The sequence below is a fragment of the Eurosta solidaginis genome, chromosome 4 (genome assembly GCF_040869045.1).
Source record: "Eurosta solidaginis isolate ZX-2024a chromosome 4, ASM4086904v1, whole genome shotgun sequence".
In the NCBI taxonomy this organism is placed as follows: Eukaryota; Metazoa; Arthropoda; class Insecta; order Diptera; family Tephritidae; genus Eurosta; species Eurosta solidaginis.
In genome coordinates this window covers 277,428,147-277,643,635 of record NC_090322.1, presented here as the reverse complement: position 1 = coordinate 277,643,635, position 215,489 = coordinate 277,428,147, and the positions used below count along the sequence as shown (strand labels likewise).

Genomic DNA, 215,489 nt, shown 5'->3' with positions numbered 1-215,489 from the left:
GTAGTTCAAAAAATAGAGTCTTTCTTAATTATTTGTAACTACTAGGGAAACCAAAAGTATGCAAAAATATACTAATTTTAGGTGCTTGTAAATATGATTGATTATAAACAAGTATTAATTGTAAAATATGCGAAAAAATTTTACACAAGTATAGCTCAAACTTGTATATTTTATTGGTTTAATGGTTACGAGTTACGGCGGCCGCCGTGGTGTGATGGTAGCGTGCTCCGCCTACCACACCGTATGCCCTGGGTTCGCACCCCGGACAAAGCAACATCAAAGTTTTAGAAATAAGGTTTTTCAATTAGAAGACATTTTTTCTAAGCGGGGTCGCCCCTCGGCAGTGTTTGGCAAGCGCTCTGGGTATATTTCTGCCATAAAAGCTCTCAGTGAAAACTCATCTGCCTTGCAGATGCCGTTCGGAGTCGGCATAAGACATGTAGGTCCCGTCCGGCAAATTTGTAGGGAAAATCAAGAGGAGCACGACGCAAATTGGAAGAGAAGCTTACATTTTTTTTTTTTTTAATGGTTACGAGTCATAAAAAATATGATGTTGCATACTTTGGGTTGCCCTGGTAACTACATTTACATGCGTATAATTGTTTTTTTTTTAAGTTAAGATAAGTTAAGAATGATTTGTAAGAAAGTTCTTGTTTTCAAAGTCAAGTGGCAAAATAAAAAAAACGCTAGATTGTGATTTGCTAAACAGTAACACGCAGGAAAAACATTGCTCCATGTAGTTGCAGTACAAGATGTCTTTTGTATGAAAAGCAATTGTATTATGATTCGTTGCTTAACCCTTCACGCGTGGTCTGTTGATGACAGCGGGTGATGCGGATCACATAGTCTTAACTCATTGCGCTCATTTAAATATTAAAATTCCATAGATATTCCTGGGTATATGTACATATATGTACGTATAGCCAAAAATTTTAACCTAATGTTGCATTTTATTTTGAAGCGTAACTGTGGACGTACTTCCAACACGTCGTCGATCAAACTTTGGCTGTGGCAATCCATCACGAATACCGATGGCAGTAACCGCTGCAAAACTTGATCCTTCTGGTGTCTCATTTAAAATATGACCAACTTTTTGAAGATAGTCACGTATTGATGTGGACACAGCCCTTTCATAGTCCACTTGCATTGGTGCCAATTGATGATGCAGCCTTCCACCGTCAATAGCCTCACTTAATGTCGTATTCAAGATAAGATACTTAATGACCGCCTGAAAAAAATGAGAAAATAAGTTAACACAAGCATATGACTCGATAAATATCAAACTCGCCAGGCACCCAAACTGTTATGCCTTTTGAAATAAAAGTTCTTCAGAAAAGATAGTTTCCGGATTTTTAATTTTTAGTTTGATATAAATTATTTAGTCCGAACTTTTATTATTTAAGGACAGAGTAAAAGTGCGGCCCTATAACTGCTGGACGCGTTCTTAATCCAGACACTAAGGAGCATCGATTGGTAAAAAATTCGTGTCATTTGGATGGGCCATTCCTTAATTATGGGCCTGCACTGTCCTTAAATAAAGTCCGGACTTAACTTTGATTTGCGGATTTCGACAAAAGGGTATCACCGGGATCCCATAAACGATTTGGAACAATTTTTTCACCCGGACTTTTTCGACTCAAAAAAAAAAAAAAATTGGGTGCGTGTGCTTATGTACGCGCGTGAGAAGTTATACTTCTTTGGCATTATTAAAATATGCCAAGGGCTAGCTATATACCAATTTCAGGACAATCGAACAGTGAATAGAGTTTGTTAGAATAGATTGGTCCCTGAAAACTCCGCAGGAACAGTCTCCGGGTCGGTATAAAGCTACATAAGCTGCCTGCCAACATATGAGCCGTTTATTTTGAAAGTGGCATAAGTCATTTCATGTCGTTTAGGTTCAGTGGTAGTTTGTTCGTATCTCTCCTCGCCTCCAGTTTTTTAGAGTCCAATATCCAAAAGATGCAATTCTTATTATTATTTTATAATTGCAGAACCATCTATATATGCATTCGTTCGAAAATAACAATGCATTTAAGACCATGAGTTGGAAATGACTTATGCCACTTTCAAAATAAACGGCTCATATGTACATCCTTCATTATACATGTACATTTATATATAGGTTAATCTCCTTAGCAGACAAACATTAGCTAATATGTACTAGAGCTCGTGATATTTGAGTAATCGACTATTCGCATTAATCGAAAGCTCTAATATTCGATTTTCAGAACTCGATTAGTTGAAATCGAATAAGCTTACATCGTCGATTATTCCATTAATTGCTCGTTGTCGATTATTCGAAAAATCGCTGATGAACGAATGTTATAATATACAGCGGTAAATTTTAAGCATAAAAACTCGATATTTTCCATTTTAAATCAAAGTTTGTGTTTGCTGCTCTAGCGCAACATTAGCAGCGAAAAAAATGCTTTGCTACTGCTACGGCTCTAAATATGAATAGCGTATAGAGTAGAGCCATTGCATAAAAAGTAAATGGAATTCTCTGCTGGTTCTATGGTCTACGTCGTGTTTTAGAACGCAGAAAATAGCTAAATAATAACTACGATCGATATGGTTTTTCGGGCAGAGCTGTAGGGTAGGTGGGACGTTGTCCTCCGTGGTCATTTACGGAAGGTTTAAGGGACTATTTTTGGGTTATTCTATTTCAACATTCATCCGAGTCATTTAAATCTCTCTTCGGGGTGACGTCGATATGATTTCGTAGATTATTTTCGGCCCTCCCGGGGTCATTACGGGATCAATTTGTGGCCATTTCGTAAAGACTATTTCGGTGTAATTTCGAGATCATTCGAGCGTAACTTTGAGATCACTTCAAGGTCTATTTTTGGTTCTTTTTTGCAATAATTTTGGTTTATTTTGGTATTTTCCTGGGAAAATTTTACGATGCCTGTGGCGACTATTTCGGATCCTCAAAGTACTAAGAAATGGCCCGGAAAGCCCCAAGATAGACCACAATATAGGTCATGGTAGTGCCATAGCTTTTCTATCACATTTTAAGCTACGGATCAGCTTTATTCTCTATTCGTGTTCACTGCTGCGGCAGTTCAAAAAATAAAAATCACAAAATAGCTAAGTTACTAATTTTTTCCTACATGCTGCGCACATGACCTATGAATTGGCGTATCCGGCTTATCTTGCCACTATTCATTATTACTAAATGGAAGGGCACGTCTATTTCTAGAAAGATTTAAGGATTGACGAAATTGAACTTAACATTTTCAAAACTGTTTAAAATCATACCGTAATAAAAATCATAAACATTGCAGAACATGTCTGGTATTTAGTAGTCCTTAATGCTATTCCTTAACGTGTAATACCCAAAAATATTCAGTAATATCCCCCAAATTATCGAGAAAGTAATTACGTTACTGTTACTGGGTCTAAAACTGCCACTCCGTGGGACATAATTAGATTCTTGCTACTCAAGCATTTATTCGTAAAAAACGTCAGAATTTTTGTGATTAATTAGGCGGATTTAAATTTAATCCTTTGGGCTTAAAGTGGTGAAAATTGCATTAAAATACTTTTCTCCCGTGATCGGGAAATCGGTGTTCACTCATCACAACTCGGCCGATTTCGAGTGTACTTTTCATTGTAGAAAGATCAGGAAGACACCTTGGAAAAGTGCGGACGTCTATTTTTGATCCCGTTTTAAAATTTCTACAAATATATTGATTTCTCCCGAAAGTATTGTACGCTTACTTATGTATACTAATCGATTAAATTAATAAAGATCCAACAAAGAAGAAATAGAAGATATATGTGGTACATGCATGGCGTATACGTAATGAATGATGTAATGTGTGAACACTTCACACAAAATCGAACTTCAATTTTGAAAATCGAATCGCACTAAATGTGCGATTATTTGAATAATCGAAAAAAAAAAAATATTGGAATAGTGAAATTCGTTTTCGTATCGTAAAATTTGGTTTTTAAATGGCACCACATCAGGCACCAAATCAGTAACATGTTCTTCTGTTATTCACAGTAGATCCAGTTCCATCATTCGTCTTCTTATCAAACTCCGTTTTAATTGATACCAAAAATTTTTATTTCGCACAAAACTTTGTACCCCTTGAAGTTGGGAGGAGAAAAGCAATCCTTAAGTTCTTAAGGATGTTTTGCCCTTCCCCACTTCAATAGTTCACAAACAGGGAGTGCAACGCCATTCATCCAGCCTGTTTTTTGTATACAGCTTGACCAAACCAAGCCTAAAAATGTTTCAGCTATAACTTTTTGACTCAACCTCATACTTTGAAATTCCTGACTTATATCTATAATTCTTTATTACTGTTATTTTACACGCTAGTAGTATATTTATAAGTTCGTATATTGTCTTGTAATTATTTATGAATGCTGTTGTACTAGAAAAGATTCCAAAATTGAATGTATACTAATTATTAACATGATTTATTTATGCTTGCGTTGCAGATCCCAGGGAACCGAAGGTATATGTAGGTAATACACTTAGTTTGAAAGTATTAGTGTAAGTAGGTATTTTAGCTTATAGAAATGTTGTATAAAAGAAACAACTTTTTAATAAACAGTTCAATCGGCTGCCGCTTCCATGGCACTCAATTCCGTCTGGTGCCGCTTAATTGGCACTATACCAAATTCAATTATTTCAATTATTACATGGCGATCCTGCTAGTTCTGCTTAAGAATAGGCAGACTGCTATTTAAAATGCAGTCTGCTAAACATTTTTAGCAGGGTGCCACAATTATTACATGGCGATCCTGCCTTACAGCTGCAAACACGGGGAAGAAAGCATAAAACTAAATACCGCATTAAGCTCTTTGCGGCCTTATTGGCAGAATTTATTAACAAATTAAACAACACTTATTCCGGTAACTTGGGTTTATGATCACCAGTTGGATGATAACCGCCACATTTGTCCACGCATTGGAAATGTATTGCACTACCGCCACCAAAACGACCACCACCGACGCATAACGAAGTGGAATGAAGAAGGGATCCTGCAAACTAGAAAGAAGACAAGATCATGGAGAACGAGGAACATCCAAGCAGAATTAGTTAAGTTATTTTTTTATTTAAGTATTTTTAGAAGCATTTGGCAACCTAACGGCCGCCAGTTTATGGGCAAAAAGTAGATTTTTGCCAATAGAATTAAGAATTGTTTTTTCCATCTAAATTTTTAAATGAACAATATAAGTAGTCAGGAAGAATTTGACGCAGTATTTTTGCGTTGTAGTAGATTAATAGAAGAAGAAGAAACAACAGTTATGTAACAAAGAAAAAAAATCATTTAAATTTTGTAAACATTTTTTAACTAATGGAACTTAGGCAGATCAATGAATATGAAGAAAAAGAAAAAAAAAATATGAAGCCCAAAGTGGCATAGAAAATGAAATAAAAATAAAAATAGTAGAGAAATAAATTTGCAAATTTCAATATTCTGTAAAGTTTGTTAAGTAAGAAAAAATAAATTATATTTGGAAAAAAAAAAAAAAATATTTTTAAACAGAAAAATTTTTACAAACAAGAAAGTTGTAAAATAAAATTTTACGATCAAAATCAATAATTTTATTAGGCTTAAATTAGTCCTTTTTCATATTCTTAGTCCTATTTAAAAAAAAAAAACCTTATTACCTTACTATTAAAAACCCATTTCCAAACAATAACCCTCAAAATGCTTCAATTAACAGAATACTTTCATGAGACAAACTTTATCAGAACTGTCTAAGTTCGATAGCAAACCAAAAATTTGAGTAAACTTTTCGGATGCTCATAACATCTTTGCAAAAGTTTTGATGGGCAATCTTTTAAAAATGCATGTACTTAATATTCTTCTAATCACATACCTATTATAAAAATAACGAATTTGATATATATATCACAACTAGAAGACCCGGCAGACGTTGTCCTGCCCTAAATTTGGCCAATCTGCATACATTGTGAGGACCCAAATCCACCGGCTTTGGAGCCCACACATTCGAACCTACAAATATTTATCAAAACTCATTAAAACGTGTATAAATCCTACTTGAATTACAATGAATTTATACATATAGCATGTAAAATGTACAAAAACTGAATTATATGAACTAAATTTACACATAAAAAAATAATCATTTTTGAATTACCCTAATATACATGTAAACATTCATGACAACATCTAATTTCTTCGTTTAAATAATTGTCTCTGCCCGCATACGGTAAATATTTTGGTTGAACATTATAATTTCCACAGATAACCCATAACCGGCTGGAATTTCAAATAATGCTGGGATTACAGCAATGCAATAAGCAACGCACATAAGCTCCCATTGCAAGAACACCAAAAACATACAAACATACGTATACCAAGCTATTGCGACCAAGCACAACAGGCATTAAAGCGAACCGTCGGGGCGGACATCGCACAAAGAGAAACGAAAAAATGCAATGTACTAGGAACGGTCACGTTAGCATACCAACAACACAGCGTGGGTACTAGACACAAGTTACCTACGAAGGGCAACCAACTCGTCGACAACAACAAGACCCAATAAGCAAGCAGCAGAGGGAAAACAAAAATGACTATGCTAGCTAACTGGAGATGCGTACCAACGAACTCACATGTTAGGGGGGGCAGTACAAGAGGCATTTTTACATACGCAATTTGGAGATAAATACTTATAATGCGATATATGGGTAGAATAAGACAGTTAAATGTAAGATACCTTAAGTAAATACATATGTATAATAAGTAAAATTTATTGTAGGATAACTGTCCACCTGCGCGTGGATAAGTATAAAAGGGCGACAAATTTCGCGAATTGAGACAGTAGCCAGCTAGGTATAGTAGCCTGCTAACGCCTTGTTTAGCGGTGAATGGGACTCCTGGGATTTTTCCATCTCACGAGTTCTTTATTTTAGCGACTTTGGGGGTTTTTCCAACCCCATCGTTGGAGGGATTGTGGTGGTTTTTCCACCTCCGCAACCTTCAGAAAGAGCAGGGTATCCTTAAGCTATATACTCGGTGGGGGTTTTACCAACTCCACCGACTGGGAGGAAGTGGTGGTTCTCCACCTCCACTTTCTTTACGAAGTAGTCTGAGATTTTTAGTTTAAGCGTAGTCCCGGTGGGGGTTTTCCCAACCCCATCGGCGTAGAACCGACGGTGGTTTCCCACCTCCGTCGCCATAGTTTTAAGGATAGTTTGAATATTTCGGAATAAAGAGTTTATAACGTTTCTTTTTAACAACAAAACGGGATCTTTCTCTTTAAAAGGAGACGATAGGGATTCTTCTCTAATTCCACAGGGATCCTGGACAGACTGAGCATACCCCGGCGCAAGGAAAAGTCCGTCACAAATGGCGCCCGAGCAGGGACACTGAATACATAGAGTCACATGGCAAACAGATAACCACACAGAGGATTTCGAGACACAAACCACAGAGGATTTCGAGATACAAAACATCCACAGGAAAGGCACGGAGAGAAAGCAAAATACCTAGCAGGCATGGTGAAGGTAACTTGGGTGTATTACCTCAATCGTGAGGAACTTCTCAAATACGCATCCGAGTTTGGGCTGGAGGACAGCGGAACGGTGGAAGAGCTACGCAAGCGCCTAGCAGGCTTCATCCAGACGAAAGGTACCGACACAAGATTCCAGGAACGATTCACAGAATTAGCCCTACAGCACGTCCGACCAGTAATCACGGTAAGACCACCAACTCCGATAGAAAACGCCGAGCAAACATCGCCAGGCGGCAACACACAGGAAACTGTCAACGAAACAACCAGGCACGAAGAGGGTTCACAAACACCGCCATACGCGATGTACCAACCAGCATCACAAACAAATATAATGGACCGAGTACGTAAGTGGGGTCTGAAATATGACGGTGGTAAGGACCCGCTATGTTTTATTGAACGGGTGGAGGAGCTGGCCGACAGTTACGAAGTTGGTCGCGATTCCATCCCACGAGCGCTACCTGAGTTGCTGAAGGACAAGGCCTTGGTGTGGTACCGGAACAACAACAGGCAGTGGCAAGAGTGGGAAGCTTTCAAGAAGGACTTTCTAAAATTTTTCCTGAGCTCGAGGTATTTCGAGAAGCTAGAGGACGAGATCCGTCAGCGTATGCAGCGCGCAGGTGAGCAGTTTAAGGATTACGTTTTATCGTTACAGGCACTCATGCGTCACGCTGACTACAACGGCGAGCAGAAGCTGAACCGGATTTACAGAAATTGTCGACGAGAGTACCAACTTTACATCAAACGGAGCGAGTTCACCAACTTAGAGGAACTGGTAAGCATGGCCGAGGATTACGAAAACATCTTACCGGAGAAAGAACCGCTAAGGCCGGCGGCGAAACCTTTTGTGCCGCGACGGCCAACCGAGCATTATCAATATATACACGAAGATGAGAAGCAAGGAGATCGGAGAACGGAGGCGCAACGACAAGCGAGCACGCCAGAGCATGCGACGACACCACGCCAAGGGCCCATCGATCCACGGAACGCATGCAGGCGATGCGGGGAAAGCGGACACTACGCACATGGGTGTCGAAACGAACGAAGAGATTTCTGCTGGCAGTGTGGCCGAGTAGGTATACTAACGCGTGACTGCTGCCGTGGACAGCAGGGAAACGGGCAGAGACCCCATTGGTATCGAGGGGTGGCGTCTCAACAAACCCAACCTCGTACTCATTAAGTACATTTAGGCAGACCCAAGGGCGAATCTTGGCTGCAGTAACCCTGGATGGAGAGGAAGTCATGGCGTCAGTAGATACGGGGGCGACACGAAGTTTCATCAGCGAGAAGACAGCGGCGAAAATAGACGCACGGAAGCTCAAGAAGATACAGACACGAGTGGTGATGGGCGATGGTAGCGTAGCATGGATAGCGGAGGCAGTGGACGCAGAGGTAAAACTGGGGGATCAAGTGCATCAGAGTGAGTTGTTAGTTCTGCCTGGGTTAGTCGACAGCGTGGTGATCGGGACAGATTATCTGGCAAAGGCTAAATTTGAGCTGAGGTGTGGCAACGAAACAATGACGTTACGAGCAGAAGAGAGAGCGCAGGAGATGGTGACGTGTACAACCATGATGGAGGACGAAGGTAGCGCAAGTATCGAGAAAGACGTGAGGAGTGACGTTGCGGTGAGTACGTTTCTAAAGCGCGAATTACAGATTTTCGAAGAGATGACAGGAGTATCCAACATTGCCACGCATAAGATAGTGATGCGAGATGACCGTCCAATCAAACAGCGGTATTTCCCTAAGAACCCAAAGATGCAGGAGATCATAAACAAGGAGGTAGACGAGCTAATAGAGAAGGGATGCATCGAACCATCCCACAGCCCACACAGTGCACCAATAGTTCTAGCCCGGAAGAAGAACGGCAAATGGAGACTCTGCGTTGACTATCGGCAGCTCAACGCTCGCTCAGTACCAGATGCGTACCCACTCCCAAGAATACAGCATATCTTAGATAGGCTACGTAGCGCGCGTTTTATCAGCAGTCTGGACCTCAAAAATGGTTATTGGCAAATCCCGATGGAAGAAGATAGCAAGAAGTATACAGCATTTACCGTACCCGGCCGAGGGTTGTATCAATGGAAAGTGATGCCGTTCGGTCTACATTCCGCCCCGGCTACGTTTCAGCGAGCACTCGACCGTGTTATTGGCCCAGAGTTGGAACCAAATGCGTTTGCCTACCTGGATGATATCATCATCACCAGCAAAACTTTGGAAGAGCATATAAAGCACCTAGGAGAGGTATTTCGGCGGCTACGGAGGGCGAATCTGAAGATCAACCCAGAGAAATGTGAGTTTTTTAAGAAAAGTTTGAAATATCTAGGCCACGTCGTCAGCGAGGAAGGAATACACACGGATCCCGACAAAGTTGCGGCTATCAAGGAGCTGACGCCACCACACAACATACGAGAGTTAAGGCGATTTCTGGGGATAGTTTCTTGGTACCGGAGGTTCGTACCCGACTTTTCACAAGTTGCGCACACACTGACGTCAATGTTGAAGAAGGGAAGTAGGTGGAAATGGTCCGAAGAACAACAGGTGGCATTCGAAGCGTTGAAGAATGCACTAATACAAGCACCAGCACTAGCTTGCCCAGATTTTACGAAAAGATTTCGATTACAGACAGACGCGAGCGATTATGGTCTCGGAGCAGTTCTCACACAGGGGTTGGATGACGAAGAGCGAGTAATAGCGTATGCTAGCCGCCGGCTGAATAAAGCCGAGACGAACTACTCACCAACTGAGAAGGAATGTTTAGCAATCGTGTGGGCAATAAGGAAAATGAGACCGTATTTAGAAGGGTACAATTTCACGGTTATCACCGATCACCTGGCTTTGAAATGGTTGAACGCGATCGAAAGTCCGTCAGGCCGGATCGCTCGATGGGCGCTCGAGTTACAGCAGTATTCGTTCGACGTGCAGTATAGGAAGGGCAAGATGAACGTGGTCGCAGATGCACTGTCGAGGCAGCCACTGGAGGAACAGCTGGGTAGCCTTACGACACATGAAGAAAGTTTGAGTTGCAAGTGGTACACGTCAAAGATGGCTGAAGTAACGAGAACACCAGAGAAGTTTCCCGAATACGTCATAGAGGAAGGAAGACTATACAGACGAATTGGAAGTCAAATGGATGGTGAGGATGCGGTACCGTGGAAGTTATGCGTACCGAAATCGGAGAGGCGAAGAGTGCTTAACGAGATTCACGACACACCAAGTGCGGGGCACATGGGGATACGGAAATCCATCGCGCGTGCAATGATGCGGTATTACTGGCCTGGGATGTTCAGGGACGTACGGAAGTACGTGCAACAATGCCACGCATGCCAAGTCTACAAACCCAGCCAGCAACAAGCTGCAGGTAAGATGCTAACGCAGATTTCAGATGAACCTTTTGCTACCGTTTGTGCAGATTTCGTTGGACCACTCCCTCGTTCGAAGCATGGTAATACGATGGCATTAGTTTTCGTGGATAAATTCTCGAAATGGGTAGAGATCATAGCAATACGGAAGGCGACGACGGAGAATGTGATCAGAGGTATGAGGGAGAGGATTTTGGCCCGATTTGGCGCGCCAAAAATTCTAATCACAGACAATGGAGCACAGTTCACAAGCAGGAATTTCAAGAAGTTTTTACAAGAAGCTGGCATAAAGCACCAGCTAACGGCACCGTACACACCGCAAGAGAACCCGACGGAGAGAGCGAATCGTAACATCAAGAGGATGATAGCACAATTCACTGGGAAGGAGCATAAGACATGGGATGAGTTGTTGCCAGAGATGACACTAGCACTGAATACGAGCGTATGCGAGTCAACAGGCTACAGTCCAGCATTCGTGGTACAGGGTAGGGAACCGAGGATCCCCAACGCCCTCTACGATGAGCAAACACTTGGCACAGGCGAGGAGAAGGTGGCTCTCAGTGAAAAGATGGCGAAAATGCGAGAGGTATATCAGATGGCACGTCGTAGACAACAGCAAGCGTCAGCGGAGCAGGCAAGGCATTATAATTTACGTAGGAGGCAATGGCAACCGGCGGTGGGCGACTTGGTACTAGTAAAAGAGCATCAGCTGTCCAAAGCAGTGGACAATTTCGCAGCAAAGTTAGCACCAAGATACAGTGGGCCTCATCGTGTAACGAACTTCGTATCGCCCGTAATCGTCGAGCTAGACAAGGTGCATAACGGTAAAAGGAGAACGGCACACATAAGCGAGCTAAAAGCATACCATCAAGCGACAGTCGAAGAAGAAGCAAGTCCAGAAACAGAAAGAAGAATACGTTCACCCCGCGAACGTGGTAAGTCAAAAGCGCCCCGCCAAGCCCCGAATGGGGGCTTCACCGAAGTTCCCATCGGGGAACAAACGGGACGACCGACGACGATAGCAACAACACAACGCGCACCATCATCAGCAACGTGTAGTAGAACCCCGAACCAACGTTCCACCGAGATATCCATCGAGGAACACACAGAGCAACTGGCCGTAGTAAGAGCAACGCCACGCGCGTCAACATCGCAAACAGTCCAGGTCACGGAAGAAGATCAGACGGATTACAGCACGGTAGCGACGTGTGGTTCACTAGCACTCACCAATTCAGGTGCAAATGGTTTCGGAATCGAACGCGCAGACATAATCAACAACCAACAGGTGGTAGATGAAGACCGGAGTGGGTGGCACACAGCACGAGCGCAAGCCCCAACCCTAGACAACGGGATCCTGACGACGATGAACTACGTCAACCACATAGCCAGCCAATGCTATAACCTGGTGACGGAATTCTGCATAACATTTCATTTTAGAACAAGACCCAGATCGCGAGAGATTACCCTATAAATAACGCAAGTATTGACCGCTACGAGAAATTGAATTTTACAATGGTGACAGTAAGTCACATTACGGCAGGTGAGGAGAGAGCGTGAGGACCCAAATCCATCGGCCTTGGGGCCACACACGCAAAACCACATTTTTCAAATTTTACAATATTCAAATTTACCGACATAATTTTTTTGAAATACCCTAATGTACATATACGTATAACTTTGAATTTACATTCGTATATTGGTACATCATCATTCCGCAGCAGTAGGACCACATATACAGCGAAAGCCAAAGCACATAAAGAGATCCAAATATCCTGCAACAACAAGACAACGTACCCAGGAAATCATGATGAGCGCTGCCGGGAATAATACCGTTAGACGATCCGCGAGGACTCCTATAAAAAGGGAGCACAACACCGAAAATAAATCAAAAGTTTCTAAACATGGACAAAAGCGACAACGCGAGTTATACCACCGAGAGTGCTAAGGACGGTTCACTCCGTATCAAAATCCGGCGGGACCTAAGCCAGCAAAACCACCATACGACGGGCCCAGTGCCACTAGAAGAGGAGGAAGTTGCCTACGACGGCGAGACCGACAGTCAGGGCACGGAAACGTTCGGGTATCTCAGGGGCGACGAGGGCGGCCCGATACTTAGCCCGAGGTACGAGACGGTGTCGGAGTGCGAGTCGGCAGGGTCGCTCGTCGACATGGGTAACGAGATCCAGAGCCCGACATACAGTACTGAGTACGGATATGAACCCGAGGAGCGTGCCGTGGTCCGGGACTCTACCCCAATTCCCATTTCCTCAGACAGCGAGGAAGAAGGCGACGAACCACCACCGAAGCAACAGGGCGAGCTTTCCATACGCCAAACCGACGAAGAGGTACAAGGCCGGGGGTTTGTCGAATACCAGCGGCACATCACCCTCCGCATGCGGATATACGACGCCAACGCAAGCACGGAACCCCCGACCAAGTGGAGGATCTTGGAGGCGGTAATGGGACCACCAACGAACGCCAACAACGACGACGAAGTATTTAGCCGCTTGACCAACGAGGTCAACGGCAGCCTCAACGACGACGACGAAGTATTTAGCCGTTTGACCAACGAGGTCAACGGCAGCCTCAACGACGACGACGAAGTATTTAGCCGTTTGACCAACGAGGTCAACGGCAGCCTCAACGACGACATCGAAATATTTAGCCGTTTGACCAACGAGGTCAACGGCAGCCTCAACGACAGCGACGTACTAAGTCTCAACGCGAGTGATGACAACATAGGCGAAGGTGAGGATGTGCTCACAGAAATCGAGAGGTGGCTCGAAAAGACAACAGCGGAGGCGACCGAGACATGGGCCAACCGAACCGGAATCGAACCCCTCCCCGAGGAATTAGCGAGAGACATCAGGGAGCACGTACATGTAGTACGGACGAAGCGGCGGAAGAGAACGTTCCATCGGAACATAGACGGCCACACGTATCGAGTGAGAATCACTAGGACCGGCCTGGTAACGGTAACCCTGCTTACGGCAGGTGAGGGGAGAGTGTGAGGACCCAAATCCACCGGCTTTGGAGCCCACACATTCGAACCTACAAATATTTATCAAAACTCATTAAAACGTGTATAAATCCTACTTGAATTACAATGAATTTATACATATAGCATGTAAAATGTACAAAAACTGAATTATATGAACTAAATTTACACATAAAAAAATAATCATTTTTGAATTACCCTAATATACATGTAAACATTCATGACAACATCTAATTTCTTCGTTTAAATAATTGTCTCTGCCCGCATACGGTAAATATTTTGGTTGAACATTATAATTTCCACAGATAACCCATAACCGGCTGGAATTTCAAATAATGCTGGGAGCACGTACATGTAGTACGGACGAAGCGGCGGAAGAGAACGTTCCATCGGAACATAGACGGCCACACGTATCGAGTGAGAATCACTAGGACCGGCCTGGTAACGGTAACCCTGCTTACGGCAGGTGAGGGGAGAGTGTGAGGACCCAAATCCACCGGCTTTGGAGCCCACACATTCGAACCTACAAATATTTATCAAAACTCATTAAAACGTGTATAAATCCTACTTGAATTACAATGAATTTATACATATAGCATGTAAAATGTACAAAAACTGAATTATATGAACTAAATTTACACATAAAAAAATAATCATTTTTGAATTACCCTAATATACATGTAAACATTCATGACAACATCTAATTTCTTCGTTTAAATAATTGTCTCTGCCCGCATACGGTAAATATTTTGGTTGAACATTATAATTTCCACAGATAACCCATAACCGGCTGGAATTTCAAATAATGCTGGGATTACAGCAATGCAATAAGCAACGCACATAAGCTCCCATTGCAAGAACACCAAAAACATACAAACATACGTATACCAAGCTATTGCGACCAAGCACAACAGGCATTAAAGCGAACCGTCGGGGCGGACATCGCACAAAGAGAAACGAAAAAATGCAATGTACTAGGAACGGTCACGTTAGCATACCAACAACACAGCGTGGGTACTAGACACAAGTTACCTACGAAGGGCAACCAACTCGTCGACAACAACAAGACCCAATAAGCAAGCAGCAGAGGGAAAACAAAAATGACTATGCTAGCTAACTGGAGATGCGTACCAACGAACTCACATGTTAGGGGGGGCAGTACAAGAGGCATTTTTACATACGCAATTTGGAGATAAATACTTATAATGCGATATATGGGTAGAATAAGACAGTTAAATGTAAGATACCTTAAGTAAATACATATGTATAATAAGTAAAATTTATTGTAGGATAACTGTCCACCTGCGCGTGGATAAGTATAAAAGGGCGACAAATTTCGCGAATTGAGACAGTAGCCAGCTAGGTATAGTAGCCTGCTAACGCCTTGTTTAGCGGTGAATGGGACTCCTGGGATTTTTCCATCTCACGAGTTTTTTATTTTAGCGACTTTGGGGGTTTTTCCAACCCCATCGTTGGAGGGATTGTGGTGGTTTTTCCACCTCCGCAACCTTCAGAAAGAGCAGGGTATCCTTAAGCTATATACTCGGTGGGGGTTTTACCAACTCCACCGACTGGGAGGAAGTGGTGGTTCTCCACCTCCACTTTCTTTACGAAGTAGTCTGAGATTTTTAGTTTAAGCGTAGTCCCGGTGGGGGTTTTCCCAACCCCATCGGCGTAGAACCGACGGTGGTTTCCCACCTCCGTCGCCATAGTTTTAAGGATAGTTTGAATATTTCGGAATAAAGAGTTTATAACGTTTCTTTTTAACAACAAAACGGGATCTTTCTCTTTAAAAGGAGACGATAGGGATTCTTCTCTAATTCCACAGGGATCCTGGACGGACTGAGCATACCCCGGCGCAAGGAAAAGTCCGTCACAACATTTTAATAAGCTTTTTCCGTCTGACACTGCCCTCCCCCCTCTTCACTTTTTCCTTATCCTTTTATTCACTCCTCCCTCCGTCTTTTTCGCTTCATCTATCTCCATCTTCGTCTCATTCTATCTCTTTCTCAATCTCCTTCTCTCTTTTCTCTTCTCTCAATTTCTTCTCATTCTTCTGCATCCCTTATTGCCTGTCCCAGAAGGTGCTATGTATTTTATTCCAGTCCCAGTCCTAGTCCTAATCCCAGTCCCAGTCCGTCTCTGGATAATATATTACTCTGTATTAAAGCACTCATCAACAGCTTTAATTTTATATCCATATTCTATAAACACATTCTAGGGGTACCCGGGTCCACGTTCTGGCCTATATCTCGAGACCTTAGTCACCCAGGGGTATAAAAATTAACCTCTAATGTTGCACTCATCAACAGCTTTCATTTGATATCCACATTCTATAAACACATTCTCGGGGTACCCGGGTCCACGTTTTGGCCTATATCTCAAGACCCTAGTCACCCAGGGGTATGAAAATTACCCTCTACTAAAGCACTCATCAACAGCTTTCATTTTATATCAATATTTTATAAACACATTCTAGAGGTACCCGGGTCCACTTTTTGGCCTATAGCTCGAAACCCTAGTCACCCAGGGGTATGAAAATTACCCTCTACTAAAGCACTCATCAACAGCTTTCATTTGATATCCATATTCTGTACACACATTCTAGGGGTACCCAGGTCCACGTTTTGGCCTATATCTCGAGACTCGAGTCACCCAGGGGTATGAAAATTACCCCCTATTAAAGCACTCATCAACAGCTTTCATTTCATATCCATATTGTATAGACACACTCTAAGGGTACCCGGGTCCACGTTTTGGCCTATATCTCGAGACCCTAGTCACCCAGGGGTATGAAAACTACCCTGTACTAAAGCACTCATCTTCAGATTTCATTTGATATCCATATTGTATAAACACATTTTAGGGGTGCCCCGGTCCACATTTGGCCTATATCTCGAGACCCTAGTCACCTAGGGATATGAAAACTACCCTGTACTAAATCACTCATCAAAAGTTTTCATTTGATATCCATATTGTATAAACACATTCTAGGGGTACCCGGGTCCACGTTTTGGCCTATATCTCGAGACCATAGTCACCCAGGGGTATGAGAATTACCCTCTACTAAAGCACTCATCAACAGCTTTCATTTGATATCCATATTCTATAAACACACTCTAGGGGTACCCGGGTCCACGTTTTGGCCTATATCTCGAGACTCTAGTCACCCAGTCGCCTATCCTATATTTCAAGTTAGATCAAACTACACACGGGTGCAAAACAAATTCAAAATCGGTTCAGTAGTTTAGGAGTCCATTGGCCTCAATTGTGTGACACGTGTTTTTTATATGTTAAGATTAATGCTTCAAAGAGTACATAGCTGAATGTCAGTGGAAGCATGCAACACACCAAAAGATACCACAAGAGAGAAAAAAATTTTGTTTTGCACCAGTAATAACAGTAGAAATGAAGAAAAAGTCATAAAAGAGAACCATATATTATATAAAGCGCTTAATAAATTTGCAATTAGACATGTCGCGCTCGTTTTCATCCAAAAGGATAGAAAATTTGTAGTATAATAAACACAAGCAACCAGATTGTTGAGGAGAAGATTGACTTAGGACAAAACACAGTTGCCCTTAGGGACAAAGTGATTGTTAATGAATGATAATACCCGAGTAGGCAAATTTGAATAAAATAAAATAGGTACCAAAGTTCTCAAAAGATCTAATAATAGCATTAACCCCAGAAGTTATGCATGTGACAAATGTCGACAGAAATTAAAGAAATTCTTCATATATATCATGACGATCCAATCTGGGAAGGAAAACCGCATGATACATAAGATCAAGTAAAAATAATACTGGAAAATATGAAAACTGGTATAAGAAAAGATACGAAAAATATTTGCATCCACTGTACCTATTGGTTTAACCCATACATGTTAAATTCCAATTAGAATTAGCAATTGATGCAATTGGTTTATATTCTCTAACTCATTAAACAATTAGAAATAGTTCAACTAATTCCCATTAGATATTTGAAATTTTTTTTCTAATGGTAAATCTAATTGCAATTAGTTGCCATTAGCAAAACAAATTGGGATACCTTTTCAATTAGAAATCTAATTGACTTCTGCTAATGCAATTTAATACTCAATTAGCTCGAATTAGAATCAATTATTTATATTTATTTACATCATTATTCGTTCACTTCAATAATTCTTTGAAAACCATTTATCTTTATCAAAATAATTGATTCTAAATCGAGCTAATTGAATATCTAATTGCATTAGCAGAAGTCAATTAGATTTCTAATTATAAAGGTAAACCAATTTTTTTTGCTAACGGCAACTAATTGCAATTAGATTTACCATTGGAATAAAAATTTGAATTATCTAATGGGAATTAGTTGAACTAATTCTAATTATTTAATGAATTAGAGAATTTCGCAAATGAAGGTTAATTAGCAATCATTAGCATTATCTAATCATAACTTAACATCTATGGTTTAACCACTTATCACTATATAACTACTTCTTGCTCTAGCAGCAACTGAATTTACCCAATCTACTGTATATCATACACTCAGAGATCCCGCTTTTTAAAACAATGTCAATTTTCAGCCAATGATGACTGTAAACATAATCTTATTCTATACGTTTTAATGTTAATAACAATGCAAAAGCTTTGTTTAATAGAAATAGTCAAAGTAAGGAAAACTAAATCTCCTATATTTAGTCGATAGGATATATATAGGGTCCTGCGTAAGGAAAACTAAATCATTAATCTTCATTATTTTTTTTATACTCAGTTGAGCAGAGCTCACAGAGTATATTAACTTTGATTGGATAACGGTTGGTTGTACAGGTATAAAGGAATCGAGATAGATATAGACTTCCATATATCAAAATAATCAGTATCGTGCGTCCGTCCGTCCGTTAACACGATAACTTGAGTAAATTTTGAGGTGTCTTGATGAAATTTGGTATGTATGTTCCTGGGCACTCATCTCAGATCGCTATTTAAAATGAACGATATCGGACTATAACCACGCCTACTTTTTCGATATCGACAATTTCGAAAAATCGAAAAAGTGCGATAATTCATTACCAAATACGGATAAAGCGATGAAACTTGGTAAGTGAGTTGAACTTATGACGCAGAATAGAAAACTAATAAAATTTTGGATAATGGGCGTGGCAACGTCCACTTTAAAAAGAAGGTAATTTAGAAGTTTTGCAAGCTGTAATTTGGCAGTCGTTGAAGATATTATGATGAAATTTGGCAGGAACGTTACTCTTATTACTATATGTATGCTTAATAAAAATTAGCAAAATCGGATAACGACCACGCCCACTTTTAAAAAAAATTTTTTTTAAAGTCAAATTTTAAAAGAAAAGTTGATATCTTTACAGTACACATTTAACTCCAGTAATGATACGGTGCAACAAAATACAAAAATAAAATAAATTTTCAAAATGGGCGTGGCTCCGCCCTTTTTCATTTAATTTGTCTAGGATAGTTTTAATGCCTTATGTCGAACAGAAATTTAACAATCCTTGTGAAATTTGGCAGAGGCTTAGATTCTAGGACGATAACTGTTTTCTGTGAAAAAGGGCGAAATCGGTTGAAGCCACGCCCAGTTTTTATACACAGTCGACCGTCTGTCCTTCCGCTCGGCCGTTAACACGATAACTTGAGCAAAAATCGATATATCTTTACTAAACTCAGTTCTCGTACTTATCTGAACTCACTTTATATTGGTGTAAAAAATGGCCGAAACCCGCCTATGACCACGCCCACTTTTTCGATATCGAAAATTACTAAAAATGAAAAAAATGCCATAATTCTATACCGAATACGAAAAAAGGGATGAAACATGGTAATTGGATTGGTTTGTTGACGCAAAATATAGCTTTAGAAAAATACTTTGTAAAATGGGTGTGACACCTACCATATTAAGTAGAAGAAAATTAAAATTTTTTGCAGGGCGAAATCAAAAACCCTTGGAATCTTGGAAGGATAACTGTTCGTGGTATTACATATATAAATAAATTAGCGGTTCCCGACATATGATGTTCTGGGTCACCCTGGTCCACATTTTGGTCGGTATCTCGAAAACGTCTTCACATATACAACTACCGCCACTCCCTTTTAAAACCCTCACTAATACCTTTAGTTTGATACCCATATCGTACAAACACATTATGGAGTCACCCCTGGTCCACCTTTATGGCGATATCTCGAAAAGGCGGCCACCAATAAAACTAAGGCCCACTCCCTTTAAAAATACTCATTATCACCTTTCGTTTGATATCCATATTGTGCAAACGCAATCTAGAGTCACCCCTGGTCCAAGTTTATGGCGATATCCCGAAAATGTGTCCACCTATAGAACTAAGGCCCACTCCCTTTTAAAATACTCATTAACACTTTGCATTTGATATCCATATTGTACAAACGAATTCTAGAGTCACTCCTGGTCCACGTTTATGTTGATATCCCGAAAAGGCGTCCACGAATAGAACTATGACCCATTCCCTTTTAAAATACTTATTAACACCTTTCCTTTGATACCCATATCGTACAAACAAATTCTAGAGTCAGCCTTGGCCCACCTTTATGGCGATATCTCGAAAAGGCGTCCACCCATAGAACTAAGGCCCACTCCCTTTTAAAATACTCATTAACACATTTCATTTGATACCCATATCGTACAAACGCAATCTAGAGTCACCCCTGGTCCACGTTTATGGCGATATCCCGAAAAGGCGTCCACCTATAGAACTAAGGCCCACTCCCGTTTAAAATACTCATTATCACCTTTCGTGTGATACCCATATCGTACAAACAAATTCTAGAGTCACCCCTGGTGCACCTTTATATCCATATCTCGAAAATGCGTCCACCTATAGAACTAAGCCCCACTCCCTTTTAAAATACTCATTAACACTTTTCATTTGATATCCATATTGTACAAACGCAATCTAGAGTCACCCCTGGTCCACCTTTATGGCGATATCTCGAAAAGGCATCCACCTATAGAACTAAGGCTCACGCCCTTTTAAAATACTCATTAACACTTTTCATTTGATATCCATATTGTACAAACGCAATCTAGAGTCACCCCTGGTCCACGTTTATGGAGATATCCCGAAAAGGCGCCCACCCATAGAACTAAGGCCCATTCCCTTTTAAAATACTTATTAACACCTTTCGTTTGATACCCATATTGTACAAAAGCTCTAGAGTCAACCCTGGTCCGCCTTTATAACGATATTCCGAAAAAGCGTCCACCTATAGAACTAAGCCCCACTCCCTTTTAAAATACTCATTAACACTTTTCATTTGATACCCATATCGTACAAACAAATTCTAGAGTCACCCCTGGTCCACCTTTATGGCGATATCTCGAAAAGGCGTCCACCTATAGAACTAAGACCCACTCCCTTTTAAAATACTCATTAACACCTTTCATTTGATACCAATATCGTATAAACAAATTCTAGAGTCACCCCTGGTCCACCTTTATGGCGATATCTCGAAAAGGCGTCCACCTATAGAACTAAGACCCACTCCCTTTTAAAATACTCATTAACACCTTTCATTTGATACCCATATCGTACAAACAAATTCTAGAGTCACCCCTGGTCCACCTTTATGGCGATATCTCGGAAAGGCATCCACCTATAGAACTAAGGCCCACGCCCTTTTAAAATACTCATTAACACCTTTCATTTGATACCCATATCGTACAAACAAATTCTAGAGTCACCCCTGGTCCACCTTTATGGCGATATCTCGGAAAGGCATCCACCTATAGAACTAAGGCCCACGCCCTTTTAAAATACTCATTAACACCTTTCATTTGATACCAATATCGTATAAACAAATTCTAGAGTCACCCCTGGTCCACCTTTATGGCGATATCTCGAAAAGGCGCCCACCTATAGAACTAAGACCCACTCCCTTTTAAAATACTCATTAATACCTTTCATTTGATACCCATATCGTACAAACAAATTCTAGAGTCACCCCTGGTCCGCCTTTATGGCGATATCTCGAAAAGGCGTCCACCTATAGAACTAAGGCCCACGCCCTTTTAAAATACTCATTAACACCTTTCATTTGATACCCTATCGTAAAAACAAATTCTAGAGTCACCCCTGGTCCACCTTTATGGCGATATCTCGAAAAGGCGTCCACCTATAGAACTAAGACCCACTCCCTTTTAAAATACTCATCAACACCTTTCGTTTGATATCCATATTGTACAAACGCATTCTAGAGTCACCCCCGGTCCACGTTTATGGCGATATCTCGAAAAGGCGTCCACTTATAGATTTAAGGCCCACTCCCTTTTAAAATACTCATTAACACCTTTCATTTGATACCAATATCGTATAAACAAATTCTAGAGTCACCCCTGGTCCACCTTTATGGCGATATCTCGAAAAGGCGTCCACCTATAGAACTAAGACCCACTCCCTTTTAAAATACTCATTAACACCTTTCATTTGATACCAATATCGTATAAACAAATTCTAGAGTCACCCCTGGTCCACCTTTATGGCGATATCTCGAAAAGGCGTCCACCTATAGAACTAAGACCCACTCCCTTTTAAAATACTCATCAACACCTTTCGTTTGATATCCATATTGTACAAACGCATTCTAGAGTCACCCCCGGTCCACGTTTATGGCGATATCTCGAAAAGGCGTCCACCTATAGAACTAAGACCCACTCCCTTTTAAAATACTCATTAATACCTTTCATTTGATACCCTATCGTAAAAACAAATTCTAGAGTCACCCCTGGTCCACCTTTATGGCGATATCTCGAAAAGGCGTCCACCTATAGAACTAAGACCCACTCCCTTTTAAAATACTCATTAACACCTTTCATTTGATACCAATATCGTATAAACAAATTCAAGAGTCACCCCTGGTCCACCTTTATGGCGATATCTCGAAAAGGCGTCCACCTATAGAACTAAGACCCACTCCCTTTTAAAATACTCATCAACACCTTTCGTTTGATATCCATATTGTACAAACGCATTCTAGAGTCACCCCCGGTCCACGTTTATGGCGATATCTTGAAAAGGCGTCCACTTATAGATTTAAGGCCCACTCCCTTTTAAAATAATCATTAACACCTTTCATTTGATACCTATATCGTAGAAAAAAATTCTAGAGTCACCCCTGGTCCACCTTTATAGCGATATCTCGAAAAGGCGTCCACCTATAGAACTAAGGCCCACTCCCTTATAAAATACTCATTAGCACTTTTCATTTGATATTCATATTGTACAAACGCAATCTAGAGTCACCCCTGGTCCACGTTTATGGCGATATCCCGAAAAGGCGTCCACCTAAAGAACTAAGGCCCATTCCCTTTTAAAATACTTATTAACACCTTTCGTTTGATACCCATATTGTACAAAAGCATTCTAGAGTCAACCCTGGTCCACCTTTATAACGATATTCCGAAAAGGCGTCCTCCACCTATAGAACTAAGCCCCACTCCCTTTTAAAATACTCATTAACACTTTTCATTTGATACCCATATCGTACAAACAAATTCTAGACTCACCCCTGGTCCACCTTTATGGCGATATCTCGAAAAGGCACCCACCTATAGAACTAAGGCCCACGCCCTTTTAAAATACTCATTAACACCTTTAATTTGATACCCATATAGTACAAACGCATTCTAGAGTCACCCCTGGCCCACGTTTATCGCGATATCTCGAAAAGGCGTCCACTTATAGATTTAAGGCCCACTCCGTTTTAAAATACTCATCAATACCTTTCTTTTGATATCCATATTGTACAAACGCATTCTAGAGTCACCCCTGGTCCACGTTTATGGCGATATCTCGAAAAGGCGTCCACTTATAGATTTAAGGCCCACTCCCTTTTAAAATACTCATTAACACCTTTCATTTGATATCCATATCGTACAAACAAATTCTAAAGTCACCCCTGGTCCATCTTTATGGAGATATCTCGAAAAGTCGTCCACCTATAGAACTTGGGCCCACTCCCTTTTAAAATATTCATTAACACCTTTCATTTGATACCCATATCGTACAAACAAATTCTAAAGTCACCCCTGGTCCACCGTTATGGCGATATCCCTAAATGGGGTCTATCTATAGAACTATGGCCCACTCCCTCTTAAAATACTCTTTAATACCTTCCATTTGATACACATGTCATACAAATACATTCCTCGGTTCATTTTACTACGAGGTGATCTTCCCCTATTGTGTGCCCATAGCTCTCAACTGAGTATGTAATGTTCGGTTACACCCGAATTTAGCCTTCCTTACTTGTTTTAAATATAAATATAAGTTTGCCCTGCTTCATCTAGGAAAACCTCGCCTTTTAGAGAGGTCATAAGGTATATAGTAGACATACATATAGGGCTCTGCAGAATATAAATTACAGATAGGAAAAATAATTTTATTAATAACCTGAAGAATAGGAAAAGGGTAAGGGTAGAAATTGATTTACGCGATCTAGCTCGACTTAGCGGCTGGTTTGAGTATAAAGGGGCATTGAATGGATATATATAACAAAAAATGGTATATCAAACTTTGGAAATTGGACTGAAAACAAAACGATTAAGGAGACAAATCGGTTTTAGCTTTGATTGTGAAAATTTCGGTGATTTATACTGGTCTTATTCCACTAAAAAATACAAAATGTTGTTTGCAGTCGGCTCCTGTAGGTACTACAACAATTATCATTAAATCAATTCTGATAATTGTTATTATCGCCAAACAAAAAACCTCAAGTAGCTAAAAATAATAAGAAAAGTAAATTAAATAATTTGCTTCTTTGATTTTGTCCGCGTCAAACGGAATTTCATTAACCCATAAATGATATCTTATCTTTGACTTTAAATGAGCTAATTTTGTATAATTGTACATACTATATCTCCTACTACCTCGAAAAGAGCTGGACCGACTTGGATGTACACAGTTTGGCAGGTATATAGTGCGCTACGCTGTAAGATTCTTACCCAGATATGTGTTGACAGAACTTCAAAAGTAAGACATACCAATACAAGGTACATATTTTGCGTAGCCTTTCAACTAGAATACTACAAAATAGGGTTGCCCACCCAATCCTATTATATTTCTTCTTTTATGGCACAGTATACAGATCACAAAAAAAAAGTTCAGGACATTTTTTTAATTTCCCATTGTAAACCGAACTTTAATTTGTTTTATATGTATGCGTTTTCCTTATTTCTTTATAAATAATCAAGTTTGGTTTGCAATTTCGCTATTTCGAAAAAGGCTTATTCCTGGATGGAACCCTCCTCTTATTAGGTAGTTCGCTTCTTAAGAAGCTATTTAGATTAGGATGTTTCTACATGCCTTCCTCATTGAATATTTTTGTGTATGGGTGTCATTCAACTTTCGTTCTATATTTGTACATTCGTATGCCATGTAATTTCAGAAAGAAAGTTCTATCATGTCGAGTTAAGATCGTTCACTCACAAAATTTGTATCTGTAAGGTTAATATAACTTGACAGTTTGTGTTATCTCGCGGGATTCAAACTATACAAATGTTTATGAAACATCGATATTGTAACATTAATGCTATGTATTTAAGAAAATCGATATATCTTTACATCTACATCTCCCAAATAATGATAAAAAGTATTTTATACCCAGCGTGTACTTGTGTATTTTATACCCAGTGTGTACTTATAACTGCGTTTCAATACCAGTTGTCTGTCATAATAAAAAGTTATCAGAATTGAAAAACATTTTAACTCAGCCATGTCTGTCCGACCATTCGCTAACGCGATAACTTGAGCAAAAATTGAGATATCTTTGAGAAATTTGATATACTCGCTTATAAGAACCCAAAATAGATTGGTATGGAAAATGGTCGAAATCGAACGATAACCACCTTTACCTTTTCGTGAAGATGATGAAACTATATCAAAACAGCGATCAACTGAAATAATCTCAATCTGGAGTAAAAGAGAAAAACTTACAAAAAAACAACGCCCACTAAAAAAAATTTGTTTAAAATGCCAAATACGGATAAAGTGATGAAACTAGTTATCTATGTGGGTTGACCTCATGACAAAAATGGAAAAAATTGGAAATGGGCGTGGCAACGTTAACATTAAGAAGAAAAAATTTAGAAGTTTTGCAAGCCATAATCAAAAAGCAATTAAAGAAGTTCAGCATGAAGGCGACAAAGCCCACTTCAAATAAACGCATTTTTCCAAAGTCTAATGGTAGCAAAAAATTTACTCTATAATACTACTGCTGCTAAACTGATAAAACGTGGGGAGGGGATTAACTTTATAACGCAAAATAGAAAATGAGTAAAAATGAGAGTAGGACCGCCTACATTCAGTAGAAGAAAACTTAAAAGTTTTGCAAGCCCCAGTCAGAAGCCGTTGGTATCACTTTGCAATTTTTTAAATAAGTTAACGACTACCACGTCGTTTTTTAAAAAAGTTGCTTTAAGTTTTACCCATCATAAAACTGGCTATATATTTACGGCACAAAATACGAAAATTAAACAAGTAAGGAAGGTTAAGTTCGGGTGTAACCGAACACTACATACTCGGCTGAGAGCTTAGCTGCGTTGGTTTCGTAGACGGTTTAGAAGTGGTTTTTATATCCATATCACATACGTTTGGGAAATGTCGACCAAATTTTAGACCGAGGGTGAAGTTTTTTGAAACGATTTTCCTTCATCCTTGTCAAACAAGGGAAAATCACCAAGTAGGAAAATGAACCTAGGGTAACCCTGAATGTGTTTGTACGATATGTGTATCAAATGAAAGGTGTTAATGGGTGTTTTAAAAGGGAGTGGGCCTTAGTTGTATATGTGAAGGCGTTTTCGAGTTATCGACTGAAATGTGGACCAGGGTGACCCAGAACATCGTCTGTAGGGTACCGCTAATTTATTTATAATTGTAATACCACGAACAGTATTCCTGCCATGATTCCAAGGGCTTTTGATTTCGCCCTGCAGAACTTTTTCATTTTCTTCTACTTAATATGGTAGGTGTCACACCTATTTGACAAAGTTTTTCTAAAGTTATATTTTGCGTCCAAAAAAACAATCCAATCACAATGTTTCATCCGTTTTTTCGTATTTGGTAAAAATTATGTCATTTCTTCATTTTTCGAAATTTTCGATATCGAAAAAGTGGGCGTGGTCATTGGCGGATTTCGCCCATTTTTAATACCAAGATAAAGTCAGTTCAGATAAGTACGCGAACTAAGTTTAGTAAAGATATATCGATTTTTGCGGCCGAGCGGAAGGACAGACGGTCGACTGTGTATAAACACTGGGCGTGGCTTCAACCGATTTCACCCTTTTTCACAGAAAACAGTTATCGTCATAAAAGCTATGCCCCTACCAAATTTCACAAGGCTTGGTAAATTTTTATTCGACTTATGGCATTAAAAATATTATAGAAAAATAAATGAAAAAGGGCGTAGCCAAACTTTTAAATTACCTTCTTTTAAAAGTGGGCGGTGCCACGCCCATTGTCCAAAATTTAAAAAATTTTTTATTCTGTATCACAAGGTTAATAAATCTACCAAGTTTCATCGATTTATCCGTTTTGGTAATGAATTATCGCATTTTTTCGGTTTTACGAAATTTTTGATATTGAAAAAGTGGGCGTGGCTATAGTCCGATTTCCTTCATTTTAAATAGCGATCTGAGATGAGGGCCCAGGAACTTACATACCAAATTTCATTAAGATACCTAAAAATTTACTCAATTAACTTGTTAACGGACACACGGACGAACGGACGGACGGACGGACATGGCTAAATGAATTTCTTTTTTCGCCCAGACCATTTTGATATATAGAAGTTTATATCTATCTCGATTAGTTTATGCCGTTGTGGATTACCGTTATGCGAACAAAATTAATATACTCTGTGAGCTCTGCTCAGCTGAGTATAAAAAACCTGCAATGGTCCTGGCCTGCTCTTTTTAGTTAAGCTTTTTATATGCCAAAGCCGTGTTTAAACCCTACATAAGAAACTTGCAGATATGTAGGAGTTCGCATGAATGTACGAATATGAAGATGAATATGATAAATACCGTTGCTACTGCTGAAGTAATCCTGCTACCACCAGCTGCTCCAATCAGCATTCGAGCATTGCCATTACGGTCCAGAACAATTGCCGGACTCATCGATGACATTGGTCTTTTGCCAGGATGTATATAATTAGCCGGAGAGGCGGGTATACCGAAGCTATTTATTATGCCTGGTGTGGAGAAATCGTCCATTTCGTCGTTCAATATAATACCAGTGCGCCGTGATCGCACTTTTCCACCAAAGCTGCAAAAAAGCCAAATTTGTTTATCTATGTATGAGTTTTATTTGCTAATAACTCGTTTAAAATCGGTAGTTAAGACATAAAAAAGAAATTGGGGTTTTTTTTACTACTCAGAGCTTTTCAACGTCTGGACCATATTGGATACGTGCTGTTACGAATTCGAAAATTCTTAGCAGGTGGCAGTGTAGGCGAACAATGGCGACACTATAGGTGATACCAAGGGATTTAGTAAACGATGGTTTTTATAGCGGCTGCCGTGGAGTGGTGGCAGCGTGTTCCGCCTATCACACTGAAGATCCCGGACTTAAGTCCGGGCAATTTAGAAACCAGTTTTTTTGATCAAAAAAAGTTTTTCTAGGCGGGGTCGGCCCTTGGCAGAGGTTTGACAAACATTTCTGCAATGAAAATCTTCTCAGTGAAAATTCATCTGCGTTGCAACTGCCGTGCGGGGTCGGCATAAAACATGTAGGTTCCGTTCCGCCAATTTGTATCAAAAATTAAAAAATTGTTTCGGATATAATGTCTTTACAATATTGGTGTCAAGCTTTATCAGTTGTGGTATTTGTTAGAATATTACTACAACAACTTTAAGGAAGATTGATTGAAAACGACTGGCCCAAATTTTATACTTCTTTCTGCGAACTTGTTGGAATTCGTTATGCTTAAGTTAAGGAAAAGAAAAGAAATTAAAACTTCGAAGTTCAACAGAAAGCGCTGTTTGTTTACTTAATTTAGTACTTACTAATTGTTTATCGTGCTGGTAATTGATACTGCATCACCATTAGCAGCCAATATCCCCACATTAGCTGTTCCATGATCTTCTACAGAGGAAAAGTTAGCTCCATAAAATTCATAATCATTAAAAGTTTGATTATCATAAATTAATTTTCGGACATGGTCGGCGAAATCTTGGCTTATCAATTTATTAAAAGTCCCCGCTATTGATTGTTTTAAATCGGGCTCATTTTCCATATCGCCCAAATTCGTACGTGATCCATATGCATGTTTGTATGTTTCAACTACACGCTGCCAATAGATCTCACTATTGTTGGTATATAAATCAGTTAAAACGTTTAACATAAAAGCCAGTAGAGCTCCACTAGTTGGCAGAGGAGTTGTGTAAAGAGTATAACCACCGGTGACGTTCGCTATGATGTGATTAGTATCCTCCCAACGAACTCTACATATTAAGAAAGGGATAGAATTTAAGATGCATTCTTTTTTTTTTCTTGTTAAACATATTCGAATATATATGTATGTATGTGTATTTTGCAGTAACAACTTAAGTGAACGTAAACAAAACTTGATATTATTTTGAGAACATTGAATGTTTTAATTACACTCTACGAGATAAGCCAATTTAAATGCTTAAGCGCCGTATGCAGTGCTTAAGAAAACCAAAAAATGTATGTATATACTTAAAATGAATCTCCAGAAATGATTAAGAAAAATTTGGTGCGTCAACTTTACACAGCTCTAAAAAAATTTCTACTACAATATTCTAAAGATTTTTAGGAACAAGTTCACCCGGCAACTCTGGTTTTCTAAGAAATAATTCAATGTGCATTGTGACGGTAACCAAACAATCAAAGTTATACATTTATTGTTAAGGTCACAGACCTAACGTAACACCTAACTTCATTAACCAACACACATATAGGTTTGTGTTCATTACATAGTAGACACACGGATCTCGAAGATCTTTTGCAATCCCTGAATTTTTCGGGATCATTCAGATACTGTTACCTTTGAATTTTGGTTCAAAAATAATTATGCAATGTTTAAAATAATTATTAGTATACCAAAAAACATTTATTTCAGTCCTATGATTTTATATTAATTCAAAACAAACTTCATAAACAAATATATGAAAACAAAAATTAGAAATTTGTCTTAAGATTTTTTAAGAATTAATGAGCTTAACACCGGTGTATAATAATTGTTATTAAATATTATTTTGGTTTATTAGGTAAAACTGAAGACAAAGAAACATTTACTGCCATATTGCGATGGTACCATTTGGAAAACCTCCACGTCATCATCGCCAGGCAATTTCGTAATGTTTTTATTAATTTAAACGGCTTTCACCGGGGATCGAACCGAGGTCAAACTGCTGAAATCACAATCGCCTAACCATTGAGTTATTGTGTTGTATTTGCTTTTTTCGCTAATTTCAGTTTTATCCCATTTTCACACACTCGCGCAATTTGAGACATTCTGTCCTTACATTAATTTATACTAGAAATTTGTCTTAAGATTTTTTAAGAATTAATGAGCTTAACATCGGTGTATAATAATTGTTATTAAATATTATTTTGGTTTATTGGGTAAAACTGAAGACAAAGAAACATCTACTGGCATATTGCGATGGTACCATTTCGAAAACCGCCACGTCATCATCGTCAGGCAATTTCGTAATGTTTTTATTTATTTAAACGGGGTTCACCGGTGATCGAACCGAGGTCAAACTGCTGGAATCACAATCGCCTAACCATTGAGTTATTGTGTTGTATTTGTTTTTTTTTGGCTAATTTCAGTTTTATCCCATTTTCACACTCTCGCACAATTTGAGACATTCTGTCCCAACATTAATTTATACTAGGCGTGCTTTTTGTTATTGGTATTGTGACGAATATTAGCGTCACTAAGCTATTATTAGTAAATAAAGGCACTACAACAATAAAGCAAGCTACCACTCTTGTGTACATGAACAAATCAATCATCATTTACACACATACATACAAGGCAACGAAGAGATAACTCACAAACACATGTAATCATCAGCTGAAGTAGTTACTCACGCATATGACTTTGAGAAACGCACAAACTACAAATATGCATGTGTGCATGTGTGTGAAACGTCTAGACCTTTGGAGAAATAAGCTGACGAGGCAACAGCTATTATAAAAGCAGCGCAAGCTGAGGAATGATTGATCAGTTTGATTTTAACACGCTATTAGTTGCGAAGTGAAGTATAATTGTACTACTCCTAAAGTAGTCTAATAAATACCATTTTGCAATACAGAATATTGAAGTGATTTATTCAACAGTTTAGCAGAAGGTTTCAAATAAACGCCATTTCCCGAAATTTGTTACAGTATTGTACCACTCCTTTTTACTGCAGAAGATAGTTTGTGTACTATATTTAAACTCGTGCTCAGTTTATATAGTTACATGTTTGTATTTTTAATGGTGTGTTCAATAATTATTTAATAATAGGTAGGTAGGTAGGTGAAATGGCTGCGACCCTGGTCGCCCAAGTAGCTATTTAAAGCCGTTTTGATGCCATATAACTCGTCTAAAACCTTGTGTTGTATTTGCTTTCTTGGCTAATTTCAGTTTTATCCCATTTTCACACTCTCGCACAATTTGAGACATTGTCTTTACATTAATTTGTACTAGGCGTGCTTTTTGTTATTGGTATTGTGACGAATATTAGCGTCACTAAGATGTTATTAGTAAATAAAGGCACTACAACAATAAAGCAAGCTACCACTCTTGTGTACATGAACAAATCAATCATCATTTACACACATACATACAAGGCAACGAAGAGATAACTCACAAGCACATGTAATCATCAGCCGAAGTAGTTACTCATGCATATGACTATGAGAAACGCTTAAACTACAAATATGCATGTATATAGCTGGTGACCAAGCAGGACATTCTACAAGGTGAAACGTCGAGACCTTTGGAGAAATAAGCTGACGAGGCAACAGCGATTATAAAAGCAGCGCAAGCCGAGGAATGACTGATGAGTTTGATTTAAATACGCTATTAGTTGCGAAGTGAAGTATACTTGTGAAGTACCGGTCGCGCCACCGCCTCGTACATCCAAAGTACCATGCTTGGCTTGAGTCCCCACATCTTTCCAAACATTGATTTGCAGGCACAGAAGGCGATGCACCCGTACCCGCTCTTCGATGCATACTTTCCAATTCAACTTGCAGTCAATTGTTAGTTCCAGATACTTCGTACTCGATGACAGGGTTAGTTGCTGGCCGTTTAAGAATGGTAGTCGGAAGGCAGGTGGCTTGTACTTCCTCGCGAAGAGAAGCAGGTTCGTCTTGTCGGGATTCAACCTAAGGCTACATCCCTGTGCGCACCTGCTGAGTTTAGCCAAGGCCCTTTCCATGATTTCGCTCATTACGGAGGGGAAAGGACCAGAGACCAAAAGATCGCCATGTCGTCGGAATACTCCACGATCTTAATCCCCCCTGCGTTAAGTTTTCCTAGGATTTCATTTATGCTGATCAACCAAAGCAGAGGTGAAAGCACCCCACCCTGTGGTGTGCCTCTGCATATCTGCTTGCCAACACTAGCTCCGCCTAGCTCTGCTGTTATTTCGCGGTTGCGAAGCAGGGTTGAAATCCAAAGCCGTAGTGGTGCTTCAACCCTTGCCTACCGAGGGCAGCCTCAATCGCTTATTATACACCGGATGTTGAGCTCATTAATTCTTAAAAAATCTTAAGTAAAATTGAACACATCATTAAACATACAAACATATAATTAGTATTTTTTGTTGTATACTTTAACACATGTATTACAATGAAACTTCAGGCAATTCAAAAATACTTCTCTATTTTAAAAAATATCCTTAAATTATTAGATTATCTAAAGTAACATCCGAAAGGCTAGATCTTAACTTGTTACAAATATAAGAAAGTGTTGAGGAACACCGTTCAAACTTCATACCAAGTAGTAGGCGAAATTGTTATTATATGTATTTTCTTAATTGGTATACATTAAGTGATCCAACGGATACAAAATATCCGTTTCCTTCGAAATCGGATCCTTGAGATTTGTAACGTCTGAAGAAGGCTGTACTTTGCTAGGAAAAGAGGATATCACGTGGCTTAAAATTGATACTCATAAAAATTAAAACAGGAACAAATTCGACAATAAAAGTTAGTTAAATTTGCAATATGAGATCCCGCAATGCCGGGACTACATTCATTGTAAACATTTGTAAATTGGCTCGGGAGTCCCTGGATTCGGGAGCGGGATTCCCGGTACTCGATACCTTAGCAGTCCCGCATACATTCAAACATTTTTTATTTTACTGCTATGAATCTATGGTATAGCAACATTGTTGCGCTAAAACCCGACGAAAGTGGCTAAATAGTGGGCTCAAAGCCTTTTTCTGCAAGGCGCTCAGGCTCTTTTTATCATGCCGTCAACGCGAACACATCCTGCCGACATACGTCATCGTGAGATAAGCGAATTCTACACTCCATATTAATATATTTAATTCCGCAACAGTTTACACTTGTTGTTTAAAATCCAAATTGTTTTAACAAATACATTGGTGGCCACAGGTTCTGTTGCATGGGATTTTATGCATGACATTTATGTACCTTAATTTCAAATCAAGGCGAATTCAGTACTAGGTGTTGTTATCCCAACAGCTGATTGCTTATTCTTGATTATTTTCCATACAACGCCTTGTACTACAATATGTCAGTTAATCGGAATCAATGAAAATTTTCTTTTGACTTGACATTCTTCTGTACGGCGAATTGGCTGAATTCGCTTTACCACCAACTGGTATGGATTCTCAGAACAAAAGGAAATCGAAAAAACAACAAAGTAAAGCTGTAAGCACAATGCCCTGACGCCACGAAATAAATGCGACTAACTTCGCTATGTCAAAAATAAATAAATAAATAAAGAGATTTTAGGTCAAGCTAACCTTCCAATTTGCAACTTGCTCCTTTCAATTTTTCCTACAAATTGGCGAGACGGGACCTACTTGCTTAATGCCGACTCCGAACGGCATCTGCAAGGCAGATAAATTTTCACTGAGAGATTTTCATGGCACAAATACTCTCGGAGTGCTTGCCAAGTCACTACCGAGTGGCGACCCTGGTTAGAAAAAATTTCTTCTAATTGAAAAAACTTGTTTCTAAAATTTTTATGTTGTTTTGCCCGGGGCGTTAACCCAGAATCTTCGGTGTGGTAGGCGGAGCACGCGAAAATAATCAAAGCGACGAGCGAAATTTACGCGGAGGCATTTTGAGACGATAGATATATTTTTATCGTCTCCGCCGGCCGATGACAACAAACATGGCAAGTTGTCCTTTTTTTCTTTAAAGTCTAAAAAAAAAAAACACTTTAAAGAAATTGTGAGAAATATGGAAAGACGTTTTCATACACAAAGGTAATTATCACAAACATTTGCTAAAATTTTAGTTTTTTGTGCTGTCAAAAATTGAAATTTATGCAAGCTTATGGAAACTTACGTAACGTACGCCGTATATATTTAATCTGTATTTTTTTAAATTAAAGGGCTATAATATTGATGTTCGCCCACCCGATTAAGATTCCTGGGAACCAAATGTGTCTTTCGATACCGCTATTTTTCGGCGTGTTTAAGCAGTCAAGAGCTAAAGCAAAGAATTAAACAATTTTTTATTGTTTTCATCTTTATTTCTGTATATGGCAATTCTGCATAAAAAGCGTCAGAAAATTTCGCCCGATTTTGTGTTTTGAGTAGGCGAAATATCTGGGCGAAGTTGAGAAATGTCAGCGCCCGACCCGGCAAAGATCGTCGTTGTTGTTGTTGTAGCAATGTTTCGCCCCACCTAATAGCTGCGACCGATCACAAATTGTCATCAATATCCTCTAACGGGAGTCCAAGGAAACTTGCTGTTTCGACAGGGGTGGACCATAATGAAAGGGGTGTTAGAGGCGTTGGTTCCACATTACAATTAAAGAGATGGTTGGTGTCATGTGGGGACACATTGCAAGCGGGGCATACATTTTGTATGTCGGGGTTGATTCTGGATATGTAAGAGTTTAACCTGTTACAGTATCCAGAACGAAGTTGAGCCAGAGTGACTCGCGTTTCCCTGGGGAGTATGCGTTCCTCTTCCGCAAGTTTTGGGTACTGTTCCCCGAGTACTGGATTCACCGGGCAATTCCCGGCATAAATGTCCGACGCTTGTTTGTGGAGTTCACCAAGGACCTGCTTGTGTTTTTTTGCTTTATACGGCTGAGTTCTCAGGTGCCGTATTTCCTCAAAATGCTTACGGAGATGACTCCTTAAGTCCCTAGGCGGTGCTGGCTCATCAATCAGATGTCTGTTGGGATGCCCAGGTTTATGGGTATTCAACAGGAACTGTTTGGTTGGCATCTCATTTCTCTCCCTGATGGGGAGTATTCTCATCTAATTATGTAGATGGTGTTCTGGGGACATAAGAAGACAGCTCGTGGCGGTTCTGAGCGCAGTATTTTGGCAGGCCTTTAGCTTCTTACAGTGGGTAGTTTTTAGGCTTGGCGACCATATAGGGGACGCGTAGCACGCAAACGGCTGGCCAATTGCTTTGTATGCGGTAATGAGCGTTTCTTTGTCTTTTCCCCAAGTACTGCCAGCAAGGGATTTGAGGATTTTATTACGGCTCTGGATTTTCGGAACAATTGCGGCTGCGTGCTCACCAAAATTTAGATCCTGATCAAACGTCACACCCAAGATTTTGGGGTGTAGGACAGTCGGTAGCGTAGTGCCATCGACGTGGATGTCCAAAATGGTCGACATTTGGGACGTCCAAGTTGTAAATAGGGTCAAGGAGATTTAGTCGGTGATGATGCCAGGTTTCCCGAGGCGAAAAAACTGGAGAGATCAGGGAGGTAGCCGTTTATTCTGTTGCAAAGCTCATCGATCTTTGGGCCCGGGCCTGTAGCCATTATTGTGCAGTCATCGGCGTAAGAAACGTTAGTAACTCCTTCTGGTGGCGAAGGAAGTTTTGATATATAAAAATTAAACAAAAGTGGGGATAGGACACCACCCTGAGGCACCCCTTGTTTAATTCTTCTCGGCTTTGATATTTCGTTTCTGAATTGCACCGATGCCTGCCGACCACCCATATAATTTGCTGTCCACATTTTAAGACATGGGGGAAGGGTAGACCCTTCCAAGTCTTGCAGTAACGTGGGTTGTGGAAGACCAGAACGCGATTGCTGTTGAGGCCCTGGGACTAGACGTCCTTGGTTAGGCATAGGGGTACCTGGTGTATTTGGGTATGCGGCCTGGCAACATGGCGCAATGAAACCCGTCGGGGGGTTGCCATCGCGGAGACGAGAACATCTAGGAAAGTGTCACCGTCCATGGCAGAAGCTGCATTGGGCGGATGTCGCAAACGTATATATATTCTGTGCTGGCAAACGGTGCAAAGGGGGGTAGGGACTAAGAGTCTGTTTCCCTGACCTACACAATTGCTGCCGGAAAAGAGGGGGTAGAAGACGGGGGCAGGGGCTGATGCTCGGCATTGCTCCCGACTCTACTACGGAGATTGTAGGTATGAGTGGGAGCAGCCGTGTGAGTTGGTGGCGCCGTGGGGCGCGAGCAACAGCGGGTACTTGTTGTAGCTTGCTGAGCAGCTGGGCTGCTGCAAGGTAGCGGGGGCGCTAAGGCGCAGACTAACAGATCGTCCTAGGATGTGAACAGCAAGGAGCCACAAAAGATTTATAGAAGTTACGTGGACGTCTGGTTTTAGGGTATAACCCAGAACGACCTGTCCTATGCAACCATCCCTTACACGCGACACTCTGACAAGAGTATGACCGTCCTAAAAAGATTCGTTTCCGGAAGATGCAGCAAAACCATTTCTAAGGACGGGGGTCAGGAGACGGACCCGGATTGGGTTCGATACCTTCCCGGAGCAAGAGAATATGGAGCAGTCCCGCTTCAAGAGGTGCTGGGAGGATGACAATTTGTGGGAGGGACGCAACAAATTAAATGGGTTACACTGAAATGGCAGTCCTTGGTCGGGAAAAATCCCGAGTCACTCCGGTACATAGAACCGACGGCCTTTGGGAAGCGAAAATAAAGATCGTCGTCGCCCGGCATTGTGTTTACAACTTAAGATATTCAAATTTGTTTTTGTTTGAGAAAAAAATAATAGAGAAACTTGAAATTTTTTTCGTTCCGAAAAAACGTCCATAATGTTAGAATTTGTTAGTATCCTGTAAAAAAATTTTATTTTTTTTTCAGTAAATAAATTTATTATTATCAATTATAGTAAGGTAAATTTTTTTAAAGATATTTTGTTTTATGAGTTGATTCAGAAGAACTACTATAAATGTTTCAACACTTATCAGTCAACATATGTGCGTTCCAGTGTCCTTGATATCGCTCTTCCATAGTGCTCGCCCTGCCCTTTTCAGGAAAACGTTCCAGGTGGCTATGGAGAGAGTGCATCTTGACACTCATGTTTATATCCAGATAATGAAAGTATTGCATCAGTTGGTGTATATACTCGGAGAAGTTAGGTAACCTCCTGCAGATTTTTCAGATGCTTACATGCGGCTAGTAAATTCTTAGTTTTCTATTCTATGGGCCATCGAAAATCCCAGTTTTCATCTTTTCGGAACTCAGTTTTGGTAATGATTTAGAAATGTATTTGAAACATTTACCACTTTTGTCTGAGACATTTACATATTCTTTTATAAGCCCTAATTTGATATAGGGAGGAGTTCAAATTATACGGTGTCTGGGTACTAGTGGGGTCAGTAGGTTGGGATAAATTCATTCAGAGTGATTTATACCTGCTATACAACAGTTACTACACCTACTAAGGTATTAAGTCAGCTTACAATGATTTTTTTTTTTGTATGATACCCGTATTTCAAAACTCGAGCTGATAGAAGAGATTTGAGATCAGCGACCCCAAATAAGTGAGAAACAAAAGAAAAACTCCATGCAACAGACAAAAAGTGATATTTTGGTCACCAGTGATATTAATACGACTTTTTTCGTGTTTCATTTCCTTTGTTTTTTTGTTCCATAAATCTGAACGATTACGTGAGTGCACATTGGCCGACGCGTAATTGTTCACGCATTAAAATCAATTAAAATTCAGTATTTTATGTTTTTTTGCATAAGAAATAAGTCATTTACATTATAAATGTGTAGGTCCCTTTAGATATTTGTATTTGGATATGCTTCTGTTAACTTAACTCGCAAATGAGCTACAGTGCAAATATATTTACTTGAAATTTTTTAAATCATCCTCAGTGATAATTCCACCCAAATCTCGAATGTCTTCCGCAAACATTTTTCCAACCTGTCCTCCGTTGTAAAGTTCAGCAACACCGTTTTCTGCAATTTTTTCTAGCGTTACACCCAATTGGGTACGTTTCATATAGTCGTTTTCCTTATATGGAGTGCCATCTTCTTTGAGAAATACTTCTGCCAACGATGGCTCATTACGAACGTAATCTATTTTAGATGCAATTGCTGCTGCAAGATACTTGGAAACCCAATGGCCCTCTTTGCACAATTTTATAGCTGGCTGAAACAGTACTTTCCAAGGTAAACGTCCATATTTCTGATGCATTTCCCAATAACCAAGCAATTCACCAGGCACAGCGCCAGATAATGCACCTATTTAAGTGAAAAGAAATAGAAAAACTTTGGGAATTAGTTTCAACTTCTTCAACTTTAATTGGCAATATATCTATGTATGTTATTCGAGCCAGGTTAGGTTTGGTTGAACTGGCCGGTCCATGAGGACCTCACATAGACTGTTTGAGTCCGTAGTGTTACCAGAAGTTTGTTCTAACGCCCAAACTGAAAACCCCTATCAAAAACCAGGACCTATGTTAAAAAATCACTCCGTCCTCTTGGTAAATACTAAAAGCTTCCTAGGACTTAAGCCACTTGCTGCTTGTAGATCTGACAGCTGTATCACTCCTAATAGCCGGAGTCTTAGCCTGGCAAGTGCAGGGCACGAACACAGAACGTGCTCGATCGTTTCTTCCTCCAACCCGCACTTCCTACATCTGCTATCACTGACCAAGCCTAATTTAAAGGCATGTGACGCCAGAAGGCAGTGTCCAGTCAGAATACCCATCATGAGTCTACAGTCCTCTCTTTTTAATGATAGAAGCAACTTTGTTAGTCTAAGGTTGTAAGACCTACACATAATCTTCGACACTTTACAGCCCCGCGCTTGAACCCACGCCTTTCCCGCTTGGTCGATCATGTGCACCTCTCGCCCCCGCTTAATCTCGCCCAGTCTAATTGGGACGTCTACGGAGCAAGCTTCAAGGGATGCGCCCTTTTTAGCTAGTTCGTCCGCTTTTTCATTCCCATCTATTCCTGGGACCCAATATAGATGTATGCTTCTCCCTGTCCCGATTCTCTCCAGAAACTGCTTACACTCTAACACGCATATAGATGCTGTGCTATGCGAGATTATTGCCTTAATTGCTGCTTGACTGTCAATATAAAAGTTAACACGGTTGCAGCTTAAGCTATTCTCTTCCAGGGTTTCTACTGCTTTGGTTACGGCTAATATTTCCGCTTGGAAAAGGCTACAGTAATCCGGCAGCCTGTAGGATCTGCTTATTTCCGGATCAGCGCAGTATACCGCAGACCCTGCTCCTTCCACTACTTTGGAACGATCGGTTCGTCCGCCATTTGCGCACCCTTGCGCCAACCGTCCACCTCTATTGTGGCCTTAAGATCTCCCTCGAAGCGCAGATAGGGAATCATGTAGTCTGTTCGTCTTGTGATTGATGACGCTATACTACTATGGCCATATAGTCGGCGCTCAAGCTGCCCCGAAGCACTGAACCTGGGTGCGGTCGTTAACGCTTTGTCCTTTGTAATATTCAAAAGGCACATACATATGGGGAATGAACACAACAAAAAATACATTTTGCACTCAATAAATAAATTAGGAAAACCGCATTTTTTCTCTCTAATATGCAATTTATGTGGTTCATGCAAGTAAACAAAGGATAACAAGTAAGGAATTCTAACTTCGGGTGAAACCGAACATTACATACCCAGCTGTACACTTGAAATGATGTTGTTGTTTGTTTTGTGTGCTTAATAGTGTTACCAAGGCTGCGCAATAATACATATACATATGGTTATATTCTGAACTAATTTTTCTTCGAGTTATAGCTCCCGAAACATAGAAAACTGCTTAGTCATAAAAGGGGGTGCCACGCCCGTTTTTTAAAATTTGAAGTTTTTCCTATTTATTGTTAGAAATCCACTTGGGAAATGACATACCATTGATGTAAAGCTCTTTTTTTGCAAAGATATAGCTTATTTTATTCGTCCACGACCCTTTTAAAAATCTTTAATATAAAAGTGGGCGTGCTCCTTAACCGATTTCGTTAATTTTTCTTCAAACCATTCCTTATAGTAAGGTAGCCTCTCTGCCGAATTTTGTTACGATAGGTTTAACGATTTTTGATTCATTAATCAATATCAGTCCACACGTCAAATTTCAACATTCCAGGTGTAGTATTTACTAAATAATCAGGTTTTTTGTGTTTTCCACAATGTTATATATATAGAAAGTGGTCGTGGTTATCATCCGATTTCGATCATTTTAAATACCAATCTATTCTGGGTCCAGATAAGCTCGTTTACCAAATTTAGTGCAGATATCTTAATTTTACTCAAGTTGTCGTGTTAAAGGACAGATGGACGGACGGACGGACAGACATGGATCAATAACATTTTTGTTCGATACTGATTATTTTGATATATGGAAGTATATATCTATCTCGAGTCCTTTATACCTGTACAACCAACCGTTATCCAATCAAAGTTATAATACCCTGTGTACAAGTACAGCTGGGTATAAAAATATGACCATACGTAGGTATGTCTGTGCGTTACATAATTTCAAGTGAGTATTCACTCTGCAATACAAACGAAGTTATCTTATCTAGAAAAGGTCCATAAAGATCTCTTTGATTCAAAAAATAAAAATTTTGCAATGACTTTTTATGGCCTCTCATAGACACTCATAGCACTCAAGATAATTTACTTTAGCTTACGTCATTGTATGGTGATTTTGTTTCAACAATAAAATGCACATTTTTAATTTTTTCGTGTTCGATTGCAATATAAAGACTAAACGTCGAACTAAATGAGTGATCATTTTATAAAAAGGTGCATTTCAAAAATACAAAAAAGGCACATTTTCTACCCTTTTAAGCTTGGGCAGGGTGGATGATTGCCCCTAGTTTTATTTAACGAATTATTTTGGCAAATATAAAAAAGCTTTTAATGTCCGGCTATTCAGTGCGAGTTTAAACTCCAGTTAAAGTTGACTACAGTTTAACCTTGCCACGTTGCTCTATAACATAACATTTTGCTGCCCATCAGTTTAAGCGGCCGAAGTGGCAGGGTTTAACTCTAATCAATTTTGACTGGAGTTTAAACTCGCACTGGCGGCCACTGTGGTGTGATGGTAGCGTGCTCTGCCTACCACACCGGATGCCCTGGGTTCAAACCCCGGGCAAAGCAACATCAAAAATTTTAGAAATAAGGTTTTTCAATTAGAAGAAAATTTTCTAAGCGGGGTCGCCCCTCGGCAGTGTTTGGCAAGCGCTCCGGGTGTATTTCTGCCATGAAAAGCTCTCAGTGAAAACTCATCTGCCTTGCAGATGCCGTTCGGAGTCGGCATAAAAAAATCATGTAGGTCCTGTCCGGCCAATTTGTAGAGAAAATCAAGAGGAGCACGACGCAAATTGGAAGAGAAGCTCGGCCTTAGATCTCTTCGGAGGTTATCGCGCCTTACATTTATTTTTTTTTATTTTTTTTAAACTCGCACTAAAAACCAAGCCTAAGTCTACCGAAATAATTAAACCCTAAATAAATAAAAATTTTTTTTTAATTTATTACAAATGGAAACTGGTAAAAACCGATCGATATGTTTATTACTTTAAGAAGCATGAACAGTAAAAGTCGTTAATAAATGTGCCGTATACAGGCCATCATGCAAAAGTTAGCATATACGATCCAATGTATCTGGCGTTAATAACCTGCGATCGTTTTATATATTTAATAGTAATGTATGGTAAAGTTATTAAAAGGCGAATAAATAAATACTTGGCGTCATATTCCTCCGAGAATGATTCCTTTCATTTTGCGTCGTGCTATTTTTTTATTTTTCCTACAAATCCGAATGGCATCGGTAAGGCAGAAGATGAGCGTTCGCTGAGAAGTTTTACATGGCAGAAATATATTCGAATTGTTTGGCAAATAGCTGCCCATGGGCGACCCCGTTTAGAAAAACTTTTCTAAAGTATGTTGATTTTGCTTTTTCCGGGACTTGAGCCGAGAACCTTCGGTGCTATGGGCGAGAACGCTACCATCAATCCACGGCGGCCGTCAATGCTAAGTGCATACTTAGTACATTTTATAGGCTTCTTTATGAAACTTTCAAAGTTAGAACATGGTGCCACTGGGAACAGTGAAGCCTATATATGACTTAAACTGAACGGTCCGTGAGGCCTAATTTTTATAAAACCTAGTTACCCAAGATAGTGGCCCAAAAGACAGTCAAATGATAACACAGTGCTATAAAAAAAAAAAAAAATATCTCAAGAACTTTTGTAGCGACCTAGTGTCCGTTGTAGGTCTTGATGAGTAGATCAAGATACCGTGTTTTAAAATTTTCTAACACCCCGAAATTTTCAAGTTATTGTTGAAAAACTGTTTTTCTTGTACCTCGCGCATTCAAAAATTCGTTTCTCCGTAATTTTTCCATCACTTTTTAATTGCTGAACAGTTTTGGAAAGCTGAAAAATAGGGCTTTAAAAATGTATATATTTGTCTACACTTTTTATAGCAAATTTTTGAGATTTTTTAAAAGTTATCTAAAATTTTCTCGTTTTTTTTTATTTTTCAAAGTTTGACGGCTTTTTAATGTATCATTTCTGTAACGAATTATTTTTTTTCTTAAAGAGGTTGAGAGAACATTCTATTTCGAGTAAAAAAAGTACTCGTTGATCAAATTCGGTTGAGAATTGTTGCAGTGATAACACTTTTTGTGAACAAGAAAATTTTGCTCTCATCGTAGAATCGATATCGCGCCATGCCAGGATTGAATGTATGATTTCAGTATATCGCTGCCATCGTACTGAACATTCTTATCGTTTCTTTTATTCCACCCATTATTTTTGTTATAACAAAATTTCAATTATTGACTTTAATTATTTAAACAATTTCGATATTTTTTATTTATCTACATATATCATCTCTCGAGTAATTTTATTTCGCTCCTATGTTGGAGAGAAAAAATAAAGAAATAAATAGTTGCAAATATATTTACATAAAATTTTGTTTTATATTATGTACTTAATACAAAAAAAAAAACTTCGAATTTCGATAGCTGTTAAAAATGTTTGCTAGATCTTCTACGTTTATAAGCCACATCGTCAGTATCGCGTTTTAGAGACCAGCAATAATTTTCCAGCATTCTGATCTGACTTTTTCCGACAAAGCGTTTTTCGATCTCTAATAGTTCCTGATGGAACCGTTCTCCCTGTTCGTCACTGAATTGTCCAAAATTTTCAGGGAAGAAATCCAAATGTGAATGAAGAAAATGGACTTTGTGTCGTTGATTTCTAGGCCGTCAGAGTTTTCTTCATCATCAGCTTCTAATGAATTTTGCAGTTCGGAAATTGCATCACGAATAGTCGATATTTCTCCCTTGATTGGATGAGATACAGTTAACACATTAGCATATTGTATACGGCCACGGGTTTTGTAGTAATGACCAGTATTTGTTTTGCAGAAGTAGCAATCTTCTGGCTTATGGAAAAGTTGACGATGCCATATCATTGGAGTTGAGAATGGTAAAGGTTGTTATTTGCATTTCCCAGTTTTCCATTTTTTGAGTGCACTGCAGCACTTCACACAAGCATACTCTGGTTCATACCAAACATTTTCACTATAAACGCGATTAAAGATAGATGTGAAAGCTTCTGTGAGAGCTGCATTGGTTTTTAAATGTATACGATGTTTCGTATCAAAGAATAACCCGCAGACGTAACAAAACTTATTACGCTTATCACACATTTTTAAAAAAGTACCTTGTAGCAACACGTACAACCACTGACTGATTTGATTCTACCAAAATGACAGTATCCTAACTTTCGTCTTGTCATTTATCTTATAGAGGCAAAGAGGCAAATGTCTCGGAGAGCAATTAAATAACTGTGTATCTCATTTCCACAAACAAGAAAAACCGTTGTCAAAACCGTGGTCATATCAATTTTTCCTAACACATGATTTGATGATAAAAGTAAATAATTTTGTTTATCTTTGTTTCATAATTAAATCATAAAAAAAAGGTTAAACGGAGCATAGAGAATGCTCAAAACAACGGCGACGATATACTGAAATCATACATTCAATCCTGACATGGCGCGATATCGATTCTACGATGAGAGCAGAATTTTCTTGTTCACAAAAAGTGTTGTCATTTCAACAATTCTCAACCGAATTTGATCAACCAGTACTTTTTTTACTCGAAATAGAATGTTCTCTCAACCTCTTTAAGAAAAAAACTAATTCATTAAAGAAATGATACATTAAAAAGCCGTCAAACTTTGAAAAATTAAAAAAAAAACCAGAAAATTTTAGATAACTTTTAAAAAAACTCAAAAATTTGCTATAAAAAGTGTAGACAAATATATATATTTTTAAAGCCCTATCTTTCAGCTTTCCAAAACTCTTAAGCAATCAAAAATTGATGGAAAAATGACGGAGTAACGAATTTTTGAATGCGCGAGGTACAAGAAAAACAGTTTTTCAACAATAACTTGAAAATTTCGGGGTGTTAGAAAATTTTGAAACACGGCATCTTGATCTACTCATCAAGACCTACAACGGACACTAGGTCGCTATTAAAGTTCACAATCAGTGTAGCACAGTGTAATTAGTGGGTTTTAAACAGTTTATAAAAAAAAAACATGATCATTGTCAATACTCATGATTACAGTTATAAACCTCATAAACGACGCAATAATACTTATTAGTAATATATTGCTTTGGGCATTACAATAAACTAGATAGCAAGGGGGTTAGAAGAAGATTTTATTATGAACTATTAATCATCATTATCGTCCAGTATATATGAATTTGAAAAATCTATACTAAAGTGCATATGTGTGTATGGAAAACTCTCTTTCCATAGCCAAGCAAAAATTATCAATTGCAAGTAATGATATGATGTAACACCAGCCTTGAGCGGTGATGATTTCAAAAGCCCAAAACACAGAAATGGATCTTCACGAAAATATCAAGATAATATACTAAAGGAAATAACACTAAGAGAAAAAATTAATCGTCTTACCTGTGATTTCTGTTTGACCGACAAACATGTCCTTTTTAGCTGCGGCAGGTGCCATTTCTCGTGCTATCACAGTCTCGATTTTACGAGATGATTTCGTGTAAATTAAACCTACAAAGCCTCCACCAATCCCCGTACTATGGGGTAATATTACACCCTCACAAAGAAGTGTTGCAATTGCGCCATCAACAGCAGAGCCACCGTCATTGAGCATTTGGCTATAGTGAACGATCGTGGGTTTATAGTTTTAACCAAAAATTCAGTAAATAAATTCATATAAAATATGTAAGTATGTACTACATATGTACGTACCTGCCTACTGCGGCGCATCCCCTTCCATTAGATACAACGGCGCCAGCGATTCGAATTTCTTTTGTACTCTTCGAACCAAATAAGAGACCCAGAGATAAACCAATTACCACCAACGCTCCTATCACAGCCCATATTAATACTTTTTTGTTAAAAACTATTCTGTAATATCGAAATAAAACAATTCTTTTTTTAATGTTTATTAGCTCAATTCAAATACTTGTCGCTATTTTTCTGATTGCCAAAAAGATGAGCCATCATTTCCAAAAAAAAAAAAAAAAACACAATAAATAACTAAATAATACAACATGACTTAATTGCATAAATTAAGGGCGATTTGCTTTCTAAAATTCTAAACATTTGGAATTATGCTTACTTCTGCAACTGTTTTCCAAAAACTTTTTTATCGTGGGATGCCAGGCACATAAAACTCATAAAGCACATTTAGAATGAACGAACGAACATAAAAGAATAAAAATAGATATAGACTTACACATATCAATATTTTACGATCGAAAAACATTTTAATTGAGCCATGTCCGCCCGCCCGGCCGTTAGCACGACAACTTAAGAAAAATTAAGATACCTTTAAGGAGTTTTTTTTTTATTTATTGACAACAAAGTTTAAAATTATTTCAAGATTTGTCAAAAAAAGCGAAGTTTTTTCGAGAGAAAATAGCTTATTTCTATTTTACTCAATTTGTTATCAATTATAATGAGAGGTTACCATGAAAGACAACAGTAAGGAAATAATAATTAAAATTTAATTGAAACTAAAATTTAGCTTAATAATTTAATATTATATGAGTACGATTAAAAACGTACTTCGCATCTAGATATTAAAATTAAAATTTGTAAGAAGTAGCCTTTTGACCTCGAATTTAAAGCATTGCACATTTCTTGCATTTTTAACTTCAACTGGAAGTTTGTTGAAAAGTTTAACACCATAATGTCTTAGTGATTTTACACATCTTTCCCTTCAATAGATACGTGGTTTCATATTTATTCTAACTCTAAGTGTATATTCTGGGGTTGATTCTTCTGGAATGTCTAAATTATGCTTTATTAAGTTATTTTTAATTTTATAAAATAATATTAAAGTTTGAAGGATGGAGTTCTTGTGTACATCAAGTCTGTCTTGGTATAGCAGTTCACTTGCTGTCCTTAGCGGCAAATTTAAAATGTTTTTTATTATTTTATTTTGAATTCTTTGTATTTCATTTGTTAGTTGTTCGGAACAAGTTTTCCAAATTGGATTTAAATAATTAATATGTGACATAACCAAGGTGTTGTACAGAAGCCACATGTATTTTTGTGGAATAAGTTTCCGATTTCTATAAATAGCAAAATTTAGTGATATTAACTTCATTTTCAATTTGTTTATATGTTCTGGCCAGTTTAAATTGGCATCAAAACAAATTCCGAGGTACTTTAAATTGTCGACACTCGAAATAAAGCTGCCCTCCAGAGAAATTCCCTTCAAATCATTCAAACTAGGTATATTTTTATAATTGTTGAATATTATAAAGTTAGTTTTAGTTAGATAAATTTTTAATAATGTTAAATCACGAGTTGATTTATATTTGAAATTCAATGATTGTAATTTATTCACAAAACTTTGGCCTTAGTCTAACAAAAGTAATTTAAAGTTACGTATTCACTTTCAGTGTATCAAATTTTTAATTATTTACAAAATTAAATTGCTATGTAATTCTTTAAAGCAATTCCAAAGGAAACTTTAATTTACGCAAAATAGAGGGATTTAATAGAATTATGTTGAATACTTATGTATGTTGATTGTAGTTGTTGCTGAGTAGGATCCCGTGTCGTTACGGGAGATGTTCCGTCTTGTGGATTGTTGATGAAAAAAGAGAGGGAAGTAGAAAAGCGCCCAGTGCTTATATAACCTTTTGGACATTGGAAGCCCGTTCCAATAAGTGGAGAAACTCACTTAAAAAAATAAATTACGCTGAAACCATTGTTATTTTCATTACCCAAGACCGATAAAGTGACGAAGCTTAACACTTGGTTGATCTTTTGATTCAAAATAAAAATTTATAGATTTTGAAAAATTAGCATGACACCGCCTACATCTGAAGGAAGTATAGTTGGGGGTAGTGCATTAAATTTTAATTGCATTACATTTACATTAGCGTTACACTATATTGCAAATTTGAATGAAGCTGAAAATATTGTCACTACCATCTTTTGAATTTTAGTGGAAGAATTGTTCACCTTCACTACCACTATAGCTGAGTGAGGCCAATATTTTTTGCATTAGCACTCAACTGTAAGTGCAGGCCGATGCATTAATGCACTACACCCAACTCTGATAACATTAATATATGTATCTATGAAAGCATAGAGACTTCATTACTTGTTTTGGTTGAACGTTTTGTTGTTTTGTTGCATGTATGTGCGATATATTAGCGTTTTCAGTTTTAAATAATTTTTTAAGTTTTTCGAGCATATCTTTTATAAGCGTTAAGAGCAAATCATTTCACTTTAAATGTAAAACGGAAATATTTACAAAAAGCCAACTTGAAAAATTTCAAATCCATCTTTACCTCTTCTTCATGTCGCTTAAGAATAAGAATTTGGGTGTTTATATACGTAAACATATTGTATGTATGTATTATTATTGAAATAATAAAAACAAAAGTCATTTGAGAAATCATTAAAAAATATTTTTAAAAAGTTTTCTTCCAAATATTTGTATAAGTTTTTATATATAACATTACTTAAAGGTTCCGTTTGGATTATATTGAGAAGAAAACTTTTATAAGCGGGTTCGCCACTCGGCAGTGTTTGTCAAGCACACCGAGTGCATTTCTGCAAGCGCTCAGTGAAAACTCATCTGCCTTGCAGATGCTGTTCGGATTCGGCATAAAACAAGTAAGTCCTGTCCCGCCAATCTGTAGGAAAAATTAAAAGGAGCACGACACAAATTGGAAGAGAAGCTCGGCTTAAAATCTCTTCGGAGGCTATCGCGCCTTACATTTTTTTATTAATGATATTATCAGTTCTATCAGAAGCTCCTCTTTTATTTGGGCTTCCACTATTTTGTTTCTCTAAGAGGTCGATTATAAAATATTAGTATCATGTTAAGAATTTGGTTTCTTAAAACTGCATCTAATGAGTTTTTTGACCAAATTTTAACGTTGTATAGGCCTTAGCTACGTTGAGAATATTTTATAAAAGGGGTCGGACCCGGCAGTGGTTTGGAAAGCCCTTCGAGTATATACTTGCCTAAAAAACCTTTTCAGTACTTACATATATTTTAATGTTTAGCCACAGAAAAAAGAAAAATACTGGTTTGGATCCCGGGTATGATAGCAGGATTTAGCGATTTAATATTTCTACCATTCAACTTTGGAAGAATTTTTTTTATCAGTCATACATATTTTTGCGTTGATTTCTATGTAGCACTGTTGATTTTTATGTAGCACTGTTTTAACAGTTGACGCTTTTTCTGACTGGCATTCACTTAATAAATGAGAGGACTTAAAATAGTGATATTTATTCGGTCATAGAAGCTATTTGTGTAAATTTGTGCATATGCGACTGATTTGTTTGAGCTGTATAAACATTCAATCGTTTAATGAAAATTTTGCGTTTATAAATTTATACGTCTGCAAAGTGCATCGGTATTTATATGAGAAATTAATTACCAAATAAAAGAGTGTATAGGTAATAAAATTGGTTAAAATGTTTTGGCTAAAAGCGAGTTTCTAGCGTTGAGAAATAAGATGGGAGAGAGTATGACGTCTTAAAACTAACATAAAAGAGGTTAGTAAAATAAAGGCAATTTAATGTACTCAACACCTCGCTGCAGTATTTGAACAGCCCCGCAGCTAATCCATCCGAGCGTGGGTTTCCTCCATAATCTAAGCGCTCTCTGAACATCGGGCTTGAAGTCCTACGTGTTTGCAGGAATTTCTAAGTTTAATTTTCATTTCTCTCTTCAACCAACAATATCGTTCGCATATTGTTTTCTTTCATTCGACCTTACACGGTTAAAAGTTTGAACCTAGATCCGAAACTTTTTTGTAGTAAATATTTATATGACCATTTGTATTAAAAATATGTGCTTCTTCGGCAAGTGTCGAGACAAAGTGCTCCAGATAAGAGTAGTACTCTCTACCTCCTGAACTTTCGCATCTGTATAAAAATACATGTATATATAGTAAAATTTGAGTCGATAGATAAACGGTTAAACGGTTTTATTTAGCTTGAGTTGACAGGCCGGCAGGCCGTTGTGAACGAATCTTGTAATTGAAATTTAAGTAACTTCCCGATAAGCTACAAGCTTGAAACTTGGAATATAGTTCAGAACCCGATGACAATGCAATAATAAGAAAAAAATCGCCGCTAGGTGGCGCAAGGATCGAGATATTCGCAAAATTCGCATTTGTGATCCGATTTGGCTCATATTTGGAACACATAATACATGTAAGAATAGAAATCGACCTGTGAAAAAATCGCCTCTAGGTAGCGCATGGATCGAGATATTCACAAAAATCGTATTTGGTTCATGCTTGGAACACATAATACATACAAGAATAGAAAGCGACCTATCAAAAAAAAAAATCGCCGCTAGGTGGCGCAAGGATCGAGATATTCACAAAAATCGTATTTGTGGTCCGATTTGATTTGGTCCATATTTGGAACACATAATACATACATGAATAGAAAGTGACCTATGATGCCCGATTTGGCACATATTTGGAACAAATATTGCATACAGTCCAGTAGAAGTGACATCAAAATTTTTTGGAGTTGGAGGAGGGACAAGCATACGTGGCGCAGAGTCGAGTAAAGTCTTTGGAAGGATTATGTATTGAGGACTTAGGTTGTAACAAATTGTCAGGAAAGAGTCCTTGTAATAATGAGTCACTAAATGATCTAAATAGAATGAGAAATAATAGGCAATTAAATAAAGACTAAAAACTTGAAAATAAAATAATTAAAAACAAATTTTTAAGTTAAACGGTTTTATTGAAAACAATACTTGCATGAAATAATAATAATACGAAAGGCTACAAAATAATTAGGTAGGTCCTAGGTACTAGTCATCACACTCCTTATCAATCTAGGGCGTTGATCAGACAATTAAATAAAAGCGTTGGACGCGTCATATTTCTATTGATAGTCATTAGTAAAACCAACTGAACCTTAATCAGGTTATGCTACGCCTCACATTTTTAGAAATTTCACGCGCCCATCGCTTTTATTTAATTGTCTGATCAACGCCCTAGATTGATAAGGAGTGTGATGACTAGTACCTAGGACCTACCTAATTATTTTGTAGCCTTTCGTATTATTATTATTTCATGTAAGTATTGTTTTCAATAAAACCGTTTAACTTAAAAATTTTTTTTAATTATTTTATTTCCAAATTAAGTTGTACTGGCTGGTCAATACAGACCTCGCATAGACTGTATGTGTCCCAGAATTTATGTTATAGAATAACTCCGTCCTCTGGAAATACTAGACGTTTTCTAGGACCTAGCCCAACTGCTGCCTCTAGATATGGCAACTCTGCCGCCCTAGTAGCTGGAACCTTCACCTTGCAAGCGCAGGATACGAACCAAGAATGTGTTCAACCGTTTCTTCCGACAGCTCGCACTGCCTACATCTGCTGTTGCCGACGAGACCTAACATATGAGTATGTGACGCCAGAAGGCATTGTCCAGTTAATATGCTCGTCGTGAGCCTTGAGTCGTGCCTTTTTAGAGAGATGAGCTACTTTGTGAGTCTAACGCCATAGTATTTTGCAGCCCCGCGCTTCTGTCCACGCCTTTTCTGCTTGATAGATCATATACTCCTGTCATTGTTTGATTTCTCCCAATCGGATTGGTACGTCTATTCATCGAGTGCTGTACCCTTCTTTGGCAAATCATCGACTTTCTCGTTGATGAAGTACTGTTTGAGGTCATTGCATTGATCGCCGCCGACTATCAAAATAAATAAATAAATAAATGTAAGGCGCGATAACCTCCGAAGAGATTTTAGGCCGAGCTTCTCTGCCAATTTGCTACCAATATACATACATATGTATATATAGACGCGACTGCAGCTTAAGCACGCTTCCTTCAGAATTTCTGCTGCTTTCTTCACGGCTACAATTACCGCCTGAAAGACAAAGCAGTGATCCGGCACCCTGTAAAATCTACTCACTTCTGGGTGGACACCTTTTAATTTTGCTAATAGGACGACACTTCATAAAGTGGCATGTTTTTCTATACATATATCACGTATATAATACAAATCAAAGCCAAGGGAAAATCTTTTTAGTATTTTATATCTCTGCTGCAGAAATGCCCAAATGTTTTTTTGTTTTATGGTTCTAGTTCAGCAAATAAAAATCTATAGTCGGATTGATTCTGCAGAAAAATAAGCATTTAGTTTATTTTAAATAAGTAAAAAACGGTAAAAACGCAAAATGTTTTGTTGTCTGAAAACGTTTATCAATATTTCGTTTCGAAATTTTTATCAATATCCGATTCTTCTTAAATCGGCAAAGAGTTGGCCTATCAACCTTTGTTTTGTTGGATAACTCTAGCCTAAACCATTACAGAGAAATTTTATTTTGAGACAACTTTTTCCATTTTATCCCATAGTGCGTCGTAATGTATGCTACTTCAGAGAGTTTCTTAAGTCGAAGTCGGGAACTCTGCTTTGTAATAAATAAAAAAATGCGTACCATAAGTGGTGACTTATTTTTTGTTTTTATTTTTTTATACTATGAATGAAATACAATAGCGAGATTCACAACTGGCGTGTTATTTTGCCAGCCTGTAGTATGGGTTTCTTATGTACTTATATATAAAAAAAAAAACAAATACGTACGTAAAAAAAAATAAAAAACCACCGAACTAACGAACTAGATGTGAATACCGCGATTATTAGAAATAGTCGAAATGATTCCGAAAGTTGATTGACCAAAAGTAATCAAAACTGATAGGATGAAAATTCAATTTATTACTATTCAATTTGGTCTGGGTTTTGCCAATCCGTATTAATACTACATACAATTTTTGTGATTGTAGCAGCATAAGTGTGACAAGAAAATATTTAAATTTAGGGACATTCGATTATTGAATACAAAAACAAAAGCATTTAAACGACAATATATCGGCACTCTGATGTTTGTGAGTGTATTTAGACTATAATAGCAATATAGGTGTATTAAAATAATTTGTGTTAAGTTGTTGCACGTTTTCCGATAAGTCAAAATCATGATGTCAAATGTCATATGTACATGGGCAGATCCAGAGAGGAAATTTTATAGAAAAAAAGTCCGATTTTTTCTGTAGCCACTATCAACTTAATCGGTGGTGACGCCTGATTTGTTTTATATCCCATTTAAATCAACTGGAAAAATCGGCATTCTTAATCGAAAAAGAACTTTATGTTAGCATTGCTCATCCATTCATCGGTCTATTTGTCAGCGTTTTTGTCCGTTTTTTGTTTTTTTTTTTGCAATAACTTTCATTCAAAGAAATGTATTGTAATGCAATTCAACGTCTACTTCTTCTAATCGGGACTACTCCTGTACAAAATGAATATTATTTCAAGATTAAACATAACTATGTGATAATTAATACTTAACGCGATATTTCCGTCATTTATAAAGCCACAATGCTAACATTTGATATGATCAACTTCGTAAGGTTGACTTAACAATTGTATTTGACTATCTTGAAAAAAAAGCGCGTGGCAATTACTACTAAGGCTGCTCGAATCCTGTGGAAATCTTTGCATCGACTTCAAAAATGGATGAAGATGCTGTAATATTAGCCGTGTTTTTTTTACACGCGTATACGTTTACGTTTGCGCCTAAAAAACGCTTATCCTCGCCTAGATACCGTTTGGGGGACCCATATAGCGGCAGTTGTTAAATAACTTGCTACAGAACATGTTGTACCGAAAAGCGCAGACACAAGCCTCTGTTGTATGTCTGTGTATAACATATAGCTGAATCGGTTGCGATGAATATAGTGGACATACAATTTTTTTAGAGGTGAAACATAGACACATATTTCAGTTGCATCTTAGTATTATGCGTATTGAAATTTAGGAGTACTAATTTTATGCGCAGCAATTTCAGAAGAGTAGATAAAGTTTAACGCTTGGCAGTCCATATAAAGTTTAAGCGTAAACGTAGATAGATGTAAAAAAAACACACCTATTATTTATAACCATGTTTCCTTTTCAGACTAGAATTGTCCTAGACAAGAATCACAAAATCAGCTGATTACCACACCCACTTTCTATATATAATGAAAATTATATAGAGCACACATAAATTAGAGATCTGTAGTATCTACCGCTTTTTCCGAAGTATTTGGCGATGAAAAATGTAAATATTGTGTTCATAAAAGTACATTTACACAGCTTTGAAGCCAGGGATGCACCTTAACGTTAAGCTAATCGTTTATCAAAAAATTTCCACCGTTTCCGTTGAAACACTTCGAAATATTATCGATAAAGAAATTATCAAGATAAATTGTATCTCGTTTTTAACCGAAACGAAAAGCTTTCGTTAACGTTAAAAACGTTAACAGAAACGTGATACTTTATGTTTGAATTGTGCTGGCAATGCTATAGCCATGGTGAAGCCGTAAGGTGGTAACAGCGAGCGGACATACACACACAAACTCCATGTAGTTTGTTTGTGTAATTCGTTGGTGGTAATGTCAAAAATACTCTGAGAAATGTTCGTACTATCAAAATTCATGAGAAAAGTTGCAATCAGCTAGGCTAATGCTTTCACCTTTAATGACTCCGCCATCAATCAGCTTTGCCAGCGTAGTTTGAAATTAATAATCAACATAAACGATTTGATTTCGTTTTGATATGGCAGAAAACGAACGAAATCATTTCGTTAATTTGACGTTCTTAACGTTAATTATCGTAACGAAATGATATCGGTTCGTTTGTTAAGCATGCCTGTTTGAAGCACCCAGCGAATAATTGCTACTGGAGCATTCCACGTTTGGGACGGGACAAATCGAAACAATTTTTTTCATATTTAAACCTTAACGAAAAAGGAAAACTATAACTTCAGACAAAGTATTTAGTGCATTTATATTATCTGGTACATGACTAAATAAAAATAGAAACCTGCACTTGAAATATTTGTACAAGTGCGTGAAAAGTCGCATAAAATCATCCGCTTGTACGGGACACCAGTCAATCAGGTGAAACCTCAGCGAAACTATTAATATAATAAAATAACAAATACTACAGTTCGTAGAATTGTATCGAGGTTTGTTGAAATAACAAACAAAAAATTAAGTACGTTTATTCGCAAATAAACTATTTTTTAAATAAATCTTTTTTTACAGGACACGTGAGAAATTCAGTTTTCACACCAGTTCCGCCTACTACACCGAAAATCCTGGCTCAAATCCCGGGCATAGCAACATCAAAAATTAAGAAACAAGTTTTCTCAACTAGAATGTCGGCAATGATATCGAGTGTATTTTTGCTATGGCAAGTGTCTCAGTGAAAATTAATCTGCCTTGCAAATGTCGGTCGGAGTCGGCGTAAAATATGTAGGACCAGTCCATCCAATTTGTAGGAAAAATTAAAATGGGCTTAACGCAAATTGGAAGAGAAGCTTGTCCTAAATTCTCTTCGGAGGTATAACGCGCCTTATATTTTATAGAGAAAAATTTATGTGGTTATCTAAACCGATGTTTACTCCAACTTACTATGTTCACATACATATGGGGGTACAGGCTTAATCTGTTTTCAGAAATGAACAATCTGCATTTTTCAGTTAGTTAATATAAAGGAATAAAAAAATGGTTGCTAAGGAACTTTTGAGAACTATTTAATTTTTCAGGGATAACTCTCACCCAGTGGATCCGCCACTGCATATATATGTATATGTATGTAGCTGGCAATATGTGTAAGTTAATTGTTCCGCGGAAAATATTTGTTTTCATATTCATTCACATTTGTTGTTATTCCTTTATTATCGTTTAAGGTGCTAATGATGAGTAAAAAGCTTTAATATACACACCGCTTACTCGTACAATACAATTTTAAAGATAATCAAAATCTGACATTTTGTATGATTTTAATTACAACACGAAAACGTTTATGACATTACATTCGGGCTATTCAAAAGTTTGTGCATTTATTATATCCAATTATTAAATTACTCAACAAAAGCCCTTCAGCGAGAAAACTACATTTCTAATCAAAAATATTGGTTTCTAGCCCTCGAACATTTCAAAATGTTTATTGCTTTACGAATGAGGCATGGTTATTACGAACAATCCGTGGAAAATCGTAAGTGTTAACCGATTTTCGAATTGCTCTGCTCATTAATTTTCAGTGCCAACATATTTTTTAAATAACCCGCTCGGAGCGTTCTTCAATCGAATTCTGAGATAGGATATTTTTGAAAAATATTCCCATATGTATATAGAGCGTTTTCGAATTGGAAGCCGAGATGGGGTGATATTCCAACCAATCATAACAACAATTTTTTTTATTTCTGATAATTAAATAGGTAAAAAAATTCAGATTAATTATTTCTGAAAACGGACTAAGATATATGTAAATTTCACTTTATATAAGCAAACGGGGGTAAATTTATATGCATAAAGTATTAAGTAATACACAAGGTCTTCTTTTCGTCATATGTTCTATACTTTGCTCAAACTTTATATTGGAAACCATGGAAACAACTTAAAACTTAAGACTTTACAGCGAATGCGATAATCTTCTGAATTGGCCTTACTTATGTATATTACGTGTGCTTAGCAATTGTCAAACATTTATTTATTTAGGACGTTTATTATTAGGACGCAATTGCTGTTGTGGCCCTGGGACTGGACGTCCCTGGGTAAGCATTGGGGTTCCCGGTGTAGTTGGGTTTGCGGCCTGGCAACATGGCGCAATGAAGCTCGTTGGGGGGTTTCCGCGCGGAGACCAGAACAATTAGGATAGTAGCACCATCCCAGGCAGGAGCTACATTGGGCCGATGACGCAAACATATATATTCTGTGCTGGCAAACGTTGCATAAGGTGATAGGGACTAAGAGTCTGTTTCCCTGAACAACACGATTGCTGCCGGAAAAGAGGAAGACGGCGGCGGGGGCTGGTGCTCGGCATTGCTAACGACTCAACTACGGAGATTGTAGTTATGAGCAGGAGCGGCCGTATGAGCTGCCGTAGAGCGCGAGCAGCAGCGGGTACTTGTTGTGGCTTGCTGAGCAGCAGAGCTGCTGGAAGGTAGGGGGGGAGCTGAGGCGTAGACCACGGGACGCCCTTGGGCGTGAACAGCAAGTAGCAACAAAAGATTTATAAAAGTTACGAGAACGTCGGGTTTTGGGACCTAGCTCAGAGCAACCTGTCCGATGCAACCATACCTTGCACGTGACACACTGACAAGAGTATGACCGTCCTAAAAATATGCTTTTCCGGAAAACGCAGTAAAACCATTTCTCAGGACCGGGATCAGGAGAAGGACCCGGGTTGGGTTCGATACCTTCCCGAAGCAGGAGAGTATGGCGCAGTTCCGCTGCAACGATCTGCTGGGAGGATAAAAATGTGTGGGAGGGACGCAACAAATTAAATGCGGTTACATTGAAATGACAGCCCTTGGTCGGGGAAAATCCCGAGTCGCTCCGGTACATAGAACCGGCTGCCTTGGGAACCGGAAATTACAGAAGGGTTGAAGAAATTGATTGAAATGTGTAGCTTTGGTCGAGAGTGTTTGTCAACAATTCAATCATCGCTGGAGGGCGGTTCCAAACTCCACTCCCGGGATTTACAAGGTATAATCGAAACAACAGTCAAAGTGAACGCCCAAAATATTTCATTGTATGGCGTAGCGTAGTAGTAGGGAGAAGGTTTTTCATAACTGAAGAACAGAGTTCAGTTTTCAATTTCAGAATTTTCTGTTGTTTATCCACAATCAATTTCTTTCTTTCCACGAATTTTTTGTATGGAAACTATTTCTATAAGGGATTCATATATTGATGAGATCCAATTATTATCTTTTAATTGACGTATAAGTTGTAGGCTGCCATCTAAACCGTTTGACTTTAGCTGAAATGATGACATTTCACGCTAACATAATGAAAATATGAGCACATTAACTTCGGTTCGTAAGCTGACAATCGTGTGAGAATACAAACATAATAAATTAATTAATTTAAAAAACGGGGGTCCAAGGAAACTTTCAGTTTCAACACAGTTGAAGCAAACAAAGTGTGTTAGAGGTGTTGGTTTCACATTACAATTGAAAAGATGGTTGGACACCCATAACAGGTGCGATATATGTCGTGGTTCTTTCTATTACAGTATCCATATCAAAGTTGTGCCTAAGTGACGCTCGTCTCCCTGAGAGGCTACTTTCCTCAATGGGGGGTTCCGGGAATTTGACATTGAGAACTGGGTTCGCCGCGTATTTATCGGCATATGACTTTTCCGACTCTGTTGATTACTTTGAGGGCCTTTTTATGCTCTATTGGTTCAAACGACTGCATTCTCGTGGCTTGGATTTCTTCATAGTGCTTACGGGGATAACTCCCCCTGGTCCTGTGAGGCATGCCTTTTCAATTAGATGTCTGTTGGGATATCCACGTTTCTGAGTATTTAACAGAAACTGTTTGTTCAGTAAACTAGTTTCTCTTTTTTATGGGGAGTATTTCCACGGGGAGGCGGCCACCGTGGTGTGATGGTAGCGTGCTCCGCCTACCACCGTATGCCCTGGGTTCGCACCCCGGGCAAAGCAACATCAAATTTTTAGAAATAAGGTTTTTTAATTAGAAGAAAATTTTTCTAAACGGGGTCGCCCCTCGGTAGTGTTTGGCAAGCGCTCCGGGTGTATTTCTGCCATGAAAAGCTCTCAGTGAAAACTCATCTGCCTTGCAGATACCGCTCGGAGTCGGCATAAAACATGTAGGTCCCGTCCGGCCAATTTGTAGGGAAAATCAAGAGGAGCACGACGCAAATTGGAAGAGAAGCTCGGCCTTATATCTCTTCGGAGGTTATCGCGCCTTACATTTATTTATTTTTTTATTTCCACCTCTGTGTAGTAGAGGTTTACGCCGATTACTTTATCGGCGGCGGCGGCGTACGCCGGTGTTCTTACTTTAAACAGCTTGATTTTTCCATTTAAAAAAATAATATTTAGGAAGGATTTTGTTTGTATGTTTTAAGGAAATCAACCTGTTGGCCATTTCGAAAGATCCGTGTATTTTGCCTCAAGATCTCGCAGACCGTTCAAAAATGTTCAGGCGCAGCTCCTTGCGGAGGGATTGTCCCTCGTTCACTTACTCCAGAGAGGCTTCGAACCTAACCTAATTGGTACTGCTGCGTCTGCAGAAAAGAAATAGATATACATAAAATATGCACACTTTTGTCTGTATATCTCGTGCAAAGCGTAGTTTCACCTAGTGTTAACTCTTATTAATCGTCGCGAAAACAATTTCTCTAAATCACTTGTGGCTCCTTCGCGGTGACTCACAAAGGTGACTTACGGTTGCTATTAATGGGCTTTTAATACTCACGACTCTCGTGGCACAGGTAGCCTCCAGTTTTATCGGCTGTTGTTAAGAGCTACAATTCCCGAAGTGCGAACAGTAGCCATCCTGACCATCAGTCGCTACCACACCTCCTGACCCTCACACCATGTGCCAGCACAGAAGCTATAGGACTGCGACTTCGAACTCATACCTTCGTCGACGTCACTTTTTTAGAAGCTCTAGGTGTAGCTCCGAAGACTTTCTGGCGGATGTTTTTGTTGCGCTATGCTGCCGAGCTACACCAGAGAAACACCTTGAAACGTTAGGGAGCGCCTATTCGGCCAAGGATGCCGCCTTCGAAATCATAAGTCATTGCGTAATGAGTGAAAATCGTATAATCCTCGGCGCATCTCCATAATTAAAATTTTACAGGGAGCCTGGATAAAAATTTTTAAATGTAGACCAAAGTTTGCAGACGTTTGTGTTCACAACATTGATTTCAATAGTCTTCCTTAAACCAAAACGATATTTTAGAATGAAAGTCGACCCATTTTAAGTTGAAAGATGTTAACTGCTGTTTTCCGGCCTTATGATATAAGAGCTCATTATGGATGACCGTGTAGCTTCAGTTTTCAGACTAGTTCGACTGTCCACAACGTTAGGGTAGTTCGACTGTCTTAGGAAAGCTTTTGCTTCACCACTTTGAGTGTTTTTGCGAAGGACAAAGCCTCACCTGGTAAATATATGTAAATAGGTATTCACATTTGTAAAAGGAGCCGTAACGTGTAGGTGATATTTAAACTTGGTTGATAAGCTATAATAAATGTGAATCACTCCAAGGGACTAGTTTTGGATAGGGCCGCCAAATTTAGGAAATGCCAAACCGGAAGGCTTTGGTCCTGAAGGATGAAGTGTGAAAATCAAAATTAACATTTCAGACGCTATTTTATAGTTTCGCAAATAAACAACAGATGTTTGAATGTAAGCCGAAGCGATTTTTCAAACCCTTCTCATATGTACATATATCCTCAACTTAAGTATGAGGTAAGAATAATTTCAAAGGAGTGTTTATGCCCCTAGAACCTACTAAAGGATTTTGCATCACGGATTTCGCTTATTCTTGAGGACAGTTTAAAAACATGTTCGCCTTGGGTCATTTTATTTCAATTAATTGTTTATTATTAATTTTTTCAAAAATGTAAAGTGAGCATATGAATTTATTATATAACTTTTCTTTTAGTATTTTGTTTTAATAACTTGCTGAATTGGATGATGGAAAGTCCGTGATAAGCTGACATCGAAAGCGCCTGTTATTTTAAATAACTTTTGAATAGTTATAAAGAGTTAAATTTCGCAATTAGTTTCTTATAACTGGCAGTGATGCGCATCCGTTGATACCACTTTCGACCATATCCGACCAATTTTCGACATGAGCAATAAATGGCCTAAACAGTCTTAAACGAGTAGAAAATATAGTAACGCGCCGGACGCCGCCGCCGCCGCCGCGCCTATAAATTTAACATTCGGCGGCGGCGTGTGAAAAACGACAAAAATCGGCGGCGGCGTATATCTCTACTGTGTAGATAATGTTCCGGCGACATAAGAAGACATCCCGTGGCAGTTCTGAGCGCGGTTTTTTGACAGTTCCCTCCAGTGTGTTTTTTAAGGCTCGGCAATAGTAGCTATGAGCGTTTGTTACTATATTATAGATTTGGTTATGGATATGAACTATAGGTGCATCATCACATCCACGTCGATGGCACTACGCTACCGACTCTCCTACACCCCAAAATCGTTGGTGTGCCGTTTGATCAGGATCTACATTTTGGTGAGCACGCAGCCGCAATTGTTCCGAGAATTCAGAGCCGTAACAAAATCCTCAAATCCCTCGCTGGCAGTTCCTGGGTAAAAGATAAAGAAACGCCCATGACTACATACAAAGCAATTAGCCAGCCGATTACGTGCTACGCGTCACCCATATGGTCGCCAAGCCTAAAAATTACCCACTGGAAGAAGCTACAGGCCTGCCAAAATACTGCTCTCAGAATTGCTACGGGCTGTCTTCTTATGTCCCCAGAACACCATCTGCATAACGAGGCGAGAATACTCCCCATCATGGAGAGAAATGAGATGCTGACCAAACAGTTCCTGTTGAATACCCAGAAACCTGAGCATCCCAACAGACATCTGATTTATGAACCAGCACCGTCTAGGGGCTTAAGGAGTCATCTCCGTAAGCACTTTGAGGAAATACGGCACCTGAGAACCCAGCCGTATGAAGCGAAAAAACAACAGCAAGTCCTTGGTGAACTCCACAAACAGGCGTCGGACCTTTATGCCGGGAATTGCCCGGTGAATCTAGTACTCAAAGAAAAGTATCCAAAACTCGCGGAAGAGGAACGCATACTCCCCAGGGAAACGTGTGGCACTCTTGCTCAACTTTGTTCTGGATACTGTAACAGGTTAAACTCTTACCTATCCAGAATCAACCCCGACATACAAAATGTATGCCCCGCTTGCAACGTGTCCCCACATGACACCAACCATCTCTTTAATTGTAATGTGTAACCAACGCCTCTAACACCCCTTTCCTTATGGTACACCCCTGTTGAAACAGCAAGTTTCCTTGGACTCCCGTTAGAGGATACTGATGACAATTTGTGATCGGTCGCGGCTGTTAGGTGGGGCGCAGCACTGCTACAACAACAACAACAACAACTATAGGTGCAATTGCGGCTGCATGCTCGCCAAAATGCAGGTCATTATCGATCGTCACACCCATTCATTTTGGTTGGCGGACAGTTGGTACCACAGTGCCTTCGATATGAATTCCCAATATTGACACGTCCACTTCACAAATAGGAGTGTTTGTCGGTGATCGCTTCAAGAACGGGAGACCAAAACACTGGAAGTACTGAGGAGATAGTTCTCAACTTTAGAGCATTGCCCATCTATGAAACGGACATAACCTGTTGCCATTACAATGCCGTCATCGGCGCAAGAAACAAAAGTAACTCCTTCTGGTGGGGAAGGAAGCTTCGAGATATAAAGATTAAACAAAAGTGGGGATAGGACACCACCATGTTTTACCCCTTGCTACATTTTTCTTGGCTAGGATGTTGCATTCCTAAACTGGACCTATTGTGATGTCGCCCGGCTAGCTTTTTTGGAGACTAGGTGGAAGGGTAGACCCTTCCAAGTCTTGCAGTTATATTATCGGGATTGACCGTTTCAAACGCTTTTGGCAGGTCTAGCGGCAGGAGTGCTGTTCTATGGTTGGATTCTTGGTTCTATCCGTATTTATTTCAGTATTAATGCCTTTTAGAGATGAGGCGGTGCTTTGTAATTTCCTAAAGTCATACTGATGCTTAGCAACCTGCAGATTTGCAATGATATAAAGGAGCAGGATGAATTTCCTGTTTTTGGAACCTTGAAGAAGTAAAACTCCCACAAAAAAAATAAAAATTCACAGCTTTCAATTTAACCACTATGGCAAAGTTAGTCGTAATGTATTCAAATAACACCACTCAACAAATTTTGATAAACTTTAGTCTTCAAGAATAAACTAGGCCTTTCCTAAAGTGAAATTTTCTCCTGATTCCGAATATGACTTCCATTTTCTTGTGACAGATCTAGTTTCCGAGATTTCGGCGAAAATATGAAAATTCCCATTTTTGCAGAACACTACTTCATATAGGTACAGCAAAAATTTGTATTTTTCATTTTTTCGTTTTAAACTGTTGAACTATGCATTACACTAATTCCCATAAAAATTTCTTGCCTTCGCCTCCCTTAAGTATCTTCAGCAGTTTGGCCACTATGCCAAAAAACGTTCAAAAAATGTTGGGAAAAAAACGGAATTTTTTACAAAATTTCAGACTTTCCACTTTAAAATCCGAAAAATTCTATTGACGAAAAAAAGTTAGCCCTCCTATGTTGTAGGTAATTCAATTACGAAAATTTTTTTTTTGTCTAAGGCTGGGGTAACGCTCAGTCAATCCAGAGTCGAGTAAAGGTCCCACAAACCCCTACTGAATAAATACACGATATTTATGTGTTACGAACACACGCACACACGGCTGGAGATATTAGGCGGAAAGCAGCTTTCCGTCGCAAGATGGCGAGGGGGCGGAGCGGCGGCTAACGGTCGTTGGAGTAGAGGAGGTTCGGTAGGGCGGTTGAACGGTCGGGTAACGGACGGACTCGTACGGCGGTACGGAAGCAGCGGCGGGATAGAAGCAGCAGCTTACCAGCGGTAGGATGGCAAGCGGCCAGTGGCTAGTGTAGCAGCGGCGGGACGGATGCCGCGGCTTAACGGCGGTAGGGTGGCAGACGGCCAACGGTCGTCGTAGCAGCGGCGTGACGGATGCATCAGCTTAACGGCGGTAGGACGGCGAACAACCAACGGTCGTCGTAGCAGCGGCGGGACGGATGCAGCGGCTTAACGGCGGTAGGACGGCGAACGACCAATGGTCGTCGTAGCAGCGGCGGGACGGATGCAGCGGGTTAACGGCGGTAGGATGGGAGACGGCCAACGGTCGTCGTAGCAGCGGCGTGACGGATGCAGCGGCTTAATGGCGCTAGGATGGCGAACGGCCAACGGTTAGTGGGGCAGCGGCGACACCAGCAAGGCGGGATGGGCACGGCAGTAGTATGGCGGACGGCCAACGGTCCGCGTAGCACCGGCGGGATGGAAGCAGCGGCGGCACTAGAGGGGTGACGATGCGACGGCAGCGGCGGTGGGCTACGGAGCGCGTATAAGGGCCGGGGAGAGAGGGGAAGTAGGCTGGCGATGGCGTTTACTCGGACAGCGGCGGCTCGTTCCGGGCGGGTCGGTTGACGGTATCGGCGGGATGGGATTGATCGGTAGCCTTCGGCAGGATCGGTAGTCCGCGGGGTCGGTCACCTGGGGAAGAGACTGTGAGGACTCGTTAGTGCTGGTTTCACCGCTGGACACCCCCGCCACCCTACTTGCACACTAGTAGAAGGTGCGTAAGGGGGGCGGAGTTGTACCAGCCGGGGCACCGTGGGTCGACCCGTGGGCGGAGGGGAAGTGCACCTTAACGGCACAGCCGTAGCCCCTGTGCGCACGCATCGGCTCACGGCTGAAACAAGAGCTATGGAGAGGGGTCGTGCGGTCGTTCGGGCAGCGGTTCATTTCTTACCAGACCAGGGCGACGGAGGGAAAAGTAGCCCGAAGACACCACTCTCGTCGTCCTGGTGCAGCAAGGGGTGACTCGCGCCACGGCCGCACCCTCTTCTCCCTAGCTAACTAGTGGGAGTGGTCCCACCGCTCCGGCCAGCCTATTAAACCAGAGCTGAGGGGGAGGGGTGCTTTGGGTCATTGAGGCGGCGGGCCGCTCAAGCACCAAGGTGGGCGACGGAGGGAAAAGTAGTCCGAAGACACCACTCGCATCGTCCAGCCCTGGTGGAGGGTGACCCGCGCCACGACGGCGCCCCTGCCACGCAGCCGAGCTGAAGGGGGAAGGGGGTATTTGGTCATTGAGGCAGCGGGCCGCTCAAGCACCAAGGTGGGCGACGGAGGGAAAAGTAGTCCGAAGACACCACTTACGTCGTCCAGCCCTGGTGCCGCGCCCCTTCCACTCAGCTAGCTAGCCGAAGTGGTCATTTTGTCTTTAAAAAGACAACCACTCCCGCTGGCTCACCTGTGAGGACTGAATTGCAAAAATGCAAATTTGATGTTTATATGGGTGGTGCCGCAAACTGGTTGAGAAGTCAACACACCATTATTGTGATTTTCATTGGTTTGATATCAGTGGTTGTTGACTATGCTATATAAGAATAAGTACAAGTGGTTGTTGGTTATGCTATGAAAAATAAGTACAGGGAGGTTCAGGTTTAAGTGAAGAAGGAAATACAGGGGGTTACGTTATTGTAACGCCGCTACGTTATAGTCCCCCTCCCACTTCGGTTGACGGAAAGCTGCGGTGGGGACAGATGGATCCCCAGGCATGGCCTAGGTCTTATGCGGGTGTGTATGTGGGCGAAGCACTTTATTAATTTTTTTTTTCTTTTTTTTTCTCAAAAATATACAGAGTCATTCCACTTATATCTAACAGAGTTTATGTTTTTAATTCATTTGTATAACGTAAGAATAATTACATTTCATTGTTCTTAAAACTAACAGAGGATATTTCATACAATTCATTATAATATATAATATTCTTCTTCTTCGTTTCCATCTTCCTCGGGTTGTGATTTCATCATGGCTATCAGGTATTCGGAAAAATGTGGCCCGAAAATAATAGGTCCCCTTCGCGTTTTTGTTCGGTTGGCTGGCCACTGGTACTGCTCCCTCCGTGTGCACCCGCTCTGACGTCGTTTTATTTCGCCGAAGTTTATGCCTGCTGCAGATGCTTTTGTACCCTCTTTTCTGACCATGTTTATTGCAAGTGCCATTTGTGGAATCTCCTAATCACATATGCGGTGGTCGCTCAGGAACGGTGCTAACGCTTTTCCGCCGAACTGGTTCCCATTTCCGGTGAGGAAGGTTTTCGGAAAACCAAGTAAGTATATGACCTTTTCATGTAGCGCTTTGAGCACGCTTGCCGATTTTGCTTGGCGCGCCGGGATTAACTCCACCCACTTGTAGAATTTGTAGATCATGGCGAGGAGGTAATTGCTTCTTTGCTTGGAACATGGTAGTGGTGGCACGGAGTCGGTGGTTACTATTTCCCATGGCCGCGGATATTGCATGGTTGCCAATAATCTCACCGGGCTCTTCTATGTCGCTTTTTATTGTGTAAGATATGTCTGGTTTTTGTGTCGTTGTGTCGGTGTTTTGTAACGGGCGGCGGGATAGCGCATTGAATACCGCGTTCGGCGCTCTTTTTCGGTACTCTTTATTGAGGTTGAATTTTTGTATTGCCGGCTAACGGGGGTAGAAGCGTTGCTTCTGTGGTCCATACATAAGATCATCCGTTCTGTCAGGTTCCGGATGACGGACATCATTGTGTTGGTCGTTCGTCCTTGGTACGTAATCCTTGCTGTGTAGGAATTCGAACTATAGACACACGTCTGGTCTGCCAATTGGACGCTCCGCCTGTTAAGACGTGGTTTGATGTTGCTTCTCTCCAGGTGATTTCGTATTGACTCATCGACGTATGAAAGGGTGGCGCCGGTGTCCACTAGCGCACGCACGCTCATGCCCTCGATGGTTATCGGTATATAGAAACCGTCATCTACTTACATTTCGGCAGCGGGATCGCAGGCTGGTGGTTCAATAGGCTTCTGTGGCCGCACAAATAATGCTTGGCGGCTTCCTCTCACATAACTTGACGGCATCCTGGATGTGTTGTTGTCGGTGTATTGGGTGGTCGAAGGGCATAGGCAGTCCCTGGAGAGGATGTTGTCTTGTCCACACCTGGAGCAGAACATTCTCCAGCGGCCCCTGCATTGGAGGAGGCGGTGTCCGCGTTCCTTGCAGCGCCAGCAGCACTCCTTGCTATCGTACTCCTTTTGAAGATGATACAGGCTGTGGATCGCCTCCTTGTCCTGTTTCGCTTCCTCGCTTTTTAGCAGCTCATATTCCTCCGTTATCTCCAGGAGCTCATCAATCGTCTTAAACTGCTGCGCTTGACGAAGAGGCGGTATTCAACGCGTAGGCCATCGTATATTCGCTCCAGTAGTTGATTTGTTGCTTACGGATGCGGTACCATTGAAGTGCTTTGCCACGCAGCAGTTCCGGCAGCGTTAGGAGGAGCCGGTCGACGGGGATGCGGTAACATTCGGCGAGCTCCTCTATTCTCTCCAGAAATTCGTGCAGCAACTCCTCTCCCGAAAAATGCAGATCCCAGTGGCGGACGGTATTCATTAGCTCATTTTGTCTCGTTTCGGTTGCGCGCGTTCTTTCTCATGCGCATTCGAGAGGGAATTTTGTACCTGGATGGCGGTTATTGACTTGGTCGGTTGTGTTGGGGTGATGTTTAGTGTCGGCGTTGGTAGTTTAACTGGTTTCCCTTCGTCCTCTTCTACTTCCTTCTCCAACTCCTTCAGTAGGTCTTCACTTGATGTCCTCGTGCGTTTTGCTTGCACGTACGTGCTCAGTGCGCGGCGTAGATCGGCTACGGTTCCCACGGGAATGCTATACTTCTTACACTCGTCTATCAGCCCCTCCCTTTTCAGTAAGTAGATCCAATTGAGTGAGTCGGTATTCAGCATCGTCACTTAGGGGGCCGGTGTGTTAGTTGTTTCTGATGGTGTGTTCGTCGAACCCGCCCCGGCATTGTTGGTGGTTGTTGTATTTGTTTTCCCACGGTCATCTGCGGAGGAGGGTCCCTTCTCGGGCGCCATTTATGAGGTGGATTTTGTCTAAGGCTTGGGTAACGCTCAGTCAATCCAGAGTCGAGTAAAGGTCCCACAAACCCCTACTGAATAAATACACCATATTTATGTGTTACGAACACACGCACACACGGCTGGAGATATTAGGCGGACAGCAGCTTTCCGTCGCAAGATGGCGAGGGGGCGGAGCGGCGGCTAACGGTCGTTGGAGTAGAGGAGGTTCGGTAGGGCGGTTGAACCGTTGGGTAACGGACGGACTCGTACGGCGGTACGGAAGCAGCGGCGGGATAGAAACAGCAGCTTACCGGCGGTAGGATGGCAAGCGGCCAGTGGCTAGTGTAGCAGCGGCGGGACGGATGCCGCGGCTTAACAGCGGTAGGGTGGCAGACGGCCAACGGTCGTCGTAGCAGCGGCGTGACGGATGCAGCAGCTTAACGGCGGTAGGACGGCGAACGGCCAACGGTTAGTGGGGCAGCGGCGGCACCAGCAAGGCGGGATGGGCACGGCAGTAGTATGGCGGACGGCCAACGGTCCGCGTAGCACCGGCGGGATGGAAGCAGCGGCGGCACCAGGGCCGGGGAGAGAGGGGAAGTAGGCTGGCGATGGTGTTTACTCGGACAGCGGCGGTTCGTTCCGGGCCGGTCGGTTGACGGTATCGGCGGGATGGGATTGATCGGTAGCCTTCTGCAGGATCGGTAGTCCACGGGGTCGGTCACCTAGGGAAGAGACTGTGAGGACTCGTTAGTGCTGGTTTCACCGCTGGACACCCCCGCCACCCTACTTGCACACTAGTAGAAGGTGCGTAAGGGGGGCGGAGTTGTACCAGCCGGGGCACCGTGGGTCTACCCGTGGGCGGAGGGGAAGTGCACCTTAACGGCACAGCGGTAGCCCCTGTGCGCACGCATCGCCTCACGGCTGAAACCAGAGCTATGGTGGGGGTCGTGCGGTCGTTCGGGCAGCGGGTCATTCCTTACCAGACCAGGGCGACGGAGGGAAAAGTAGCCCGAAGACACCACTCTCGTCGTCCTGGTGCAGCAAGGGGTGACTCGCGCCACGGCCGCACCCTCTTCTCCCTAGCTAACTAGTGGGAGTGCTCCCACCGCTCCGGCAGGCCTATTAAACCACAGCTGAGGGGGAGGGGTGCTTTGGGTCATTGAGGCGGCGGGCCGCTCAAGCACCAATGTGGGCGACGGAGGGAAAAGTAGTCCGAAGACACCACTCGCGTCGTCCATCCCTGGTGGAGGGTGACTCGCGCCATGACGGCGCCCCTGCCACGCAGCCGTGCTGAGGGGGTATTTGGTCATTGAGGCAGCGGGCCGCTCAATCGCCAAGGTGGGCGACGGAGGGAAAAGTAGTCCGAAGACACCACTCGCGTCGTTCAGCCCTGGTGGAGAGTGACCCGCGCCATGACAGCGCCCCTTCCACTCAGCTAGCTAGCCGAAGTGGTTATTTTGTCTTTAAAAAGACAACCACTCCCGCTGGCTCACCTGTGAGGACTGAATTGCAAAAATGCAAATTTGATGTTTATATGGGTGGTGCCGCAAACTGGTTGAGAAGTCAACACACCATTATTGTGATTTTCATTGGTTTGATATCAGTGGTTGTTGACTTTGCTATATAAGAATAAGTACAAGTGGTTGTTGGTTATGCTATAGAAAAATAAGTACAGGGAGGTTCAGGTTTAAGTGAATAAGGAAATACAGGGGGTTACGTTATTGTAACGCTACGTTAGACAGTACAACAATCAGACGTGCCGTTGAGACTATAGCCCCGTTAACTTGCAAGCGCAATTCTTTATAGAGACAATTTTTATTCAAACTACGTTTTTATTTTTTTATAACGTTTTATTATAGACATATGTTTGCACATTAAACTATATTCAATTGAGTAATATATGAGTATAAATCAGCAATTCAGTAAAAAACAACAACGACAACAACATTAAACACATACATATCTACATCTAACAAGTAAGGAAGGCTAAGTTCGTGTGTAACCGAACATTATATACTCAGTTGAGAGCTACGGAGACAACATACGGGAAAATAAACATGTAGGAAAATGAACCGAGGGAAACCCTGGAATGTGTTGTTTGTACGATATGGGTATCAAATGAAAGGTGTTAATGAATATTTTAAAAGGGCGTGTGCCTTAGTTCTATAGGTGGACGCCTTTTCGAGATATCGCCATAAAGGTGGACCAGGGGTACCTCTAGAATTTGTTTGTACGATATGGGTATCAAATGAAAGGTGTTAATGAGTATTTTAAAAGGGAGTGGGCCTTAGTTCTACAGGCGAACGGCTTTTCGAGATATCGCCATAAAGGTGGACCAGGGGTGACCCTAGAATTTGTTTGTACGATATGGGTATCAAATGAAAGGTGTTAATGAGTATTTTAAAAGGGAGTGGGCCTTAGTTCTATGGGTGGACGCCTTTTCGAGATATCGCCATAAAGGTGGACCAGGGGTGACTCTAGAATTTGTACGATATGGGTATCAAATAAAAGGCGTTAATGAGTATTTTAAAAGGGAGTGGGCCTTAGTTCTATGGGTGGACGCCTTTTCGAGATATCGCCATAAAGGTGGACCAGGGGTGACTCTAGAATTTGTACGATATGGGTATCAAATGAAAGGCGTTAATGGGTATTTTAAAAGAGAGTAGGCCTTAGTTTTATTGGTGGACGCATTTTCGAGATATCGCCATAAAGGTGGACCAGGGATGACTCTAGAATGCGTTTATATAATATGGGTATCAAACGAAAGGTGTTAATGAGTATTTTAAAAGGGAGTGGGCCTTAGTTCTATAGGTGGACGCATTTTCGAGATATCGCCATAAAGGTGGCCCAGGGGTGACTCTAGAATTTGTACGATATGGGTATCAAATGAAAGGCGTTAATGAGTATTTTAAAAGGGAGTGGGCCTTAGTTCTATGGGTGGACGCCTTTTCGAGATATCGCCATAAAGGTGGACCAGGGATGACTCTAGAATGCGTTTATACAATATGGGTATCAAACGAAAGGTGTTAATGAGTATTTTAAAAGGGAGTGGGCCTTAGTTCTATAGGTGGACGCATTTTCGAGATATCGCCATAAAGGTGGCCCAGGGGTGACTCTAGAATTTGTTTGTACGACACGGGTATCAAATGAAAGGTGTTAAAGAGTATTTTAAAAGGGAGTGGGCCTTAGCTCTATAGGTGGACGCCTTTTCGGGATATCGTTATAAAGGTGGACCAGGGGTGACTCTAGAATGCGTTTGTACAATATGGGTGTCAAACGAAAGGTGTTAATGAATGTTTTAAAAGGGAGTGGGCCTTAGTTCTATGGGTGGACGCCTTTTCGAAATATCGATATAAGGGTGGACCAGGGCTGACTCTAGAATTTGTTTGTACGATATGGGTATCAAATGAAAGGTGTTAATGAGTATTTTAAAAGGGAGTGGGCCTTAGTTTTATAGATGGGCCAAGGGTGACTCTATAATGTGTTTGTACAATATGGGTGTCCAATTAAAGGTATTAATAAGAATTTTAAAAGGGAGTTGTGGTATTTGTATATGTGAAGGCGTTTTCGAGATTTCGACCAAAATGTGGACCAAGGTGACCCAGAACATCATCTGTCGGGTACCGCTAATTTATTTATATATGTAATACCACGAACAGTATCCCTTCCATGATTCCAAGGGCTTTCGATTTCGTCCTGCAGAACTTTTTCATTTTCTTCTACTTAATATGGTAGGTGTCACACCCATTTTACAAAGTTTTTTTCTAAAGTTATATTTTGCGTCAATAAACCAATGCAATTACCATGTTTCATCCCTTTTTTCGTATTTGGTATAGAATTATGGCATTTTTTTCATTTTTCGTAATTTTCGTAATCGAAAAAGTGGGCGTGGTCATAGTCGGATTTCGGCCATTTTTTATACCAATACAAAGTGTGTTCAGATAATTATGTGAACTGAGTTTAGTAAAGATATATCGATTTTTGCTCAAGTTATCGTGTTAACGCCCGAGCGGAAGGACAGACGATCTACTGTGTATAAAAACTGGGCGCGGCTTCAACCGATTTCGCCCTTTTTCAAAGAAAACAGTTACCGTCCTAGAATCTAAGCGCCTACCAAATTTCACAAGGATTGGTAAATATTTGTTCGACTTATGGCATTAAATGTATCCTAGACAAATCAAATTAAAAAGGGCGGAGCCACGCCCATTTTGAAATTTTCTTTTGTTTTTGTATTTTGTTGCACCATATCATTTCTGGAGTTGAATGTTGACATAATTTACTTATATACTGTAAAGATATTACATTTTTTGTAAAAATTTCACTTTAAAAAAATTTTTTTTTAAAGTGGGCGTGTTCGTTCTCCGATTTTGCTAATTTTTATTAAGCATACATACAGTAATACAAGTAACGTTCCTGCCAAATTTCATCATGATATCTTCAACGACTGCCAAATTACAGCTTGCAAAACTTCTAAATTACCTTCTTTTAAAAGTGGGCGGTGCCACTCCCATTGTCCAAAATTTTACTTATTTTCTATTCTGCGTCATAAGTTCAACCCACCTACCAAGTTTCATCGCTTTATCCGTCTTTGGTAATGAGTTGTCGCACTTTTTCGATTTTTCGAAATTTTCGATATCGAAAAAGTGGGCGTGGTTATGGTCCGATATCGTTCATTTTAAATAGCGATCTGAGATGAGTGCCCGGGAACGTACGTACCAAATTTGGTCAAGATGCCTCTAAATTTACTCAAGTTATCGTGTTAACGGACGGACGGACATGTCTCAATCAAATTTTTTTTCGGTACTGATGATTTTCATATATGGAAGTCTATATCTATCTCGATTCCTTTATACCTGTACAACCAACCGTTATCCAATCAAAGTTAATATACTCTGTGAGCTCTGCTCAACTGAGTATAAAAAAAGTCAAATTGAGCGATTTTACCGTGGTGGTCAATAGTGAGGGACGTGGGTACTTTTAACTACCCGTTTATAATTTTCTCGGTTTGTCTCCAATATTATTGTCCAGCAATAATCTCCCATCATTTCTTCATTCCAAAAACCTTGGTGACGCTTTTCAAAAATCATGAGGTCTTGGTGAAAATGATGTATATTGGAACGATTTTCCGTCATCCCTTGTCAAATTTGGTTTTGAGACAAACTGGTTTCGGCGTTGTGCCATCATCAGTGTCGATTTTCGTTCTGATCTGTTGTTGTCATTTGTCCTGTATTTATAGTTCGTAGGTACATGAGCAGGTATTGTCAAAATTGATGCTTGTGTATATTTAGTTATGTGTATGTGCTGTGTGTTCATTCAGAACCGAGGGTGGTTTACTCTTCGTTTTGTGTGGCTGACTGGGGTAGGTAATAATCCGTGATTTTAGTCGCTTGACCTTCTTTGTGGGCTTTTTGTTTTGGTGTGTTAATTGTTTTGTGTTTATTTGTTTTTGTGTGTTTGTCTGTTGTACCTGTGTGATTACTTTGTTTCTTATAAACAAGTTTTAAAGGCTCGAATATTGTGTCAGAAATTGTGTTTATCTGTTAGTTTATTATTCTACCATCGAATGTTTTCTGTTTGTAGATTTCCATGTTTTCGAGTACGTTGAGACGTCGGCCTTTTGCTTGTATGTGAAGAACCCTAACTGTTTTATTGATGTTTGCTGGTGAACATTCATTCTCGACCATGTGATTCGCGAAGTTAGACTCGCGTTTGGATTCCGGTTTTTTTGTTGTAATCTCTAATAAGTTCTCTGAACCTCGTTCTTATTTGCCGTCCTGTTTGTGCAATGTAACTATGCTGGCATCCGCAGGTAAGCTTGTATACGCCGTGGCTTCTAAACGGATCCTCTGAGTTAGTGTAGCTCTTAGTTTTCGCCCTAGATTGCTCGATGTTTTGAATGCTGTATTAATGTTGTATTTTTTAAGGAAGTTTGCCAATTTATATGTTGTTTTTCCAGTATATGTCATAGTCGTCCAGCTATTATTTTCCTTTTCATTATTTCTTTTTGGTTCTCCTTTTGTCCTTCTGAGCTTATCTACTAGTGCTTTTTTATATCCGTTGTTTGCAGCGATATTATATATGACCCCAAGTTCTCTCTTATATGGCTCTTGTGTAAGAGTTGTTCTTTCAAGTCTATGTACCAAGTGTCTTAATGCTGCATTTTTATGCTGTTGGGGGTGATTTGAGGTATTATGTATTATTGTGTCGGTGGCCGTTGGCTTTCTATATATGCCATAGTTAAATCTTTTGGCTTCTTTATTAATATTTATCGTGAGGTCTAGATAGTTGATTCCTCCGTCTTCTTCAGTTTCCATTGTAAATTTTATATTTCCGTGCTGCTTGTTAAGGTACTCCAATACAAGCTCTTCGTTATTAGTAGTTAAAACGCATATTATGTCATCCACGTATCTAGCATAAAATGGCACGCCTAATTTGGACTTCAGCTCCGGTATGTACTTTTCTTCCAGATGTTTCATGAACACTTCCATAAGAATTGCTGATGTGGGGCTTCCCATTCCAACACCGTTTGTTTGTCTATATATTTTATCGTTGAATTGAAAATAGTTTTGACGTAAAGTGGTTCTTAGCGTATTTGTGATTTGCATACTTTTCACCTTGTTTTTTGTATTATGAACTATTGTTGAGCTAACTATGTCCAAAGTCTGCGATAGTGGTATTGATGGGTATAGATCTTTTATGTCAAAAGATACCAATTTGCTGTTCTTTGTTAGATCTACGGTCTCAAGTCTCTCTATTAGTTCTGTTGTGTTAGCTATTGCATATTCGTTCCTTAGCTCTAGAGTATCTTTCAATATCGTTTTTAAATTTTTGGGCAGTTTGTAACATGGTGCTGATTTAAAATTAATGATGGGCCTCATTGGCGTGTCCGGCGTGTGGATTTTTGGTAGCGCAATCAGTGGAGGGTTCATTTGGACCAATCTATGTGCCATGTTAGAATCTACTATATTTGTTACATTTTTTATTGCAAACTTGCATTGTTTTTGGTATTCATCTGTGGGATCCTCTCTCATTCTACGACATTTCCTCTATGAGATCTTCGGTTTTGGATATATATTTCTCTTTTCCGATTAGCACAGTGGTGTTTCCTTTCTCCGCTTTCGTTGTGACAATATTGTTTTTCCTAAGTTTATGCCGTAGATTCTTTATTATTTTCTCCTCTGTATTAGATTTTTGTCCTTCCTGTGCTTCACTTAATTTTTTATGATTTCCCTGCACATGTGTCTTGCGTGCTCCTGTTCTTACTGTGGTATCAATGATATTGCGATCTCCGCATCTACAATCGCTTGCTCCGTTTTTCTTACTGCATTTTGGTCCATGATATTGGCCACTGTTGTGAGGTTAACGAACTTGTCATGAAACTGGTAAGTTGTTTGGTTTGGTTACCCGTCGTCCTGCAAGCTTGTCCAAATATAGGTCGCTCAACCGAAAATTAATAACAAAATAATTGTCTGGGTTTGACTCCCGTATTATTGTCCAGCAAAAAAAAATAAAGTAGAAAATAAAAAGATGATAAAAAATTTTAAGGACTACCTTTATATAAATGGACCAAAAAATAGTAGGCAACTTTTCCTTTAATATAGACATAGTCTTGTTGAATTTAGACTAAAAAACTTTAACAATAGCTCTTGTAAAAGAATTTTGGGATTTAAAACTGTAAAGGTGGAAGGCAATTTTTCAATTTAAGGCAAACCATGTTCATGGGATTAACTAATTGATTATTTAAAATTTAAACACGCACTCTACCTTTATAATTTTAAATCCCAAAATTCTTTTACAAAAGCTATTGTTAAAGTTATTTAGTCTAAATTCAACAAGACTATGTCTATCTTAAAATTTTTTTATCATCTTTTTATTTTCAATTTTTTAGTACTGCCTACAAAAATGCAATTGCAATTTTGATTAGTAATTTAAGTAATTCCTAGGTGAAAATTCTTATCTTTATTTATTTGTTCAAAATAGCAGGATTTAATAGAATTAGTGGAATTTTCGCTGACAACACTGGCGAAAACAACAGAATTCCACCTCGCATCATAACAAGAGAATTCCACCTCGTTTGTCAGATATTTAATTTGCACAGCTGAAAATCGTGGTGAAATTCGCATACGCATGAAAGTCTAAAAGAATCGTGGTGAAAGTCGCGTACACCTAAAAGTATGCAATGCCGTGCATTGAGTTGGGCCTTCAACGAGGTGGAATTCTACAACGCCTGCAACACCATGAAGGTATGGCCTTATCTTCTAAATAGTTCGACTTGTACGTTACGTAGCTCACATTTTTTGATCAAACATTGCACTGTCTTCGAGTTTTAAACTATATTTCAGGTTTAAAGTCTCTAGATATCCAGGAAGTTAGTTAAAAGTCGATTGCAAGATTCCCAATTTAAAACTAGTTTTCTCAATATCTCGATCCATGCGCCACCTAGCGGAATTTTTTTGATAAAATATTGCATTGTCACCGGGTTCTGACTTACGGCCCAAGTTTCATGTCTCTAGCTCATCGGGAAGTTACTCGAAAATCGATCGCAAAATTCCCCCCGTTTTTAAAGGATTTGCAGTTATATTGACTAGCGTGCCACCTAGCGGAACTTTGTTTTCTATAAATTGTATTGTCACCAGGCCTCTAAATAAGTGCCAAGTTTCAAGCCTCTAGGTAACCGGGAAGTTAGTTAAAAATGGATTGAAAATTCCCAAATTAAAATTTCTTTTCTTACTATCTCGATCCGCGTGCCACCTAGCGAATTTTTTTGTTCAGATGTTGCATTGTCACCGGGTTCTGACCCACACCCCAAGTTTCAAGTTACTCAAAAATTGATCGCAAGATTACCCTCCTTTTTCAGGGATTTGTAGTTATCTCAATTAGCACGCCACCTGGCGGAACTTTGTTCTTTATAAATTGTATTGTCACCGGGTTCCGAACTATGTCCTAAGTTACAAGTCTTTAGGTAACCGGGAAGTTAGTTAAAAATGGATTTAAAGATTCCCAAATTAAAATTAATTTTCCCAATATCTCGATCCATGCGCCACCTAGCGGATTTTTTTTGGATAAAATATTGCATTGTCACCGATTACTTACGGCTCAAGTTTCATATCTCTAGCTCACCGGGAAGTTACTCAAAAATTGATTGCAAGATTCCCCTCATTTTTCAATGATTTTTAGTTATCTCACTTAGTGCGCCACCTAGCGGAATTTTGTTTGCTGAAAATTGTATTGTCACTGGGTATTGAACTATGTGTTAAGTTACAAGTCCCTAGGTAACCGGGAAGTTAGTTAAAAATGGATTGAAAAATTCCAAAATTAAAATTAATTTTCCTAATATCTAGATCCATGCGCCACCTAGCGGAATTTTTTTGATAAAATATTGCACTGTCACCGGGTTCTGCCTTACGGCTCCAGGTTCATACCTCCAGCTCACCGGGTTACTCAAAAATCGATTGCAAGATTCCCCTCCTTTTTCAAGGATTTGTAGTTATCTCACTTAGAGCGCCACCTAGCGGAATTTTGTTTTCTATAAATTGTATTGTCACCGGGTTTCGAACTATGTGCTAAGTTACAAGTCGCTAGGTAACCGAGAAGTTAGTTAAAAATGGATTGAAAAATTCCCAAATTAAAATTAATTTTCCTAATATCTCGATCCATGCGCCACCTAGCGGAATTTCTTTGATAAAATATTGCACTGTCACCGGGTTCTGCCTTACGGCTCCAGCTTCAGACCTCCAGCTCACCGGGTTACTCAAAAATCGATTACAAGATTCCCCTCCTTTTTCAAGGATTTGTAGTTATCTCACTTAGAGCGCCACCTAGCAGAATTTTGTTTTCTATAAACTGTATTGTCACCGGGTTTCGAAATATGTGCTAAGTTACAAGTCGCTAGGTAACCGAGAAGTTAGTTAAAAATGGATTGAAAAATTCCCAAATTAAAATTAATTTTCCTAATATCTCGATCCATGCGCCACCTAGCGGAATTTCTTTGATAAAATATTGCACTGTCACCGGGTTCTGCCTTACGGCTCCAGCTTCATACCTCCAGCTCACCGGGTTACTCAAAAATCGATTACAAGATTCCCCTCCTTTTTCAAGGATTTGTAGTTATCTCACTTAGAGCGTCACCTAGCGGAATTTTGTTTTCTATAAATTGTATTGTCACCGGGTCTCGAACTATGTGCTAAGTTACAAGTCTCTAGGTAACCGAGAAGTTAGTTAAAAATGGATTGAAAAATTCCCAAATTAAAATTAATTTTCCTAATATCTCGATCCATGCGCAACCTAGCGGAATTTTTTAATCAAATGTTGCGTTGTCACCGGGTTCTGACCCACGACCCAAGTTTCAAGTCTCTAGCTCATAGGCAAGTTAATCAAAAATCGGTCGCAAGATTCCCCTCGGTTTTCAGGGATTTGTAGTTATCTCAATTACCACGACACCTAGCGGAACTTCGTTTTCTATAAATTGTATTGTCACCGGGTCTCGAACTATGCGCCAAGTTGCATGTCTCTAGGTAACCGGGAAGTTAGTTAAAAATGGATTGAAAGATTCCCAAATTAAAATTAATTTTCCCAATATATCGGTCCATGCGCCACCTAGCGGAATTTTTTTTGATAAAATATTGCATTGTCACCTGGTTCTGACTTACGGCTCAAGTTTCATATCTTCAGCTTACCGATTGCAAGAATCTCTGCTTTTTTTCTGGGATTTTCAGGGATTTTCGTTTATCTCGATTCGTCTGCCACTTGGCGGCAAAATGTTTTCCACGAATTGTTGTGCCATCGACTCGAAAACTATGTGCTAAGTTTCAAGTCTCTGGATCACCGAGAAGTTAGGTAAAAGTCGATCGCATAATTTCCATTTTAAAATTAATTTTCTGTATATCTCGATCCGTGCGCCACGTAGCGGATTTTTTTTCACTTGCATTGTAATGTCTCTCAGATCTGAACTATGTTCTAAGTATCAAGTGTCTAGCTCAACGGGAAGTTACCGAAAAAGACTTTTCCGTGGGTCAAAAATTCGTATGGAAATGAGGTGACAAACATGAAAGCGACTTAATATAAAGGTATATAAAAAGGAATTGGGGTGGTCTCTACTCGAAGCGTATGCGGGTCAATCGGTCATACCAAATTTATGACTATGGTTGTGTCTTTGATAAAGCGATAAAAATCGATCCCTGTAAATACTGTGAAATAGGCTCCAGACGGAGGTCTATGTCAAAGAGAGATCAGAAATTTCTCCAGAATAGTGCATTCTCTCAGACCAATATAATGATCCTTGTTGAGAGACGGGCTTCCTTAAGGGCATTATGATCCAACTTGTTAAATCCGGATATCGTACGGAGCCTAGGCTCGCTGGCGTCCATAGATGATTGTAATGGCGCTCTTTGTTGGGCCCTCTTACACAGCAACATCGAAGGGAGTGAATTTGCTGATGAAATGATCAGCCAAAGTTTCCAAATGTTTATAAAGTACGCAGAGCGCTTCTTACGACTACCACTGTTTTTATCCTGAAAAAAATCAAAGAATGCACTGTTAGAGCGAACTTTCTGGGGACTAACCGGGATGATTGTGAGTCCTGTACGTAAATACATAAAAAAAAAAAAAATGTAAGGCGCGATAACCACCGAAGATATCTAAGGCTGAGCTTCTCTTCCAATTTGCGTCGTGCTCCTCTTGATTTTCCCTACAAATTGGCCGGACGGGACTTACATGTTTTATGCCGACTCCGAACGGCATCTGCCAGGCAGATGAGTTTTCACTGAGAGCTTTTCATGGCAGAAATATAGCCGGAGCGCTTGCCAAACACTGCCGACGGGCGACCCCGCTTAGAAAAATTTTCTTCTAAATGAAAAACCTTATTTCTAAAATTTTGATGTTGCTTTGCCTGGGGTGTGAACCCAGGGCATACGGTGTGGTAGGCGGAGCACGCTACCACCACACCACGGTGGCCGTCTGTACGTACATATGGCTATAATTATTGGTTAGGAGGGGAACGAGGTTTCTGCAAAAGCATTCAGGATAACGGGTCGGCTCATAACTTTCTTTGTTCATGTCCACGACTGCCGACAAGACTGCTAACGTTTTAGTTTGCGCGGTTTTTGAAAGTCTAAAAGAGGTGAGGTATGTGGTTTAATCGCTCCTACTTATGTAAGTTCACATGAGAAAGTAAGTGGTTTGTGGAAGACTAACTAGAAAGTATCTGGTTGGACCAATGCGCCCCTACCCGGCGTTCACTGAAGGCATTCACAATAGACAACAAATCTCAGAGTGGAGGTGATGAATTTTAGTGTCCAAAAGCTTCGGATAGTGTCTTTAACGCTTTTATATCAACAACAAAAATATTAAAAACTTGCATGCAAACGAATTCGGATAATGTCAGTTACAAGCAGAAGGAGATATCGTCTTATCAACATGCTGGATTTCACTCGTTTAATCAACATTTTTGTGGAAAGAAGAAGAGTTTATATACAAAATTATCACTAGGTTGGTTGCTTGCTATGCCGGCCGGACACCAACGATCCGGGCCCAAGTAGCGCACGGGGCATCATTTTGATGCATATTTCTTCTAGAACTAATTGCTGCTGTGTTAGTATGGCTACTCGGTACTCCGTTCAAACCATTTGGTGTGGAATCTGCTGACATCTTTTACAGAGCATTTGGCTACCTTCTTAAGTTTCGGCAATATATAACTGCCCATAGTTAGAAGCCTAGTGTGTGATAGAGCTGGACATTCACACAGGTGGGGCGCGACTGTTTTTTTGCTGCGCTCCTCATCTCAGCTCCTGCAAATGCTGTTTCCAATTAGTGTGGCAGTGATCTTAAAGATTTTTTTGCTGGACCTCTGTTCTCCTGTTATTGTAATTCAGTCAGGTTTGCTTGGTCATCTCACAGGTGTCCGAGGAGTAAAGTTAGCACTTATTTACACATCTGCATTTTATTTTCTATTGCGAATTTTTCGTTTTTGAGATATGTAGAATCGCGTATAAAGAAGTGTTCACAATTTTACATGCCAACCTAATAAAAACGCACTGTGGGTTTTCAACGCACGCACTTAAACGGCTTTTTTTACCCTAACCGAAATAAGCATGCGTTGCGACAATGTAAAACATGTATGCAAACGTCAAACCAAAATGTCACGCAGAACAAAAATTGGAAATCGAGTTAGCTTTTTACGCAGTAATTTCAATTTCGGTTGCTCTCATAAAATTTATATGTGCATATGACATTTTTGACAGCAAATGACTTGCGTGCGTTTATATTAGGTAAGTCCTTAAAGGAAAATAGATAGACCCACCATTAAGTATACCGAAATAATCAGGATGAAGAGCTGAGTTGATTTAGCCATATCCGCCTGTCCATCTGTCTGTTTGTATGCAAACTAGTCCTTCAATTTTTGAGATATCTTGATAAAATTTGGTGAGCGGGTGTCTTTAGGTGTCCGATTAGACATTTGTCGGAACCGGCCGGATCGGACCACTATAGCATATATCCTCCATACAACCGATTTTTGTCATATCTTCCTCAATTTATCAGATTGAAGCTTCAAACATCACCATATGCTTTCGTATATTGCACATATTGCTGTCTGAAAAAATGGATGAGATCGGTCTATAGATAGTATATATCCCCCACAACCGATTGTTCAGATAAGAAACTTTTCGTAATTACTGCCCCATTTTAAGAGCCAAAGGCTTCAAATTTCAACGAATGCTTACGTATATAGCATATAGTGTTTTCTGAAAAAATCATAGAGATCGGTGGTATATATATTATATACCTCATATAAACTGTCATTTTTGCCCCTTTTTACGGCTAGAAGCTTCAAAATTCATCAAATTTCATCATATACTTACGTTCACGTCATATATTTTTGAAATACGTGATTCGTAGTCATAGTTTTTACATGCAGACCACAAAAAACGTGAAACTTTGCATCCTCACACAAAGTACCTACCTATTTTTTATTTTATATTTATCTTAAAAATCGTTTAGGTATGTACATCTGTTCACTATATATTTCTTATCTTATACATCCGACTATTTGGAGATTACGAACGGGATAAGATTATTGTTCAACCCCATTCATGAAAGGTATGAAGTCTTCGGCACAGCCGAAGACAGTCCCGTCCTTACTTGTTTTTATTATAATTGACTGCAAAATTGTTTCACCATTTGTGTATAAAATTTGAGTCGAATGTATGTATGTGTATTTATGTCGTAGTACTAAAGAGTTTAAGACCGAACCTGATATCCAAGTTGTTGTGCTTATTCATTTTTTTTCGACGAACTTTTAATCTGCCGAGGCCGACGGAAACATTTTTATATTTTTATTGATGCCGTGACCGTCATCAGAAGTATAAGAACTTGACGATGCCAATAATGAGATCACTTGCATGGAGGTGAATAAGTCCGGTTGTTGATGACTTAATACATATTTGAAGCTAATATATTTTATTTAGTGTATACATGGGCAAATTCCAGAAAAGCGATGTCAAATGGGAAGTTGAGATGTTTTCTTTTTTTTGTTTAAACAAATATTTAGCAAGCACGTGCAATTTTTCTGGTAACGTTGTCATCCGCAATCACAATACAAAAAGCTGTTTGTCATATTCGTAACCGGTAAAATGAATGTTGTTACCAGCTTAGAATAATGATGTTAACTGTGGCAAAGAGAGTAGAGTAATAAGAGGGAGCATTGTAGAGTTGTTCATTCTCCACAAAGTGGGATGGCTGCACCAGGAATACACCATACGTTTTGCTCCTGCTTCGTTTTCACCATCTGGATTAAAAAAGTCATGAGCCTGGGCATTCGCGCAATTTTAGTGATGTAAATTGCATGGCGCCAGCGCCAATGGGTGCCAGCTCAATGGAAACTCATTGACGCAATGACTCCAAGCGAATTTTTGACGCTACTTAGTAATGAGTGGATAGTAGATTTCACTTGCACTATAGTGAAACGACTTTTGTGTGTCAGGCACGAGTTTGGTGTTATTGGCGCTACTGGCAATGATGACACTGAGCTGATGACGGTAGCGCCGGTAGTTCAGCTTTTGAATCAGAGAAAGAATTGATGACCCGTGTAAATTATTATGGCTTTGGCTATTATTGGCTGTGACTTTGAACTAAATAAATGTTGCGGACATAACAAGCAGAGTAATTTTTGAGTTTTATATTTTAAATTTAATGCACAATTAATATGGGTGTGTTTGAGCAGCCAAATAATAACAGTAGTATTGCTAAAGTGCTGCTTAGTTGATGGAATGTCGCTAATTTCCTAGAGATGATCAATAGATTGTCAACATTTTGTTCAACGAACGCGCGAAATCGCCACATCTGCTCAAATGTTGCTGAAAAACGTTATCCGCTGTCATAAAGGTAACACTGCTGCAGCTCGAACACACCCTATATCGAGAAAGTAACAAATAGACAACTTAGCTTTTCTTTACAAATCGCTTGGCTGAGATTTTCATTTGTTGATTTAACTTAAGCTGTTATACCAATATTTTTCAGCCAGCTTATTTTCAAATAGGTAATTTTTCCAAAGGCAAAATAAATTACAGAGTTATACAGCCTTAAAAAGTCAGCTATGTCAAAAATTTTGGAATATAAACAGAAACGATATAATACAGAGACATTGCATGGACGAAAAATCGTGTGAGGCAAGCTTCACAAAATTCTAGTAGGTCACATTCACCACTTACCACAGCAGAATTTGTTAAACTACCACTGTCTGTATTTGTTATTTAACAATTATTTGTACACTTTTTATTCATCTAATGTGTTCAGAATTCACATTTTTACTCTCTAAAACTCCAATCAGTGTATTTCTGTGCTTAAATTATGTTAAAAATTGTGTTAAAGTTTTTGGTGTGGTGAAAGTGACCTACTAGAATTTTGTTACGCTCCGCTGCTTTCCACCGAATTTCGCGCATGCAACATCTTTATATTCCAAAATTTTTGGAAGTGCGAAAAAACTAAAACAGGAACTTAAACTAGCATACTGCATATCGAAAGATCAATTTTTAGTGCGAGTTTATGTTAACCAGAACGCTTGAGCCCTCATGGGCAGTGAACTTTTATGCAAGCTGGTTTAACTGAGCTTAAATTGGCTATAGCTTAAACTCGTACTAAAACACCGACCTTAAAAACGATTGAAATATTACAATTTAGCCAACCTTAACTGTAGTTTAAACTTCCACAATTTCGTTTCTCCAATTTTTATATTGATATTGATTCCAAGGTTAATTTCTGAGAATAGATTCATAACAAAATAAACTCGGAAAATGGTGACCACGCGCGGGTAAACATTTTAACTTTGCTTGTTTAGCGAAAGTAGGATATTACGGGATACTTATTAGTAGCTTGATCTGAACTTGATTAGGGTCTTCTGTCACCAACAAAACTAATTTCGTCCAGCTCCATGAAACGTAAGTAACACTGAGTATCACCAATATGTCCTTCTTTGCTTGCCGAAAATATGACATTATTTGAATAAAATGAAAAAATTGGCAGTCTAGATCGCAAATTTGGAGAATTTACATAAAGCTGTTCATGCGGAAATGTAATTGACAAAACTCAAAATAACAATTTTCTGAAGCTGTGTACCTATATAATCTTTTGCAAAAAAAATGTATATAATTAAACTGAACCATAATTTTGCAACACAAACTTGAAAAGTGTCGAGAATAAGTGGCAAACATAGGTGATTCTGGATTTGCCCATATGCATATATGGGGAATAATCGCACTCAAATATGAGGCCTCGTTTATGTTGAGAGTGATAGCGGGAACTGCAGCCAAAAAATTAGTATTCATACGGGCTTTAATTATTGGGCTGAAGTCAATGAACATCAAAGGTCACAGTGGAACATTAATAGGTAAATACCTACCTACATAAATATACAGATATTAAACAACTAAATATGTGGATATTAATGTTCGATTATATTACTCACTTCATTTCAATTAATTTCGACTACAATGTAATAAATCTCTGCGAAAACAATAGTTTATATATTTTCCTTTTTTTCCGTAAAATTTGTTTTATGAAATTGTGTTGATTAGATTTACATAGTCATTTCGTATTTTTGCGTTTCACATAAACAAACATAAGCACCGTTACCGTGGTGAGATCAATAGCACGATCAAAACTATACTGAGCAACTCAAGCGAATGCTGGCAAAATAAAAACTGAAATTATTTGTTTGTAAGCGGGAAATCACACCTGATATCGTTCTCTTTTTGCGTTAACCGCGTAACCACACATTTTGAGAAAATCAGTTGTTTATGTGAACATTCGGTCATGGTTTCTAGCGCCTTTATTTACGGCGTATACCTTTATGAAAATATTTATACCTTTCATGAAAATGAAATGGTATATTAATTTCGTCACGAAACCGAAAATTGTAAGTCCTTAAAGGAAAATAGATAGACCCACCATTAAGTATACCGAAATAATCACGACGAAGAGCTGAGTTGATTTAGCCATGTCCGTCTGTCCGTCTGTCTGTTTTTATGCAAACTAGTCCCTCAATTTTTGAGAAATCTTGATAGAATTTGTTGAACGGGTGTATTTGGGTGTCCGATTAGACATTTGTCGGAACCGGCCGGATCGGACCACTATAGCATATATCCTCCATACAACCGATTTTTCAGAAAATGAGGATTTTTGTCATATCCTGCTCAATTTAACAGATTGAAGCTTCAAACTTCACCATGTAATTTCGTATATTGCACATATTGTTGCCTGAAAAAATTGATGAGATCGGTCGTATATACAGTATATATCCCCCACAACCGATTGTTCAGATAAGACACTTTTCGTAATTACTGCCCTATTTTAAGAGCTAGAGGCTTCAAATTTCACCGAATGCTTACGTATATAGCATATATTGCTGTCCGAAAAAATCATAGAGATCGGTGATATATATAATATATATATGATGGTATATATTGTATATATATATAGTATATGTATATTTTTTTTGCAATTTTAGCCCCATTTTAACAGCTAGAAGCTTCAAATTTCACCAAATGCTTACGTGTATAACATATATTGTTGTCTGAAAAAATCATAGAGATCGGTGGTATATATATTATATACCCCATATATACTGTAATTTTTGCCTCTTTTTTACGGCTAGAAGCTTCAAAATTCATCAAATTTCATCAAATAGTTACGCTTACGTCATATATTGTTGAAATACGTCATAGCTTTTACACGCAAACCACCAAAAACCTGAAACTTTGCACCCTCACACAAAGTACCTACCTGTTTTTTATTTTATATTTATCTTAAAACTCGTTTAAGTACGTAGATCTGTTCACTATATATTTCTTATCTTATACATCCGATTATTCGGAGATTACGAACGGGATAAGATTATTGTTCAGCCCCATTCATGAGAGGTATGAAGTCTTCGGCACAGCCGAAGACAGTCCCGTTCTTACTTGTTTTTGTTTGCAATACACAAGTTATTCACTTACTTTCTTGATTTCCCAGTAGTAGATACGTGGTTAACTTATAATCCGGACGATATTACACACTTAGATCTATAGAGCAATAAACTCACAAATAATGTACAATGTTCGGAAAACGCGAAAAAATGACAACATTCCTCATAAGTGCCAATGAAATGTTAAGTTCAAGCAAAGCATTTCTCCTGTTCTTAATTGAAGTATTATTTAGTCGAATATACTACCTACCTATGTATATATGGAAGATATTAAAATGGTGTTCATATCTTAACGCCCTTTTCCTTTTAGGTGGCTGTGCCACTTAAAACTATTCCCATCAGGGAATCTTGGACCTATGTTATAGTTTCGGAAATTGTTTAACGTACAACTCATGATGGGTCCGCGGTATTTTATATACATATGTGGTAGCTTAATTCAACTAGGCGAGAATAGATACTTAAATCGCTTTCATGAGGGTCTTGAGCCCAAAAAGTTTCCTCTATCCTTTGGTTATAAAATTTATTGTACATAATTTTAAGCGTATTGTTTTTTTTTTTGCCGATATCACGAAGTCTAGTGATAAACAATAACTATACTCTATTAAATAAAACCGTTAAAAATGTTAGCGCGGTACCGTTTGGAATTTCAAACTAATGATGCATTTTATTTGGAATCTTAACAACGGATGTACTTCCTATACGTCGTCGATCATATTTTGGGTCGGGTAATCTATCTCGAACACCGATTGCAGTTACTGCTGCAAAACTTGATCCCTCCGGTGACTGATTTAATATATGGCCCACTTTTTGAAGGTATGCTACTATTGATTTTGGTACAGATGATTCATAGTCGATTTGCATCGGTGCCAGTTGATGATGAATCCTTCCACCATCTATAGCCTCACTTAAGGACTCATTGAAAATAAGATACTTGATGATGCTCTGTAAATGATACAAAGACAACATTCTCATTAAAATTTTCTGGTAGTTATGATTAATTTTTGGGTATGCCGAAAAATTCGGCTCTCAACATACCCTTGAACTAAAAAAAATTTTCGACTCGGTATTTTAGGTATCTATATATGTCTATCTATAGTAGCTAATTTTCAATATATTTACAAAGATTTTCAGGAAAAGCTTCTGTGCACATAATTTAATATGAAACATAGAACAATTCAATGAGAGGGCAACATTTCTTGCTAGAAACAAAAAAATCATTTTGCATAACATGCCATTACGTTTCTCATGCAGTTACAAGGCCTGATTACATTTACGATTACACAAAGACATCTGTCAAATAATTTTTACACAGTTCCATCGGTCAAATATATGGTTGGCTCATCCCATCAGCTGATTTTATTTTTCTCATTGCACTGGGGTACGAATTGTAAAAGGAGATAGCAAACGGAAAATGTAACCAACACATTTATAATTATTAACTGCCGTGGTGGTAAATTTTATATTAAAAAGTAGTTTCACATGGCCAATTGTTTTGAATTCATCTAATTTAGTGCACTATTTTCCCCAAACAGACAAGACTTGGACAGTTTCATGTTTTCTCTCCATTTTATTCGCGTAACAACACGCAGATTTTGACAATCTGTCCACAGGTAAGTTGTTGTTGTAGAGATGAGCCAAACATATACTTGAACCATGAAGTGTTATTTTCGGCCTGACAGGGCAGCACAACAGTCAATCACGCATTCCGTTATAGCCAGATTAATCCTAATTCTATATTTGTGTATATAGCGACAGTGAGTTGCGTCCTTTCACTCTCTACGTTTGCTTAGCTACGGTTGTCGTCAAGCTTTGCTGTATTGTGAATGTGGTTCAGCCCCCAAATTCCAACCTTTGCTAACGCAAAACTCCATCGCCAAAAATATCTTAAACATAAGTGCGCAAAAAAGTATGCAACACTTAATACCGTACGGCTATAAGAAATAACCGCCCCAGTCCTATGTAAAAGTAAAGCAGATATGCTGTTATTCCTTGTGAGCCTAGGGCAGAGCTAGGCGATAAGGATTGCGTTACAAAACGATTACGATTATAGAAATCATAATTTTAGCTTTCTAAACGGTTTTATTTAGCTTGACTTGACAGGCCGGCAGGCCGTTGTGAACGAATTTTGTAATTAAAATTTAAGTAACTTCCTGATAAGCTACGCGCTTGAAACTTGGAATATAGTTCAGAACCCGATGACAATGAAATAATAAGATAAAAAACTCCGATAGGTGGTGCATGGATCGAAATATTTCAAAAAATCGTGTTTGTGGTCCGATTTAGCACCTATTTGGAACAAATAATACATACATGTATAGAAAGCGACCTATGAAAAGTCGCCGCTAGATGGCATAAGGATAGAGATATGCAAAAAAATCGTATTTGTGGTCTGATTAGGATCATATTTGGAACACATATTACATACAGTCCGGTAGAAGTGACATCAAAATACTATGGAGCTCGAGGAGGGACAAGCATACGTTGCGCCGAGTTGAGTAAGGTCCTTGGAGGGATTATGTGTTGAGGACTTAGATTGTAACAAATTGTCAGGAAAGAGTCCTTGTAATAATGAGTCACGAAATGAACTAAATAGAATGAGAAATAATAGGCAATTAATGAAAAAAAAAAAAATAAATAAAATTGAAGTTAAACGGTTTTATTGAAAAGAATACTTACATGAAGTAATAATAATACTAAAAGCTAGAAAATAATTAGGTATGTCCTAGGTGCTAGTCATCACACTCCTCATCAATCTAGGGCGTTGATCAGATAATTAAATAAAAGCGTTGGGAGCGTGAAATTTCTCAAATTGTCAGGCGTAGCATAACCTGATTAAGGTTCAGTTGGTCTTACTTATGACTATCAATAGAAATTTCACGCGTCTAACGTTTTTTTTTAATAGTCTGATCAACGCCCTAGATTGATGAGGAGTGTGATGACTAGTACCTAGGACCTACCTAATTATTTTCTAGCTTTTAGTATTATTATTACTTCATGTAAGTATTCTTTTCAATAAAACCGTTTAACTTCAATTTTTTTATTAATTATTTTATTTAAAATTACGATTACAGTCATCATAATCGAACGAAACGCGATTATGATTGCAGTAAGCGTAATTTTGAAAAAGTTTAAATTACGATTATTGTAATCGTAGTCGCAGTCTCAACGCTTAACGATTACGTTATAGTAATTTTAAGTTTTCTAAAATTAAAATTTTTGCATCAATAAATATGAAAAAGGCGGCCTAATTGAAATTTTTATATTTTATTTTTCCAAAAAAAATCAGATAGAGCGGCCAAAACTTGTCTTCAAATGACTTGGAGCTGTTTAATTAACATTTGCTAAAACCTTTTTTCGTGTTCTCTTCTCCGTATTTATCGAAATATTTGGCTCTAAAATATCTAAAACGGTAACAAGTGCGCAGAAAATTATACAGCATTTAGTAGCATATTGTAAAGAATTTACTGTAATTCTCCTTATTTGCAATCTTCAGCTAACGTTCGTATCGCTAAACTGAATAAATAGCTCCAATATTGAATAATGGAAAAATGGCCTTTATTAAAGTACTTCACAATAACACTTATACTTTGCAACCAATAGCTTGCTTAATAACCAAACTGACTGATAGCTTAAATGAAACTGATTCTTGCCTATAATATTGTCGCCTTTTTATACTGTCCGACCTCCTCGTTGCATATTTCTAGGCTTTTCTAATTCCAGAACTTACTAGTTAGTTATAAATTTCTCACCTACAACAGATGTATAATTTCTATAGCTTCTCTCATACCCCATGCGCTTGTATGTATGAGCGACACTTCCACAATTATAATTGCATACCTTTAGGAGCATCTCAGATAAGATATCTGCATGTGTTTGTGCATCTCTTCTCCGCTGCGTGTACGTAGATAGGTGTAGACAAAATGATTAAATTATTGATGTGCATTCACGTCACTGCTTAGCATCGGCATAGAGATGGCAGTACCCCTTAGTGTTGCTAACATTCGTAACAATATGAATACAAAGAGTAACAACCTAACTCCTATACTTTTACATATGACTTAGGCGCACTTGTTACTGTTTTAGATATTTTTGGCAATGGAGGTTTAGCGTTAGCGATCGTTGGAATTTGGGGGCAGGACTAATTGCATGAAATTTGTGACACAAACACACAAAACGAAAAAAAAGTTTTATAAAAATTTGCTGCAGCAATTACCCTGCAAAAATCGCGAGAACTCCATGCATGCATGTATGGAGTACTCGCTATGGACCAAGCGAGTGCTCCAAAATTAACCACAATTCATACAAAAAATATGGTCCAATTAACATTGCGATGTCCTAGGACCGGACCATATACTCCAGCTCCGCATTACGTCAGAGTAATCCATGGAGTACCCACAGTCCAATAAACATCTTGTAGTGATTACAATCGTTAAAAACGAGCAATGATCGGCTTACAACATGTTCGTGTAGAAACATGAGTTGGTCTATCGCTGCATTACAGTGGAGTAGAATGGTAAGTACTCCAGTGGACCACATGGTCCAACGATTTTTGCAGGGTATCTCTTGAAAATGTCTCATGTACTTGCAACTTGTACGAGCAACCTGAATTGAATTTACTGCGTAAAGATTCGACTCGAAATTCAATTTTTGAGGAAACACTGTGTTATTAACAGCTGCTGTCGGGTTATATCTTTTCCATTACATTTTAGAAGGTATCAGTCGAAAATATTTTTGGGAGAATCTTATAAAAAGCCATATATATAATACTCCTGCTACAAAAGGCTAGATAAATTCCCAAACATCAGAATGCCGATGTATTGCTGTTTAAATGTTTTTGTTTTTTTTATTATATTGTGACGAATATGAGTGACACTAAGTGATACTCACATCCCTAGTGTGATGCTAAGTAAATGAAGTCACAACAACAATAAAGCAGACAGTCACTTGTATCTACATAAACGAATAAAACATTATGTCTACACATATGTACGTACACGCAGCAGAGAAGAGATGCACAAACACATGCAGATATCTTAAATTCTGGAAGCGCCTAGAAGATTCCACGAGGAAATCACAGAGTATAAAAGCACCAGCGGTAGGGGCGCTATAATCAGTTTCGATTAAGACGCTATCTAGCGAGTAATAGCAGTATTATTTCAAAATAGTAGAGTTATTTATTGTGAAGTACTTTAATAAAGGCCATTTTGCATTATTAAGTATTGGAGTTATTTATTCAACAGTTTAGTGATTCGAACTTAGCAGAAGGGCAAATAAGAGGATTTGCAGTAAATTCGTTACAATATTCTATAATCGAATGTACCTAAATTTAAATTTTTTCTTGTCACATTTATGCTGCTCCTATCACAAAAATGTTATATGCCGTCTTGTTTTAATTTCGAATTCCAAACACATTGCGAGCATTTTGTATTAGCAATATGGGAGTGTTACATATATGTAAAAAGCTGTTTTTCAAAAAAAATTTAAATTATGTATAAACTTGTGAGTGAACCTTGGCCTGACCTAAAACTCCACGAAGTTCAGCAGCACTGTTGAATATTAAAATATTTATACGCAATCAAGTAAGTATTCGTACTAGAAAAACTGATAGATTTGTTTTTAAGAAAATAAATAGTAGCCTGGTCTACAACCAGACAAAGCTACCTGGATTTAAAAGCAAAAAGCTAGCAATAGGTTAATGACCATATACCATCTAGCTTCAAAATATGTATGATCTTAAATACCGTTGCTACTGCAGTCGTAATTCTGCTACCACCAGCTGCGCCACTTAACATTCGAACATTGCCATCACGATCAAGTATAATTGCTGGAGCCATGGACGACATTGGCCTTTTTCCGGGATGTATATAATTAGCTGGAGAGGCGGGTATACCAAACGTATTTACAAGACCTGGGGTGGAGAAATCGTCCATTTCGTCATTTAGAATAATACCAGTGCGACGTGATCGAACTTTCGAGCCAAAACTGTAAAATATGCTTTTTTAGTATTATTTTTAAAGTAATTAAATTTGATAAAAATGAAACAAATCATTTTTCCTTTATACAAAGAAAATATTTCTCAATCAACGAATAGCTGTAATCTGCCTTAAAATCTTATTGTATTTTTTAAAACAAACTCAATTTAGCACCAATTGAGTGATTGTTTATTTGTATATTAAACGATCTCAATAAGAGTTGCAATTTACAATATTAGTCTAAATAAAATATATTTAAAAATATGCTTATTGGGTATTTTAATAGTTATCGAGTTATATTTAGTTTTAAATTGGTCTGGGCATATATTTAGAAATGTGAGTATATAGACACCATTTGTTAATTCGTTTTATATTTATAAATAGGACATGGCAAACCAGTTGTTGTTGTTGTATTAACGATAAAGACACTCCCCGGGTTGGGGTTTTGGTGAGTGCTATCGATGTTAATGGTTCTTTGCCGGATACAGATCCGGTACGTTCCGGTAACAAAGCACCATTAAGGTACTAGCTCGACCATCTCGGGAACGATTAATATGACCATATTAAACCTTCTAGGCTATCTTGCACACCCACCGCCGTAGTTACATGAGGAGGTTTGGCTAGAGCCTCGCCTGCTAAATATGTTAATGATACATTCATATTTGTAACAGGATTTCCCTCGCGTAGGTAAGGTTGACAATTTGGTTGCGGAAGCTTTGAAGCTATAAAGCTTTGTATTGCGCTTATCAGCCCCTTGAATCCCAAACCAGCTCTTAAAATGAACCGCCAACAACAAAACGTATCCTTGGTCCAAGATAACATACAAAGTATGACAGCCCAAAGAATAAATATATGCAAGGAAGACAATTGGAAAATTTGCACAACAACAAAGACATAGCTTTGGCTGAATGTGTTCAAATCGCTATGCCGGGAGAAAAGGCTTTGAAGAGACTTACCAGGTATAATAGAAACAGCCGTCACGTTGTTTCGATTTTTCCCAAATTATCCTATATTTAAATAAAAAATGTTTTCATGGTGTGATGGTTGCGTGCTCCGTCTACCACACCGAGGATCCTGGGTTCACCCCCCGGCCAAAGCAACGTCGCGAGGTTATCGTGCCTTTCATTTATTTATTTTTTTATTTTTAACAAAGGGCACTCCATGTTTTATAGTACAAATAGATTTAATTTGTTTTAGAACTTACTACGTATTTATTGTGCTGGTAATTGATACTGCATCTCCATCCGCAGCCAGTACCGATACATGAGCTGTGCCATGATCTTCTACCGAACTAAAATTAGCTCCATAAAATGCATAATCATAGAAAGTTTGATCATCATAAACTGATGTTCGTACATTTGCTGCAAAATCTTTGTTAATTAATTTGTTAAAAGTCTCCTCTATTGTCCGTTTGAAATCGGGTTCATTCTCCATATCACCCAAATTAGTACGCATACCGTACGCATGCTTGAATGTTTCAATTACACGTTGCCAATATATATCAGTATTATTAGTATATAAATCAGCTACAACGTTTAACATAAAAGCCAGTAGAGCTCCACTGGTTGGCAGAGGGGTTGAATAAAGGGTATACGCATCGGCAACATTTGCTGTTATGTGTTTAGAATCCTCCCAATGAACTCTGCAAATGTAATATATATGTACACTAGCGTAGACCTTACTAATCAAGTAAACTATTTTTTCTTTCCAGGCTCAGCCCCTCAAACGGTAATACACAGGTCAAAAATATCAAATATATATTTTGTTCCCGTTTGGTGACGGTTAAGGGATGTCGTCCAGGGGTTCATGTTCAGATTACGCTAGGAGGACAAAATATTTACCGCTGATTTGAATATTATCCTCCCTCGGCTGCTAGTTCGCAAACACCCTATCTCAAAATATATTTCAAAAATGTGCTATTTCAGAGATCTTAGAACTTTTTTCATAAACACCCTATCTCACTTTTGAATGTATTGAATTTATGCTCAGTTGGGGAGTTTTGAATCGAATTCTGAGATAGTGCATTTTAAAACAAATCCTATGTAGGGTTCTTATTATTTTTATTTAAATTTGTGTTTAAGTAACTTTGAACTTTGTAATTTTAGAATGTTTTATCAATATTTTAATTTTCAATATTGATTTTTCAATTATCAAAAATTTTCATTATGAAAGGAAATTTGTGAAACAAAAAGTTAAAAGATCAAAATAAAATATAATCAAAATACGTTCTTAAAAAAAAGAATTTTTAATTATAATCTACAACTGGCGATCCCGCCTATACACCTAAAATTGTGCTAGAACAAATTAATGCAATTAATTAGTGCGCCTAAAATCAGGCAAAAGAACATTTTTTAAAAGCAAATATTGAATAGTGTTGTGCAAAATATAAACAGCATTAAAAAAAAAAAACATATTTTAACAATATCTATAATAACATTATAAATCAATATTATCAACAACTACAAAAACTGCATTCCTACTGTTGTTGTGGAAGCCCTCAAGTCGGTGTTTATTGTCTTGGAATTTGTCAGCAGTATCAATTTTTCGTCTTTGTGGTTGAAGTTAATAATTATTTGAATAGTGTTCTATTGAATTATCAATATGGAATAGCATCGATCAACTTTTGCTGTTGGCTGTTATTTAAAACCTGTGTTTTTACAAGAAGACTTCATTTATTATTAAACTGCAATTAGCGTATTCATTTATTCGTGATGCGTCTGCGCTATTTATTTGATTAAAATAGTTAGTAGATAATACAGTTTAATAGAGACAAGGAGCAGCAGTATCAGTTTTTCATGATTGCATTCAAGCTTATTGATCAAAATTGTTCTGGATATGTATTTTCATTTATGCCACATTCATTAAGCTCAATTGGAATCATCTTATATCCATCTACCAATTGCAATAAAAGTCATCAACAAAAGTAAAAAAGCTGTAGTAAACGCAGTACAATGCAAAGCAAAATAAAGCATTATAAACAAAAAATAACCAACTGTGAATAGCTTTTCATACAATAAGTCGCTAACATCGAACGCGCGTTCAAGTCAACGATTATTAAGTGCTGCGCGCTAAATCAAACTCGCAGATAAAAATTTAAGTACAACGTCAGCAGTAAAAACCAGTGAATATAATAAAGGTGCACAACAACATCATACTCACGAGAAATCTGACGCAGCATATAGATAATCTTATTTATATCCACATTTGTCAAATGCAAATGCTTCAGAGACTCAATCTCAACAAACTTACTTACTTACTTACTTAATTGGCGCTTAACCGTCTAAACGGTTATGGCCGTCCAACAAGTCGCGCCAGTCGCTCCTTCGCTCCGCCAACCGGCGCCAATTTTTCACGCCAAGGGAGTTTAAATCGTTTTCCACCTGGTCCTTCCAACGGAGTGGGGGTCGGCCTCTACCGCTGCTTCCATAGGCGGGTTCCGATAGAACACTTTCTTGGCCGGAGCATCATCTTTCATTCGCATAACATGGCCTAGCCAGCGCAGCCGCTGCGTTTCAATTCGCTGGACTATGTTGATGTCTGCGTATAGCTCGTACAGCTCATCATTAAATCTTCTTCGGTACTCGCCATCGCCAACGCGTAGAGGTCCATAAATCTTTCGAAGAACTTTTCTCTCGAACACTCCCAAAGCCGCTTCATCTGCTGTTGTCATGGTCCATGCTTCTGCTCCATATAGCAGGACGGGTACGATAAGCGACTTGTAGAGTATGATTTTCGTTCGTCGAGAGAGGACTTTACTTTTCAATTGCCTACCTAGTCCAGAGTAGCATTTATTGGCAAGATTGCTTCTTCGCTGGATTTCAGTGCTGATGTTGTTGCTAGTGTTGATGCTGATTCCCAAATAAACGAAGTCTTTTACTATTTCGAAATTATGGCTGCCAACAGTAGCATGGTTGCCAAGGCGCGTATGCGCTGACTCTTTGCTCGATGACAGCAGGTACTTCGTTTTGTCCTCATTCACCATCAAACCCATTTTACCGCTTCTTTTTCCAGTTTTGAGTAAGCAGAACTAACAGCGCGGGTGTTTAGGCCGATGATATCAATGTCATCAGCATATGCCAGTAAGTGCACGCTTTTATAGTATATTGTTCCAGTGCGGTTAAGTTCTGCAGCTAGTATAATTTTCTCCAGCATCAAATTAAAGAAATCGCACGATAGGGGGTTACCCTGTCTGAAACCTCGTTTAGTTTCGAACGGCACGGAGAGGTCCTTCCCAATTCTGACTGAGCTGATGGTGTTGCTCAACGTCATTTTGCACAGCCGTATAAGTTTTGCGGGGAAACCAAATTCGGACATAGCGGCATATAGCAGCTCCTTTTCGTGCTGTCGAAGGCGGCTTTAAAGTAAACGAAGAGGTGATGTGTGTCGATTCTCTTTTCACGGGTTTTTCCAAGATTTGGTGTATTGTGAAAATCTGGTCGATGGTAGATTTATCAGGTCTGAAGCCGCACTGATAAGGTCCAATCAGCCGGTTCACGGTAGGCTTCAATCTTTCGCACAATATACTTGAAAGGACCTTATATGCGATATTAAGAAGGCTGATTCCGCGATAGTTGGTGCATTTTGCAGTATCCCTTTTCTTGTAGACTGGGCAAAGAACACTTAGATTCCAACTGTCGGGCATGCACTCGTCCGCCTATATTTTGCTAAGAAGTTGCTGCATGCGCCTTACCAACTCCTCGCCACCGTACTTGAATAGCTCCGCAGGCAATCCATCAAGGCCCACGGCCTTGTTGTTTTTCAATCTGGTTATTGCTATTCTAACTTCGTCATAATCGGGCGGGGGAACATCATCGATTGCGGGATCGGGTTCTTCATCTCTGCGCGGTGAATTGCTGCCTCCATTTAGGAGAACAGAGAAGTATTCCCTCCATAATCTAAGCACTCTCTGGACATCAGTTACAAAATCGCCGTTTTCGTTCCTACAGGAGTTTGCCCCGGTCTTAAAACCTTCCGTCTGTCGCCGCATTTTTTGGAAAAATTTTCGAGTTTTATTCCTGGTGGTTAGCAGCTCAAGCTCCTCACACTCACGCCTTTCTGCTTCTGCTTTTTTCTTCCTGAAAAAGCGTCTCGCTTCCCTTTTCAACTCACGATAGCGTTCACACACTCCTCTTGTCGCGCTCGCTTTTAACGTAGCCCTGTAGGAAGCGTCTTTTCTTTCGGTTGCAACGCGGCATTCTTCATCGTACCAGTTGTTTTTTCGTGGCCGCCGGTAACCAATTTTTTCCTCGGCGGCAGTACGAAGTGCTTTGGAGATATGCTCCCACTGCTCCTGTATTCCTTCAGGATGAGTTGTGCTCTTAGAGAGCAGGTGTGACAGTCGAGTTGCGAAATCATTGGCAGTCTCTTGTGATTGAAGCTTTCCGACGTCTAGCTTTCCTTGTGTGTTTTGTTCCTTGGTTTTAGCCGCGTTGAGGCGGGTGCGTATTTTGGCTGCAACGAGATAATGGTCCGAGTCGATGTTAGGTCCTCGGATCGTGCGCACATCTAAAACACTGTATCTCAACAAAGCCATTGCATAAACACAGCTGTTATCTTTGAGTTCACTGATTGAGCAGCTAAAACATCAAAGCCATTGCATTAACAGCAACAAACTGAATACTCACATCAAGTATTTTGGTGAATAGTTATATTATTTAATATGTGTTTATGTATGTATACTAATATATAGATATATTATTATTATTATTGTAAACTCTCTATTTATAGAATTACTAGTTTATTTTACTTTTTATTTGTTAGTGAACTCTCTTTTCATTTAAATCAATATGTTTCGTTCACCACAACATAATACACAAACATCTACATTTACTAACAATTTAAATGACTCTTCGATAGATTTACCAAATGACACTTCTCAACAACAAATTACAAATCCATATGCAAATGTTACTCAAAATGAAATTTTGTCAGTTTCAGTAAAACGTCCACAATTTTGGACTAATTTTCCGGAAGCAAGGTTTATTCATGCCGAAACACAATTTAGTACTAAAAACATTACACAAGAAAACACTAAATATGAACACATCATTACAGCACTTCCGCAGGAAGTGATAATAACTATTTTGGATTTTATCCCAAATCCTCCTATTAATAACAAATTTACTGAACTTAAAAAAGTGTTGACAGGTAGACACTCACTTAGCGAAATTTCGAAACTTGATAAAATTTTAAAAGATTCTGAGATGGGTGATCGCAAGCCCTCATAATTTTATCGTTCATTAATTATATTAGCCGGGTCAAATTTTAGTGAAAATATTTTAAAGAAAATTTGGATGCGTAAACTTCCTAAAAATTTGAGTATGATTTTGGCTAGTTCGAGCTCTAATAATATTACCGAATTAACAAAATTAGCAGATAATATTTGGGAAGTGATAAACAAAAATGAAGTATTTTCGTTTAATAATTTTTCGGATACAAAAGCACAAAATTCTGTTGCTGAAAACTTGGTTAAAACGATCTCTTTGATTTGTGAAAATTTCCAGAAACTATATTTAGAGTTACCTGAAGTCACAAAACAAATTTTTAGAAATCAACCAAGATTCCAGTCCAGTTCAAGAAACAAATTTAGGAATACATTTAGGCATAGATCGAATTCACGAAATAATCAAAATTGGTTGTGCAGATTCCACTACAAATTTGGAAGTAATGCCAGGAAGTGTGAACAACCTTGTTCGTATAACAAAAACAAATATTCAACAAACTAAATTCTTCCGTTGTTGCAGCGACGAACAACGGAAATTTAGAATTTTCGACGAGTCGCTTATTTATTTTTGATAAAGAAAAAAAACAAAACTTTTTAATTGATAGTGGAGCAGAAATTTCGGTATTACTCGCGTCTAAATTTCCTCATACGAAACGTTCAGACACAATTCTCACTGCAGCTAATGGCTCAACAATTGCCACTTACGGGAAAAGGTTTTTAAACGTAAATTTGGGTTTAAGACGTGAACTTCCCTTTACATTTTTGATTGCGGATATAGCCAAGCCAATAACTGGCCCTGATTTTCTTTGTAAATATGGTCTTCTTATAGACATTAAACTAAACGTTTAGTAGATCCATTAACCAATCTCTCAGTTAATACAGTATCCTTCTTTTGTGATATTCCATTACCTAAATTATTTGTGGTTGACAATAAATTTACAAAATTATTAAAAGAGTTTCCGTCACTTATTTCAGAGCAAGATTATACTAAACCTGTTAAACATACAACAGTACATCGACTTGTAACAGAAGGCAGTCTTCCATTTTCTAAGCCCAGGCACTTAGATCCGGTAAAATACAAAGTCGCGAAAACGGAGTTTGATTTCTTAGTTAAAACAGGCATTTGTCGGCCTTCAAATTCTTCAGTAGCATCGCCACTTCAACTTGTACCTAAAAAAGAGTTGAATGATTGGCGTCCATGTGGTGATTTTAGAAGATTGAATATTGTAACTGTTCCCGATCGTTACGCCTTACCTCACATTCAGGATTTTAATATGAACCTTCATAATAAAAATATATTTTCAAAATTAGATCTAGTTAGGGCATATCACCAAATTCCTATGGCTGAAGAAGATATTTATAAAACTGCTATTACAACTCCTTTCGGTATGTTTGAATTCATGAGAATACCTTTCGGACTTAGAAATTCTGCACAAACCTTTCAAAGATTCATAAATGAGGTAGTAGGTGACTTAGATTTTGTATATACTTACATCGACGACTTACTTATTGCAAGTAAAGACGAAGATTTAAGATTTACGTATCCTTTTTCAACGCCTTACAGAGTACGGTTTAAACATTAAACAAAGTAAATGTACTTTTGGGGTAACAAATATAGATTTTTTAGGACATAACATTTCTGGAACAGGTATTCGACCTTCCGATGAAAAGATATCAGCTATTCGCAATTTCGAACGTGCAAAATAAGTTAAGCAGGCACTCAAATTTATTGGTATGGTAAATTATTATCACAGATACATTCCAAAACTAGCAGAATTTACAAACAAAATGTATGATCTAATTAACAATGTAAGTAAGAAACGTGACAAAACTTTGGTATGGGACGAGAATTCGAATGATGCGTTTGAATGCATTAAAGATAAATTTGCATCTACGATATTGTTAAATCATTTTAGCAAAAATGCTAAATTATCTTTAACAGTAGATGCATCTAACACAGCGATTGGGGGCGTTATACAACAAAATTACAATAATAAAATTGAGCCCATTGCATTCTTTTCTAAAAAACTTTCTACAACTGAAATTAAATATAGTGCTTTTGATAGGGAGTTATTGGCGATTTACTTAAACATAAAACATTTTAGATATCTTTTGGAAGGACGAAAATTTACAGTTTATACGGACCATAAACCTTTGACTACTGCTTTAAATTCAAAAACAGAACGAAGCCCTAGACAAACGAGACACTTGGAATTTATTGCACAATTTACTGATGACATACAATACATTAAAGAAGAATCCAATGTTGTAGCAGATACGCTATCTAGAGCTTTTGAGGTTAATGCAATATATAATACAGAACTGAATTTTAAAATTTTACAAACTGAACAACAACAAGTAAGGAAGGTTAAGTTCGGGTGTAACCGAACATTACATACTCAGTTGAGAGCTATGGTGACAACATACGGGAAAATAAACATGTAGGAAAATGAACCGAGGGAAACCCTGGAATGTGTTTGTATGACATGTGTATCAAATGAAAGGCATTAAAGAGTATTTTATGAAGGAATGGGCCATAGTTCTATAGGTGAACGCCATTTAGGGATATCGCCATAAAGGTGGATCAGGGTTGACTCTAGAATTTGTTTGCACGATATGGGTATCAAATGAAAGTTGTTAATGAGTATTTTAAAAGGGCGTGGGGCTTATTTCAATAGGTGGACGCCGTTTCGAGATATCGCCATAAAGGTGGACCAGGGGTGACCCTAGAATTTGTTTGTACAATATGGGTATCAAATGAAAGGTGTTAATGAGTATTTTAAAAGGGAATAATCCTTAGTTCCATAGGTGGACGCCGTTTCGAGATATCTCCATAAAGGTGGACCAGGGGTGACCCTAGAATTTGTTTGTACAATATGGGTATCAAAAGAAAGGTGTTAATGAGTATTTTAAAAGGGAGTGATCCTTAGTTCTATTGGTGGACGCCGTTTCGAAATATCGCCATACAGGTGGACCAGGGGTGACTCTAGAATGTGTTTGTACGATATGGGTATCAAATTAAAGGTATTAATGAGGGTTTTAAAAGGGCGTGGGGCTTATTTCTATAGGTGGACGCCTTTTCGAGATATCGTCATAAAGGTGGACCAGGGGTGACTCTAGAATGTGTTTGTACGATATGGGTATCAAATGAAAGGTGTTAATGAGTATTTTAAAAGGGCGTGGGTCTTATTTCTATAGGTGGTCGCCTTTTCGAGATATCGCCATAAAGGTAGACCAGGGGTGACTCTAGAATGCGTTTGTACAATATGGGTATCAAATGAAAGGTGTTGATGAGTATTTTAAAAGGGAGTGGGCCTTAGTTCTATTGGTGGACGCCGTTTCGAAATATCGCAATAAAGGTGGACCAGGGGTGACTCTAGAATGTGTTTGTACGATATGGGTATCAAATTAAAGGTATTAATGAGGTTTTTAAAAGGGAGTGGTGGTAGTTGTATAGGTGGTCGCCTTTTCGAGATATCGCCATACAGGTGGACCAGGGGTGACTCTACAATACGTTTGTACAATATGGGTATCAAACGAAAGGTGTTAATGGGTATTTTAAAAGGGAGTGGGCCTTAGTTCTATAAGTGGACGCCGTTTCGAAATATCGCCATAAAGGTGGACTAGGGGTGACTCCAGAATGTGTTTGTACGATATGGGTATCAAATTAAAGGTATTAATGAGGGTTTTAAAAGGGCGTGGGGCTTATTTCTATAGGTGGTCGCCTTTTCGAGATATCGCCATAAAGGTAGACCAGGGGTGACTCTAGAATGCGTTTGTACAATATGGGTATCAAATGAAAGGTGTTGATGAGTATTTTAAAAGGGAGTGGGCCTTAGTTCTATTGGTGGACGCCGTTTCGAAATATCGCCATAAAGGTGGACCAGGGGTGACTCTAGAATGTGTTTGTACGATATGGGTATCAAATTAAAGGTATTAATGAGGGTTTTAAAAGGGAGTGGTGGTAGTTGTATAGGTGGTCGCCTTTTCGAGATATCGCCATACAGGTGGACCAGGGGTGACTCTAGAATACGTTTGTACAATATGGGTATCAAACGAAAGGTGTTAATGAGTATTTTAAAAGGGAGTGAGCCTTAGTTCTATAAGTGGACGCCGTTTCGAAATAGCGCCATAAAGGTGGACCAGGTGTGACTCTAGAATGTGTTTGTACGATATGGGTATCAAATTAAAGGTATTAATGAAGGTTTTAAAAGGGAGTGGTGGTAGTTGTATAGGTGGTCGCCTTTTCGAGATGTCGGTAGTTGTATATGTGAAGTCGTTTTCCAGATATCGACCAAAATATGGACCAGGGTGACCCAGAACATCATCTGTTGGATACCGCTAATTTATTTATATATGTAATACCTGCCAAGATATCAAGGGTGTTTTATTTCGCCCTGCAGAACTTTTTCATTTTCTTCTACTTAATATGGTAGGTGTCACAACCATTTTACAAAGTTTTTTCTAAAGTTATATTTCGCGTCAATAAACCAATCCAATTACCATGTTTCATCCCTTTTTTCGTATTTGGTATAGAATTATGGCATTTTTTTCATTTTTCGTAATTTTCGATATCGAAAAAGTGGGCGTGGTCATAGTCGGATTTCGTTCATTTTTTATACCAAGATAAAGTGAGTTCAGATAAGTACGTGAACTAAGTTCAGTAAAGATATGTCGATTTTTGCTCAAGTTATCGTGTTAACGGCCATGCGGAAGGACAGACGGAAGACTGTGTATAAAAACTGGGCGTGGCTTCAACTGATTTCGCCCATTTTCACAGAAAACAGTTAGCGTCATAAAATCTATGCCCCTACCAAATTTCAAAAGGATTGGGAAATTTTTGTTCGACTTATGGCATTAAAAGTATCCTAGACAAACTAAATGAAAAAGGGCGGAGACACGCCCATTTTGAAATTTTCTTTATTTTTTGTATTTTGTTGCACCATATCATTACTAGAGTTGAATGTTGACATAATTTACTTATATACTGTAAAGAAATTAAATTTTTTGTTAAAATTTTACTTTAAAAAAAAAAAATTTTTTAAAGTGGGCGTGGTCCTTCTCCGATTTTGCTAATTTTTATTAGGCGTAAATATAGTAATAGGAGTAACGTTCCTGCCAAATTTCATCATGATATCTTCAACGACTGTTAAATTACAGCTTGGAAATCTTTTAAATTACCTTCTTTTAAAAGTGGGCGGTGCCACGCCCATTGTCCAAAATTTTACTTATTTTCTATTCTCCGTCATAAGTTCAACTCACCTACCAAGTTTCATCGCTTTATCTGTCTTTGGTAATGAATTATTGCACTTTTTCGGTTTTTCGAAATTTTCGATATCGAAAAAGTCGGCGTGGTAATAGTCCGATATCGTTCTTTTTAAATAGCGATCTGAGATGAGTGCTCAGGAACCTACATACCAAATTTCATCAAGATACCTCAAAATTTACTCAAGTTATCGTGTTAACGGGCGGACGGACATGGCTCAATCAAATTTTTTTTCGATCCTGATGATTTTGATATGTGGAAGTCTATATCTATCTCGATACCAACCGTTATCCAATCAAACTTAATATACTCTGTGAGCTCTGCTCAACTGAGTATAAAAAGATGATGACTTAAATCAACTTGTATCCGATTCTCAATATCTAAATTTAAAACTAATTAGTATTCCCATTTTAAATTTTAATATTTGGTGTGAAATTTCAGGAGAAACTCCTAGACCATTTGTACCGAGTAATTTGCGAAAACAGTATTTGACTTTTACGTAGAATAGCACATCCGGGTACAAGAGCTACACGACGGCTCATAGTTAAAAAATATTATTGGCCTAATATGAATAAGGATATTAATATTTGGTCAAAAGAGTGTTTTAATTGTCAAAAGTCTAAAGTTTATCGTCATACAAAATCCCCTGTTGTCAAAATTCAAATTCCCAAGAATAGATTTGAACACATATATTTAGATATAGTTGGACCATTACCTATTTCAAAAGGGCATCGCTATATTTTAATGATTATTGAAAGATTTACCCGTTGGCCCGAGGCATATGCATTAAAAGATATTTCAGCAACTACAATTGCACATAAGTTTTTTAGAGAATATGTTTCTCGGTTTGTAGTTCCGTTAAAGATAACAACTGATCAAGGTAGCCAATTTACATCGAAATTGTTTTCAGAGTTAACTAAATTACTTGGTAGTCACCAAATTACAACATCCGCATATCACCCTCACAAAAATTGGTATGGTTGAAAGGTTTCATGGACAATTAAAGACTACTATAGTAGCTAGAGAGAACACAAATAATTGGTATGATGAGTTACCTGTCATATTACTTGGTTTGCGATCTAGATATTTCGGCTACACCGGCGGAAATGGTTTTCGGTCAGAATTTACGTTTTACAGGGGAACTTGTTGTGCCATCAGCTAAAAATTTCTCATCAATTTAAATTTTAAGTAATTTATGTGAACATTTTCGAAATGTTAGATCAAATTTAAGTCATCATAAAGTTTCTGATACTGGAATTTACGTTCCAAAAGATCTTCAAACTTGTAAATTTGCATTTGTTCGAGTCATTAATAAACATTCATTACAAAAACCATATGAAGGACCTTACAAAATTGTGAGAAAAGACCAAAAATGTTTTAAACTTGAAATAGATAATAATATTAAAACTATTCCTATTGATAGATTAAAACCTGCAATAATTGAAACAACAGACGAGAGAGTTACGTTCAATTTGTTTAATGATACATTTTCTTGAAGGGGGAGTAATGTAGGGTTCTTATTATTTTTATTTAAATTTGTGTTTCAGTTACTTTGAACTTTGTAATTTTAAAATTTTTTATCAATATTTTAACTTTCAATATTGATTTTTCAATTATCAAAAATTTTCATTATGAAAAGAAATTTGTAAAACAGAAAGTTAAAAGATCAAAATAAAATATAATCAAATTACGTTGTTAAAAAGAATTTTTAATTATAACCTACATCCTACGATAGTGTTTTAAAAAAAAAAATTCTGAAATAGCTTTATCATTTTCTAAAAGTTGTTTGAGATAAGGCGTTTTCGAAACGACAGCCGATATAGGGTGATACATATTCCACTCAGCAGTCGATATATTAAAATATGAAGTTTACCTCTGTTAGACACCACTTAATCTGATCCGATCAGGACCGAAAATTATATGTATGCATATGATATCACTTACTGTAGTATTACCGATTTTGGAATTGACATTAGAAGGTAAATAATCAAATTTTAATTTTTCGAGTTTTCATAAAGAAATCTCTACCAAATTGAGACAAAAATGTATATGTGATATCTTTGTACTTGGTATTATCATATGAAGGAGTGAGACTGGAAAATATAATTAATTTAATTTATTAAGACCACCCTAATGCATTCGGTAAAATATTTTATTCTAAACTTTAACCAAAGCAATCACTAATTAGATTTATGGGAACCGCCCTAATGCAAACGGTTAAAAATCGTAATCTAAATTTTAAACCATTAATTAAATTAAGCTCATATTCTATTATTGCATTTTTAAATTTTATTTGTTTTATATTTTAAACTTTACTGAAGAAAAAAACCAAAACATTTAAAATTCAAAAATATAAACTTTTACATAAGTACATTAGACCGTGTTCAAAGTCATTTGCTCCAGACAAGCATAAGGAGGCCCTAAGCAAAATCCACACAGCTTTTGTCAGGACGCGCACGGTGAATTTCGCAGAAGAAGAAAGCACACTACCAAGGGAGACACGAGTCACCCTGGCCCAACTTTTTTCTGGATACTGTAACAGGTTAAACTCTTACTTGCTCAGAATCAACCCCGACATACGCAATGTATGTCCTACATGTGATGTGTCCCCACAAGACACCAACCATCTGTTCAATAGTAATGTGTAACCTACGCCTCTAACACCAATCTCCCTATGGTCCGCCCCTGTTGAAACTGCCAGTTTCCTTGGACTCTCGTTAGAGGACTTTGATGACAATTTGTTAATGGGGCGAAGCACTGTTAACGCAACAACAACCCGGCTCGTCCCCATATAAAAAAAAGATCTAAAAGTCCGCCCCTAAGTTTGAAGCTTATGTTAAAAGGATTTCGGTAGCTGTTAATTTTGTTTGATCCTTCAAAATACAACGAAAATGGTTTTTTGTTGAAAGTTGGTTGTTTGACATCCGATTTTAAAATTGATAAGTCATTATTTTGGTCTCCATATTTGCTCTTAATGTCCTTTTGAGCTGTGAAGTCGTTTTCACGTGATTAGGTCAGCTAACAGAATTTCAAAGAATAAAATTGTTGGGATAGATCCTGACGCGACTCAAGTCCTTTGCACTGTTCGCGGCTCCCTAGTTTTGCCAAAGTATGACCTATGCGTTTCTCTTCAGTGAGAGCTCTTGAAAACTCGCTCACAACACAAAAACATCATTCAATGTTCTGAGAATGACTCAGGAAATCTGGAAAATTTTATCAGAGTATTATTAGAAGTATGATTTTTTTGGCGCATCCAGCAAATATGTATATTTGAAAACATGACTACTTCTATGAATGCTGCTGGCTTACTCTTAAGAAGAAACCAGAATGGAAATGAAATTAAAAGTGCTGTTACTTCTTTGTTTATTAACTTAGTGAATTGGTTCAAAAGCAACAATGTAATGAATTTTGAAGTACTTTCGATGAAAAAATTTAAAGGATATTTTAGTGGCGGTAAAATTTCATGTGAAAACGACTTCACAGCTCAAACGACATCAAGAGCAAAAATGCAGCTTTCCAAGACCAAAATAATGACGTATATAATAATCACATGTCAAAGAAACAATTTACAACCAAAAAACCATTTCGACTGTATTTCGAAGGATCACCAAGAATCAACGACTTTTACAATTTTTTTTTGCTACCCGGTCTAATGTACATACTTCGGGGGTAAAAAAAGATCAAAATTACTGCTAAAAATTTAGAAGCAAACGACTTGACTTTACTACTACAAATATTGTTAGCCAGATTCTTTTTCACAAGTTTTTTTTTTGTATTTACGAAAGGCGTTATATTTTGTTTTACAGATGTAATAGCTGAGTATGTAGACTGATCCAAAGACCTTCTGTTCGAAACCTAAACAATATGACCGTAAACAATTGGACCGTAAAAAGATAAAAGTGAAGATTTTTCTGGTGTAAAATTGAAGCCAAGTTCTGCGGACCCTCTTAAAAGATATATATAATAATAATCTGAATAAAATTGATTGGCCATATATGTGGCCAAATTTTATTTAAGATTCAAATTATTAAAGTTTCAGATTTGGGCTCAAGCTTTCAACCATGTATCTATGCAGCGCAAATACTAACTTGAAATTTTTTAAATCTTCGACAGTAATAATTCCACCCATTTCTCGAATGTCTTCAACAAACATTTTTGCGGTCTCTCCACCGCCGTAAAGTTCTGCAGGACCATTTTCTGCAATTTTTTCTAAGGTTCTACCCAATTGCGGGCGTTTGATGTAATCGTTTTCTTCATAAGGATTGCCATCTTCTTTGAGAAATATTTCGCCCAATGATGGTTCATTGCGAAAGACATTTACGTTACCCATAATGGCAGCAGCGAGGTATTTCGAAATCCAATGGCCTTCTTTGCACAATTTTATGGTTGGCTGAAAAAGTACTTTCCAAGGTAAGCGTCCGTATTTCTGATGCATTTCCCAATATCCTAATATTTCGCCAGGTACACCACCATATAGAGGACCTTTTTACGAAAACAAAAGGAAACAAAAATTATTGATTAAACCTTTCATTAAATTTAAAAATATTTAGAAAAAAACGCCGGGAAGCAATCGAGGAACTTTCAATGAAAAAATATTGTATAATTGTTTTACGAACGACTTAAGCTTCCTCCACGGTTCAAAGCTTGAACGTAAATTTGAAACTATTTTGTACTACAAATATGATCAAACCTTATTTGTTTTAAAATTCAGATCATACCTGTCCTCCTGAAAATAAGCGCACAGAGCTGGGTTTCGGTTTAAACTAGAGAGGTACACTTGTGCCCCGGAATGCAGTAGCTTGCTCTACCTGCTGAGCTATCACATCTGTGTAAGAAAACGTGGCATAACATCTTATATGTATAACATAATGTTTCTAAAAAGAGTCTTTAACTTTAAATTTTCAGCAATTAATTTCAACTGTAAGGTTTTCTTAGTAAATCGGAACTGTTTATAAGTTTATATTTTTAAAATATTTAATCTGTTTGTTATGTTCAATTAAGTTTAAAATTTAAATCCAATAAAATTAGGAAACAGAGACGTGGAGTGAAAGTTGTTGAATTTAGGTAATAAAGTTTGCAAAGTTGCCAAAACCCATATATGATTCAAAATTTAGGCTCGATTTTCTTACATGGGAACACCTTCATTCAAAGTGAGAGAATGGAATCTTCAGTATACCCAGCCAACTATTTTCAACTTAAATCTGCTTCCTAATACCTCTAATTTTTTCGCTATAGATTATAATTTGCATCCATATACATATATTGATTCACAGTGACTGAAACTTACTGAATGCGAATGGAAGATGACTACAGTTTGTCCAGTGGTTGACATTCAAACACTGCAGTGGCCACTAAATACACTAAATACATAGAACAATAATACACCATTATTTTTCCATTCTTTCTTTTTTTCGTAACACAATCTTATGCAAAATGAGTAGATTGCATGTATCTTTATGGAGAACGGCAGATCGAGCGACACTAGCGCCATCTGACTTGAAAAAGTAATCATCTTCCAAATTTTGTTGCAAAGCTAAGTATAAGAAGAAGAAAATTTTTCACCGTTAAAAACTTCAACTTATAAAATGAATAGGACACAAAATATGTTAGCAAGTATATTTCTTGTATAGTAAGAATGCTTAAATATGAAGGAACTTCAGACTTGGCAATTGAAGTTTATTTCACATTACCCATTCACATAAAAAACTTCGCGAAGCACTGTTAAAAACATAATCCCTATACATCAAAAATACTTGCTAATATATTTTGTGTTGTATTAATTTGTTATATTGCCGTTTTTAATTGCCAAATAGTTAGAAAAGTTATCAACGAGTGGGAAAAATAATGCATAAGATTGGGTTAAACGCATCTATATGAAAAACTTCATTCCATCTCTGCCGTAAGACGTGTCACGTATAAAGTTAGTGTTAACAGCATAGAGTTAGTGCATACAACAAGGGCGCTAGGAAAGTATTTTTTATCTGAACCTGTCTACGGAAGCAGAGGAGAACGGCTGCCACAAGTATATTAAGGCTCACTTGTAGGGTTTTAGAGTTAATTATAAATTGTCAAGAATGTGTGAGTGAAATCCTTTATGGGAAGGTAACAGTGAGTTAAAAAATGTCTTGCCGTTCTGCAAGTGGCCCTAAGTAAATGAGTTGTATGCATATATGTACATATTTTGTTCCTCTTTCGAAACATACCTCGCTAAGAACCACATAACTAAAAAGATTGAAAACCCAGAGCATTCGCAACTTTATTTTTAAAAATTGGAATTAACTTACCTTGAATTCTTGCTTTTTTGACAAACATGTCCTTTCTAGCTGCAGATGGTGCCGTTTCACGTGCTATAATCGACTCAATTTTACCAGAACTTTTGGTGTAGATTACACCAACAAAACCACCACCAATACCCATATTGTGTGGCAATATTACACCTTCACAAAGAAGTGTGGCAATTGCGGCATCAACAGCAGAGCCTCCCTCATACAACATTTGGCTGTAATGAAAAATTTTAAGGGATTATATACAATCCTTATCAAAGTTATAAGTCCCTCTAAAATGTTTCTTTCGATCGATGACAAATCTTTGTTATTATCTGTGAGATATATACAGAATTAAAGACTGCAATGGGCGGTTCGGATTTTAAGTCAAATTACTGAGCAGAAATTTTTTTCGATATACTTTGTCAACTTGTTTAGGGTAAACGCACTAGTATCCGGACACTTAGCACCTTCCCATGAGATCACCTCCTTTTCTTTCTCCTTTTACTTTAGCCCTCACTATAGCAAGCACTTTGCCATTGGTGTGAAGGCTAAGTCGAACTCCATAGCGCCCTACTATGGGGCTGAGCGGTTTAGGGTCTGCATCTACGCCGTTTCGCTTCATTGGAAAGCGGCGGGATGTCGGTTACGGCCAACCTCTTAATCCAGGGCGTTATGTGGACCGTGCCTACTGGATGAATTGCAGCCTGGGGGTATTTTCGGCTGTATTTGAACGGAAACTTGCCGATATCAGGCCGCCTCGGGAAGTAATGACGGCCTTACCACAGCCAGGGGCGCTGTTGTGACGCACGATTTTTATCCCAATGTTTGCCATTAGACCGCTGATACTGCGTTGTCGGGCAGGTGGTCGTACGACCAAGATGAACTAAAAAATTTCTATAGAGAGTAGGGGTAAAAAGGAAAAGGCGATAGCTTCGCAAGCTGGGGAAGAAGAAATCGCTATCAGCGATGATTCGGACGCGGATAGCGGTGATATTATGAATTCTATGCGCTCGGTAAAGGAGCCGTCTACCAGCCCGGACAAAGCACTAACCTTAGAACGAGAATAACGTGATAAGGAGCTTAAGAAAACATACTCACAGTACAGGGAAGCATTAAGAATTATGCAGCGCTCGGGTCCAGCGGTTAACCCAACCAACGAAGAGTTATGGGAGAGAGAGACAATGGAAGAATGTGGAAAATAGTTCACTGACAAAACCTTTGCTAATACGAATCCCCAATTTTGCAACTAAGACGAAAAGGGAGAATCCCCGATAGGCAAGAGGCAGCGATCAGCTGAACCTGACAAGCCTGCTTTAAAGAGGCAGAAAGATGAGGGCAAACGCCAAAGTCTCAGAGAGAGGAAGCGAACTAGCCGGAATGATAGGAGCCAGACCTCAACATCTGCAAAACGGATAGAAGAGTGAGATACTGAAAAGCCATGTCTCTCAAAAGCTGTTGTACAAGAAGAAGAAATAAGAAATAAAAATGTAAATGCTAACAAGGTAAGGGGAAGTAACGATCGGACTCCGGCTTACTTGGTGATACTAAAGGGAGCTAGCGCTGAGACTCCGGTTTTCACCGAGAATAAGATGAACAAAGTTGCGAAGCAGTGCCTGTTTGCCGTACTACTGGATTGCAGCGACTCCAATAGGCAGATGTCAACTGAAAGGTGGAGAGGGGGACATCGAGAATCTGAACGTAGCCTAAATGACGGGGTCATAAGCGCAATGCTGAAAGAAGTAGAGGTAAAAAGGACCTCAAGGACCTGTAGTAGCAGGAAAAGACAAACGTATAAGCAGAGGTGTTTGAAGTGGGCTCAATGCTGCTACGAGTCCAACAAGGACGCTTCGAGCAAGAAATGGAGAAACAGAGATCCAGAGCCTCGAAACAGCCAAAAATCTGCATTGCATGAGCACATTTGCGGAGAATTCGGAGAGATACAAACAGTTCAATGACGCTGCGAGTCTTACAGGGTATATCTCCAATACATTAAAGTGGCGTGAGCTACTCCTGACTTTTAAGGAGGGTCCGTTTGAAGTGGCGCTGATACAAGATCCATGACTCTAAGCTGGAGAAAAGGTTTCTGGACTCAGCGCTCGCAGATTCAACGTTTATTACGCTAAGCCGGAAAGCAGGGTTAGAGCTGCAGTCATGATTAAAAAAACACCTATACTCGTGTATGCTATCTTACTACAGCACCGAAGACCTAGCGGTGGTCGCAGTAGCGAGAAAAACATAACCGTCCTTTATCCTGGCATCTTGCTCCGTGGCCCATAACGTGGAAGCCCCACCAGAAGAGTTCAAAATAAATTTTTACAATAAAATTTTTTGGAATACATATACTAAAAAAAAATATCCACAATACTATACGTTGTATATCCACAATAATATACGTTGTTCATAAAGTCTAAGTAACATTTAAGCTTAACACACGTGTTCTTCTTTACGGCTCTAATTTTGTTCCTCGAAAAATCTCTAACAGTTTTACGCCAATTTTCATACAAAATTGGAGACTTTGAAATCCATTTTCTAGTAAATTTACAGAGAGCTAGAGTCTTGAAATATGAACACACATCGGAACCCGGTGAAAATTTTAAGTGGGGTAAAAAAGACCTTAAAAACTCTAAAAAAAACGTCCGAACTTGGAAATTTTGCTTTCGAGTTTTCTATATGGGAAAGAGATCCAAATATTAAGAGATATTTAGAAAGTCCACTTACAAAACGTGGAATTTTGCGACCGCTACTTGAGTAACTTACCGTAGAGCTAGATTCTTGTAACTAAGAACATATTTCAGAACCTCATGACAGTACAACATGAGGAAACAAATTTTCGCTAGGTGGTCCAGGGATTGTGAAAGTTCAAATCATTTCAAATTTTATTTCGAATTTTAATGAACTTCCCAAAAACCCAGAGAAATGAAACTTTGAACGAAACTTCGAGCTTTATAAGGTTGTAATATTTATGATAAAACGTTTTCTAGATGGGACAGGGATCGAGATATTTAGAGGTATCAAAAAGTCCATTTAGAATTCTGGAATCTTGCGATCGATTTTTAAGTCCTACTCACTGAGCTATAAATATGAAACCTTACACATAAATCAGGTCACCTTAACAATGCAACAAAAGGAGAAAATAAAAAGAGGATAAAAAATTGTTAAGTACTTTCTTTATATTAAAGAACCAAAATAAACGAAAAATGGATCTTTAAACAAAGACATAATCTTGTTAAACTTTAATATTCAAATTTTAACATAACCACTGTAATTTTTGTGAGGAACAAAGATATAAATGTGTCCCTTGAGGCACTACTTAGCACACACTTCCCATCAGGAGATGATGCGGAAGAGCTATGTAACAACGTCTATACTCCTAATACGAAGCTAGAGGTACCAGGATTGGCGACAACTACCAAAAGTCAATGGACAGTAAAAACTTTCACCAAGTTCAAATCGCCGGGTACTGATGAGATATTCCCTGCTATGCTGTAGATGGCAGGTGGAACGATTGTAGAAAGGCTTAGAATAATCTGTGAGGGTAGCATAAAACTGAGCCACGCCCCGCAATCTTGGAGAACGGCTCGAGTAGTCTTCATACCGAAAGCGGGACAAATCAGTCATCTGCATCCGAAAGACTACAAGCCTATTAATTTGACATCTTTTCTGCTCAAAACCCCAGAGAGATTAATAGATCTGTATATAAAATCAAATATGCTTACACCAAATGCAATTCAGTGAATATAGGAGAAAGCAATGGGGTCTATGCGAGGCAACAAAATCTGTAAAAAGAGCGCCGCAGGGTGGGGTTTTATCACCAATGCTGTGGACGCTGGCTACCAACCAATTGTTAAGGCGGTTCGACGGATGGCCTATCAATAGCGGCAGATGCCCAACACCAATCCTCTCTCTGATGAAGCAGGCACTTCGGTATGTATACATGCCTGGGCATCTAGAGTTGGGTTAACCGCCAATGCGGAATAAACCAATATATAACCCTATTGGGACTAAGCCTTAGCTACAACAAAAATGTAGCACAAAATATCTAGAAGTCATCCTAGATAGTAAGTTGTCGTGAAAGCTCCATGTGGAAAAGAGAGCGAAGAAAGCCTCCTCAATCATTGGCAGTGATGGATTTACGCCTAGGCCAAGGGCGGCAAAATTTTTGAAATGCCAAAATTTTAGAGGCAAATGAAGTAAAAACTAGCATTTTTATAAACTGATTCAGATTAGTTTTTATAAATCGGATTAAGACTGCTGGGGACCAAGCTTGTATTTCGATACAGCTCTTAACATTTTGGGCATGTTTTAGGAGTCAAGTGCTTGAGAATTAAAAAGTTTTAATTGTATTCATCTTTATTTCCGTATATAGTCACTCTGAATAAAAAGCGCCAGAAAATTTCGCCCGGTATTGTGTTTTGAGTAGCGAAACATCTGGGCGTAAATTGAGAAATGTCAGCGCCCGGCGCGGTGAAGATCGTCGTTGTTCGGCATTGTGTTTACAACTTTACTCGGGATAATCATTAAATAAATGCTGGCTGTTTAAATTTTATTTTTTTCCAACAACTGATATTTTAAAATTTAATACTGATCCCTCTTTATGTAATTTGAATGAAAAAACACGGGAGTTATAAGTATAGACGGTATACCACGCAGTGATAATACGGACTTCAAAAATTCCTGAAATGTTTATAGCGTTAATTAAAACGCAGCGGCTGCTCTGGCTAGGCCATGTTATGCGAATGAAAGATGATGCTCCGGCCAAGAAAGTGTTTCTATCGGAACACGGCTATGGAAGCAGAGGTAGAGGCCGGCCCCCACTCCGTTGGAAGGACCAGGTGGAAAACGATTTAAACTCCCTTGATGTGACCAATTGGCGCCGGTTGGCAAAGCGAAGGAGCGACTGACGCGCCCTGCTGGACGGCCATAACCGTTAAGACGGTTAAGCGCCAATTAAGTAAGTAAGTAAGTAAGTTTATAGCGATAAAATGAAGTATTGTTCCAAGAGTTTATTTCAACGCACGCTAAACAACGGAGAGATTTAACGCCGTGAGTGGCTAATTTATTTAGAAACTAAAGAGTTTGTTATTTTGTGTACCATGCTAATTATTTGGTAGAAGTTGTGAAATGATTGCTTCAACTGGTGAAGATTTTGTGACTGGAAAAACTCAAAGCACGCATTGAAGGTCATAACCCAGCCAGCATTTTTTTAAGATATTGATCAAAAAATATTTAAATATCATACCCCAAGATGATTAAAAACGTTCAAATTTAAAAGCATTTTCTGTTCGAAAATTAACGTATCGTCGGGAAAAAAATGTACCATAAATGTGATTATTCTTGAATAATCATTTATGATTCCTATTTCGAAACGCTGTTATTCATATTTGATATCATTGTAAAATTGAACTTTAGTTGTTTTAGAGTAATATTTGACGGCTTTTCACAGTCATTTTCTGATCATATTCGTGAACATATTTCAATCTTTTTGGTTGAGATTTTTGAATCATTTTTGAATGCGATTATGATGCATTTATTCTTCATATCTCATTCTAAATAAAGAAATCATGCGAAAGTGATCTATTCGAACCACAGCTAACTCGCAAACAAACTTGACCGATATACACCTGCGACTACAACATCTAACATCAGCATTATCATCTGCATCTTAAAATACGGATACGATACGGGATGTTGAAGCCGTATCCAGGTATGTCAAGATAGTTTCACTTACCTGGGTTCAAATAGCTCACAACCTATGTATTGTCCAATCATTACATTATATATATTATATATCATATTTTCTGGGAAACAACGGGAGAAATGGTTGGGGAAATCTTCGTTCGCGAGCAGCATTACATTATTTTTGTCTTGCATAAATAATAAAATTTTTATATATGTATTTTTTCTTAGCTTCATGATTGAAAAATTATGTGTATGTGAAAAAAATAAAATTTTTAATGAAAAGTAAAATTTCAACAAGTATAAAATTCATTATTCAGTCAACAAATATATTCATAAAAGATTCAGAAAGCTGAATGAAAAATGATTATAAATTTTTGATCACCTAAAGTAAACACATTTGATCCAATATGATTCCAAAATGTGATTGAAAAACTATATTCAGTTTTTATCATCAAAGGTAAGCATATTTGATTATTCTTTTTGTTCGTTTTTATTAAATATTAAAATTTAGTCATTAAAGGACTTCAAAAATGATTCCAAAAAGTGATCGAAAAATGCTTTTTAGTTTTTTATCATCAAAAGTATTCATATTTGATAATTTCTTTTGTTCAATTGTATGATAACTCATTATTTAGTCAGAAAGAGTAATCAAATTGTATTGATATGTAGGGAAATTGAAAATTGAATCACCTAAATGCTGAGTGGGAAAATTTCTGATTTTCATAAAACTGACGTTAGACATTTTAAAGCTCGAGCAGTAATTTAAGGGCGTGTTGATCAAAGTCTAATAAGACAGCAGCTCAATGAGGAAGTTAAGTACTACAACAAATTTTCATTGAAGTGCAATCTGCCAAGCATTTTGGTATAATTGTATATTGAAATATCGGCCATAAGGCTAGATAGATATATTGAGAATGCTTTGTTAAAATCTGTAGAAAACAATTTTTTGGAGATAATGAATCAATGGATGGTCAATCTTATGATAATGCTAGCAATATGTCAGATATATATTCAGGCCTTCAGACACGAATCAAAACAATTTATCCTTTTGCAGACTACGTTCCTTGTGCCGCCCATTCATTAAATTTGGCAGGATCCTGTGCAGTTTAACTGGCATTTATTGCCGAAAGCTGAGACGAGAGACTGACATCGCGATCTGAAGCATTTAAAACAGCAATCCTAGTCGTTGTTTGGAATGTTGCTTTAGATCGCTTCAAGCTGCTAGTAAGACGTTTCAAGCATCTCAAGCTGATTTATCATCCGTTGTTCATTGTTCAAATTTATAGTCATCTTCTATTTCTTCAAGACGTGAGAGATAGACAATTTTCTGCATGTGACGAGAAAGCCAAAGCACGATCCGGAGTTCACGAATATTATCGTCCCAAAATAAAAGGAAGCATTTAGCCAGACGAGTCACGAGTAAATGGAAGAACACCTATTTCTGTACAAGAAAATTTTCTTTACTAATGTTTAACACCCTATTCTAGACACTCTGGGTGTGCAACATTTAACTTTTTTTGATACTTTATCTAAAATAGATAGAAATTCAATGAAAAATCTTGTCAATAAACTATTCAGAAAGTATCATGATGATTTGGAAGAGACGTTAGGTAATGAGTGTATTCATCTACATTACCAACTGAAAGATTCCTTAACAAGTATGGAAGATGTACGCTCTGAATAAAAAAATATCCAATGTACTGCATTCAGGGAGTCTGCGAGACGTTTAACCAAAAGTGGACATTGCTCTACGTATTTTTTTTTTTTAATATTTCTGAAACAAATTGTTCAGAGAAAGATCTTTTTCCACTCTATTAAGGGAAAAAAAAACAATTTACCCGCAAGCATGGGCCAAGATAGACTTAATGCTTTTGCATTGTTGTCTATTGAAGCTCAGCTAGTCCAAGAAATTAATTTTTTTTAGATCGAGCTTCTCTTCCAATTTGCTTCGTGCTCCTTTTAATTGTTCCTACAAATTGACGGAATGGGAATTTTCACTGAGAAGCTTTACCTGGCAGTAATGCACCCGGAGTGCCAAATCACTGCCGAGGGGCGACCCCGCTTACTTGTTTCTAATTGAAAAAACGTTTTTCGATGTTGCTTTGCCAAGGGATTAAATATAGGATCTTCGGTGTGGTAGGCGGAGCACGCTATAACCACACCACGGCGGCCGTTACTAAGCTATTGATAGCGCTCTCATAAGTATTCCACTCAATCAGGATTATAAGAATATAGAATTAGTATGTATCTAATGGTTTATAAAGGAATACCAACCCAAAGGTAATACTTAGAGACCAATTGCAAAACGAGCAGCGGGGCATTTTTATGGCTGAGTGGATAAAGGGATCTGTGTAGTGGTTGAAACTAGCATTATTAAATCCAATGTATTGGGGGAAACCAGAATTATCTATAATATAAAAATAAGTCGGGTTTTCCTTCCTGACGCTATAACTCCAGAACGCACTAACCGATTTCCACGGTTTTGCATTCGTTGGAAAGGTCGACGCATAAGGTCTCGAGATATAGGCCAAAACGTGGACCCGGGTACCCCTGAAATGTGTTTATAGAATATGGATAACAAATGAAAGCTGTTGAAGAGTGCTTTAGTAGAGGGTAATTTTCATACTCCTAGGTGACTAGGGTCTCGAGATATAGGCTAAAACATAGACCCGGATACCCATAGAATGTGTGTGTATTATGGATATCAATGAAAGCTGTTGCTGAGAGCTCTGCAGTTCATTGTGATATTCGATTTAGTCGCATCAACCTGGCAAAACTGATAAATATGCATGCGAAGCCCGAATAAAGACATGAATTAATATTACCCACATACCTATTTCCATACGTCGTATTCGATTTGCCTGAAATTTGGTATATAAATTTGCCTATATTAGTATTTGCGATGCTTTTTCCCGGGAAGTAGACCAGAGACGGACTGGGACTGGATTGGGACTATGACTGGGACTGAAATTGAGGCTGAGACTCGGAGGGGAAATCGGACTGGAACAAAATACATACCACCCTCTGGGACTGGCAATAAGATATGAAGAAAAATGAGAAAAACTTGAGAGAAGAGAAAATAGAGAAGGAGAAGGAGACTGAGAAAGAGATAGAATGAGACGAAGATGGAGATAGATGAAGCAAAAAATACGGAGGGAGGAGTGAATAAAAAGATTAGGAAAAAGTGTAGAGGGGCAAGGGCAGAGTTAGACGGAAAAGGCTTATTAAAATGGATGCAGATAGACCAAATTTGGGGCAGAACAACGTCTGCCGGGTTTGCTAGTATTTTATAAAAACTTTTTATTTAGAAACGCCTAAATGTAGATTTTATATTTGATAAATATTTTTAACAAAATGAAAATTTTTGATATTTGAAAAATCAAAACAATCAAAATAAAATTATTGAAGATAAACTATTTAATTCACAAAGTATATAAAGTTAACAGGAAAAATGTGTAATAAAATAGGAACCCTACATTATTCCCCTTCCAGAGAATTAACATTAAATAAATTAAATGGGAATTTCTTTCTTGTTCCATTTTTATTGTGATAAGTGTTATAGTTCCTAGGTAACGTTTTAATAATTGCTGGTTTTAACCTGTCAATTGGAATAGTTTTGATTTCATTATCAATTTCAATTTTAAAATACTTCTTGTTTTTTTCAAGTACCTTGTATGGACCTTAATACGGTTGTTGTAAAGAACGATTATTAATTAAACGAACAAAAACAAATTTACATGTTTGCAAATCTCTCGGAACGTAAATATCAACATTAGACTTGTGATGACTCAAAATCGAATGAACATTTTTACATTTTTCACGTAATTTACCCAAAATTTCATTTGACGATGAATTTTCAGATGTTGGAACAATAAGTTCACCGGGCAATCGTAAATTTTGTCCAAAAACCATTTCAGCCGGTGTAGCTGAAATATCTTCTTTAAATGTTGATCGCAAGCCTAACAGTATTAGAGGTAGCTCACCCTACCAATCTCTGGTTCCATTTGTAGCCATTAAAGAAGATTTCAATTGTCTATGAAATCGCTCTACAATGCCTTCGCTGGAGGATGATAAGCTGACGTTGTAATTTGATGACTGCCCAATAACTTTGTTAATTATGTAAACAATTTTGAAGTAAGTTGAGCCCCCTGGTCAGTAGTTATTTCTAGAGGTACACCAAACTGAGGTATATATTCACATAATTGTTGAGAAAAAAGATTGTTTAGTTCATCATCTTGTTGCTGTTCCTTTTCTAAAATTTTAAAATTAATTTCTGAATTTTTAATTGCCTCTATTTCAAATGCCCTAGATAAAGTATCAGCTACCACATTTGCTTGTCCAGTAATATGCTGAATATCACTTGTAAATTGTGCAATAAATTCAAGATGTTTGGTTTGTCGTTGACTTCGTTCAGTTTTTGAATGAGAGCGAAAATTAAGGGCTTATGATCAGTAAACACAGTGAATTCTCATCCTTCTAATAGGTATCTAAAATGTCTAATATTAAGAAAAACAGCTCTCTATCAAAAGGACTATACTTCATTTCAGCTGGAGAAAGTTTCTTCGAATAGAATGCGAGAGGCTCAGACTTATTGTTAAAATTTTGTTGTAGAACACCACCGACTGCCGTATTGGATGCATCTACAGTTAAAGTCAATTTTGCGTCTTTGCTGAAATGATTTAACAAGACCTTAGATGCAAATTTATCTTTAATGCATTCAAACGCTTTAATAGATTTATCATCCCAAACCAAAATTTTATCTCGGTTTTTACTTGATTTATTAATTAAATCATATATAAATCCAGTAAATTCTGCTAATTGTGAAATATTTATATGGTAATAATTAACCATACCAATAAACTTTTGTGCTTGTTTAATGGATTTCGGTAGTTCAAAACCTTGAATAGCTTTTATTCTATTTTCGTATGGATGTATTCCTAATTCAGAAATACTATGCACTAGAAAATCAATTCTAGTAACACCAAAACTCATGAAGAAGTAAAATTCAGGAACATGTCCTAGTAACCATCGCCGTTTGTAAACTTTGTAATTTTTCTCTAATCCCAATAAAAATATTTATCATTTATCAGTCTAGAGTTTATAGCTTATTTATTTGTTATATTTATTAGTTATATTTAAAAATGCTGTGTCAATAAATAAAGTTATTCCTGGATAAATATATTGCATCAAAATTAATGAAATTCATATTTTAAAAAGGGCGGCACATCGGGGCCTAGGACTACTGCAGCAAGCGTAAATCCGGCTTTTCTCTTTAGGTATTTACGGCAATTATCACACCCATATGGGGTCCTTGTTTGGTGGACAGTCATACAAAAAAGTACGTACGTATACCAAAAAACTAGAGGGGGTATGCAGATCTTCAATGATTAACATAAGGGGTGCCCTAAAAACTACTCCAACAGTAGCATTGCATGCCATTCTACACATCCCAGCTGCATTCTACATGATCCACATTATTTCTGCGCAGAAAATATTTCTGCGTTAGCGGTCTTCGGCCGAGCCTCAAAAAAATAGTACTTAGCCGATTCGGTACCGGCTTCGCGATCCACATTATTTCTAAGCAGAACATCTTTCATTTTAATTCGAGAAGCCTTAGTGTGGAAAGGAAGTAATTAAATATAATTATTATTGTGTTCAGCTCAGCAGCAAAAAAGCATGAGCTTTGAAAAATACAAATTTTCGTTCAATAAGACTGAAATTCCTTTTACACTTTTAAAAAAATTTGTATAAAAAATCTCACAAAAAGGCGAAAATCCCTCGATTTGTCATCATAGACCTAATGCTGGAGAAAATAATTCTAAGAACAGAACTAAACTGTGATAGGACAATATATTGTAAGAGAGTTCAATTGCTGGCGTATGCTGATGATATTGTTATTGGCCTAAACAAACGCGCCGTAAATTCTATCTTGTGTGGATTGCATAAAGAGGCAAAAAAAGTGGGTCTTGTGAATGAGGATACGACGAAGTCCTTGCTATCATCCAAGAAAGGTGCTCTCAATTAGGATCAATTATTGAGAAACAGATATAGATGGCGTAACTTGATACGAAACGGCCAAAATCGCTGAGGCGGCTAAGCGTCAATTATTGATATTGATGATGAATTTGTGTTCATGTAAGTATGTAATTACCTGCCTATTTGCGCACAACCCTTTCCGTTGGATACCACGGCACCACCTATTTGAGCTTCATTAGCACCCTGCAGCCCAAATACTAGTAAAAAGACTATACCAATTACCACCAATGCTCCAATAACAGCCCATATTAATACTTTTTTGTTTAAAGCCATTCTGTAATGTTTAAAGAAAATATGTAATACTATTTATCATACCTGTTAAATAATGATTACTAACGGTAATGATTACCCATCCAAATGATTATTTTCTTTAATAGCCATTTAATGATTACTTGCCATTATTTTATATTTTTATACTCAGTTGAGCAGAGCTGGTTGTACAGGTATAAAGGAATCGAGATAGATATAGACTTTCATATATCAAAATCATCAGGATCGAAAAAAAATTTGATTGCACCATGTCCGTCCGTCCGTTAACACGACAACTTGAGTAAATTGTAAGGTATCTTGATGAAATTTGGGACGTAGGTTCCTGAGCACTCATCTCAGATCGCTATTTAAAATGAACGATATCGAACTATAACCACGCCCACTTTTTCGATATCGAAAATTTCGAAAAACCGAAAAAGTGGGATTATTCATTACCAAAGGCGGATAAAGCGATGAAACTTGGTAGGTGAGTTGAACTTATGACGCAGAATAGAAAATTAGTAGAATTTTGGACAATGGGCGTGGCACCTCCCACTTTTAAAAGAAGGTAATTTAAAAGTTTTGCAAGCTGTAATTTGGCAGTCGTTGAAGATATCATGATGAAATTTGGCAGGAACGTTACACCTATTACTATATGTATGCTTAATAAAAATTAGCAAAATCGGAGAACGACCACGTCCACTTTTAAAAAAATAAATTTTTTTTAAGTAAAATTTTAACCAAAAATTTAGTATATGTACAGTATATAAGTAAAATATGTCAACATTCAACTCCAGTAATGATATGGTGCAACAAAATACAAAATTAAAAGAAAATTTCAAAATGGGCGTGGCTCCGCCTTTTTTCATTTAATTTGTCTATAATACTTTTAATGCCATAAGTCTAACAAAAATTTACCAATCCTTGTGAAATTTGGTAGTGGCTTAGATTCTAGAACTATAACTTATTTCTGTGAAAAAGGGCGAAATCGGTTAGAGCCACGCCCAGTTTTTATACAAAGTCGACCGTCTGTACTTCCGCTCAGCCGTTAACACGATAACTGGAGCAAAAATCGATATATCTTTACTAAACTCAGTTCACGTACTTATCCGAACTCACTTTGAATTGGTATAATAAATGGCCGAAATCCGACTATGACCACGTATGCTTTTTCGATATCGAAAATTATGAAAATTGAAAAAATGCCATAATTCTATACCAAATACGAAAAAAAGGGATGAAACATGGTAATTGGATTAGTTTATTGACGCAAAATATAAACTTAGAAAAAAACTGTAAAATGGGTCTGATCCTACCATATTAAGTAGAAGAAAATGAAAAAGTTCTGCAGGGCGAAATAAAAAACCCTTGAAATCTTGGCAGGAATACTGTTCGTGGTATTACATATATAAATAAATTAGCGGTATCCAACAGATGATGTTCTGGGTCACCCTTTTTGATTATTTTTGATAATTTTTTTTAAATAATTTTTCCGCTTTGTTAAAAGAAAATTTCTCGTTTGTTGCATGCACGGTATAATTTCTATATACAAGTACATTTTAGGGTGCTATGGTAAATCGTAAGCGCTTATCTAGCTGTATAAGTACATCGGTACATACATACTTTACGACAAAACAATATTTTGACGAATATTAGCAACACTAAGGGATACTATCATCTCTAAGCCGATGCTAAGCAGTGACTTGTATGCATATCAATTATGTCTACATATATGTACGTACACGCAGCGGAGAAAAGAAGCACAAGCACATGCATATATCTTATCTGAGATGCTCCCAAAACTAGGCAATTATAATTGTGCAAGTATCAGTCACATCTACACGCGCATATGAGAAGCTATAAGCGTAGTAATTTTAATTGCTGATAACTAACTAGTAAATTCTAGAAATGGAAGCGCCTAGAAGTATGCGAACGAGAAATCACAGAGTATAAAAGGTAGCAACAGTAGAGGCACGACAACCAGTTTGATTTAAGACGCTATCTGGCGAGCAATAGAAGTGTTATTTTGAAAGTAGTCTAATAAAGGCCATTTTGCATTATTGAATAGTGGAGTTATTTATTCAAGAGTTTGGTGATTCGAACGTTAATAGAAGGTTGCAAATAAGAGGAATTTCAGTAAATTCGTTACAATTGGTGTCATAAGAGGAATTGTTGAATAAATTCCAGAGTTGCAGAGCACAACAGGGACATGGCAAAGTTAAGTGAATTAAGGATCCAGCAACTGAAAAAAGAGTCGGAAGCCCGTGGATTGAATACAACCGGCAATAAGATCGAACTTCAAGTACGGCTACGAGACGCTATGGAGTCGGAAGGAATTAATGTGGACGATGATGCCTTTCATCCTGATGAGGACGAGACAACAACAAAAATGGAAGAGAAAAACGAAACATCGCAGGCAGTTACCAGCACAGACTTGAACGTGATATTAGCTGCACTATCTGCAAAAACGTCGACAGTAGCATCCAAGATGGAAACTCAATTGGAAGAACAGAAGACATATATGACATCCAAGATGGAAACTCAACTGGAAGAACAGAAAACATATATGGCATCCCAACTGGAAGAGCAAAAGACATATATGACATCTGAGTTGGCTGAGCAGTTGAAAGCACAGGAGGCTCGCATATCCTCGCAGCTGGAGGCACAGGAGATAAGGGTAACATCAAAGCTGTAAGCACATGATACAAAAATTGTGCTCGAGGACAAAATTGATGCCGAGATAGAAGCTTTGTGAGGTCGTATACAGGATTTGCAAATGAATCGCCCAGCAGTTTCAGCGAGCAATACGAAGGTAAAAACTCCATCATTTGACGGTTCTGTTCCTTTCCAGGCCTTTAAGCTACAGTTCGAGAAGACCGCAGCAGTGAACAATTGGAATGCTGAAGGTAAAGTTGCTGCACTGTTCGTGGCATTGGGCAAATGAATCGCCCAGCAGTTTCAGCGAGTAATGCGAAGGTAAAAACTCCATCGTTTGACGATTCTGTTCCTTTCCAGGTCTTTAAGCTACAGTTCAAGAAGACCGCAGTAGTGAACAATTGGAATGCTGAAGGTAAAGTTGCTGCACTGTTCGTGGCATTGAAAGGGGCTGCAGCTGAAATCTTGCAGACACCCGTGGAATACACTGAAAGGGTAAAGATTCGGAGCTTTACAAATGGCATACGGGACGTTGAAACAAAGCGAGCTACATACGCAAACCCAAAGCCAACTTTCGCAGAAACGGTATCACATGCATTGACTCAGGAAACTGCCCCACTATTGAGTAAACCAGCATACAAAGCTCATCGTGTGGAAGCAGAAAGACCAGAGTGGGTAGACGCAATTTTGGAAGCTTTAAAGGGAACGCCACAGAAGAACAATGATGCAGTCAATTGCTGTAAGTGTGGTAAGCTGGGGCACATTGCACGTTAATGCAGTACCAACCCTAATAGTTCCAACAATGTGGGTGGCCGTAAACGCAGAGCTGAAGCAGATGAGCAAATCTCCAAGTCCACACAATCGTTAAACTAAAGCGAGTCAGCCGCAAACGGCGACAGCTGGCTCCCGCAATTGGATGCCCCATAATCTCTATCTCGCAAATTGGAAGACAGTCAAACAATCTTACTGTCGGAGGACATGTGGATGGAAAGGAATGGTTACTGACTGTAGATACGAGTGCATCTCGTTCCATCATTCGACCGGATTTAGTCAACAAGAAAATAAGACCATTGCGTGGGGCAAGATTGCGCACAGCCACTGGAGATGACACCACGGTTCTAGGAGAAGTTTCATGTGAAGTCGCAATTGGGAACGTCACGGTAGTACACAATTTTATAGTGGCAGAGATTGTTAACGAAATCATAATTGGAGTGGACTTCTTAATCGACCAACGCATCAAGATCGACATGCAAAGCAAGAGGATGCGATATGGGAACATGGATATGCCACTTAATTTCGGCTACGATAGAGGCTACAGCAGTAAACGAGTGCTGGTGGAAGAGAGTCAGCAAATACCACCAAAATCAGAAGCAGTCATCTGGGCAAAGGTTGATGGAGATTGTGGGACAAACAAATTGTGGGTTTTCGAAGCAGCAAACAAATCAACACCGAACGTACTTGTGGGAAACCCTGGCTATAACCAAACAAGATGGACGTATCCTGGTAAGAGTACTCAATGAGTTCAAGTCACCACTCAAACTGACCAGAGGAGCTATTTTGGGAAGATGCCAAGAGGCTGAAGTAATAATCAATTGTGAACAGCTCCAGGAAGAGGTTTAAACTAGCAATATTGATCTTTCAGATGACATCATGGAGCTCCCCGGTAGTACTTGTAAAGAAGAAGGATGGAAAAATGAGGTTTTGCGTGGACTACCGGAAGTTGAATGACGTTACGAAAAAGGATAGCTACCCATTGCCAAGAATTGACGACACCCTGGACTCGCTTTCTGGTACGAAATGGTTTTCCACACTGGACTTGAAAAGCGGCTATTGGCAAGTGGAAGTGAAGGAGGAAGACAAAGAGAAAACAGCCTTCAGTGTCGGTGATGGTCTTTGCCAATTTACAGTGATGCCCTTTGGACTATCTAATGCACCAGCTACTTTCGAGAGACTCATGGATCAGGTATGGAAAGGACTACATTGGAAAACATGCTTGGTGTACCTGGACGACATCATCGTATTGGGCAAGAACTTTGATGAACATCTTAAAAAATTGGAGGAAGTTTTCCAGAGAATAGCTGGCGCTGGTCTGAAACTAAGTCCCAAAAAGTGTGCGCTATTACCGGCGATTTGTATCAAACTTTTCCAGCGTAGCCCATACCCTCCATGAGCTTATAAGAAAAAATAAAGCTTTCGAATGGAAGAAGGAGCAAGAAGTGGCTTTCCAAACATTGTAGGAGCGTTTGTACACTGCCCCAATGTTGGCATATCCGATTCCAGGAGCAACCTTTATTCTAGATAGAGATGCGAGTGGATATGCTATAGGAGGCGTTTTATTACAACTGGTCGATGGACAGGAGAAGGTAGTTGCATATTACAGCCGTTCAATTGGAAAACCAGAGAGGAACTACTGCGTTACACGGAGAGAGCTGTTAGCATTGGTAGAGTGCATTAAACATTTTCACAAATACCTCTACGGCCAGCGATTCCGCGTCAGGACAGATCACGCAGCGTTGAAATGCTTCTGCAGTTCCGTAATCCGGAAGGACAATTGGCACGGTCGATCGAGCGGCTACAAAGCTATGACTTTTCCGCTGAGCATCGAAAAGGTAGTACCCATGGAAATGCTGATGCAATGTCACGAAGACCATATAGTTTGGAATGCAAGCACTGTTCAAAGGCCGTGGCTAAAGAAGACATTATAGATGTCCGGCTAATGACTATAATCTGTACGGATGAATGGGACAAGAAACAACTAAGGAAGTGTCAGCTAGAAAATGCAGATTTGTCACATTTATGCAAGGGCTCGAACGAAACGAAACACCAAACAGAGAGGAGATGTCAGCAGAGAGTCCCATTGCGAAGTCATATTGGGCACAGTGGAACAGTTTAGAATTGATATCCGGTTGCTTGCATCGAGTATGAGAGAGCTAGGATGGTCAATGCAAGAAGAAGCTGATAGTTGTTCCCAGAAAGAGGATTCCTAACGTGCTCAGCGAGCTGCATAATGGTCCAAGCGGAGGTCATCTTGGAATCACGAAGACGCTCGAGAAGATTAAACAGAGATTCTATTGGGTTGGTTGCCGTCAGTCGGTCACTGAGTGGATTACGAACTGCGAGGTTTGCAGCAGAGCGAAAGGGCTCTAAACGCGAAGTCATCAGATGAAGCAATATAACTCAGGTGAGCCATTTGAAAGGATCGCTATGGATGTTGCAGGTCCATTTCCTACTAGCAAATGCGGAAACAAATATGTACTGGTGGTTATGGATTATTTCAGCAAATGGCCAGAGGTATACCCAATCCCAAATCAAGAAGCGGAAACAGTAGCAGAAGTGTTTATAAACAATTGGGTTGCAAGGTATGGTGTACCAATAGAGTTACATTCTGACCACGCCAGGAATTTCGAATCAGCTGTGTTCCAGGAAATGTGTAAATCATTGGGCATTCGAAAAACACGGACAACTGCATTGCATCCTCAGTCCGATGGTATGGTGGAACGTTTCAATAGAACCTTGGAGGAGCATTTAAGGAAAGTTGTAGACAAGTACCATAAGGAGTGGGATACCCGCTTACCATTATTCTTGATGGCTTAGCGATCAGCAGTGCATGCGACAACGAGCCAAACCCCTGCAAAAGTAATTTTTGGCAATGACCTTCGACTGCCAGCTGATTTGAAGTTTGGGATAGATGCCGATGCGGAGAGAAATGTCAAGAAATCCACTGGTGTCTTGGAAAAAGAGCTGAGAGAGATACACGATCTTGTAAGGCAACGAACAAAGATTATGAGTGACAAGATGAAAGCCAGATACGATAAGGAAATTAATTCGGAAGGTTTTCAGGGAGGAGATTTGGGGCAGTTATACAACCCACAACGAAAAAAAGGTTTGTCCCCGAAATAGCAGTGTAATTGGGAAGGCCCATACAAAGTTATAAAACGGATCAACTATGTAGTTTTCCGCATACAAACCATTGGCAAACCACGAACCAAAATGAAAGTGGTTCATTTGGAAAGGCTGGCAGCGTTTAGATCGAGAGATTTGTCTGATCGGGACGATCAGACTTAGGTCGAGGGCAGTGTGACGAATATTAGCAACACTAAGGGATATTATCATCTCTAAGCCGATGCTAAGCAGTGACTTGTATGCACATCAATAAATCAATCATTATGTCTTTACGTACACGCAGCGGAGAAGGGAAGCACAAACACATGCATATATCTTATCTGAGATGCTCCCAAAACTAGGCAATTATAATTGTGCAAGTATCAGTCACATCTACACGCGCATATGAGAAGCTATAAACGTAGTAATTTTATAGCTGATAACTAACTAGTAAATTCTAGAAAAGGAAGCGCCTAGAAGTATGCGAACGAGAAATCACTGAGTATAAAAGGCAGCAACAGTAGAGGCACGACAATCAGTTTGATTTAAGACGCTATCTGGCGAGCAATAGAAGTGTTATTTTGAAAGTAGTCTAATAAAGTCCATTTTGCATTATTGAATAGTGGAGTTATTTATTCAACAGTTTAGTGATTCCAACGTTAGTAGAAAGTTGCAAATAAGAAGAATTTCAGTAAATTCGTTACAATATGCTAAAAAAAGAGGATCGTTACTAAATGAAAGCTTTCTGACGCCAATATTTTTTTACATGTTGTCTGGGCAATTAGAGGTTTGCGTCTGCGCTTTTCGGTACAACGTGTTCTGTAACTAGTTGCCGCTAGATGGGTCTCCTAAGCATTATCTAAGCGAGGATAAGCGTTTTTTTACGCGCAAACGTAAACGTATACGCGTGTAAAAAAAAACACAGCTACCATTGCATCCTAAAATGTACTTGTATGTAGAAATAATCCCGTGCATGCAACAAACGAGAATAATAAAAAAGGCTTTTTTGATAACTTATGATTTTTTCAAAAATCGGAAAAATCATGTTTGGTTATTTTCTAATGGTAATCAATTAGTAATTGCTTTTTTCGGAAAATAATTGAAATAATCATTGGCAATTAAGATAGGCATCTAATTAATTGATTATCAATGCTAATAAAAATTTAACGGTCTGCTATTTATCAACGAGTGAACCGGAAACATCCTTTTTTCTCTTGAAAACTCGAACCACTTTACGTAGCGTTTTAACGGTTCATTCAATAATTTTCGGAGGATAAATAAAAAAATGTTTGTTTGTTGTTTTACCATTTGGCATTGTCAATCTTGTCAAAATTCAGTGCTGCTAAGGAATGTTAGGAATTTATTAATGCATGGGGGGAGAATGGGACCTACTCTAGAAATAGATAAAATCAAATCATTTGATAGTGAAAAGGTTTAAGTAGAAAGAGCGTTTTTCACCTCAAATTTATTCTTTCGGAAGTATGGGAAGATACTGATGAAGGTTTACTAGAAGATACTTTTATCATTTATCTGAACTGATAATGGCAAATCAAAGAAAAGCAAAGTGTATCTACAATGTCTTGTGTGTGAATATATGTATGTACGTATGTACATGTTTTAAGCCATACACATAGTTTTTGGATTGTAAGTGAATAAAAGTGAAGCTTATAGTAAGCGTAAGCACACCTTTGAACCGATTCAAAAGTACCAAAAACGTTTCAAACCGCTGAACTGAATGAATCACATTTTTTATACAGTTCACGTCCTTGCTTTTTATATATGAATATTATTACGACAATGTCTACACCGTCAAGTTTAATGACAGTGGCGCATAATCATAGTCAAAATAAAATAGATTTTAAATTTAGTTGCAACTTTTTGACATAATTTTCTATGAGCTATCTGTCAAAAAAGCTGAAACTAAATTTAAAACCTATTTTATTTTGACATGATTATGCGCCAGTGTATTTAACCCTATCCAATAGTACCAGCCACACCTAGCCACCGTACTCAGGTATCGCTGGAAAGAAATTTGTCAGCTCGTTAGCATATTTTTCTTACCTTTTGACTTTGACGTTATGACAATGTCAACTTTGGTAGTCCCTATAGGCGTTCCGACATAGAAAGGATTCTTATCAATTTACAAATTCGGCAACAGAGAAAGGAGGATGTGTATATGTAAGCAGCCTTTATCTCCCCTGATGCTCCACTTGGCGTCAGTTATCACTAAGATGGAGCGCGACGTACTTTGCGATGCAATGGCAAAAAAGGCCTTGGGTAAAATTGTTAACCACCAATTAAATGATAAGGTTTCTGATATCAAAAACGTTTAAATAAGTTAATACTTTTCCATTTCTCTTGAATATCAACTGTCGTCTGGTGCATCAGATATTGATGTAAATATGAGAGAGCTCTATACTTTTTTTATTATTTTGACAAATTATGCATTAGTTATTCGTTTCGTATGTATTTTTGCATTTCTCGTAAACAAAAATATTCACTGTTACCGTTGTGAGGTCGATACCACGGTCAAAAATCTACTAAGCAACTTAAGCAAATGCTTTAAAGCAAGAAATCGTTTTTAGCACGAAAAAAATATATATATAGTATAGTATAGTATTCTTGCATTAGGGTGCTTGACTAAAATGCTGATCTTATGTCAAACCTGGCAAACTTACCATATCCATATCCATATAAAACTGCTGATCCAACCAACCTTATGAATATAATGTAATTGATCAATGGTTCTGTAACATAACACAGTAACCATTACCTTACCAAATGGTTTTTGGTTTTCCCCAAGTCCATAACCTATAAATATTTGAGTTGGTGAATTTATTAACTTTTTGGATATATAATTTTTTGATTCGGATACGTTTTGAAAGTTATTAATTGTCTAATTTGCTTTTGATTTCTTACATATCTTTTTTTTTATGAAATTATCACTTTTTTTGGTTAATGCAACAATAGCCGATGCCAATCGATATGAATAAGTAAAAAATATGGGTAAGACTAAGGCAATATGGCTATGTCGACTTTGCTAGGGTCTTAAAAGTTCTTTTGTTATTTTGAAAGTCCATTTTGAGGTCCCGCTATATGCGAAGGGTACTCAATTAAATAAAAAAAATTTAAAAAAATTTAAGGCGCGATAACCTCCTAGAGATCTAAGGCCGAGCTTCTCTTCCAATTTGCGTCGTGCTCCTCTTGATTTTCCCTACAAGTTGGCCGGGCGGGACCTACATGTTTTATGGCGACTCCGAACGGCATCTGCAAGGCAGATGAGTTTTCTCTGAGAGATTTTCATGACATAAATATACTCGAAGCGCTTGCCAAACACTGCCGAGGGGCGACCCCGCTTAGAAAAATTGTCTTCTAATTGAAAAACCTTATTTCTATAATTTTGATGTTGCTTTGCCCGGGTGCGGCAGGCGGAGCACGCTACCATCACACCACGGTGACCGCCGGATTCAATATTTTACTCTGTTTTTGAAATACCGGGATTCAATAATTGGTTAAAAGACAATAAGATCTGCTGTCTCACAACCTGCTATAAAAGCGTGGGTACATATGTATATAGTAAATCAAGCAGAAGTATCAGACACAAATTCGATAGAAAAGTTCCATACCGGGTATAAAAAAGCAATCAAATTTGATTTCATCCAAATCTGCCCAGTTTGTACCAAGTATAGAATGGCCAGCAGCGATGACAGATCTTGGTCCTCTATAGAAGAATTCCTGTCTAAACCTCTTACATGTATTTTTAACGCATCCCTAAAACAAGGTGTATTTCCTAGGAAGTGGAAAGAAAAAAATGTAAGGCGCGATAACCTACAAATTGGCCGGTTGGTTGGTTGGTTGGTTGCTGTGCTGCCCGACTATGGAGCCGGGCCCAAGTAGCGCTCTAGGCGCCATTTTGATGCACTTTCTCCTGGAACCAATTACGTCTTCGATTTATGTACCCTGCATATAGTCTTACTCAAACCACTTGGTTAGATCAATAAACCTACTGATGTCCTTGATACGGCAGTTTGACACCGCCCCTAAGCCCGGAAACACATTACTGCCTAGATTTCGGGACCGAAAATTCGCGAGGGCTGGGCACTCGCAGAGAAAGTGAGTAACCGATTCCTCGACACCCTCCTGTCTACAGCTCCTACACCTCTCATTGTAGGGGATACCCATTCTATTCGCGTGTGCGCCAAACGGCCAGTGCCCTGTAATAGTAGCCGTGATTCTGTATATTTCTATAGTGTTAACTACTTTGTATTCTTTACTTTAATTTTTAAAATAATTTTTAATTGATTTTTCGTGTTAACTTAAAATTTTTGAATAACTTCAAAAAAAAATTCTAATTAATATTAAAATATTCAAAACAAAAATACATTTTTAAAAATAAAATAAATATTTGGCTTATTACCAAATATATTGGCGATTCTACCAACGGACCCCAACGGACCTACAATTACGAACTTTAAAACCTAGTTAACTTAATCAAAGAAAAGTCGAAAATTATTAAATATATGACACTATTGAAATTCTTGTGCATGTAATATATCTGTGCTTGTGTTCCTAATACATTTTTGGACCGGAAGCAGTACAATTAATAAGAATGCTTAGAAGTGCGCTACACATTTATATGTTTACAAATTCAAGGAAAATTTGTATATATTCAACATTAAGCAATCATTATTCTAACTATACAAAGACAAAACAAATTGTTCATTAGAAAATAATGAAATTGAGACTTTTAGTAGGTTGGAGAAGATACCTGCACCGACGCCGCAGTCCATTTTGGACCCGTCAGTGTAGAGTGAGGTGGCCTCCTCCCTGCCGACTCTATCGTCCGACCAATCCGTTCTAGAGGGCACCTGCACCTTGTAATTTCTGCCGATAATCAGTGTTTTTGAGAAGTAATCTGTTGTCGAATCCACATCGGTGAGCCTTGTTAGGATGTCACTGTGGCCATAACCTTTTTCTTTCCAGCATTTAGACTCCCTAAGTCTGATGGCTGTGCTGATCGCTGTATATCGGATGTGGAGGGTCAGTGGCAGCAGGTTAAGTAAAACGTTTTGTGTATCCGTCGGGCACGATCTAAGTGCACCTGTTACCCTTGCGCATGCTGCCCTTTGTATTTTTTCTAGTTTTTTAGTGTTGTATTGCTTGTTCAGGGCAGGCCACCATGCTATGGCTCCGTATGCCAGAAAGGGCCTTATGGCTGCCGTGTAGAGCCACATCATAAGTTTTGGCTTTAGCCCCCAATTTCTGCTGACTATTCTCTTGCACGAGTAGTATGCGATATACGCCTTCTCTACTCTTTTTTCGATATTGGTTTTCCAATTTAACTTGTTGTCTATTTCGGCGCCTAGGTACTTAACTCTAGTAGAGAGCGAGAGTTCCGTTCTCATTCAGTGCAATTACCCAGAGTAGTGGCGAGAGGACCCCGCTCTGGGGTGTACCTCTACTCACGGGTCATAGTCACTGAGCCCATATCCATTTGTATGGTTCTGTTTTCCAGCATTGATTGAGTCCATCCACAGATGTAGTTGCCAACTCCGGACCTTTGCAGGGCTTCTACAATTGTGCCGGTTTCGATGTTGTTGAAGGCGCCTTCTATATCTAAGAAAGCTGCTAGTGTTAATTGTTTGTAGTGTAGTGATCTTTCCACAAAACCCGTTAGCTCATGGAGGGCGGTCTCCGTAGATCTTCCCTTCATGTAGGCGTGCTGTGCATTTGACAGATTTGGTCCTGTTATTATTGATCTAATATAGATATCCAGAAGCCTCCCAAGGAGCTTGAGCATGAAGGATGTGAGGCTTATTGTCTTGTAGTCTTTGGCGTTTTCGTGTGTGCGTCTGCCCGCTTTTAGCAGAAAGATTACTTTTGTTTTTCTCCAGCTTTGTGGAATATAGGTCAGGGCGATACTCGCTCTGTATACCGTTTCCAGCCAGAGTATCATTGGATTACCTAGTTTTGTAGCATTACCGGGATAACGCCTTCCAGACCGGGCGATTTGAATGGAGAGAAGCCATTGATAGCAAACCTGATCTTTTCGCTGTCTATTACCCTGTCTACTAAGCCCTCTGAGGGCTGAGAGACCATGCAGAGAGATTTGTTTACTGGTGCGAGATCGCATCCAGGGAAGTGAGTATTGATGAGTGTGCCCAGGGAGTCCTCTGCTGAGTTTGCCCATAGGCCTACCTCGCTTCTTACGAAGTGATTGTTGTGGTGTTCTTTGGACAGAATTTTACTCAGTCTGCCACTCCTTGGTTGTAAGGCACTCATTAAATGCCTTCCGTACTGTCGTTCTAAGTTTCCTAAGGTCCCCGCTCCACCAGGGTGGGGACTTCTTTTTACGAATACTAAATGGGGTGCACTTCTTGTAAGTGGTAGTTATCGCGAGCTCTACCTTGCCGACTAGCTCATCGAGCTTTTGAGGGCAGTTTATGTTTGGTTCGCTTATTTCTAAAGCTGGCGTAGTTAGCCTTACAAATGTATCCCACTTTGTTCTTCTTGGATTTCTATAGCGGTGAGTCTGGCCAGATCCAAATTTGATGTCGAAGAAGATCCAGCGGTGGTCCGAGAGAGAGGGCTTTGTCTGACACTCTCCAGTTTTCCACTAACGCCGGGTCATCGTCGGTTGTCAAAATTAGATCTAGGACTTCCTCCCAGCCCTGAAACCTGTCTGAAATAGGGAATATAAAAGTGGGTTTGTTGCCGCTGTTGCAAATACTGAGGCTGTAATTAAGAATAAAATGTAGAAGTGACTCACCTCTCTCGGTGATTAAGGAGCTGCTCCATATCGTGTTTCTTGCATTGGCGTCGCAGCCGATAATTATACTGCACCCGCCGCTATTATTAATGAAGTTTTCCAGCTCTGGAGGTGGAGCCATCCCGTCATGGGCCATGTACGCCGAGACCACGTAGATGGCCTGGTTGGACACGCCCTCTAGCTTTACCACTGGTAAGTCTGCTTTGCTGTAATTTGAACATAAGAAAGCATTTATACCTTTTTTGATTAAAATGCGTCTTGTAGAACAGATTGTGGCCGGACGGGACCTACATGTTTTATGCCGACTCCGAACGGCATCTGCAAGGCAGATGAGTTTTCACTGAGAGCTTTTCATGACAGAAATAAACCCAGAGCGCTTGCCAAACACTTCCCAGGGGCGACCCAGCTTAGACAAATTTTCTTCTAATTGAAAACCCTTATTTCTAAAATTTTGATGTTGCTTTGCCCGGGGTGTGAACCCAGGGCATACGGTGTGGTAGGCGGAGCACGCTACCATCACACCACGGTGGCCACCACAAATTATTTGGGCGGGTGGCTTGGAATCGCGTCCTTTCCAATCTCCAAACAATGCAGCCCTAATTATTGTGTGATAAATATACATCAACTACCTGCTCGAAATCACGTCTATTCTGACAGCATTAATAATAAGCAATAATCAGTTCTAGCTGCTTGGCATCACAGTCCATCTCGTCAACTTATTATTATATTCTATAGTATAAATCTCGATCACTTTGTACATTCTATTTTTAATCATATTTAGTCTGATTAATTGATAAATTTGTAGACTAATAAATAAATAAGGTTTAAACGCTCGAAGACAAACTTAAAAGATGTTAACTGACATGTTGTTTTTGCTTACACTCTAATGTATCGTGGTAGCTGATATAAATTATATCGTAAAAAATGTGACACCTTACAAGAAAGTTATAGGTTAGATAGCATTAATATTTGAGTGCTGGGTCAATGCTAATCATCATTCTGTGAGCTTTTGCCTGAATCTCGAGTATTTGTGTGATATATTTTCTATGTGTTACTGTTGCTCAGCCACCGTTCGTTTGAAGTATGCGTGCTTCTTCGATGTATGGGTGCTTCCGGTATGCGCCCTGGAAAAAATTGTGGCACTAATCCCTAAAGCCTGCGATTGGCTCTTTTGTACAGGTCTCTTCCTAGGACATGCTCTCAAACATAAGGGATTTCTCCAATCCAAATAAAAAAAGATCAAAACTTAATATAGTCGCATATCGCACTCATACCGGATTCATCCTAGACAAGTCGCATTTTTTGCAGGGCAAGTTTTGCAGGATACTGCATACACAAACGCACATACAAATAATTGCTTTGAGGGTTATTTTTGGATGTTCAGCTTTTTTTATTGTTATAACACTCCGGAGGACAACATAGACAGGCATTGCAAAGATATTATCTATTAAGGCCCACTTTCAGTATAGCAAGTTAAATTTTTAACTAAGAATTGACCTCATAGGAGGGGCTAAATTAATACATTTTTAAATTAATTAATTTTTTACGACACTGCAATTTTTAATGACTTTCAAAGAGTAAATTGTGGTTACCATTCTCATTAACAACCCTAGACAGGTGTTTATACTTATTATTAAATTATTCATTCAGATGTGAATAAAAAAAATACTTGGGCGATATACCTCCGAAGGTGTTTCGACCGAACTCTCCCTCCAATTTGCGTCGTCAAACCACAGCCGAAGGGCTTCGACAGGGGCCAACGTGTGAGGATACCCCGATTATAAATAATTATATGTTAATACTTCGATATTCGTCCAGAATAAAGATAGCAATTTTTCGTCATAACACTTCACGCGACAAGTTCCTTTCCTGTGTCAGATCCAGATTTAGAAGTATTTAAAATTGCTGTATCGGGATTCTTCATTTTGGCATTTATAAAAACTAATAACACAATACAAAATAAAATTTTTTTCTCGAAACAGAGTAACCTTTAACTTTTCCAGAAAACGGACTTCGTACAAATCATTTTCAGTCATAGTCCAAGTTGCGACAAATCTGAAATATTGCTCCCAGTAAAAAGCTTAAGATTTCATACCAACACTGCACTCCCTACTATAAGTACTTCAAGTACTGAGCATATGCCGAAAATTCTTTAGCAATATTATGGAAAAACTGTAAACAGTTGGTGGAAGAATAAATGGTGATATTTTCAAGTGTTTGTACGAAATGTTATTCATTTTATAAAATTCAATACCTTCATAGGCACCAAAAGCGACAATTCTATGGTTGTCGATATCAAATATATATTTTGGGTGGCCGATCTGGCAGGGTTAAACTCTAGCTAAAGTATTCCCGCGTTCCAATGGACAGTGATTAAGGTACCGATACAAATGTAACATGCCAATGCAACAACAAATGTATCCATATGAATCACATTGTAGTTGCAGTTGCATGTTATCGCTGTCACTATCGGATCTGGTTCACTGTCATTTAAATTTTAATATTTTTAGCATCCATAGAAAAATATTAAGTGTGACCCATGTGCGACAATCGAATACAAATTTATAAATGAAATTTTTTTTTCAGGATCTATCGATTGAAGCGATGAGACTTTAAAACATCGTTTATTTGATTTATGAGAACGACCCTAATGTATAAAAAATCTAAAATATTATTTCAACATAGCATTGGAAAGATTAATTTGATTAAAATCAATTTGCTGGGCATTTGGCGACCCATTTTGATGATCATAAAAAGCCAAATTATCATTGAACTGATTAAAAGAAGACGTCAAAAAGAAAATTTTGATTTAAAAGAAAATACAATAACAAAGGATGTACACAAATTAATCAGACTTAAGATTTATTGACCATTTGTTTTTTATACTCAGCTGAGCAGAGTTCACAGAGTATATTAATTTTGTTCGCATAACGGTACCCCGTAACGACATAAACTAATCGAGATAGATATAGACTTCTATATATCAAAATGATCTGGGCGAAAAAGAAATTCATTTAGCCATGTCTGTCCGTCTATCCGTAAACGCGATAACTTGAGTAAATTTTAAGGTATCTTAATGAAATTTGGCATGTAAGTTCCTGGACACTCATTTCGGATCGCTATTTAAAATGATCGAAAATTTCGAAAAACCGAAAAAGTGCAATAATTCATTACCAAAGACGGATAAAGCGACGAAACTTGGTAGGTGCGTTGACCGGTGCGGTGAAATAACTCCCAAATGAAATAACTCCCATGAAATAACTCCCAATGAAATAAATCCCAATAAAATTTAAATAACTCCCAACTTCAATAAATGAAATAACTCCCAAAGAAGGAAATGAAATAACTACCAATATTTGCCAGTTATTTCATAATGAAACCACAAGTCCCAAAAAAAAATGAAATAACTCTCAAATGAAATAAGTCCCAAAAAAATTTAATAAATCCCAAATCAAAATTTGAAATGGTATCTTTATACTATATAATCAGTTACAATGAGATTTGAAAAACACAGCAAACTATTATGTACATATGTAAAAGTTACAATTACAAGAAAACTTGAATAGTGTCGTCGAAGTAAACGTAATTTATTTTAAAAAATCGCATTTTTTTTTATGAAATTAACATAATTTATTAAAAGTAAAAAATAAAAGGAACAAGTCTGCGTAGAACACCTTTCTGCATAGGCGGCCTTCGGCCGCGCTTATAAAAATAACCCTGGGCTACACCATGCCAAGTGCGGGTGTGTGGTATTACCGCCACGGTGATATCCTTCTACGCAGAAGGGTGTACTACGCAGAAGGACATCACCGTGGCGGTAGCATCTGGTACCACCAAGCAAGCAGTGAATTAGATAAAATGGCTGTACGCTTGTGTTCGCGGAAACTAAACAAATAAATCATTATATTTTACAATAATACGCAAATTTAAACAAATGAAAATAGTTGCTTGTGGTTTTATAAACATTATAAAGTGTACTTATGTATAAAATTCCTGTGAAAGTGTTCGTATGTAGATAAAAAGTGATAGTTATACCATGGTAACTTTAACTACTAATTACTAGTAAATTGTTAATAACAATTAAAAATTACTTACTGATTCTCGTTTGGAAACTCCCTGAGAACCTATATGCAAAATTTCGAAGTTCAAACCCCTTTGGTTTACGAATAAAACCAGTTGGTCCCTTAATGTATAGCCGACCCATAGATACTGTTAAAAGAACGTCAAAGTTTGATAAAATTGTATTTTTAAGAAAATGAAATAACTCCCAATGCCTGAATTGCAAACAATGAAGTAAGTCCCAATAAAAATGAAATAACTCTCAATCTCAAAAAATTATGAAATAACTCCCAAAGAAATTTTATTGGGGATTATTTCATTTTTATTTTTCATTACCAGCAAAAATTATGAAATAAGTCCCAATGAATTGGGAGCTATTTCATAAAGAAATAAGTCCCAATTTGTATGGAAAATATTTGGGAGTTATTTCATTTTTTTGTTGGGAGTTATTGCATTTGGGAGTTATTTCACTGCACCGCGTTAACCTTATGACGCAGAATAGAAAATTAGTAAAATTTTGGACAATGGGCTTGGCACCACCCACTTTAAAAAGAAGGTAATTTAAAAGTTTTGCAAGCTGTAATTTGGAAGCTGAGTATGTAATGTTCGGTTACACCTGAACTTGGCCTTCCTTACTTGTTTTGATAAGATTTTTTTCAAATTTCAAGTTTACATTGATTGCTAAAGCAACATTCATAACTTTACACGCAGTTAATAGTTATCTGAAAGTAATTTACTTTCCAGAAGCCCATAAAGTAGTCAAACATTAGTTTGCTTGTTTTACAATTTGGTGAAAATTTCTCAAGTGGGCCACCTGAAAACACTAAGGTCTCAATTTTTTAGCAAATGCGCTATTGCGACAGACTCAATGTCCGCCTTGCATGTGTTAACTGATTTCGATGAAAACAATTTTTTGTTGTTACTCTTTTTTTTCTTTTTGTAGTATGTTTTTTTTTTTTTTTTGTTTTTGAAAAACTATAACTTTTGCCATGTTTTGCCGATTTGAAAAACTCAAAAGGACATCGCAGCAGAATTGACCGTTCTTAAAGCTTGTAAGTTTTTTCGAATTTATTATATTTACTATTCTCCACATTAAATTGTTTATATCAAGTAATGAAAAAACAATGTTCTGCATCGAGTTCATATAAGACGATTATGTTAATAAACGCGTTGTGAAAAAAAGTTGGTCGAATAGCGAAGTATTGTTATGAATATTATAGACATCATTTTATCATTTAGGCACTCTGCTTTTTTCTTACTTCATCTTTTTTGTTCATTATATTGCCTTTATAATGATACTTCATTCGACGCATATGTACATATTGTCACGGATATTAACATCACTAAGTTATACCATCACTAAGGCGATGCTAAGGCCACGATAAGCAGTATTTACGTCAATAATCAAATCATGTATACACATATATAAGGCAGCCGAAAGATGTCACACACAGATGCATTTACTTATACGCCTATGTATGCGCGAGAGACTGTAAACTACAACCATTCACATCAATAATTCAATCATTATGTATCTACATAAACGAATAAATAATTGCGTCTACACATATGTACGTATACGAGCAGCGGAGTGGCAATGCACAAACACATGCATATATCTTATCTGAGTTGTCACAAAAGAGAGCAATAATTTGTGCACGTAGTTGTGGCTGGCGATTTTGTAGCCGAAACTAACTAGTAAGTTCTGGAAATCGAAGAGCCTAGAAGTATGCAGCGTAAACTATAAAAGCGGGGCAGGCGAGTAAGAAGTAATTCAGTTTGATTTGAGATTTCGATTAAGCGCTATCTAGCGAGCTATAGCAGAATTATTTTCATTTGAGCTATCAATCAGTTTGGTTATTAAGCTTGCTATTCGTTGCAAAGTATAAGTGTTATTGTGAAGTACTGTAATAAAGGCCATTTTTCAATTATTCAATATTGGAGTTATTTATTCAACAGTTTAGCGATACGAACTTAGCAGAGGGTTGCAAATAAAAGGATTTGCAAGTAAATTCGTTACAGTATGTACGTACATATATGTATTACTTTGTTCATAATCGTGATGCAATTACAAGGTGACTGACGTTGGCAGCTTCTCTTTCTAATCCGCCATCTTGGACTCCCACTCTGAAACTCACTTTGCCTCTTTGCTAAACTTCTTTTTCATTTAGAAGAAAGATTGTAGAAAAAACCACACAAATTAATTTTCCTGGAAAAGTAGGCAATGGCATTACTTTTTTCTCCAAATCAGTTTTGTGTTGACTTTTCTTTCATTCAAATTGGTGAAAATTTTCATAAAAATAATTTTGTTTATTTAAGAAAATTAGAGAAATTTGAATATTATCCACACAAAATGTAGGTAATTTGTTTAAAATAATAATCATAATATACATCTAAATTCTTTTACCCTTTCCAGGTACTTTTTTCCTGGTTTTTGTCGCTCCGAGTGTGGTCCAAACGCATTTCTTCCGCCCGTCGCAACATGGTCGACGTGGTTGGATCGAAAGACAAGATATGTAATGACTTTGCCAATGTTTCGGGAGTTGGGAAAATTGATTGGGCTCTATTGGGTTAGATAGCGTGCTAGGGGCTATATTTTCATTGGGACCATTTACACTCTTGTTAATCTTTGCCAAAGTCACCAAGCATCACTTTTATATTATGACAGAGGTGGCGCTTGTTTGTGCATTACAATGCGATGTATTGAAATACCCCTGATCCGGCATCAAATCAAAACTTTTCTAGAGTTTACCATATTTCTATCGCATCTCTTTGTGGCTGTTTTGTTTTCTTGTGTGTGTCGTTTTATATGGCAAGTGCCAATTCTTGCACAGCGGTCTGCAAGCAATAGTGTTTTATTACACATTGTAAAGGAGTTTTTCGTCAGAAAACCTTCAACTTCAAACAAATTAGGACCGAGTGATCCTTTTAGGTTTTAGCCTTAAGCACGTCACTATACTGATAGTCAGTGTACCCGTAGGCGATTCTATGGTGAATGACGTTTAGGAAGCTTCATAATTGTATGAATTCTTTGTTACTTCATCATTCTGTAATTTTTAGCCCTGAATATTATCTCACCTCTGCGGTGCTTAGGAGTGAATCTCGGATCGGGTTGTAAAACGGCAGTCACACGATTCGATGTTCTCGCCAAAACAACAACGCCTGAGACGGCAAACTCTCACGTTGTTACTGGAGCCAGCTAACCGAATAATTTGGTTAATGCCTGGTAACCGCATAATAGGATAGCCGGGTATTATCTGACCTTTGTTTGTACTCTGCAGTAACTCATGTCCCGATCATGAAAAAGGCCTTAAGCAATTTTTCAACACCACATTGCTCACATATTTGGTGTGGTCTTCTGGCATAGGGATTTTCGGATACTCGAGTAATACCTGGGTAACCGGATTCCCGCTACCTGAGTACCCGGGTATCTCATTACTCAGGTAAAATCACCAGCCCTCCCTCATCAGGCTTTTAAAAAAACTATAACGGCACACGGGAATTTCAATCGTCAGTGCATGCTTGGTCAACTGTGTTAACTGGCTACCGATCCACACTTCCATCGAACCTTTTTCCTCCCCTGCATCTACACGTTGCTCTGCCCTAAATTTGGTCTATCTGCATACATTTTAATACGCTTTTTCCGTCTAACTCTGCCGTCCCCCCTATAACATTTTTCCTAATCTTTTTATTCACTCCTCCCTCCGTCTTTTTTGCTACATCTATCTACATCTTCGTCTCATTCTATTTCATTCTCAGTCTCCTTCTCCTTCCCTGTTTTCTCTTCTCTCAAGTTTTTCTCATTCTTCTTCATCTCTTATTGCCAGTCCCAGAGGGTGGTATGTTTATTGTTCCAGTCCCATTCCGAGTCTCAGTCCAAGTCCCACTCCGAGTCTCAGTCTCAGTCTCAGTCCCAGTTCTAGTCCTAATCCCAGTCCCAGTCCGTCTCTGGTCTACTTCCCGGAAAAAAGCATCGTAAATACTAATATAGGCAAATTTATATACCACATTTCAGGCAAATCGAATAGGACGTATATAAATAGGTATGTGGGTATTGTTAATTCATGTCTTTGTTTCGGCTTCGCATGCATATTTATCAGTTTTGCCAGGACGATGCGACTAAGTCGAATATCACAATAAAAATTACTTTAAAGCTCTCAGCAACCGCTTTCATTTGATATCCATAATACACACACATTCTAGGGGTATACGGGTCCATATTTTGGCCGATATCTCGATACCCTAGTCACCCAGAGGTGTAAAACCAACTCTGTACTAAAGCATACATCAACAGCTTCAATTTGATACCCATCATGTCAAAACACATTCTAGGTGTATCCGTTTCCACGTTTTGGCCTATATCTCGAGACCCTAGTCACCCAGCGGCATAAAACTTACTCTGTACTAAAGCACACATAAACATCTTCAATTTAATACCCATAATGTAAAAACACACCCTAGTGTCACCCTGATCCACGTTTTGGCCTACATCTCGAGACTCTAGTCACCCAGGGGTATGAAAATCATCCTTCACTAAACCACTAATCAACAGCCTTCATTTGTTTTCCATATTCTATAAACACATTCTAGGGGTACCCGGGTCCACGTTTTGGCCTATATCTCTAGACCCTGTGCGTCGATCGCAACCAAACCTATGTGCAAACCACCGCGTGAGGCATACGCAACTTATGTGAAAGTTTGAACAAAATCGACCGGATAGTTTTTGCTTCTATAAGCCTCACACAAACGGACATTCATTTTTATACTCAGTTGAGCAGAGCTCACAGAGTATATTAAGTTTGATTGGATAACGGTTGGTTGTACAGGTATAAAGGAATCGAGATAGATATAGACTTCCATATATCAAAATCATCAGGATCGAAAAAAAATTTGATTGAGCCATGTCCGTCCGTCCGTCCGTCCGTCCGCCCGTCCGTTAACACGATAACTTGAGTAAATTTTGAGGTATCTTGATGAAATTTGGTGTGTAGGTTCCTGAGCACTCATCTCAGATCGCTATTTAAAATGGACAATATCGGACTATAACCACGCCAACTTTTTCGATATCGAAAGTTTCGAAAAACCGAAAAAGTGCGATAATTCATTACCAAAGACAGATAAAGCGATGACACTTGGTAGGTGGGTTGAACTTATGACGCAGAATAGAAAATTAGTAAAATTTTGGAGAATGGGCGTGGCACCGCCCAATTTTAATAGAAGATAATTTAAAACTTTGCAAGCTGTAATTTGGCAGTCGTTGAAGATATCATGATGAAATTTGGCAGGAACGTTACTCCTCTTACTATACGTACGCTTAATAAAAATTAGCAAAATCGGAGAAGGAACACGCCCACTTTAAATAAAAAAATTTTTTTAAAGTAAAATTTTAACAAAAAATTTAATATATTTACAGTATATAAGTAAATTATTTCAACATTCAACTCCAGTAATGATATGGTGCAACAAAATACAAAAATAAAAGAAAATTTCAAAATGGGCGTGGCTCCGCCCTTTTTCATTTAATTTGTCTAGGATACTTTTAATGTCATAAGTCGAACAAAAATTTACCAATCCTTTTGAAATTTGGTAGCGGCATAGATTTTATGACGTTAACTGTTTTCTGTGAAAATGGGCGAAATCGGTTGAAGCCACGCCCACTTTTTATACACAGTCGACCGTCTGTCCTTCCGCTCGGCCGCAAAAATTGATATATCTTTATTAAACTTAATTCGCGTACTTATCTGAACTCACTATATCTTGGTATAAAAAATGAACGAAATCCGACTATGACCACGCCCACTTTTCCGATATCGAAAATTACGAAAAATGAAAAAAATGCCATAATTCTATACCAAATACGAAAAAGGGATGAAACATGGTAATTGGATTGATTTATTGACGCGAAATATAACTTTAAAAAAAACTTTGTAAAATGGTTGTGACACCTACCATATTAAGTAGAAGAAAATGAAAAAGTTCTGCAGTGCGAAATAAAAAACCCTTGGGAGGTATTACATATATAAATAAATTAGCGGTATCCAACAGATGATGTTCTGGGTCACCCTGGTCCACATTTTGGTCGATATCTGGAAAACGCCTTCACATATACAACTACCGCCACTCCCTTTTAAAACTCTCATTAATACCTTTAATTTGATACCAATATCGTACAAACACATTCTAGAGTCACCCCTGGTCCACCTTAATGGCGATGTCTCGAAAAGGCGTCCACCTATAGAACTAAGCGCCACGCCCTTTTAAAATATTCATTAACACCTTTCATTTGATATCCATATCGTACAAACATATTCTAGAGTCACCCCTGGTCCACCTTTATGGCGATATCTCGAAACGGCGTCCACCTATAGAACTAAGGCCCACTCCCTTTTAAAATACTCATTAACACCTTTCGTTTGATACCCATATTGTACAAACAAATTCTAGGGTCACCCCTGGTCCACCTTTATGGCAATATCTCGAAACGGCGTCCACCTATGGAACTGAGGATCACTCCCTTTAAAATACTCATTAACACCTTTCTTTTGATACCCATATTGTACAAACAAATTCTAGGGTCACCTCTGGTCCACCTTTATGGTGATATCTCGAAACGGCGTCCACCTATTGAACTAAGGATTACTCCCTTTTAAAATACTCATTAACAACTTTCATTTGATACCCATATCGTGCAAACAAATTCTAGAGTAAACCCTGATCCACCTTTATGGCGATATCCCTAAATGGCGTCCACCTATAGAACTATGGCCCACTCCCTCATAAAATACTCTTTAGTGCCTTTCATTTGATAGACATGTCATACAAACACATTCCAGGGTTACCCTCGGTTCATTTTCCTACATGGTATGTAATGTTCGGTTACACCCGAACTTAAACTTCTTTACTTGTTATATATATAGATAATAGATAATAACAGATATTATGCAGCCTTGGGGAGATAGTGTGGTCCTCTTAATTCAGGATTCCAGATCCTCATTCAGAATCCGTATCTCAAGGTAACTGCTAAGGCTGATAAAGGATTTTATGGCAGAAATTTACTCGAAGGGCTTGTGAAGCTATTTTCTAGAGACAATCTCCTTAAAAATAAAAACTGTTAGAAGTTTTTCTACAGTATCCCGATGATTGCTTTCCCAGGACTTGATTAAGCACTCTCGATATATAAGGCCAACACCACTACTCTATACCTGCTTTGCTCTGTCTTGACTAGCGTATATTAACATGAGTAATATTTTTTTAAACCATTTAAATAAACGCCCAATTTCGTCACCATTTGTGGATTTAGTGCATTGATACAAAAAAGTGCTTTATTTGATACTATTTCACAAAACGGCCTCTTCTATTCTTCCCCTTTCTCTCATCATTCGTATTGTATGGGAGTTTTCAAAATGAGCTGTCACTACATAGACCACCTTGTCGTTATTACATCATGGTTCATAATATTCAAATTTTTCAATCCAATTTTCTTCGCTAAAAATATGTGAAGTTACGAAAATAAATTGTCACGATCAGCTGGTTTAGCAGAGTTCCACTGCCACACCGCCATTTTATGCAGGGTAAAAGTGTAACGCTTTTGCGTTGCGAGCAGGCAACAATTTTCACAAATGCACGAAATACCCCGTAAAGGCGTTACCTGCTTTTTAGAATAGAACAAAATATATTTACAACCCTTGCGCGGCGTACAAAATGCGTAACAGTTTTTTCCAGAAAAGAAAACGCTATAAGTGTGCCCTAGGGCAGCCACTTCAACCGTATCCAATCTAATTACTTTTGTATTGGACTCGTTCGACGGAGATGGATATGATATCTCAACCCTGTTTTTTATAGAAATTCTCTTGTAATACCCTCGAAATGAAGGAAATAATTGCTAATGAATTTTTATTATCATTGACAGCGCGTTTGTGAAAATCAGCTAATACACGGGGTAGCCATTTATGTTCTTTGCATGCACTATAAATGTTAAAAATGTTCTGGGGTAGGAGTAACTCTATTAAGGCTTTACCATTTACTTAGGCAACAATTTATTTCAGAAAAGAAAATGCTATTAGGCCAGTGATATTATTCCCCTTGTGATACTACAAAAAGACATTACCTTTCCTCTTCGAACCAATTTGAGGACCTGATAAAAACTACCAGATCATTGACGTCATGTTCCACAGCCTGGCTCAGAATATCTACAAATGGAGCACCCAGAAAGCGCTGCCGTGCGCCAATTAGTGCCGGGCAGTTGATGAAGTGACCCACCGTTTCCACCTCTTCATCCTCTACAACTTCAGCAGCATCCACGATAAGGCGACATTGAGTGTAGATTTAATAACTGCAGCTTCTGCCTGGAAGACTCCACCCAATGCTCCCTACTGAGAATTTTTGTCATAAAGTTGATTTCCGTAACTGTTGTGGTCGTACAGCGATTCGTGCTAGGAGGAAGAACACTGTATTTGTTTATTAAACTAGAGCGTCCTGTGGTCTTGTTGTTCTTGTTGGACAACTCTCTTAAGCGCAGGGCTGACGTTTTCGCTTCCCGATAACCGATGGAGAAACCTCTCGAAATGCTACTTGCATCAAGTCACATAAAGTTTGCGAAGCTTGCCTCTGTAAGCAATAGCTATGTCATTAGCATAGGTCACAATATTCCCGCTTCCACAACTATTATCTCTTAAAAGTTCCATAGTATAGGGGAAGGGGCACCACCCTGGGGTGTGCCCCTTGCGTGTTATATCCACCTTCCCCAGTGAATCAGGCACTTTCCTTCCCTTGAGTAGTTTATCAATCAGTTACTAGGGATTTATTTACATCCAGATTCGTTAAAGCTTTGTTAACATCAGCTGAACTTATATCGTTGAATAATCTTTCAATGTCTAGTAAGGCAACAACACAATAATCCTTTTCGAACAAGGATGTTTCATAGTAGAGACTAGGTTGTGTAGCGCAGACTCCGCAGATTTTCTTTTGGTAGAGGTTTGTTGATATCCAGATATGAGGTTACTTTCAATAGTGGTAGTAAGGAAATTGCTAATTAGCCTCTCTTTCGTCCATCGTATTTAAGACGTACTCGTTTTTTTTTTTTTTTTTTTTTTGTATATTTTCCGACAGGGTTGTTAATTGATGTATATTTGAACGATTTTCTGGCCCAGCAGCCTTAAAAAGTTTCAACTTTTATCTGCCCGCCTAACCGTTTCCGTAGTAATGGGTAAAAATTAACAATCCCTTTGTTTGTGTTCAGGTGCGATGGGCATGTTTCCCGAAAAAAGTGTGTCCAGGAGCAGCCCTAGGGTTTCCCCTTCTCGGCTGGTCCAAGTACCATTTGGTCTCCGCAGAAAGCTAACAGCTATTTGCGTCTTAGAAAGCCACTTGCTTGTCTCAGGACTTTTTTGTTGGTCCCTAGTTTTCAATTGTATTCTAGCCATTTTCGCTCGTTATCGAAGCTTTTGGTTTTGTTAAACTGGAAAAAGCTTGTTCTAGGGCATTTGAAAATGCGAATGAGACAATTCTTTCAGACCCTCCAGCTCCTCCGTTGATGAAAGACTTTGTGAGGGCAGTGCTGGTAGTTCTCGTGCTAACAGCTCATTCTGTAGTTCCCGGTATGTATTACATGGTTTACATCTCACAATGTGCTGATCAGAAGTAATTACAATGCTTAAAATGTGCCAATTCGGATTATTTCTTTTACATCTTTTTTATTTAAACGCAAACAATTTAGCTAATGTTCTTATTGCGATACCTGAAACGCCGCATGCATATTTAAAATTTTTATCAACTTTTCCAAATGTTGAAATAAAAAAATATATATGTATATATTGTTTGCCAAGTTTTTAACTACTAAATATGTGGATAAATCACTTTCCAACTTCCTACACGCCGACGGTCACATGCCGGCTGTGGAACCTCTGAATTGATCCCAATCGCCGTAAGTGCCGAGTAGGCTTTACTCCCAGGCAAATAATTAAGCTCATGGCCCACTTTTAGTAAATAATCATTAATGTGCTCTTCCACTTCTGGTTCAACATCTACTCTCATTGGAGCCAGCTGATGATGTAATCGGCCAGCGTCAATGGATTCTTGAAGCGTATTGTTAAGCATGAAATAACGCAGTATTGTCTATTAGATGATAAAACTATAATGAGTTTGTAGCCAAATATTAGACATTAAATGCTCATTTACCTGGGCAACAGAAGTGGTAATTCGTGATCCACCAGCACCTCCAATCATCAATTTAACATTGCCATTTTGATCAAGAATAATGCTGGGACATGTGGAGCTCATTGGTCGCTTGCCGGGTTTAATATAATTCGACGGTGAAGAAGGAATTCCGTAAGTATTTATAACTCCTGGAGTGGAGAAATCATCCATTTCATCATTCAGTATTATACCTGTTTGTCGTGATCTCACTTTTGCTCCCAAGCTTTCAAAATATATGTTTTTAATGTAATTAATATCAACATCTTACCCATCAATATTAAGGCCACATCATAAGAAAACGCTCAAAAAATTTTTTATTTTCCTCTTGTATGTTAAAATTGAAAATGTGTATTTTTCTATTTTTTATTCATTTTCTGTAGAAAATTGTTTCCGACATGGGTCCTGCAACCATCAATTTAAGCCTGGATCTATTTCTTGTAAGTTTAAATTGATGCATGCAGACCGCATCTGGAACGATCTTTTGTAAAGAATGTGAATAACAATAAGGGAAAATGCTTATTTTCAAATAAAACAACTACAACTTTGGCTTAAAAGGGGAAAATAAAAAACTTTCTTGAGCGTTTTCTTATGATGTGGATACAGCGCGTTAACTATTGAACGTCGCCTCAGCGGAACATCACCGTATCTCTGCTGCTAGTTTGGAAAAGTCCCATGACAGAAGTTGTTTGAAGAACGCCTATCTCAGAACATTTTCATAAATGCATAGAGCATCCAGAAATATCCAGAAATATTTAATATCCAGAAATATTTAATTCAATCTGAGATAGGTTGTCTTTGAACCGGATTCTGAGACAGTATTTTTCAATAAAATTCGGCGAAACAGCGATTTTGAAAATCTGAGTTGAGATTTGGCGTTTTCTAAATGGCCGACGGAACATTTTCTTTAGCTGTCGACACATAACAATCTACAAAAATATAGGCAGGGTCCGTATGATGCCTAAATAGAATTTTCTAGCCAAGTATATGTCCTTGCGACAACAACAAAAAATATTCCCGCCTATTGCGAGTGTCGATTGCAGTAGACAATTCTCTGTTAAGCAGAACAGCTTAATATTATTCTACGTCCATAAGAAACTCTCATATTAAACTAATAGGCAGCAATAAAAATAAAGAATTTAACAATTTTTGTTGTTATATCGGCCTACTGATTTGTAATATCGCGAGTTAATATCGAGCTCAAGGCCTAACAATAATTATTTTTATCATTATTATTGCTATAATATATTTTTTCTTAATTGAAAAAATTTTAAATTAGAATAGAAGAAAGAAAAAATTTAGACAACTGCCAAAGCTCGTTGTATAGATCCATTTCGGGAACTGCTAAATTCCTTCATCGGCAACGTTTAGGCGCCGCTGCTATAACCATTCAGCCATCACAGCGGTTTTTTGTTTGTCTTCATTATTCCTACTTCAATACTGGTTCTTGCCAATTGATATTCACAGCACTGCGACATCTGTTACAGAATAGTTGTGAAAATTGGACTTTGTTTATGGCGATGATGCCATAGTGTCATATTTTATTGACACTTTTTCCCCGTGCTCTGGGATGTATTAACAATTTTTGTTGTTATATCGGCCTACTGATTTGTAATAGCAGCGGCGCCTAAACGTTGCCGATGAAGGAATTTAGCAGTTCCCGAAATGGATCTATACAACGAGCTTTGGCAGTTGTCTAAATTTTTTCTTTCTTCTATTCTAATTTAAAATTTTTCAATTAAGAAAAAATATATTATAACAATAATAATGATAAAAATAATTATTGTTAGGCCTTGAGCTCGATATTAACTCGCGATATTATAAAGAATTTAAAACAAATAAAGGAGACAAGATCTGTATTTAGCACAAATGTAGATTAGACCCAGTGATTCAAAAAAATTGCTCAAGTCTGCTCTTAAATTTGAAAATTAGACTTAAGAAAGTTAAGCTTTATTTTTTTTTTACCCTTCGGAAGCTCAGCCGAAACGATGTTTGTGTTGTTTTACTTGATATCCAATTGAATGAATAGATATGTATGTCATTATCTTGAACTCTGAAGATCTTAACACATTGCTATTTCAACGTTTAGTGAAACGAGAAGCATCCTTTATGGGGCAACAACTTATTGAGCGGACAAAGCTATGTATATGAAAACGACTTAAGAGGTCAAAAGGACATTGAAAAGAGTTAAAATCTTTTCCTTAAATATCGGATGTGAAATAATCAAGTAATAAGTTATAAAAATGGAATGAAAGTGTAAACCTCCATTGAATTCAGTAAAATAGGTGCCAATTTAAAGCAAATTTCGGGGTAGGCATTAATGCATCAGCCTTCACTCACAGTTGAGGGGGTAATGCAAAAAATATCAGCCTCACTCAGTTATAGTGGTAGTGAGCCTGAAAAATGTTTCACTAAAATTTAGAAGCTGCACCTGTAACTTGTTATACGATTCGTTATTGAAATCAATTTTTTAAATCGCAATAGCTCTGAAATGGTTTATCGGATTAGGGAAATATGTGAAATTGTGGCTAACAATCCTCATTAGATCCATAACTTAATATTGTAAAGAATTTAGGGAAACTCCCCTTAATTTACACCTTCCGCTAACATCCGTATCGCTAAATTGTTGAATAAATAACTCCAATATTCAATAATGCGAAATGGTCTTTGTTAGACTACTTTGAAAGTACTTCACAATAACACTTATACTTCGCAACCAATAGCGTGCTTAAATCAAACTGATTTGTCATGCCTCAGCTTGAGCTGCTTTTATACTCTTCGGTTTCCTCGTTCACCCATTTCTCCTAAGGTTTAGTAATTTCGTGAACCTGATGCTTGTTTACCAGCTATATACACGTATATTTGTAATTTGTATCCATATGCGTGTGTATATGTGAGTACTACTTCGACCAATGACTACAACTGTGTGTGAGTTATCTCTTCGTTGCCTTGTATGTATGTGGGTAGATGATGATTAATGTGTTTATGTAGCTTAGTTTAATATTGTTGCGCCTTTATTTAATAACCTTAGGGATGTCAGACAATTAATGATGCTAATGTTCGTCACAATATCATTAACACGCTTTTATTAGCTTGGCCTGTATCTATGTAACGGAATCTTTGAGCTTAATTTTCACCGGTTTCTAGAAGTCTGATTATTTTGAAACTTTGCACACGTATCAAGGACCGATGACAATGCATTAATCTGATGATGTGGTGACATAAGGTCAACGGCCATAAGGTCAATTGGCCTCATTACCACTTTGAATGGCCATAAGTTTGATTGAAACTTTGCACGCGTATCAAGGCTCGATGACAATGCATTAATATGATGGTGTGGTGACATAAGGTCAACGGCCATAAGGTCAATTGGCCTTATTACCACTTTGAATGGGCATAAGTTTGATTGAAACTTTGCACACGTATGAAGGCTCGATGACAATGCATTAATGTGATGGTGTGGTGACATAAGGTAAACGGCCATAAGGTCAATTGGTCTTATTACCACTTTGAATGGCCATAAGTTTGATTGAAACTTTACACACGTATCAAGGCTCGATGATCTTACAACAATTTGCGGGCCCTGGTATTGAAAATATTTTCAGCTTCAACTTAGTTCACAAAAATGTTTCTTCACTCAGTTGAGTGAAGTATAGATCATATTGTGCCGAATACATATTAGCATTCGCACCCTATATTCCACGTATTATCTCAATCCTAGTCACCATTTCAGTGCTATTGCGATTAAAAAAATTTAATTCGAATACAGATGGTATAACACGGACCCTGGAAAAAAATAGTGGGCACTCAAATTATTCCAATATAGTGAAGTGCCAATGAAAGTGTAATGCAATCAAAATTTAGTGCACTACCCTCAACTATGATCCAAAGCAAGTACAAATTTGGTTACATAATATTATCCAATGTGAAATTTATAAAAACGAAATTCAGGGCGCAATAACCTCCAAAGAGATTTTAGGCTGAGCTTCTCATCCAATTTGCGTCGTAATCCTTTTTAATTTTTCCTACAAATTGGCGGGATGGGTCCTATATGTTTTAAACCGACTACGAACGGCATCTACAGATGACTTCTCACTGAGAAACTTTTCATGGCAGAAATACACTCGGAGTGCTTGCCAATTCACTGCCGAGTGGTGACCCCGCTAGAAAACTTTATTCTGTTTTGAAGTTTGCCTTGCCCTGGGGTTGAACCCAGGGTCGTCGCTATTGTAGGCGGAGCACCCAACCCCCTACACCACGGCGGCTGCCGCAACAATGAAATTATTCTTGGAAAAGTAAAAAATAAAAGATATTTTAAACGACGCCATATTATCACAACATATTTATGAAAATGATGGTAGGTCAGGATGGTTCTGACTATTTGTCAAATCTTTCATTCATTCGTAGGACGAAACGGGTGTTAAAATGGGATAAGCTATTTTTAAAAAACACATATGTACATATATAAGGCACAAAGAATTGCAACTCACTGGCTATTAACGGTGCTAGTAACTGCAATTGCATCACCATTAGGGGCTAATATTGCAATGTTTGCTGTTCCTTTGTCATCTTCATTTGTAAAATTGGCACCATAATAATGAAAATCCGTAAAGGTTCGATCATCTAAAATTTGCTCTCGTACCTGATCTGCATAGTCAGGGCTTAGCAAATTATTATAAGTATCGATCACGTCTGGCTCATAATGTATGTCTCCCAGTGATGTGCGCTGACCATACCCATGCTTGAAAGTCTCAATTAATCTATGCCAAAATACAGGTTCTATTGTAGTAAACATCGGTTCCATGACATTGAGTATGAATGCCAGTACAGCTCCGCTAGTTGGTAAGGGCGTGGTATGCAGAGTATAGCCGGATTCAAATACAACTTTGACTGTATCTTCCCACCGTACTCTGAGTATAATACCATATATGTATAAACTTAGAAAATTTTCAAAATATTTTAGCCAAATATGTAGATATGTATGTAAATTAGGCCGTATCAACAAAAACCACACCCTAACAGATCACAAGAAAATCCTCAAGAAATTTTTTAATATCCCTCTTGTAAGCCTAACTTGAAAACTTTTTATTTGAAAATATGTATTTTTTTATTTTATTGATGCATGCCGACCGCATCTGGAGCAAATTTTTGTAAAGAATGTGAATATTGATAAGGAAAAATACATATCTTCAAATTAAAAAACTTGAACTTTAGCCTACAAGGGGAAGATAAGAAAATGTTTTAAGCGTTTTCTTACAATGTGGATACCGCGCTTTAGCAGCTTTTACCATGGCGGCAAACAAATCTGTAGTTTTTACACACAATAAAGCTAGGATGGGACGTCCGTATGTTGGAAACACCCATATACATATGAGAGCAAATAGATACATTGCTATATAATGCTCAATTTCATCCGCACATAGACTTTCATAGCTTATGCCAACGTTGTCTAGTCTCAACTGGTTTATCTTAATTATTTTAAATGCATTTCAAAAACTGTATATCTTCCTCTCAACTCTTCCACTTCCTCTTCCTTTATTCTATTTCTCCCCTTTTACGACTTTTCCTTTTATTAAGAAACAAATAGACAATCATTGATTGTTATAAATAAGATATTATGTACATTAACCTGGATCGACTTGTATGGATGAAAGTTAACCGATATCGCGCCAACGATTTTTCGATAGGATTTGGGCTTAGGCAAAAAAAGTTTTGGTGTTTTGGTCGAAAAATTTACCCTTCGCCATTTTTTTTGCAGGCTCGAAAATTATTTTTATGGGTATGCGTAGTGGAACTTTTTTTCCTAAGCCCAAATACTATCGAAAAATCGATGGCGCGATATCGGTTAATAAATCGACCCAGTCTAATGTACATATTCGGAAACTATGTAGATTAGAGATATACGCCGCCGATAAACGCCGCCGCCGCCGCCGATTTTGGTCGTTTTTCGCACGCCGCCGCCGAATGTCAAAAATATCGGCGTGGCGGCGCGGCGTCCGGCGCGTTACTATATTTTCTACTCGTTTAAGACTGTTTAGGCCATTTATTGCTCATGTCGAAAATTGGTCGGATATGGTCGAAAGTGGTATCAACGGATGCGCATCACTGCCAGTTATAAGAAACTAATTGCGAAATTTAACTCTTTATAACTATTCAAAAGGTATTTAAAATAACAGGCGCTTTCGATGTCAGCTTATCACGGACTTTCCATCATCCAATTCAGCAAGTTATTAAAACAAAATACTAAAAGAAAAGTTATATAATAAATTCATATGCTCACTTTACATTTTTGAAAAAATTAATAATAAACAATTAATTGAAATAAAATGACCCAAGGCGAACATGTTTTTAAACTGTCCTCAAGAATAAGCGAAATCAGTGATGCAAAATACTTTAGTAAGTTCTAGGGGCATAAACACTCCTTTGAAATTATTCTTACCTCATACTTAAGTTGAGGATATATGTACATATGAGAAGGGTTTGAAAAATCGCTGCGGCTTACATTCAAACATCTGTTGTTTATTTGCGAAACTATAAAATAGCGTCTGAAATGTTAATTTTAATTTTCACACTTCATCCTTCAATACCCAAGTCTCCCGGTTTGACATTTCCTAAAGTTGGCGGCCCTATCCAAAACTAGTCCCTTGGAGTGAATCACATTGATTATAGCCTATCAACCAAGTTTAAATATCACCTACACGTTACGGCTCCTTTTACAATTGTGAACACGTAGGCACATATATCTACCAGGTGAGGCTTTGTCTTCACTCAAAGTGGTGAAGCAAAAGCTTTCCCAAGACAGTGGAACTAATGACCGTGTGTGATACTACCCTAACGTAGTGGACAGTCGAACTTGTCTGAAAACTGAAGCTACGCGGTCATCCATAATGAGCTGCTATATCGTAAGGCCGGAAAACAGTAGTTAACAACTTTCAACTTAAAATCCGTCGACTTTCATTCTAAATTTGATTTAACGAAGACTATTGAAATCAATGATGTGAGCACAAACGTCTGCAATCTTTGGTCTACATTTTAAAAATTTTATCCAGGGTCCTTGTAAAATTTTAATTATGTAGATGCGCCGAGGATTATACGGATTTTCACCCATGATGCAATGACATCCACTTAGACTGCTTATGATTTCGAGCGCGGCATCTTTGGCCGAATAGTCACTCCCTAACGTTTCAAAGTGTAGCTCGGCAGCATAGCGCAACAAAAGTATTCGTTGGAAAGTCTTCGGAGCTACACCTAGAGCTTCTAGGAAAATGACGTCGACGAAGGTATGAGTTCGAAGTCGCAGTCGTATAGCTTCTGTACTGGCATATGGTGTGAGGCTCAGGAGGCGTGGCAGCGACTGGTGGTAGGGATTCCTACTGTTCGCACATCGGAAATTTTAGCTCTTAAAAACAGCCGAAAAAACTGGAGGCGCCCTGTGCCACGATACTCATGAGTATTAATAGACCATTCATAGCAACCCTAAGTCGCCTTTATGCGTGACCGCCAAGGAGCGACAAATGATTTAAAGAAATTGTGTTCGCGACGATTATTAGGAGTTAACCCTAGGTGAAACTACGCTTTGCACGAGATATACAGGCAAAAGTGTGTCTATTTTATGTATCTCTATTTCTTTTCAGCAGACGCAGCATTACCATTTCCAAAGACCGGGGTTAGGTTCGAAGCCTCTCTGGAGCATGCGAACGAGGGACAATCCCTTCGCAAGGAGCTACTCCTGAAAATTTTAGAACGGTCTGCGAGATTTTGATGCAAAAACCCCGGATCTTTCCGAAATGGCCAACACGTTGATTTCCTTAAATACATATAAACAAAAACTTTCCTAAATATTATTTTTTTAAATAGAAAAATCAAGCTTTTAAAGTAAGAACACCGGCGTACGCCGGCGCGCCGCCTACGCCGCCGCCGCCGAAAAAGTGATCGGCGTAAACCTCTAATGTAGATATGAATATTCACTATAAACGGGGGATGACATGACGTATGAGTAACTTATTTCCATAAAAAGAATTTGGATTTCGGTTCACGTAAAGATTTTGGAGGGGTGACATGAGGTCAGTGGCCATGATCGTCAATTGACCTCATGCCACTTCAAAGCTGCTGAATTTACTTTTCAATAGCGTCGTCATATTTTTGCACAGTCAAATGAAAAGAGCAATGAGTGCAAACCTTTAAAAGAAGTGTGAAGGTTTTGATTGTATGAATTGTCCAATCTACGTCCACACTGACTCAAATGCGTCATTTGAATAAATATCAGTTTTTGCCATATACATACATATGTATTACTCCTATATTGCTAATAGAAAATGCTCGCAATGAGTTTTGAATTCGAAATCAAAACAAGCCAGCCTACAAAATTTTTGTGATTGTAGCAGCAATGGTAGCAGCATAAGTGTGACAAGAAAAAATTCCAATTTAGGTAGGTACATTCGATTATTGAATACAAAAACAAAAACATTTAAACACCAATATATCGGCACTCTGATGTTTGTTAGTGTACTTAGCCTATAGTAGCAATATAGGGGTATTAGATATATGGTTTCTGCTCATGGTGCTATTATATTGTTGGCTCATCTCATCAGCTGATTTTATTTTTTTCATGTCACTGGCATAGGGATTGTCAAAAGGATATGGCAAACGCAAAATGTAACCAACATATTGACAATTATTTACTGCCATTGTGGTAATTTTTTTTTATTAAAAAATAGTTACACATCACTTTCAGTTACTTTTTAATTAATGCAACTAAATTAGCTTATTATTTTCCTACAACACACAAGAATTGCGAAGTTTTATGTTTTCCGATTCCAAAATATGATGGAAACATAAGTTTCGTCTATTGAGCTGCCCTTGCTTACGACAGGTTGAAGCATGATGTAATAACGACAAGGTGGTCTAGGTAGTGACAGCTCATTTTGAAAACTCCCATACAATACGAAGGCTGGAGAAAGGGGAAGAATAGAAGAGACCGTTGTGTCAAATAGTATGAAGTAAAGTAGTTTTTTCTATCAACACGCTATATACAAAATGGTGAAGAATAAAGAGAGGTCTTTCTTGTCGACAGTGCTTAATTCAAGTCCAAGTTTAGGACAGTTATCATCCAAATACTTTAGAGAAACTTTAAAAAGTGTTTTTTTGAAGGACGGCCTCCTTCGAAAACCTTCTTAGAAGAATCCATCAGACTTAGCAGCAATAAACGTGCATTTTTCGCCAATTAGTGATTGTAGATAGGAAACCATCCTATATTGCCCCTAGCTAGCCTTGTCGCCTTGCTCCTGAGCTCGTTAGCTCGCTGTCTACTTCTTTAGTTTCGAGGGGAGTTAATTCGTTAATGTTCGCGTGAGTATTGTTTTATGTGGTATTAAAAGTGGTACCGGCATCAATCACTTCACGGAGTTCATTGCGGTGTGCGGTAGGCCTAAGATGCAGGAGCAGTATGACGTGTATATAAAGGCTTAAATACTCTTTAGAGGAAGCACATAAAATGGGGTCGTCTATTTACAAGATCGTTTCAACAAACCCGAAAGATTTGTCTAAGCTTTATTCCCGTAGGGCCAATATCCAAACTGTCAACATGTTCAAAACTTTTTGAAAAGGTAGTTAAAAACAAAGTATCATTCGCTATAAATAAAATAGTCGATCCATGTCAGCATGGTTTCATTGCGGGACGTTCGACTGCTACAAATCTGCCTGTTTTCTCTCAGTTTTGTGTCTCTGCGTTTAAGGATGGATGTCAAGTTGACACCATATATACGGATTTTTCCAAGGCTTTTGACACAGTTTCGCACAAATTACTTCTGTGGAAACTTGAAAACATGGGCTTTCACTCAAGCTTTCTATCGTGGCTGAAGTCCTATTTGGAACATAGAATATCTTTTGTTGAAATCGAGAGAACTAAGTCTTATGAATTCTCAGCAACTTCAGGTGTACCACAAGGTAGCATCCTTAGTCCTATTTTGTTCTTAATGTTTATTAATGATGTTGGCTCATGCATAAACTATTCGAATTATTTGCTTTATGCTGACGACTTAAAACTCTTTCGGAGAATCTCCTGTACTTCTGATGCATTGCGTCTGCAAGAAGATCTGAATACTATAAATAATTGGGCCTATCAAAATAATCTGCGACTCAATATTACTAAATGCTGTCACATGAAGTATACTTCTACGAATGTGGTTTCATTCGCGTACTCGATTTCAAATGTAACTCTTGCGTCAAGTAATGAGTTTCGCGATCTTGGCGTAATTTTTGACTCATCTTTTACTTTTTGTAATCATGTAAACTTTCTCATACCTAAGGCTTATACCAACTTAGCTTTCTTGCGACGATATGCCAAGGATTTCAAGGACCCATATACCAGGAAAATCTTATACAATGCCTTAGTGCGTTCTAAGTTAGAGTATGCATCAGTCATATGGAATCCCATATACTCTTCACACTCTTTAAGAATTGAAAGAATTCAGCGCAAGTTCATACGATTTGCTCTTCAACCTCTGCACTTTGTTAATCCCCTGCCACCCTACAATGCAAGATGCATGCTTATCAATGTCTTGCCACTTGAAGTTAGACGTCTTGTTCAAAACGTAATGTTTATTTTTGACATAATATCCGGTGCCATTGACTCCTCAGAACTACTTGGGCAGTTGACTTTCAATGTCCTTAACAGAGCTCTCCGCTTTCACACTACATTCCGCGTTGAAGTGCTGCGTTCGAATTACTTCAGTTTCGCACCTCTTCTAAGAGGTCTTGTAGAATTTAATCGCCTATCCAGAAGCCTTGACCTGGAGTTTGCCATGCCAAGGTCTCTGTTTAAGGCACGCATTGAGTCCTATTACTTATCTCAGTAAATCTTACTTTAAAATTGTTAAACTAGTACTAAGTTAACCTGTAATCTAGTCAGTAAGGTTGTTACCATTTGACTTAATAAAGAAATGAAATGAAATGAAAACTGCGCACGACAAGGGGATACTTTATAGAAACCCTAGCTCCGACATATTTGGCCACACTCTCTGCCTAAGGCTGGCAATTTGGGGGGATAATTTCTGCTATTACATATATTTAAAAGAATTCGATGGGAGCACAAAAAGCAGCTTACTTGGCGAAATTAGTTTCGCTATCTCGAACTATCTACTCGGATGGTCAGGCGGCTATCAAAGGACTGAGCTCTAAAACTGTGCGATCGAGTGTAGGATACCGCTCGCCACTCGCATCTGCTTCTTGAAAGGTGGGCCTCGTGCCAACGAAGCAAGCTAAGGGTTGTGGATAACAAACGCTGAGCGACATAACTAAGGTTTGCCGGGCCACTGCTCAGGAATGCATGCAGTGCGACTTAGTGTTCTAGGAAATCCCAACTATGTTAGTTGCATGGAGGATGACGAGGTGAAGTCACCCAATCACTTCATGCTTAAATTCCCAGCTTTTAAAAGGGCAAGCGTAAATACATATGTATATCGGTAGGGATGTACAAGCGGCGATTCACTAAATGACCAGTTTCGCCTTTAGTTAGAAATGTGTATTGTTTTTTTATTCAAATATGTACGTATACATAAAAGTAGTAATACATCCAAATTCATACAATTTTGTAATAAATAAAATTATTTTATGAAAGTTGTCGTGAATTTGAGCGATAGAAAATACAACACAAAATAGAATTGCAGTTGCATAGTTTTTCAGAAAATTTTTTTGTAGTTTTTAGTATACTTTTTCTTTTAAATAAAAAGTTATTTTGCAAAGAGGCAAATTGAGTTTTAGAGTGGGAGTTCAAGATGGCGGATTAGTAAGAGCATGATGAAATGAATATTCGGGTGTTTTCATCCCGTTGACGTTTTCCCTTATTCTGACAAGTTCGGCATGCATATTTTAGAGGGTTGTCTATCATACAGAGCTGCCTTTGATTTTTACTACGATCGGAGTAGATTATACTGTACATTTAGAAATAAAATAACTATATACGCCGCTACTATAATTGTTTAGCCAAAAAGATTAACGTAACTTTGTGCTCCCCAAAAGAATATAGAATAAATTTTACAGAAAACTAATTTTTTGGGGAAATTTTTAAGAAAAATGAAGCAATCAAAATGTAATACTAATAATACAAGTAAGTAAATACTGGAAAAAAGAGCTACCGAAAAAGTGAGGTTATGTTATTGACATCACCTTTGTAATTACATCATGAATAAGAGAAGCTGCCAACGTCAGTCACTTTGTAATTGCATCTTGGTGTTCTAGATTGCTCTAGTTTGATTTGAGCGGACTCATGAGAGAGAAAGTTTGTTATTGAACACAAGTTTGTGAATTATTTCAACCCATGATACAATTACAAGGTGACTGACGTTGGCAGCTTCTCTCATAATTTTATCATACTATGCTCTTACTTATTTTGGGTTCAAGAAACAGACCTATAATTTTATGTTTTTGATTATAAAATACCAATTTTATACAGAAACTTAATGGGAGAATCCCAGTTTCGTTTGATGAAATATATAATTATTTTTTCTTTCTCACGCAGGGCTTGCTTCATTAATGAGAATCCGTCAGCAGACCCAACAAAATTTTGCGATTTTAACAAAAAACCATTGAAATGGTTAGCAGACGTTTCCTCATTAAAAATTAAAGGCAATCCAAATAAAGTTCATAGATGTTGCACCTAACCAAATATGTGCCTCTTTATGAAAAGCCAAAAACAAAATTTTTCCATTTTGTGCTGCTTTTCTATTTCTTTTTTTTTTTGTTTTTTTAATTTTAGAAAATATTTTAGTTTTAATTATCATTTGTAACATTGACTAAAAAATCCGACACAAGCAAAATCGACTCGATTTTTGGCCCATCAGGCATTCAATAAAGCAATAAATGGCTTTAATGTAGAAAACTTGCCTAATTATTTCGTTAACCCTCTGTGTGAAATTGGTATAAACACATTTGATTATTCTATTTGATGCATTGTATCATAATATTTTGTCACATAAGAAATCAAAATATATTGAAATGGAGGAAAACTCGCATTTCAAATTATTTCTACGTTTAAGAAACGTAGAAGACAAGAACACAAAGTATCACTATCTGGAATATCTCGAGGACCTCAACCTGTAAGAACTGTACAATCTGATGTGAGCGAACTTGAAAAAAACAACACTCCAAACAAACAAATTCCCCTACTTCATCTATAGTAGAGCTGCAAAAGTATTGATATAAATATCGATACCAGGTTCGTGGTGCAATTATCGATGTTTTTTTCTAAATATCGAGTAATTTATTCCCATTTCTTATTCCTTTTTCTAGCGGCGAATTAACAGCGTCTAAAACTTTGGTAAGACAAATAAAACATGAATAAATAAAATTACATACATAATGTCAGATTTGTGTTTATTTTAGGTGAATACCTAACAAGTTGGTGGCTTTTAATATTGAAAAATTCTTACAAAAGTTCAATGTGAAAGTTACGTTATTATACCTTTCATGAACATGAAATGGTATATTAACTTTGGTTCGATGTTTGTAACGTTGAGAAATATAGAAAATAGACTCACCATTAAGTATACCGAATTGATCAGGGCTGTCTGTTTGAACGCAAAGTAGTCGCTCAAATTTTGAGATATCTCAATGAAATTTGGCACAAGGATGTATTTTTGTATTACATTAGAAATTTGTGGGATCCGGTAGGATCGGACCACTATAACAAATATCTCCCATACAACCGATCGTTCAGATAAGACGGTTTTGAACATTCCTGCCGCAATTTAGAAAGTATAAACGTGAAACTCAGTGGTATATATTCTAAAATATCATAGAAGGTATCCTGAAAAAATCACTTTGATCGGAGCTATATATAGTTATATCACATACAACCGATCGTTCATATTGTCACGGATATTAGCATCACTAAATTATCCCATCACTAAGGCGATGCTAAGGCCATGCCAAGCAGTATTTACGTTAATAATCAAATCAAGTATACACATATATAAGGCAGCCCAGAGAGATGTCACACACAGATGCACTTACTTATATGCCTATGTGTGCGCGAGAGACTGTAAACTACAAACATTCACATCAATAATTCAATCTTTATGTATCTACATAAACGAATAAATAATTGCGTCTACACATATGTACGTATACGAGCAGCGGAGCGGCAATGCACAAACACATGCATATATGTTGTTGTGTAACTGACTGTTGGGGTAAGGCGGAGGTGGCATTTGGGATGCTGGCAAGCCCCTGCTAGCTCGTCGGGCGGGGTGAGTTTTTGCTCACTCGCCTTACCTACAGTTATACAAACAAGAGAGAGGTTCATGCCTGAAATCTATGCAAAGGAAAGGAAAGCTGGAAGAAAAGGTCTGTCCGTGTCAGGTGGAGTCATCCCTCCCACTCTGCGTAAAACCTTGACGCAGCCTTGGACGTCGCTGTGACTCCTAAATTTAGCAACGTCCCCTTAGCCTGACATTTGTCGGTATGTTACTGTCCCATGTCCCTATCCAGTCTAGTCAGTCATAGTCGCCTCACATTCACGTCCCCTTTTTTTGCACACGTGCAACACCCACACCAACTGAGTGTCTTAGCCTATCATTTTTGAATGGAATCAACCCATGAACCTGCTGAATATAAACGTATGAATTTTTGGCATAAACGTTATAAAGACTCTTTATTCAGTAGTTACCCTGACCAGAGAAATAATATTAATAAAATTCACAATTCAATAATATCACCTATCTTACGGCTAGTTATGGAGACGACTTATATCTATTGTATATATATATGGATTGCAGGAGGCTAATAATAAGGAATGCGTTTTTGAAACATAGGTAGTAAGGAAACGGAAGCTAAGTTGGACAATTAGGAACTCAAGGAAATATCAAGATGCCGAAAGTCAACCGGAAATGTTTATTTAACAGAAAGGTTATGAATGCAAAAAGACAAAAAAAAACACAAAAGGAAACTCTATAATGAAACTTGAAATTAAAAATTACTGAATCGAAAATATGACAGGAGCTTTAACGTAAAAAGAAAACTAATAATGCCAAAATTGATTAAATTGAAAATTATTAAATAACAAAAACTTTAACATGACACAGAAACTCAAAAATGAAAAAAAAAATTCTTATTTGCAACTCGTTAAGTGTACTTAGCGAGCCGCCACTGTATGCCAAGCGATTATCACCCTCTTGGCTTCCAATAGGGTTTCTTTGTTAAAAGCAGGCATGCTTAACGAACGAAACGATATCATTTCGTTACGATAATCAACGTTAATAAACGAAACGAAGTCACTTCGTTTCGTTTATTAACGTTAAGATCGTGAAATTAACGTTAATTTGACGTTCTTAACGTTAATAAACGAAACGAAATGACTTCGTTTCGTTTATTAACGTTGATTATCGTAACGAAATGATATCGTTTCGTTCGTTAAGCATGCCTGGTTAAAAGGTGAGATATGTGTACGTTTGTATATATGTACATACATTTGTTTGATTAAAATGAATAGCTTAAAGAGATATCACTTACCGAGCATATCCCGTGACGGAGGCGCCTGCGTCGAAGAGAGAGAGCGTGGCTGGAAGATCAACATATACATACGTACATGAGCATATACCTACAAACAAATCCTATGTTGGAACGACTACTCAGTAATAGGTGGAAGAGGGGATAATGAGAAATTGCAAAGTTATTCGGGCATGCGGTTGCGGCCCGGATCAAAGGCTTTACGCGCGGTCAAACAAATTAAATTATGAAAACAATATATATAAATGGATATGAAATGTGGCGATAATAAAAGATTTAAAGTTTAATATGGTCCGGGGTATTGGAAAAACTCAAAAATTTAATACTTCGGGCCACAAAAATGGAATCGCAAAAAAAAATCTAAATTAATAAAAGTATTGAAAAATAATGAAAAAATGGGCTAAGTAAAAAAAAGGAAAGAAACTCAAAGCGTGTAAGAAAAGCCCGAGTCGAAAAGAAGAAGAGTTAGGTGAAAAAAAATTTAGCAAACTTTAAATGCGAAAAAAAAAGCGAAATAGAAGAAAGAAAAAATATAAGTGCAAGGTATAAAAACCGAACGCGAAAGAAAACTGAAAATTAACCAAGAACTGAAGAAAAATATGGAAATCCGAAAAATGTAGATTATTACGAGGGTAATAGGAGGTAAAAAAGTAAGAAATGAACTGTGAGGCAAATAAAAAAAAGGTGTGAAGAGGTAAGAAGAAATGCACAAGTGGAAATGTTAATAATTATAAAAAAAAATTCTTAATATTAGGGTGCTATAATGACAATTAAATTCATACAAAAATCTAACCAAAATTCATCCAGGTTTTCAGTTATTAAATAGAGAAAAACTAAAAACTAGATCTAAAATTTAACTAACACACTCCGTTGAAAAGATGATTGCAAATTCAGAAAAATCCAAAAAAATTAAATTGAGAAAGTTGGTAACTTTAACTTAAACTAGCAAACAAAAATTTAAGCAAATGGATTGCAAAAAAAACTGCAACAAAACAAATGCGGTGTTGGTTCCTCTCTCCTCTATTGTGGTTTTCTCTGCAGGCGAAGCTTCGAAAAAAAATGCTGCGGTGCCGGGACAGGAGCGCCAAGATGCCCCTCTTTTATACCCTTCGGCGTGGAGTCCGGCACCGGCTCTATGTTTCCCCTCCTGCTGGACTTCAGATACTACCCCGCTTATTTGCTTCTTTTTGGTGTCTGTGTGTGTGCGTGCGTGTCGTGGCACTAATGATGGTGGCTGGTGTGGCAGGTTAAAACCTTTGTGTCGCAATCTGAATAGGCAAGGGAAAAGAATTTTAGGGACTAGCGTCATGCTGACAACGAAACCAGACATTAGGGTACATGTGGACTTATTATATTTATTGACTTTCATCGAGTTATGTTATTTTATCTATTTATTTGCTTTTTTTTTTATTATTCCAATATTCGTATTTATGTCATTTTATTTATTTAGTTGATTTTAATTTATTTTACTTAATTTTATCTGTATATTTAATGTTATCTAGGTATTAGATTTTACACAAATGTTGGACTTTATGTATCCATGCATGTTATTTTATTTTATTTTGTTTTATTTTATAATTTTAGTTAATTTATTTAAATTTAATTTTATTGTTAACTTTCATTATTTTATTTAATTTTATTACTTCACATTATCTTTGTAGTTACTTATATTTATTTATTCAATTTTATGAATTTTAGGTATTTAATTTTATTTTATTTAATTTACATTTTTAAAAATTTTATTTATGTTCAGGAATAGTCCACACGCACCAGGGGCTGGGGCTGGGGATTTCACTGACTCACCTGAATAGGATCCAGGACACCGAGTTGTTTTTTTCTTATGTGCCGGTGCTTAACGGGCCAATAACGCGGTTAGTAACAACCGTAAACCGAAACTTATTTTTTTTTTTCACAAAGGACTTTTTTTCCACTTAAAACGACTTTAGTAGCTTCCGCACTCACTTGCATGTACTTTACATTTGAGACATGCCCTGTCATCGTTTGGCGATCGTACCCCATAGATCGAAAGCATTTCTTTCTCACCACTTTCACTCAAGAACGAAAGATACCAATACATACAATCCTCTTTTGGCGGGAAACGACAGACATAAACTTTCACGAACAAACTTCACGCATACTAACAGATACATGTTCGAACATCTAGGAATGTGTTTGCTTTCTACCAGTTACTAACACATGTGAACGTAGCTATGCTGGTATATGCACACAGATATATACGTAGATGTTTGAACATCCTTACCATCGCCTTAACCCACTGGCTGCCGCTACAATGTTATCTGAGTTGTCACAAGAGAGAGCAATAATTTGTGCACGTAGTTGTGGCTGGCGATTTTGTAGCCGAAACAACTAGTAAGTTCTGGAAATCGAAGAGCCTAGAAGTATGCAGCGTAAACTATAAAAGCGGGGCAAGCGAGTAAGAAGTAATTCAGTTTGATTTGAGTTGTCAAGCAGTTTGATTAAGACGATATCTAGCGAGCAATAGCAGTGTTATTTTGAATAGTAGAGTTTCATTGAGCTATCAATCAGTGTGGTTATTAAGCAAGCTATTCGTTGCACAGTTTGTTATTGTGAAGTACTTTAATAAAGGCAATTTTGCATTATTACAAATTGGAGTTATTTATTCAACAGTTTAGTGATTCGAACTTAGCAGAGGATTGCAAATAAGAGGATTTGCAAGCAAATTCGTTACAATTGGTGTCAGAAGAGGAATTGTTGAATAAATTCTAGAGGACAACAAGGACATGGCAAAGTTAAGTGAATTGAAGATCCCGCAACTGAACAAAGAGTTGGAGAGCCGTGGATTGAATACAAGCGGCGTTAAACTCGAACTTCAGGCACGGCTACGAGAAGCAATGGAAGCAGAAGGAATTGATGTGGAAGAGCATGTCTTTCATCTTGATGGCGAGGAGACAACAAAAATTGAAGAGAAGAACGAAACATCGCAGACGGTTACCAGTACAGACTTGAACATGATTTTAGCTGCAATATCTGCTCAAACATCGACAGTGTCATCTCAACTGGCAGAACAGCAGACATATATGGAATCGCAGGAGAACCGTATAACATCCAAGATGGAAGAACAGAAGACATATATGGCATCACAACTAGAATCGCAGGAGACACTTTTAACATCCAAGATGGAAGCACAAGAGGCACGTATAACAGAAATGTCATCACAAATATCCACAAATATGTCATCACAGCTGGAAGAACAAAAGACATATATGGCAACCCAACTGAAAGAACAAGAGACACGCATAACAGTACAACTAGAAGCACAAGAGGCGCGTATATCATCAAAACTCGAAGCGCGCATGGACGAAAAAATAATGCAGTTTGAAGAAAAATTCGAGGCAGAGGTGGATGCGTTGAGAGGTCGTATACAGGAATTGCAACTTAATCGGCCGGCTGCTTCAGCGAGTAATACAAAGGTAAAAACTCCATCTTTTAACGGTTCTGTTCCTTTCCAGGTCTTCAAGCTTCAGTTTGAGAAGACCGCAGCAGTGAACAACTGGAATGCGGAAGATAAAGTTGCTGCATTGTTCGTGGCATTGAAGGGGCCAGCAGCGGAAATCCTACAGACGATTCCCGAAGGAGAGCAGAACAATTATGAAGCATTGATGGCTGCTGTAGAACGACGTTATGGAAGCGAGCATAGAAAACAGATATTCCAAATTGAGTTGCAAAACCGCTACCAAAAAGCAAATGAGACATTGCAGGAGTTTGCTTCAGATGTTGAAAGGTTGGCTCATCTCGCAAATGCGAACGCACCCGTGGAATACACCGAGAGGGTAAAAATCCAGAGTTTTATAAATGGCATACGAGACGTGGAAACGAAGCGAGCTACATACGCGAACCCAAAACTGACATTTGCTGAAACGGTATCACATGCATTGACTCAGGAAACTGCCTCCCTATTAAGTAAACCAGCAAATAAGGCTCATCGTGTAGAAGTAGAAAGGCCAGAATGGGTAGACACAATTTTGGAAGCACTGAAGGGATCACAACAGAAAAATGCCGGAGTTATTAAATGTTTCAAGTGCGGCAACCCAGGTCATATTGCACGACATTGCAGCACCGGTCCCAATAGCTCCAACAATGTGGGTGGCCGTAAACGCAGAGCTGAAGGAGATGAGCAAATCTCCAAGTCCACTCAATCGTTAAACTAAAGCGAGTCAGCCGCAAGGGGCGACAGCTGGCTCCCTCAATTGAATTCCCCATAATCTCTATCTCACAAATTGGAAGAAGGTCAAACAATCTTACTGTCGGAGGACATGTGGATGGAAAGGAACGTTTACTGACTGTAGATACGGGTGCATCTCATTCCATCATTCGAGCGGATTTAGTCAACAAGAAGATAACACCATTGCATGGAGCAAGATTGCGTACAGCCACTGGAGAAGACAGCACGGTTCTAGGAGAAGTATCATGTGAAGTCGCAATTGGGAACGTCACGGTAGTACACTATTTTATAGTGGCAGAGATTGTTGATGAAATCATAATTGGAGTTGACTTCTTAATCGACCAGGGCATCAAGATCGACATGCAAAGCAAGACGATGCGATATAAGAACATGGATGTACCACTTAATTTCGGCTACGAGAGAGGCTACAGCAGTAAACGAGTGCTGGTGGAAGAGAGTCAGCGAATACCACCAAAATCCGAAGCAGTCATCTGGGCAAAGGTTGATGGAGATTGTGGGACAAACAAATTGTGGGTTGTCGAAGCAGCAAACAAATCAGCACTGAACATACTTGTAGGAAAAACCCTGGCTATGACAAAACAAGATGGACGTGTTCCGGTAAGAGTACTCAATGAGTTCAATTCACCACTCAAACTGACTAAAGGAGCTATTTTGGGAAGATGCCAAGAGGCTGAAGTAGTTATTAACTGTGAACAGCTCCAGGAACACGTTTCAGCTAGTAATACTAATCTTTCAAATGACATCACGGCATGGACGCAGGGGCTAGAGGAAGCATATCAGAGTAAGGCAAAACAACTGCTCCTAAAGTACGCCAACATATTTGACCAGGATGGTTCTAAACCAGGCCGCACCAACGTTGTGAAACATCAAATTGACACTGGAGATGCGAGGCCGATCCGTCAAGCTCCACGTAGTGTTCCACTGGCGAAGCGGCAAGTTGTGAGTCAAATTATACAAGAAATGAGCGACAGCGGCGTCATCGAACCATCAGCTAGTCCCTGGAGCTCACCGGTAGTACTTGTAAAGAAGAAGGATGGAAAAATGAGGTTTTGCGTGGACTACCGGAAGTTGAATGACGTTACGAAAAAGGATAGCTACCCATTGCCAAGAATTGACGACACTCTGGACTCGCTCTCTGGTACGAAATGGTTTTCCACACTGGACTTGAAAAGCGGCTACTGGAAAGTGGAGGTAAAGGAGGAAGACAAAGAGAAAACAGCCTTCAGCGTCGGAGATGGTCTTTGGCAATTTACAGTAATGCCCTTTGGACTATGTAATGCACCAGCTACTTTCGAGAGACTCATGGATCAGGTATTGAAAGGACTACATTGGAAAACATGCTTGGTGTACCTGGACGACATCATCGTATTGGGCAAGAATTTCGATGAACATCTTAAGAACTTGGAGGAAGTTTTCCAAAGAATAGCTGGCGCTGGACTGAAGTTAAGTCCCAAAAAGTGTGCGCTGTTTAAAAAGGAAGTAAATTATTTGGGTCACAAGGTAACGACAGAGGGCATCTGCACTGCGAACGAAAAGATAGAGGCTGTAAAGGATTGGCCAAGACCACAGAACCTACATGAATTAAGAAGTTTCCTTGGGCTGTGCACATATTACCGACGATTTGTACAAAATTTTTCCAGCGTAGCCCATAACCTCCATGAGCTTACAAGAAAAAATAAAGCTTTTGAATGGAAGAAGGAGCAAGAAGTGGCTTTCCAAACATTGAAGGAGCGTTTGTGCACTGCCCCAATGTTAGCATATCCGATTCCAGGAGCAACATTTATTCTAGATACAGATGCGAGTGGATATGCTATAGGAGGCGTTTTATCACAACTGGTCGATGGACAGGAGAAGGTAGTTGCGTACCTCAGCCGTTCGATTGGAAAACCAGAGAGGAACTATTGCGTTACACGGAGAGAGCTGTTGGCATTGGTAGAGTGCATTAAACATTTTCACAAATATCTCTACGGCCAGCGAGTCCGCGTCAGGACAGATCACGCAGATTTAAAATGGCTGCTGCAGTTCCGTAATCCGGAAGGACAATTGGCACGGTGGATCGAGCGACTACAAAGATATGACTCTTCCATTGAGCATCGAAAAGGTAGTACCCATGGAAATGCCGATGCAATGTCACGAAGACCATGTAGTTTGGAATGCAAGCACTGTTCAAAATCCGAGGCTAAAGAAGACATTATAGATGTCCGGCTAATGACTATAACATGTACAGATAAATGGGACAAGGAACAGCTAAGAAAGTGCCAGCTAGAAGATGCAGATCTGTCACGTGTTATGCAAGGGCTCGAACGAAATGAAAGACCAAACAGAGAAGAGATGTCAGCAGAGAGTCCCATTGCGAAGTCATATTGGGCACAGTGGAACAGTTTAGAATTGATATCCGGTTGCCTTCATCGAGTATGGGAGAGTGAGGATGGTAAATACAAGAATAAACTGATAGTTGTTCCCAGAAAGAGGATTCCTGATGTGCTCAGCGAGCTGAATAATGGTCCAAGCGGAGGTCATCTTGGAATCACGAAGACGCTCGAGAAGATTAAACAGAGATTCTATTGGGTTGGTTGCCGTCAGTCGGTAACTGAGTGGATTGCGAACTGCGAGGTTTGCAGCAGAGCGAAAGGGCCCAGAACACGAAGTCATGGCCAGATGAAGCAATATAACTCAGGTGCGCCATTTGAAAGGATCGCTATGGATGTCGCCGGTCCATTTCCTACTAGCAACGGCGGAAACAAATATGTACTGGTAGTTATGGATTATTTCAGCAAATGGCCAGAGGTATACCCAATCCCAAATCAAGAAGCGGAAACGGTAGCAGAAGTGTTTATAAACAATTGGGTTGCAAGGTATGGTGTACCAATGGAGTTACATTCTGACCAAGGCAGGAATTTCGAATCAGCTGTGTTCCAGGAAATGTGTAAGTCATTGGGCATTCCAAAAACACGGACAACTGCATTGCATCCTCAATCCGATGGTATGGTAGAACGATTCAATAGAACATTGGAGGAGCACTTAAGGAAAGTAGTGGACAAGTACCATAAAGAATGGGATACCCGCATACCATTATTCTTGATGGCTTACCGATCAGCAGTGCATGAGACAACGGGCCAAACCCCTGCAAAAGTAATTTTTGGCAATGACCTTAGACTGCCAGCTGATTTGAAGTTTGCGATAGATGCCAATGCGGAGAGAAATGTTAGGAAATCCACTAGTGATTTGGAAGAAGAGCTAAGAGAAATACATGATCTGATAAGGCAACGAACAAAGATTATGAGTGACAAGATGAAAGCCAGATATGATAAAGCAATTAATTCAGAAGGTTTTCAGGAAGGAGATTTGGTGCTGTTATACAACCCACAACGTAAAAAAGGTTTGTCCCCGAAATTGCAGTGTAATTGGGAAGGCCCATACAAAGTTGTAAAACGGGTCAACGATGTAGTGTACCGCATGCAAACCATCGGTAAACCACGAACCAAAATGAAGGTGGTCCATTTGGAAAGGCTAGCAACGTTTAGATCGAGAGATTTGTCTGATCGGGACGATCAGACTTAGGTGGAGGGCAGTGTCACGGATATTAGCATCACTAAATTATCCCATCACTAAGGCCATGCCAAGCAGTATTTACGTTAATAATCAAATCAAGTATACACATATATAAGGCAGCCCAGAGAGATGTCACACACAGATGCATTTACTTATATGCCTATGTGCGCGCGAGAGACTGTAAACTACAAACATTCACATCAATAATTCAATCTTTATGTATCTACATAAACGAATAAATAATTGCGTCTACACATATGTACGTATACGAGCAGCGGAGCGGCAATGCACAAACACATGCATATATGTTATCTGAGTTGTCACAAGAGAGAGCAATAATTTGTGCACGTAGTTGTGGCTGGCGGTTTTGTAGCCGAAACAACTAGTAAGTTCTGGAAATCGAAGAGCCTAGAAGTATGCAGCGTAAACTATAAAAGCGGGGCAAGCGAGTAAGAAGTAATTCAGTTTGATTTGAGTTGTCAAGCAGTTTGATTAAGACGATATCTAGCGAGCAATAGCAGTGTTATTTTGAATAGTAGAGTTTCATTGAGCTATCAATCAGTGTGGTTATTAAGCAAGCTATTCGTTGCACAGTTTGTTATTGTGAAGTACTTTAATAAAGGCCATTTTGCATTATTACAAATTGGAGTTATTTATTCAACAGTTTAGTGATTCGAACTTAGCAGAGGATTGCAAATAAGAGGATTTGCAAGCAAATTCGTTACAATATAGAAAGATTTTTGGCAATTTCTCCCTTAATTTCCAATATAAAAATGTTAAACTTGGTGATATTTATTCTAACATATCATAAAAGATTTCCTGAAAAAATCACTTTGATCGGAGCTATATGTATATAGTATATACCTATCCCCATACAACCGATTCGGTTAGATAGAAAGATTTTTAGCCATTTCTCCCTTAATTTCCAATATAAAAACGTTAAACTTGGTGATATTTATTCTAATATATCATAAAAGATTTCCTGAAAAAATCACTTTGATCGGAGCTATATGTATATAGTATACACCTATCGCATACAACCGATCGTTCAGATAGAAAGATTTTTGGCCATTTCTCCCTTAGTTGGCAATATAAAAACGTTAAACTTGGTGATATTTATTCTAATATATCATAGATTTCCTGAAAGAATCACTTTGATCGGAGCTAGTTAGATAGAAAGATTTTTGGCCATTTCTCCCTTATTTTCCAATATAAAAACGTGAAACTTGGCGATATATATTTTAATATATTATAGAAGATTTCCTGTAAAAATCATTTCGATCGGAGCTTTATATAATATATATCCCATACAACCGATCGTTCAGATAAGGGGGTTTTTTGCCATTTTTTATTTTATATTTATCTTAAAAATCGTTTAGGTATGTACATCTGTTCGCTATATATTTCTTATCTTATACCACCGATTATTTGGAGATTACGAACGGGATAAGATTATTTTTCAGCCCCACTCATGAAAGGTATGAAGTCTTCGGCACAGCCGAAGACAGTCCCGTCCTTTCTTGTTTTTTTTCATATTTTATACACATATATACATGTATTCGTGTATGTAGATATACACGCAACAGAAGACATCATTGAGTTTGAAGACGAAAATTGTGTTGCCAAAAAGCTACGAAGTACAAAGTCAAGCATTTGGACCCATTTTGACAAAATCAGTAATACTATTGCAAAAAATGTTATACAACTAGTGGTGCGTCCAATTTGTTTCACCATCTGGAACGATCGCATACAACTGCAAATTTAGATTCACATAGCTCGCCAAATAAGATTAATTTTTATATGAAAAAACATATGAAGATCCATCATCACGTAAAGGCTTTTGCCAGCACCCTACTGGGGTTTAGCCACCGCAGACGTTCGACCTTTTCCCATAGTGGATGACAAAGGGTGTCGTAACTTTGTATATACCCTCGCTTCGCTGTATAAGCTACCATCGCGGACAACTTTGCAAAATGTGTTTTATGATCGTTTCGAAGTTATGAAGACAATATTACATATACATATATACATGTATATATTATATTTACCCTGATATATACTGATATTGCTTTTAAATTGAGTACACGCTTTTCACTATAACAAATAATTCGATATATATCGCGATATATCGATACCCTCCCTCTTAAATATCGAAAATATCGAGTATGCCGAATATCGATACTTTTGCAGCTCTAATCTATAGCAAGCATTCTGTCCACAACACCAAGGTGGCCGCTAAAAACATACACGTGCACATATTAAATAATTTAAACTCACTGGTAATTTTTTAAATCTGCCTCTGTTATGATGCCTCCCATTTCTTGTATATCTTCAACCAATTTGTTGCCAATGCTCCCACCTCCGTAAATGGCATCTGGACCTTCTTCTGCAACAATTCTTAATGTTTCTCCTAATTTTGGACGATACATTATTTCATCTTCTTTGTAGAGATCATTTGTTAACGGATTAATAAAAATGTCAGCCATTGAAGGTTCATTACGTATACGTTGGCTATACATATTCAATACATTTGCCAAATGTTTGGAAACTTTGATGCCATTAAAACATAATTCAATGGCCGGCTCGAACAGCATCTTCCATGGTAATTTTCCATATTTCTTATACAAACTCCAATAGCCATAAATTTCACTGGGAACAGCCGATGCAATTGCACCTACGCCAAATGTGAAATTTATTTTTAACTGTGCAGTTAATTAGTATATTATAATATTTATGTACGTATTAATACCAGTTATAGTTTTATTAAGAAACATATTTTGATTTGAGGCAGCGGGCGCTGTTTCGCGTGCAATCAAAGTCTCTATCCGGCCAGTTTCTTTGGTATAAATAATTGCGATAAAACCTCCGCCTACGCCCATGCTATGAGGTAGCAAAACACCTTCACATAACAGAGTGGCAATAGTAGCATCCACCGCAGATCCACCATTACTTAACATTTTCCTAAAGACATAATCATAAAAAAAAAAACGTGTGAATGTGAATAATTATGATGATTAAATAATGCTCTCTCTACCCTCCAATATCAGCGCAACCATCACCATTCGACACTATGGCACCATAACCCCTTCCTATCGATCCATTTCGGGTTGTTCTCAATCCATAAACCGAGACTAATGCAATGCCAATTATGGCTACAGACACAATTAACCAAATAATGGCGTATTTTTTGTTGTTGAAAATCCCACTAAAAGACAAAATTATATTTGTTTATTAATTTTTTTTTGCGATTTTACAACGCAAATGCGATTTTTTTATCTTTTGTTTACGAATTCATTTGATGAAATATGGGCCGAAAATAAAATTTATTTACGAAATATTTACTTGTTTTTATGCAAATTTCCTTTGTCAAAAAGTTATTTACAGTATACAAACATTTTTGTAAGTTCTTCGTCTTCTATATTTCGCAGCAATGGTGATTTCATCTCAATGACTTCTAAATTCCGCCATGGTGTCCTTGAAACATTTGATACGTTACTAGGCATATCGATCGTTAATATGGAATCTATGTAGGTATGTAGGTCGCCTCAATAGTATAAACAAAGTGTATTTAACAAAGTCTGATTAAACTTGACAGTTCTATCATAAAGAACCAGACTATAATGTCAAAAAGACAAAAATCTTTACATTTGAGAAATTTTAAATTTGTGAAAAATTCTATTTTTACATAAAACACCATCATTTGCAATACGAACACGCCAAGAACATGCACACTTATAATATTTTGCAGCTTACAAGTCCATGCTGTTGCTGTGGCGATAGACACTCCCCGAAGGTTTTAGGGAGTGTTATCGATGTTTATGGTCCTTTTCCGAACATAGATCCGGTAACAAGCATCATTAATGTGAAAGCCCGACAATCCCGGAATTATTTGATATAACCACATTGAACCTTCTAGGCAATCTCCCCACCCACCTCTAGTTCCATGAGGAACTTTGGGTAGCCAGAGCCTTGCCAGCTAAATATTTGTATGATATTTTCATATTTGTACAAGGATTCCCCTCGGGTAGTTGTGGTTGACAATTGGGTTGCGAAACCTGTAAGGCAATAAAACTTTTTACTGCGCTTATCAACCCCTTGAATCCTCTTAAAATACCATTTAGATCATACAAGGTAGAAATATGAAAAGGAGCACAGGGTATGAAGATTGCGGTGCGTCTTACATTAGCGAGGATAGCAAAGTATTGTGGTTTTCTCAAAACGCCAGCTTGCGAACAAAGAAGAAGGCGATGAGAAGAAAGCTATTGGGTTGTATTAACAAATTCATCTCGCATTTGCGAAAATAATTTTAAGGAAACTGTACGTCAGATCGTATTTACGTATTTACAAACGTGCTCGGTTGTGTTCAGGAGCTTGAACAGGCATAATTTGTTGCTTTACAGACGAGCCAACCATACAATTGAACCATGGTACAAATTCAACTCAGGTTGTAAGTTAAACTACGCTTCAAGTTGGGCACAATTAAGCTAAACATCAGGTATTTTTCCGTCTTGGAAACTCAAACAGAAAGTCCTTTCGAAACTAGTGTTCGAAAGGAGAAGATATGAAGCATGGAATATAGGCTAGAGGAGGTTAGGAGTATAAACTCAAAAATCTTAACAAAAAGTAGTTCTAGAAGTGGGAGGATAATTAATGCGAAAAAGCACAAATCTTGGGCAATTAAATACAAATAAAATAATTTAAACAAAAATTGTTAAGTTACATTAAGGCCCGATTTTTCAGTGCAAGTCATGGCTCAATTATATGGTTGGCTCATCTCATCAGCTGTGATTGTATTTTTATCATTGCATGGTCGATGGGATTGTCAAAAGGAGATGGCAAACTCAAAATGAAACCTACACATTGACAACATTTTCTTACCACACACAAAAACTGTTATGCTTTGTTTTCATTTCATTCCATTCGCCTAATACCAATATACAGATTTTGACAATTTGAACAGGCACAATTTGTTGCTTTACAGACGAGCCAACCATACAATTGAACCATAGTACAAATTCAACTCAGGTTGTCAGTTAAACTACGCTTAACCTTATTCTAAAGTTTTTCAGTCTACTTTAACTGAAGTTTAAGTTGAGCTTAAGCGGCCGATCTGGCTGGGTTAAACTCTAGTTAACCTATCAGTACCCAACAAGCATTTGGGCTTGAGTGCCATTAGATCTCATGTTGATAACTAGGCATACTTCTAAAATCTCAAGAGTTGTTTCGAAACAGTGGCTCAGCTCAAGAACCATGGCGTACTCAGCAAAAGAGTGAATTTTTTAAAAACAAAAAAGAGTTGTTTCGAAACAGTGGCTCAGCTCGAGAACCATGGCTTACTCAGAAAAAGAGTGAATTTTTTATAAACCAAAAAATGCTATTATTTAAGTTTAAAAAACTTAATTCCCAACTTGTGGTTCTCTAACTAGACTCGAATGAAAGATTCCATACCACAGTATTTTCACGAAAATAAAATAAAATATATATAATTTATTTTTGATTAATTACGCTTTATTACTGCTATCAACCAGGTGTTTATTTCTCACAATAAGCAGCTGTTGGTTTTGGTGGTACCTGATTGGCGATTTTGTTTTTAACTCCACCACAACTCGATATCCAATGTAGGATGTCAACTGGAAAAATGTGTTGAATATTCATTTGTGAACTGTATATTTCCCAAAGGTCGGAAAATAATTTAAGAATGACGTCTTAAGGAAGGTTTCGACGATGGAGATTCAAGAACTATACGTTTTACTAGATTTCTCAAAGGTTGGATAGTTATTGGAGAATGAAGTTGAATATCAACTTGAGAACTATCTGTTTTAAGAATAATTAAGAAGGTGAACTCTGGAACTAGATATATTTCGCTGGAGACATTTTTTTCCATGTTTGTTGGTTAAAAAAAATCCAGAAAAAGATCATATTTTAATTAAAAGTGTGCTTTTAAATTTTTTTGACCCCGTCAATAGGTTCCTTTCTATATAGCCCAACATTTTGTATTGTGGCTACACGAAATAAGATGTAGCCACTGTATGTGCTTTGTTGTTGTTTCTCGTACAAAATTTTTGTAAAAAAAAAATTTCAGCTGCCTATCGTCAAAAAAAATATTAATTACTTTATAAAATTTCAAAGAATTTTCGAAACAAACTGTAAAAAACAACTAAAAAATGGTAAGTACCATTTGCATATTTCCGGCTGCATAAATTAATAGCGTTTTCTTTTCTGGCTTTACGCTTTTTGTACGCCGCGCAAGGGTTGTTGTTCTATTCTAAAAAACAGGCAACGCCTTTACGGGGTATTTCGTTCTTTTGTGAAAATTGTTACCTGCTCGCAACGCAAAAGCGTTACACTTTTACCCTGTATAAAATGGTGGTGTGGCAGTGGAACTCTGTGAAACTCTCAATTCGCTCTTGAGTTCCACATATACTCTGTTAATATGAGTGCAGATCAAATACCAGATTGCGCATTCACGAGTTCAAAATTGCTTCGTTCTGCGTAGCTACGTCACAGTTGACTGTTTGAGCGAATGAAAGATAGAGAGAAAAAACAAGAGCTAAAGGAAGATGATATAAGAATTGCCCATAAAAAAGAGATGATCTAATGTTTACATGCGTAATGCGCAATCTTCTTGTGTCATTTGTGATATGAGTGAATATGGTGAGATGAAATGTTCTTTGTATGCACTATAAATGTTGATAATTTTCTGGGGTAGGAGTAACACTATTAAGGCTTTACCATTTACTTAGGCAACAATTTATTTCAGAAAAGAAAACGCTATAAGAGTTTTACGCTCTTATTACGGATGAATTTAAATACACCATACAACTCATTGTAGTATTCACAACGGTAGTGTTGGGAAATATACTCCATAAGACAATACCTTGTGAATTGCCTAAATAAAAAAAAAAAATTATACATCCGGGTTTTTTCTTTGCCTAAAAATGTTTATACTAAATATATGTATATTAATGTTCTTTTTTTAAATTAAAAAGTGTAAACATTTGAAATAAAAAATTTATTTATCAATCACGTGTTATTTGTTGTTATGGGATGGAGAAAATATCAGGCAGACTGATGTCAAAACCAAGGCGAAATCAAATTGAAGGGATGGAATGACTGATAAACTTATAACACTGACTAGGACAGTTTAATCTTCCATAAGGTGATATGAGATATAATTTGAAACTTAAGCAATTCTAATACAGTTTTGCAAAATTTCTTACAAAAAGAAACATTTTTTCGCCGATATCTCAGCGACAGCACTTTACATGATTTATTATGATGGATTAACCACCCACCTTTAAGATACATATATTCATAACATATTGTGACGAATAATAGCAACACTAGGGGGTACTATCATCTCTAAGCCGATACTAAGCAGAGACTCGTATGCACATCAACAAATCAATCATTATGTCTACCCATATGTCCATACGAGCAGCGGAGAAGAGACGCACAAACACATGCATATATCTTATCTTTGATGCTCACAAAAGAAGGCAATCAGGGCTGTCATGGAAGCCAAGTCGGTTTTGAGTTTTGTAGGAATTGCAAACCAATATTGATTTAAATTGGTGTCATAAAACCGTATTGGTTTTGCTCTTTTCGAATGTAAATAAAAGCGATGTTCGAATCAGCTGTTTTGCAGTTTTATCGGTACACCGGCAATTTTGATGTTAATTTTTTTTTGGCAAAATTTTATAAAATAATTGTTTTGTCTATCTAAAGAGAAATAAGCAAATTTATTGACATCAAAATGGCATCAGCAGTTGTAGCATTTATGTTATTGGAAGGTGAAAGTTGTGAGAAGGTCAAAAGAAAAATTTTGAGAGATCGCAGCAATCCATTGGAGCTGCCAGAGACAGCGTAAGTAAAAATATTCCTTAATGTGCGTTTCGAAATATTTATAGTGTACTTGCAGTTTCGTTGCATACTATCGCATAAACAAAGAGGCTTTCCGAATGGTATTGAACACCATTGAAGGACACTTAACTCGTTTGAAAGTTCTGCCAGTGCTACAACTAGCAGCTACGTTACGATTTTTAGCTGAAGGATCATATCAAACATCAGTTGGCAAGGATTCTAGCATAAGTGTAGCTAGAAGCACGGTGTCAACGATTTTAGATGATGTGCTCAACGTTATGAATCAGTTAGTTTGCCCACAGTGGGTGAATTTAGAAATGGACGAACCCGAACAACGCAGATCAAGGGACTATTTTTATACAAAGTACAAAATTCCCCCCATAATTGGTTGTATTGACGGGACACATATAAAAATCATCAAGCCGAGTACTGACGAACATTTATTCTATAATCGAAAGGGATACTTCAGTATGAATGCCATGATTGTAAGTAGTCTTTAATATTAATTTTATTTTGCTTATAAAACTGGATTGTACAAGTACCTGCATTTAGATTTGTGATGCTGACATGAAAATTCGAACGGTCGATGCTCGGTATCCCGACTCTAGCCATGACTCTTTCGTATGGAACGTTAGTAGGGCCAGAAGACATTTCCTTAGGAAGTATGAGTCAGGTGACCGGACATCTAAATTGTTAGGAGATAGTGGATATGGCATAGAACCTTTTTTATTAACACCATACAGAGATCCAAGCTACAACTCCAAAGAATATAAATTTAATTTGGCGCATTCATCAGGTCGAAATATTGTAGAGCGAACAATAGGAGTGCTAAAAAGCAGATTTCGATGCTTATTAGGCACCTTGCACTACAGGCCAGAAAAAGTGGTGAAAATTGTAAACGTCTGTTGTGCGCTTCATAACATCTGCAGAAGGTACAACGTGGAATATAACGAAGAGAGCATTACTTTACCATCAAATAATAACTAGGAAAATGTTGAATCTCCACCTAGCGCTACACTGCAGAGTGAAGGCAAAAGAATCAGGGATGAAATAGCGAACAGTTTATAGTAAAAATATGCAATGCTTGATGGGTACATATGCATGTTTAAACAAAATTTTATTTCTTTATTTAAAAGAAAAATGGATATATAAGTAGTATATATATTAACTAAAACAAAACCAAATATATATTCATTAAAACTAAAATAACATCCATTCAACGCTTTCTAATTGATTAAATAAGGTAATATTTAAGAGGTAATACATTTAATTTAATAAGGTACGAATAAGGCACATTTTAAGGTACTACAATCACAACCAACATTTTGGAAAATGGGACGTTATTTCTTTTTCTGTTTTTCGTAATCAAACTTTTGGAGCTTGAGTTCGAGTTGCTGCTTTTTTATCTCATTTTTTTCCTGCAACGCCCGCAAAATACCTGCATTATTACGGACAAGTTAATCCTTCAGCGCAGTTACAGAGTTAGCCACAGATTCGTTGCCTTTTTCTATGGCTCTGTAGACTCGCCTGATGCTGCTGGCATTTTCCTTTTCAATTTTTATAAGCTCGTCCAATTTCTCATTTATTTCGAGCTTTCTCTCGTTGTCTTCATCTAAAAATTTTTTTAAACGCTCCCCCGTACTTTCAGTCCGTTGCCTTTTGGAGTGCTGGTAACTGGAGACATTGGCCGCTTCGTAGACGTGGATGGTAATTCATCGTCACTTTCGTTGAGGCCAAGTTCATTGCCAGCTACACCTTCCACAGACTTTGTCATGCCACAAATGCGCACTATTGTCTCTTCCGTTTGAGAAAGTTGGTGCTTGGTGAAGGGTCCTCCACCAGTTGCTCGGGACTCGGTTTGAATTTGTGCGAGCTTTCTTTTTATGTCGCTTTTCCACTCAGTCCATGTCTGTAAGTATACAGGAAACGGAGCAATTTAAAGTTATATTACGTTTAAGTACCAACTATGTTTTACCTTTCTCCATCCATTCACATCCTTTTGTGGTGGACCGGCACTGTTTAGCGACGTAACTAACTGTTGCCAAAGATCGTCAACAGTTGGCTTATCCCGCTTCGTGAAGCCCTTCGCAATATCTGGATATTTTTCCATAAATTCAATAAAAATACTGTTTTGCATTGAATTTTTATGCTTTCCCCTATTAAGAATGAAAATATATGTAAATTTACATTTATTTTTATAAAATAAACCTTTATTTACTTACATTTTTAGAAAATATTCAACTGCAAGAGAAAAAATTAAATCCAATGGCATTGAACTGATTGGTTTGTTTCCGATAGCAAAACCGATATTATTGGATTCTGTGACACCTAAAACCGACACTAATTCCGATTCGAACATTAAACCGATAACATTGGATTTCATGACACCAAAGTTATTTTTTTGTCGTTTTTAAATTCGATTCCGACAGCAATTGGATTACATGACAGCCCTGAATAATTTGTGCAAGTATAACTCACATATACACGCGCATACGAGAAGCTATAAACGTAGTTATATCTGATAATTTCATAGCTGATAACTAACTAGTAAATTCTAGAATAGAAAATCCTAGAAATGTGCAACAAGGAAACCAGACAGTATAAAAGGCAGCAACAGTAGAGGCACGACAATCAGTTTGATTTAAGACGCTATCTGGCGAGCAATATAAGTGTTATTGTGAAGTACTTTAATAAAGGCCATTTTGCATTATTGAAAAGTGGAGTTATTTATTCAACAGTTTAGTGATTCGAACGTTAGCAGAAGGTTGCAAATAAGAGGAATCGCAGTATTTTTACTCACAGGATTTTGTGGAAAGAATATATAAAACATTATTTTTGCAGAGTGTAGTAATTTAAGCGTGTTGCCCAAAATAATTTTTTTCGCGTGACACTTGTGGGTTTTAAGTGTTACACACATTTTAAAGCATTATATTAAAAGTGTAAATTACGCTTTTGTTCATTAATTCTAAGCAGAGCTGCTCAACCCCTATACACTTGTAGCACTGCTGTTTTTGTTTTGCCCTGAATCATAGGCACAGATTCAAATTCACACTTTGAATATAAAAAAAATTGTTCATATGCCCTCACATATAATTTCGAATCATATGGAAATGCTCATGGCGAAATGATACAAGGTGGCAGCATGGGACAGCTGATCATACCCTTTTTTATTTGATTTGATACATCAACACTCAAACATACAAAAGCACTCCCGTATGAAGCTCAGGCACTTGTGTATGATAAAAAAATTTACACTAACAACTAAAAATTATTCAAAAATATTATAGCACTGAAAAAAATGTGTAATCAAAATTGATTCATAAATAAAATTAAAATAGATAATTGACCGCGGAGCTGAAATATATGGTGCATATGACCAAAGAATGTAAGCAAAACTGTACCAAAACAAGAGGAGCCTATTCTAACTTTATATGATACTAGCAGAACCGGCAGACGTTGTTCTGCCCTAAATTTTTGGTCTATCTGCATACATTTTAATAAGCTTTTTCCGTCTAACTTTGCCCTCGCCCGTCTACACTTTTTCCTAATCTTTGTATTCACTCCTCCCTCCGTATTTTTCGCTTCATCTATCACCATCTTCGTCTCATTCTATCTCTTTCTCAGTCTTTTCCTTCTCTCTTTTCTCTTCTCTCAAGTTTTTCTCATTCTTGGTGGTATGTATTTTGTTCCAGTCCCATTCCGAGTCTCAGTCCCAGTCCCACTCCGAGTCACAGTCTCAGCCTCAGTCCCAGTCGTAGTCCTAATCACAGTCCCAGTCCGTCTCTGCTCTACTTCCCGGAAAAAGCATCGTAAATACTAATATAGGCAAATTTATATACCAAATTTCAGGCAAATCGAATAGGACGTATGTAAATAGGTATGTGGGTATTATTAATTCATGTCTTTATTTCGGCTTCGCATGCATATTTATCAGTTTTGCCAGGTTTATGCGACTAAATCGAATATCACAATGAAAATTACTTTAAAGCTCTCAGCAACAGCTTTCATTTGATATCCATAATACACACACATTCTAGGGCTATCCGGGTCCATGTTTTGGCCTATATCTCGAGATCCTAGTCACCCAGCGGTGTACAACTTACTCTGTACTAAAGCATACATCAACAGCTTCAATTTGATACCCATAAAGTAAAAACACATTCTAGGTGTATCCGGGTCCACGTTTTGGCCTATATCTCTAGACCCTAGTCACCCAGCAGCATAAAACTTACTCTGTACTAAAGCACACATCAACAGCTTCAATTTGATATCCATAATTTAAAAACACATCCTAGTGTTACCCTTATCCACGTTTCTGCCTATATCTCGAAACCCTAGTCACTAATAGGTATGAAAACTACCCTGTACTAAAGCACTCAACAGCTTTCTTTTGATATCCTTATTGTATAAACACATTCTAGGAGTGCCCGGGTCCACGTTTTGGCCTATATCTCGAGACCCTAGTCACCCAGGGGTACGAAAAATACCCAGTATCAAAGTACTCATAAACAGCTTCCATTTGACACCCATACTCTACAAACATATCCCAGATTACCCAGGTCCACGTTTTGATCTCAAGACCCTAGCCAGAACGGGATAAAAAGTATCCCATGTCCGTTCCCTGGTTCTGAGCTACCTTTCCACCAATTTTCAGCCAAATTGGTTCATCCGTTCTTGAGTTATGCGTAGTGTAACTAACACCACTTTCTTTTATATATATATTTGAATTTTTTCTAAAAAAAATCATAAATCAAGAATGGCTAAACCGATTTGGGATTTCAAAATCAACTAACCATCATCTCTCCTTCCTGTATCTTTCCTAAAAATTTCATGGCAATCTTTCTATCCGTTCTCGAGTTATGGAGTGACAATCAAAATGTACACTTCTTTTTATATATATAGATCAGTTAATTACCCTCAAGGGAAGTCAGCAACTAGTGAAAAACAATTCTGGTTCAGAACTAGACCTAGAGTGCCAAATAAGTATTAGTTCGTTAATAGCTAGATTTTCAGTTATAAAAACGACAAAAAAACTGCTACTAGCTTTAACGAGCTGCGGCTACATATGAGTATGCCTCTTTCTCAACACTATTCCACCAGTACGTAACTATCGAAAAAGCAAAGAGTATATATTTGTCAAGTGGCGTCACTCGATACTTTTGTTGTTGCCAAAGCAAATTACTCGATGTTTTCTCAAGGTAGTCGTTGGTGTTTTTTATCAGATGTATTTATAAAAACGCCTTCTATATATTTTCGTGGGGTATTTGTGTTTATTTTATTGATTGTATTAAATTAATTAATTAATTCTCTTTCCAAAAATCGTAATTATGCAAAGTCACTTTACCGCATAACTATATAGGATTCAATTAAAAAAAACTAAACAAAACTTCCTTGAGAATCACATTCGACATGACAGGGTTGCTTTGGCAACAACAAAGTATCGAGTGACACCTCTTAAAATTAAAGCAGCGGGGACAATTTCCACCGCCTAGGACATCGCCATGTTAAATTCGCCAGTTAAAAACATGTAAAAGAGATAGATGGCGAACTATAAGTGGCTCAGAATGCAGTAGAAATGCACTTATTTTGAACTAGAGATTCTCCTTACGGGATAGTTTCTGTGACTGTATTTCAATTCGGTATATTTATTATATTTCTTGGTTATGAGACATTTTTTAACTGGAAGTTGGAGGAACCGTAAAGTAACCATGCCTGCTATTTACTTGTTTAACATTTTATTAAATTCAGGTGGTATTTCAGCACCTTAGTAATCTCTGTTGCTAATATATGTAGGTAAATTTGAACACAAATTTAAACAAGCCACGCGGAGCCTTCTTAATTAGCATTTCAAAAGTTTTAAAATTCAATTTCCAATGCAACATTCGCGGAAATCTCTACATTCACTTTTAGTATGATTACTGAAACCCAAATTCCGACGGTATATAAAAACTACGGCTAGAGGTTAATGTAATTTTTCGCTACTTTCAGAATTAAATTTATTGGCTCTTTTATGTTGATGATATAACTATTTACGTAATATTTTAAGCAAACATTTTGTAAATTGAAACCAAATATTCAACTTTTTCCGACCTCTAACAACTAAAATTTTTTAAATACAAAAAGTTTCAGTTCACATACAATTTTGTACATGTATTGTGATTCGCACTTCCATATAAAAAATTTTGAGCAGCACTGATTCTAAGCCTTAAAATATGCGACCTTTTTTCATAACTAAATACTTTTTTTAACAATTTTGTTTACGATTGATAAAAAATTTTGTAATTTTCCTAAGTTTCAAATCCGCAGCTGTTTCATTTTATAACTCTAACGTCGTAAGGAGACACCACCAAAGCCAACAAAAACAACCAAGCGGTTAATGAAGCGTTGTAAACTAAAAATACTTTATACATGTTTTATTTAGTTTATATGAAAATGCTGCAGTATTGGAATCTTACATTCGAGTCCAATTGAGAATCAAATTTGCGTACATGTTAGGAAATATTTTTTTCTCAACTTGAGAAACGACATTTTTTGCCACATGAAAATATGCCCTTTTTGTTTTGAACGCTATGATTCCCAAGTTGGGCCATAGTTGAGAAACAACACTTGAGGTTTGAAAAGTATGCTAGTTATCAACTTCAGAACTAATGTAACTCAACCTCAAATGTTTATTGGGTACTACCCAACTATTATCCTACTCAACTTGAATGTGGTAAGTTTCCCGTGACGGTATGCACGGACATGTTGATTGTCCACCAAAAAATTTATCAGAAAATTTCGTTGTGATTTGCTATATATTATACCTTAATGGTTTTAGACAGCCCATTTCCTAATTAATTAATAGTATTAGAAATTGTTCTCTCTTTTTTTTAAATCCTCAGAAGACAAGTATGCGGTATCGTCGCAAAATTTTCACTCCTTCCTACGCTGCATCTTTGAAATAATTTTGATAAACACATTGAAACATGCATGTATAGCAATATTTTTTTTATTTTTTTAAAGGAAAATACATATGTATGAATATTGTACGTTGTAAAATTATATATGTATGCTTTTAAGTATATCTATGTATAAGTCCTTCTATATTTTTATCCTGCATACACATACAGTCCATATAAAAAATTTAATATCACGGCACGACGACTGATTGATATATATGTATATATATATATATATATATTTTTTTTTTTCATTAATACTATGTGTCGTTCTTGCATTTGGTTATTTATGGGAAAAAGTCAATTCAAGTAACTAAAATCATCGTTGCTTCAGATTTGGCCCATAAGAAATTCTCTATGTTTTCTTTTAAATTTCTTCTCTACAAAGTGGATTAGAATCAATTTTTTAATGCCAGCACTGATGAGTTTTCAAAACTGAAATTGACTTCAAATCCCCATAAGATATTACAGTTGTTCATTTCATGAATCTGCATTTCGCATTAAAAACATTCATATTTTGTGAATAAATATTAATATATGTATATGAGACAAACTGCAGAGTACGTCCCAAATACTAAATAGCAAACTAAAGTATTATATGCTGTTGAAAGTTGCTTCCTTACTTGTCCCCGGAAGTTATTCCATATGGTTTTTTAACATATACAATCTATATACGTACATATGTATGTTTAGTTATTTAGCTGACGAAAATACAAAAGTGCAATATCACAAATCAGATAAATGCAAATAGATCAACTTATTTTTTATACTCTACCTACATACATTAGTGTAGACCAAATATTTTTTTAAACCAATTCCAAGAAAATTTTCGAAAATGTATTATTTCAAAGACGAATAAATTACTCGAATGAAGAATGCAATATTTGTTTGTTTCTTTTTTAATTAGTTGTTATTATTTACTTATATATCTGAAGTGTATTATTATTCTTGGACCAACAAAGCACAATTATTTAATAGATTAATAGATTTTACGCAACCCTGCACCCTGTGTGACATACAAAATACGTAATTTGTTGTACATTTGATGTGATATAAAATCTAAAATTCATTTTTTAATATAATGTAAAACTACAACAAAATCTGTTAGCAGCTTGAGCAAAATTTTGATTTATTTATGTACATATATGTATCTTTCAAAAACAGGAAAAGAAGCTTAAATGTGACCCGGCCTATGAAAAGGTGGCTTATGACTCAAAAAACACTTCTGCTACTAAGAAACTGAAGAAACGCATTGTTTATCTTTAACAGCTGTTTCTCATAATTTCTTTTTTGAGTCATAAACCACCTTTTCATAGGCCGGGTCATAAATATTAACAATTTTGGAAAAATTTAACCACGCCGCGACATTAGGATGAATAAGGCAACAGCTGTTTCGATTATACCAAGTAACTGTCTCGAGAGAGGCATGGGAAAACGAACTCTTGCAATGATCCAACTGTTGATAAACATACTCGACTTGGCTTTGGTCAAGTCTGTTTGTCAACAGATCGATCATTGCAGAAGTGACGGGAGAAATGGCTTTGAAGAGATTTACAAGGTATAACCGAAACAGCTGTCCCCTTATATTATCAGATGTCGCGTTAATATTAAAGTATAAAAATTGCTTTAAAAAAGTTTTCATGCATTGAACAATAAAGATACCCCCCTTTACACAGAAACTTAAGTATATAAAAAAAAAACAAATACAAACATTTTAACGGACCCAATCCACCAAACACAAAATTTAACCGTACCGAATACGGGTTTTTCGGCCTTAACTCTTCATAACACATATTCAAACTTTACATGAATGAAGATATTTTGTCCCATTTTTTTGACATAACATCTTCAATCATGCAAATAAACTCACTAAACTTTTAGTCGCTGTATGGATGATTATCATACCTCGGCTACTGTAATTCATGCATATTCTGATGAGGAGTATTTTTGAATCATAAATTTTCCGAGACGGACTGGGTCAAAACAGACAGTCGAGATATAGATAAGTAATCTACTTACCGGTCTATAGCAGTTTTCGCAATATGCTATAGAAAAGTCCAAACCATAATCATGATTAAAGAAACTTACTAAAATACCATTTTAAACAATAAAGGTCTTATATAATTAGTTGACTTTCTTATTTATACCTATACAAGTTATTTATTCATTATTTAGTTAGAAAAACATATTGAAATCACATTTTTGATTATTTTTGTTAATAACACCGTGTGACCGAAAAAATAAAATAAATATACTTCGTCAGGCTTACATACAGAAAATAAACGGCCCTTATTTTGGTTTATGCTACAAAAATCAAAAGAACGATGTTTTCAGTCTCAACAATTCAAACGGTATTGCCACGGCCCAAGATATAAAAAAAGAGTTGACACACATACCCTCTTCGTCGATTTTAAAGCCAACTTAGACAGCAAAAGAAGGAGCTGCCTACGTACCGCTATATCTGAATCTGGTTTCCCCGCAAAACTTATACAGCTGTGCAAAATGGCGTTGAGGAACACTATCAGTTCAGTCAAAAAGTTTGACTGTAAATGAGGACAAAACGAAGTACCAACTGTCATCAAGCAAAGAATCAGCGCTTTTGCGCCTTTGCAACAACGCCACGGCAGCCATACTTTTGAAATTGTAAAATACGTCGTTTATTTGGGAGCCAGCATTAACACAAAAAACCACATAAGCTTTTGAAATCCAGCGAAGAATCACTGTTGCCAATAAATGCTACCTTGGACTAGGTAGGCAGTTGAAAAATGAAGTCCTATTTCGACAAACGAAAATCGTCAGTTATCGTACCCGTTCTACTATATGGTGCAAAAGCATGGACCATGAAAAACTCAGATAATGCGGTTTTGGAAGTGTTCTAGAGAAAAGTTTACGGACCTCTACGCGTTGGCGACGGCGAGTACGAAGAAGGTTTAATGATGAGCTGCACGAGCTTTACTCAGACATAGATATTCCAGCGAAATAAAACAGCGGCTACCCTGACAAGGCCATGTTATGCGAATGAAAGATGATGTTCCAGCTAAGAAAGTATTATCGGGAGCCTTTCCGCTGGAACAACCAACGATTTAAGAAGAAGACAATAAAACTTTAGCTCCATCACATGAAATCTCTAGAGGCTTGCTCTTTATTGAATTTCGCGATTTTAGAAAAAGAAAACTTCGAAAAAGGTCCTTCTTGATAATCGAAACCGGTTATAATATTTCATCTGTTACCCAGATTCCGGTAATTCGGAACTATATCCCTAATAGTTTTAACGTCACACAGTGTAATTTAGCTTTAGGTTTATAATATGTAGAATAAAATAATAAAAAGAAACTATTTGCGATAAAATTCAACATCTTTTTCAACTAAAAATTTGTACTTATGTTTTAAATTGTTTTAGCGTTTACGAATCAATTACTCTGCACTGCAATTTTGAACATTTTTAAAAATCATACTCGGTTTGAATAGCCTAGACTATCAAACTGAAGAGACCACTTGTCTCTTCCGCAAGAACGGAAATTAATGGAAACGTTAATATATTCCATTTTAGGGAAAATATAATGTGTGACTTTGTATAGATCTTGAAATTTCAGGCATGTTATTCAAGCACTCTACCCATTATGTACTTTAAAATTATGTATATTAGTGAGGATATTTTGAGTGGAATTGCTTTTTAAGAAAGAGAAAATAAAAAGGTAAGAACTTAACCTGTTACAGTATCCAGATCGAAGTTGAGCTAGAGTGACGTGCGTCTCCCTAGATAGATTGCTTTCCTCTTCTGCGAGTTCAGAGTACCCAATTTCAAGAACGGAGTTCGCCAGGCAATTCCTGGCCTAGAGATCCGACGCCTTTTTTGATATCATTGTGGACCTTTTTGTGTTCTTCTACATACGGCTGAGTTTTCAGGTGGCGTATTTCCCCGTAATGCTTGCGGAGAATACTTCTTAAGTCCCTGGGAGGTGAGGCGTCTTCAATCAGATGTCTGTGTCTATGTGATCTATGTGTCGCTTCGATTAACTGCGAAAATTGCGAATATTATGAAGCAATATTGGACAAAAGAAATGTGCTGCCGGCATCCCTAGTCGACTGGAAAATATGTCGATTGTCGGAAAACGGGATTTGCGAAGTGCCACCTATAACTAACGGCGTTTCTTCCGTAAACGATGACAATCATTTTTATGCTAGTATTAATTTTTTGCGCTCAGCTTCTTCGTAACGCTTTTCGCATAAAACTTCATACTCCGATTTAAGAAATATAGCAATTTAATTTATAACAAATTATAATTAAACAATCTAGCTGGAAACGGATATTTATATACATATATAGATTTTGGTCATGCGTTCAAAAATCACATCGTACCTTAACAGTTAACCTATTGAAACATATGTTCATACCTATATCTATAATTATAAATATAAGTAAATATTTTTATGTACTCGTACTTCTTTAATAAGCTGTAAAAATCATTAGTTTATAGACAATTTTTGAAGTCCGAGCTGGGCCGATTACAATTACAGTATTCGTAATATTAATAAGATCGAATTACGATTGTTGTAATTATAGTCTCAGCTAAATTGAGGAGTCCTCAGATTTGGATTTTGACCTTATTGCCCAGCTCTGTTTGGAATGATGATTACAATAACGCAATTGCGCTCTATGTATGTATGTATACATATATATATATATATATATATATATATATATATATACGTATGCATGATTGCTCGACTCGTGTAGCCCAGTAATTTTTGGCAAAAAAAGGGAATTTGAGATAAGAAAACTTTTTTATGCATCAGCTAGGGCTTTCAATGAATATCCTCAAAATTAACACAAAATCTTATTTGTATGACAGAGAAACGGGCGAGATGGCACAATAATGGACTTTTTTCAGCATAATTTAGGAGTAAACACACCATATATGTACATAAATTGCATTGCTATTACAAATCGCTTCAATTCGCAATTGCCGTTAATTTGAGTGCATTTATGTACAACTGAATTAAGTAAAGGTTAATGCATGATAATATGCAGATAAACTTCATCGTCATTAGCTGAATTTATATTTTTTTTTAAATATTTGAGGTCAAAAATCATGAAGTTCAGTTCTAGGTCGCGCTCTCCATAGTTTATATCCATGATCTAGAATTGAATAAATCGCGCCGTGGGAAGTGAGATTTTTGCTGATCTTTCTGGCTTTGATCACGAGATCTCATCTTATGTCATCTCCACAACTGATTTGAATATAACGATGTTCGGCAGTCATTCTAAAAACGACCTTCTTTATACTTTGTTGCATAAAAACCCAAACTCTGATTTTTTCCCATAAACTCCCCTTTCTCGGCTGAAAATGTATTAGGCCGACGACAGAGTGGAGGCGATAAGCGTTGCTATAATATAAAGATAGAACTCTATGAAAATTATTTCTTATCGAAAATTGTAAAAGTTTTTACAGTGCCAGAAACGGGTTAGCTTGTAAAATATATGAAATTGCTGCTCTCCTAGCATAGCTTATAGCAAGCACTCTGCCGTCGGCTTTAGGTATGTACTAAGATTAAACTAAGCAGTCGATATGGTCTTAAACGAGATCTTACCTTCTTATCTCAAATTTCGATATTAAACTCTAAACGAACTAGGCTATTAGAAAATGTTTAATACTCGTATATCAAGCATACATATACATACATATATACGTACATATATCTGAATACATCAGCTACCTATGTTAATATATGCGAATGTATGTAAACGGAGTTTCTTGGCCATCGCTGAGCCCATTGCATCCAACCGAATTTTTATTCATTCAATGATGTGCCTATATATACATATATACAATATATCGCACGCCTATGCCTAATTAACTGATTATTTCAATAATTCGCAATCTGTAAAATATGATGTACCGTGGTAAAAACTAAAAATTGATTCAGCACATATGGGAGATGTTTTCGGGTGTGTACTTTTTCATTGATTGTTGCATGAAATGCGTGATATATTAAGTGCGACACGCAGAAAAGAGATTACACGATAATTCAGCCTTCGAGGACTCAACGAAGCATCCGCTTACTATTACTTCACTTAACAACTAATCGTCAAATTTGTATGAACGCTTACAATTACACCCCGTTAAACATAATGTGTATGTATGTGTGTATGTATATATAAGTATTATTTTCTACTTTGATGTTGAATTATTAAAAATATTTTTATAAAACTTGCTTAAATAAGAACTGCCACTAAAAATATTTGCTCCTGCATTTGAAGGACGCTTCAGTAATTCTCACAAAGCACTACCACTGTTTGTATCAACTCCACCACCACAATCAATGTCACCGAAAAATCCACTATTCGCATCATCAACACAATCGCCACCGGTTGGAAAATGCATTAGATTATTATCAAGACAACCATTTAAACTTAATGGTGGAGATGTTGATGACGATGGTATGCTACTAACACTTATTTGATCGTCATATATATCAATATTAATTATTGTATTCTGCTCTCCGCCATGTTCTATTAAATCACGATCTAAATTTTTGAAGGTGTGGATGTTGGTGGTGCCATCTGTAACGTCAAATATGTTTGTGTTCATCAGTTCGTAGTTATGTTTATTTATAGGTTTTGTTGGAGATTTATTTTTATTATCAGCTTTATATTTATTTTGTTTCCTTTTTGTATTTAATTCTTTTTTAAACTCGAATCCTTTCTCAGCTCCACTATGTTCTAATTTTTTGGCACTACTAATTTTGTTTTGTCCACTGATGTTGAGAATATTATCTTCATGGAATCCTGTGTTTATAGCGCTCGAGCCTAAAAAAAATCAAAAAAATTTATGTAAATAAAAAATTATTAAATCTTATTTGATTAAGTTTTTAAGTCTTCACACTAAAGTCGACTAGTGTATTTCATAGATATGTACATTAACCTGGGTTGATTTGTATAGACGAAAGTTAACCGATATCGCGCCATCGATTTTTCGATAGGATTTGGGCTCAGGAAAAAAAGTTCCACTATGCATACCCAAACAAATAAATTTCGAGCATGCGAAAAAAATGGCAAAAGGGTCAATTTTTCGACCAAAACACTCCCCAAAAGCCAAAAAAATATATATTTTTTTTTTTTTCAAAAAACTGTTGTAAAAGCGTTGGGGGATGAAAATCCCCAGTCTAATGTGATTCTCGCTCTAACGCCGCCATCTTGAACGCCAGAAATAAGAATGTGGTCGCTTTACAAAACTCCTTTTTATTCAGAGGAAAAAATGTATGTAAAACTATACAAATCGTCTTTTCTGAAAAAATATACAACTGCATCACTTTTTTTCTGAAATTCCGTTTTGTGTTGACTTTTCTATCATTCAAATTCGTGATAAAATAATTTTGTTTACTAAACAAAATTTTAGAAACTTTGATATTTTCGGTAAAACATGAAAAACTGAAATTTTTTGGTTGAGCTCAGGCCGGGTTTTCTTAAATAAAACACTGCGATGTGTATTTTATTTTGTTTTTATTTTTCAATATTTCGACTTCAGTCTGAAGTCATCCTCAGGAATCTTAAGCTACGCTTTGAAGACTTTGAACTTTTTTAACATGTGCGTTATACGCGCTCCTCTTTCCACTACCACGAATCCGAAACCAAGCCTGCGTTCGTTTGCTTGACCACTTCCATTGGTCATATTTACTTTATCGGTACGTTGCATCTCCTGGATCGTGTTATGTTTTCATTGGAATGTCCTTTTGCGTGGCAGATGCTCATCACACGTAACGCGGTTTGACATGTAAAGTGTAACATCAACCCTTTGTATAGCTGCCAACGCAATCCATAGGAAAGTTCTCAAAGTGATTTTTATTTTATCACATCACCAAACATCCCAAAAGAATATTTCTGGTCATTTCCAAATGAACGGCCATTATAAGGTTTTCCCCGTGGGTGAACTTCTACATACGACACCAACCTCCTGGATCTGTGGGTTGACAGAATACACCCCTCCACTGGTTCGCTGCTTACGGCCCTATGCTGCGCGTAACCGGTAAAATTATTATCGGCAAACAAAATTACCAAAAAAAACGTAACCCCCCAATGTAACCGCGATTCCACCAGTGTGTATGGTGGAATTGAAAAACATATGTTTTTGCAATCAAAAAAAGAAAACAGCAAAATGGAAATCAACAAGTAAGTAAATTTAGGTAAATATTTTGTTAAATTCATTATTAATTGCTTACTTTAATTATAGAAAATATGCACGCACCACCCCGTTATATGGGGCGTACTGAAGGGATCATCCCGATCTCCTGCAGGGTAAAAACTGTCCCACAACGCCATATCAAATACAAAAGCTGTGGGAGGAGCTTACAGCCAAACTGGGTGCGATGGTGGGGCCATCAGGAACACCTGATACTTGGCGAGAGGTAAGCAAATTTATTATACTCAGTTGGGCAGAGCTCACAGAGTATATTAACTTTGATTGGATAACGGTTGGTTGTACAGGTATAAAGGAATCGAGATAGATATAGACTTCCATATATCAAAATCATCAGTATGGAAAAAAAAATTTGATTGAGCCATGTCCGTCCGTCCGTTAACACGATAACTTGAGTAAATTTTGAGGTATCTTGACGAAATTTGGTATGTAGGTTCCCGGGCACTCATCTCAGATCGGTATTTAAAATGAACGATATCGGACTATAACCACGCCCACTTTTTCGATATCGAAAATTTCGCAAAATCGAAAAAGTGCGATAATTCATTACCAAAGACGGATAAAGCGATGAAACTTGGTAGGTGGGTTGAACTTATGACGCAGAATTGAAAATAAGTAAAATTTTGGACAATGGGTGTGGCACCGCCCACTTTTAAAAGAAGGTAATTTAGAAGTTTTGCAGGCTGTAATTTGGCAGTCGTTGAAGATATCATGATGAAATTTGGCAGGAACGTTACTTGTATTACTATATGTATGCTTAATAAAAATTAGCAAAATCGGAGAACGACCACGCCCACTTAAAAAAAAAATTTTTTTAAAGTGAAATTTTTACAAAAAATTTTATATCTTTACAGTATATAAGTAAATTATGTCAACATTCAACTCCAGTAATGATATGGTGCAACAAAATAAAAAATAAAAGAAAATTTCAAAATGGGCGTGGCTCCGCCCTTTTTCATTTGATTTGTCTAGGATACATTTAATGCCATAAGTCGAACAAATATTTACCAATCCTTGTGAAATTTGGTAGGCGCTTAGATTCTAGGACGATAACTGTTTTCTGTGAAAAAGGGCAAAATCGGTTGAAGCCACGCCCAGTTTTTATAGACAGTAGATCGTCTGTCCTTCCGCTCGGCCGTTAACACGATAACTTGAGCAAAAATCGATATATCTTTACTAAACTCAGTTCACATAATTATCTGAACACACTTTGTATTCGTATAAAAAATTACCGAAATCCGACTATGACCACGACCACTTTTTCGATTTCGAAAATTACGAAAAATGAAAAAAATGCTATAATTCTATACCAAATACGAAAAAAGGGATGAAACATGGTAATTGCATTGGGTTATTGACGCAAAATATAACTTTAGAAAAAAACTTTGTAAAATGGGTGTGACACCTACCATATTAAGTACAAGAAAATGAAAAAGTTCTGCAGGGCGAAATCGAAAGCCCTTGGAATCATGGCAGGAATACTGTTCGTGGTATTACATATATAAATAAATTAGCGGTACCCGACAGATGATGTTCTGGGTCACCCTGGTCCACATTTTGGTCGAAATCTCGAAAACGCCTTCACATATACAACTACCACAACTCCCTTTTAAAATTCTTATTAGTACCTTTAATTTGACACCCATATTGTACAAACGCATTCTAGAGTCACCCCTGGTCCACCTTTATGGTGATATCTCGAAAAGGCGACCACCTATACAACTACCATCACTCCCTTTTAAAACCCTCACTAATACCTTTAATTTTATACCCATATCGTACAAACACATTCTAGAGTCACCCCTGGTCCACCTTTATGGCGATATTTCGCAACGGCTTCCACCTATAGAACTAAGGCCCACTCCCTTTTAAAATACTCATTAACACCTTTCGTTTGATACCCATATTGTACAAACGCATTCTAGAGTCACCCCTGGTCCACCTTTGTGGCGATATCTCGAAAAGGCGACCCCCTATACAACTACCACCATTCCCTTTTAAAACCCTCATTAATACCTTTAATTTTATACCCATATCGCACAAACACATTCTAGAGTCACCCCTGGTCCACCTTTATGGCGATATTTCGCAACGGCTTCCACCTATAGAACTAAGGCCCGCTCCCTTTTAAAATACTCATTAACACCTTTCGTTTGATACCCATATTGTACAAACGCATTCTAGAGTCACCCCTGGTCCACGTTTATGGCGATATCTCGAAAAGGCGACCACCTATACAACTACCACCACTCCCTTTTAAAACCCTCATTAATACCTTTAATTTTATACCCATATCGTACAAACATATTCTAGAGTCACCCCTGGTCCACCTTTATGGCGATATCTCGAAAAAGCGACCACCTATAGAACGAAGACCCACTCCCTTTTAAAAATACTCATTCACACCTTTCATTTGATACCCATATCGTACAAACAAAGTCTAAGTTGCGATACCTCGAAAAGGCGTCCACCTATAGAACTAAGGCCCACCCCCTTTTAAAATACTCATTAACACCTTTCTTTTGATACCCATATTGTACAAACGCATTCTAGAGTCACCCCTGGTCCACCTTTATGGCGATATCTCGAAAAGGCGTCCACCTATGGAACTATGGCCCACTCCCTCATAAAATACTCTTTAGTGCCTTTCATTTGACAGACATGTCATACAAACACATTCCAGGGTTTCCTTCGGTTCATTTTCCTACATGGTTATTTTCCCTTATGTTGTCACCATAGCTCTCAACTGAGTATGTAATGTTCGGTTACACCCGAACTTAACCTTCCTTACTTGTTTTTATATAATTAAGAGTTGTGTGTGTCAAAAATTTACTCCGGCCGAACCAACTCCGGCTACAGCCTGATTGTGCGTTCAAACACGTAGCCGGAGTAATACAATCCGCAGGATTTCTGTGTCAAGTACACATTTTAATGTCCAATATCATAGAATAGCGCACCTGTTGTTGTAGTTGTTGAAATTTGTACTTGGCATAACAAAGCATGCGTGAATTTAATTTTCACTTTCGCTTTATTTATTTTTCAGAGTAAACATCAGCTGTTTTATGTGGTTACGTCGATGTTACCACATATTTTAGTGGTTACGGTGTTATCCGGAAACTTTTGCCTTCAGAATACCAAAACGGTGTAAAAGTTGCCAGATGATTTCATGACCGGTAAAAATAAAGTTGTTACCACTGCAGAATAGGGCCGTTAGTAGCGATTATAGGATGGAGTTATAAGCCTTGAGACTTATAATGTAGCCGTCGCCCGATTTGATTTTGCTGATAAACCAACAACGCCCGACACGGCAAAAAGTATTGTCTCCACTAGTTTTATGAGTAATTATAGTAGCCCTGCTAAATCTCCACTGACGGAAACTTTCAGTTCGCCCAGGCCAAGAGATCAACCTAACATGGACGACGCTGCGGTGATCGGGCATTCTAATTTTCGGACTAACACCGAGCTAATGGCAGAATACTCCACCGCAACCCTCCCATCCAGTCTGTATCCATCCGTGATCACGTTCACCAGCCTCTCGTCCATATTAATTCCCAATTTAATTCATCCCTTAATGAAATATGAGTCGTGAGTGTAGACGGATATTGATCCGGCACGCTTCGGAAACTAGCAACATTAAGGTAATAACCCGATCCTCTCGAGAACGATTTGATATGACCGCGTTGAACCTTAGGTTTGGTGATTTTAATTTTGTTCCGATTGGAGGACGGATACATTTAACTTTTTATCTTGAAACGTGGCGCCTTAAGGCATTACTTGAGGCTTCGTTTTGCATATTTTTTCCATATCGGGTCGTTCATGCCGCCAAGAACGTCTAATATCCGGTATGGGTATCTCACCCGCTTTTCTTTGCCCCGCCTATCGCATACATATTGTGACGAATATTAGTGACACTAAGTGATACTCACATCACTAATCTGAAACTAAGTAAATAAAGCCACAACAACAATAAAGCAAGCTGCCACACTTGTATGTACGTAAACAAATTAATCATTATGTCTACACATATGTCCATACAAGCAGCGGAGAGATACGCACAAACACATGCATATATCTGAACCCCCTACCTATGGTTGGCCGCAGCATCGAATTCAATGATAGGGATCAAGACTAAAGCCAAAACCTCAATTAATTTTCCACCAAATGTATCTACCTGCTGCCTTGTCCGTCCTCCTGTTGTGTGTTCAATAACATTTTCCCCTAATGTAATATATTAAGAACTACTTTCTTTAATACTCCAGGACAGGAGTAGACTGTTATTACACGCCCAAAAATGTCGAGAGAGTTCAAAAGACATACCTCGGTATCAGTAATCCGGACAACAACCCCTGGCCGCTCCAAAACCGGCTAATTTCGCAAATATCTTTTGGCATCAGTAAAATAGATACTTCCAGGTTATTAATACCGAGCTAAAACATGTCTTTCAACACCTCTGCCGACATTTTTGCTCGTCCTAAAGTATTACCAGCAAAATTGATGCGTTCACAAGAAGTTTATAAGTTGCAAAAGCAATCTTCATTTCATAATTTTTATGATAAAATTGCTCAATAATCAAGCTACGTACACTCCTTTCTGTATTTTATGATTATTTAAAAGGTATGAATTTAAGTACTATTTCAAAAACGGGACACCTTTTATGCCCCCATTCTCGTGTACTTCCAAAATACAACCGGGAGCTCACTAGAGCTAAAGGCGGTCGATATGATAGCTGTCAAATCCTCCGCCACCTTCTATCATTACATTTTGTAAGAAATCAATCCCAAATTGAACGTTCAGATCGCAAGAAGCAAAAAATCCTGCAAATCGTTATTCCTGGTTCATACTAAGCTCCAATGGACCTAATGCCGTTATATGATCTCAATGACGACTTTTGGCAGGGCGTGACGGCTAAGCAATGGGTAACAAATAAGGTGAACCAATTCATTGGCAGATTCACGGGGGCAACTGGGGGAGAGTTTTCCACCAAAAGCCCCCGAAGCTCTGTAAATCTGTCACACAGCTATCAATTCTACACTAAAATTAATTTTTTTTCCTTGGGAAAATCAAAGGAAACCCCTATTTTATATCCATGGAAATTTTCTTCATTATTATGAAAATTCATATAATAAATTGAAAAATTTTTCTTTGCCTACAGCAAAAAATCCGCTCCAATGTTTACCTTCTGAGGAAGTTTTTTTCGAGTGTTTATTTCATATCTGGCACATTGGTAGCCACGACCGCTAGTTCTTAAACGTATTTTGCTTACGTGTGGCGAATAAAAATCTGGCTTAGAAGTACAATGACAAAGTCTATAGTACGATCATTCCATGGAAAATTCTTAATTTTCGCCGATTTTCGAACTGCTCTCCTTATTAATTTTCAATGCCAATACATTTGAAATATATCATACCTTACTTCGTACTAAGTAGGAAGAATTTAAAATTAGTATCAGCTTGAGAAAAAAAGTTACAAAAAAAGTTGGTATAGAAAAAAGGAAGAAAACAATCAAAGAGTTCACAAAAATTCCTTAGCAACCATTTTTTTATTTCTTCTCATTCATTAGCTGAAAAAATGCAAAATGTTCATTTCTGAAAATATACTAAACCTACAGGTGTACCTGAAATACGCATGTGAATATAAGTTAACTGGAGTTAAGGTCTAAAAATAAGGAAAAAAATATGTACGATTTGTCCCGTACCAACCGTGAAACGCTCCTGTAGCAGTTATTGTAAAGAGCGGGTGGAACATTATCACCTTCGTTGGGTGCTTTTAAGTTGCCTAGAATATAAGCTCTCTCTGAACATTGGTCACCAGGTCGCCCATTTGGTTCGGACAGACATTTGACCCGGGCTTGAAACCTTCCGTCTTTCGGGTAACATTCTAGATTTTTCCTGTACTCTGTGCCGTATTTTTCGATCGGGTGACAGGGGTGTAGCTTTATGGATCTTTTCATTTTTAAACTTTGAGCTGGATATGAAAAACCCGTTAATGAATATCTGAAACTGCTGTGTAGCCTGTATTTTTATGAACAATGTATGTACTTTTTTCATCTCCAAATACATCGATCTCGAATTTGTATGCGTATTTGTATTTGTATTTTCGTTCGCCCCCGCGGGTATCTTAAACCGTTTTTGATGTCGATGCAAAGATTTTCAAAAAATTCGAGCGGCTCTAGTAGGCCACGTCCGTTTTTTTTCAAAGAAGTTAAATACAGTTTTTAAGTCAACCTAGCGAAGTTGACCATATAAAATTTTAGCATTGTAGCTTTATAATTGACGGAAAACTCCCGTTAAGTAATGGATTATCACAGAATTATATTTCACTTTGAAATAATATTTATTTTTTACAGTAGTATTAGCCGCGGTCAGAAGAATAAGGCTGTGTGTGAGTTTGCCTAAATTGCTACCTAAATACACAAAAAACCTAAATCACTGGAAACTGTCGGCAAGGCAGTGCAAAAGAAAAATTTAGAATTTTTATGAGCATACTTTTCAACCTAAATTCAAATTTCAAATTTCAAAAACAAAAATATTGCTTTCTCAATGTTGTACATATATGCAAATAAATGGTTCTTGTTCATTCAATTTAAGTAAATCATAGAACATGGAGCGATGATCCCTGCTGTGATTAAGGTCCGATCGATTGTACGTGAGCTCAATTTTGTTCAAGCTGATGTTGGCGACACAAGAATTGGATCCTTCTCAAATATAGACCGCAATCTGAACATATTTGACAGCCAAGTGCATTGATTGGTGTTATCGATGTTGATGGTCCTTTGTCGGATATAGATCCGGCACGTTTCGGTAACAAAGCACGATTAAGATACTAACTAGCCCGACCATCTCGGGAACGATTAATATGACCAACCTTCTAGGCCATCCCGCCTCCCGACCGACCATAAGGGACTTGGAGTCGCCATGGCCTCGCATGCTAAATATGTGTATGATACATTCATATTGTCTAGCGTAGGTGAGGTTGACACATGGGTTGCGGAAGCTTTGTAGCTATAAAGCTTTGTATTGCGCTTATCAACCCCTTGAATCCCAGGATCAGAAGATGCTGATCCGAAGCGAGCTGGATTCATATATTCTAAATTACAATCCTTAAGTGTAACGTCCCTCTCATCTTAGTGGTCTGAGTTTTAGGGCAAACCAGCAACATTGAGTTAAAATTTTTTGTATATTTAGAATAATAATGTTTTAGCGAAGCATTTTCAAAATAAGGTGTAATACGACAATTTTGGTGTTCTTGTAGGAACGAGAAAAACATTTTTTGAGTCTTCACTGGCACTGTACAGAGGAAGCTCATTGGTTCAATACGACGTGAATGCAAATAGTTTGTTTCAACAAAGACCTGTTTCAATTTTTTTTGGAACAAATTAAACATATATAATGAAAACATCAAAAATATGGACATATTAGTTTAGCACGGCCTTACTAATGGAAGCCAGCACCAAATGAAGCATCTCTGTAATTAAGTCCAGTAAAGGTCCATCGATGTTCACCTAATAGTTTATGTGAAAAAAGTACTAAAAGTGGCATATCTTACTCCTGAAAATTGCAAAAAGCAACACTTTTTTGGGGACAACATTGGCGAAAAATTCTCAGATAGCCGAATGACAGAACAAAGAAGAATTTACAGCGAGACAATTGACGGCTTACTTCACCTGGTTCATGATGCAATTACAAGGTGACTGACGTTGGCAACTTCTCTTACTAATCCGCCATCCTGAACTCCCACTCTGAAACTCAATTTGCCTCTTTACAAAACTACCTTTTTATTCAGAGGAAAAAGTTTAGTAAAAACCATACAAATCAGTTTTCCTCCAAAAGTATGCAAAGGCATCACTTTTTTCTCCAATCCTATTTTGTCTTGACTTTTCTATCATTCAAATTCGTGATAAAATATTTTTGTTTGCTAAACAAAATTTTAGAAATTTGGATTTTGTCGTTAAAACATGAAGGTAAAATGTTTAAAATAATTATGATAGTTCACTTTCTAAACACTTTTTTACAATTTGGTCTTCTCATTTCCTTCTCCAAGTAATCTGCCTTTTGCTGTCGCGAGATGGATGCCAATTTGGGATGCGCACATCGAAAAATACAAACATGTCTTCCACCTGTAGCAATCTTTTTTATATTTTTTCGGCCGAAAGGCAGGACAGGAGTATAAAACATGTCTCGGTCGCAGGCAAAGTCGATCAGTCTCAATTCATTGCAAGAGGTATTGTTGTAGGGGCTGAACCTTCCGGCTTTGCGGCCAAATATACGTTTTCTCCCTCCTGGCATTGAAGTTGGCAGACACGACTTTTTTAACATGTGCGTTACACGCGCTCCTCTTTCTACTACCACGAATCTGAAACCAAGCCTGCGTTCGTTTGCTTGACCACTTCTGTTGGTCACATTTACTTTATTGGTATGTCGCATCCTTGGATCTTGTTATGTTTTCAATGGAATGTGGTTTTACGTGGCAGATGCTCACCATAGCGCCTAACGCGGTTTGACATGTAAAGTGTAAATCACACCTTTGTACAGCTAGCTGGCAAAGCAATCCATAAAAAGTTCTCAAAGATATTTTTATTTTATCACATCACCAAACATCCCAAAAGAATATTTCTGGTCATTCCCACATGAACGGCCATTATAAGGTTTTCTCCGTGGGTGAACTTCTACATACGACCCCAAACTTCTAAGATCTGTGGGTCTACAGAATATCACCGCTCCACTGGTTCGTTGCTTAGTAGTGATTATAGGATGGAGTTATAAAACTTGCGACTTATAATGTAGCCGTCAACCGATTTGATGCTGATAAACTAACAACGCCCGACAAGGCAAAAAGTATTGTCTCCACTAGGCTTATTAGTAATTATAGCAGCCCTGCTAAATCTCCACTGACGGACACTTTCAGTTCGCCCAGGCCAAGAGATCAGCCTAACGTGCCGACGCTGCGGTGATCGAGAATTCCAATTTTCGGACTAACACCGGCTGATGGCAGAATACTCCACCCTCAAACCCTGCCGTTCAGTCTGGACCCATCCGTGATCAGGTTCACCAGCCTCTCATCCATATTAATTCCCAACTTCATTCATCCCTTAATGAAATATGAGTCGTGAATGTAGACGGATATTGATCCGGCACGTTCCGGAAACTAGGTAAATTAAGGTAATAAACCGATCCTCTCGAGAACGATTTGATATGACCACGTTGAACCCTAGGTTTGGTGATTTTAGTCGCTCCTTACGACAGGCATGCCTACCGCGTGAGTATCCTAAGCCCCTAAATCCGTTTGGAACATTTTCCTGAAGCTTTAGGCTGCACCTATTTACTTCAATTTCAAGACTTTCGAATTGAAAAAGAGCTCTTGTCGCTCCTAACAAACATCTGAGATATCGAAAGTGATTTTGTCAAAGTAGCTGCTTCTTTTACGACCAGCTAGCTATACTACGTCGAATAGCAGGCAGTATATGGGGAGGAGTGTGGTCTTCATTAAGTTAACCCATACCGTGCGCTGACTTAATCTTCTTGTAATTCATGTTGCCCTTCGGAACACAAACTAAGCAAAATATTTCAAGTTTGCCATATACACTCGAATTCAAAAACATTAGGTCCAAGAAGCCTTTGAAGAAAGAATAGTGATGTATATTTAAGTGGCCGGCCTACATGTTTTATGCAAACTCTGAACGGAATCTCTTAGGGCTGCTGAATTATCTCAGAAACTTTTTATAGCAGAACTAGAAGTTTATTTGGAGAGCCTGCTATTAACATATATTAATGCAAGAAAATTTTCATGAAACATGTAAAAAATGTACTTATTTGTTTGATACAAAATAGTAATAAATTTAATACCATTTCAAAAAAGGGCCTCTTCTTTTCTTCCCCTTTCTCTCATCCTTCGTTTTGTATGGGAGTTTTCAAAATAAGCTGTCACTACGTAGACCATCTTGTCGTTATTACATCATGACCTGGTTATTCCACCATGGAACCAAGTAACAGATCTCGAATTAAAGACAACAACAAAAAGTAAAACTTCTGCTGTGACGTTTGAAATATGTTTCAAATGAAATGAAATGTAATAAAAGGGAAAGACAGAAAACAAAGAAAATTGTTTGAATTGGACTTTTATTGTTATATTTTTTGAAATTTCTATAGGAAAAACTAAATTAAATTTATTAATTTATGAGAAAACTTAAATAAAAACTACACAAAACTTTATTTTAAGATATTAGCCATGGATTTTAGAAACCCCGCCGAAAAATTGCCAGTGGTTAGTGTTCTTTCCTCCACATTTCTAAGGCGCAATAAAATCCTTAAGTTACTTGCTGCCAGGGCTTGAGGGAATGATAAAGAAGCATTGTTTTCAAGGCAACTGGCCAGCCGCCTGACTTAAATGAAACTCAACGGAGAAGGTTGCAGGCCTCTTAGAATACTGCGTTCATACTCTGCGGAGGAATGTCTCCTTATGACTCCTTAACATTCACATAGTGACGCTAAAAGTGCTCACTGCCAAAGAGTGTATTAAGTTGCGAAAAACAAGACATCCCAGCAAATAACACAATGATTTATGAGTTCTACATTCATGTGAAAGAAAACCCACGAGGAGCCTAATCCAAACAGTCTCCTTCGTTATTCACCCACTGTGAGCTCCATAATTCAAACTGCTTCGAAATATATTTTTGAGATCATGACAAAAGGGGCGGATGCGAAGATATCCTGATGTCTGATATCAAGATAGAACGCCTTAAATGTCGTGCATTTCCGTTTGGTTGTTGTTATAGCAGTACTTTGCCCCATCCAATTGGTGCGATCACTCAGAAATTGCCATATCCTCTAACAGAATTCCACGGAAAATTGGTGTTTCAACAATTTTGTACCAAAGAAAGTTAAAGACGTTGGTGGCGTACATACAAAACATACATTATGTATATAGGGGTTGATTCTGGCTAGTTAAGAGTTTAACCTATACGGTATTCAGCTGGAAGTTGTGCCACAGCGATTCCCTGGGGATTTGGCTTTCTTCAACTGGGAGCTTCGGATATTAGACTCTGAGAACGGGGTTCGCCTGGCATTTATCGGCTAGGAAATATCCGACTCTTTTTTGGTTCACGTGGTGAATATGGTCGCTGAAGAATTGGTCGATGATAATGCCAAATTTCATAAGGCGAAAAAACACGAGACTCGGAAGATAGTTGTTAATTTTACAGCAAAGTGCATAGATGAAAGGGCAGGACCTGTTGCAAGTATCGTGTAATCATTGGCGTAGAAAACAATGGTAGGTACTTCGGGTGGGAAAGGCAGCTTCGATATGTAAAAAATACACAATAGTTGGGATGGAACATGCCCTGCGGCATCCCTTAAATAATACTTCTTGGTTTCGATGTTAGGCTCCTGAACTGGACCGAATGCTATGCATCACCACAAACGGTTAAAACTCCCTTGGCTTAGAACTTGATTGAAAACAATAAACAATCTCAAGGAAAAAATCAACTTTTACGAAATTAAAATTTTTGGTAATAGTCTAGTTGAGGGGTCGACTGCTAATACGCGTCAAAAAACATCGAGAGAGGTGTCAAACGACGCGTCTTGACATCAGTATTAATAATCCGAAGGCGGAAAATAAAAATTTTAACGCGTTCAAAAGATATTAACGAAAAACCGAAAAAAGACCCGCGGGTACCTCCGAAACCGGGGATCGGATCCATAGTATTTTTGCGCAGAACACCTTTCTACGTTGGCGGCCTTCGGCCGCGCTTATAAAAAATAACCCTGGGCTACGCCATGCCAAGTCCGGGTGTGTGGTGTAACCGTGGCTACCGCCACGGTGATGCACAATTTTTTTTGGGGGTACTAACACAACAACAACCACATGGAAATCGCCAACTTCAACTGCAAATATCTCCGGACATGGATAAAATTTTTCTTTTCCGCCATCGGATTATTGTTCTCGAGATTAATACGCGTCTTTTGACACCTCTCTCAATATTTTTGGTAGCGTATTAGCAGTCGACCCCTCAACTAGACTATTACCAAATTTTTGTTCGTTAATAAAAATCGTCAATGAAAATTTAAAGAAAAATAATAACTGAAGACACCTAAAAACTTCAAAAGCGTTGCGTCATTTGACAGTAACTTTTTTCCTAAATTAAATTACAAATACACGGTTGTGGCATTACGGCATGGTTCAACTATATACAGGTTGGCTCATCTGTAAAGCAACAAAATATGTCTGTTCAAATTGTCAAAATCTGTGTATTGGTGTTGGTGCGAATGGTATGGAATGGAAACATAAAACTTAGCAGTTTTTGTATGTGTAAGTAAAATTTTGCCAATGTGTTGGTTTCATTTTGAGTTTGCCATCTCCTTTTGATAATCCCTTCGACCATGCAATGACATAAATAAAATCAGCTGATGAGATGAGCCAACCTGTACATAATTGAACCATGCATTACGGGATCTTTAGTCATTGGTTCATGCAATAAACAGATCACCATTAAAAAATGAGAGCAAATAAATCATTGACATGTTTCATTGCTCACGCAGTGTTCAGACTTTTTTCCAATTTGCCCCGCTTCTACCTACTACTACATTTTTTATCTCAAAGTTATATTTGTCTCGAGCTAATAACTAATAATATAATTTACTACCTAATATCTTTTGATTGACGTTTTCATTGCGTACGTATGAAAAGCTGATTGAATGAAATTTTGTTTGACGTTAATTCATTGTTCGTGTCTTAAGACATGTTTGCTCACATTTTACTTACAGTTTTTGTACTTTTTTCGGACGGAATGAGAATAGAAGGAGTCAAATGTAAGCAAAAAATATGTCCGGACGCGATCTGTAAGTCTGTAAGTAATTCAACATAAAGCACTTATATAAGTTTTATATAAAAATTAAGAAAGTTTAGTCAGTATTGATAGAGGGTGGTGTTTATTTTTATTTTTTTTTTAATTCAAGGAGATTTTGTAAAACAAAAATGCTTCCTTTTCCTCAAAGAATAAATTTAATTCAGCCCTACAATCATGTACGAAACTTACATTATCATAGTTATTAATTGGAGCTTAACCGCCTAAGTGATTTTGGCCGTTTCGTAACAAGTCAGGTCAATTATCCCTGTTTCGCGATAACAGTCGCCAATTGGGTGCACCAAGGGAGCTCAAGTCTCCTCCACCTGCCTCTTTTAACTCAGTGCGGGTCTCCGCCATTGCTTCCAAGCTTCCTTTGGGCTTTTATTCTTTGCAATATCGTCACAAAAGCGTAAAGCTCATACAGCTCATCATTATACCTCCTTCGATAGTCCCAGAGCCGCTTAACTGTAACACCGGCGAAGTCGTTTATTCAGAAAGCAATTTTAAATACTCCGAAAAATCGAAAAATTTCAAAAGCGCTACGTCATCAATCAAACTTTTTTCCAAATTCGATTAAAAATACAACAATTCCGGAATGGGTTAGGTTAGGTTGAACTGGTCGGTCTATGAGGACCTCACATAGACTGAATGAGTCCGTAATGAAAATGTATAAAATGTCACGGTCGCAAGAAGTAAGGAAAAAAATTAATCGGTTTAACACTTCTTATTAAAATTTTGATATTTTTTATATTTAGATCGTGTTGGACACGTACGTAAGGAATTAAATTTGCAAAAATTATAGTTCTCATGTTACTAAACTTTTTCCCCTTTTACTGTAACGGTTACGACACCACTTCTTTTAGGGATTTACTGTGAGCCGCTGATACTTCCCAGGATTTTGGAATATTCACCCCTATTCTGCATTTCGATTACGTTCCCGTTCTACGCTCCGCTTTAATCGAAGTTTGGTATTCTGAATCGTAAAGAGAAGAGGAAGAGCAAATGATTTTTCGAAATCAGCTGTTGGTACGGAATGTGTGAACATTGGAACAAAATAAATTAAAGAAATTTGTAAAAAACACTGAAAAACGTTTATATTTTAGTTTTACTTACATTTTTGTTAAAATTCTGTTATAAATTAATAAAAAAATAAAAAGAAAATATTTTTCCGCCAACTAAGAAAAACGGAACTACGATCGAAATGCAGAATACAAAAAATCGAACGATTCGAAGTTGGATCGAAAGAGATTGGAACACAGAATACCAAAATTGCCAAATCGAAAAAATTCCAATCCAAGTCGAAATGCAGAATAGGGCTGATTTTTCGAATTCATAGCATCTTAATTTGGTGTTCGTAAAAGAAGGGCGGCCGCCATGTGCGAGGTAGCGTGCTCCGTCTACCACACCGAGAGTCATGGGTTCAACTTCCCAGCAAAGTAACATCAAAAATTTAGAAACAAGTTTTTCTAATGGGGGTCGCCCCTCGGAAGTGATTTAACAAACACTCCGACTATATTTCTGCCATGAAACAGTTTTCAGTGAAAATGTATCTGCCTTGCAGATGCCGTTCGGGTCGGCATTAAACTTGCAGGTCCCGTCCCCCCGGAAAATTAAAAGAAAGACGGGGCAAATCGCACCAAGTACTTATTTTCTTAATTAAAAAAGGGCAACTTTTTAAGGTCGCAGGTAACGAGGATGATTAAAAAATTGTTTGCCGGGATCACTCTTAAATTTTTTTTTTCTTTACAACCACTCAGAAAAAAGTTACAAACTGAACAAAGTAAAAAAATTCGAATGAATGCCAACAAACTTTGAGGTTGTTCTTTATCGGTCTAGATCTTTCTTCACAGAGCAATTTGATTACTTTTCTTTTACTCTAAACCACGGCCAGCCATTGATTCGTAGCAACACATATTAACATATGTATATATGTGACCTGGATTCATGAAACGACCCTATTTTGCGAAAACAAGTTTTCGAGGAAAACGCGTTTAAAGTTTTTGCTTAGCCTGACTCTGTGTAGCGGCCGGCCGTTGTGAACGAATTTTGCAATTAAATTTTTAAATTTAATTAATGCCCCTATTACCGTTTACAACTCAACTCTGGTTGGGTTGAAATATCGCAATTTGGTATTACAGATTACAACTCAACCTGTCAAAAAAATGTCGGTTGAGTTGTCTAGTCTAACAACTTTTTGTGGCATTACCGTTTACAACCATGTATTGGTGTAGTTGTAAAAGACGTCAATATCTTACAACTGATCACTAGCAGTTCTCATACAATTATGCAGCTGTTTTGAAAAAACTTAACGTTTTACAAGACGGTTCACCACCTAATTTTTAACAAACATTTTCAAAGTTGGTATCAAAAGACACGTTTCGACCTCCGATTTAAGAATTCGAAAACAAAAATTTAAAATTTTATTTCTAATAAAATCTAATTTCATGTGGTTGTTGTATTTTGCCAGATTTTTTGTACACACTAATGCAGAAAGGCGTTGAACCCACCAGGGTTATTTTTACAAATCGCGACCAAAGGCCGCCAAAGCAGAAAGATGACTGTGGATTTTTGTAAATATTTTTCGGCAGAAATAAAATCTTTAATTTCCGCTTTCGAATCCTAAAAACGTAGTTCGAAACGCGTCTTTTGATACCACCTTTGATAAGAGTTAGATGGTGCACGGGCTCATAAAACGCTACCAAAACAAAACAAACAAGTAAGGAAAGTTAAGTTCGGGTGTAACCGAACATTACATACTCAGTTGAGAGCTATGGTGACAACATAAGGGAAAATAACCATGTAGGAAAATGAACCGAGGGAAACCCTGAAATGTGTTTGTATGACATGTGTATCAAATGAAAGGCATTAAAGAGTATTTTATGAGGGAGTGGGCCATAGTTCTATAGGTGGACGCCATTTAGGGATATAGCCATAAAGGTGGGTCAGGGTTGACTCTAGAATGCGTTTGTACGATATGGGTATCAGATGAAAGGTATTAATGAGTATTTTAAAAGGGCGTGGACCTAAGTTCTATAGATGGACGCCTTTTCGAGATATCGCCGTAAAGATGGACCAAGGGTGACTCTAGAATTCGTTTGTGCAATATGGGTATCAAACGAAAGGAGTTAATGAGTATTTTAAGAGGGAGTGGGCCTTAGTTCTATAGGTGGACGCATTTTCGAGGTATCGCAATAAAGGTGGACCAGGGGTGACTCTAGACTTTGTTTGTACGATATGGGTATCAAATGAAAGATGTTAATGAGTATTTTTAAAATGGAGTGGGCCTTCGTTTTATAGGTGTTCACCTTTTCGAGATATCGCCATAAAGGTGGACCAGGGGTGACTTTAGAATTTGTTTGTATGATATGGGTATCAAATGAAAGGTGTTAATGATTATTTTAAAAGGGCGTGGGGCTTAGTTCTATAGGTGGACCCCTTTTCGAGATATCGCCATAAAGGTGGACCAGGGGTGACTCTAGAATTCGTTTGTGCAATATGGGTATCAAACGAAAGGAGTTAATGAGTATTTTAAGAGGGAGTGGGCCTTAGTTCTATAGGTGGACGCCTTTTCGAGATATCGCCATAAAGATGGCCCAGGTGTGACTCTAGAATGCGTTTGTACGATATGGGTATCAAATGAAAGGTGTTAATGAGTATTTTAAGAGGGAGTGGGCCTTTCTGGACCAGGGGTGACTCTAGACTTTGTTTGTACGATATGGGTATCAAATGAAAGGTGTTAATGAGTATTTTTAAAAGGGAGTGGGCCTTCGTTCTATAGGTGTTCGCCTTTTAGAAATATCGCCATAAAGGTGGACCAGGGGTGACTCTAGAATGAGTTTGTACGATATGGGTATCAAATTAAAGGTATTAATGAGAGTTTTAAAAGGGAGTGGTGGTAGTTGTATATGTGAAGGCGTTTTCCAGATATCGACCAAAATGTGGACCAGGGTGACCCAGAACATCATCTGTTGGATACCGCTAATTTATTTATATATGGAATACCTGCCAAGATTTTAAGGGTTTTTTATTTCGCCCTGCAGAACTTTTTCATTTTCTTCTACTTAATATGGTAGGTGTCACAACCATTTTATAAAGTTTTTTCTAAAGTTATATTTCGCGTCAATAAAACAATCCAATTACCTTACCATGTTTCATCCCTTTTTTCGTATTTGGTATAGAATTATGGCATTTTTTCATTTTTCGTAATTTTCGATATCGAAAAAGTGGGCGTGGTCATAGTCGGATTTCGTTCATTTTTCATACCAAGGTAAACTGAGTTCAGATAAGTACGTGAACTGAGTTTAGTAAAGATATATCGATTTTTGCTCAAGTTATCGTGTTAACGGCCATGCGGAAGGACAGACGGACGACTGTGTATAAAAACTGGGCGTGGCATCAACCGATTTAGCCCATTTTCACAGAAAACAGTTAACGCCATAAAATCTATGCCCCTACCAAATTTCAAAAGGATTGGTTAATTTTTGTTCGACTTATGGCGTTAAAAGTATCCTAGACAAATTAAATGAAAAAGGGCGGAGCCACGCCCATTTTTAAATTTTCTTTTATTTTTGTATTTTGTTGCACCATATCATTACTGGAGTTGAATCTTGACATAATTTACTTATATACTGTAAAGATATTAAATTTTTTGTTAAAATTTTACTTTAAAAAAAAATTTTTTTTTAAAGTGGGCGTGGTCCTTCTCCGATTTTGCTAATTTTTATTAAGCGTACATATAGTAATAAGAGCAACGTTCGTGCCAAATTTCATCATGATATCTTCAACGACTGCGAAATTACAGCTTGCAAAAGTTTTAAATTACCTTCTTTTAAAAGTGAGCGGTGCCACGCCCATTGTCCAAAATTTTACTAATTTTCTATTTTGCGTCATAAGTTCAACTCATCTACCAAGTTTCGTCGCTTTATCTGTCTTTTGTAATGAATTATCGCACTTTTTCCGTTTTTCGAAATTTTCGATATCGAAAAAGTGGGCGTGGTTATAGTCCGATATCGTTCATTTTAAATATCGATCTGAGATGAGTGCTCAGGAACCTACATACCAAATTTCATCAAGATACCTCAAAATTTACTCAAGTTATCGTGTTAACGGACGGACGGACGGACGGACGGACGGACATGGCTCAATCAAATTTTTTTTCGATCCTGATTATTTTGATATATGGAAGTCTATATCTATCTCGATTCTTTATATATGTACAACCAACCGTTATCCAATCAAACTTAATATACTCTGTGAGCTCTGCTCAACTGAGTATAAAAATTTAAAGCGGGTAGTTAAACCTTTTTTTATCAAACAATAATCAACAATTTTGTACACATTTTTTGACTTTATGGAGCTCCATTCCGAAGTTGGACGGGGCTGGCCGAAGTTCAGATGCAGCCAAAATAGGTGAAATTGTGAGAACGGGAGTCCCATTGATACTAATCACTACTCCTGGGAATCCTGTTTTAGAGTAAAATACAATTTTTGCTGTTTGAGTTTTAATGCACTTCGCACAAATATGCTCCTCAATAATATCTAAAACCAGTCCAACACCAAAATCTTTTCCACAGCATTTTTGATAGCTGCCGTCAGCAAGGAATCGCGAGTGTGGCGCATAATTTTAAAATACCAACATGTATGCGGAAATGGTCCTTAATTTTGCTTAGTAATGAGCAAAATGCTTCCTTTCAAATCTGCAAAATAACTTCATAAGAAGCTCATCATTTGTCACTTAAACATTTTCTTACTTGGTGCTTGTTAGTTCCAAGGGATTGGAATGATCGCGCGAATTTTTTCCGTATTCGCGACATGTTAATCACCAACATTTTCGCCATTATAAAAGAGATTTCATATAATACCCGTTTGCTTTTAATAACAAAATCACTTTTGCAAATTATCGGCTATTTTTATATATTTACCAACGTAGTACAGGGTCAGACCAGATATAGTCTTTTAGAAGTACTTCAACTAGGTTATTAAACATAAAACAATGCAAATGTGTATATTAAGCTGGGTTGATTTGCATGGGCGAAAGTTAACCCATATCGCGCCATCGATTTTTCGATAGGTTTTGGGCTCAGGAAAAAAGTTCCACTAAGCATACCCAAAAATATAATTTTCGAGCCTGCAAAATTTGAATTTTTTTACTTTTTTTTTCTTTGATTTTTTAAGTTTTTTCATGACCTACTTAAAAAATTTTCATTTGATTTTAAAATTTTCATGTATACCCTGTCCAACTGAAAATTGTCCGCTAAAAACTTTGGCGATAACAGTTTTTTGCAAAAAAAAAATATTATTTGGGTTTTGAGGAGCGTTTTGGTGAAAAAATTTATTTTTTCGCCATTTTTTTTAAGGGTTTCTTCAGAAACATGCAAAAGTGTTGCCAATGAAAACGAATTTGTGTCATAGTTCCTATCCCACTTAAAAGGTCGAAATCGATTTTTTTCATTTTCAAGTCTCCAAATCATTTTTTATGTATATGTTTCCGTTAGACCCACCAATAAGTAAACCAAAATGATCAGGGGTCGAGCTAAGTTGATTTAACCATGTCCGTCTGTCCGTTTGTTTAAACGCAAACTAGTACCTCAATTTTTGAGATATCTTGATGAAGTTTGGTAAGCACGCATATTTTGAAGGGATTTGACATTTGTCAGAATCGACCGGATCGGACCACTATAGCATATTCCTCCCATACAATCGATTGTTCAATAAGAGGGTTCGCCATTTCTGCCCCATTTCTGCCTCATTTTAACAGCTAGCAACATTAAATTTTACCACAAGCTTACGTATTGGGCATAGATGGTTGTCTAAAAGAAAATCCTGAATACCTCAACAGTCGGTTGTATCAAAAAACCGTATTTGTGGTCCGATTTTGCTTTAAATGCTATTTGTGAAAAAACTAAGAAAAATAGAAAACTGCGGTTTCTTTCATTGGAAAGAGCGTTAAATTACCTATAAGAATCACTCAAAAAATGAAGAACGGTATTTTCGCACAATAGTGTCGTTTCATTATTCCAGGTCACATATGCATTTTCACGTTGGACATAACTGTTGTAAAGCCTAAGTAACACAACCGAGCGATTATTGAATCCCTGTGACTTGGTTATCGTGCTCAGTAAGGTCTGACTTTATCTGGCAGACGTCTTAAACTATGGGTCTCCAAAAATTAAAGGTTATTCCCTTTCGCTTCCGCAATGAGAGTACAATTGTGCTATGGAAAACATACAAATATATGTTCTATGTTGAATAATCTGCAAAACCCATTGAGCGAAATTACCTTAACCT

The 215,489-nt window shown here is 37.9% G+C and overlaps 5 protein-coding genes across 9 annotated transcripts; 1 reads left to right on the top strand and 4 right to left on the bottom strand.

Annotated features, from left to right (window-relative positions):
• Positions 1-599: 599 nt before the first annotated feature.
• Positions 600-84,835, bottom strand: LOC137247499 (scoloptoxin SSD14-like). 3 transcript variants are annotated; one of them, XM_067778451.1, is made up of 7 exons: positions 84,335-84,818; positions 45,587-45,769; positions 45,278-45,492; positions 38,154-38,547; positions 28,903-29,340; positions 27,922-28,162; positions 600-1,228 (listed from the first exon to the last, which is right to left on the bottom strand). In XM_067778451.1, the coding sequence occupies exons 1-7, from the start codon at positions 84,337-84,339 to the stop codon at positions 938-940; spliced, it is 1,767 nt and encodes a 588-aa protein (XP_067634552.1). In that variant the 5' UTR covers positions 84,340-84,818; the 3' UTR covers positions 600-937. The 3 variants fall into 3 exon arrangements, with proteins under 3 accessions (XP_067634552.1, XP_067634553.1, XP_067634554.1); XM_067778452.1 differs by having other exon boundaries at positions 45,587-45,745; positions 84,335-84,810; XM_067778453.1 differs by lacking the exon at positions 600-1,228 and adding an exon at positions 4,816-5,011 and having other exon boundaries at positions 84,335-84,835.
• A 458-nt stretch (positions 84,836-85,293) lies between these two features.
• LOC137247500 (scoloptoxin SSD14-like) lies at positions 85,294-130,578 on the bottom strand. Of its 3 annotated transcripts, XM_067778455.1 has the most exons (8): positions 130,408-130,578; positions 130,124-130,334; positions 121,392-121,550; positions 109,580-109,794; positions 107,384-107,777; positions 93,011-93,448; positions 91,576-91,816; positions 85,297-86,776 (listed from the first exon to the last, which is right to left on the bottom strand). In XM_067778455.1, the coding sequence occupies exons 3-8, from the start codon at positions 121,547-121,549 to the stop codon at positions 86,486-86,488; spliced, it is 1,737 nt and encodes a 578-aa protein (XP_067634556.1). In that variant the 5' UTR covers position 121,550; positions 130,124-130,334; positions 130,408-130,578; the 3' UTR covers positions 85,297-86,485. The 3 variants fall into 3 exon arrangements, with proteins under 3 accessions (XP_067634557.1, XP_067634556.1, XP_067634555.1); XM_067778454.1 differs by having other exon boundaries at positions 130,124-130,578; XM_067778456.1 differs by lacking the exon at positions 121,392-121,550 and having other exon boundaries at positions 85,294-86,776; positions 130,124-130,578.
• An 18,046-nt stretch (positions 130,579-148,624) lies between these two features.
• On the bottom strand, positions 148,625-175,512 carry LOC137249576 (scoloptoxin SSD14). Its single transcript, XM_067781207.1, has 6 exons — positions 175,397-175,512; positions 175,112-175,323; positions 174,640-175,036; positions 153,572-153,991; positions 149,067-149,307; positions 148,625-149,003 (listed from the first exon to the last, which is right to left on the bottom strand). The coding sequence occupies exons 2-6, from the start codon at positions 175,317-175,319 to the stop codon at positions 148,725-148,727; spliced, it is 1,545 nt and encodes a 514-aa protein (XP_067637308.1). The 5' UTR covers positions 175,320-175,323; positions 175,397-175,512; the 3' UTR covers positions 148,625-148,724.
• A 4,310-nt stretch (positions 175,513-179,822) lies between these two features.
• LOC137249574 (putative nuclease HARBI1) lies at positions 179,823-181,398 on the top strand. The gene is made up of 4 exons (XM_067781205.1): positions 179,823-180,018; positions 180,091-180,228; positions 180,284-180,710; positions 180,778-181,398. The coding sequence occupies exons 1-4, from the start codon at positions 179,987-179,989 to the stop codon at positions 181,210-181,212; spliced, it is 1,032 nt and encodes a 343-aa protein (XP_067637306.1). The 5' UTR covers positions 179,823-179,986; the 3' UTR covers positions 181,213-181,398.
• LOC137249575 (uncharacterized) lies at positions 181,333-182,541 on the bottom strand. The gene is made up of 3 exons (XM_067781206.1): positions 182,448-182,541; positions 182,201-182,381; positions 181,333-182,134 (listed from the first exon to the last, which is right to left on the bottom strand). Exons 1-3 carry the CDS (start codon positions 182,495-182,497, stop codon positions 181,850-181,852), a joined length of 516 nt encoding a protein of 171 aa, XP_067637307.1. The 5' UTR covers positions 182,498-182,541; the 3' UTR covers positions 181,333-181,849.
• Between the last annotated feature and the right edge of the window lie 32,948 nt (positions 182,542-215,489).

Bases quoted from the DNA above. Each gene is read 5' to 3' on its own strand.
- LOC137249574 (XM_067781205.1), top strand. From the start codon at position 179,987: ATGTTCGAATCAGCTGTTTTGCAGTTTTATCG. The intron at 180,019-180,090 runs GTACACCGGCAA...GTCTATCTAAAG, and splicing joins GCTGTTTTGCAGTTTTATCG to AGAAATAAGCAAATTTATTG. The intron at 180,711-180,777 runs GTAAGTAGTCTT...ACCTGCATTTAG, and splicing joins TCAGTATGAATGCCATGATT to ATTTGTGATGCTGACATGAA.
- LOC137249575 (XM_067781206.1), bottom strand. From the start codon at position 182,497: ATGCCATTGGATTTAATTTTTTCTCTTGCAGTTGAATATTTTCTAAAA. The intron at 182,382-182,447 runs GTAAGTAAATAA...CATTCTTAATAG, and splicing joins GTTGAATATTTTCTAAAAAT to GGGAAAGCATAAAAATTCAA. The intron at 182,135-182,200 runs GTAAAACATAGT...GTATACTTACAG, and splicing joins ATGTGAATGGATGGAGAAAG to ACATGGACTGAGTGGAAAAG.
- LOC137249576 (XM_067781207.1), bottom strand. From the start codon at position 175,319: ATGTTAAGTAATGGTGGATCTGCGGTGGATGCTACTATTGCCACTCTG. The intron at 149,308-153,571 runs GTGAGTTGCAAT...ATATTTTGAAAG, and splicing joins ACTAGCACCGTTAATAGCCA to CTTGGGAGCAAAAGTGAGAT. The intron at 149,004-149,066 runs GTAAATGAGCAT...ATCATCTAATAG, and splicing joins TTACCACTTCTGTTGCCCAG to ACAATACTGCGTTATTTCAT.
- LOC137247499 (XM_067778451.1), bottom strand. The intron at 45,493-45,586 runs GTACGTACATAT...CGTTCACTATAG, and splicing joins GGATGCGCCGCAGTAGGCAG to CCAAATGCTCAATGACGGTG. The intron at 28,163-28,902 runs GTAAGTACTAAA...GCTTTTTTGCAG, and splicing joins ACCAGCACGATAAACAATTA to CTTTGGTGGAAAAGTGCGAT.
- LOC137247500 (XM_067778454.1), bottom strand. From the start codon at position 121,549: ATGGCTTTAAACAAAAAAGTATTAATATGGGCTGTTATTGGAGCATTG. The intron at 109,795-121,391 runs GTAATTACATAC...TTTTCATTACAG, and splicing joins GGTTGTGCGCAAATAGGCAG to CCAAATGTTGTATGAGGGAG. The intron at 93,449-107,383 runs GTTAGTATTTGC...TTACATTTGCAG, and splicing joins GAAGATTTAAAAAATTTCAA to AGTTCATTGGGAGGATTCTA.